This window comes from Accipiter gentilis, chromosome Z (genome assembly GCF_929443795.1).
Source record: "Accipiter gentilis chromosome Z, bAccGen1.1, whole genome shotgun sequence".
NCBI lineage: Eukaryota > Metazoa > Chordata > Aves > Accipitriformes > Accipitridae > Astur > Astur gentilis.
Window position 1 is genome coordinate 18,531,780 of NC_064919.1, and position 286,758 is coordinate 18,818,537.

The window sequence follows — 286,758 nt, forward strand, 5'->3', positions numbered from 1 at the left end:
CTGCTGGAGTGGATACATAGAGGAGTGTATGACTATGTATAAATAAATATTTTATTTACTTATACATAGATACGCTAGTTTACATATATATAATATGTCTATATACTTGTATATTGAATAAGTGTGTATGTATATGCATTTATAAAGATACAGAAATTAAATACACTTATACCTGTAAAAGCGTAGGTATGAAGTAGCTAAACATCTTTTACTAACACCTAAAGGAACAAATAATAAAGTTTTAATATCAACAAAAAGCAATAAAGTAAAAGGCAGGTTCGCCCTCCCCACGCACAGGCGCTGTGGGGCTGCAGAAGAAGCACCAATGTGTCAGGGGACACCAGGAGAGGGAGCATGGACTCCTCCAAGGAGCTGACCAAGAGGGTCTTCTGGATCAGTAGGAGCACTGCTGTGTTGCAGAGCTTTTCCACTCAGACCGTGATTATTTTGGGGCACAGAGGAGCGGCAGGTGAGACCGTGATGATAACGGGGCTGGTGGGGCTTTTTCTGGGGCCTTGGCTTACGAGCCAGCAAAGCAGTAAAAATGGTTACAACAAAGTACTGATGAGGACAGGTAAATTAATTTTACATCACTTCAAGCATCAGGGTGGCAAGGGGACAAAAGGGCCCTTAAGTGCAGACTGGCCCACATGGTGAATGTCTCACATTGGGGCAGAAGGTGACCCCAGGAGTTAATATGTGCATTACCTTCCTGTCCAAGGGGAAAAAGGGTTGGACGATCTTTTAAGCCAAACAACAGTCTTAGATATGCCAAGAGCAGTTTCCTCCTTTTACACGGTGAACATTATTATGGTGTTAGGGATGTCAGAAAGGTATTTGGAATAAGAAAGATTTGCAGGCTTTGTCATACACTCTATAACTTTGGCCACAGTTGTAAATATTATTGCTGGCTCTGTGGGGACAAGGGGAAGGTGCTCTGGCTGTAGGTTTGGGGAGTTTTTACAAAAAGGCACAAGGCCCTGGCTATTAAAAACCAAACCAATTGTTTGGCTATGATTTTCGGTGAGACGTTGTTGTGGTTTGACCCCAGCCAGCAACTAAGAACCACGCAGCCACTCAGTCACTCCCCCCGTGCCCCGTGGGATGGAAGAGAGAATCAGAAAAAAAGTAAAACTCGTGGGCTGAGATAAGAACAATTCAATAGAACAGAAAGGAAGAAACTAGTAATGATAATAATAACAACAATAATAAAATGACAGTAATAATAAGAAAAGAGTTGGAATATACAAAACAAGTGATGCACAGTGCAATTGCTCAGTACCCGCTAACTGAAGCCCAGTTAGTCCCCAAGCAGCGATCCCTCCCAGCCCCACCCCCCCAGTTTATATACTAGACATGACACCACATGGTAAGGAATACCCTGTTGGCCAGTTTGGGTCAGCTGTCCTGGCTGTGTCCCCTCCCAACTTCTTGTGCCCCTCCAGCCTTCTTGCTGGCTGGGCATGAGAAGCTGAGAAATCCTTGACTTTTAGTACAAACATTACTTAGCAACAACTAAAAACATCCTTGTGTTATCAACATTCTTCTCATACTGAGCCCAAAACGTAACACTCTACCAGCTACTAGGAAGAAAGTTAACTCTATCCCAGCCGAAACTAGGACAGGCGCGTAAGGTCTGTAAAAAACCATCATGAATATAAAGGCTGGAAGTGTGCAATGTGCTAGAAACAAATCTGTAATGTAAACAAGCACCAGGTATCAAAAATCATAGAATCATAGAATCATTTAGGTTGGAAAAGACGTTTAAGATCATCAAGTCCAACCATAAATCATGCCTGTGATCAAAAATCCAGGAGCAGAGCAGGGTTATGTTGTCTATGACATGGAACATATGCAGGAAACTAGGACACCTTTCCCAAACTAGATTTTTACATGGAGATAGCCCTGGATGACCCTTCAGCTGAAGAAGGGACAGAAAAGAAAATTGAAAGAAAATGGGAGTTTAAAGGTGACACACCTTGTGCACTTTATTCAGTTGTTATTGACACAGAGTTCAGGGCTACACTTTCCTAGCGCACAATGCCCAAGGCTTTGATGGCTACTTTATTGTCAGTCAGTTTCTGAAAGAAAAAACGGATGCGCTGTTAATCACCCAAGCTGGTAAATTCATGTGTATACATGTACCTAGCTTGCGTATATGTTTCATAGAGTCTTTAAATTTTTTACCCACAAAACAAAGCAGTCTCCCCGACACTTTGGGTATTGAGAGCTGCAATGGTTATTTATCCCATTTTTTTCAAAACTGCTGAAAAGGACCACCTAAAGAGAACATGTTCTAACACATTGATGAGCACGTGAGCAGGTTACAGTGACAAAATGGGATGGGGAGCTTGCAGAGTGCTCAGTCAGGACTAAACTGCCTACACTGTTGGTCCCCAGAGATGCGCTTTTTGGCAGCAGTATAAATGCCATTTGTCTGTATTACAGAGCAGCCCCTGATGAAAGGCTATATTGCCATTGTTTTACTAGCCTCTATCCCTTCATCAACAAAACAAAGCAATGCCTGCTTGGGCACACCAAAGTTATTTTTGAGAATGTTGACACAAGCTACAGAATATACCTCCACCACCCACTCCACACAACGCAGGGGTGCCTTGAAAACCAGGGATTCCACTGCCAGCCTTGGCTCTATAATAATCCTGAGCCTGGGCTCTATAATAATTTGACATGGATGGGTCAAAACCTTTCTTAGATCTTTCCTTCATTCTAGACACCTTGATGTGGTCTCCCTTTTCAAGCAGAGGCACAGATTCTTTAATTGCAAACACACCCCCTATAGGGTTTTCCAAACCCTCACAGGGTTTGAAGGGTTCACGTCCACATGTTGGGCTGTGATCACTCCGCAGAAGTTATAACTGTAGTTCTTTATAAATGCTGACAACACATCAACACAGCAAAAAGTGTTGCGTGCTGTAAAATATCTCCACTCTCTTGGTTTAGAGCACCCTGTTAAAATGCTCTGTGATAGAAGTATTACTTCATTATTTGCCAAAAAAAAAAAAAAAAAATATTGGTGAACAGCACACTGTTTTAACAGCTTATTTAAAGGTTGGTTTAAAAATTCTTGTGTTGAGTTTGTCTGTAATTTCTCAGCCTAGCGCTCCCTGATAAAAATTCTTGTAAAAGCCTCGGCTATTTCAGAACCTGTTTTGCCTTGTAGACCAATGGCCCAGGCATGCTTGGGTAATATGTCTGTCACCATTAGGTTGCAGTGCTGTTGCATTTGGAAGACTGTTGCATGTCCACCAAGTCTACCTGCCACTGTGCATCCACTTCTGTTACAACCACCTTAGCTCTTTTAAAGTGTTTTCTTGTTGCCTTGTGTAAGCTGTAAGAGTCCTGGTTTGCAAGCCAGCCTTCTCTTCAAATGGGCAATTCACCTTTTAGCAGCTTCAAAAAGGTAATTTATACCACCATAGCTTCTCAGCTCCTTAGGAGCATCACAAATGTCTTAACAGAAGTGGAGGTGTAGACACATCTACTGACACAGCACTACTAAACTTGTACAAAATATAATACTAGACTATTAATTTAACACAAATACAGAGAACATTTATTAACAGGGTGTGAGGTGTGCTGGTTGCCAGTCAGGGTTCTCCAGGCTTTTTCCTTTTTTGCCACTGAACATCACTGTCACTTCCATACCTGTTCTTTTTCTTTGGCTGCTGCTGGCTCGGACAGGAGCACCAGCAGGTCACAGCACACTTCTGGGTTCTCCATGATCAGAGTGCCAGCCAGAGTTTTTTTTAATGTTCAGTAGGGTCGTTGACCTTATAGACTGTAGAGGAAACACATATAGTGCCAGCCTGCGCCCTGTCAGGGTCTTACAGGTCGCTGTAAGATCCACCAGAACCACTGGCAAAGGGAGCTCCCTTCCATCATCTGCCCCTCTCTGTACCACACCTTGAAATGTAATTTGTGGTTCACAGACCCACCAGCTGGTTCTCTGGGTTGGCGTGAGCTTTTTTGGGAATCCCGTAGGATCCTACCAGCCAATCACGGTAGATCAGAAGAGGGGAGGGACTTCTGGGACAAAGTCTGGCTGCTGTGTGGTCCTTCCATTGCTCCCAGTAGTGCCTGCAGGGGAGAAGGCATTCCTCCCCAAGCAAACCAGGCAGGATCTCCAACCTCCCATCAGGTCAGTTACAGCATACAAAACAGCATTTGCCATTTACTAGGGGGGGAATTAAAAGGGCAATACTTGAACATTTAATCAGTGTTTATGTTTTCATTTCCAATCTCGTTACAGCTGGCACTGCAGACAGACCATGTGGAAGGGCTCCAGGCAGGTCCCACACTCCTTCTGCACAGTCTTGCCAGAATCATGGGTACAGCCACCAGCTGCAAGAGGAAGGGAACAGCTGAGCATCTCCTCCAACTGGTTATCCAGGGCTGCCAGGCTATTTCCTAGCTAAAGACACTGTGTAGGAAGCACTGCATTCCCCTGGGCATGCATGGCCTTGGCTTTTGGCTCCTCAACAAATGGCCATCCCCACCAGCTGTGGCAGATCAGGGTCCCCAAGCCCCTGCTTGCCACAGCACAAGGGCAGCTTGTTGCTTACTCAAGAGCAAACAAGAGGGATATTTAAGGCTGAGCAGCCTTAAGTCTCCCATGGCTGCAGAACACACTTTTTCATTTGTGCGTAAGTGCTGTGCCCAAACATCATCACAGCAAGGGCTGTCTGTCCCCCAAGGGAAGGTGAGCTGGGAGCCGAGGTGGACCCCAGCACAGGCAGTGCCTCACCAATGGGGCACAGCCTGGTGTTGGTAACAGGGTCCATCACCAGTCCCAGAGAAAGCAAGTGATAAACCCGGTCCAGAATCCAACTGAGGAGTGCAGTCAGAGGAGATGGGGCTGTAGATGGGACTGGAGACAAGCTACAACATCCAGACAAGGGGGCCATGCAGGAGACAAGATGACTACAGCATAGGTCCGAGCTGCCTCCAGGAGACGGGGCTGGGGACTGAAGGCCCATGCCTGAGCTGAAATGGGGCTCACACAGGTAGGGTGAGGGATCGGGGGAGGGAGTGAAGGCCCCAGGTAAGGCTGCTCAGGTACCTGAGTTGCATTTTGTACAGGGTGTCATCACGCCTTGCAGAGATCTAGGTTTAAAGTTGGCTTGCTGGGGATTGTAAGGAGTCACAGATCCTGTAGCCAGGCAAAGTATAGCTGTGTGCTCCAGCTTGCTTTATGAAAAAAAAAAAAAAAAAAAAAAAAAAATCCAATCCCCCAAATTGAATAATCCAGCCTCCCATTCATCACAGTTAAGCTAACACACTCATTTAGACGAGAAACAGCTGCTTGCTGAGAATTTTATTCCATTACAATACTGCCACCTCTTGTTCATCTGCAGGTTTTATTTTGCCCAGCTCCAGCCTATGGTGTGGCTCCACAACCAGCGGAAAGGCATTAAGCCCCTACTTTGTCTGTGAAACTGAAACCTTACAAGGAATAGCAACTGAGTGGATACATCATGTACTTCCGTAGAAGTTACAAACAGGTAGAAAGCCTGAAAACATCCACAGACATGTTACATCAGTGTGGGCTGGTACGTAACTGTTTTGACTGGTAACTGAAAGAATGAAGTAATGAAAGAAGGCAGGGCAGGGGAGGAAGCCAATAACAAAACCCAGAACCCAAGCAGCAGCAAAACCCACCACAGCAGAAAATGTCATAGGATTTTTCCAGGGAGCGTGGAATGTACTGTGTCCATGCAATGTTATCTTCAAACTCACTGACTTTTCCTGATGTGAATGTCCATTGTCCTCTCAGTATGTGCTCCATCTTCTACCCCAGAGGCTGCCACCCAAAGGCATACATTTTCCTGATGCTGCTTAATGAAGAGCGGCACCTGTTTTGCTTCCACCAGGGACACCAAGTCTGTGAATTGTGTGGAAACCTTCTGGAGAAGACTTGGCTGCAGATGAGCAATGTAAGTTGATCATCTTTGTCTTTGAGTTTCTGACTAGGTGGTTTCTGGGAAGAGGTTCAGCATGCCCTGAAAGCAAGTGGACCAGAAGATGGTGGATCGTACTCTGTGCTAGAAGGAAGAACATGGGGAAAGCTCACAGAAGGCAAGGAGAAGAGACAAACAGCACAATCCAGCTGGGCCCCTTTGTCCTGCAGCTTGCCATTCAACTAGCTCACTTGGTTGGGGTTAGACTAGTGACAGAGATGGGGTTTCTGCATGGGTTCCTTGATTTCTAGCACTATATTTCATTTTTATGTCTTTTCAGCCAATTTAGAGGTCAGTTAGAAGTAACACCACCTTGTGAATTAGCACTTCTTTGCTATGCTTTTTCATGATGTCTCATTGTGTTGCAGTCTTGGTGTGTACAGCAGTTGAGAAGGGGTGTAATATATTTAGCCAGACCCAGGTGCTCAGAGCTGCCAGAAGCCCCAGTAGCTGATAAGGAGCCCAGGCCTACAGCAGTGATCCCCTGGGCAGTGGAGACAGCAGAAGCTGATGGTCAACCCACTGCACAGAAAGAAGGGACCTGCCAGCCTGTCTGTCAGGAGCAGTTTTCTCTTCACATCTCTCTCCAGCTGGAACATCCAGTCAAAAAGAAAATTATGATCTTGAAATGGAGTTGCCAGCAGGCAAGCAGATTTACCATTGTTGACTCCTAATGGGCTGACACTTGAGTCAATGGGTTTTTTTGACTTCATACTCAATAAACACATTATTTCTGAACGATAGGTTTGAGTACAAACTTTCCTGCAGCCCCCTCTGCTGTCTAAACCCAAGAAGAACCCTTAAAAGCTGCGGTGCTTGTTGTGAGTGCTCAGTTAAGTTGTGTGTAGGGCCCACCCTGGCAGCGGTAGTATGCTCCCTGGCCCCCCTACTGATGTCGACTAAGACAGCCTCACTTTCTGTTCTCATAGGTGCCCCAATCCAGCCACAGGGCTCCATTAGCTTTTCTGCAGACTCTAGAGTCAGCAGAGGCACAGGATAGTCCAAGAGAGGTTTATTCCTGCACAAGTCTTTCCATGACAGGTCAGAACCATGGCAATAGGTATTTGGTCTCTCCACAAGCTGCTCTGGGAGTCTTTCCCCCTTTCTGCTATCTGCAAGACTGTCCTTCTGTTTCATCCAGCAATCTGTTGAGGCATGTGTCCTTGATGTTGATCTCATGACTGACCTTGTACTCTGGATCAATGCCCACAGAGAACTGGGTAGGAGCTTCTCTGCTCCTTCTCTCTTCCTTTTAAGTGGGTAAAAAATGTGATACCTGCAGAACCCAGACCCTTTGGAAAGAAGATGTGATGCTGAGATTGCTACAAGGCCACATTAAGTTCCTCTTGAGCGGCATGGTCCTCAGCTGTGTGATAGGAGCCAACTCTCCCACTTGGGCCAAGAGAGGCTGTTCTGGTGTGTGGGGCTGTTCCTCCCCAGAGGCATTTCCCTGTGTCGAACTGCATGGTTCACTTTGGACCATTGTCCAGGTCATTAATAGTATGTTGAACGGTACCGAGACCAGTTTTGCCCCTGGGGTATACCACTGACAACTGGTCTCCAGCTGTCCATCTCCTACAGCACCTGTCAGGCACTGGGGTACATCCTGGAGGGGCTGCTGGGAGCTGGGACCATTAGGGGCTGCCCCCAGGGTGGTAGGGCAGAGCCTCACAGCCAGACCTGTCCCAAACCCCAGAGAGAGAGCAGGGCAGGCCAGGGGGCATCAGATACCTCTCCAGGGATGGGGATGGGCCAAGGCCAGGCTGGTATATCAGTCGATGGGGCCCATGGCTGAGCAGGACACTGCTGTGGGGAGCTGGAGACCAGCACCCTATGGCATCAGTGGGACATGGGCTGAGGGCCCCAGGCAGGGCTAAAATGGGGTCCTGGGCAATGGGCAGGGTGGGAGAAGACATGGGAGGGCAGGAATGGCCCTTGAGACCCATGGTTGCCCTTGGGGACATTACAACCTCCTGTTCAAAGGACACTGGAGACCCCCAGGGGCATAGGCACTCCCCTGCTTCTAAAACACTGTGACAGGGTGTCTACACCCCTCAAAAGGAAAGGTGAAATCAAGAGATCTTTTAAACAAAAAATGCTGTCATCTCATGTCATTGATTTTAGGGGTGAATAATATGCAAATGCCAACTCTATCCTGACTGTTACAGCACAGATTTCCCTCCTCACCTGCTTTTTTCAATCTGTACAATAGAAATAACTGTAATGTAATCTAAGTGGCCATGAGCATAATCAGTGTGGTAAGAGCCCTCAGGCTGGTGCACACAATCTCTCAGAGATTATTCTCATAATAACAGTGAACCATAAATCCCAGTTTCCTTAAGTTAGGTTTTGGAGTTATGGTTTTGATCTTTGTTTAAACCATGTTTATATAATTTTAAGCACTATGATCAGGCAAAGCGAGAACTATAAAATTAACACACAAGCTGTATCATTCTTGACATATTTTAGTCCAGTATTTCATGTTTCAGTCCAATTTTGTGTAAATAAACCTTCAGTAAAAATGTTATGTGTTGAGACAATCTACATGGGACTCAGTTCACTGAGATGGCTGTGGTACCTGGGGCTGGACTTAGTGCTGAGGGGACCAGTGAACAGCCAGCTGATGTGCTCCATGCCTGAAAGCATTTAGCACCTAAATATATAAGTGCTTTTTATTGCGTGTGTGTGGGGGGGTACCAAACCCAGATGCTACAAAAATTATTTAATTCCACAAGAAATCAAGAGTAAATGCCTCTACAGTGTCTCTGGGAAATACCGTGAAGACATCTGCAAGCACAGTTGCCCATTTACAAAACCTAACACACACCTCCAGCCCTGAGAATGCACTGTCACACCTCTCTCCTGCAGGCCAGCACCTACCTATGGGTGCAAAAACTGCAGTCACAGCTGGTCACCACCTCTGCCCAGAAAATCCCACTGCTCCATCCCTGCTCACTTCATATCCTTTTCTCTTTGTAAAGTCCTCCCTGAACAGTGTTCCCATGTTCCCATCATTTGCTGCATGACTCCTGCCCTACTTTAACACTCCCCTCCTGCCCTCCTGCAACACACAGAGCCCCCCCCAGATCAGTACTACCATGCCCGTGCACTACATCCCCCAGCCCTGTGGCCCCATCCCCTCCACCAGCCTTCACACTCTCTCTGGATGTTTCCAGCTGCCATTTATTTTCTCTTCCTCTGGGCTAAGAAGAGCTCATCCCTGTCCTGGAAAATAATAACAATAACAATAATAGTAATAACAATGACAGCAACATCAACAACAAACAGCAATAATAGTAATAATGATAGTAATAATGACAGTAAAACAAACAGTGGCATGTCTCTTTCTGCAATCAATTTTTCTGTACCTGTTTCAGCCAGGCTTGCTCATGTGCCCTTACCCTTCAGGAATAAAGCAAGTGCCTTAAAGAAATCTCTTTTTTTCTCATAAGTGTCTGGATTTCTCACCTAAATTTCCTCCTTTCAGCATCAAATATGAAACCTGTTTGGAGGAGTGCTTTTCCCGCATGTCTGCCTTGGCCCACACAGCCCCTCATCTCCCTGCTGATCGAAATCAGAGCTGATTCTGGCATGGACACCCACAGATGAATTGTGATCCAGGAAGAGGCAAGAAGTTCCTTCAGTGGTCCCTTCTTTATGGGAATAAAACGCAAAGCAGCAAAGATGATCCTGCCCAGGGTGGTTGCCCCCCTGCATTGCCTTCCCAGCCCGGTCCCTGCAGCTGGGATGAACCCTCTCCCAAGGGAAAAACCTGAGGTCCAAAGTGCCTGTGCTCATTACGGTCCCTCTGGGCGCTGGTGGGGCAGGGAGCAGCCGTTGACCAAGCCAGTGCCAGAGGACATGAACCTCAGTTTCCAGCCCTGTCCTGACCTGGCTGACAGCCTGGCAAAAGTATGCAGTAATGCAGGTGGTTGCAGTAATTTTGGAGTAACCCTCAGCCTCTCCACCTGAGTGCTAGGGATTCCCGTGTGTGAAATGAAAACATCTTCCAAAACACCGTCATCAGAACAGTGACTTTATTAACAGAGACAAACAAAGGACTAAACACACAGTATACCTATGGAGGACAGACATATTTATATACATCAGTTCATTGTAGAAACGTGAGCAATTTGGTCTAGATGACTAGGATATCCCCTGGTAGTTTGCAACGGATCCAGACAGCTTTCTCTCCGTGGTGGCTCCGGTAAACCAACCGATTTCCCCCCTCCCCCCCCCCCCCCCCCCGAAGTCCCACCCCTGCCAGGCTAGTGCCAGACCCCTGAACACCACCGGTATCTCATTCGGGACTTTCTCCAGCGCAGGGTGAGCATGCGGCGCGGGTAAAACCCCGCTGCGGGCTGCCCGCCGCTCCCTCCGGGGTGTGCCGAGTTGGGCCATCTCAGCTGCGGGGCAAGAAAAAGTGGTTCGGGGTGCTTTGAACACATCCGCCCCCCCACCCCCACCCAGGGGATCCCCTGGCCCCGGACCCTCCGGCCGGCAGCGGGTGGATGTTCCCCGCCTCGGGAAGGAGCCGGGCACCCGGGGGCACGGCACGGGGCCAGCCCCGCGCCCGGGCACGGCTCGGCACGACTCGGCTCTGCACCGGTACGACCCTTCAGCTGCCGGTACCGGCAACTCTACTCGGCAAGGCACGGGCTGGGTTTTTTCTGGACGGACAAAATCAAACGGGGAAGGAGGGAAGGGAGGGAGAGGGGGGCGGGAGAGGGGAGAGAAAGAAAACAGCTCCACGGATGTCGGATGTCACGGACGGCGTTACACGGGCGACGCGGGGGCTTCTCGCTGCGTTTCTCGGGCGGACGAGCCTCGGGAAGTGGCCGCCGCCTCCCCGGGCCGGCACGTCGGGGCGGGGAGACGTCGGTGCCTGCGCTCCCGGCGGCTTGTCCCGCGGCGTCCCCGCTTACAGGCACTTGAGGAGGAAGGAATTGCACGAAGTCCCCCGCGGGCAGTCGCAGAGCTTCCCGATGCGGGCCCCCTTCCTCACGGCGCACTGCTCCCCGGCGTCGCACTGCGGGCAGCGGCAGGCGGCGAGGGGCACGCTCCGCCGCGTCCCGTCCCGTCCCGTCCCGTCCCGTCCCTCCCCGCCCCGCCGGGGCACTCACCATGGGCACCTGCCCGAACTTCTTCTCGTAGTGCGGGACCCGCTTGCTCTTGAGCTTCTCCAGCACCTCCTGCAGCGCCTCGATCTGCCGAGAGACCCCCACAGCCCCCGTCAGGCCGCGCCCGGCCGGGCGGCGCCCCCCGCCCCGGCCCCGGCTCCCCGCCCCACCAGCTCCTTCTCTCGAGAGGCGCCGCCGCCGCCGCCGCCGCCGCCGCCGCCGCCGGGGGGCCCCAGGTCGCGGGCGCGGCGCGGCGGGGTCGGCCCCTGCCCGCGGGCGCCCAGCAGCAGCGCGGCCGCCACGGCGCAGAGCGCCAGCGCCCGGCAGCTCTCCATGGTGCTGCCGCCCCGCCGCCGCCGCCGCCGCCGCCCCGCCGCCGCCTTTATAGCGCCGCGCCCGCCCCGCCGTGCGTCAGCGCCCCCCGCCGCCGCGCCGCGCCGCGGCTCCCCCCACCTCCCGACCGCCCCGCTTCTTGCCCCAAAGCCACCCCGGCACGGCTCGCCCCCGGCACAGACAGCGGAGCCGGGCTCCGAGAGTGAAGGAGGGGAAAGCCGCCCGTGTCTCGTCCACGGCGAAGGGCTGCGTTGCCCCCCTGTTGTGCCAGAAGAGTGGGAGGCTCTTCCCTCGCCCGTGGGGGTTGGGAAGGAGGAGGGAGAGGGAGGCCGGCGGACACCCGCAGAAGTGAGTGGAGGTTGGGCCGTCGGGGAGACCGGGGTTGGAAATCAACCCGGGGACCCGAGAGGAGGGAGAGCGAGTAGCCCCGGGGGCTAAGGAAAAAAAAAGCACGGTGTGTTGGGAGGAAGAGCCGGCATGGGAGGATCAACCTGAGGGAGTCGGGTAGGGGGAGAAGATAAAGATGGTGAGCCACCAGCTGATGAGGATGGGATGCTTGAATGAGGACAGGTGGGGTAGCCACCCACAGGGTGGGAAGAAGGCTCAGGGCCACGGAGAGCAAGGTAAGAAGCAGCTTCAAAAGGCCCAGGATAAAAGGAATTGCTGGTACTCCAAGAAGAGCTCTGAAATGGTGCTTGAGGCCAAATGTCGTGTTACCGAGCAGGTGCTCAGCGAGCGTTATCCGTCTGTCCTGTGTGCGAAGCAAGGCCACCTCCTTTTGGAGAGAGAAAAAGCACAGTCGCCAAAAGGAGACCTTAGCATCAGTGCACTCATCTCCATTCAGACCTTCTTACCGACTCTTGGCCCTGCAAGCTCGGTGGCCTCATGTTCGTCAACACCATCGCCAAAAAGCTCCCTGGCAGGCCCAAACCTGCCCAAGCCTCACGTGCGCGGTGGGGGGGCAGGAGGAAGACAGGAGCAGCTTCCCCCACTAAGAAAAGCAGCGGTGTGGCAAGGAGAGCAAGCACGATGAGGGGCAGTGCTCAGCCCTCTCCGGGCTCATGTCTCCAGGCCAAGGCTGTGGCAGAATAGGGGGGAGCTGAGCATCAGCTTTGCTGGCATGAGACATTTGACCCTCTGGCGTGATGGTTGTGGGGACGAGGAGGCAGTGAGCAGGGTCTGCCTGCGAGGAGGCTCCACTCCCAGCTCCCAGCTGCGCAGTGGCATGGGGATGTTCCTCCCCTCCAGCTAGCAGCAGCGGCAGCTGGGCTGGGTCTCCCTAGGTGGAGGGAGGATTATCTGGAGAAGGAGGAATTTGGAAAATCTCGTTAACAGAACTCTCCTAGCAGGTCATTTCCAGGGGAGCTAGGAACAGCATGAAAAGGCAAAGCAATGTAAGGAAAAAAAAAAAAAAAAAAAAAAAGTTGTTTAAAGAAAATTAAAAAGCCCCAGGGACATATTTTTCCAAACAGGAAGGCAGCGTTTAAAGGGACCAAGAGGAGTGCGGCTTAACAAGTAATTTTCAACAGCACCACTTTGTTTCAGGCAATAAAAACACTCCATTCTCTCTATCATGCTGCTTGCCTCCCGAGCTTTGTGCTCACCTCTTGCTGTTACCTCCTCCCACACTCTCCTATTGATCATCACATCCAGCAAAGGTCTCATTTGTAATTGCTGTTTGGAGTAGAGATCCTCTGTGTGTTTGCACGAATCCTCCAGTCTCATTTTGCCACAGGGAAGGCTAAGATGTCAGACATCAGGCTGGTGGTGAACCAAATCCCATACCCCAGGCTGGAGCAAAAATGCAGCTACATGAAGTTCTGGAAATGGTGGAATTGCCAAAGCAAAGTTTCTTAGAGCACAGAAGTAACACAGGCTAAGAAAAACGCAACACTTCATACAGAGAGGCAGATATATGGCCTATTCAACTTCAAAAGCAGCGTCTGTGAAGCCTGACCAAAAATTCAAGCCATATTTTATAGTATGAGGATTACTCATGCAGTGTTGAAAACTACCACAGAGATGCTCGGAAAACATCACTGTTTTCTTTCCAACTTGCACTTCCGGTAAAAAGCTGAATTTGTTAGTTCCCCCAGTAAAATTATTGTTGAATCTGGAGGCAATTCCAAATTTCTATTTCCAAAAGTCATTTTATCTGTCTGGCTACAGATACCCACAAAACCGTACATTTCTGTGCCTGTTACTGTCTGTATCACTGTCTCCACAAACATCCCTGTCCCCTGCTCCCTATTCAGCCGTTCTTGTAAACTTTTTCTCCAGCACTGGGGGGTAAAACAGTCATCAGACATAGGACAGCTGAATATCAGAGTGTCAGAAGCTACCATGTCAAGGAGCAGAACAGGGTCAAGGTATAAAAATGCAAAATCACTGTTTACAAGTACAAAAAGGCAGGTACTTTTTGATAGCATCAGTAGCCAGTCATAAGACAACTGGCTGTGAAATTAGGGGAGTCTGTGGCACTACAGAGCTCAGCTCCAGATAATCTACACGAAATGCTGTCAAACCTCAGAGATGGAAAGCTCTGTTGTAGCTCTGCATTAATTCAAGCTTCTCAAAGTTAACTTTTTTCTCCATATGAATGTTACTGCAGATGAGGTACAAACAGGACACAGCCAAAGTGCATTAAAATCTGTATATCAGGTGGATAATTTTTGAAGTTGTACATGGTATGTGCTTCTCATAATCACACTCTTCCATCATGATCTGTTAATTGAATGTAATTCTAGAGGTGGGAAAATAATGGAAGTTTCTGTTGACGCTGGTGTCAAAATAATGGAGTATCCACTGAGCAGCTCTGATGCATTTATGTAGTTTTGGCTTGACGTAGACACAGAGTTGGATGGATTTTATGACTACTAGACTGTAGAGATTAGTGTGAAGCATTTGTTCAAGTGTTCTGTTGAATCAGAGCCATGAAGGTGGACATCTGGCTTTAAGGCTTTGCTTGAAAAGCAGCAGGCTTTTCTAAGTGCTTTGTTGAATTGCCTTAATTTATAAACCTCGAAGAAAAAAGTTAATATAACATACCACTGTTGGTTTTCTGAATCAAGACATTTCTTTGGCTGAAATCTGGAACAGTGAGGAAAATCTAAGATAAATTAGGGTTCTGCCACATTTGAAGCAATAATAGACTCCAGAGGCATACTTGAAAGATAACATCTGTTTCAGCAGGAGATACCAATTCATGTTGATGAGTAACAGATTGGAAAAATGCCATCTAAATAAAAGATGGGTTCTCACAAGAACAGCACATACACAAATGCCAACACAAACACTGGAGCTATAAACTCCTCATTAAACTAGCCCCAAAATGGGTGGAAAAGGGGTGGGAACAGGCACCCAGCCAGTGGCTTCTCAGAAATTACATTTATAGCCTCTCCACTTCTGCAGGCAGAGCTATCACAGAGGCTGTGCACTAGCCACATCTCATGTCAGCCTTGGAAGCAGGCATGCAAGCCTCACAATGATTGTGTACCAGAGGCTCTGCCCTTGACGTTTGTTATACAACCTGCCACTGATTTTGGTTAGTGACCACGTTGTAGCTCCCAGTGGCTCTGAGCACCTTCCTAGTTGCCCTGAGAATAAAAAGGAAAATGGCAATGGGTAGGTTTTTATGACCCATCCCGAATTCACCATCTCAGTCCACATAATTTGAGAAGCACCTTGGTTACTACCAACAGTACCTAGGGACATGATAAGCAAGCAGCTTAGCTCACCTCTTTCACAGCTTTCTACTTCCTTCTGCAGGGGTGTCTGAAAACACCATCAAGGTCATATTATCAGCCCTTTTAAACTCCTTGTACTCAAATGTTGACCTCTCCTATGTCCAGCTATCAAAGAGAGCTGGAAACTAGCTGACCTCTTGGCCTTACCACTGCTCTGAAGCAGGAGGGAGGCATGCAGCTGAGAAGAGCAATCGCCGAGGCAAGACTAGATGGGAGCAGAAAGGTCCCCTTGAAGCCTGGAGCACTGACTTTGAGGTCCTGGTCCACCACTGCTTGTGCACTTGATAATGGCAAAGCCAATTCCCTTGTTCCTCAAATTTCATCTGAAAAATCAGTGTCATTCCAAGTATCATCCTTTCCAGTAAGTAAAGAGATTAATGGTTATGAGCTGCTCCAATACGACAGTGAATAGGTGACACATAGCTGAGACGGGTAGGACAAGTCTCAAAATACGTCACCCACACCTCTTACATTGCCTCTGCTTTCAGGAATCTTCTGCCCTTGCAGTGGCAGCTACCTTTTATTAGGTTTAACACTTCCTTTCATTAAACATCCAAAAGAGATCCTAGCGGTAGAGCAATGGCAATAGGAAGTGAGAATGACTATGTAATGGAGTCCGTGTTAAATAAACCTAAATAAAAAAGTAGCTGCTGCTGCAAGGGCCAAAGAAAGATTCCTGATGACAGAGGCAATGTAAGAGCTGTGGGTAACTATTTCAGCAAACCTCAGGGCAGCAAGAGGCCATCTTTGCCATCAGAGTGTCATCACACACAACGTGCACTGCGTATGGTCACTGCCTACATATACAGCACAGCACGTTAACCTGCAAAAGCTCTTCCAAAATAGTCTGCTAGGCAGCAGGGGAGTGATAACTGCTAGTGATTCCTTGAATCATTCCTCTGCAGTGAAGGTCCCGCTCTCCCCTAACCAGAACATGGCAACAGGATGCTACGCCCGTGCTGATGAATTTCATTTGTTTAACAAGTTTCCAAAGGTAAGTACTATTAAGGCAGAACATTCTTACTTCTTCAGAGACATGTTTTCGCTTGGCTTGCACACCTATTCAGAGGAAGAAATTCTGATAACCGTAAATAGCTGTGCTTTCAGATGTAACAATCAGCAGGGAGTTATGAATCTCAGAAGCATGAATCCTCCCAAACGTATCTACTTACACTGTGTGTATCCCAGGATTATCAGTTACTGTCTCCAACTCAGAACTTTATTACCAGTCTCGTTGAAAGAATATATTAAAAGCAAAAATATTATTCTGAAGTGATCAATTTTCTTAGCAGAAAAAGGCACTACTCCTTATGGATTTGGGACTAACAGACTGGGAAAAGTGACCCCCCATAATTTAGAGCAGAAAGACAACAGGTGCCTGAACTGATTACTCAACTGTAGTACGAGAAAATACAAAGTGTTTATTTTTACTGAAAACCATTAATAACAAACATTTCAGGGTCTGAAACCTTTGATCTCCCTGGCTATATTTTACATATACGTATTTAAAAGTAGGGTATTTTTAAAGGAATTTCAGAAGTCCAGCAGCCATAAGTAATGTCATTGTACTTTTAGGCTAAAGAAATCCCAAGGCCATACCCAACATGTTTACAAATTCGTGTAGTGAGACAATAACACAAAAGCACAGCCCTTGTGCCTAGTTGCCATTTACTGCAGTATTTTACTCTCTGCTAGAGAAATATTTTATATACTAAGAACATGCATTTCAGCACAACAGTGAGATTACGTGTATGCAGACCTACAGAAGTAGTAATTCTAGTGGTGCAGAACACACCAGGTTTCAGATAGATTTCTTGTCAGTAAAGTGAGAAAGAAAACTGGTCTTTAGTGCAATGTAGAGACATACCAGACACCCCGCTGCTCAGCATATGCTGGGCAGTCTGTATTCTACACTGAAAATCCCCATTCCAAAGAATTATTTCATTTTCACTTTTGCATCTGCCCAAGACACAACTGAGAGGGCTAGTAGCTAGCAGACGTTCCTTCCTCCTCCCGGCTCCAAGGGGAACTCCCCTGCCACCCATGTCTAGGAAGACTACAGCTAGCATGTTACCCAGGATGACTACTCCTATTAGCCATCTTTCTTCTCTCCACAGGCCAGCACAGGATAGGACCTCCTTCCATGTACATTAACTCTTCTTCAGTTTGACTCTCAAGAAATATTTCTGCCAATAGTTATCTATGCACCTGTAAGGGCAAAGCTAGGTAAAATCACCTTCCTAGTCCCAGCTAGCACAGTATTTACCTCCTTATTCTAGGCACACTACATGCCAAGCACTTAGTTTCTACAAGGTGCAGTATTTCTAAAGAGAACAAATGAAACGACAGGCACTGAATTCTTGAAAACCATTACACTGCAACAAACTACAATAAATAAGTAAGATTAACCAAAGCACTACAGCATCTCAATAGCCCTATAGTCAGTGGGACTCAGGCATGTGCTCTGGGTGAAGCATTGATCCACGTGGGAAGAACGCTCCATCTTCATGAAACTAAAATTGCCAGAAGGATCACACAGCAAGATGTTTACACACCTTTGCAGCTAAGCCCCATCCTCAGAAGTCCTCTCAGCAAGCTGCAGCTCCTACAGATATCAGCATACACTCCCCAGCTCTTCCACAAAACACTATGCATCTCTCAGGTTCTCCTGTTCTTTCACTTCAGGGAACCATTCAGGAGAGCAATGCTCTTTGGATGAAAGCCAGAGAAAGGCCAAAATGCCAACAGCTGCATGAAATCTGTAATTTCATGCTGTGTTGAACTCCGTGGCTGCCCTTACAGCACTTCTCTTTTGCAAAAATTATTTACTAGCAAATGTGGATATTTTTTTTGTTGGTTTGCAAAAATATTTTGCATTTATAGGAGACATATAAAGAAGAATTAAAAGAAATAGAACAGCTGATAAGCACCAAACATGTAGCTTATTTTGCAGATTTATTTATATAAGAGATGGTATCAATGGTTTCTTGTCAAATATTAAACATAACACGAGAAGATGCAGTTTATTCATGCAGTGCAGTTATACAAGCACTGTGACTCTGTGACTGATCTCAAATGACAATCAAAACTCTGAAGCACTGTGTGATGATTACTCTGTGAAAAAAAATTATGACATTTCCATTAAAAATAGCATTGTACAACACTTTATATTTTAATCACCTCAACATTGTAGTTAGTTTGCTCTGCAGCCCCAATTAAAATATACAAGGTAATTCTGATGAGTGTACGTTTAAGTTTACATCCTGAAAACCCCAAATTCTGTCTTCTTCATAGGTGCATTTAATGCTGCACTGAGACTGAGGCCCAAAACCAGTCTTGTGTCAGCTGGATCAATAATGCCATCATCCCATAATCTAGAAGAAAAAATAATCAAACAATAATAATTAAAGGAAATTAACATATTCAGTGGGTAGATTTTCAAGCACATGAAACTGGAAATAGTTACACTAAAGAGAGTAGACTAGAGAGCTAAATTATACTCAAAGCCATGGAGTTAATTCACTTTAACCATCAATGCAACAGACTGGTGTGTGTTACTCTGGTGTGTGTCTTACAGAACAAAGAATAAATTTTGGATAAATGAAGAACATCAGGTCTACATATTTTAAACTAGATTCTTCATACTTACTTTTAGTACAAAGTCATCACCTTAGAGAAAAGAGACCCTCTGTTTTTTAATATTCACATGGAAAATGACCTTTTGTCAGTGACCTATCTTCTTCTATTAAGAATGCTAGTATTTTAAAGGGCTACGTCATATCATTATTTACATTATTCGGGTTAGTTCAGCTGCCAGATGAGGACAATACAAGTGTTTATTCTTTCATCATTAAAAGAGCCACAGTAAATTCCAAGTATTTCCAGTATTTGTTGTATTTATTTTTTTCTGAAGTCCATTTCTAAACAACTGTAAGATACCATCCTTAACCCAGCCCTGAAGGCAATTAAATTATGAATGAGCAATTACCAAATTCCCAAGTTCCCCAAAATCAAACACACTTGTAAATAGTCTGATATTATCCAAAAATTAAAGTACTTCTGGTATCAGTTCTCAATGACAGCTCCATCCTACCCAAAATAAAATCCATGTTAAAACCCCCAGCAGGCCACAAAACTGTAAATACTTTATAACTACTACCTGCCCAGCAAGGTAATTAAACAAGATACTGCACTGCTCATTGCAACCCAGTCTTGCTTAAATAAGCATGCATTTTAATCAGGGCCTGGAAAACATACGCACATATCTTTAGTTAAGATAGCTATGCTCCGCCTCCATCCCATCTTCCCCTAGAGAGACTTTGCGATCTTTTTGAACTTACTTCACTGTTGGCTAATGTTTAATTCTTTGTCTGTGGAAAATGTAAAAAAACAAGGGTCATGAACAAGGAGCTAAGACTGACTATCAAAAGCATAGCCATTCCTTTTGAACTCAAGTTTCCAGCTGCAAATTTCCTAGTTTGAAGACTAATTGAAAAAAATCTTTTAGACGGGAAATTATAAATTTTGCACTCTTCTCTCCATACTAAATGTGCCAACTTCATCCCTAAAAGAAAGAGGACTGCAAACTGTACATAAATACATGCTGATAAGCTCAAGGCAGCAACAGACATTTCTGAGTGTTTTCCATCTTTGCTTTATTTTGCCATTTGCTGTGAAAGTAGTATTCATCAAATTAGATCAAAATATTAGGAGACTGACAATGTATGCTTTTTATTTTACAACAAATACATGTATCTATCCTAGGATGCACAAAGTGGAATTGTAATAAAGGACACCTCTAACAAGATGAGGCACAAGGGTTCAGACTCAAGATTAGGAGCTTGTTCTCCAACTAGCAGAGACAGAAGAAAAAAGACACCCAACTCAGAAAGAACATTGTACTATAAATATATCTGTCCTGGTTTCAGCTGGGATAGAGCTAACTGTCTTCCTAGTAGCTGGTACGGTGCTGTGTTTTAAGTTCAGCATGCGAAGAATGTTGATAACACTGAAGTTTTCAGTTGTTGCACAGTAGTGTTTAGACTATAGTCAAGGATTTTTCAGCTTCTCATGGCCAGCCAGGGCACAAGAAGTTGGCACAGGACACAACCAAGGCACCTGACCCAAAGTGGCCAACGGTGTATTCCATACCATGGGACGTCCCATCTAGTTTAGGAACTGGGAAGTGGGGGGGGGGGGGGGGGGGGCAGGGAATCGCCGCTCGGGGACTGGTGGGGTGTCAGTTGGCGGGTGGTGAGCTATTGCCCTGTGCATCATTTGTACATTCCAATCCTTTTATTACTACTGTTGTCATTTTATTAGTGTTATCATTATAGTTTCTTCTTTTTTGCTCTATTAAACCATTCTTATCTCAACCCAGAAGTTTTACCTTTTTTCCCGATTTCCTCCCCCATCCCACTGGATGGGGGAAGTGAGTGAGCGGCTGCGTGGTACTTAGCTGCTGGCTGGAGTTAAACCACGACAGTCCATTTTGGCGCCCAACGTGGGGCTCGAGGGGTTGAGATAACGACAAACCTGACCAGAGCTTGTTAAAACAAATTTGTTCCAAGCGTTCATTATGTTGATTTATGAGTTCTTAGAGTTGTTGCTCTGGCTTTTAAAGCTCTGTTATGTATCACCTCGCTTGCTGTATATAGCTCCTCTTCTACTGCTTATCATCCGTGGGAGGTGGATTTTTGCTTTGATGTATGGTATAACACTGGTTTATGGTATGATAAAGTCACCGGCTGTGGGATTAATCCGGTATTTGCACTTAGCATTGTCACCTTTATACGGCAGGAGCCACCTGTGGGAAATTATTAATAATTATACCATTTACCTTTCCTCCATGGAAAACCAGTCTATGGGTGGGGTATCTTTCTTCCCCTCTCCTTTCTCCTTTAGTCCAGTTACAATGGTGTTGGAGAATTTTGGAAAATTTGAATACTCCTGGGGTGTTGGGACTAGCACAGTCCTAGCCCGACTGCTAGGAATTAGCATACTTCTGAATGTGGTTCAGCTCTCGTTTAAGGTTAAACAGCTATTTAAGAAGATCACCCAGAGATGTGCCCCAAGGCTGGATAATTATGAGTGGCAGGGTGTGTGGGGTAGTATGGGCAAGTACCTAGAAAAGTGGGCACCTCCAATGTTTTGGAAATTCACCCCTGAACAAGTGCGGGATCCAGAAGAACTAGTAAAATATTTGGAAAAGGTGTGCTGTCACCCCGGCCGCTCCAGAGAGATACAAATCACTGCAACGTGCTGGGGCCTGGCCCATGCCTATCGAGCCCTGTTCGACACTACTCAGTACCCTCTCAAAGGGAAGAGAAAGTCTCTAGACCTAACAATGAAACGATGACCACCACGGCCACCCAAACCTCAACAATGGGCGCTGCGGCCCCTCCAGGCCTAGCAAGGAGCACTGCTGCTACCCAAACCTCGGCAACAGACACTGCGGTTATCCAGAACCCGGCGAGCGATACTGCAACTGAACCAGAGGACGAACCTGGACCAGTATCGGTTGCCCCTGTACAGAAAAGGAAATATACAAAAAAATCAGTTCGCTTAGCGAAGGATAATGGTGAACCAGGGTCATCACGGGAACCGGAGGAAGAGGCAGAACCAGAGGTAATAACCCGGTCCCTATCCTTGAGTGAGCTGCGGGATTTGCGAAAAGATTTTGGCCGCCGTGTAGGTGAGCATATTATCACCTGGCTCCTCCGATGCTGGGACAATGGGGCTAATAGCTTGGAATTAGAAGGGAGGGAAGCCAAGCAGCTGGGATCACTTGCCAGGGAAGGTGGCATTGACAAGGCACTTGGAAGAGGGACACAAGCCATCAGCCTCTGGAGGCAACTCCTGTCAAGTGTGAAGGAAAGGTACCCCTTTAAGGAAGATGTTATATGTCAATCAAGCAAGTGGACCACCATGGAAAAAGGTATTCAATGTCTGAGGGAATTAGCCGTGCTAGAGGCGATTCATCATGACCCGGACAACCAACAGTTACCCAAAGACCCAGACGAAGTCCAATGCACACGACCCATGTGGCGGAAGTTTGTACGGAGCGCACCATCGTCCTATGCCAACGCATTGGCAGTAATGTCCTGGAAGGATGAAGAGGCACCAACAGTGGAGGAAGTGGCTCACCAGCTGCGTCAATACGAAGAAAATCTCTCCTCCTCCCTACAAGCCTGCATTTCAGCTGTGGAGAAGCTGTCCGAGGATTTCCAGCAATTCAAAAAGGATATGTCCTACTCCCCACCTGTAAGGACCAATGTCTCAGCTATTAGGAGTGAGCGGTCTTCTGCCCAAGAGAGAGAATATAGAAGGTACACACCGCAAGGTGCCCTGTGGTTTTACCTATGTGATCAGGGAGAGGACATGAGGAAATGGGACGGAAAACCTACCTCGGTCCTAAATGCACGGGTACGTGAACTGCGAGGAAAAGCCCCCACAAAAGGGGATTCTACCAGGAAAAATGCCGCTCCAGTTTCCAAACAGAGTAGAAGGGCTGACTTTATTTCCGATCCTCTTGAAGGGACTTCTGAGCCAATTCTACGAGAAGTGAATACTGAATACTCTAACCAGAATTAGAGGGGCCCTGCCTCCAGCCAGGTGGAGGAAAGGGCTAACCGGGTCTATTGGACTGTGTGGATTCGATGGCCTGGCACATCAGACCCACAGGAGTATAAGGCTCTAGTAGACACCGGTGCACAGTGCACTCTAATACCATCAAGTTATAACGGGACAGAAATAATCTGTATTTCTGGTGTGACAGGGGGATCTCAAGAGTTAACTGTATTGGAAGCTGAAGTAAGCCTAACTGGGAATAAAATGGCAAGATGGACATCATCAGATCCCAATGGACGTAATTAACAAAATAGCAGCTATGTCTCCCCCAACCAATAAAAAGGACACACAGGCCTTCTTAGGTGTCGTGGGGTTTTGGAGAATGCATATTCCAAACTACAGTTTGATTGTAAGCCCTCTCTATCAAGTGACCAGGAAGAAGAATGATTTTAAGTGGGGCCCTGAACAACAACAAGCCTTCGAACAAATTAAACGGGAGATTGTTCATGCCGTAGCTCTTGGACCAGTCTGGACAGGACAAGATGTTAAAAATGTGCTCTACACTGCAGCTGGGGTGAATGGCCCTACCTGGAGCCTCTGGGAGAAAGCACCTGGGGAGACCCGAGGCCGACCCCTGGGGTTTTGGAGTCGAGGATATCGAGGATCCGAGGATCGCTATACTCCAACTGAAAAAGAGATACTGGCAGCGTATGAAGGAGTTCGAGCCGCCTCAGAAGTGGTTGGTACTGAAACACAGCTCCTCTTAGCACCCCGACTGCCAGTGCTGGGCTGGATGTTCAAAGGGAAAGTTTCCTCTACGCATCACGCGACTGACGCTACGTGGAGTAAGTGGATCGCACTAATCACACAACGGGCTCGTATAGGAAACCCCAGTCACCCAGGAATTTTAGAAGTGATCACGGACTGGCCAGAAGGCAAAGATTTTGGAATGTCACCAGAGGAGGAGGTGGCGCGTGCTGAAGAAGCCCCTCTGTATAATAAACTGCCAGAAAATGAGAGGCAATATGCCCTGTTCACTGATGGGTCCTGTCGCATTGTGGGAAAGCATCGAAGGTGGAAGGCTGCTGTATGGAGTCCTACACGACAAGTCGCAGAAACTGCTGAAGGAGAAGGTGAATTGAGTCAGTTTGCAGAGGTGAAAGCCATCCAGCTAGCATTAGACATTGCTGAAAGAGAAAAGTGGCCAGTGCTCTATCTCTATACTGACTCATGGATGGTGGCAAATGCCCTATGGGGGTGGCTACAGCAATGGAAGCAGAGCAACTGGCAGCGCAGAGGTAAACCCATTTGGGCTGCCGCACTCTGGCAAGATATTGCATCCCGGCTAGAGAATCTGGTTGTAAAAGTACATCATGTAGATGCTCACGTACCCAAGGGTCGGGCCACTGAGGAACATCGAAACAACAAACAGGTGGATCAGGCTGCCAAGATTGAAGTGTCTCAGGTGGACATGGGCTGGCAACATAGGGGTGAGCTATTTATGGCTCGGTGGGCCCATGACACTTCAGGCCATCAGGGAAGAGATGCAACATATAGATGGGCTCAAGATCGAGGGGTGGACTTGACCATGGACGCTATCGCGCAGGTTATCCATGAATGTGAAACATGTGCTGCAATTAAGCAAGCCAAGCGGTTAAAGCCCCTGTGGTATGGAGGGCGATGGCTGAAATATAAATTTGGGGAAGCCTGGCAGATTGACTACATCACCCTCCCACAAACTCGCCAAGGCAAGCGCTATGTGCTGACAATGGTGGAAGCAACCACCTGATGGCTGGAAACATATTCTGTGCCCCACGCCACTGCCCGGAACACTATCCTGGGCCTTGAGAAGCAGGTCTTGTGGTGACATGGCACCCCAGAAAGAATCGAGTCAGACAATGGGACTCACTTCCGAAACAACCTCATAGACACCTGGGCCAAAGAGCATGGCATTGAGTGGGTGTATCATATTCCCTATCATGCAGCAGCCTCTGGGAAAATCGAGTGATACAATGGACTGTTAAAGACCACATTGAAAGCAATGGGGGGTGGAACTTTCAAACATTGTGATACACATTTAGCAAAAGCCACCTGGTTAGTCAACACCAGAGGATCTGCCAATTGGAGTGCCCCTGCCCAATCAGAATTTTTACATACTGTAGAAGGGGATAAAGTCCCTGTAGTGCACATGAAAAATATGTTAGGGAAACCAGTCTGGGTTACTTCTGCCTCAGGCAATGGTAAACCCATTCGTGGGATTACTTTTGCTCAAGGGCCTGGGTGCACTTGGTGGGTGATGCGAAAAGATGGAGAAGACCGATGTGTGCCTCAAGGGGATTTGATTTTAGGTGAAAATAGCCAAAATTAAACTGTATGATATTAGTTGCTATATAACCCTGCTACTGTATGTTATCATTATTATAATTGTTATATGCTATATCCATAGTACTATAGTAAGAATCACTTGGATCAAGCAAGAAAGAACTGCGATAAAACTGAGCAAAACGCAATAGTGATGGAGCCAGAACTGACTCCAGCATGCAACAATCCAACGGTGCACACCATCCTCCTGCTACGTCAAATGTCAGCTGCTCGTCACACCGCACTGAAGCCCAATTCTGCTCTACCGACTGAGAGGACTTTGCACCATTCCTCCTGCCCAGACAGACTGGTATGACAGATGGAGCCCGAAGTTGGAAACTAATTGGACTCAACAAATGTTTTATGAACATAACTCATGAACTAAAGGAATAATATCTCTGTGTGTGTATATATATATATATATATATATATATCATTGTTCATATGTCTCAAAGGACTGGAAAGGTGGTGATGATTAATCAGGATGTAACTAAAGGTATGGGAACTGAGCATGACGTCAATGGTATAGAATAAGGGGTGGATACTGTCCTGGTTTCAGCTGGGATAGAGCTAACTGTCTTCCTAGTAGCTGGTACGGTGCTGTGTTTTGAGTTCAGCATGCAAAGAATGTTGATAACACTGATGTTTTCAGTTGTTGCTCAGTATTGTTTAGACTATAGTCAAGGATTTTTCAGCTTCTCATGCCCAGCCAGGGCACAAGAAGTTGGCACAGGACACAACCAAGGCACCTGACCCAAAGTGGCCAACGGTGTATTCCATACCATGGGACGTCCCATCTAGTTTAGGAACTGGGAAGTTGGGGGGGGGCAGGGAATCGCTGCTTGGGGACTGGCGGGGTGTCGGTCGGCGGGTGGTGAGCTATTGCCCTGCGCATCATTTGTACATTCCAATCCTTTTATTACTACTGTTGTCATTTTATTAGTGTTATCATTATCATTATAGTTTCTTCTTTTCTGCTCTATTAAACCGTTCTTATCTCAACCCAGAAGTTTTACCTTTTTTCCCCGATTTCCTCCCCCATCCCACTGGATGCGGGAAGTGAGTGAGCGGCTGCGTGGTACTTAGTTGCTGGCTGGAGTTAAACCACGACAATATCTTACTAAGGTGTAGCTCCCCAAGAAAAAGAGACTTTTACCCTAAATGGGGCACAAGAGCAAAGCTGCAGTACAAAAGGAGAAAGGAGTTTGGAGAAGGGAAGACTTTGCTGTTAATTGGGAAAAATTGTGCTGTTTCTTTTTGGGGACTGAAAACAAAAGCTTGATTACAGAGATTTTACACCACAGTAGCCATGGCACTCACTGACCTGGCTAACAGGTCCCAAACAGCATAGCAAGAAGTCTGGAAAAAAAAGAACTTCTTTCAAGGGGGGAAAAAAAAAAAAGCTATAAACCCAGATTACAAATATAAGGAAACTGTAGCTCTGTCTAATCTGTTCTCATTTAGAATTCTCAGTGAGTATCTCCTTTCTAGTGGGCTAGTAAGCCATGCATTGGAATATTCTAACAGCCATGCTTGCGTCTGTGTGGAAGTGGTACCAACAGCAAATTCTGTTGCAGAAGACACACAAGAATTGTCTATATCATATTCTGGAAAAACTGCATGGTATAAACTCTTGCAGTCTGGTTCCTGCAAATAACTCCTTTCCTAACTGTAGCTTTAAATTGTAAGTAATAACTCATTAAAATATTTTGGCATATTTTAACAATACTCCATTGAAAAGAGACTCAGAGCAAGTGCTTCTTACCATACAACAAAAACAATTAGAAGCTTTTTTGTTCAAAATAACCACAGGACCAAATACAACTTGGGTTTACTCAGGCTTATTTAAGAGTTGTTTGAATTCTCCGTTTTTTCCCCAAGATAGTGTTTATACCTGTTTGTATAATCTAGCATGATAGAATGGCCAAGGTAGAGTATTTCCTATACTTTCGACATCATGAAGTATGCATTACCAAAGTTTAATGCATATGCTTTCCTTTCCTTCTTCTATTTTAGATCTTCATTAAGTTTTGATGAATATAGTCAGATTAATCCACCGAAGGGATGAAGAAGATCCCTATTAATAGTGAAAAGCAAAGTAGTTTTGTGAGGTCAAATCGACCACAATCTCTTGGTTTTCTTGGGGCTGTGAAAAAACAACTGTTAAGAACAATCTCAAATACAGTTAATTTTTATTTTTAAGCAAATTTGGGTTTTTTTGACCGTTACAGGGTTGTTTGCTGTGCATATCATCTTTTTTGAATGAACACTTGCAATTAACTTTTTTATTTATGAAACACATTGAAACTGAATGAAGGAATTCATACTTCTTAAAAGTGTTTAATAAATCTGCTAAGGGCCTTAGGAGTACAGGGATGAACTGAATCAAAAAGAATCATCAACTTAAGGCGGTACCTTCCAAGCTGCAACTTCATAATCAATACCACTGTAATAAACACTTCTAAACATGAAGCACATTTTAATGGCAGATTTGGTTTTTTTTCATAATGACACAATTAACTTATATTGACAACCAGAAAGATTTTATGTTGCATGGAAGTCAAGCTGCTTTTATATGGTCACCCCTGGCTTCTGCTTCTCTTTATGTAAAGAAAACTACACTCTCTACTGGCATATAACATTAATAATTAATCTATCTATTAAGACCCCATTGCTAGAACATAAGTCACAACTACACTCATAAAATATCTGTAACTGAGACACTGTGAGTAGAAGAAAGGAAGTCCCCCAAAGTAAAATTCTTATGTAACTTGTTAAGATGCAAACTACTGAAATAATTTTAGAAACCTGTAAGCAGATTAATATAACCCATTAAAAAGCGTGCTGCCTAATGACTCCTGTTAATTAAGACTGCTCACTGTGAAAGGTTCTAATAAAATAATTGATTTAAGTTTGATAAGAAAATACAACTGCAGGGAACAGTATTGACATCCTGTACATATAACAAGTTATAATTTATAAGCAAAATTACATAAGCAGAGTAAACAGGGAAATGTATTTTAAGATCATTAGGGCATTTTCCTTCCCTCTCATTAGTACTACTAAAAGCTTGATTCAAAGCCTAATGAAGTCAACTGGAAGGGTCACAACAATCTCAATGGACATTAGGGGTGAGGCAGACCAGTCCCCTTATCTTAGCAAGAGGACAACGTGAGGCAGCCTCCAAACTAGCTGTACCCAAGCAGCAATACAGGCAGCAGTCTTTCTGCCCATCTATCATCATTCTTTCCTCTCAGTAACGCAAAGCTGTTCAAGTTTGTTGGAGGGATCTAGTTAGCATCTGGCAAACCCAAGGCTGTCCAGATTGACTTTCAATACAGCACCCTGACATTTGGTTGACAGTCAACTGTCTTTTTTACTGTGCTTGGGACCAGACAGGAAGCATCCTTTAGTCCAAAGGGAAGAGGTTACTCCTTCTCCCTGACCTACGGCAGATGCTTGCCAATAAGCAGCTGATGGTGCTGGCTAACAAATGGGTTGGCTCCAAGGTAGAAGGTGCCTAAATCCCTCTCTCAGGTACGTTACTTGCCGCAAAAACTGTAATCCTACTTCATCTCATTGCTTCTGCTTGGGCAGCTGTCGTGGTTTCAGCCCAGCCAGTAACACCACACAGCTGCTCACTCACTCCTCCTCCCATGGCCCCGGTGGGATGAGGAGAAAATATACAGGCAGGCTTGTGGGTCAAGATAAGGACAGGGAGGGATCACTCACCACTTACGGTCATGGGCAAAAGACAGGCTCAACTTGGGGAAGGAACAAAATCAGTTTAATTTACTACCAATCAAATCAAACCAAGGATACTAGGAAGTAAAACCAAACCTGAGGACACCTTCCCCCCACCCTTCCCACCTTCCTGGCTCAACCCCACTCCCAGTTCTCTCTCCCTCCTCCCCCCAGCAGCGCAGGGGAACAGGGGATGGGGTTGGGGTCAGGTCCCCACACCTTGTCTCTGCCGCTCCTTCCTCCTTGGGGGGAGGACTTCTCACCCTTCCCCTGCTCCATCGTAGGGTCCCTCCCATGGGAGACAGCCCTTCATGAGCTTCTCCAACTTGAGTCCTCTCCACGGGCTGCAGTTCCTCACAAACTTCCCTGGCGTGGGTCCTTTCCACAGGCTTCAGTTCTTCCTGAACTTCGCTGGTGTGGGTCCTTTCTGTGGGCTGATCTTCAGTCACAGGCTGCTCCAGTATGGGCTTTCCCATGGAGTCATGTCCATCTTCAGGGGCATCTGCTCCCCTGCTCCCCTCCATGGGCTGGGGGGGGACAGCCTGCCACCTCACCATGGGCTGCAGGGGCATCAACCTCCTCCAGCGCACCCTCTTCCCCTCCTTCTGCACTGACCTCGGTATCTTCATAGGGGTTTCTTTCATGTTCTAATCCCCCTACTCACTGCAGGTTCCCCTTCTTAAATCTGTTCTCCCAGAAGTGCTACCACCATCACTGATTGGGTTGCCCTGGGCCAGCAGCAGGTCCGACTTGGAGCTGGGGAAGCTTCTGACAGCTTCTCACAGGAGCCACCCTGGCGGCCCCTCTCCCGCTACCAAAAAAACCTGTGCCACACAAACCCATAACAGCAGCCTACTTCACAGTAACGAAAACTTTTGAGCTACTGGTCCGAGACCTTTCTTCAGAATTAGCAATAAGTGAAGGAACAAGGCACAGATAATATTGGCAGGAAGGCATGAAATCAGGGCAGAAAACAAGAATATGTACTGATATACCCAACTGTCTCTACAAGACAGCAGAGAACAATTAAGAGCTCCTAGACAATGCAGACTGTACCTACATGGATTAAAGACAGAGAAAAACCAGCCTGCACTGTCTTGACCTGAGCCAGTCACACACTGTTCTCACAAGCACTCCTCAGTGCAAAGGTGGATTTCACTTTCACTGCACCTCAGCGGGATTTCAGCTGTGACATTTGACTTCATGTCTCAGCTGGGCTTATTAGCTTGAGTGCAGCATCACATGAACCCAACCACATGCAACCCTGACCCATGCTAGTTCTCAGGCAGCTCACATCTGTGCCTGTTAAGTTTCCCTTCCGAGCTACAGGCACAATAAGAAATATGTAACTACCCTGCTTTTTTAAATGAAGGACAAGACACCTAGTGATGCCTTAAATAAAGGCATGAAAAAGAAAACTTAACTGTATTGCTGCAGTGATGAACTTTTGCTTGCTTGAACAACTTTGAAACTTTGCTATGTATGAATAAGGTAAGAAAACCTTGAGCTGTCAATGGTTTGCACCAAATAAGTGCATCAACAGACAAGAAGCCTTGGGCCCTGATGATAAGCCTTGGGTCCTGCTGAGTTTTTGTAATTAAAACCTGCCAAGGTCAGCTAACTAGGAAAAAGAGATGACCCACACTGCGCATGCCCAAAGGGCGGACACTATGTAAACAACAACAGGAATATGTATATGATTAGAACAATATAAGCTGTTTGCTGTAGGTAACGGGATGCACACTAGGAGACATTATCCCCCGTGCATCCAGCACTGCAATAAAGAATGCCTGCTTTCTAAAATTCCAAAATCGAGTCTCAGAGAGTTTCTTCGACCAGCTTTTTCAGTAACACTAGCATTAAGAGCACTTCCTAACCCCTAGGCTAGTCAAACTTAGGCTGTTTACTGAGGTGCCTTCTGGATTTGCAACCTAACTTCACAAAATGGCCAGATATTCTGGAAACATAAACTGGTAAAAGTTGCTCAGTAGACAGCACAAAACTGGTGTTAAATACTCATGTTTCATGTCCAAAAATCACTGGGCATTATTAAAAATTTAGAATCTGACTTTTTAAAATTCTAACCTTAATCGTAGAATCATTTAGGTTGGAAAAGACCTTCAAGATCATTGAGTCCAACCATCAACCATGCCCCCTAAACCATGTCCTGAAGTGCCTTGTCTACACACTTTTTGAATACCTCCAGGGATGGTGACTCAACTACTTCCCTGGGCAGCCTGTTCCAATACCTGACAACCCTTTCAGTAAAGAAATTTTTCCTAATATCCAATCTAAACCTCCCCTGCTGCAATTTGAGGCTGTTTCCTCTCGTCCTATCTCCAGCCACCTGAAAGAAGAGACCAGCACCCACCTCACTACAACTCCTTTCAGGTAGTTGTAGAGAGCGACAAGGTCTCCCCTCAGCCTCCTTTTCTCCAGACTAAATAACCCCAGCTCCCTCAGCTGCTCCTCATAAGACTTGTGCTCCAGTACCCTCCCCAACTTGGTTGCAATCTTACATGTGAACCTACTTTCTTGCAGGTTAGTAACCTACTGTTGTAAATACTGAAAATGGTCTGTTGGTGTTGGGGAGAGGACAAGGTTTTATATTGCTAATATACTGAATATATTTAATGTTAAATAAATCCAATGATTTTCAATCATGAGTACAAAGAGACTATAACTGTGTTGCCAGTGAACATATGAAAAAAGCAAATGTAAAAAAAAGAAATCAAACCATTCATCATCTTCTGCATAGCAAGGATTAATTTTAAATACAGACAGTTTGGCTCATTTTTTAAATGTCATTATATCATTGGAAAATTCTTCTCCTTAAAATCCAGTTATAAAAGATAATATATGTTTTCATTTTTCCTTCTTGCCTCAGGGCACAGGGTTTTATGACACAGGTACTAGGCTTGATCTTTAAGGGGTACTAAAACAGATAGCACAAAAGTTTTTAACAGCTGACACCATCTATCAATTTGGGGAATACCCTATGAAATTTAAATCAATTAAAAAGATTTTTTAAAAAAATAAATCAAAGTGACTATGCCACCACAAAGTCCGTGTCAGCAACAATTCGTGATTTCACAAAAGTATCCTCATTGATTATATGTAAAACCCCCAATAAATTGTAACTTAGTAGCAGTGGGGATTGTACACATGCATAAAACCTCAGGAAGTTGAGAGTATCTATGACTCTCTGCAGCACTACCATACAGGCCTCTGCCAGAAGCAGAGACCAAACAGTGACGAGACTAAAACCCTCCCTAAACCCACGACCCACATGCTCTATGACTGCACCACTGAAATCTGCCTAGATGACACCACAAATCCTGTGCTACGTATCCTACTAAGAATACTTATCCCATCACAGCACCAGCCAGGGCAAAATGGCAAGAGCTTCCATTTAATGAAGGCATTCATTTGATTAAACAGTAAAATGAATATGAATTCCCCAGGTACGATTATTTCAGTTAAGTTCATTCCACAATCCCAACAGAAAACTGAGTAAAAGCTACCATTAATCTTGTATCTTCATTCAGATCATGATAAACAATTCATAAAGGAGCTCACTGATGCTATGCTGCTGCTGTTGCTGCTGTATCAAATTTGTCATACATCAGATTAAGCAGTATCAACTTAGATAAAAAGGCCCCCAAATGCCCTCTCTTGTTGGCATCTCTATGACATCGACAGAGTATCTTGCGCCCATTTCGTTCACGTAATTTCTGCCTATGATGCCCACCCACATCAAAATTTATCATATTGCAACCACTCTGTACTCAGTTTGTTTCCAGACTTCCCAGCTTGCAGGTAAGAAAAGCATCAGTAATTCTAATTCAGATATACAAAACCATACATACAGCAGACTCCACAGTTGTATGCAACGAATATTCTTTCTGCAAAACGAGAAGCCATAGAGGCACAGTAAAGCTCCGTTATTACATGCTACCGTCTTATCATCGTTAGCAGCTGAGAGCCAGTGGAGAAATAGCTTTTGGATACCACAAGCAGCAAAATGTGCAGGAAGATTAATACAGACAGGATAAAACTAATGTAGAGTAACAGCGGCCAAGAAAGCCTCCAAGCTACTTTCCAGAGGTAACACTCCAGGATGCCACCTTGCTTCATCAGCCTAACTAGTTCCTGGGCATCTACCAATATCCCATTAACCTGAGCACAAAACACTGCAAAGGACTTCTCAACAAACATGAATACGCTGCACCCATCACCCAATGCCCTACCCGAACTATCATCCAATACAGTCACCTACCAAGATCATGACCTCAGACTTGCAAATGGCTTCAAGTCTTCCTGAAACTTCTCCTTAACCACTGGCCTCTTCTACTTGCAGAATCCTACTAAAATGAATTCTTCCTAAACCACATGCAGCCACTCATCACACTCTTCAATGGGCTTTAGAAAGGTGACCAGAATCTACACTGGGGAGAATGATATAAAACTTATCCAGAATAAAATACATAGAATATAAACTCCATGCTACCATATCACTACTTACAGATCCAGCAGAATAATTCCTGCAAGTGCATGCCTCCTTCTGAAACATTTCATACTACAAAGTCTTAAAAGACCAGACAGACAAAACATTAATTTGAAGCTTGTTGTGTTGTACTGCTGCACATCAAACCCAATCTTTGTTTCAGATTGCGCTGTTCTTCAACACCAAGATTTAGATTTTATTATTATGTCCTATGATTACAATTAAGTTTTGGAAAAGTCATTTATATGTTACCTTGCACTGGAATAATAAGGGTTTCCTTCCTCCTCGAACCTCCTAATGATTGGCTCCTTCAAAGCTGCTTCGTCCGCCTCAGATAACTAAAAAACCAGACAAATAAACAAACACAGATAAGATATTCTTTAATATTTTCTTCCACAATGACAGCAGAGCTTTATATGCAGCATCAAACTCAAAGAAACTGCCTAAATGACCTCCCCAAAGTTTATCCCCCTTTTTACACACAATTATCAATTTAGCATATTTGACAATGAAATTAAAGCAACACTTTTCCAAATGGATGGGTGGGAAAAGGAGAGTAAAAATGTACTTAACTGAATATAAGAATAATTGGGGATTAGCATCTGAAATATCACTGAAGCTACTGTAATGAATAAACCAAATTCTAAGTTGCCTTTGGCAAGTTTTTTTAATAAAACAAGTCTGTGCTATTCTAACACTGGTTTTTCTCTATGATCCAGAGTGGTCACCCACTGTAATTCAGAAAATTTTCAAGTTTCTAACATATTTTACTGACATTAACTACAATTATTTTTCTCAGACGTCTTTCTGGGTATCATCTTTACTGAGAGGGCTGTCAGACATTGGAACAGGCTGCCCAGGGAAGTGGTTGAGTCACCATCCCTGAAGGTATTCAAAAAGCGCATAGACAAGGTACTCCATAACATGGTTTAGTGGGCATGGATGATGGTTGGATCTTGAAGGTCTTTTCCAACCTAAATGATTCTATGATTCTATGACCTTGTCCATCTCAGGAAGTTGGGAAATTAAGACAGAGAGAGAGGAGGGTGAATATGTTGTATCCACAGAAAGCCCAAGTGTAAAAAAAAAAAAAAAAAGAACTGTTGAGATAACATGTACATACCGCTTCATTATTATGAATAACTATCCATGATAAATACAAGCAATTTTAAGACATCACAATAAAATCACTTCTTACAGAATCAAGATGCCAGTATAAACTATGTAATTTAAAAAACACAGCAGAAAAGAGTGTACAGTGAAAACAGAAAAGATTATTAAACAAAATACCACTCATTTTCAATTAAAATGTTGAAATGAGTCCCAATCCTTTCTGAACCTCTACAAACTTCTGCTGTTGTAAGTTTCATAATTCTCAGTCACGGAATAATTTGAAGATCAGCTTTCTATAAAACTGCTTACTTCAAAAATAATTGGAAAGACACTTTATTCTCACATATTCCTCCTCATACTCTCAAACCAGAGAGGATCCCTGGCTGCTCACCTTGAGCAAAACTAATAATCTGGTGCACAAGGCACAAAGATGATGATATGAGAAATACTCCTCTTTTTAAGCAAAGACAAGGAATGTCATGAATGATCACCACATTTAGAAGATGTAAACAATAACATTTCACAAATACTTTATGTTTGTCAGTGTACTAGGTGCCATTGGGAGAACGATAGTTCATTGGTATCTCACTCTGCAACTTCCTACCCTAGCTCATAAGTGAGCAACTCCAGTGAAAGAGTAAATGATAATGACATTACTGCAAATGAAAGCAGAGAGACATACCTGTTTTCCCTCCCTTGCTTTTTGGTCCTTAGCTATTGTAGCTAGAACAGTGGCAGCTTGTTCCCCTCCCATCACTGATATGCGAGCGTTTGGCCATACATAAAGAAATCTTGGACTGAAAAAAATATATATTAAACATTAAAATAAGACATTGCCTTATTTCCTAGTAAAGAACTAATTCTCACTCAGCTAAGAATTCATTTTTATGCCTGACAATCTTACAGTGTATTGGCTTTTAAAGAATGCAAATTAACGTGCTTCAATGCTTGCAGAACTATGTTTGAAAATGTGAAAATTCTCATTTCCTATATTCAAGCACCTTAAAAATTTGTTTCTCTCTTTCTTGAGTCTCTTCACGCCTGCCGTCACCCCCTCCCCTTCCCAAATTTTTCTCTTTAAAAATATCACCAACAACTTCAACAGTATCAGGGACCTTGAAAAATGAAAAAACCATTTATGCGTGTCATGTCCAAAGGGTCAAAAAAAAAAAAAATCCTTAGGCGTTCTGCAAACATTACTCATAAAAACAGGCTCATTAAAGTGAACAGGGATTTTTTTTACACAAGCTGGTACTCTTCGTATGAATGCAGAATAGAGGACCTGCCCATACTGCCTACTGATTGTTTAGGACTGTACAATTTTTCCTCCAAGAACTAAAATGGGAGAAAAGCAAGTCAGCATGCACATTAGAAGCACATTAGAAGATCTCCTCCATCACCTAATTCAAGGTTAATCATAAGCCTATCAATCTCTACAGGTTTGTCAGGTTGCTATTTTCATATGACCACTTATGACCATGACACTGAGAACTCTCTTTGTTTTCCAAATAGCAGAACTTCTGCAAGTTTAAATAGTTTTTCAGAATGGTACTTCAAGGTTATGTTCTCTTAGTCTTACCTCCTGTCATAATTTAAACTAACACTCACCTATATGCTCTTCCACACATCCCATAGTTTCCAGCTCCATAAGAACCACCAATAATCACTGTTATTTTAGGTACATTGGCACAAGCTACAGCAGTTACCATCTTCGCACCATCTTTTGCTATCCCTCCAGCTTCATATTCTCTACCAACCATGAAACCTTAAGAATTACAACATGAAAAAAAAGCTCACTAACGTTGTGTTATTACACTGTGCTGTATGTCATACTATGTGCTTTACAGCACATGCATAAAAAACTGAAGAACAAATCATAAGGCAAGGCCTTCACCAGCTGCCAACAGGCTGATTTCAGAAGAGGCTGGAGATGTAGGTACAAGAAAGCACACAAGATGCTATCTAAAAGCCACAGCCTCTAGAGTTTACAGCAAAGCCTATGATATAGTGAAACTTCAAAATATTGAACTTATTCACCTGTAATATTCTGCAAAAACACAATGGGGATATTTCTCTGGCAACATAACTGGATAAAATGTGTACCCTGTGGAGAGGAAAGAAAAAATAATAATAAAAAAAAGTAAGCCGTGAAAAGTTGGATCAATGAAGCTATCACTACCAGCACTCTTAAGTCTGTAGCATGTCTCCTTCCACTGAAGTCCATGGGAGTATTTGCATCATGAAGCTCTGTACTACTTCTGCTTCATCCAAAGTCAACTGCAAAACATGCATTCACTCTAGCAGAAGTAAGAAATTGCCAAAAAATGTGTGAGTCCAAGGGTAAAGCAGAAATAATATCCTTAAAAAGCATTACTGCTGATACTGAAAAGCTCAACTGTTTTGACTCAGCCAATAAGTAGTTAAACGACAGACAGCTTCACAGTGTGGCATCTGACATCGAGTTTTGTAAGACTGTGTCACGGAACTTAAGACAGCCAGGCAGAAAAAATATCTCCTCGTTTCCTGTACAAAAGAAAATTATTCTCTGAAATTGGGAAAGGCGCACATACACTATTTGCTCATGGCCTTGCCAATTGCTGTAACCTTTCTTTTTTTCTCAGGGCAGATGCCCTCTCCCTATTTTCTAGGAAAAGACCATTCTCCTAGCAAATATACAAATAGTACGTTCCAAGCTTCTGTTTCAACTAGAAACAATCTAAATCAATAGTCCCTCAGGCTATTTACACACTGCTGGTACAAAAACATGTATGTAGCACAGCAACTGGAAAAAACTCTAACCTATTCACAGTAAAAAACCAGCAAAATTTACGAAAAGAAAACAAAAAAAGAAAAACCATAAAGCATAATCTTTAGCTAGCTTTTTCAGAGAAGCACTTGAAAAGCATAGTGATGATCACAGGAAAAAGATGTGTCACAACTCATTACAAAAAATTGGTAAGGGAAAAAAAAGGAGTATTCTTAGATTATGATGCTTACAGAAGCAACATTATCAACAAAGGTCTCTCTAGAAGTGAAACAAGTGAAACTTGACCATCTCCTCTTACAATACTGATATGACAGCAAAAGTCAGCACAGAAAGATTCTTTACATCTTTTTCATTGGTAGGAAAAATGTTGAAGCACTAAATTATCAGAAAAATACTGAAAGTATTAGAAATACTGAAAGAGTTATTTTCAACTTGGAAATAACTGTATTAAAACAAATGCTAACCAACAACAATGCCACTTACTGTAGTGACCCAAGTTGAAAGTATTCCTTCAGTACATGAAACTCAATTTTGTGTATTACTTTATTACAGCAATAAATCAAGTACAATTACTTCCTTTCTCCAAATCTCTCATCAAGGCTTCCTTTTTCCTATAGATTTTCAATACTGATTTCCTCACCATTAGTTTGAGAAGCCTGCTAGAATAAAACTACTATATACAATTGCTATTACAAAAAATTCAACTGACAGTAGTTTTTTTAAGAAATAAAGAACTAAGCCAAACAACACAGAACAAGGTAAGTAATCACTCTGCCATACCCAGAAAGTCTTTATCACCACCAATCCTCCAAGCCCAATCTGTAAAGCACTGTTAACCATAATGCAATCACAACATTCCATCAAAGATGCCCTTTAATTCACAGAACAGTTTCACGGATTTTTATGAGACTGCCTGTGTTTTCACTTATTAGTCTAAGCCAGGAGCTGCTGCAGCAAAGTATGAAAATTAAATCTCTGGTAAACCAATGAACTGAGTACTGGAATCCAGGTTTGAAAATTTCCAAATTGTTATTACAAAAACAATGATGTGGTTTATTGTAGTACTTCACAGTGAAGGTTAGGAATTATAACTAATAGGGTATTTTATGCAATCATTATAGACTTTTCTTGTAATAGCTATAAGTTTCAGGATATACTATTTCAATTGTGTTGTAGTCACACAAATGCAAATGCTGTTTTTCTAACTAAATTTCCCTATTGACCTACCTCTTTTGTATCAGAAGAATCTACAGCACAATGTTTCTAAAATATGGTCAGTTATTTTTACAGTTTATTAAGCTATTTCATGTTTACATGAAAAACGTGGAGCTGGTCCATTTCCATTATTAAAAAAAGTTCCTAATTTCAAGAGCAAGTTGTCTACCAGAGTTTTGTTTCTCAATGGCAAAGAAGCTAATAATCTATTTATTTACCTTTTTTGCTGACTCTGAGAAAAGAACTCCATTGTTTCCAATAATTCCTACTGGATAACCAAATATTCTTGCAAATCCTGAAGGAGAAAAATAAATTTGCAAATTTTCACATTTATTTATTTTACCATAGCATAGCTGTATTTTAGCATAGCAGATAAAGGCAACACTTTCTCTTGATAACAGAAACTGCTGTTCTATTGAAGAAAAACATTATTAAAAATATCAATGGGTGACCCAAACAGAATGAATCCAACTATAAAACCAGTAGGAACATACATAGAATTAATATAATATAATATAATATTTCTAAATACCTGTAATTAAAGTATCCCCATACAAGGCTTTGAATTCATTAAATTTACTTCCGTCTACAATTCTAGCAATGACCTTAAGAAAAAACAGAAAAATAAAATGAAATTCCTAACCCTTCAGAGTTTAAAATTTGCTTAGAAGGAAAGACCGTGCTAACATATAACTTAAAATAAATGTTTTCCATTCACACAGCATCAAGCAGCCTGCCTTATAAACAGTCTGGATGGCAGGCAAAGCCCATTTACTTTTTAAAGTGTGATTTACCTACACGTTTATAAAAAATGACATTTCAAGATTAAGAATATTCTAACCAAACAGTTTAATTATACAGGAACAAAGTTTTCCTGACTAGTTAAATTTCAAAGAAAAACTGCCACCTCTGGTTATATTAAACTTTAATCAACAGACTCACATTTATGAAGGGAAAAACATACACAGCCATGAGTCACTTTCTTAGAGATAAGTTTCTTTTCAGCTTTGCTTAAGTTTGTGACATATGAAAATAACAAAGATCTGTTCTGAAGTTTCTCTGAGATGCAAAGGAGCCATTTTATACAAATATAGATCCACTGCTAGCAAGACATTTACCAGAAGATATTTATTTCAACTTTAAAAAAACACAAATCCAAGCTATTATAACTTTCGAGAGCATAGTGTGAGACTCAATAAATGTGTTGATCTTTTCTTCCCTTAATGGAAAGCAAATCCTAGTAATTTCTGACAAAGTATTTTAGGAAAGGTACATATTAAGACTCTTCCTAAAATAAATACTTAGCTGGTAGTGAAAAAGGGTCTGAATATGGGATCTATGCAAAACATGAGAAATGATGAGGTCTCGGATGAAGGTACCGAGGCAAATAATTACACTAGACTTGCAGTAGAGTACAGTAGTCTCCATATGCGGTTGGGAGAGCACTGAATTGCTTAGCCTGCTTGTACTCCATAAATTTTTAAATATTTGATCTTTACTTTCACAGGATTAACAGAAAAAGAAAGCTATCACATCACTCAGCAAGTCTATAGAATGCCTTGCCAACGCAAAGTTCCCTATTTTCTGGCAGCTTTTTCAGAATGTTACCAATCTCTCATCCTTCTTAAATGTATAACCAAAAAGCATTATATTTTCAATGTGTCATTGCCACTGCAATGGATCCACTGGACAAAAATACTAAAAAATACATTAAAACACATCATGAAATTAAAATACTCACTATATATCCCAAATCAGATTTCTGTAGACAAACTATGATGACATAAAGAGTGATTTCCTGCAAGAAAAGCGAGTGCATGCATGTATGGGGATGTGGATCCTGCATTTATACTCATACCTCTTTGACATCAAAGTTTCTTTTTAGCTGGTCGCCAACTATTCCGTATATTTCATCAGCAGGAAATAAAGGTTCTTCTGATGGTTCTATGGTAACCTGTAGCAATTTAACAAAACAATTTACACAACAAAGGAATTATTAGTCCACATTATGACTTAAAAACCCAAACAATTAATTTGCCAACTGCTTTGAGCACAGTCTTCTCTTCATCAACCACATCAAAATGCCTGTACTGGCTTGTCCTCATTTTGCATAAAGATGAAGTTTCTTAAACTGAAGGTTCGTAACACCTCCTCACTTACTGTTACCTTTGATTCTACTCCTGCATCTAGCTCCATACGTGCTCCACTTCTTCCATGTTACCAAAAATTAAGTATGTCCTCCCATTTGCTCACTTTCCCCCTGTGCCCTATTAGGCAGTTAGTATTATGAAGAACTGATAAGATTTTTGCCACGCAGCTGAACAGAACATCTTGCCTTCCTTCAGCTGCTAAGCTTTTAATCTTCCGTTCATGCTCTTGCATCTCCTACCAAAGTAAATTAAGGGAATTTCTTCCCCATATGCCATCCTGTTTGCTACAAGGAAATTTTAAATCAATACAATACAATAACATGATTTAGGTCTATCCCCTTAGTTTTATACCTTTCATTAATAATCACAGAAAATGTGTGTTCAAAAAGGTGCTTTAGCAGCTATCTAATTCTAAGTCCACGGGAATCATCATGTGGGCTTAAAATTAAATTAAGCACCTTGCAAGACTGGGTTAATCTTAAAGTGCAATTCTGTGATTCTGAAGCACTGTTCTAGTTTCTTCACTCTTGCATGTAATCCCAGTGACTTTATTGGAAATAATGCAGCAGGAATGCAACTGCAGAACTGAAACATTAGAGAAATCTTTAAGGACAAGAACCATAACTTCCATTTTCAAATGTCTGAAGTCAGAGACAAAAAATTTATTGTACAAATCAGGAGAAGAAAAGCATTCCTAATTTAACAATGCAGTGTTTACAGATTCTACATACTTACTCCTACTTTCTTTTGGAGATTTAAACTTCTCACAGCTTTCCTTGCTAGATGAAGTGCATGATTGTCATCCAAAGCATAATGATCTGTTACACCAGATTTTCTGTATATAAATAGCAATAGCAATAAGAAGACTTAATTAAAAAATCTGACAATGAAAACTTGAGGTTTTAAAAAACTTTTAAGACCTTAAAAGTTTTATATTTATCTTTAAAATAAAGATGCTACAGTACAGCTCTCCATGTTTTGTTATGAAATCACTTTCAAAACTGAACCCATGCATGAACTTTTCTTTGAAACAGTGTATTCAAATTATCAGACATCACATAAAATAGCAACTCTTAAGAAGTAAAAAACCTAAATGACAATATAAAAGATGACAAACACTGTTCCAATGGAAATTAAAAGTAATTTGAAATTATAAAGAAAAAATGTTTACAGAAATGTTACAAACTGTCCTTAAAAATAATTCTTTATTCACTTCAGTAAATTGAAATAAAAATTAAGCATTTGTTGTACAGTAATACTTAACTTACTGTACAGTAATACCTTTGTTTACTGTTCTTTTCATGTTAGAACTTGAAAGTGCATAGAATTGTTTTGTAACAAGTATTCTCTTACAAAAGACACAGGTTATTTTCTTCTTGTTTGTAAGTTTGAACTGACAGTAAGAAAGACACAATCTGCAAAATACATTATCTTTGTCAATGTGCATTAATCTATTAACACTCAGCATTAAACAGTATAGAAAAGTCCTCCATATTATGTGTGATGCTGCAGTACATTAGACACATAGTATTTTAAAGTAGTAAATGAAGGAAACAAGATCATAACTAGAGTAACATAAGGTAACTGTGCTACTCTAACAACAAAATGATGCATCACCACCAGATAAGGACACAGAAAATCTTAATTTTTAAAATCTAAATATAGTTTAAAGAAGACCTAAATATAAACTGATTAAAATAAAATAAAATACACCCTGTTAAAGTCTAAAGGATGGAAGAAATTAACTCTGGGAAAATATTTCTTTAAACCTGCAGTGAAGATCTGCCCCTCCAAGATCCTCTGCTGATACCTCTTCACCTGTTGCTGCTTTAACCTACCGCAAAGAAAGGAAAATGAGCTTTAGAGTTGACGCTTGTCTTGCATTAATACTTATACTGGCTTAGTTATAGCAATAAAAGAGATCTTTACAAAATGCTTCTTCATTAATATTTCCTCATTTACTCTCCCTCAGGACACTTAAAATGTGATAACACAGAATCTTGTAAAAATTACTTAATTTCTCTGATTTTGCATCCTTATTCTAGCATTAATATGTAGTTTTTATTGAGAAAGATTCCCCACTTACTGTTGTATTTATTGCTGTGTCCATTATTACTGTAAGTATGCTTACACACCCTTTAGATTTATGAACATGCATTTTCACAAAAAATTTTTAGCACTTAACAAGCAATTTCAAACATGATACTTTCTTGCATTGTTTCAAACAAACAATATCTCAGTTGAAACTTAGCATTCTTTGACTTTGCTTTCTCTACACAAGCTCTTCTTCTGTGAATTTTAACTTAAATTCAAATAAAACAATCATTAGCAGTTTTTATTTTCTAAATCTTCCATTAAACACACAATAATTTAGTAAGAGCAATTTTCTTTTAAAAAGCTTATTAATGGCATAAAACCATTTGGATCAAGTATGTCTCCGTATGACCTGCAATGCACAACCTAAATCCTAGATCTGTCAAATCTTAGACCTGACAGGATAATCTAAGAGTGAGTGAACTCCTCCTTAAAACAAAGCAGTATCATTTACTGCATGGTAAAAAAAAAAACAACCTTGATGCATTTCCACTCTACCGTAAGTGCTTTGAAAAGGATTGCTTGCAAGCTGGTGAAACCATTATTCATCACGTACAGAGAGTACAGAGGCAGTGTAACAGACAAGGGAAGATGATACTATCATCACTTCCAAAACAGATTTCAGTTTCCAAGTTTCGTGCCTAAAACTGAAGCACACTAAACAAGCGTGTATATATATATATATATACACACACACTTCCAAACTGTCAGATCTGTAAAATTAACTACAGATATTTCTTCACTAGTAGGATTTTTCCTTTTAAATTTGAATGGCTACCCATGTAATATGAAGGTGTGGTATTCTGATAGTAATTAATGAAAAGTTTCTGTCAGACATATAATTGAGTCTTCATTAAACAACCAACAGAAGAACATACTTTTAAGAGAAATTAGGAAAAATTTCTTCACTGAAAGGGCTGTCAAGCACTGCAACAGGCTATACCCAGTGAAGTGGTTGAGTCACCACCCCTGGAAGTATTTAAAAGTCATGTAGACATGGCACTTAGGGACATGGTTTTGTGGTGGACTTGGCAGTGTTAGGTTTACAGCTGGACTCAATGACCTTAAAGGTCTATTCCAACCTAAATGATTCTATGACTCTATTCCATGATTCTGTGAAATAATTCTATACATGTCTCTTCACACATCTGACACAGTATGGAGCTGTAACATATCGTGATTCTGTGACTACTGCAGAACTTTGAACAAATCTGAACAGAGCACTGACTTCCCTTAGTGCAGAAATCTAGACACTCATTTTAATAAACTTTACAAAAATGGCTTTTTTTCCTCTTCAGCAGAGATGAAGTCTTCCTTCTCCAAATCACAGAATCAGAGTTGTGGAGTCTGTTAGCCACCCTGGGAGACTGTCTAGTTTAACTCCCTTGCTCAAAGCAGGGTTAACCAGAGGAGGTTGCTCATGATCATGTACAGTCAAGTTTTTAGTATCTCCAAGGATGGAAAGACTCCACAGCCTCTCCAGGCAACTTGGTTCAGCATGACTACCTTTGCAGTAAAAAAGTGTTTTCTTGCATCTAAATAGAATATCCCTTATTTCAGTTTGTGCCCTGTAGCCTCTTGACCTGTCACTGGGCACCAGTGAGAAGCCTGGGTCTACTACCTTTACTTCCCCCTGCAAGGTATTCATACACATGGATAGATTCCTCCTGAGCCATCTCTTCACCAGGCTGAGAAGTCCCATCTCTCTGAGCCTCTCCTCATATCACAGATGCTCCAGTCCCTTCATCATCTCCATGGACCTTCACTGACTCACTCCAATATGTTCATGTCCTTTTTGGTCTGGAGAGCCCAGAGCTGGACCTAGCACCCCAAATGTGTCTTATGAGGGCTGAGTAGATGGGAAGAATCACCACCCTTGACTTGCTGGAAACACTCTCCCTAACGCATGACCAGGATGTTGCTGGCTGCCTTGGCTGCAAGGGCACATTGCTGGCTTATGTTCAGCTTGGTGTCCAGCAGGACCTACAGTGCCTTTTTCTGCCAAGCATATTCCCAACTGGTTGGTGTCCCAGCCTGGTCTGGTGTCCAGGGTTATTCCTTCTAAGGAGCATTTGCCTGCTGTGTTTAAACTTCAAAAGGTTCCGTTCAGCCCCCTCCTCCAGCCTGTTGAGGTACCTCTGAAAGGCAGCACAATCATCTGCTCTATTAACCACTCCTCACATGCTTTTATCATCTGCGAATTTGCTGATAGTAAACTTTGCACCATTGTCCAGGTCATCAATGAAGATGTTAAACAGTACTGGTCCCAGTACTGACCTCTGAGGTATGCCACCAGTGATGGACCTCCAGCTTGAGCACAGCAGTTCAGCCAGTTCTCAGACCATCTCACTGCCCATTTACCCAGTCTGTACTTCACCAGTTTGTTGAGGATGTTACGGAAGACAGTATCAAAAACCTTGTCAAAGCCAACATAAATAACATCCACTGTTCTCTTTACTTCCACAGAGCCAGTCATCTCAGCATAGGGGACTATCAGTTTGGTCAGGCCTGATTTCCCCATTTTAAATCCATGCTCACAACTTGCAGTCACCTTCTTGTCCACAGTGTTTTTGGAAATAGCTTCCAGGATTATTTGCTCCATAACCTTCCCAGGTACTGCAGTGCAAGAACATTCTACAAACCGTAGTTTAAATAGTACTGACTTTCTTGAAGTTCATTAAATTCTAACAGACTGCAAATAGAGCCTTGACAAGATATGTGGGCATTTTTAAATAAATCCCATTTCAAGCTACTTCAGCTAGCAATCAGCAGAAATCCACCCAAACTTTAGATAACATGTACATTTCCCACAACAGATCAGGCTGATGTGTAGAAGAGTCCCCAGCACATAAATATACAAGAATTTGACAAACTTACTGCTTTTTACCAGACTTCCCTTCACTGCTGAGCACAGATTACCGAGATCTATCTGTTCATGAAGTCATTACCCATCACCTTTCTAAAAAGAAGGTCAAGGAAACTTGCACTTTAGACTTTGGACTGTACCTGCAATTCACTTTTTTTGGCATAAACGTCCCAAGACTAATTATAACTAACATCAGGGGTTTTCTTTCACTTCCTTAGGATGTTTTATTTTAGGCAGGCAAGTGATAAAATCCAATTTTCTTCATATAGGAAAGACATTTGGGGGGAACAGAGCATACACAATAATGGTTACAATACCTGCTACAACATGGAATGGAAGTTTCTATGGGAGTCTGAAGTAATTTTGATGCTTAGAGAAAGGCAAGCAAAATATTTTCAGTGAGAATACGAAAAGGTCTACCAAACAGAAAAGCTGACAGGTAGTGATATTAAAGTTTGATCTATATGCACCAAGATAAGGATCATTACATCTGCAGGTTGCTAAGGAACAAATTAAATTGGAAGATAGTTGTGAAATCTTCCTCTGGAAATGGTGAAAAGTTTTTGTCCTTTCTAACTTCACAACATCCTTGCAGTCACTGACTTGCCTAGCCAAGTCTTCTCTTTGAGACCTGACTCAGGCCACTCTTTTTCAGCTGCCTATCCTGGCAAAAGTCTCCTGTACTACATCTCAGTGATACACATGTATGACATAAATTCCCTTGTGAAGTTAAATGACTACCATCCTCTTACAGCAAGAGTCTGGTTCCCTTTTTTCAGCTTCCTAGCCAGCTTCCTGGGTAGTACTGGGTATTAGCTGTCTTATTTTGTACCTGCTTAATGCTGGAACTTGAAAGAAACTGGCTTTGAGTAAGCTCTCCAGGACACATTACTCAATGCACCCAACGGGTCTCCTAGGGTCTGATGAACCTCTCCAGCTAAAACATAGCTCCAAGCAGAATCACTCAAGGTGCACAGGACTCCCCAGCACTCTTGCCAGTGGAAATGCCATGTCAGAAGAGCTGACTTTGCTCAGGTCTTTCAGATTTACTAGCTGAACTTCTGCAACAAATTACTGTGAACCTGAGCAAGCCCCAGAGGCAGTACTGCCACTTTCTATGCCACTGGCTCTAAGGTAAAGAACTGTGCTGGACTTAGACAGGGTTTGTGCTTAAGACAGCTCAAGTGTTCCTGCAACCACGGCAGTTATTTATAACACAATAACCAAGCTAGTAAGAGTCTGACATGAAAGTTAATGTCTTTCATCATCCTAATTTCCTTATCTCAATAAAAAGATGTATGAATCACCCAATGTTACTCACTGAACTAATATCTTCATTCACATTTATGCTACTTTTCACCAAGAAACTCCTAATATATAAATTACAGTGATAAATTTACAGAAAATGGCTTAATTTTGAGGGAAGATTTGTCTTTGTTTACCTATAAACGACAAGCTGAAAGAGACTAATAAAGGTAAAAAGGAACTGAGACCTCGGTAAGGCATTTGAAATGATTACTGCCAAAGAAATTCCAACAAAACAATTCTAGATTTCTAAATTCTAATGAGCAGTACATAAATTAATGTTAAATGACATATTTGCTATTACTTCATCTGCTTTTGCTGATTACTTTATTCTTCTTGACAACTTGGAAAGCATCCAAGCATCCAAATAATAAAATAATTCAAGCTAAATGTGTTATATTATGGCAGACAACAAAATATCCTTGTACTTACAGGTGTGTGCCGCCCACCCCACTGCTTTCGATATGCCAGTTATATTCTGAATTTATTTAAGATGTTCTGGAACAGTAATTAGCATTTACCAGCCATAGAAAAGTATGTCTGCATAAATTATAGGACTTTTTTTTTTTTTTTTTTTTTTAAGATGCTCAAGAATTTAAAATCCATCTACACATTGAACTTTGGAAGAAAAAAAAGGGGTATAAAATGCTAAATCCATTTTTAGCATCAAGATAACACAGTGAGGAAAAAAAACCCCTAAAGCAAAGGAAAAGAATGAAACGCAAAATCATACTGTGGAAATGAGAGCAGTGCTATGCAAGTGAACACTAAATGACATCACAGGTAAGTTCTTAATGCTTTTAAGGAAATAAACACAATCATGCTTTAGGAAATGTTTAACCAAAAAATCTGTCAGTGGTTGTCTTCCTGTAATTTAGGGGACCTGCTACATTTTCCCAGTATCTTAAGTGGTGGAAAGAAGTGACTTCCAGTAAAACTCTCCCTCGTCCATTAGTACAGCAATTTAGTAGAGCAGTATCTTCATCAATAATACTGTTACAAACTGTTTTCTCCATTTAGGCCTGCTCAAGTTGGAAGGACTTTCGAGAGACATTTGATTTGCACTTGGCTTTGTCACAGGAAGCACATCTCAAAGTTCCCAAAAAACTGTATCCAAAACAGAGGCAACACGCTGCCTCAGACCAGTTTGTTCAATGAGACAAATATTTGACTTTTTCAACAAAGCAAATTTATCCAGTCAGACTTCCTTGAGACCAGAATAGTTGTGCTTGGGTGCTGTCCCACCTGTTACCTCTAGCACTAACATAACATCTACTACTGGAAATTTCTTTCTTCTCGTAAAGCTTGTGTTAAGTAAAATAATCTTTGTCAGCGTATCAGTATAAAACTGAGCCTATGCTAGAACATACACTGGTACAGCTGTTTTTAAAAAAATAAACCCCACTCAGGCACTCTCTTTCCTGTTGGAGCCAAGCTACAATTTTAAAGCTGTCTTATGCTGGAATATTTTGCACAGTCACATGAGTTCTACAACAAAGCAAGTTTTAATTCACAGGAGTTCTTCAGTTTCCTTAGAAAAAATTTCCTTACTAAGAAAGTTAGAAAGTGATGATAAGCTCTGTCATAAGTCCTTTGTCTGTAAACTGGCATAAAATATAGTTCAGTCCTGCCCTTAAGTTCTCTATCTTGACTCTGAGATATAACATACATGCTTTTATTTTTTTTTATTTCAAGTCAAACCTAGACACTGCATAATTGAATATAGAAAGCATTTTTACAATTTAAAATGTGCAAGGCAAAAGCAACACTATAAAAACACCTTAACAAAGTTTGATTTATATATACACCTTTAACAGATGGAAAAGATTTAATTTAAGATAGAAACATTCAGATATACTTAAAAATTGCAAACTAGTTGAGATAATATCTGGAAATATCTCACCGAGAAAGGTCTCAATAGTTTAAGCTGTATGATTGTCAGCAGCACAAATATTTGGGGGGCTGTTACTAGAAAATTCTGTATCCTTACCAGCGGTGGCCCTCCTAGGAATATTGTTCCCTGTTTGCCAACAATAATACTTTCATCAGCCATGGCAGGTACATATGCTCCTCCTGCCGTACAGGATCCCATTACTACTGCTATCTATTGGGAAGACAAAAACCACAAGTTAATGAATTGTCCAACCCTTAAAAATAGCAAATGCACATGCTACTATTATATATTGTACTGATTTTAATACAGGTTCTGGGACAGCACTGCAGATTATTTTTGCCTGACAAAGCAACCTTTTTATTTATGTTTTAGCTTTTTTTCAAAAAAGATAGGGAATCTCTCTAGTTTTCAGTAGTCTCTTAAACTATGATCTTCAGGCCACCTTGCAGGAAAAACCACATATGAAGTACCATGAGCTATGTATGTGAAATATTTGAAGAGGTGCATGTTCTACCATGAAATTTGTTTTTATTGATGAATGGTAAAAGGCTGAAACCTATAGGTTGCTCCTGGTATTTACACTTAAGTCAGAGCTTTGGTTGTTGCTTATTGGCTTAATTTCACCAACATTAACATCCTTTGAAGAAAACTCCTGACATCTGCTAGTACGTAATTTCAGTTCTTCAATGGATCAACTAATTAACTCTGTCCCTTCAAGGCGTGTTGAGTATCTCATTACAGGCTTTAGCACGAACAATCTCTATTTCATCCTTATGCCTAGATGAACATCTATCCAATGAACATTTCCTACCAGTAATATTTTTGTGACACTTTTACAAAACTGACTTGACCTCAGGCACTGTGAATACTGTAGCAGCATATGATCGTGAAAGTGAAGTTTCTCACTTAACTTATCCTTCAGGGGAGCTCCTCCAAAGACCCTTTCAAAACAGCTTGTGAAGCAGAAGAAATGGAATAGTTATATGGAAAAGGCGGACAGTAAGAAAGTAATTGTCTAATCTAACACTTTCTTTCACAACCACAACTGCAAACCCCTCCCTCCCAAACACAAAATAATGTTATTTTGTGTTAATTTTGTTTGGAAATATTTCTAAAGCAACATCAAGCAGTGTTCTGTGTTAAATAATAATTTAATGTTTGTTCTTAAAAGAAAACAGCACACAGAAATAAAACTTCCAAATCACATTACCTGTACCTAAAGCAGGAGTAGATAAACTATGTCAACCTGCCATCATCAAATCAAACAGCTTTTTCAGCAAACGGTTTCCAGTATCTTTAACTGTATTCAGAGTCACATGATTAATCTGCAGTATTTCTGTTGTGCATTTAATAAATACCTCCATGTAAATACAAAGATAACACAAGCCTCTAGAAATGGAAGAAACCTGGGGAAACAGTTAATTTGATTTTTTCCCCCAGGATTTGTGTTTTTTTCCCACTCTTAATTTTATCTGGCTCGTGCTGAAAAATGTGCCTGCATTTAAACTTTAACTTCTCAGGTGTTACTTTTTCCAGTACATAAACTGGAATATGTATATATTGGAAAAACCCCAAAATCTACTTGTCAAATAGCACAACCTCAAATTCCTGACTAATGTACTATTTCCTGACTTCATTCTTTGAATTACTGTATAGGAAATTACTTAAGAGCACAATAAAAATCAACAGTACTGAATGCACATGCAGTATTTCATACCCACTGATCAGCTCCCCATAGTATCCATGCAGCATATGAGTGTGAAAGCGCTTAGGAAATGGCTAATGAGAAAATAATCACAGCTTTCTGATTCACAGCCATACAAACATCAATGCAATTTAAAGGTGCAGTAGGAGTATAATAAATTAGTCACAGGTAAAAGTGGAGGGGGAAATTAAAAGCACCATAAGCAACTGGAAAAAGGAGAAAAAAAGCAGCACTTTAAGGGCAAAATTGAGAAGGGCTGATGAACTGAAGAAACAGACCTTCAGGAAGGCCACAACAAAGAATAGCAGGTAGAAAACTAACAACATTCAGACTCCCATGTCAGAAGAATAAACCAGAATGGAAATCAGAGGGAGCATAATTTCCTAACACCATTTCCTAATGAAACATCCTCCCAAATATGGAAGATGATTCTCACACCTTGAATAAAGTTTTCCTTCTCATGCTTTAACTGTATCGCCGTAGTGATGAACTTTTGCTTGCTTGAAGAACTTCGAAACTTTGGTATGTACGAATAAGATAAAAAAACGTTGAGCTTTGTCAATGGTATGCGCCAAGGCACCAATAGACAAGAGGCCTTGGGCCCCAATGTGCATCAACAGACAAGAAGCCTTTGGTCCTGCTGAGTTTTTGTAATTAAAACCTGCCAAGGCCAGCCAACTAGGAAAAAGAGATGACCCACACTGCGCATGCCCAAAGGGTGGACGCTATGTAAATGATAACATGAATATGCATATGACTAGAATAATATAAAATTTGTTTGCTGCAGGTAATGGTGTGCATGATAGGTGGAGTGATCCCCCGTGCACCCAGCACTGCAATAAAGAATGTCTGCTTTCTAAAACGCCAAAATCAAGTCTTAGAGAGTTTCTTTGGCTGTCTTTTTCAGTAACAATTCTAGTTATCACAGTCTGTTAGCACTGAATCAACAGCAGATTTACAAATGATAATAGTGACTTTTTGAAATGAAACAAAGGATAGAAACATCTCCCAAAATACACATATTACATCCTTTAAATGAAGGAAGCACTTCAGTATAACATTTTCCCCAATATTCTATAAATATTTTAAGAAAGGTAAACTTTCATCAGTGTCATACCAAGAAAACTAAGCTTTCATCACTGTCCTAACAAACTGAAATGTGTTTTATTAAAAGGCAAATCTTTCCTACATTTAGTTTTTATTGTATAGAAGTACAATGCTAGTCTTAATGCAACACTGTGTGGTAATCAAAATAAAAACAAATTCAACTTTATAAGGAACTTTACAAATACATTAATGTTGTTTCAAGATATTTAGGAAAACACCAGCATGACTTTAGGGCCAGGCATATCTAGAAAGGTCCCGCCTAACATCAGTAACTCCAGCCTTGCAAACTGGGTTTACATATTCATCTTTGACATAACATTAAAAAATCACTACTCCCATACCACACAATTGGAGTCTCTAGCAAAAATAAGGTTTACCAAAACTTCTCCTAAAAAGATAATTCTGCAAAACAGCCCTGTGACCATTTCCTTTGAAACCTGCTGTTCCATAAAAATGCTGGGACCAATTTTACTCACACATATAAATCTGAAGTACAACCTAGACCTTTCAGTGACTCTGCAGGATGGTTAGCTTGTAAACTGTCTTTTTTCCTAAATATTTTTAACTAAACAGTGCTTTTCCTCTGGAGACCTAGCTAATCACTACAATTGCTCCACTTTTATGGTTAGAAAGAAGAGAACTGCAGAAGTTAAATTATGTCAGACTCTGCAGGATGGTTAGCTTGTAAACTGTCTTTTTTCCTAAATATTTTTAACTAAACAGTGCTTTTCCTCTGGAGACCCAGCTAATCACTACAATTGCTCCACTTTTATGGTTAGAAAGAAGAGAACTGCAGAAGTTAAATTATGTCAGACTTTCTAAAAAGATTTAGTGTATTGTTGTATTCTTTAGCCTTGGATTTCTCTGGAGGCAATTGATTTCAGGATTCTTTGGTAGACAAAAAGATGGTTCAAGAATTGAAGTCCGACTTGCTTCCAAAAATGTGCCAAAAAGGCAGCAAAGGTAACAAATGCAGTTTCCTCAAAAATAATGCAAAGCCAATGTCTGCCATGTAAGGAGGAGTCAGATAGAATACTGTATCCTTGACCAGTGCACCTGCTTCACGTTGAACAGAACGATTAGCTTCTATTTCTTCCTTCCGGACTAGGAGATTCAAACAAGCACAGCTTCTCACAAAGAATAAATAAAAATGGTTCCAGACCAACCATGCCTCTCAATGACAGAGGTTGGTAAAAATGAAGACGGTAAAGTCTTATTTCCACTTTACATTAAGATTGAGTTCAACAGTAAGGTATGTCAAACAAAATGTTAGTGAAATACTTCCATGACAGTACTCAGATGAAACAGCAAGTTAGCTAAACATTCACTCTGCTTGAGGATCCAACACCTATTTCTAAGCCTGATGTTCTAAAACAATTTTTCTTCTTGGGTGGAATAACCTGAAAATTTCCTTCACCTTCTTTCATCCAGCCAATATAAAGTGATAGGCATTGAACTGACAACTACACCTAGGAACAGGCTCTTGAAATGAAGATAATTCAGCAAAAACACCAGCTCACTGCTCAGCAGTCAGAAAAATCAAAGATGTTAAAACAACTGGCAAAGGAATAGAAAAGAGAATAGTGTATATCATTATGCTCCATCATTATTTGACATATTGAGTAGTGCAGTCTGGCTCCTTCATCTCTGTTGTGGTTTAACCGCAGCCAGCAACTAAACACCACATGGCCACTCACTCACTCCCCTCTGGTGGGATGGGGGAGAGAATTCAAAGAGTAAAAGTGAAAAAACTCATGGGTTGAGATAAAGACAGTTTAATAGGTAAAGCAAAAGCCATGCATGCACGCAAGCAAGGCAAACCAAGGAATTCATTCGCCACTTCCCATCAGCAGGCAGGTGTTCAGCCATCCCTGGGAAGGCAGGGCTCCATCACACTTAACAGTTAACTTGGGAAGACAAACGCCATCACTCCGAATGTCCCCCCCTTCTTTCTTCCTCCCCCAGCTTAATATGCTGAGCATGACATCATATGGTGTGGAATATCCCTGTCATCAGTTGGGGTCAGCTGTCCTGGCTGTGTCCCCTCCCAAATTCTTGAGCCCCCACAGCCTACTCGCTGGTGGGATGTGGTAAGAAGGAGAAAAGGTCTCAACTCTATGTAATCACTGCTCAGTAGTAATGAGAACATTCTGAATTATCAACACTGTTTTAAGCACAAAGCCAAAACGTAGCCCCATACTAGCTACTATGAAGAAAATTAAGTCTACTCCAGCCAAAACCAGCACAATCTCGAAGAAGATATAATAAGATCTGGGAAAAGGTTTACAGAAGATAAACTAGGACCGTCAAAGGGATGGAACGCTTTCTGTAGGAAGAACAGCTAAGCTTGAATTCTTTGGCCTGCCAAGGGTTATAAAATGGAGGTATACATGAGGGCTACACAACCATATGAAGAGGCTGGGAGTTGACTGACTACACAGCAACTCTGTAGGAAAAACCTAGTCATCTGCTTTCCTGGAGCGTTCCTTTATTTGGAGGAGGTTATCTTCAAAGACCATGGATGACTCTGCCCTCCCTGGCAGCCTCTCAAAGGTACCTACTGACAATTCCCTTAACAAGCCCAAGACTACTCTCCTGAAGTCCAGGGTCTTTATCCTGCTACCGGCCTTCCTCACCTCCATTGGGACCTTATACTCTGCCCTCCACTTTCACTGCAGCCAAGGCTGCCATCACCAATCACATCCTCAAGCAGTTCTACATTCTCCGTGAGTAATAGATTCAGAAGGTTTTCTTATCTTATTCATACATACCTCCCCCTAACACGCCACCTGCATCAAAAAACTGACTGCAATGCACTCCTGCAACACACGTGACACAAAACCACTTCTAAATCCAGGAACTGTGACTAACAGTAATTCTATGCATCATTAATACATTAGAAAATAATCTCATTGTTAGGGTAGTTTTATCATACAGCACCTCAGTCTATAAAATGGATATAAAAATATATGCATACCCCTGTTAGTAGAAAGTATGTCTCATTTACTAGCCATCATGAAAACTGTCCTCACCGTTACAGCATTGATGCAGAATAATCAACAGTTCCAAAAGATTTCCTAGTGCTTCCTCACATGGCCCTACATACCATGTTGTCAAGTCCCTTTTTCTCCTACTCCAAGATAGGAGCAGATAGGTCATATCATTAACACTAAGGTCAAGAAAGAAGACGGCTTCTTCAAAACTATAATGACTTTATGCGGACAGTTACTGTGTTTACAGTGCCTCCAATCCCCAGACTGGGCCACCAGGTCAGCACAACACAGTGCTGTCAAAAACAAAGCATGGGTACAAGCCCTGAAACCAGAAAAAGGCAGCAAGCATAAAAACTAATTAATACATTTTGTTCTTAAGTAAAAGCAAATTACCTGTGGAATTCCTTGTGAGGACATGACTGCTTGATTATAGAAAATACGGCCAAAATGATCTCGATCTGGAAATACTTCTGCTTGCCGAGGTAAATTTGCTCCTCCTGAATCAACTACAGAGTGAATGAAAATATATTAACATGTCTTTGAACAGTGTTACATACTTATGTTTTTGGTAAAGTATCTGCACATTACTTAAAATATACAGCAATTACAATCACTAACACTATATGTATTTCTATGACTCTAGGTATATCAGGACATCCTTCCTGAAAAAAAAAAAAAAAAAAAAAAAAAAAAGACAAATAGTTAACAACCCCCCACAATAACATCTGCCCCAATCATTGTAATGGAAAATAAATTCAGACATGCTTAGAGATGCAATTGTACCTCCCTATAAACTCATCTTACTGCAAAAGATTTAAACTAAGAACACTTTCAATGTACAATTTTAACTCAATTATTCTATTGCAATTCTGTCACAAGTTCCAGAAACGGGTGAGACTAACCACCACTGAGTTCAAGAGGTATAGCATGTGTACCTTCATACCTCGATTATACAGACACACCAAAGACCTTACACTATCTTTAGGAACCTTCATTTACTATGTGTCCTTGCCTCTTGATGTGGCCCTACAACTTAGAGGTCTCTAACTGCAGCTACCTCTCCGCTCCCAAATAGTGAAAATACATCATGTCATAAGACTCCAAAGAAGAACAGAAGACTAGAATGAAATTCACAAGGAGGCCAAGCATCTCCAAGAACTCTGGCTCCTGGTAATTAGTATCAGCAACAGTCCACATGCACATTCTCATGCTGTGTGACTGCAGCCAGTAATGCCCTACATTCAGCTTTACAGTGAAGCAGGGTTTTGATTCCCTCCACCGCACTTGCAGAACCACTCTCCCAAACCAGCACTGACTCTGGCAACTAGACAAACTCCAACCTGGTCAACACACCAGTGTTGTGAAACAGGCCATCCCTGAACACAGAAGAAAACACCCACACCAGTGACTGACTCGGTGACAAATGGCACCAGGTGTCTACATCAGAATTAACACCTAGCCAGCTACCACTGAGGGAAAAGGCAGTTAAAATGGCCTAAAAAGTACATGGTCAAAGTGCTGACTGACTACAAAGCACTTCCTCTTGATTGCACAACTGAAACAAGCCCAGGTACAGAAACTGCAAAAGTAAACTAACTCACCAGGTTTGAGTGATCAGCAGTATTATATATAATATAATAATATAATATCAGGGACTATACACCTCAAAGGTGGAACAAAATAATTAAACTTTTGTTTCAAGGCATATCTATGTCTCATGTTCCTCATTCCATAAAATCTTATCACAGTAGAATCACACATAATTGCTCACTGATAACTCACTAAAAAAATAGAGTTGTCTGAACAGATAAAATTTGCTGATAATTCAGACTAAAAAAACATACAGTTGTTTGTTGCAAGCGGAAAAGCTTAGCTTCTTCTATTTTCTAAGACTAAGATAAAATTTGGCCCTCCCTTTTTCTCCAAGACTCTTTCCATTGCAGTATGACAATCCCACAAAGTCCCCACTCACACTGCCCCTCTATCCACCCCAGCAATACTTTCAAGATCACATTTCTCCTAATCCTTCTCTCGGTATTCTTTGCATTTTTGGCCTGTCAGCAGGGCAAGAAATTACAAACGCTTATGCTGGCCAGGACCTACATTTATGCTGACTATTTAACTAGTGCAAGTGTCATGACTAGCAAACCAATTAATGCCTCTCAGCTGCTACATAAGCTGCTAATCCAAGCAAAACAGAAAAGGACTAACCCACCCTGTTTTTTAAATGGAGACAGTGTAAGAGTCCTTCTCCTCTGACACTGACTTATACAAAATCCACGGGAATACACATTGTCTCAAATCTGTCAAATTTGGCTGAAATTGCCTAATGGGTTTAAAAGTTATTAGATTGGGAATTGAGGCTGAAAGACAGAGATTAGCAAAGAGCTCTTCTATTTGTACAAAACCAGGCTAAGAATATACTACCTGTAATGCACTAAAGACACTTGGCACTCTGATCTTAATCTTTAATAAAAGTATACATAAGTATACTTACATAAAGGTTTGGCTAAATACTGATTTAACAGACTAAACTTAAAATGCAAAATAACATACAATGAAATTTCTCCTTCAGTAAAGTTCATCCTAAATTGTAAAAATCTGTTGATTCAAACTATTATTGACACTTTTGGCACTGAGACTTTTCTCTTTCTTTGGTATGTTCTTTCATACAGCTACATGCTCCACCAAAAGGCAAAGTAACTTTTTTTTTTTAACTGTAATTTGAATTAAGACTGAATGAGACTATAGGATGGACTGCTCAAGCATGGCAGAAGGGAAAGGAGTAATAAAGAAGTGATACAATGGCATAGTCATATCTGTATCTTATTAACCGAGCCCTACAGCAGTGCAGAAGATAGGGCTGAAAAGCTATGGGTACCCTCCAGTTAAGACTTGCCACCAATCTGTAGAGGTAACACAGTATTGATGAAAATACATTTGAATATACGTGTCTAAAATACATACCTGGTTAGTCAAATCTGGGGACACATCAGTCTGAACAGCATTTATTTAGTGTCTAACCTAGAGATCCTGAGCTGCCCTTAACAAAGGACATTTGTTATTTCTGTAATGAGACTTACCCAAATATAGGCAAGGGAGATGGTTTTGCATTGCAATTTCTTGAGCACGTAAATGTTTCTTAACAGTGATGGGATAATAGGTACCACCTTTGACAGTTGCATCATTAGCAACAATCAAGCATTCCACCCTAAAAATAAAACAAGTTTATGAGAGAGAAAAACATTTCTACTGAGTACGTTTATTAAGAACGGCAACACGCCAAGGACTCTTGAAGCCCCAATGTTCAAGAAGAGCCCTCCTCACCTGCATTCCCTCAAATGCACATTTTAACAGCAGTCTCAGCACTATGATGTCTTATTTCACAGTCCCTTAACTCCCTAAAATATTGCTGTATAGCATCGTATTTTATTTCAACAGTAGTCTTGGAGGTACTGTTAGTGAGCAAAACAAATTCTTAGCCTAGAATACTGCGTTACTTTTTGAAAATTGCCTTACTGACGCACTAATCTCCTTCCTTCATTGGACACCAGAAATTCCATGTGTGTTCTGCTTTAATATGGGATATGCTAACTAAAAAATATAATATATAGAATGACTTCCTTTTAGCTAAGACTAAACAAATTAAGATACCGATTCTGTTGATTTTTTGGGTGTTAGAAACAAAACACTAAAAATGCTAACAGCTTAATACTGGAAACTGAACAAAATTATACCTTCTTCCTTTTCATATCATCAATAATGTAGATCACTGGTATCTCTCACCCAGATACGCGCCCAATGCCTGTGATAATGCCTCCTGCTGGTACCTCTTCATTACCATACAACTGGTAACCTGCAAACTGGGAGAACTCCAAGAACGGAGACCTGAATAATGACAATTAATATAACACAATTTTAAAAAGGAATTGGCCATATTTGCCATTGAAGCTCACTTAAAAGGTTAAATATTTAACAAAGATATTTTTGCTTTAGAAAACAGATAAGTATTTCAACAAACACTTCTGTAAAACTCCAACTGTGTTATTTGCCAGTGTTTATGAAAACTAAAGAGAAAACAAGCCTGTTGCAATACTTACCCACAAAAGAGAACCTGAAGTGTTTTTAGAAAAGGAAAGTACCTACCCGGGATCAATAAGCCTGTCAATTCTCTCTCTAGGTAACAGCTTTCCTCTTGATGTGTGAAGCTTACGAGCTTTTTCTCCACCTCCTGTGATAGAATAGTAAATTTTTAGATTTACTATGGACACAGATAGACAAATCACCACTTATATTAAAACTCAGAATGGAAGCACTGATGACTTTCCAGTTTTTGAAGTATGTACCGTAATAATGAATTTAATAAATAATGGTTTCCACTTCAAACAGATTTAAGGCATTGATAAAAATGCTTGCTTTTCAGAATCTACTCCATTTCCCCCCTCATTTTTTATAGTTAGTCTTGAGGTAAAGATTTTAATAAACATAGCTGTCTGGAACTTTCTCCCACTGCTTGCCAATGAACAGAAGGGCTGAAAACACAAACACACGGACAAAAGCACAGCAGTAAGAACTACAAAAAATACTATACCCCGAAATTTGTTCAAAATAGCTATGCTGAGTCCAATCCTGAAGACCCAAGACAATCTGGATTAATTTCCTTAGATCACTCCAAAACAGAGTTCAGACACACAGCATTTAATATCAAGTTTATCTTTGCTTCATTTCAACCCTTTACTCGAGGTCATCCTAAATCATATCTTTTGCTCTATAGAGCCTTGTGGCATTCAATACTCAAGATTTGTTGACACACCTCAGCCTCTTTGTAAAACAGCTTATACAATCATTGTCTCTCTATATAGACAGATCACTGATCCACCTCATCACTCTAAAATTGTTTCCCCCATCTAAAATAAAGAAGGTACTATTTTGCTAACATTCCTCCTGAGACTTCAAGATTTCTTTGTCATCTAAGCATCACTGAGACAGACCTTGTAAGCCTACCTTTCAAGCCCTTTCTCTCACCTCCTTCCTTGATCACTATGCACATCATGTCCTACCTGTTAGGCATGCCAGAAAGCCCACAATTTATTTCTGATTCAGCCTGTTCATTAGGTCTGTATAACCATCCTAAGTGTACATCTTGTAAATTCTTTCTGTACAAGTTTCTTAAGATACAACCTCTCACATCCACCCACAGAGTTAATACCTCATCCAAGTTCTCAACATCCCACATCACGGCAATTATAACTTTTTCTCTGAGCTCCATCTTGCTTTTCTTATTTACACCCAGAGTGATGCTGCAAAAATAATCTTCCATTCTGTGACTTCTGTCATCTCTGTGCGCTCCCCCTCTTCACACACTAATTGTAAATGCTTGCCTTCTAGGCCCTGTAGCCATTGTATAGAACATTTCTTTTCCAAGATCAAGATGTTCGCTCTACCCTATACTAGCCTCTGTTCTGTGGACTGAGAAGCAGTGTCCCTGACAGTGAAACAAACTTGGAAGCATTTTGTTTGAAATCCCTTTTTTAATGTCTCCTTTACAGTAATGTCTATAAAAACTTCACTGTTACTGCTGATATGCTATGATTGCTGCCAGTCATGGTGACTAAAAGTATCTCAGTTGCTTCTTGTGCTTGCTATCAGAAATCCATCTGTTGTAATTCATCACAGCCTGTAAATTCTTTGGGGCAGGGACCATCTCCCTGTTGCACAACTGGGGATTACCCAGCAGAATGGGATATGGGTTCACAAAAGCCCTACCCACTGAAGTAACAGATAAATAATGAAGCATTCACTACAAAGACCTCAAGCCAAGAGCTCACTCTCTGAAAGACAGCTCTTACAAATAAAAAGATGTTGCGCTTCTCCTTCCAAACTATTCAACCTAAGTACCTAATTGTTCTCATCTACTTAAATGATAGGCAAAGCAATTTCAATCAATGTCACTCCATGTATTAACATCCTGGTAGAGCTCCCTCAGATGGGGGAAAGATGTGGGCCATGTTCTCGTCCTGTTAGCATGTAATGGGCAAGAGCAGGAAAATGTGCAGCAGTGAAGTTGGTCATGACCATTAGTTCATGAGCCACGCAGGGAATTGTTGAACAGTCTCCACACGCATGAAAGAGAGGTAGTCCATGGGTTTCAGTATCTCCTCAGGAAATCGTGGAGCTTTGTTTCACAGCAAGCAAGAAAAAACACTAAGCACAAATTCTTAACTGTGCTCCATTTCAAAGCTGTAAAAGGAACTGCATTATATAAGAAACAGTGTATGAAGAGACAGTGTCATGATGGATACAAGAAGGGGAGAATTAAAACTGCATGCTCAACCTCTGGCAGCACAGTTAAGCATTTATAAACCATTTTCATTTTACAATTCCCATTACTTACAGTCAACTGTAATTAATTTGGGTAATCTTACAAGTCAATAAGATGAAACACAGATTTCAATGTTTTAAAGTATTACAGACTTGCTTTTGTTTGCCAGAACAGCTACAGCTAGAGTCTTTAAAAATCCTATTTGTGCATGAAGAGACTTACAGGCAACTTGAAAAGAGGCACATCTGCCAAACCAATTTGTTATAAAAGCAGGCAGCAGTGGATGAAGCAAGGAAGCAGGTGAAGTGAAAAGTGTATCAGTAAAATCCTTTTATTAATAATCCTATCTATGTTAAAAAATATTGCCAGTAGAAAAATACAGTCCATTACTACTAAGATCTTAAAGGATTAAAAATTAACGAACTCGAAATATCCAGTTCTCACTATCTACTTGCTTACTTTTTGCCTCTCTGGCAATGAAATTAATCCTTTGTTTGACTAAATCAGCCTTGCTTTCATTTATGTCTGCTTCCAGTAATTTAGGGAATTGCTTGCATTAGGATATTGCTCTGATATTCAACTGGCAAACAAAAAAATATGTTAACACACTAGAGACTGTGGTAAATAAAGAAGTGGTAATGATGTGGGCGTTTTTTCTTAGTTAGCCTGAGTTACTTTAAAAAAACCCTAAATTTTGAACAAAGTTAGCTTGGATGTAAAAACCTTTTAAGATCTTCAGCTGACAGAACCCAGTAAATGTAGATTTAAACAGATGAGCTAAAATTTCAGTATGACTACTATAATCCAGCAAATATGATGTATCCGAGTGAACTGATTAATGAACATATAGCTATAGGGGAGAAAAATCCAAAGAACAAAACTGGGTTTTGTACCAAATTAAACAAGTGTTCTAAAATCTAGACTATCATACTTACCTAATCTGATTTTTTCTGCTTGCTCTTGGAGTTTGGTTACCAGCGCTTTCATTCGTTCATAGTTTTCCTAAGTGAAGAAAAACCCAGCATCTTAAGTTTAACCAAGAGCGACAGTATTATTTTTTAATAAACAAACACAGAAAGTACAAAATTGATTTCTCTTCCAAATTTCATTTTACCTTATTAAATACTGGCTCTGTATTGTCTTTAAAGTAATAACATTTCTACCTATGTATTGGCTTTCCTCAAACATCCCAAAGCATTTAATAAACATGTTTCACAAAAACTCTTGAGTGTGTTAGGACTGTAAAAGACTAGTTCCAAATTTAATAAACAAAAATAGAATTAGCCATTACAGAGTTAAGTGCTATTTTTCAGGTTTTATTAATTTTTTTCTTAACGGGTTTGTTTGCTTTTTAAATCTAATTTTGTAAAAAACATCACACGGATTCAAATTAAGTGCTGCTATGTCTCTTGTACCAAAAGATGAATGACCCAGACCAAACAGAATTTGCTAAACACTTTTTACATTCCTGTAATTCCTACAGGTAAAAGAAATCTTTTAAAAAACAAGAAGTCTGGTCTTCGTGCCAATATCCCTCTTAGAAAAACAAAGACTCTTAGTTCTGAATATGAGTGATCCAGTACTGAGTTCACCATTTCTATCAGAATTATCCAGAACTCTTGTGTGCTCATTACAGCAGTTTTTTATCATTTCTTAAGAATTAAAAGGTCTTAGTCAACCTTAATCTATTTTTCAGACATATTAAGAGCAATGTTACCTCTTTGAAAACTGTAACTGCAATAAAATAACATAAAAACTGCTGCATTAAAAAAAAATAATCATACTGCCTTGTCTAATTCTCATCTAAAAGATGTTAGAGTCTACTTTGACAGAAAAAACAATCTGGTAACTCTTTATATTTGGACTTGAACACTCACAATTAAGGTTTCCCCTAGAAGCAACAAGTGTTGCAGTTAAATTTGTTCAGCTCTGTCTTAATCACTGAAAGGCACCAAGATGTAAAGGAGAAAGAAAATAAAAACATGTACACGGCACCTCGCATTCAAACTGTTTTAGCTGCATGGTAAGACTTTCAAAAGAACGTATTTCTCCCCCTTTGTAATTGCTACAAAGAGATTAAAAATACTCTACTGAAAGGTAAAAACCTATCAGGTTAAAACAGGTCTTAGCAAGTTCATCAGCTTGTACACACAGTTAATACATAAGGTCAGCATTTAGAGGTCGTCCAGCAAGATCAAGGTGGCATACTGGAACACTGAGTCCAACTCTTGTGCCTCTATTGGCTCTTGGGCAGGATAGCCCATGTTCTAATGAAGTGTCATCTGCCATATGGCTCACAGCCTGCAGTTGTATGAATTTTGTACCACCCAATCGCTAGCCAACACCTAACACATCTCAAGATACCACCCTCAGTCAGTGAAATCTCTCTGATGTGTGGTGCCACTCTGCAGCCTCTGGACTATTGAGAACATGGGGTGGGGGTCACCAGACTTCTGCATCTCCTCCCTCCCTTGTAAAGCTGTATCAGTATGCCCACCATATCATTGCCCTTCCAGTCTATTTCTTTTCATACTTCAATCCTCACTCTCCCTGCCCTGCTCACAGTACAGCTCCAACACTTACATCTACGACGGTTTTTCTTCCTTCTAACCTGTGAACCACACTGCAATGACCTATTGGCAGTTTTACCACCATCACAGCATCCCCAAAACCAAGAACAAAACAAGCCACATCTTAATTTGACTCCGATGCTCCTAGGAAAGACTATGGACAGTAACTCCAGCCACACACAGTCACTGCAGCCACACACCTGCATGCAGCACTGAAGAAAACAAAACCTGCTTTAATCCTCTCCAAAAGACTCTGTTTACAAGTTAACTTTCTTCCCCTGTGAAAAAACTATAAAACAGTCATTGTAATCCCATACTTTTAAAAATCTGCAGTTGTCACAACACCCATTTTGTTGTATGTGTGAGGGTTTAGCTCATCCAGCTGGCTCATTTCACAGCATTTCACGTAAAATATTTTCCCCATTTCTCCTTATTCACTCAGCCTGTCTTCTCTAAATCCACTCATCCTTTGCACACAGTACTGAGCTTAAAAACTCACCTTTAACATAGGAAAAAAAAGCAGCTAAAAATGGAAGTGGAAATTAAAAGGGGCACAGCAATCACAATCATAGGCTTGTTCATTAGATTCTGAATTAACAACTCACTGTAGCTGCTTTAGCTACTCTACATAAAAAATTGTAAAAGGACTTTGTAGATAATCTATAAAAAATACTGTACTCAAATATCTGAGTTGCTTAAATTCACTTTGTTTCTATCATTACCTTTCACGTCTTCAAGCAGAACACAACATCATTATACTTTACAAAGGAAAAGTAAAGATGCCTTGAAATCTTACTGTAGGTTTTGAATACACACAGAAAAGGCTCCTCTCAGAACCAAACATACTAGTTCTACCATGTATTTATGGGCTTTTCATTAACTAATGACAAAAAGGCCAGTGAAGTGACGCAAGTTCTTTCTGGAAACTGGCCCTTGAACCACAAAGTTGGGTAAAATTGTGCTGTTAATATGAGGGCTTCTACAAACTTTAAAGCAAAATCAAGAGGCAAAACCTACAGACTAATCCTACAGTTACTGCACGAGTAACTGAATTACTGCTACACAAGCAAAGCAACTGTAAGAGCTAATTCTTGGAACCTTTACACATATTTTCCTTTATTTTCCAGAATTTAGACTCACTCATTTTTGGATTACATTTTTACCTGTCTGATTTGAAAGACAGTTTACATTACGAAGGCCAGCCTGTCTAGCTGAATTCACAGCCAGAAAGGCAAACATTAGCTAAAGGCGGCGAGACCTTCATCACATATTGTTATGCCTCCTTGTGTTTGCACTGTTATTCTCTGTACTACTTTTATTTCAGATGGTTAAGTGCCTCACAGCAGGGACCTCAGCTCCTCATGTCTGTAAAGCACTACATGCATTTACAATGCTCTGTAGATTATTTCTACCAAATATTAACACTGTTAGCTATTTCACCAAGCCTTGCTTTTCTTGTGAGATTGAAAGGTAGACATACACAAATGCAAATCTAGCAAGAGCTTAGCTGAGTAAACACATTTATTAAAATAGTACTCTTTGGGGTTTTTTGGTATGCAAAATATAAACATACGTGCATACACACACACACACACACACACTTCATATACGCAAGCTTTGTGTACACTACATACTGAAATTTCACAGAAGTTTCTGTCACCTAACTTCTGCCCCAACGCTTAGTTTCTGCAAAACCAAACGCAGCACCAAAGGAACTGTTTCAATAATACATGTTGTTGCTTCACTTGCTGTTTGACACTCTACTCGGAACAAATTTGAAAAGAAATGTATGCCCGCCTACCAGTTTGGATCCACTCCCAAAACTCTTTTTCTCAGCCTAACTGTAAACATGATTTTTATCTTGCATATGATGACGTTAATAATGCCCCATTAAAAATAAAACAAGTTACACGAGATGCAAGTACTGTTCCCTTCAAAAAGTCAATGGGAACTGCACCTGTTCCTCCTCCCCCAAAGCAGATTCTTTCTGCCGGTATCCCGTTTTCTGGAGGCACGCCCATGACTCTGTAGAACTCTCCCAACCTGTCTTCAACTCAGCAACTGATTTGCAAACCCAAGAAAATCTCCGACTTTCAAATCACCTTCCACTGCCTACAAATTCCCTGTCGCCACTTCGTTAGTACGGCATCGATCAGCTCTTCAACGCCGAAAACGCAGCAGAAGTTGGCATTCTGGTTAAAAAAGGGGAAGCGTGAAAAAAAAATGCCGAACGAGGCAGACGACGTTACAAACCCACATTCTTTTTATGGGGTGCCTTTACACACAGCCCGAATGAAGCAAAGGGAATTTGGCGTTTCAGAGGTACGAAAGGGTGAGCAGCGCAGCAGAACTCGGCCGGCGTGCAGGCTGACCCCGGGCCCACGCGCAGAAGCCCACGCTTGCACGTACCGCTGTTACTAAATGGCCGCCCCAACACCAGCTATTAAATGGCCGCTGCCGTACTTTCACGCAGGGCCCACGCCCCCGTCCCGGTTTTGCTCGCCCGCGGACGCTGCTGGCGGCCCGCTGGCGGGCCGGGCCTCACAGGCGGGGCCTGCCAGCAACCACCGGCACCTCTGTCACCACGCAGGCGTGGAAGCGGCGGGCGGCCGAGCCTGCCGGCCCGCCCCGGCCCCGCTCCCGGCCCGGCCGCCGGCGGGCAGGGCTGGGCGAGGCCCCGCCGCGGCCTGGCCGGCCCCTGACTCCCGCGGGTCGCCGGGACTCGGCACCGCTGCCCGCCCGCAGCCGCCGCCGCGCGGGGAGGCGGCCCCCGCCCGCCAGAGCCTGCCCTCCGCGGCCCATCGCGGGGAGGGAGCCGGGCCCGCCCGGGCCGGCCTACCTGGTAAAGCGCGGAGCCCGCGTCGGGGCGCGAGCCCACCGCCGCCACCGCCTCGCCGTGGTAGGCGCGGGCGGGCAGGGCGGCAGCCGCGCAGCGCAGGAGCCGCCGCGGGCCCAGCAGCATGGCGGCCGAGCCGAGCCGAGCCGAGCCGGTCTTCCCAGGCCTGCCGCCGCCGCCACTCCCCCCACCGTAGCCAATGGGCAGAGCGGGGCCCCGGGCGGCGGGGCCGGGCCGGGCCGGGCCGGGCCGGGCCGCCGCGTCCTTGCCCGCGCCCAGCGGCGCCCGTGAGGGGGTCGGTGCGCCGGCCCCCGCCCGCTCCGTCCCGCCGCTCGAGGGGTGGCTGTTACTTTGAGAACTAACGGTCGTAAAACGGCAAAAGCCTGTCCCGTTACAGGCCGGCGTCAGTACACCGCAACTGCGTGCTCCATCCCATCCCCCTGGCCCCGAGGTGCAAGATCACGCTGAAGAATGCCCTTTGAAAGAACGTGGAGCGTTCGCTTCGCTTTTCAGACAGGATTACGTACTTGTGCAACCTAGGAAAGCCCTTGCCCGTCTTACAGGCGCGCGTGTGTGGGGGGGTCGTCTTTAACTGCAGGAATGCTGACATGCTACGGTAAGAGTGGCAGATGTTTTAAAAATCCTAGGCTCTCTGTTCAAGGTGCTTCCTCGTTTGAAAGCTTTGCTGTTTCCCAGCATTCCAGTTTTATTTTGTTCTTAAGCAAGGCTATAGAATTTACAGAGAGAGAATACTGGGAAGTCAGATACCAGGTAAATTAAGCTCTAACCCAGAAACAAAACTACATCACCACCATCCATGCTCATGTTAAAGTGTATTCAGTCTGTTATCACCATACAAGCAGGCCTGTATGCAGCCCAGGGTTGCAGGTAGAAATTTAGCCATTAATTTAGCCCACGCTTTTGTTAACTCACTATACCTATGAGCATTTAAAAACTGCAAATGATATTCTAAGAAATGGAAACATGGGTGATATAAAATAATTTATTCACATAATTTACATACAGAATGACTACTTCTCATTGAAACAGCCTATATGTAATGATACAAGGTGTCAGAACTCTAAGCAAAGCAGTTGTATGCCACATCTTCGTAAAGTAACAGGCATTGAGATTTCACCAATCTTTTCTTACATCCTTCACCATTATAAAACTTCCATAAAACACCACAAAGTTGTCTTATCTCTATTCAAATTAAATTTGTTCTTTAAAAAAAAAAATCCTCTAACAAAGTGCATGTGATTTACTGAAGGGAACAAAATGTGTAGCCCCAATTAATAAGGTAGATAAGGCACCTTAAATCTTAGTAATGAAATAGTTAGGGTTTTTTTTTCCATGTAATATGAATGAAGCTAAAATGTACACAACTAAATGTAGTATGGTTGTCACCTCAGAAAGTACTGAGGGCAATTATTTTATAGCCACTCCCCACAAATCTATTTTTAGGCTCTGTCAGTGCAAGTGATTTAAACGTGCCACGTGTATCAGGATCAAAACACTTGCATACATAAAATAATATCTACAAGATATATAATACATAGCATTTCATGTATAGATTAATCTATTTCATAATGTTTACAGTAAGACAATATTTAGATAAACATTTCAAGTTAAATGGATTAGGCAAAGCACAAGATACTGTATGAACAGAAACTTGGTGGTGGTGTTTCTTGGGGTTTTGGCGGGGGGGGCGGGGTGGGGTGGAGGGGGCAGGAAGGTGACAGAATGCTTTCAAGTAAGTTACTTTACACTGGGACTTTTTCCATCACCTCAAGAAGATACTGCTGCTAACATCATTTGATTGACAGAGGCCTGCTAACGTAGTGGTTTGCAGTAACAGTAGCTTTTCTGTGTATCTTTCCTTATTGACAAAATTTTAAAGGCTCCTTCAGAAGCCTTGCCAATAACTTCTGAAAAGGCAAACATTCTCAAACTTCATCAAGTATTTAAAAATTAACTACTTATATGAAAATATTTACCAGTAAATGATTATCCAGCCCAAAGCTGAAGATAGGTTTCTTGAGAGCATAACAATATCTTTTAAACATCAGTTTCACGTTCATAGTAAATAATTTGTTTTGCAAAAGTACCTGCCTGGTATTAAGTAACAGGAGAAAAATTTAGACTACTTAAATCTACACACTCATTTTTGTGTAAGGAGTTACAGAATAAATATTGAATCTTTCAGTAACCACCTGACTTTGAGACTGCATGAACCTAATTACATCATAAAGACAATCTTCTTGATGAGGCAAGTAAAAAATCAGAATAAAATCTAAAGCTACACCAGCACTTTATAGCAAGTTACAGAACAAGCAGACATGCAACATGAGGAAAACCATTCAAATTCAAATGCTTCAAAGTAGCAAAGGCTCAAAGCAACCACATGGTATAGTCATGGTTTAACTCCAATCTTTGGGCTACTTTGCACAAGGCAAACCAAGGAAGATAGCAGATCTACAAACACCTACACTTAAAACCAAGGAAAAGAAATGGTATCTATCCCCTTGCTTTCAAATTTAGAAGGAAATTAGCATTTATACTAGGAAATATTAGCCTTTTCCTCCCACTCCAACAGGAGGGTTGCAATGGTTAATATTGTCTAGTTGTGTAGCATCTTTTAGTAAATTGTGTTTTTCCAGTTGTTCTCAATACATTTTTAGGGAACTAAACCCATTTGGCTTTTCAGGTTAGGATCTTTTAATTTATGTAATTAAAAACTCTTACAAAAATACATAATTTGGAGATGCTAATAAAAATACCTGCAGTGCTAAACATATCTATATATTTACTACACTACTTCCAGTATTTGCATCCTTATCTACAGAGATTACACTATACATAAAAGGTTCATTCTTCCTTCTAATGTGCTAACATAACATACTTCACAAAAAGAAGTAAAGAACTTGTATAGCCAGTACCACAAGCATTAAAATTCAAAGGGACACTTGTCACAAGATTAAGCATTTTTTCATTGCACTTTTCTGGAAGATAGTCATGCACCCATTATCAGCGTCTAAACAAGTGAAACTATAAGCCAGCAGCCACGGGTCTGGTCCAATGACATCAATGTAGTGGTTTAGACTATGTCAACATTTTAAAAGTATCCAGTTCACTTCAGAAGGAATCAGTTTCATCTTTATGGAATTTACTAACAACAGCTTGGCTGACAGTGTGTGGCATAATGAATATTAGAACAAATCAGAACTTCTTAAAAATACTCTTTTCTTGTTGCATTATACTCTCAGATCCCAGGTTTTTATAAAGCCAATTTGCTATTCTGAATCATCCACTTCCATAAAGATGTCACTGAAAAAATACTCAGATATTCTGGTTGGCTCTTCTTCTTTCTCTTGATCTTTAGCACAAAGGGGTGGCTTCTCAGATGGCTTGTTACTTGGAACCTAATAGAAAAAGAAAAGGTTGCTCTTAACAGTCTTAATCTGTTTGTGTGTGTAAGAGTGTGTGTGTGTATATGTATGTGTGTGTGTATATATACACATATATATGAACTTGAGCTTCCAATTTAGATAGGAAGATAAGCCAAAAAATTCAGAGTTTACTGAAAATGCAAAACAAGTAGATGTATATACAGAGAAGAAACAACTTAGTTCCCTTCTAAGTTTCCTAGACATGCGCAAGTCAGGATTTATTCACTGGAGCAGATAACTGTCAAAACATGAACGCTACATGCCTACCTATCCACTCCTGAGACAACTAATTCACTGTTCTTCATATCCCAAAAATGGAAGGGCATTCAAAAGTAAACACATACCACATACCGTAACTGCAGCATCAGCAGCTACATTCTTATCCTCCACAGATGATGATGCGCTTGTAGAGGGAAGGAAACAAGATTCCCTGTCATCCTTAGAGGATGGACTGGGTTTTTTTAGACTTAGCCTTGGAGTCACAATCCGAGGTTTATGGATCTTCCCTCTATTCCCTTTGGCATCTTCTGCAGATTCAGAACTACTTTTTTTGCAAATTAGAGACAAAAATCCCAATGGTTTTCGTCCACCCCTGTTGAAAAAAAATACAGTCAGGATGTCATAGGATTGCTCCGTAAAAGAAGGATGTAAGTAATACTACAGGAGTCCAATTCATTACACAGGAAACAAACACACACCTCTGAGATCCATGAAAATACTAAGAAAACCCAAAAAGTCATTCTGAGAAAGGCTTTTGTATCACTGAATATTCTGGTACAAGACTTTCTCGAAGAGTTAGAGACTTGACAATCTGCAACCCTGAGAACATAAACCTAGTATTTGCTACCAAACCAGAGCCTGTAACAAGCTACCAGATCTTCAGAAAGAGATTCCAAGAGGAATGGGGACATACTCCTAAAGGAACAAATTAAAGAAGCATCCTTCATGTAATCAATGGAAGAAGAAACTTGATTCCCAAGGATGGGGCTACAGCAGTCTGTCTTAAACACCAGAAAGAAGACTATCTGCTGCAGGGTTTCAGCGTATTAACAGCATCATACCTAGTACCAGTGAACTTATGGAAGTCACAGTAATGACAGAAATACACAGAGTACCAACTTCTTGTGTTGTTAAGAGTTTACAACTTAGAAAGTAAACTTTAAGGCAAGTATTCTGATGTTAATGCATCATCAACCCAATTCCTATGGATGTCCCAGGTACAAATAACCAGTTTTGGTGCTCACACAAGCGTAATGAAAGAGTAAATGACATGTTATGGGTTTGTGTGGCATGGGTTTTTTTGGTAGCGGGAGAGGGGCCGCCAGGGTGGCTGCTGTAAGAAGCTGTCAGAAGCTTCCCCAGCTCCAAGTTGGACCTGCTGCTGGCCCAGGGCAACCCAATCAGTGATGGTGGTAGTGCCTCTGGGAGAACAGATTTAAGAAGGGGAACCTGCAGTGAGTAGGGGGATTAGAACATGAAAGAAACCCCTATGAAGATACCGAGGTCAGTGCAGAAGGAAGGGAGGAGGTGCGCTGGAGGAGGTTGATGCCCCTGCAGCCCATGGTGAGGTGGCAGGCTGTCCCCCCCCCAGCCCATGGAGGGGAGCAGGGGAGCAGATGCCCCTGAAGATGGACATGACTCCATGGGAAAGCCTGTACTGGAGCAGCCTGTGACTGAAGATCAGCCCAAGAAAGGACCCACACCAGGGAAGTTTGTGAGGAACTGCAGCCCGTGGAGAGGACTCAGGTTGGAGAAGCTCATGAAGGGCTGTCTCCCATGGGAGGGACCCTACGGTGGAGCACGGGATGGGTGAGGAGTCCTCCCCCCAAGGAGGAAGGAGCAACAGAGACAAGGTGTGGGGACCTGACCCCAACCCCATCCCCTGTGCTGCTGGGGGGAGGAGGGAGAGAGAACTGGGAGTGGGGTTGAGCCGGGAAGGAGGAAGGGGTGGGGGGAAGGTGTCCTCAGGTTTGGTTTTACTTCCTAATATCCTTGGTTTGATTTGATTGGTAGTAAATTAAACTGATTTTGTTTCTTCCCCAAGTTGAGCCTGTCTTTTGCCCGTGACCGTAAGTGGTGAGTGATCCCTCCCAGTCCTTATCTTGACCCACGAACCTGCCTTTATATTTTCTCCTCATCCCACCAGGGCCATGGAGGGAGGAGTGAGCAAGCAGCTGTGTGGTGCCGGCTGGGCTGAAACTACAACAGACAGGATCAGAAGAGACCAGTGAAGCACCACAACCAAAACTAGTGAGCACAAAAGCAATAGACAGCAGGAACTCAAACACTTAAACAAACGCTATAGAAAGGTACATTAAAAAATCCACAGTCAGATGGATAGATAAGAGCAATATCCTTTGAGCTGTCAAGATTGAAACTCCTTTGGGGAAATGACACATCTTAAGTTAGTCCTAAAAATCCAGTGTGCTGAGTACTATACCAGTAACAAATCTTATTGGCAGAAGGACAAGAATCAAAACTAGTGGGTTGGTGCCTATGTCACAACATTAGACTGAGCTAAGGAAAACAACAATTATCCTAAAACTGTATCATAGCCAATGGATGTCTGCCTCAAAAGAGGCATCTGTCAGTGTTTAAATAGACATACCATACATCAGTAGTGTCCCTTGGCCAATTTGCTCATTTAATGAATAAAATAATTCATATTTCAAAGCAGACAGTTTGATCCTTTCTAATTTGCTTAAGGGGATAGATACTGTAACTCTTAGCCATGTAGGTCACAAACAATGGTATTGCCCTTCTTGTCACACTAAGTGGAAAAAGGATATAAAAACCTCAGTGTCCTGGTTTTAGCTGGGATAGTTAATTTTCTTCTCAGCAGCTGGTACAGTGTGTTTTGGATTTAGTGTGAGGATAATGTTGATAACACGCTGATGTTTTAGTTGTTGCTAAGTTGCACTGATCCTAAGTTTTTTTCAGTTTCCCATGTTATGCCGGCAAGCAGGTGGGCAAGAAGCTGGGAGGGAGCATTACCAGGACGGCTAACACAAACTAGCCAAAGGGATACTCCATACCATAGAATGCCATGCTCAGTTGCAAGGGGAGCTGGCTGGGAGGGGCAGGTTGCTGTTTGGGCATCGGTCAGCAGGTGGTGAGCAATTGCATTGTGCATCACTTGTATTTTCTTGCATTTTATTTCTCTCTTTTTTTTGGTTATATTCCTTTTCATTACTATTATTATTATTGTTATTAATACTATTATATTTTATTTTACTTTAGTTAAACTGTTCTTATCTCAACCCACAAGTTTTACTTTTTTTTTTTATTCTCCTCCCCATCACACTGGGAGTGGGGAGGAGTGAATGAGTGGCTGCATGGTGTTTCGTTGCTGGCTTGGGTTAAACCACAAAAGGAAACAAGGTCTTTTTTACAGAAGAGGCTGACACAACGTTATTGCATAAATACCTGAGTAATGGAGTTTTTGAAGATGATGATGCTAGGCTTCCAGTATGTTCCAACTGTCCAGATTCATGGGCATCCCCCTGCTTTCCTTGTCCACTTATTTCTGCTTTTCTGCTAGAGGCTAATCTAGACATCACCTCCTCTTCCTGTTTGGATGCTGAATTCTCAAGTTGTGCTTTCCCTAAGTTCTCCAAAGTCTGAAGTTGGCTTCTCTCAGCCAGTGGTGACATAGATTCAGGCACCAACACAGAGTTAACTTCTTTTTCCTTTGCTGAAGCCTGTGTTTTTTGAAAAGGATTCCCTGTAAAAGGAGTTGAAAGACATTCAAGGACTTCAGTTACTTAACTTCAGTGATAACACAACAGCCCAAAAGATGTGTGTGATGTCAAATTGGCTTGCACCATTAGAAGAGAAGGGCTGAATTTTTCTTCAGCTTTTTTGACATTTGTTTTTGAAGTCACCACTAAGAATTAAAAGTTAATGGTCCACAAGTCACAGACTAGAAGTGTGGTTTTACAGCAACACCCCCCCTCCTTTACAGCACACCATAGGACTCAGTCAAGTCTTCTAGGTGTTTAAGCTTCTACAATTTCCCTTTGAAGTCTCTTTCAGGGGCAAAAAGTAGTTCTCCAAACCCTTCACAGATCACTGAGGATTGCGTTGTCAGCAATTCTGCTTTCTTTCTGATTCTTCAGAGGCAGATTTCAAATAATTCAAAGCTTTCAATTACATTGCACATATATTTTTTTAAAGAGACAAATACAAAGTAAAATAAAAGAAATTATTTTGGCGTAGTATGGTTAAAGTACCAGTTAATACCTTTGATTATTAGCATCTCCAACAGATGGACATACTTGCTTACGAGAAGGTATCACGTTTAGCCAAAAAGCTTCCCAATTTCACAAATAGACCAGCTACAGCAATGTTTCTAGAATCATTATTAAATTAATAGCCATTTATGTAATCCAACACATCTAGTTTATAGCAGAAAACATGGAATGGTGGTATTAGGGTATTACTGGGAAAATTTGTTTCTTCTTTTATGGTAGATAGCCTCAGACAGGACTGTTTAGCACAATGACAACCAGTATTCAACTATGATGTATTAAGCATTTACATTCATTATACTTTGTTTTATTAGTTTAAGTTTACCTACCAGAAGCTATCATTGGAGCATTTGTGGATTTAATTGAATAACCCTGTATTTAAAAAAGAAAAAAAGAAGTTATTTCTCTATTTCTCTCAATATAGAAAAGACAATGAAAGTTGGTAAAGTCATATCGCACGTATACAGTTCTAAGAACAGGAGTGATACAGAAGACTACAACTTCAGTACAGTATCATTCATCACTTAACTCATTTCCTGAGCAGGCTTTTCAAGGAGTTCTTATGACAAATGACTCAAGACAAGGATGTCAAGATGAGAAATCAAAAAAGGAAGAGGATTGTTATCCAGTCCTTCCTAGAAAAGCTCTCTGAATCAGGTGGGGAATTACCACCCATTCCCTCACACAGATAACACTACACAGTCTTAGCCTACTCACAAAAAATCAATGGTAGTCACTGCAACAAGCTTGGTCGTATTCTAAAAGCACAGAGGGAAACTGGAAATATGCTGGCCAGTTTTTATTTGCAGCTTGTTCTTTTAAACTAATACCCACTATGTTAAAAAATGGTAGGTCCATATCTAACAACTTCATGTAACAGACACAATGAGGAATCGTAACATTGTTCAGTGAACCTAGACAGTCTGCCAGTCATCCAATACATATCCAGACTTTCCTCTCCTGCAATGTCATTGTCAGAAAGGCTGTGGGGTGAATGAACCAGATAAGACATATACCAGTCTGCCTACTAGGAAGCCTAATAAAAAAACCCCTGAGTCTACAGATTCTCCAGAGAATTAGAACTAAATCAACAGCCCCCAAACTGTTGTAGAGTTCAAAATAAAAAACAATCTGTGGGTGTTGATTTTCCTTTTAAGTTGTACAGGCAGTATATTTTTAAGCAAGTGATACCGTTAAACAATAAACATAATTAAAATGCTCTATTACATGTTATGCATCTATACTATGCATAAATACTCACTTACCAAATTATCTTCTTACCTTATAAGTGGTTTCCAAGTTACCTTCCACAGTGACAGTAGACAGAGTTTTCTTGGCAGGAGGAAAATCATTCACTTCAAGTTCAGCAGCTGACCTTTTTTGAGTCGTCTGCGAATTTGGAACAGACTCTACTGATGCACTCTCTAGTTGTTTTGTTTTTATACTGCTCTTCAAAGGTGCAGCAATTTCATCAGCTGCTGTTGTCAAGGATCCAGTGCTGTTTATATATAAAGTCATTATTGTGACTGTACAAGAAGCCAAAATTTACTTTGTATAACATTTCTGTATGGAAATTACACATGAATCCATGGTGATACTCCTTCTTGCTTAATGTCAATATTAGCTTCAAATGTACTATTTACTACTGAGAAACATTTTGCTGCGCTATCTTGAATTACAGAATTGAGTTTTTGTCATAATTGAATCTAGTTACTTTAGAAGCTGTTCTATTTGAACTCCACTTGATATTTTCATAAAATGTAAAAATATGACAACTGATTAACTGCCCTAGAAAATCCTAAAATCCATTATTATTTATATGCACAGTTGAATCTTCATCCCCATGCCCCCAAACCCTTCCACTCCCCCCTCCCCCCAGTATGATCTCAAAATACAGCAAGACATCGAGGGAAAGCATCCGAGACTAGGGAAATAGGGTAAAGCAGTAAGGGAACAGTGAGACAGAAGATGCACCCTAATTCTGCCTATCAGCAATTCTGTCCATCATTAGTTCCACAGGAGTTAGAATTCTTACACTGTGTAGCCAAAATTCATTGTGTAGCCAAAATTCACTCAAAGACCTATCCTTTGAATAACTAAGGGAATGCCATGAACATCTGATGTCATAGGGCAAGGTCCTCCACAATGATGTGGAATTGCATCACACTGCGAGTTATGATCTGAAGACTTACATTAATATAGTAATAGTATTTTTTACAACTTTGCAACACTTTCTATTCTTCAAAATGTCTTTTTACTTTGATGTGGGTTTTTTCCTCCCAAACTGACCAAGAGATTTAGTTCAACTGTAACGTTGAAATAACAATTTTGTTACACTGCATTGAAGAATACTCCTAAAAGAAACTCAAACCCTTTGTATCACAGTACACAATAGCAAACCAGCTATTATTCTGTTGAGTAATTAATTTGTTTCAGTTTTCAGCTCTTCTGCCTTTTGAACATGGCACAAACTCAAGAGAATGGTATCTGAATTTATGTCCAATGATTATCATGTTCTCCAGAAGACTACTGACACTAAAAATTTGGAGAGCAATTAATTTGCAGAGCTACTTTACAAAACTATTAAACTAATGTAAAAATACAAACATGCTTAGATTTTTCATTTCAATTACTTTTCGTTCTAAGTATCCATGGCAGAATAGACTAAGGCTGGACAAGTGACCTCTACTAAAAAAGAAGACTTGCTCTAGAGGATAAATCACAATTAAGGTTGACACCAAAATCCCAGCTAACTAGAACACTAACTGTAAACCACCGATGAGATCTTTCTCAAATCTGATTAGAGCCCTTTTCACTTTCTTAATTCTCTGACCAATCTGCCAAAATGATTTCCTCTTGCATTTCTTCTTTTGAGAAGTTCTAATCTATAATGCACATTCTGGGAACAATCAAGGTTCACAAAAACTGTTTCACTTTTCTCAAAAATAAAACATTTACCTTTCCACTGCAGTCATGCTTGTTTCACATGTACTTATTGGGCTGATAAATATTGGGGCTGGTAGTAATGGTTCTGGAGTTTGTTCCAGCAAATCAGATGCATCAAACTCTTTTGAGTCAGCTGGGATTTCCACCAACGTTAAAATGAATGTCTGTTCCTCCTCTGGACTTCTATGATCATTGTTCACTACTATAATTTTTTCAGGGAAATAAAAGCAATAACAAAAATCTGTTATTCAAGTTTGAAATTACACTGTTCTCTTCACGCCCTCCCTAACTTGAGTAATTAAATTTTAGGCACTCATTTTTCCATGGAAAAAAGTGCTGGGGATATTCTTGAGACAATATGCCTCCTTTCTTCTTAGATGAGATATGCATTGTCACCCCCTGGAGCCTATTCATTGCAGTGGAGTCCTGATTACCATTCAGAATGAAGAATATTAAAATGCCTAGTAGGGATGGAGCTTTTTAAATGGATCTTTTAGCATTAAAGAACAATTTGCAGTTTAATTAAACTTGGGTAATGGTGGTCAAATGGCCTTCTGTCTTTAATTGCAACTGTCAGGTATTAAAAGTAACTTCTTTAAATGGCAGGACTCTGACATTTTGATAGCAAACACAAGGATTTTTCCCCTCACTGCAGACTTGCAGAAGAGGACCCAAGTATAGTCTTGAATTTAATAAATTAAAAATGTAAATAATTTTGTCAACAGATGGACATGAACAGATAACTGCCAACTGCCATCCGTTAGAATGAATTTAAGGAGAAAACGTTTATAAAGTATTCAGAAGATGGAAAACAACAGTGCCGCTCCATTACTTGACAGTTCTCAGTCTTGGTGATGTAAAGCTGCTATTACTCAAACCTCAACTCACTTTGGTTCTTTATCTAATTAAATATGATTTAAGGTGCTCTGTCCCAAGATCCTTGCAGTAATAGTCTAACAACAGATGTCCAAGAGGAAGTATTAGCCCTATCTTTTGCATATGCTCTGGAGTTACAACTTTGGACTGCAGTTTCCATGTAAAGTAAATATTCTGGGCTTCTGACACAGGAATTTTCCCATACCTTAGACAAGTATTGGTTTCAAACCAGCTCCATTTCAAATTGTTTTAAGGAAAAGCAGCCATCACCTTCATACCTTTCATCACAACTAATCAGTTAGACATTAATCTGCTGACTCACTACAGCTAAAAAAAAAAAAGGTCTGGTTGTCATCTTCCTTTTTCTTCCCCTCTTCTTCTTTCTCCCCTGCTCCACACTTGCACAGCCCAGCCCTCCTACTCACACAACTCTGACACTAGCATGCACTCCACAACTTCATGAGCCACTATAGCTCACTAAGCCAGTGGAAAACCACACAGGTTCTCTCCCTCTGTCACGTTCAACTTTTGACGTCTAAGTGAGTCAGAGGCTCATAAAAGGCTCTAACAACTGCTAAACCTAGCATGAGGTAAGCAGCAGGAGCTAACAGCAGGGAGGAGAGAGCAAGAAGTTTCCCTTCCACTGATATTTAAACTTAATGAAGTATCATTCAAAAATTTCCCAAATCTAGTTTATGTTAATGAAATGTAATGATAAGAACCTAGGGAGGGAAATGGCACTATGCTGTGGGTCATTATTTTTGTTGATGAAACAGATTGATTAATCGTGTCCATGAAAACGTTTTAATTTTTTTTATTCATCTTTGTGTAACTGCAAGATATACAAGTGTGGGTTTTTGCTAACTTAGAATATATAGCACATTATACCTGAAGTCTCTTCTGTGCTGCTTACACATTGTTTTTGAGAATCCTGAGCACAAGCTTCGTTCTAGAAATAACACATTTCAAATAAAACAAGTTAATAAATTTGAGAAATAACTCTGGAAAACAGGAAAGATACAAAGCATGTCAAATGCTGAAAAGCCAAAAAAATCTAATGACATCATAATTGCATTTGTTAGCTTTTACTTTTAGCTATTCTAGATTGAAGGATATTAGCCTGACAAGACAAGAAACATGGGCAATATAAAATTTATATGCAGCTCATTGTCTGTATTGATGGTTTGTCAAAATAAATTTATACTTCTAGCAGCACAACTCTGTCACAGATGACTCACACAATAAATTGCTCAGTGGCACTAAGGAAACAAATTCCCCCAACCATTACAAAACCACTGAGTGCCAAAGAAAAACACTAAGCTTTGCAACTCACCTATCCCTTCCCTTTTATGGCATATACCTTTGCTAAAACCAAGAGTACTCCACGGCAGGTTACCCCTTCTCACACTCTCTGCTAGTCCTGTAAGAGCCAAATCATTCTTGTATGTTGTTCTAACATGAGATCAGCCTTGACACACCAACAGGTTGCACTAGGGAAACAAGCTACTACACATCAGCTGTTCCACCATAACTGCATTTACACTGAACTCAGGCAACAGTAGAAAACCTGAGGAAACTGAGAATGAACCTTTCTCTCATGAATAAATAAGATACTATGTGTTTATACCAGAACAAGGATACACAAAACACTGCAAAGAAATGGGTGTGAAAGACATACTGATTGTCCATGATAACATGCATGTAAAACTCTTAATTGGGTTTTGAAATAAATGGAAAAGAGCATAGCAAAAGATGAAGTTTGTTTTAAACAAATCAAATGAAGGTGACAATGAAAATACTGTGTTCAGCAATGACATTTTAACTTACTTTTAATTTAAACAAATATAACAGTAACAGGTCAGACTGAATGAATACTTGAGTCCTAGGTAACTTCTTCCATCAAAACTTTAAAAAAATTGCTCAAAATTTTCCTTTTTTATATATATATATATATATATATATATATATATATATAAAATCTCACTCTTATTGCTGAAATGCTATAAATCAAGGCTTGCAAAGATTAAGTTTGCCTGACGTATTAAGTTTGGTTATGCCTTTGCAAAAAAGAAAGCTTCATTCACTAGCTGAAGTACCAGGTCTTTAAATGGGTGAGTATATTTGCACTGAAAACCTCTTCCTTTACAGAATTTCAGAAACTGGGCACTTCCAGACTGTAATTAAAGTTCTTTACCTGAGTAAAGTTGATTGTGTATATATTGTGCTCAGGAGGACAACGATTTTGCTCAGGAAATCTATCCACAGAACTTTGATTTGGACAATCCTCTACTCCAAGCTGAGATTTTTCAGGTTTTGGTGATGCATTTATAGGTCTCAAGTCTCCTGAGTTTCCACAAGCATCTCTCATCTCTTTTTCTGTTCTGTAAGGTATGTATCTAGTTAATTTGAAACCAGTTGAAGATACCCTGTGCACGGGCTAAATTCTGTATAATTATTTAATATAAGGTTTATGTAGTTGCAGAGAAACAGGGCACCTCTTTAAAAACGACATCATTCTACTAAACAGAATGCAAATTGTCAAACAAGTCTACATAAAGTATTTCAGGAAAAAAGCATCCCTAACACCACTGATGGAGACTTTACTACTAAAAGCATGACCGAGCAGAAGCCTTACAAGCTCATTAACATTTCTAAATTGATCAACTCCTTAACATTTCCTTTCAGATAGTTTCATGGGAAACAATTAAGCAGCAAGGTGATTACTAAGTTCTGAAACAGCAAACTAAGTTAATGTTTTACCTCCAAAAGCTTCAGGACAACATGCAAGAGAAAAACCTTAAAAATAAAAGTCTAAACTGTACACCTAAATGCATAAACACACACAATATCTATAAGCACACTGTTTCCATTACAGACACATACTACACATGCACTTCAGCTGCATATTTTAAGACACTTTAAGAATAAAGTCATTATTAACTGGTGATCCGTCCTACCTCTCAGTTTCGTCTACTTGCTTGATAAGTTCTACACTTCTAGTTGCAGAATTATGAAGAACTGAAGAATCACCTGCAGCTGGTCTGACCTGTTCTAGTTCCACCTTCTGAATTTCAGCAGTACCTCTCAGGGTTGTAGATTCTTAAGATATACAAGAATAAAAATTTAAAGAATATTTTGTGTGTGTGCGTGTGTACATACACATGCATATTATTTTTACATATAAGCTTCTGTATATTAAAATGTATATATGTAGATGTGTATATATAAACACACTACAAAATACAATTTTGCTGTATATGTACACATGTATACATACATCTTATCTTGCCTTTGGTATGTTGTGTCTCATCTTGCCTTTGGTATGTTGTATGTTTTGCCAGTGATATGAAGATAATTAAGAGTTTAAATACCACCTTTTTTTGTAACTGCTTTAAGAATACGGAAACAATTCTGTATATCTCCCTTCTGGTTTTAATAGAAGGGAAAGACAGTAATAATAGAAAAAAGTACATTGTATTGTATTGTATTTCTGTAATCGGCAGTCCAGTAATATAAGGGCTTTCCAGGTAATTTAAGACATGCATGGAAAAACTGCTATTCAGATTTCATTTAATTTTATACTGAAAGGTATACTTATGTACAAAACTATACCATACATGGATGCCCCACATTACAGTGGTGACAAATCACCTGTGAACATGAACAGAAGGTGAAGACTTCCAGCTTAGTTTCATTTCATGAAGAGATGTAAACCCACCAGAAGAAACCATTTTCAGAACTCTAGGATAAGAAACAGGCTTACCACTTTCAACTTGCTCTATTTGTTCCACTGGTACATTTGTATTAAGTGACTCCTGAATTATGTTTTCATTGGACCTCAATACTCCAAAGGCTGGCTCAGGCTTCAGGTGTCTGCCCCTTGTCAGTCTCATACTATTCACTGTAGGGAAAGAGCTATCACTGCAAGTAAAAAGGAAAAATGCCATCAATATAGTTCTTGATTTTTGACAGTTAGTGCAGAGAAGAAGTAAGAGAGATGGAACAGATGAGATAATGGAGAGCTGAAATACAGGGTACAGGTGGCAGAGGAGACAGAAGACTATTTGGCAGAACAAAAAAGAAAGACCATCTGGGAATTGGAACAGGCAGGTTGTTGTGGTTTAACCCCAGCTGGCAACTGAGCACCATGCAGCCGCTTGCTCACTCCCCCCACCCCCAGTGGGATGGAGGAGAGAATCGGGGGGTGGGGTGGAGGAGAGTAAAACTTGTGGGTTGAGATAAGAACAGTTTAATAGGACAGAAAAGGAAGGGAAAGTCATACTACTATTACTACTAAAAGAATATACAGAACCAGTGATGCACAATGCAATTGCTCACCACCTGCTGACCAATGCCCAGCCAATCCCCAAGCCGTTGTGCCCCCTGGCAAACTCCTCCCAGTTTATATACTGGGCATGATGTAATATGGTATGGAATACCCCTTTAGCTCATTTGGGTCAGCTGTCCTGGCTGTGTCCCCTCCCAGTTTCTTGTGCACTCCCAGACTCCACTGGCAGGGCAGTATGAAAAGCTTACAAGTCCTTGACTTAGTATAAACACTGCTTAGCAACAACTAAAACACCAGTGTGTTATCAACATTATTCTCATCCTAAATCAAAACCACAGCTTTATACCAGCTACTAAGAAGAAAATTAACTTTATTCCAGCCGAAACCAGGACACAGGTATACTGCAAACTAGGATGTTCCCTACCTACAGAAAAAAAATGAGAATTGAAGTATTTAAAAAACATGAGAAGATCAGAAATTTAACTCTGATCACATGGTAGTAAGTTCTGATTAATAATACAATAAAAGAGCCACTGGACTTAAAATATCTTTGATTATAATTTTTTAGAGGAGCATAATCTGATAGTTTGTTCAAGCAATCAACAAATTAAATAGTCTTTCAAATAATACATGATCACCAGAAGATTTTTTCTGAAAAGGTGTTCTATAAAGCTGTTTCAACATTCACAAATGTTTGCACAAAATTAAAAAACATAAAGCATTAAAAAACATAATGATAGAAGATCAGCTGGTTCCTTGACATCCCTTTGCTCTAAATCTTTGATGTACATCCCACGGCAGCAGTGACACTTAAGCAATTTGCCGTGGCCTGATTAGCTGTGAAGTACTTCAGGAAAATGAGCTTCATAATTAACAGTGATACACACCAACTAAGCCTGAATATTCTTTTCTCCCCCCACCAGGGTAAACTTAACTTCAGGAGTGAAGAACAAGTTCTACGTCCCCAAAATTATACACCAACATCTCACAAAAGTTGCAAGAAAGAGACAAGAGAGGTTTTCCAGATTACATACCAAGTTACAGAAACTGAGAAACATTCACTAAAGCAAGACTGCTTGCAATTCAGTAAAAATGCCAGAAAGAACCTAGCAAAAGCAAGCAGTGTCAGAGGATCTATCTCCCTAAAGAAAATGAAGTAGTAATTTCACCTGGTATCTGTAGCATTTTTCTCAAAATATTCTTCGACACCTATTCTTGTGCCAGTGCTTTGATCCTCTACATTAATGTTGCTTCCATTCTCAGAAGGGACCAATTCCTTGGTAGAAGTGTCTGAATAAAGTAAATATTGATTAGAAGTTCTATTTTGTTTGGAGTAGGCGTGGGTTACAAGGCTATTGGCAATGTCCAACTCATCTTTAGCGGGTAACACGGGTGTCCATTCTGGTTAGAACAATAAACAAAATAGAAAAGCATAACTTAAAAGACTCAGGTTTGGCATGTACATAAAGCTATTTTACAGATGTTCAGCTTCAAACCTCATTTAACAAAGTCTGCATTCTCCAAAGACGCAAATTCAAATCCCTGGTAAACGCAGTCCTAAGATCACACTTTTGATAGTAAGAATGCAGAAACTAAGATTCAACCAATGAAAGCAAATAATAAATTCTAAATAAAAGTCTATAAAAAAAAATAGACTAAACCCAGGTAATTTCAGGCTGTAGCTAGTTAGGCAGAAAAAGCTATGCTTCACATTAAAGGACTGGAAAGTCCACTGATAGTTATGGTCATTTAAGCCCGATTCCTTTCTTTTGTCCAATTTATGTGACCAGATTAATTCAAACATGTTCTTCCTAAAACAGGTCTCAGAAACACACTTCTAGCACAGTGATGCAGTTGGCAATATCCAGTAAGGTGCCGTTTTCCAGACAACCTGCATTGCCTAGTCTCACTACGTGTTACAATTCAGCAGGACTAAAAACATAAAAGACTCTTTTGATCTCCTGCTATGCACAGGCATGTGGAAGAAGAGCTTTGCAGCCACTGCTCCATCCATCCTTAAGTGGACCCAGAAAGTACAAGCAAGGCTTTGTCCCATAAATCATATCATACCTTCAGTAATTGTTTTTAACTGGAACATAGGATCACCCATTGCAAGTAAAGTCATGGCAGCTTCAGTGCTTCCATCATTAATTCCTGCAAAGTTGTTCACACACATTACAAGTCACAAGCACTTTAACCAGAAATCCACTTACCCATATTCAAAAAGCATTTGACACTATCATCAATATAGTGAAGTACGTATTTTTTAAATTGCTGTCATTCATGGATCAACATGCTTGTAGACAGACAGCAATTCTCACCTACTAAATTCAAACTATTGTAAAGACACTGAGCAGCAACATTATTCCCTTTAATAGCATACTGGGTACAGGTGGCATGGTGTTGGCAGCAGGGGGGCCGCCCTGGACACAGCCAGTTCCAGCTGACCCATCACAGGACACAGCTAAGCCTGTCAGCCAAGACAGTGGCACCTTTGGGAAACAGATTTAAGAAAGGGGAAAATGTTGCATAGCAGTGAGGAGTGAGGGAAAAAGTGTCAGAAACAACCCTTCAAACAAACACCAAGGTCAGTAAGGAAAGAAGAGGAGGAGGTGCTCCATATGTGGGAGCAGAGATTCCCCTGTAACCTGTGGAGGAGACCTTAGTGGAGCAGACAGATATTCCCTGAAGCAACTGCATCCTGTAGAGGACCCAACATGGAGCAGACTTATCCTGAAGGACTGTACCCCACAGGCAAGGCCCCAGATGGGAGCAGGGGAAGAGCATGAAGAGGAAGAAGCAGCAGAGATGAAGTGTTAGGAACTGACTGCAACCCCCATTCCCCATCCCCCTGTGCCCCTTGTGGGGAGGAGTGAGAGGAATGGGAAATGAAGGTGTGAACTTGAGCCTAAGAAGGTGGGGAGGGAAAGGTGTTTTAGTTTTTGCCTTTGTTTCTCACCATCCTACTCTATTTTGTTTGGCAATAGATTAAATTTGTTTTCCGCAAATTGAGTCTGTTTTGGTAAGTGATCTCCTTGTCTTTATCTCAACCCAGGAGCTTTTCCATTTTATTTTCTCCCCTCAACCTGTTGAAGAGGAAGAGTGGGAGAGCAGCTGGGTGGACATCTTGCAGTCGGCCAAGGTCAGCCCACCACAAATGGAAAAGACAGAGGTAGCAGTTTAATCACAGAAATCTATAACCTATAGTGTTGATCCACATTCTAGTTGAGACTCCCAATTCCTAATCTCTATCCACAATACATCCCTTTGCCTATTACTAACTGGTCATATCCAACACAACATTTCCATCCTCCAAAACTGTTGTACTGAAATAAATCAGAAGAACAAAATAGGCTTCCCCTCCTTCAAATAAGACAGTAGCCTACTCAATTTCCAGTGCCTAGGAAGATGTATTGAGAATGTATTTAAATTTACAAGTGAAAGCTATTCTAAAAATTAATAGATCCCTAAGAGTTTGTAACGTATCTCATATGGTAAGAACACTTGCTTCTGGAAGACTGTGATCAAAGTCTGTCACACATGCTATTTTACCAGTTCAGGATATTAAAGTCACAGACCACAGAGATGACAAAGCTATGAATCTGCCCACTCTTTGTATCACTCAGTCACATGTCAAGCAAGCTGCAAGTAAGCACTTGCAAAGTTTCCTCTTCTGGTACAACTAACCAGAGCATGGGAAAGTGATAGACAGAATACACAAAAGGCACATTCTGACCCTTGCAATGCTTGGTCCCCCTACTTGATAGAGAACAGCAAGAAAGAAAACAGTTTAAATCTCCAAAACATAAAAGCATCCAGTATCTCATGAGCAGGTTTTTTTATAAGATACATAAACCTCCAAACTTCCAGCAAGAATAACTACGTATGGGTAAGCAAGTTAATGGGAAGGATACGAACAGGACTGTTTCATATCTACCTTTGTCCACCTCTGGATTTTCATGTACAGTTGTTTCCTTAAATAAAAAGAAAAGCAATATCAAAGTTGTATAAAAAAATGAGTCCACAATTTTAATTTAATGCTTACAGGTAAATTCTCTGCCTAAAGGTTACCCTGGCTTTGAAAGGGTATTTTAAAGGGTAACAATATTTACTTACATAGTTTTCCCATAGCTGTGTCCCTCATATCTGTGAGACTGCTATTAAGCTATACTGTTACAAGCAGACACGGCAACCTGACACTGTCCACATAGGTCTGTATGTGCTATGAAACAAAAAGCAAAAAAAAACCCAACAACAACAACAAAAGACATTCTTACAGCTGTTGAGGTGTTTACTTTTTCCTCCCTCTCTACCACTGGCTGGACAGATGCATGCGAGAGACTTTCAACATCAGTAGCCACCTGCACATCTGGTATATTCACAACTATTTCCAGCTGTAAAAATAATTTTAAAAGTATTTCAGTTCACCAGCTCCAAAAGAAAATTTGTCAAATGCAAATTTTTATAAACCACATATACTTACCAGATCTTGAACATTTAGTGGGATCCTTCCCAAAAATCAAGTCTTATACTACATACCTTCTGATTTAAGAAGGCAGCAGTTCTATGAACTGGAGGCAGAACTGGTAGTGCTGCTTGTAACTAACTGGAAGCATCAGACCTTGTTTCTAGTTGTTTATTACTCCACCAAACTAAGTTATGCAGCTGAGATCTTTTATGGTGGCTGTTTACCTCAAATGGATTTTGTTAGTTTTCACACTTTTTCTGCTTTTTAAGTCTTCAGGAAGGAAAAACAGTCCAGCCTTTTTCCAAAGTAAGACCAGGGAATACACCCCCACAGACACCCACCCACCATTTTAGCTATGATTCTTTTTTTCTTCTTCAACACTTTCAGTCTTTCACTTCTCAGTCTTTTCACTGAGAACTTCAGACATTTAGCGTTTTCAGAAATGAGAACTTGACATATGCCAGGAAGCCTAGAGTATTTGCAGTGAGGTTCTTATGAAAAACAGTGGTCAATCTGGGTAGCTTTCAAAGGCTTGCACTTTTACAGATACTTTCTACTGATCTATTTAAGTTTGGCAACAGCTGAGTCTTCAGGCATCTAACTTTATCACTTATTCATGGCTCCTCTGTGTTAAACCAGGAAACTTGATCATCATCCCCCACACATAATATATTCCACATCTTTGAAATGAAGGAATTGAGCAAAACTTTCTGTGCAACAACTTTGCTGTCCATTATTATTCTAGAGGCTCCCTTAGTGTATTGACTGAGCTTTAAATTCTCTTGCTGTTTCACCCAGAGAAAGAAACAATGTGATTAATTCAGGAGACAAAAAAGCAGGATTTCAATGGGAGAAGAGAGCAAGATGACTAGTAGTAGTAAGCAAAAAGAATTGCAGTGAATAGGAAGAATTAGTGATGAAGATCTGAGGTATGAATGGAACAGTCTGGATAAACAGATTTGGAATGAAGCAAAAAGAAAGGAAAACAAAGAGCTGTGAAGACACATCACTGGGATAAGACAGGCTAAAAGGGACAAAAAATGCAAAGAAGTCATGCTGAATGATAGGTAAAAAAATAGAAAAATGTCTAAACCTTTCAGCACAGCCCACTTCAAGGCCTTGAACAGAGTCCACTGTTCCCAAACCTCAACAGCTCCCTGATGACAAAAAAGTATGCCATTTCCTCTACTAGACATGATACCAAGTCTTGCTACAGTCTTGCAGTCCTGAGTTTTATTCTAGTCTAAGAGTACAATTAAAACGTAGGCCTGCACTCTAGGCTTAAAATTTCCAACTCTACAAATGGTCCATGAAAGAGTCAAAACATACGGTTTTTGAAAAAATAGACACAGATGTAGATGGTATCTCACTTGCAGGGACCAACGCCCATGCATCTACCCATGCCAAACAGAGCAGGAACACCCCTGAATGGACTGCAGCCCATGGAGGGCCCACGCTGGAACACGGACAAGGAATGGAGTCCATTCCATTGCAGTGTCAAACTCTACAGCCTGAACCAAAGGGACAAGTGCTGGAGATTTAAATGGATATACGTTTAAACTTTTTTTAATCCATTGAGTTGTATCCTATAGTAAGTACTATAGCAAGAACAACATGAATCAAGGGAAGACAAGCCCCACAAGAAACAAGGCAAGTGCAGCAGTGACCAACCTGGTGGTTTTGGTGCCCAAAAACTCAACACAACATGCCACCCCTCCTAAGCAATCACATTAATACATGTAGCCAAAGGCATGGACTAAATGTCCATCAAATGTCATTTGAGTTATTTTAAGGGGGTGGCCCACAGACCAAGGGAATGATATCCATGTATCTATCCAAGGACAGGAAGAGAAGTTGTGGTTAATAAGGATGTATTGGATAGTGTAGGACCTGAGCATGACACAAATGGTATGAAATAAAGAGTGAAGGCTGTACTGGGCATGGCTGGGATGAAGTTAATTTTCTTCAGAGTGGCCCACATGATGCTGTGTTTTGGATTTATAACTACAACAGTGTTGAAAACACACCAGTGTTTTTGCTATTGCTGAACAGCGCTTGCACAACGTCAAAGCTTTTGTTTTCCTACTCTTTGCTCCAGCAAGTAGGCTGGGGCTGGGCAAGAGGTCAAGAGAGCACACAGCTGGGACAGCTGACCCATAATGAACGAAGGGATATTCCATATCATATAATGCCATGCTTAGCAATAAAAGCTCAGGGAAAGGAGGAGGAAGAGGAGGGCATTTGTGGTCTTCCAGAGTAATTCTTACATTGGCTGAGGCCTTGTTTTCCAGGAATTGGCCTGCCAATGCAAAGTAGTGAATAAATTCCTTATTTTGCTTTGCTTTCATATGCAGCTTTTGCTTCACCTATTGAACTGTCTTTATATGAAACCTTCCTTCTCTTTTCTCCTAGTCCCACAGGAGAGGGGAGTGAGCACGCAGCTGTCTGTGTGCCTGGCTGTGGGTCAGGGTCAGCCCAACAACACAGTTAAAAGTTTCTTGGTGAGGGGGAGACCAGATACAGAAACATCTCCCTCATTCCCTCATTTCCTAACATTCAAATGTAAAATTGAAATGCTCCACGTGTTCCACCTTGGGCCTCAAAGCACATAGTAAGCATGGTAGTCTGTGCCTACATTCAATCCCAATAAACAAACTGGTGAGCACCCTGCAGACCTATATACAGTTTGTAAACATAACTGGAACTTAGACTGATGTCTTATTCTGTTCAAAACCAAGTGCATGTACCAAGTAACATCCCTGCTACTCTGAAGGCCATTCATTATGAATTAAACTAAATTGGGATAAACCCCAAGTATTCGGAGATGCAATTAGAATAAAAGCTGTTTAAACGATCAAAACAAAACTACGTAAGCAGAACCCAGCTACATGATACCTCCTCCATGGTTTCCTCTATCTGAACAGGAACAGGTTTTGGAGATCGAAGACCTATAGGAACAAACACTGGAGCTTTGTTTACTTCCTCCGGTGCAAAGCTTTCATCTTCATCATCAGGCTCGAAGTCATCTGGCTCCTCCTCCTCCTCCTCTTGAGAAGCCCGGAGGGTCACCAAGGTTATCTTTGAACTTCTGTGCTTCTTCCCAGATTTCCTTCTATGTGTAGTTTTCAAACTTTTACCTCTAGTAGCACTTAGTTTAACTTCTTGCCTTTGATTCCACTTCTCACTGCAATCAGCCTCACATTCAGAGGCAGAAGAAGCAGCAGTTCTTAGCTCCAAGACATGTTTTGGCAGTGCTATCCATTTTGATGACCTTCTGGACAACCTTCTAAAGTACAGAGCAAAAGCATGTTTAAAAAAACAATGAAGTCCAAGACATTCCAAAAAAAGGGGTACCACAAATCAAAATAAAAGTCAATGAATAAAAATGGATCGTGACCAACAATAGAATCTATTTACTTTCTAACATACAGTGACAAAAATGCATTCACATACAATTTAATCAGAAATAACATGTATGCACAAAGTACTGATGTGTATTAAGCAGTTTCAGAGTGTTGGAAAGCTGCGCAATTAAATTTACAAGATACAGAATTCTTTGATTAGAAAAGGATGCATTCATTTTCATTTTGAGGGATGTAGAAGTCACATGATTTTACGCCATGAGAACATTTCCAGTTCTCTTTTGCTAAAGCTATACTAGAAGCCCAAACTAGGATACTTAAGTTGATCAGACTGATGTCTAGAAACTAGAACTGTTAGATGATAATTAGTTATCTGGTCTGGTTTCTCAGACAGCAATCTCTTCAATAATCAGCTGCTTACTGTTTCCCCTCCTCAAAATGATGGGCATGACTACTTTGGGTACCAAAAGTAATTCCAAACTTCCCCCTAAAAACATCCTCCTTGGTAAACTGGTGGGGAGGGAAAAAAATAGCAGCAGAGAACACTTCCAGCACAGTTTGTTTAGGTTAATCCCACAATCCCTGTGGCCCCAATATGGGTACTTCACAGTCCTTCCCTTTAAAATCAGGAATTCCTGTTGAAACCAAAGGTGGACCCTGGTATGGAGTGGTGGGAGCGCTGGCTGTGTTCATTTTATGAGAGTGCAGGCAGGGTAAGAGACATACGGCTATCTGTATGCATCTAGTAGAGTTCAGATGGAAGACACAAGGATTGACATCCTGCATGCATTCACATAACACACTGTAGAACTATGGCTAATTATGTTTTTAAAACAAAAGCCCAAACCAATCAGTTGAACTTACAAGCCAAAATTAGTTGTTTTACCTTGTGAGATTGTCTAAATTTTCCTGAGAAGTAGAAAGCTGAGAATCATCTTCTTGTCCTACTTGACTCTCGCTCTCTGATGAAATCTCTGGAGACTGGAGTCTACTATCCTGCCTGATTCTTTTACAAGGTGTTTCTTCAACAGAGTCTGTAAAATTGTGTTTTCTTGTAGCCTCTGAGAAACATGCAGCTTCCACTATGTTACTGGAGTTTTGCTGAACAGAGGAGACAATTACCACTGTATTAAGAGCCAAACATTTGTAACTGGTTTTGGTGACAAGAAGATTTAAAGAACTAAGTTTGAGGTTATTGAAAACATGCCCAGCTGTCACCTCTGACAGCTTAGGATATTTTTCCCCATCTTCTTTAATTCTGGGCTCCATAGCAGAAGTGTCATTAGATGGTATTATCTATGATGCCTGAGTTCCCAGCGCTGCTACTAGTTAATTGACCGAGACCTTGCCCAACTTATCAAGAGCAGTGACTTTTCAGAAGCTGGAAAGATGAGTCATTTTCTAAAACTACCTATTAATTTAAAGAACAATTTGAGGGAAGGAAAAGTTATTTTTTCCACCCTGTGAATAAACTAGGAAGAAAAAACTACCCTAGTTTACAGAACAGTATTTAAATATACAAAACACATACAGAAACATATCCCAGAACATAAAAAAGCATCAGCAAGCACAGTTCTGTCAACTATGGATACTAAATAATACGTTAACTGAAAGATTTTAGTAATCCACCCAGAAAATGAGGGAACACCAGATAAACTTGATTCAGGTATCGCAACTTTAGACAGAGAAGGAACTAGTCTGGGCTAGGTTAGCCCTGTTGAGCAAATTTAAGCTGAAGGTCTGAACTTTGTTCACATACATTTCAAATTGTAAGCGTATTTATATGGATTTTAGGTAGTATCTAGTGTTAGACAGCTGTCTTAGTTTCCATTGTTCAATGAATAAAAGACATAAAATTAATCGGTAACAGTGTTAGCGTGTATTTATAATGCAGACTTCTGACAGTATAAACTGTAAAACTTAAGACAACATTGTACATTAAATATTCCCACTTTTTTTAGATTGTAAGTCCATCTACTCAGCATAATTTCTGATAGTGAATTAAAAAAAAGAAAGAATCACATTAACCTTTTCCAGCCATATACTGGATTTCTGTGCCATCTATGGTTCTAAGAACTTAAACAGAAGAAATCAGGTATAAATTGCTCAAAATATATGATCAGCACTTACCATTGATACACCTGTTATTTCTATCTTCAAACACTCTTCTGAGTTTCTGTTCTCAGCATTGTCCTCTTCTCTGTTTTCACCTTCTTCGGGATAATCTCTTTTTCTAGTAACTCTCATTAGGTTTGTCCTAGGGTTCCAGTGGGGTTCACTCACTTGAGGCATTGTATCATTCTGTTTACTTTCTTCTCCAGAATTTAATATATCATTGGACCTACAAAAATATTTTTCAAATTTTACTTTCAGGAACTACAAAATACACTCTACAAGCTTGGCTTATTATCAAATATTTACTACTTCCAGCTAGAAATGAACTTAAGTGCTCTGCATTTTTAGGTGTTTAGTTGGAGAAGTTTAAAAAAAACATAAAAGAAGAAAAAATGTGAAAAGATGATAATTTGCTCTTCTGCAGTAGTGAACCTTTCTGATTACTTTTGGAAAAATCTTACGGAAGGAAAACAACATTAAGAAGTCATGTAGAGTAGAAAATTTCAGTTATACCACCATAGGTCCCCAAAATCAAGCAACCACAGGAACGCTATGTTAATTAATTCCAGTGCTCAAGGTACTACTGTTTTTAAATAGGATGAAATTCTAGCATCTGTTCAAGCACTTTCAGATCAGTAAGACAGAAATCTTGGGCTTTTAACCTCATGTCTTGGGAAAGGGCAAAAAGGAGGATCCAGGGAACTAAAGGACAGTCAGCATCACCTCAGTCCCTGGGAATGTGATGGAACGACTAATCCTGGAAACCATTTCCAGACACATAAAAACCAAGAAAGTGACTTGGAGTAGTGAGCATGGATTCACAATGGGGAAGTCACACTTAACCGACTTGATAACCTTTTATGATGAAATGACTGGCTTGATAGGTGAAGGGAGCGCAGTAGATCATGTCTACCTTGACTTCAGTAAGGCTTCTAACACTATCTCCCCTAACATCCTCATGGGAGAGCTGATGGAAGTATGGGCTGGATCAGCAGACAAAGAAGTGCACTGAAAACTGACTGAATGACCAGACTCAGAGTGTGGTGATCAGTGGCACAAAGTCTAGTTGGTGGCCCAGTAACTAAGAGTGTACCCGGTGGATCAATCTGTGTCCAGTCCTGTTCAACATCTTCATTAATGATCTCGACAATGGGACAGGGCATACCCTCAGCAAGTTTACAGATGACACAGAACTGGGAGGAGTGGATGATACATCAGAGGGTCGGTCATTCGGCCAACCAGAGGGACCTGGACAGGCTGAAGAAATGGGCTGACAGGAACCTCACGCAGTTCAACAATTAGAAGTGCAAAGTCCTGCACCTGGGGAGGAACAACCCCCGGCACCAATATGTACTGGAGGCACCCAGATTAAAAGCAACTTTGCAGAAAAGAATGTGGGTGTCCTGGCGGACACAAAGATGAACACGAGCCAGGAATGTGCCCTTGTAGCAAAGAAAGCTAACGGTATCCTGGGCTGCACTAGAAGAAGTGTTGCCAGCAGGTTGAGGGAGGTGATCCTTCCCCCCTACTCAGTGCTGTGAGGCCACACCTGCAGTAATGTACTCGAGCACCCAGAACTGGTCACTGGAGAGACATGGACTTACTGGATAAAGTCCAGCAAAGGGTTATCAAAGGTGAAGGGACAGAAGCATCTCTCCAATGGTGAAAGGCTAAAAAGAGTGAGGACAGTTCAGCCTGCAGAAAGAGAAGGCTTGGTGGGAGTGGGTGAGGAAATCTCATCAATGTATATAAATAACCGAAGGGAAGGTGTAAACATAGATGGAGACAGGCTCTTTCCAGTGATGCCCAGTGACAGGACAAGAGGTGATGAGCACAAAATGAAACACAGGAGGTTCCCTCTGAACATCAGGAAACACTTTTTCCACTATGAGGGTGATGGAGCACTGGCACAGGTTACCCAGAGACTGTGGAGTCTCCATCCTTGGCAATATTCAAAAGCCTTCTGACATGGTATTGGGCAACCAGCTCTTGGTGGCCCTGCTTGAGCAGGGAGGTTGGACCAGAGGACCTGCAGAGGTCCTTTCCTATCTCAACCATTCTATGATTATGAAATTCCACCATCACAGAAGACAAGAAGACTGTAAGGTAAGGCCCTTGCCTTGTTAGCCTAAAGACTCCGGGATATGATTTCAACTTAAGTTATGAAAGAGATTTTAAGCAGAGGCTCAGAGACAGATGGGAACCTGAAGCTAATTTTAGAAAACAGCAAAAGTAAATTGATTTGAGGCTGCTCTGTGTCCGTTAAGATTGACCAAAAGGTAGCTTATAACATAACCCAGAACTGTTACATGTAAATGGCAGTATCTGCCTCATATTACACATACATAAAAAGCATCCCTTCCACCAAGGAACCAGGACACTGCACATCATTGCATGAACTTCTCCTGCTGGAAAGAAAAAGTGAAGACACTCAGAATACATCTTAGACAGAAAGCTCATTTTATGTTACTCTGCCTATCATTTCTCAATTATAAGTGAGTGCAAATGGCACTGCTCAGTATTCCTTTCAAGGGTCCACATTCATAGTGCACTGTGCCCTAAGAATGTATTACTGAGAAGTTCAGCTGTCTGAACTCTGATTACTTGCTTCTACTCTCACCTGCAACATACCTTCTAAAAAGGAAAATGGCCTTGAGAAAAATTCTGTTAAAAACTCTTATATTACCCAAGGATGCCATCTAGTGATGTTATATGCTACATGCTGTGAACAACTACTACAGTTCAAAGCCTACACCTCAAAAAGCAAGTGCTGTATGAAAACAACTGGACAAATACACAAAGTTTTTAAAGAGCTTTTTTTTACTTTGACAACCGGGAACTTTACCTTTCTATGCTATCCGGAATGCTTCCTATAGCATCTGTAGATAGATGTTCTTGTTCTCCCTTGCTGTGGCAGTTAGGTGATTTTTCAGAGGAACAGAGTGCTTCCGACTTCGTACTTTTTGGATTTATGTCTCGATTGTCGTTCTTGGCCAAATTCCCCACAAAAAACAATACTTCTGCATCATCCTTAGATTTGAGAAAAAAACCCAACAATATTAGCACAAAATACATCACCTGTAAAACGAAGCATGGCAAGTTATGATCCAGATGTTAATCTGAGACAAAACTTTGCCTAAAAACTTTCAAGTAGTTTATGGCACCTGTTACTGTTCCTTACTCTTTTAGAGGAGGTATTTACCTAACAAAAACAGATACTATAACCAATACAGTCTTTCATGAGCAACCACCAAGGAGTTCAGGAGAAACCCAGCAACAGAAATATGGCATTGTCGTGGTTTAACCCCAGCCAGCAACTAAGCACCGTGCAGCTGCTCACTCCCCCCCCGCCCCCCCAGTGGGATGGGGGAGAAAAATCGGGAAAAGAAGTAAAACTTGCGGGTTGAGATAAGAATGGTTTAACAGAACAGAAAAGAAGAAACTAATAATGATAACGATAACACTAATAAAATCACAGCAATAATAATAAAAGGAGTGCAATATACAAATGATGCACAGTGCAATTGTTCACCACCCGCCGATCGACACCCAGCTAATCCCCAAGCGGTGATCCCCCCTCCCCCCCCCACCCCCTTTATATATTAGATGTGATGTCACGTGGTATGGAATACCCCTTTGGCCAGTTTGGGTCAGGTGCCCTGGCTGTGTCTCATCCCAACTTCTTGTGCCCCTCCATCTTTCTCGCTGGCTGGGCATGAGAAGCTGAAAAATCCTTGACCTTAGACTAAACACTACTTAGCAACAACTGAAAACATCAGTGTTATCAACATACTTCTCATACTGAACTCAACACATAGTACTGCACCAGCTACTAAAAATCAACTCTATCCAAGCCAAAATCAGGACAGGCATGCAGGTAACTATTCATGTATCACATATTTTGTATTTCAGTCATGTTTAAGTGAAGTCTTTAGATTTGTTAAAAGAAGACTATATATTATCAATGTGTCATTAACAGAATTTTAGAAGACCTCATAGTAGGGTGCAAATACTAAAGAATGTAATTCTTACGAGTCCAAAATTAATTTATTAAATTAATTAAAACAGCTTATTCTGAGGTCTTAAAACAGCTGGTGCGGAACCAAGCATCAGAAAGTATAGTCAGAAATATCTGAAGAGAATTCTTACTTTTGAGGAAAGAGGTTCCTCAGATTCTTCTACCACAGGCAGATTCTCTCCTTTATTTGCTTCTTCCTCAACTGCAGCAACAAGTTTTTGTGCCACTGGAGATTCTTTTTGACTACATACTCTTGCTAGGTCTGGTCTAGTTCTCGGAGATCCATTCCTTATGAATTGTCCTGGTTTCAGAGCACCCAGCTTGCCTTCTTGGGAAATGGATTTTTCAGCACTAGTGAATTTAAAGCAAACAAATAAAACAGAACACCACCAACAAAAAACACCTAAAAATGATGTCATTTGACTTTGGGGTGGGGGGGAACAATTCTGCACTCATTAAGTTTTGAATCAACCTTAATACAGGAGAGTTAGAGACTGATATACTGTTTTGTTTAAATTCGAGAAACTTATGTTTTCAGATATATATTTCTCACTAGGGGCATTTATGGTTTACTTTGAGAAGGAATAAAAGGATTTCTTTCTCAACGCATTTTTAACATCAAGAAAAAAGTTGTACTGCTAACTATACCAACATCAAAGTATCTGCAGTCTCATATACGCTTAAGGTCTTATTTTAACAAGAGGAGCAGTAAAATAGAAGAGCACACTGGGATCTCTGACACTTTGCAAAATTTGTAGCTGTGTATGGTAGCTGTACAAACCCAATAAAAGAAAATCTTGGTCAAAAAGAGCTATAAGCTCATATAGATCAAGTATGTACCAGATAAACAATGACAAGTTTGAGTTTCAGCTCAATTAAAAATGGGCTCTGAAAACCTGGGAAGAAGCTGCCTGTAGGCACTGAAAATTAAACATTGGGGAAAGACAGGTAACAAGGAACAAAAGAATTGACACTTGGAAAGGTGTCTCATTATGCACCAGATGGAAGCTTTTCAAATGCAATTTTGCTAAACTCTAACCTCACCTGCTTTGTTCACACAATACATTTTCAGAAATAAAGGGCATCTGAGGCGCCTCTTGCTGTTCCTGTTCTTCTTTGCTCAATACATCTGCTTGACACAATACAGCTTCATTTTCACCCTTTAATTTGCAATTAAAAAAGCATGAAGAAAAAGAGAATCAGAAGTTTTTAAAACAGACATGTATTTTATAAAGAAAAAAAACACCACAAAATCCCCTACAGATCTCTGTGCTATCTTCCGGATCTGAATCAAGAAAAGAATCACATTATATTTATTGAGGGTAACCTACCTGAGCACATAAGTCAATTTACAGGCAAGCAGGAACAGAAGTCTTCTTAGTCCTGGCCTAGCTAGGGTTAGGCTTTTAAATACTACATGCACCCAGGCATTATGGGTAACACCTTTCTATTTAGCATTCAATCAACTCTCTATTACACGGAGCACTATGGAAACAAAATACTTTGGTAAATGCAAAAGCCTTCAAAAATTGGACACTGCAGACAGAGCACAGCACAGACACACCCAAGCCACTATAACATAGCCTCAGATTCAGAGGGGCTTATTAGTTTTACTTCTGTATTTGCTACACTGTTTCCACAAAGAAGCCACTCCAACATACCCCTCAGCACTTCAGGACTGTGACAGCTTTATTAGTACAAAGGAGCATCAGACCTGCTGTGGTGCTGTAGATTTGCACAGCACAGAGTAGATGTACGTGTATGGTCCACAGGCCACTGTCTAGAACAGACAAAGCTGAATTGTTGGCTAGGGGTGATCTGACTGAGAGGGAGACTATAGATCCAGTGCACTCATGGTCCTCTCTGGGAAAGCAGCACACAAGTACTTCAAGCCAGTTCTACACAGATTCAAGAACAAAACCAGCTATAACCACTCCAAAAAAACAAGTCACTCTTACAATGCTGAGCTGTGCTTGAGATCTAAGGCAAGTCTACGTGGAGATGCCTATATGCATGATGTGACTCATGAGCAAGCTGCAAAACAGTCAGAGTTCATCATACTATAATGGCTTTTGAGGATTTCAATTCCTTTTGCAGTGCCTAGCAAAGTGTCGGTGGGCATAAAAAGTGTAGGTGAATGACTCAATTTACCCGTGTAAAGTAGAGGAGCATCAGGCACTGTAGTGGTGAAGCCAGTCAAAGCTTACCAAATTAGTAAGGCTTTTTTTAAAAAATTTTTTTTAAACAGAAAAATAGCTATCCTCTGCCTTCTCTTGATACTCTATACTAGATTACTCAACACAGATTCATCCGAATGAAAGATAAAAAGAGCAAAAAAGCTAATTTTTATGTATTGCAATATAAAGCCAATTTTTATGTATTGCAATATAAACCACATTTTTATTCTAGAGTTTATCTTAAATGTGCATAATCCTTTTTCCTATCATGCAATCCAATAAAAATCAGATCCTTATTTTCTAGAAGACATTAATAGTACAAGTTGTAGACTTCACTGATTTCATACCTGCAATACCTCAACATACCAGGGTTTGGGGATATTTTTCATGTAGTATGGTGTTTCAGTTTCAGGGAATGCAACTTAAATGTTCAAATTTAACTTCATAAAATAGAACATGCAACTTGGAAACATACTTTTGAAGGCAAAGCACTTAAGACTTACAATGATGTTATTGGCAGACTCATCTTTTTGCAGTACCAGCTGCTCTGCTCCAGGCTTTTCCTCCTTCTCATTTTCTGATATTTGTAATTCCTTCTTTCCAACAGCTCTTACCAAGTTTGGCTTGTACCTCTGGAATCTGCTCCGTACTAACTGGACAGGTTGAAGAGGTGTTTGTTTACTTTCTTCTTCAGTGATATTTTTGCTATCAGTGCAAAGTCAGACAGAAAAAAATAAATCTGAAACTTAATACAGAAGTATGTCATTAACAAACACAAGTTCATTATATTTACATATTAAAAACAACTGAGTTTTTAAAAGAAACCATGTAAAAGTAAAATTCTGCTGAGTTTAAATTACAACCATAAAAGTCCATTTCAGCAAAAATTTTAAAGCATTTGTCTCCTAACTACTTCTACAACAGAATTAACTAACTCATTTGGAAACATTAACTTACTGTCTGCTTATTACTATAAAGCCATTTTCACATGGTTTCTCTGATAAGCAAGTTCATATTCCTCTCCTTACATGACAATGAAACTAGTGTTTCAGATGATGAAACAGTTGTAAAATGAATGCTCATTAATTTAATGCTTAGCACAGAAGTACCTGGAATTTTAGTATCACTAGTGTCAAAAGTACGAGAACTGAGATTTTGTTCAGTATTTTTATTAGATTTTTCTTTGCCAGTTGGCACAGTGATTTCCTTCTAAAATAATTTCATTGTTACACTCAAAAGAAAAGTAGCTAAGCAATTACCCTGCATTAGTAGTTGAGGTGTCATCTTGGTTAATTTCAGGTAAACAAAACTTGAGTTCACCATCCTCTGATCTTGAAAATGTCTTTGGGGACTTACAACCTGGCCTTTCAGAAACCTCCTGAGAGCCAAGAGACTTCTCCTTTTCTAAGGATTTCAATGGTTGCAGGACATCATATTTTCCTGCTTTCTGAAAAATGTAAACACAAGAACCAGAAAAAGTCATGATACTAAACCAAAAGGAAACATTGCGATGTCCATGAAGTTCAGTACTAATCACTCTCTGAAGTATTTCCCACAAAAATCCCTCTGTAACTGCTAACTAATAATTTCCTAGTGTTTCCAGGACAAACACACATTTGTTTCTTTTAAACAAAATAGCTTGAAATCTACATTTCTTCTCTGCCATCTTCTATTAATACTTTTCTGTCTTCACTATCAACCTTCCAAGGCCACCTCAGGTCAGACAGACATCTGGACACATAACAAGAGATACAGAGTGGATGTAGTTTTTTCTCCTTGCACACAAACAAGTGGAAAGTACAGGAGTTTTCATGTAGAAAATTTCAGCTTTTGAAAAAATAGTTTCAAAAAAGATTAACTTCATATTTTTTAAATCATCAGTATTTCATTTCACAAACCCAAAAGCTCAAATGTAACTAAAGAAAAAAACAAAAGCCTTACATCTGTATCAGGAAGGATGTTACATTCACTGTCACACTGTGTCAAACTTTCTTCTTTGTTGGTATCTTTCTGTGATACACCTTTATTCTTTACATTCAGCACTTCCTTCCTACTAGTTGTCATTCTTAAATTTGGCTTTGGTCTCTGGAATCGACTCCTCAGTAGCAGAGCTGATGATACAACAGTTTTCTCCTCTTCCTTCCGAGGACCAGACTCCCTACAAACACAAACAAAAGAACAATCAAAGGCATGGGACAACAGTGACTGTCCAAGTCATGCATGACATACTTGTATGTAGCTCTCTCCAATATATAAATTCTTAGCTGTCTTAGAGCAATAACAAAATTACTGACATTGTGAAAGATTCAATAAAAGCACATCAAACACCACCAAAAACCTGTGTATCTTATAAATAGGTGAGCAAAGGTAAGTTAAAAAAAGATGCCATTTCAGAACAACTGCAACTTCCAGTCACACTTTGAGAGGAATAGGCACATTTTACAAATGCCTTTGTGTCATCAGGTTTAAAACTACCCAGTAAATCTTACAGCACAGTTGTTTTGGTTTTTTTTAAAGGACACTTTAATAGGAAACCAAACCCTATACTCAAGGACTTACATAAGCCCATAGGGATGCACTGTTAGGACTAGTATGGAGAAGATAACCGCAGAACTGAGCATCAGAAAAATGTATTTATTTGAAAACAGGGCTCACAGTCTAAAGATCAAATTAATGTCAAAGAGCATATAAATTCAGTGCTTTTGAGCTCTTGGGTTTTTGTTTAAGTCCAGTATTGTCTTGATTAAACATCTCACTATAGATATTAAACTTGTTTTTAGTGCTGGAATTGAATGTAGAAGTGAAGAATACGTAGAGATATTGATGGTTCAAAACAATGCCTTCTCTCCATCTAAAAAATAACCTTACCCTATATTGAAATCTGAAACCTGTTTCAAGACATCTGACAATCCCTTTCCACTTTCACAGCTTTCTGCTTCTGAGGACTTTTCTTGGGAACACTGCCTTGTACGTATTGAGATCATCTCAGAATCTGTAGAGACATCCCCTTCTAACATCACATGGCACGGCTGAGTGTCTCCATGAGCCGTCACATCCTAAAAGGAATAAAATTTTCTATTAAGATGAAAGATGTGTTCAAGATCCCTTTTAGAAGAGCAAGGGAAAAAGTCTATTTTAGTATCTCTACAAAAACACTCAAAAAGATCTCTCTTGCTTCCTGTGCATCCAACTAATATTAGTAGATATTTGAAAGTAAAAATTTGTTATTTTTCTATATATTTTTTATCTGAAGTGATCTCTTTTCCAAGAGACCTTTTTTCTCTGCACTTCGCTTTTTAGATCTGGTATTACAAATAACACAACAAAGTGACATGCAATCCATTTATCCATGGAAAACAACGCAAGCATGAAGAATTTCTATGACGATTGAGTTTATTCTGAAAGAATAAACAAAGCATGCAAAGGCTATGCTTACAAATTATGTGGTATGTACCTAAAGGCTTCTACTTGGGACCCAGAAAAAGAGTGTGCCTAAGCAACTGCTCGAGAAACTTACATTTTTGAGGCACGGATCATTGTTTTCATCCCTATGGTGTATCACATCTTTTTCTACTTCTCCACATTCAGTCTTCTCCTCTTCAGTATCTTTTTCATCTGTCAGGTCTTTTTGCCTTGCAACAGTTCTTCTTAGATTTGGTTTTGGTCTCTGCACTCTGCTTCTCTTTAGAGGTGTTGGTTTCAGCACACTCTGTTTGCTGTCTTCTTGTAAACCAGCTCTTTCATTAAACCTAGAAAAATACATAAGATCCTTAAGCACCACATCTGAAAGCGAGAGGAGTCTTGGAGAAGTGATTTTTTTTTTTTTTAAACAGTTATTAACATACACTTATCTAAAAATGGAGCCATGCATTACTAACTTGTCGTGGTTTAACCCCAGCCAGCAACTAAGCACCACGCAGCTGCTCACTAACTCCCCTCCCCCTCCCCCAGAGGGATGGGGGAGAGAATCAGGAAAAGAATTAAAACTCATGGGTTGAGATACGAATGATTTAACAGAACAGAAAAGAAGAAGCTAATAATGGTAATGGTAACACTAATAAAATGACAACAGTAGTAATAAAAGGATTGGAATGTACAAATGATGCACAGTGCAATTGCTCACCACCTGCCGACAGACGCCCAGCTAGTCCGCGAGCGGCGATTCCCTGCCCCCACTCCCCAGTTCCTACACTAGATGGGACATCCCACGGTATGGAATACACCGTTGGCCAGTTTGGGTCAGCGGCCCCTGGCTGTGTCCTGTGCCACCTTCTTGTGCCCTTCCAGCTTTCTCGCTGGCTGGGCATGAGAAGCTGAAAAATCCTTGACTTTAGTCTAAACACTACTGAGCAACAACTGAAAACATCAGTGTTATCAACATTCTTCTCATACTGAACTCAAAACATAGCACCATACCAGCTACTAGGAAGGCAGTTAACTCTACCCCAGCTGAAACCAGGACATAACTTCATGAAACAATGAAGTTAGAAGTGTATCTGCTAGGGACTGAAAAAGTACCTGACAAGTTTAAACTTATGTTTGCCCTGTTCTTTTTCTTTTCCCACTGGACACAGGATACCACATTAGACAGACCTTTTCTGACTCATAAGGGCTCTTCTTGTATTTCTATCTGGTCTAGAGGCAGATGGACCTAATTTAATGAAGGGTTAAAAATCACAAACATTCAGAAAATAAATAACTTCATAATCTTACTAATGTAAAAATATCAGATGTACATTATTACAACTGTCAAATGCTTCTATGCCTTTTTACCCTGAGCACCAAGTTACATGGCATGTTAATGAAAGAACTATCTGCTGAATTATTTTTCTGGCAGATTATCAAACCCAGTTTACTTCCCTCCACACTCTTCAACTATCCCCCTTTAAAAACAAAAGTTTGGGGGATTTTTTTTGTTGCTCTTGTTGCTTTGTGGTTTTTTTTGCGCGGGGGGGTGTGTGTGTGTGCTTTTTCGGTTGGTTGATGGGTTTTTTTTTGTTTTGGTTTTTTTTCAGTTTCTCCTGTAAAATGTATCCCGCCTTTTACACTACAGCTGCCATTTCTCCACTGAAGAGAAATACAAGAAACACTTCTTAATTAACATGTGCATTAACTAGCCCACCTGTTGGAATTTTTTCTCCTAATACCAGATACCTAACATTTAACTACGCTTTAAGAACAAACACTTATTCCTATTGTTTAAATACTTAATCCCTGAAACTGATGCATTTCAGTATTAGAGCTAGCAAAAAAGGCTTGTTTTAGTTTTCAAGGAACTAGCTTTTCAGGTTTTTTTGCATTTATCACGACTGACATCTCATTTAAAAGCACTGCTTTAAAAACAAAAGCGCTTAATCTATTTGTTTCATGCATTAAAAAAGATTCCTATTCTTTTCTCAATTTCTGTTTCACAGTGGAAGTTTCTTCAGAAACGTCTACAATTACCACACTATGTAATACTACCAGAGTGAGAGAGATGGCAAGCTGCTGGAGAGCAGCACATGTCCTCTCATTTTTCACATACTTACTGAGACACTGTGTCCACAACTTTATCATCTTTTTCTGCAGCTTCTTCACTGGTAGCATCAGACTTACTACTTTGGTCAGTATTCTGAATAGAAATAGAACATTAAGACATTAACTCTCTTACGTTTATTATGTACAGCATTACCTAACAGACCAGGTAACTGTCCACAACTGGATACAAAACAGATTGCTTATGACAGACACAGACAATTACATTTCACATAGTCAGAAAGGTGCAGTAAAATCTAGATCAAACAACTAAAGCTATATTTGCTGCAGGACATGAAAGATTACTTGCATATAATGTTTGTGTGAAAAGCTCCCAGCTTAGCTGAGGCCTCTAAGCAGTATCACACTGTCACTGCAGGTTAAGTAAGTGGCTGATTCCTGGTCATACTCAGGGGAAGAAAAGAAAAAAAGAAAAAGATAACATTGCTGTTGCACCCAGCAGCTTTTTAGCTAACACATTATCTCCAGTTACCTTACTCTATTAGATACCTTTTCAATTTCCCCCTTAGGTGGTGGATGGGACATTTTATCATTTCCTGCATCTTTTTCAGGTTCTTCTTTCTTTCCAGATGCTCTTGTAACATTAGGTTTAAATCTTTGTCGACATCCTCTAACTCTTGCCTTTGCAATTACAGTTTTTTCAGGTACTCTGCACAAAGGATCCACAACAGTGACATTTACTCTATAATATTCAAGCCCATGTAATATTCAATGACTTGCACAGGTTTCTCTACTGGAATTGGGTTGTCTTCAGAAGGATTTGCACAAACTCATGCAAGTTTCTTCACATGAGAACCAAACTTTGTTTAGTCTTACAGAGTGTGAAAACTCAATTTATCTACCTACTAGAAAGATACAAAGTTATCACACAGGGAAAGAACCTAACTAGACTGCATATCATAGCAGCTTCTACAAGTGTCAGAAGCAGAGCCATGAGCTGACAACTGAGGGTGGAAGGAAGGCAAAGCTATAGTTATCACTTCCCCCGCTCTCCCTCCCAAATTCCAAGCAGAGTTGGTACATCTTAAAGTAATGTATTCCTCAACTTCCCAGAAAAGCAGCACATACCTTCTATCATAGTACCACTTGATATCATCCAAGAAAATGCCAGTCAAATTTACGATTTATATTAAAACTTCACCATTACTCTTGTCTTTTTACAAGATCACTATATAGAATAAATTAACAATTATAGTCAGTTAATTCCAGGAGACCGGAAAAGCAATCGCAATACCTACTCAGATTTACTATCCAAATCAGCGTTCTCCACTTCTGCGGCTTCATTTCTGTTTCTTCTACTGTCTTCCTCAGAGCACTGGAATTGAGGCAAGGGATGTTACTGTTGGCCAAGTATGCAGATACCTCAGAAGCAGTTCTCAGAATACTATGTATCAGACTGTAGCTGGTCCACAGTATCAGCATTGATCAAAACAGATACAACATCAACAGCATAGCATATTAAGCAACATTCTTCCTTCTGACCTTTTTATCTGCATTCACAAGGTTTGGAGAGGAAGTCTCGGCCTCCATTTTCTCTTGGGCTGCTGCTTCTCTCTTTCCAGATGATCTCACTAAATTTGGTTTAGGTCTTTGCAAGCGCCCTCTGTCTAATGGCTTTTCAGTTTTGCTTAAGATATAAAAAAGGTGTTATTATCAAAGAGAAACTTAAAAGTCTTATGTAGTCCAAGATGTACTTCAAGAGCACCACAGACTGCATGGGTAATGCAGCAAGACAATAAACTGAAAAAATTATATTACAACTTTCTGATATTAGAAGATATGCTACTACTTAATGCAAAGAGTGTCACATAACCTTAGCCTTACTGGCTTTCAGTGGAATCTACTTTAAAACATTCAAAGGAAGCATTTCTTGCTATTAAATAGGAATACCTCTTTCTCCTAGGGATTCACAGTTGACGTCAGTGTAAACAGGCTTACTGATTTCAATAGAAACAATAGAAATCTGCTCCAAAGTAGAGCAGATTTGCTTATACACAACATTTTGCATCTGTCTCTCCTGTCCCTCAATCCCCCTTTCAAAGCTATCTCACTCACACTATGAACTGCTGTTTTCAAAACACCTTGTCCTACTGCCAACATTCATACATTACTGAAGAATGGGGCACAAACATCAGTCTCTGTGTCCTTAACCATTGTGATAACGTGTCCTGGGATTCACACACTGTTTGACAGAGCCCTGCAGCTTATCAGCAATATTCAGATTGGGAACTACTACCTTTTCTTATATTCTTCCTAGGACAGGACAAATAAAGCTTTGACAGTCTTTACTATAAGATTGAGTTGCCCTTCAATAAAGGAAAGACAGAAGCATGAAAAACAATTTAGCATTAACTAGTATTCCATCCCTAAATCACCTTAAAAAAATTAAACCATGGAATAGGAAGTTGCTGATCACACAAAAATGGAAACTTTAGGGACACACTTGTTTAAACATCACTGCTCAGTTACAGCAGTAACCGTAAGAACTAGTCACAAAGATTAACTTAATAAAGGAGCACAGGTAAGACAGAGACAGCTTGGAGTATCTTCTAGAGAGGTGTGTCTCAACTTAGATTCTTGCACTGAGTTCCAAGGAGCAAGTTTCCAATTAGGAAGGTATGAACACACCATACACATGACATGTAGAGCTAATAAGCTCTGATGGACAACTGCTAATTTCAAAGAGTACAGCGAGGCCCTTTTATTAAAAAAAATTAAAAAATACAGATCAACTTTCACAATCAAGGTTCACCCACAAGATGGCAGAACTTCAGAGAAATCTCTCATTCTTGCTGACTGTAGAGGTGCTAGCTTTTTCCTAAGCTCGGTTAAGCCTTCCTCCTCATTCCCATGCAACATTTCAAATCTTAGTCAAAGCATTGCTCCTCTGTGATCAAAGTTTCTTTAAAAAAACTTCACTGAATATGGAAAAAAAGTTATCATGATCTACCGTCTAGTCCAACCTAGTATGGTCAATCAGAATTATATTCAAATTAAGTAAATGGAGGTTTAGACCAAGTACCACTGCAAGGTAAAAGAATTACACTTACACGATTTCAGACTGAGAATCACTTTCTGATGCACTCTGCTTTTCATCCGGTCTATGTAAGTCATGTATGTCTTTGTTCTGAGTAAGGGGAAAAAAACCAAAGTTGTAGCGAAGAAACGATAAATGTAGAACTCTTTGCTGTAAGGTGAAGAAAAGCAGAAACAAAACAAGAACAAGATTCACAGAATGGTTGAGGTAGGAAAGGACCTCTGCAGGTCATCTGGTCCAACCTCCCTGCTCAAGCAGGGCCACCAAAAGCTGGTTGCCCAATACCATGTCAGATGGCTCTTGAATTTTGCCAAGGATGGAGACTCCACAGTCTCTGGGTAACCTGCGCCAGTGCTCCGTCACCCTCACATTGGAAAAAGTGTTTCCTGATGTTCAGAGGGAACCTCCTGTGTTTCATTTTGTGCCTATCACCTCTTGTCCTGCCACTAGGCACCACTGTAAAGAGCCTGGCTCTGTCCTCTTTGGACCTTTCCTTTAGATTTTCATATAGATACTGACGAGATCCCCCTGAGCCTTCTCTTTCTCCAGGCTGAACTGTCTCTGCTCTTTCAGCCTTTCATCAGAGGAGAAATGTTGCAGTCCCTTCACCATCTTTATAGCCCTTTGATACGGTATCTCCAGTATGTCCATATGTCTTATACCAGGGAGCCCAGAACTGGTCACAGTACTTCAGGTGTGGTCTCACCAGTGCTGAATAGGGGAGAAGGATCACCTCCCTCAACCTGCTGGCAACACTTCTCCTAATGCAGCCCTAAATACCATTAGCCTTTTTTGCAGCCAGGACACATTACTGGCTCATGTTCAACTTGGTGCCCACCAGGACGCCCACATTCTTTTCTGCAAAGCTGCTTTTCATCTGGGTGCCCCCAGCACATACTGGTGCCTGGGGTTGTTCCTCTCCAGGTGCAGGACTTTGCACTTCCCTTGTTGAAGTTCATGAAGTTCCTGTCAGCCCATTTCTTTGTCTTTTAATTGGATGAGGCTGATAACAGACTCCTTCGGCAGTATCAGCTACCATTACTTTCCAGGTCTAGTATTTAATTCATTTTCCTACAGAGCACTAACCAGCACTCTGAAAATGATAAAAAAAAATTTTTGACAACATAGCAAACTAATCACAATTACAGCAAAGATTTTACGGAATCTGTTTAGTGAATTAAGGTTAAACTAGTTTTAGGTCAGTGATTATGTTCATATACTTTTAAAGTTAATTAACCACAGCAAGGCAAGAGAATTAGAACTGACATAAAAGGTCTTTTGAAATTATCAGTTTTAGAGATTATTATGCCTTTTTCTCATGTCAAACAGCTATAATTAATCAGCCAGAGAGCTTAGCTACTCAGGCTACTGACACCACTATAGGCTTGTGTATATAGCACATTGCCCCGTTCACTTCATTGATTTTTGTAAATATTATTCCAACTAATATCAGGAGATTGTATTGTTGTAACATTTCCAACTACAGGCATTTAGTATTTGTGAAGATCCTAAGCAGCTGATCTTCTGTTAAGATGAAGACATTATTTTAGGTAACAGAATCCAAAATAAAAGCCAAATGACAAATAATTTGCCTGTCACATTAGGGAAACACTAACACTTAGAATTTCCTAATCTCTCACCACAAACTTTAGCTGTAAGATCATTTTTCATCTTAGAAAGCACAAGAGAAAGTAATTAATTCCCCCTCAGCACAAGTCTTTAAACAGTATGATATTAAGTTCCAAAAGTGACAATGATGCAAGGACAGAAGGATGATCAGAGGAAGGGAACTTTCTCTATATGAGGAGAAATGTAAGATTAGGACCCCTCATCTTAAAAACAATATTATTGGAGAAAGAAAAAAGTGGCATTATAAACAAGAATAGCTTGGAGAATATGAACAGGAACATAACAATAGAAGACAGTGCATCTTAAACTACCAGGCATCAGGTTTAAAACAATCCAAAGAATACAGTCCTACTCAAATCAGTTTCCAACATTGTGCTGGCACAGCAAATGAGATGATACATAACACAACTCCAAGAACAAGTGCTGTTACTCTCAGAGCCAATAAATCAACACTGTGCATGAAAGACCGAAAGACTCAATGTCTCAAATATTGAGATGGGGCAAGTTCTGGATAAGGATGAACCCTGCATAGCAACAAACCGCAGGTAAGAAGTTGGTTAGCAACAGGGCACAGAGGGTGTGCTGTTCTTTGTTCTGATACACAGAGCAGGGCAGCTCACAATGTATAGCCAGAGGTCAAAGAACAGTCACACCTGCAGGGAGGGAGAAGTTACTCCCCAAATGATCCCCAAAGCCCAGTGACCCATTTCTCAAAGGTTCTGGAAGCACAAACCGTGCATGACATCCAATTAGCCTAATAAGTTCAAGTGCCTGTCTAAAGGAGGGGCAAGGAGATAATAAAAGGGCACGAACTGAAGCCCCATGTGTGTGCGCCCTCCAGAACTGGACCTCTAGGCTGGCTAGACCAACACTGGACCCAGGACTGGTGAAATCCGTGTTTTCTTCTTTCTGTCTCTCTCCTCCTCACCCCCCCCGCCTCTTTTTTCCATAATCCCTATACCTCACCCCTTTAGACATAAACCATTGACCCAGTCTGGTATTAGGAGCAGATTCAGCCACCCCTGGGCTCCTTTCTGAGAAGGAGTCTAGAAAGCAAGGGAGTCCGTTCTGAACCTCCTGCCTCAACAGGAGAGACCTCCTTCTTCCCTGAATTGATGTACGTGGTTACCACGGGTTACACGGTTTACTGAGGTAGTTCCACTCCAATTCCTGTTGTGAGAAACCCCGCCACCTACTGTTACACCTTCCAAGTTCAGTTTGCTTCTGCCATGAATAAAACCTTCAACCGATCTTTTGGTGTCATTTCACCTTAATTTAGCCCGAGGGAATTCTGAACTCCTCACACTTCCCTGGTCTGTCCAGCATGGGTCATAACATTATGACCAGTGACTATTAAACTAATGAATGCTTGTAACAAATTTGTTTTAACATGCCCTGGTCAGATCTGTCATTACTTCAACCCTTCATGCCCCACATTGGGCACCAATATGGACTGTCATGGTTTAACCCCAGGCAATGACTAAGCACCACACAGCTGCTCACTCACTCCCCACCTGCCACCCAGTGATGGGGGAGAGAATCAGATTAAAAAAAAAAAAAAAAAAAATGTGGGTTGAGATAAAGACAGTTTAATAGGACAGAAAAGAAGAAACTAATAATGATAATAATAACAATAATAAAATGACAATAACAATAATAAAAAATTGGAATATACAAAAAAAGTGATGCACAATGCAATTGCTCACCATTCACTGACTGATGCCCAACTACTTCCCAAGCAGCAATCCCCTCCAGGCTAACTCCCCCCAGTTTATATACTAGATGGGACATCACATGGTATGGAATACCCCTTTGGCCAGTTTGGGTCAGCTGTCCTGGCTGTGTCCACTCCCAGCTTCTTGTGTCCCTCCAGCCTTCTTGCTGGCTGGTCATGAGAAGCTGAAAAAATCCTTGACTTAGTACTAACACTACTTAGCAACAACTGAAAACATCATGTGTTATCAACATTCTTCTCATACTGAATGCAAAACATAGCACTGTACCAGCTACTAGAAAGAAAATTAACTCTATCCCAGCTAAAACCAGGACACACATAAAAAATAAAAATACCTTTGTTTCTCTAGTTTCTTCAGATTGTCTTTCTTTGCCTCTAATCTGTGAAGCCGGTAAATCTGAAATCTGGCTTTCCTGTGATGTATCATCTCTAATATCTAGGGCTCTCAGTTTAGCAGATTCCGTTTCTAGTATAATATCATTGCTATCTTCAAAGCTGAAATCAACAAAAGCACATAAAAACATTGTATTAGTGTATTTTAATAAAAAAGCTATTATTGTTTACAGATAGATCAAGTTGCACAGAAAAATTACGCAATTTTGCAATCAAATAACTACATGTGTTTCACAGAATCTAACAAGTTTTAGCGATATTTGCAGGATACAAGCTTTAAAGCAATGTTTGTATTTTGCAATGCTATTACAAGATGTTAAAATCCCATCTGAATATTCTAGACTAGTTTTTTAGAAACAGATTTTAATAAAATAAACACTGTATGCACAAGCTTCCCCCGCCCCCCCCGATCTTCCATAACAATCTATGTTGAGTTCAAAGACAAATACTGTTCCTTCATATGCTTCCAATGAGGTATTAAGGCACACAAAAGTTGCTGGGAATCTGTATGAAATAACAAACTATTACAATACAACTAAATACAACAGTTAACATGCAAAATTCTGAAGTAGCACTAACAGCTTCATAACAATTTTTTAAATTTACCACTTTCTTATATAACAAGTTTAATACTCTAGAGCAATTCACTTTCTAGTAAAAGAATGCCCAAAAGCTTGCCTCCCACCCAGGTTCTGCATAAATAAAAGTCCAAGCAGCATTCCTTTCCCACAAGAACCATCTTACTAAAAACAGATATAAATTCCAAGTGTATAGCAACACTACTTAGCAACATTACCAAGCAGTGCTGTGACAGAAATATTAGAAGTTAGGATAAGCCAATAGTCTCCACGAACACTCAAAAAAAAAAAAAAAAGGAAAGGAAAGCAGTTTTGGATTTTGCAAGGACTGCCTATCAGGGCAGAGAATATACTGAGAGTATAAATGAAAAACAGCTTACTAAAACTCTGGACAGTCATCATAAACCAAAAACCTGCCCATTCTGTGCCAGTTAACATGATGGTAAGCATGAATAAATGAAACCAATATTAAACCTTTAACTATTTTTTATTTTGCCTAAGCTTTCCATTGTAAATATTACCTGCATAGATCGACATCATTTTCTCTCTCCATTATGTCATCCACTGGTAAACAGGACTCTGATCTCCCTTCCTCTGTAACAGCAGTCTCATCTTGGTTTTCTTCAGTAACACTACCCAGTTTTTCTCTACAGGTGGTATGACCATCATTGTTTGCATCACATACCACTTTTTTTTCTGCTAATGAATAAGAATTACATCAATTCGGACATTCTGGGCAACATCTTAGAATTCCAATTCTCGACTCCTCGCTACAGTGAAGCAAGAGTTAATTTAAGACAAAAAATCCCAGTAGAAAATGCGTAAGTATTAAGATTTAAGAGACCCATTCTCTTAAAATAAAATGTTTACATTTAGTATGAAAGCTGATTTTGAAAGGCGTTGTTCCACAACCTCCCAAGGCAGATCAGTGATATAAATCAAAACCCAAGTTCTCGTTTTTAAGTTTGCAATGTCTTTATATAAAATTTATATTTGAACATTTGAAACTGAGCATTTTTGCCTCTTACTTTTCTCAGACGATTTCCCTTCTTCAGCTATTTTTGAAGGTACAGCCATATCTTCTGTAAGATTCTCCATTTCCTGTTCAAGATCATCTTTTCGCCTCTTCTTTCTCTTCTTTTTTGCTAACGCTGGCTCTAATGCAACCTGTTCTTCTGCCTGTTCAGAAATGCCCAAAGATTCCTCATTTTCTTTCTCAGCTGTCACAGCATCTGCTTCTGCATCAGAAATTCTGGCTTCCTGAAGATCATCTTGATCATTAGCAGCTTCTGTGCTAGCAGCTTTTGCTATTGAGACAATATGGTTCCTGGTTAATAGACTCATGGAGTATTAGGAGCCATAAATCACAAAGATATTTCCACTAGCAATGTCTTGTGAATTCATACATTACGGCCAATATACTGCCATGAGCAGGACCATGAGAAGTTAGTCACTGACTTAACAGAAAAGCTTCAGCATAGATTAACTTCAAAACTAAATGCAAAACACATTCTGTACATGAGACAATGCTTCACCAGGGTAAAGTCAATATAGAAAGCCAATTCAGTAAATGTTCTTGTTCCTATACTTTTTAGCAGGCTATACAGTCACTTCTGGATCCAGGAAAAATAGGCATCCTGGCTACTCCTGAAAAGAATTATCATATCTCTGAAGAAAGAGGAGATGAGGGTTGCAGAAAGTATGCCATGAAAAAGTAATTTTGATTAATAAATGTATTGTAGTTAAATCATTCTTATTTACCCAAGAAAGCTGAATTATTATCTAGCTAATAATTCACAAGTTCTTTTCTCTGGGTTTAACAAGTTTCTAAAAGTCTCCTCCCTCCCCTTTTCAGGACATTTTGTCTTGATCCTGTATTTATGCAGAATGTCAACCACCAAGAACCTTTCCCTGTCCTTTTTATTATTCTTATATGAACTTGGTCCGCTCTAATTAAGAAATCCACAATGCGTGAGAAATAGAAAAGCATACTCACATTGCTTTACACATTAAGTACCTTTAATCTACCATTAAAGTCTACAAACAGAATTTCTATATGTCGCTGTGAGTCCTAATAGGTGGGACATTTTACTTAATCAAATCTGAAATCAAGGCTATAGAAAAGCAGCAACTATGTCAATTTTAAGAATTAAACAGTGATGTTGCTTCCTAACTAGCATCCCCTTTAAAAGGTTGTTCACTTGTTTGTTCCACAATACCACTTACAAGAAAATGGGGTTTTGTGGTACAAGCAAGTGAACAATCCCACAGAATTAGCAGGGAATTTATGAAATGGTGTCAATATAACTGTTTTTAATTTAAGCACAGCTATGAAAGGTCCTTTCACAGGTACTCAGGTAATAAGACACTACATAGTGATCAATAGTAATTAAATGTAATCTTTATCCTTTATTTTCAACAGGCCAGAAAACTAAAACAACTTTTACAAGACTCCCTGAAAAGAATCACACCCTTCAGATTTAGGGATTCAAACTATAATTAAAGGTGAAACAGAACCCTCAAGAGAAAAGGGTTTAAAATGTAAGGAAAATTTAAATTAGAAGTCACGGAAGAGCTTGCAAAAAATATGGTTTTCACCCAAGGATTCTAGAAGTTAATTTGTTAGCAACTCATGGAGATACTTATCAACTCTCAAATTAGAATATCCCATTTAGAGTATCAGTGCTTCATTCTGTGGAAGAGCACTAATCTCAGTGTGGTCTCGCATTCCTGCCTAGAGAACACGCACCTCAGGAAACCAGCTGCTACCAATTATTACCATCCTGCACATCAGTAAACACCATCTGAAAAAATTATGCTAGAAGCCATTGCCCTGTCCAGAACAGGGAAGAAAAACACTCCCTAAGTGATTTTTTCCTCTGCTAGCAACAGCATTACAGAGCAGTGGTTAGTAATATATCTCAAGCATTCTTTTGAAGTACCTTTTGGCTTCTTCCGAGGCTTTGATAGCTTCTTTTCCTTTGGCTTCTGGCTTTTAACAGTCTTTTGCTTCCTCTTTTCCTCATCTGCTAAGACCTTCTCAAGCAGCTGGGCAAAGAATTCAAAATCAAAGGGCCGCTTTTCTTCTATCAGATTAAAGCAAAGAAATAAGAGAAGATTTCAAACCTGGTATTTTTTCCAAGTTTCTGCTTTGTAAAATAATCAGTGGCAGATATTATGATATAAAAAAACAACGGTTATGTAAATTGAAACAGATAATTCTCTTTGAAAATACTTTCTGTACCACTTGAGCAGGGACTAGAGTTGACATATATATGGATTATGGTAGCTTGGTTTTGAAAAACAAATGGTAAAAAATCATAGCACTTAGTAGTCTAGGAAATTTGAGAAGTGACAAATATGTGAATTGTACCATAGTTTCAAATAATGTATTAACATGCTGATCTAGGACTTATGTAGCTCATTCAAATAACACACAAAGCCTTTAAGGATTCTCAAAGCAGTTTACAGTACGTAACTGTACTAGAAATTCCCATGAATCAGAATAATCTTCAATTATATATATATAATTATATATAAATATATATAGAGAGACGTTTATATTAATCTCATTTATCAGACATATAGAAAAGCCAGAAACTAAACCTAAAGATCTGTACTGTGAACCATGCTTGTTATAAAAACCTAAGACTCCCCAGCTTCTGAACTCACCTATGAGCAAAAACTTTTCCTTATCATTAATTCAAGCAAGACAAAGTGCAAAGATTACCATGAAAAAAAAGATGACTACCATTTAATGACTCCTTGTGGGGTGGGGTACATTTCCTTTACTTACTGAAAGCTTTATCTATCCTCCATCCATTAGCTTTTTCCTCACGTTTGAACTTATTCTGAAAGCAAAGGTATATTTGTCTTTTTTAGTAAACAAGAAATGCAATGTATTGTACAAAATGGCAGCTCAAGATAAGCCTTCTTCAATGCAACAAAATTTTCTACGAACTACAGTTGTTAAAACTTACAAGCACACTCACAGAACACAAGTTCGTAATTCATTTTAAAATATAAAATCTGTCACCAATTGATATCACCAGTCAATTTTTTTATTATTTTCAGTATCTTTGTCCTTACTTCCAATCTAAACAGGGTTTGAAATATCAAAGGTTTTCCCAGCCGGATACCAAGGAAGAAGCAACACAGAAGACCCTCACCAAACATCTACTTATGCTTATCAGCATTCTTCAATTAAAACAAAATCGAGACAAACTGTGTCTAGGTATGCTAGACTTACTAGATATGTTGATTGGAATTCAACCCAGCATATTAATGTTTCTGATACTTACTACTCCTTGGAAACAGGTATTAAAAAAAGCAATTAGCATAAAAATTATCAGTATTAATAGAGGAAGCATAGGAATAGCAAATGAGAAACAGAAAAGTGAAAACAGATGTTTAATTGCTTTACTGAGTGCTTTATTTTTTACCTTAATTTCTGCTCTGGCTCTATGAGGAAACAGCCGTCCAATCAAGGAGAAGTCTGTTCCTACCATACTGATAGCTAAAAAGAACATGTCTGTTTCTGGAGTGAGGGTGGGGAAGAAAGAGATACACACACTTAAGTATTTAGTTAACCATCCTTCTTGCTATCTAAAATAAAAACACCTTTTAAACTTAATGCAACGAGATCAATAACTTTATCTACTGTGGCTGCAAGTTCATCTGGGCTGGAGTGTGTGTGTTACTTTACCTAAGTACCTCTAAAAAGATTTGCTGAATGAACTAGTAACAGAAAGAACTATCTAACCTATTACAAAACTGCAGAATGTGAAATACATTTTGTAAAGCTAGTAAATCAAAGCTAACCAACTCCAAAGTGTCAATGTTCATTTTTATTATGGACAAAACCACAAACAGAAATCAGAAAAAAGGATGTGTAAAAATACCACCTCCATTATTATTTGTTAACAGGAAAACAGTGCATTCCAAAAGAAGCACAGTGAATTCTGAAGCTAATTTTTCCATCTACGGTTGTAAAAAAAATACTTCCAATTGTAAAACGTCTTGCACAGTGTTGTCAGCCTAGAGATAATAATCAGTTTGCAGCAGGCATAATAAAAAACCACAACCCACACACTCATAAAAACACAGCTGTCCATGTGCACTGATATCAGCCCACATAGAGATGGCTTATATAATTTATTCCTTCCCATGCTGGAAGAACCAAGTAAAGAAGCTGTTAAGAAGTGCTAACTATTCCATATAGAGCTCAAATATCTGGACACCAGAATCCAAAATTATGCTTTTGATAAGACACTAGCATTTCCACAGCTTCTAAATGTCCATGACAGAAATTCACAGGTAGCCAGCATATCATAAGGCACTGGATTTTTTAAACATGCTGATTTTCACAGTAAACATCAGAGCTCTGCTTGCTGTAAGAGTTTAGAGGGTTGAGACCATGTCACACATAAGTAGATCCATTTACTCCACTGGAAATAAAAATTGAATACAAAGCATAGACGGAAAACTAAGATTTTTCTGCAGACTCAAACCTTGAAGCCAAAAACATACTCACCTTTATTTGACCACGGTTTAGTGTAAAAACTCTTTCTGAAGCTAGAATATGTAGTTGTAGAGCCACGCTCAAAGATGGGATCATTTTCTTCTACAACACATGGACCTTTTGTTCTTAGAACCTCCACAGTTAAACTGAAAAAGCAAACACACAGAGACTTATCTGAAAATATTTCTAATAAGACACATAGCAGATGTTTAAAAGGCAGCTATTCAGATTTTTCCTGCCACAAGTCAGAGTTTGTACTGTGTAACCAGGTTTACTGATTACATCAACATGTATTTTAATAGGAGAATGCAGCAAGAAATCATTAGCCTATTCAGCCTATGCAACTAAATTTGCTTTTCTGTTTTCCTAAGATACAGTACAGACAGACATAATTAAATACCTTTAAAAAAAAAAGATTGTTTTTTTAACGTTCAAGAAAATTATTTTGCAAAACCACAAGAGCCTCTCCATATCCTTTTAGAACACTTTTCAATTTTTTTACCAGGACTGCTCTATCCTTACACCTTGGCCTAAATCTGACGCTAGTAATACATTTGCGGGACTCAATAATTTGATAATGTAATACCTTAAAAAAGCCATATTCTCAGCAAAGTTACTGAAAAGACTGATAGTTAAATAAAGCAGCAACGTGCAAGATGCAAAGACATAGCAAATGATAGTGACAACTGAGTAACAGTAAGCAGACACAGCCAACTGTGAGAAATGAAGTTAACTAAATAGAAGACATTTGGAAGTTTGACAGACAAATACTCAGTATTCATTCACTGTAATAAAATAAGACATCTTCCTCTCCATCTCCTTCTCCAGAAACATTTTTCATAGAGAAAGTTTGACACTACTGAGATGCAGATAACTGCTGCTCACATTTTGCCACATATTTGCACTGTTTCCTAAGTTAGGATAGTTCAACTCTCAACACATAAATGCACTCACATTTGTCCCCATCCAAAGTAACTGTTCTCTTTTCACAGACTAAGCAACAAGGTAATACATACTGTCCATAAGTCAGGCTCAGAATTTACTACCTTTCTTCATCCAGAATAATTGAGCCATCTTCTGCTACTTTCACACGGGGAGCTAGAAGTGGACCATCCTGACTCTCTTCCCCATTCTCCACTTCTTCTTCATCTTCTTCCTCATGATCAGGAGTATTCTTCTCTTCCTGTCTACAATTTTAAGAGACCAAGCAAAAACATTACTTTTGTTAGTGTTTTGAATTGCTGCTCTGTATGCCAGACATTCAATGATTTAATGAACCACCCTGCAATACAACCCATCAGCAAGTTAGTCAACACAAACTCTGGAATATGCTTTTCATTCTATTGTAAAACAAATGGACAAATCCAAAACCATATTGAAAGCAAAACGCTTTTTAACCACCCTCCCCTCCCAAATTACAATTTATTATAAATAAGGGCTGTGATACTGAAACAGAAAAAAAATACCTACACTGTTAGTATTACCACAGAAACATGGGAGTTTTTTTAAAAAAAAAACAGAAGACTTTTTGACTATAAGTACTTCCATAATCAAGACTTACTCTTTCATTTGACCCAGTGCAGAACTTTTTTCTGTTCTCTTTTCTTCTGCCAGTGAAGACCTACAATTTTATAAAAAGCTAGAGATGAACGTTTGTACAGATACATTTCTGCTTCATTTCACAAAACCTGCTTTTAGTGATAATGGACAAGGAAACAAGGCTTTTTTTTCAATTCTTTGTACCACATCCAGATTTGAGTCTAACTTAACAACCACCACTGCTTAATGAATTTTTTTTTTTTGGTATAAGCAAGGACAAAAAAAGCTATTTCAAGCAGTAATCCATTGTAAGGGTGCAGGGAATGCAAGACCACCTGGTTCAATACCTGCTTAAGTGTAAAAGAAAAAGCCAAGGAAAGTGATAAATAAAACACACAAGCACACAAACATTAACAAGCTGGTGATAACAGACAATAACAGAAAACTCATCTGCTACTGAGAGGAAGAACAGGACTTGGATAGCTGTACTTATATGTATGTGATTATTTTTTGTAGTTGCAGGTAAAAGGCCCTGCTCTGTCTGTGGTGGTCTCTGTATGCGCACCTCTGGGATGCTCACTCAGCCTTGCTACTAGCAAAACCTGTAAAGGGAACAGTAGCAGCTACATTCATCAAGCTGGAACAGAGAGACCTTGTGGGTCTTGCAGTACATTTTGCACTTCAGCACCTAGGAAGGAGAAATGCTTAGCTTCCTGTAGTCCACTAGATTTGGCCGGTAGTCATAACATCCCTAGAAGCCATAACTAAAAATTTAACAGCAGCTAGTGTCAAAAAAAAAAAAAAAAAAAATTCTATTATTCTGCATTTGTACAGAGACAAATCAACCTGGGAACAGGTTCATGTTTTTATATTTCAAGAAGTACCCTAATCTCCATTCTCACTTCTGTATGAAGATTGAGCAGACGTGAAAATATCTAGAAGCTTTTGTTACCATTGCAACAATACTGCATCTGTGCTAATACTCCAGATGTAAGAATTCTCCCTTTCACAGTTAAATTGGTAGAAAGAGAAAAATCATTTAACCTCAGGAGAGAGAAAGAGAATCATACTTACTTCATAGGATTGTTTTCTGGCAGATAGTATATCAAGTCTCTCATGGTCATTTTAGAACGATCTGGTGGAGAATGTCCTTCAGTTATTGGAGGTCTGTGTTTCAACTGTTTTCATATATATAAAAAAAACCAAACTTAAATTCACGCTGAAAGTACTTTATGTTTCACAAATGAATATTTTTCTTTGTTTACAAAGCACTCCATCCATGGAGTTTTGTTGCTTCCCCACCCCCAACAACTGAAATAAATTTATCTTAATGTCTCCGTTTGTCAAAGACGATGCCACAGACCCTTAAGTGACTTACCCTCTCAGAGAAATTTAATACTTGGCACAAGTAGAAGTGAAAAGCTGTTCAAAATTACAGAACTCTGTTGTCAACAATCAAATTGAAAAGCTTACAGCATACTTCCCCATTGTATTACCAACTGTGAAACTTTTACAATTGGAATGTTGACTATAATATAATAGCAGGTATCATGTCAAAAAGGCTTATGGGTCTAATCAAATGAAAAGATATACAATTTCTTGTGAAATCTGTATTACAAGGGAACCCAGTGCTACTACTGCTTATAAACAGACTAAACCCATACAGAGTCATGAGATATCATAGACTACTAGCAATAAGCAGCTGATGATCATCAGAAAACACAACTGCAAAGAGATAACGTATGTTAGATGAATCACGTGTCTTTGCCTTTCACAGATCAGCACTGGTCAACACAGACACCTACCATCCGCTCCTTCTTCAGCTCTTCTTTAAGCATTTCTCTTAACTTCCGAGCTTTGAGGATCCTTTCACGGTCAGAACACGGTCGTTTCTCTTTTACTGTAGCAGGTTTCATAGCTAGCTTTTCTTCCTGTGCTCCTGATCTTTCCTGTGTTGGTCTCTCCTTGAGTGGGGAGGGTACATTCTTCTGTAAGGTATCATCATTTTTTTGAGCAGCTACACCTACAGCTTGCTCTTTGTTCACCGATTTTTTTAGTGGGGAAAACTGTGGCACTTGTGGCACAGGTGTTTTCTTTTCAGGCAGCATGGGAGACTTTAAAGAGCTTTCAACATTACTTTTTTCTGATGGAGAGGAATCCTTCTGAAGTGAAGCACTGCCATCAGGAGCCTGTGATGCTCGCCTCTGTGGCTTTGATGCAGAACACTGAGCAGATGAAGGTCCAGCTCTGGGTTTGACAAGATTGGGCATGGTGGAGATCCGTTTTCTTCTCTGCGTAGGCATCTCTGCAGGTTTACTAGCTTCTCTGGCATCATTTGAGCTATCAGCCGTGTCACTGCTGGAAAATTAAAAGGGCATCCTGAAATACTTTAACAGTGAGAGATTTGTAACTCTTACTTTCAAGGTATGTGTATGTACCATTCACTATAAACATAATGCTATAGGAAAATACAGTTATATACAACCAATCTGTAGCTGGTACTTTCTCATAAACTAATCAGCTATAAGAACTGCTATGTTATTTTCTAATCTCAATTACTACTAATGTTACTGTTACAAGCTAGCTGACCAATAACACTAAACTCACATATTCCTCCCCCCTTTGCTGCCCCCCCCCCCCCCCCCCCCCCTTTTTTGGGGGAGGCTCTCTACTTTCAGCTGAGAATACTGGATATCATAATACAATAAAGCTTTATAAAAAATAGCCCACATGATATAGGTGACAAAAACATTTTAATAAAGCTATATGCAACAAGTAATTTGATGATTTTTATTACAATCATTCTGAACATTCCTCTTAACACATTTTCAAGTAGATGATATGTGAACTGTGAATTAAACAAAAAATCAGCAGTGAAACTGGCTGCTGTTATTCTACTGCTCACACTTAACCCATCAAAAGTAGCCTTTTAGAAGCAACAACTTGTAGCTTCCCTGGAAAGCTTTCTTATTTAAGTATTTTTTCCATCCCTTATGCAGAAAAAATTTTCAAAGTTCAAGCAAAATTGCCAACCATTATTATGATCTTCCTCAATCTGCAGACTCCTTCAGTGTTTAGCTCCTTTGGCTGTTGCTCACAGTAAGACTGCAGCAGAATTATAACTGAGTCATAAAGAGGTTTTTTTAAGTTTTACATTGTAACTATGCCTTGTTTCTGTACATAAAGACAACCACACCCATGGTTCACTTAGCCATCTTCTAAAACAGTCAGAAGCACATGCCTTTGAAGGAATATAAGAACAGCATAAACATTCAGTGAAACTTTTCCAAATCCTTTCCAGCTACTGTCTGCAACTCAGGCAAATGCTGCAGATAATGTTTTTGTCTTTAACAGCCTCTGTTAAATGGCTGAATCAATTTGTCTCCCACTGAGTTCATATACTTTTTTAGTACACAGAACATCCCTCAGCAAGGGTTCAGCAGCCTTACTACATGGTGCCTGTCTGTGTGTTTTGAATGAGACCCTTGCGAGTTCCATTCAACACCTTCTGGTTTTTGTACAGCAAGAGACAGTGGAAAGTAATTCTTCATTCACCTTCTCCATACCACCTGTGGTTTGTGGAGTTTTTAATCAGAGCGCCACACCAGATTTTTGAACAGTTAAATACATCCTAGCAGAAACTGTATTTAAAAAAAAAATAATCTCATTCTCAGAGAATTTTCATTTCCCTGGTAATCAGCAAAACCCATTCAGCATTCAGAAAACAAAACAAAGTAACTGACACTACAGATACAGGTTTAAGCAGCTATGAAGAAATGCCTTAGGCTGGAAGGATAAATATGCAAGATATTTTCACATTGGCCTTTACTTTTCTTGCAGACCACACAGCAAACACATTGTGCTGTATGTCACCAATTACTGCACTTAGGAAATCAGATTGTGTGACTTCCCTCAAACCTACTCTTCCTCAATCTTCAGAGACACCCAGGTGGCCAGTCTTTAAAATGCATCATCTAGAAAGACAGCTCCCAAGAAGCTAATACTGCCCACTCTGCAATAAATCCCTAGGCCTGCTTTCTCCTATTTGGTTGCTATATGCCTTCAAAAGTGACCAAAAACTTTAAGAACCAGATATTCGGTGGAATGTAGGGTGACCAAATGGGGGCAAGAACAGAATGGCTTTTACCTGTGCCTTTTCTACTTGTTCCCAGGACTAAAAGTTCCCCTAAGAGTCTCCCAGCAGCTTTATGTTGGTGTGATGGGTTAACCCTGGCTGAACACCAGGTGCCCACCAAAGCCGTTCTATCATTCCCCCATCCTCAGCTGGATAGGGGAGAGAAAATATAACAAAAGGCTCGCGGGTCGAGATAAGGACAGGAGAGATCATTCACTATTACCGTCACGGGCAAAACAGACTCAATTTTGCAAAATTAACTCAATTTATTACAAATCAACCAGAGCAAGGTAACGAGAAGTAAAATGAAATCTCAGAACACCTTCCCACCACCCCTCCCTTCTTCCCGGGCACAAACTACCCTCCCGGATTTCACCACCAAGCCCCCCCAGCGGCACAGGGGGACAGGGATGGGGTTTATGGTCATCACACGTTATTTTCTGCCGCTTCACCTCCTCAGGACGAGGGCTGATCACACTCTTCCCCTGCTCCAGCGTGGGGTCCCACCCACGGGAGACAGTCCTCCACGAACTCCTCCAACGTGGGCCATTCCCATGGGCTGCAGTTCTTCACGAACTGCTCCAGCATGGGTCCCTTCCACGGTGTGCAGTCCTTCAGGAGCACACTGCTCCAGCGCGGGTCCCCCACGGGGTCACAAGTCCTACCAGAAAACCTGCTCCGTGGGCTCCTCTCTCCACAGATCCGCAGGTCCTGCCAGGAACCTGCTCCAGCGCGGGGTTCCCACGGGGTCACAGCCTCCTTCGGGAACCCACCTGCTCCGGCGTGGGGTCCTCCACGGGCTACAGGTGGATATCTGCTCCACCGTGGACCTCCCTGGACTGCAGGGGGACAGCCTGCCTCACCAGGGTCTTCACCACGGGCTGCAGGGGAATCTTTGCTCCGGCGCCTGGAGCATCTCCTCCCCCTCCTTCTGCACTAACCTTGGTGTCCGCAGGCTTGTTTCTCTTACATGTTCTCACTCCTCACTCTGGCGGCAGTTTCTCTCCGTCCCAACTTTTTTTCCTTCTTAAAAATGTTATCACAGAGGCGTTACCACTATCACTGATTGGCTCGGCCTTGGCCGGCGGCGGGTCTGTCTCAGAGCCGGCTAATATGGGCTCGCTCTCTCTCTCGAACACAGGGGAAGCTTCCAGCAGTTTCTTACAGAAGCCACCCCTGTAACCGCCCCCCTGCTACCAAAACCTTGCCAAACAAAACCAACACAGTTGGGTACTACCTTCTCCCTCCAGCTGAGCTGTGAAACCCACCACAGTACTCCAGCAGTCCACATGTGTCTTCTTCTAAGTGCATCATTTTCCAAACCTGCACTTCTCCAAAGAAGCTCTTTCCCAGCCACACCTCACACATTTTGCTGTGTTGGCAAACTGAAGAGGTTTGTACATTCAACGTGAACAACTTTCATCACAGTCTTAAATTTCTTATAATTGCTATACTTTTTCTTTGAAACAGCAGGATGTGGTTTTGTATGCTTGGGTATGTTCCACATTTATTGAGGAAAATATTTTATGAGTCTGTTACTTATATGGTAATGGTCTATTTTTCAAGTTATGTGAATAGATCCCTTAGAATATTCTTCCTTCAGAATGGCATTGGTGTCTAGTTTTGAAAAGTACAATTAGATTACACTGAACCACCCATTAAATTATAAACACAAAAGTCTTCCATAAATCTGTTGAATCAGCAACAGTACCACATAGCTGAAAAATAGCAAATGTATCTTCATTTAAGAAAAAAAAGTATTGGATAACAAAAGATACAGTAACATGATCTCTATAACACATAAATTTTATAAATAAAATCCGAAAGAAAAACATCATTATAGCACAACACAAAACAAGTATAAAAGATGTAAGATACAAGTTGAATGAAAGGCAGCATGGGTTTACTAAAGACATGCCATGCCAAGCCAACTAGTCTGACACCTGAATTTCTAGTCACAGGAAACAGAAGACTATAAGAAGACCTTGTACTATGTCACAAAGGACAAGTTTCAACTAAAAGAATGGAGGTATTCATGCAAGATGCGAAACCAGCTAGTTAAAAGAAGTAACAAGGTTGTTCTGAAGAGCAATCATCAGACTGGTTAAATGTCCTGAAGGACTGGTCTGTACTGCTTTTAGCAGGGATAGAGTTAATTTTCTTCACAGTAGCTTATATGGTGCTATGTTTCAGATCTATGAGCAAAACAGTGTAGGTAGCACACTGTGTTTCAGCTACTGCTGAGCAGTGCTTACACAACATCAGGGCCTTTTCTCACACTGCTGCCCTGTCAGCGAGTAGGCTGCAGGTGCACAAGAAGCGGGGAGGGGACACAGCTGGGACAGCTGACTCCAACTGACCCAAGAGATACCCCATACCACCTGGTGTCATGCTCAGCAGTAAATGCTGGGGGAAGAAAGAACACAGGAGCACATTTGTGGTTATAGCATTTGTCATTCCAAGTAACCACTACATGGATGAAGCCCTGCTTTCCTGGAGATGGCTTGAACGCCTGCCTGCCGATGGGAAGCAGTGAATGAATTCCTGATTTTGCTTTGCTGGCAGGTACGGCTTTTGCTTTACCTATTAAACTGCCCTTATCTCAACCCACAAGTTTTTGCACTTTTGCCCTTTCGATTCTCCACGCATCCCACAGCAGGGGGCAGGGGGTCTGGGGGGGCACAAGAAAACACCTGTGTGGGGCTTTGCTGCGAACCAGGGTTAACCCACAACAGGGAGGTCCTGAAAGACTGGTCCTAGGACCAACCTCATCATGCCTTTCCATTGCAAGAAAAAGCACTTAAAAAATTAAACAATCAAAAAGGAAAAAACAAGAAAGTTCTCCCTCCCTAATGCATGAAGTGAATACAAACCAGGAAGTGCTCCAAGAATGCAAAATCAAAGTCATCCAGTTACAGAGGGCAAAGAATTTTTGCTGTGCACAGCAAACTGGAGCTCCCTGCTGCTGCAGTGCCAGAAAAACTGAGTATCAGACCACACTAGGCTCCTCCTTTGCAGTCTTAACTTGTATATTATTTCAAGCACCTGCAACGCAACCGCAGTAAAGAGATGTGGGTTTTGCTTAGGTTGCAAATGCGTCAAGCACCCAGAAGACATTGTCCGATTACCACGTACACAACTGTCACTCGGCGCCGACCGGAGGACAGTGCAACACCTCTGTTTCAGGGGGTCTGCAAGAGGAGACAACTCCGAACCAAAGCAGGGACAAGCAGGAGGTGACAGGCCGTGACAACAAGCGTTACTGAAGAGCCTGCTACCGCTACATCCCCAGGGGCCTCCGAAGGCCGGCCGGGGGCGGCTCCCCCGCCGCCTCCCCTAGCCCGTCCCGCTCCCAGGGGTCCACGGCCGGGCGGCGGCAGCGGCCCAGGCAAGACCCCGCCGGCAGAGCCCCACGGCACGGCACGGCCCACCCCCCTCCGTACCCGCGGGGCCTCGGGAGCACTCACCTCTCGGCCCGCCGCGCTGCCGGCGGGGCCTCGGCCGCCGCTCCCGCCGCCGCCTCCGCTGTGGCAGCCACCGGGGAGCCCGAGCCCTCCGGGTCCGCCGCGCCGCCGGCGCCCCTGCCCGCGGGTCGGACGTTGGGCCGCACGTTGAGGCGGGCCCGGCGGAACATGGCGCCGGCGGCTCGCTTCGAACGCTCGGCAGAGAGAGGCAGGCACCGACGAACAGACAGACGGACGGACGGACGGACGCGGCCGCCCGCGAGCTCGGCGTCAGCGGCGCGCGGCCCGGTAACGCCGCGACGCTCCGACGCCTCACGGCATGTCACTCGCCTCCGCACCCGGCGCGCCCCGCAGCGTCATCAGCGCGCGGCGGCAGGAAGAGGAGGGGCGGGGGGGGGGTGTGGCACGGCTCGCCCCGCGCGCAGCGGGGATGGAGGGGGGCGGGGAGGCGGCGCCTGCGCCGGAAAACCGTGAGGGCGGCCGAGCACGGCGCCGGACCGACTTTCGGTACCTCAGCGGCTCAGAGCCCCTTTTCCCCCCTTAATTCAGGCGTCTCGCAGACGGCTTCCCAGGCGTTAGTTTTGCCCGCGGTGATCGGTGCTTTGGGTTGTTTGGTTTTTGTTGTTGGTTTGGGGTTTTTTTAACTCTCTTCGGTGGTTTTAACGGACAGCGGCCTGCAGCGATTTCCTTTTCCGCTCGGTTGTTGACCAAAAGCCACGTGCTCTTACACAAGGGTGTTTCGGAAACTAATCACCTTCCTTCCGGCGTACAAGTCCGGCCTCCTGTGAAACCTCCCGCCCCGGCCACACCGCCGCCCTGCCTGGCTCCGAGGCCGAGCCAGCCGGCTTCGCGCACCGCGGCCTTTCCGCCTCTCCTCGCTTGCCGGAACCTCGACTCTCCGACAACTGGCCGCCGGGAACGGCGCGGCGCGCGGCACCCCTTCCGCATTCAGGCCGCAGCACCCGCCCCCGGGGGGACAAACCCGCCCCCGCGGGGCGGGCGCGGGGAGGGGAAGAGACGCCCCCGCCCCTCCACGGCCCCTGCGCCTGGGCGCCGGCCACGCCCCCCCAGCCGCGCGTCGGCAGCGCGCAGCCCGCTGATTGGGTCAGGCCTTTTGGGAGGGAGGGGGCGTACCTTCCCCCCGCGCGCAGCGATGACGTCATGGGCCGGCGAGGTTTTATAAGGGGCGTCAGCGGCGGGCGGGGCGATAGAAGGTTCTGGCAGCCGCAGCAGTGGTCGGTGATTCGGTCGGTCGGTCGGCCGGCGGTGACGCGCGGCCCGAGCGTCTCGTGATGACCCGTGAGTGCTGGCAAGGCTCAAGGGGGGCGCTGGGCCGGAGGGGGCCCGTCGGGCAGCGGGGGACGGGACGGCAGCGGGCCTTCGGCCGGCTCCAGGCCTGCGGAGAAGCGCGGCCTGGGCGCGACGCGGAGGGCAGCCCGGCGGTGGGTCACGGGGCGGGGGGTCGGCCGCGGTGTGGTGCCGTTGTCGGGTCTCGGTGCTTGTAGATTTGGCGTCCCTGTGGCGGAATCCCGCGGCGAGTGCGTGGGCCGCTGAGGCTGAGGCTTCCCACGTCCTGCCGCCGTCGTTCCTAGGCTTAGAGGAAAAACATCCTCGCTCCCTCCCCTGGCGTAGCTGTGGTGGGGGGTGGGGAGGAGGGTGAAAGGTGGCGATCTGCTGGAGCAACAGTAACGCTCAGTTTCGGTCCTGGCTACCGTCCAGTCTGTAAATAAAGGGCTGTTATGTCGCTGCCAGGCACTTAATACTACGTTGTTTAAATGGCGGTTGTGAAGACTGTCGTTGAAAGGGCGGCAGGACTTGCTAATCATCGCCTAACTCAAAAGTAACGTTGGTATAGCTGCTCTAAAATGGCGGAGAACTGTGAACGAAACCTAGAATGCTCCAGCCCTCCTAACTGGTGGGGTTGCTGTTTTGGCTTCTGTGTATTACACTTGGAAATACAGATACTGCCTGTGTTTAATTGAGGAGGTGCTTTTACATTCACCCTTAAAAATATGTAGCTTCAAAGCCACTGTACTGCTGGAAGTCCAGATAAAGGCCTGGATCATAAGCAGTTTGTGCACAGATCAGACCTTGAATGTGAGGAAGAGGCAGGTTTATGGCTTTTGTCGATTCCCTCCCCACCCCCCTGTTCTGCATGATGCTAAAATAAACATAGCTTGAGGTTAAAAAGAGGCACAGTGTCTCACACCTGAGCATAGCAGAATGATAACATTTTATTTTAGGATGACCTAGTTTAATGCAGTGTCTGAAATACTAGAGGTGTGGTTGTGGTGTGCTACCATACAGTCTACTCTTAGCTTTAGTACATGTTTCCGGAGTTCAGTGCTTTGTTGTCAATCAGGCCGGGACTAGGCCCTGTGATTTCAAATGGACATATAATAAAATAGAATAAGAATGGCTTGCTTTTTTACAACTCCTTAACTGTGCCTCCCAGTTCATAAATTCATGGTACTTGTTGCACTGCCAAATTTCAGGGTACCTGAAAACAGTAAACTTGTGAAGATGGTGATGGCCAGATGAATAGGAGGGGTTTTTGTCACTTGTATTCCATTATTGCTTTGTCCTTGCATCAAAAGGCTCTGTTTACTTTTGCTTTCTATTTTTGGGAAGTGATGGCAGGCACTTTTATTCTGCTTTAAGTTCTGACATATCATCAGATCCTTTGCTGCTCAGAAAGAACTCTAGGGAGGATGATCTCAGTAGCCAATCCTTACTCCCAGTCTCTTTGACCTCCTTGTGGTAGAGATGATTACTCCTTGTTCCAGTGCTATTCAGATGTCTTTTGCTTATCTTTGTTTTCAAGAATACCTGCATCTTGGAATTGGAAGAGCAGGGACAGGTTGAACTAGGGCATATGTCTTGCAGAGGCAGGCCAGGATGGGGATGCTCAAGCGTGCGTATAAGCAGCAAGGATGTACTGGCCTTTATGTGGCAGCATGCTTGAATTTCACATTACAGGAAGCTGAATGGTCTTCTGTCAGGACTGGACCACACTTCATGGAAGATTTAGGTTGATCCTACAGAATGTAGGAAACAGCACCATCTCCCTTGGAGCTAGGGATACTCATGGGGTATCCCAGGTGAAGTACTGGGCCTGAACAGTCCATGGCAATGTTTATTTGGAAGCAGGGATGGTACAAGTAAGTTTTTTTTCAAATAGTTGTTTGGCCCTGTATGCCTTGTGTGCATACTTCATTGCTCCACATTTATACCTGCTCTGCTTTGCTGAGCAGAAGTGGCAGCCAAGCTTTTCAGTGATGCTTTTCAGTTTGGTTCTTAAGTTTACAATCTTACCATGTGTGTGGAATAACTCTACATGTAGACACCCTGCACAATGTTTGCTTGGAAAGGAAGTGCTTAAGGTTAAGGGTGGAGGATAACTGCTATATGAATTCTGATGATAGCAGTGTGTTTTGACTGCCTGCCTCTTTTTCTTTGAGGTAAAAGAAGATGCTTCCTTTCTTTAAGCACCACAGAGAAAAAAAGCTGTTTCATTGCTGCTAACTTGTTCATATGACATTCATGCCTCCTGAGCACAACAAAACTCAAGAACCATTTATAGTCTGGAATGTATCATCTGCTCATGAGTCATCCAGTTCTAATCAACAACAGTACTGCCAGAGAAAGATAGCTGTTTTACTTCAATTTTCTGAACAAATAGTGGCCCTTCTTCTACATGGACTTTGGGGACAGGATCTCACTGAGTGCTAGTGAGGAGGATGGAGCAGGAGTTCTCTTAGCTTTTTCAAAAGGTAGTACTTGATGTCCTCTCACAGATGAATTATATCTTTCAAGGCAGGAGCAGCCCTGAGGACGCAGCAGTCATAATACACTGTTTTCATTTGGGCTTCTGGCACCTCTTGCGAGACAGTACAGGTACTGGTGTGAAGAATGCTTAGAACCCCTGCTTCTGTAGGGTTGCTCTTGTCTACTTGTTGACATGGCAGGTACCTTTAACAGGTCAGAAATGGGGTGAGTACAGTGCTGTGGATTCTATCAACAGGTTGCTGTTTCGAATTGACTTAGTCCTAAACTGCTTCCCTATACCTGAAATTACAGGCACCTGGAGAGATCTCTGTCTTCAAGATTGGAAGACAGCATAGGTCAGACTGGAGAGAGACTGAAAAGAGGCACAATGGAAATTATGGGGAGATGAAGCTTTCATTTTTGAGTGTAGAAAAACATGATCATGTTTGTTTGACGGCACAAGTGATTATGCCTAGTGTATCTGGAACATGTTGAGTCCAAAAGAAGCAGAGCAAGAGGAGGTACGAAGCAAGTGAACCAGCTCTGGCAGGTTAGAGCAGACTAGAACTGCCATAACGAGGGGGATATAAGAAAAGATTGTCAGCTAATGCAGAAGAGTTTATAATTGTGATGGCTGTGGCCATTGCCTGGAAGACCCTGAGTATTTAGTGGGAGAGGTGCGTCTGCTCTAAGCAGCAGTTGTGTTATGCTGGTTCTGAGGTCATGCCGTCAGGAATGTTGTCTCATCAAAAAGATTGCATGCCTAACTTGCCAGCAGTTTAGGGTGTTGGTAGTCCTGGGGAAAGCTGGCTGTCCCCTGGAGAGCTGTCTTCTCTACTGGCAACAATGGTGTGGTTTTGTGTCTTTATAATGTTACTCTTCTCACTTTTGTTGAAAGTGGGGCTAAACACTTGCTACGGCCATGCTTAATTGCTGGACTTCATTTCAAAGTATCTTTTGAGGTCACCTCTTTAATAGTATTTTGGTATAATTAACTGAAGGTACTAAAAGCCCATCACAAGCAAAGTAGGTAGAACAACTATAACGGTGCCCTTGCTGCCAAGTTAAGGGAACACCTACATAGAGAAACTCATAAAATGAGTAAGATTGAAAAATACAGAGGTTGGTTTACAATGAAATCTAAAAAGCATGCATGGGAAAGAAAGTTATGAACAGAAGCCTGTAACAGTGCATGGAAGGAATCTTCCTGAATGCTTGTTTGCCAATTTCTTCAATAGCATGAAAATACTCTCACATGTGAACAGCATTAGGGTTGTCCACCCTGTATATGTTATTAATGCTGTGTTAAGTAGTTTAGGGGACTTTTATCCAGTAAAAAGTAAAGCCAAAGTTCCCATGTGTATTAACTATACGGGTTGTCTTCTAAGTAGCATCTGCAGAAGTATATTTGTTCTACAAATACATGTGAGGCCCCTAACTGCTTTTACTAAGTGTGAGCAAGACTTTAAAAGTTCATGGTGCTTGACCATGGGATGTTACGGAATCTGTCAGTGATTTTGTATGACAGGACTACAGACTGAAAGCAGGTAGATGTTTCTGGATTCCAAATACTAACAGCCATTTGCTTTTTGATTTCTTAGAGGGCCTTGGGAAGAGTTTGAGGAAGTTTATAAACTCTCAGGCTTCCCTCATTTTAATGCTGTTCTTTCAGTCTAAAATTAATTTGTAAGCTGTATCGGGTGCTAGAATCTGTTTGAGAGAGAAAGGATGGCACCTCTTTGGATGAGTTACTGTCATCATTTTGCTCAGGCTAAGGATGGGGTGGTCTGCCTTCCGTCTTTTATGGGAAACTGCATTGTGTTTCTGGAAGGAGTGTGGGAATGGATTTTGGTGATCTCTTGAACATGAACTGTAGAAATATAAATGTGAGAACTAACAGGCTCCTATTGTGCACTGGAGGGGGAGACTGTGATGGAAGTTAATTCCAACCACAGAAGATACTGCTGTATCAGCTCTACAGATTGAGCCAAACCTTTCCACCTTTATAATAGACTTCTACACAGGCAAACTGTGTGTAAAAAGTAGTAGTACCTGTATAGACCATATATTGTCTTACAGGTGGGAACCAGCGTGAGCTTGCCCGCCAAAAGAACCTGAAGAAGACTCAGGAGATCCACAAAGGGAAAAGGAAAGAGGATAGCTTGTCTGCTTCTCAGAGAAAACAGAGGTAAGATCTAGTAAAGTTGAGTGAAATGGTTGGGCAAAATAGGAGGGGAAGATGGGTCAGAGGGAGTCCAGTGTCTTAGCTGAAACAGCATTCAAGTATTTTGGTTTGATTCACGGTCCATTCACATGCCAGAGCATAAACCATGGATGTAAGTGTTTAGTGTATCTGCTGTTAAACAGATCTATTTTTGGTAAGACCTGTAAAGCTTTTATTTCTTTTGAGCTGCTTTTTGCCTGGTATGAACAGGAAATGATTGTGTGATACTTTCTTGAAGACGTTTGATCCATTGTGTCCTTCTAAAACTAAAAGAATTATATAAGGTCTACTAATAAAGTAACTTGTCTACCTCATGGGGTACTGTACTGAAAAAAAACCTCAGGATAATAGAAACTATGCTCATGGCTAACTGAGAAGTTTTATACTGATCTTTTACTATTCTTGAAATGGGGGTTGCTAAAGGGTAAAAACAAGCTGAAGGAGACTCTACTTAGAAAAACAGTGAGCCAGTATCTGAAATCCAACTTTTTTTCTTCACAGAGATTCTGAAATCATGCAGCAGAAACAAAAAGTGGCTAATGAAAGGAAGTCTCAGCAGGCAGGAGGAAAGTGAGCTGCCTGTATGAAGATAGTGCACCACTTAAGCAGAAGGGCCTAGAAGATTCCTAAAAGTGTCTGGCCACTAAATGATTAAATGTCTGTCTTGCAGAGTTGTTCAACTATAATTAGTTTAGAGTATTTTCTGGTTAGCATAGGCTTAGTTGTCTGGAGTGCCATTTCAAAACTGACTGCACTCTTCTGCATGCACATGAATAAAAGTACCAAGCAATAGCTTTAATCCAGCTTTTGCTGCATTTGTTGGTTTCACTTAATGTTTCCACTAACAATGAACTTCTGGATCTACAGCCAGACCAGATTTTCTTGTTTTAGTTCTTGAAGTACAGCTTCATTCAGAATGGAATGCACTTGTAAGATGTGCTTAACCCTACAGCGGTCTGAACTGTAAATCTCAAATTATTTTTTCAATAAAATGTTGCATGAAATACTGTCTAATCTGAAATGGTTATGCTTGATAATTGGTTGATTTCTTGGAAGTTACTGTGATGGAAAAGGACTTCACTGCAAGGTTCAAGCAAATGACTTGAACTTCACTCACAGACTTAACTGCAAGGTTCAAGCAGATGATGTATTTGAACTTCACTTACAGACTTAACATGCCACTATTGCAGGTTTTACAGATACAGTGGAGGAATGCACTATTGCAGTTTTTTAAGGCAAGCGTAGTACACTATTACAACCACAAGCACACATGCGTTTATAAACTTAAAGCATAAACAATATTCACTTACACCTCCAGGTAAGGGCTGTCAATCCCAGGGAAGCTACCTCGACTGGCAAACTGATCAAGGCGGGGAAGGGTTTCCTTCACAAGCCAACTGTATAGTTGAAGTGACTCCCCCATTTCCAAACTCAATCTTAGATTATCCCCTGACTTGTGGAATGGTGTGTATGACTATGTCTGAGTGGATTATGATATATGCATAGATGGATTAGGTATATCTGAGTGGAGTTTATCTTTCCTTTGTTGGTCTGTGATTGTTTGAACACACAAGGTTGTCATTTGAAACTGAAGCTGAAACCCTCCAGGTTTTGGTTTTTTTTTTTACCTTGCTTCCTCAGGGTGACTGAATAGTGGTTGGATTGAGACTAAGGGCATACTATTTGTTAAGGGATTTCAAGGCTCAGTTCAGGTTTTGGTTCTTTGAGTGGTACAGCCACCTCCCTGTTTAGTTTACGGTTTATCAGACAACCCAGGGCTAAGCTGTCTACACAGTTCCCGGTTAATCATCTCTGCACAGAGACAGGGCCTCAAGGCACTCCAAGGCTGGGTTGCTTTTGTAGCCCCCCATGAGTCGCCTGTGTGCGCTAGACATGGTGCAGCTCGTTTGTGAACTATGAGCCAGACAATCCACACAGTTACCAAGAACCCAAAGAATGTGCAGAATGCAATATGAGTATGTGAGTATAATAATACAAGTAAGATTTATAGTATAAGAAACGCATATTGTAGGCAATACAATATGCAGTGGTGAGCCTGCGCTATAGAAGAAGATGCCTATGGAGTTGCAGACTTGACCAGCATACGTAACTGACTGTGAACCTACGACTAACGTGAGAGGAGCTGCAGGCTTGAAGTCGCTGAGCTGCAGATGTAAGTAGATCTTGAAATCGCCGCTTAAACTAGCCTCAAGAATAAAACTCGGTGTGAGAGAACATGGCGCTCGCTTTACAGGCATGCTTGAGCGTGCTGGCTGAGGTAGAACGCGTTTCGAATCTGCGGAAGGAGAGCACTTTGAAGCCTTTGCTGGCCTCGGCCGTATCGGATCCGCGTGCATTTATTATTTATTAGCAGGCCCCTGGCACGGCTCGAGGGGAGTCTGAAGGGAGAGGCAGCTGGTTCTGGCCATCCAATACCTGCGGCTGGCGCGGGACCGAGCCGACCTTTCTGCTTGCCGGTGGCTGGCTCGGTCTGGGCTCCTGCTCTCGAGCCGGCCGGGCTTTTCGAGGGGGGCGCGGGGGGCACTCGCTCGAAGCGCCGGCAGGGCCTTGGGAGGACGCGGCCTCGCCGACAGCGGGACCGGGCGCTGGGCGAGCGTTCCGCCTGGCCTGCCGGCCGGGCTGGCGGCGGCTGCGGTAGCCGGCAGGGCGGGGCCGTCAGCGCTGACGCGCCGGGGGGCGGGGCTTTGGCGCGGCGGAAGTGGCGGCGCGGCGCGTGCGCAGGAGGTGGCCACGCGGGGCCGGGGCAGGCCATGGCGGACCGGGTGCTGTTCCGGCGTGGGACCGGGGAGGTGGGCGCCCGCCGGGGCCGGGGCCGGGGCGAGGCGGGGGGAGCGGGGGCGGGGCTTTGGAGCGGCGGTAAAGCGGTGTGTCGCCTTCGCAGAGCGACGACTCGGACGCGTGGGACGACACGGCCCTCATCAAGGCGTACGACAAGGCGGTGGCCTCCTTCAAGGTAAGGGGGCGGCCCGGGCGTAGCTGGACCCTGGGCTGAGGCCGCTGGGTTGCCGTTTATTGTTTTCCTCCTTTCTTTTCCCGAAGAACGCTTTGAAGAATGGAGAGTGTTCGGAGACCTCGGACAAACCGGAGCAGCGCCTGAGGATGAAGAGAAAAAACAATAAAAAGAACAGAAACAGGAAGAAGAGCAACGCAGTGCCTTTGAAACAGGTCACCTCGTCTGCAGATGCTAGTGATGCTCGTACTGCATGTTGTACTTCTCTGTGGTACTCTAAAGTAGCTTTTTCATTGCCTTGAGCGTAACATTCTGGGGTGGGGGGATCATAATGTTGTAGACCTTATTTATAGGTTACATTGACCAACTTCACTAAATACAGAGGAAAAGCTTTCTGGGTGGGAGTCATCTTTCTCGTGGTTGGGACAAAAAGTAGTTTAGAAAAAGGCATCTTTCTGTCCAGTCATTGGTGTAGGTATTTATTTGCCTCTCTTGCTTCTGTTGCAGTGGAAAGTTGGTGATGGTTGTAGTGCTGTTTGGTCTGAGGACGGTAATGTGTACCCAGCAACTATTGCCTCCGTCAACCAGAAGAGAGGCACATGCGTTGTTACTTACATGGGATACGGAAATCAAGAGGAGCAGAACCTGTCTGATCTACTTCCCCTAGCCAGCGATGAAACAGTAAATGGGATGGGGGATTCTGGGGAGGTGAGGGACACTTTTTCGTTCTTCTGAAAAGGAAAAAGAAAGTGGGAAAATCAACTTTTTCAGTATTTCTTGTACCACTGTATTCAGAGTGAGAATCGATACCCCATTCCACTGTGAATGGACACAAGGTGATGGAGGGAATGAAAGCATCCCATTACTTCTTGAACTCAGCATGGAAGAAAGGAAGGGGACAACAAGAAATGAATGAGTGAAAGATAACATAGCTAAAACAGTGACCCGATAAGATCATGGGGTTTTAAGATCTTTCCTGAGGAGGAGTGGGAGGGCTAGAGAGAAAGGAGGATGTGGGTGGGGCTTTCCAACCTTTTTCACACCAAAATTGCTGCAAACTCCTGTTCGGTGCATCTCACAAAAATGCTCTTGGTCTTCCAGAATGATAACGAGACTCCATATTCAACAGATGAAAGTGAAAAATCTTCCCAGTCACCTCAGGACAAAAACAATTGCACGAAAGCAAGATTCTCCCCTCAAAACCTACATTTTCCTGCACCACCGGCAGCCCCAGGCCTAGGAAGGGTAAGCTCAGCCTTATCTGGAATAATTCATATACCACTGTTAAGCCTGGTATTATTATAAATAGCATCCTGTTGTCTCAGAGTTTGTTACTGTCAGGAAACCAAATAACAGCATTTCGAGGATGGGTATCCAGATACCTATATTAGAACCCGTTGGTATGTCATTTTGTAATAATCTGGCCACAATGTAGCCCTTTTGCAATGTTGCTGTCTAGTGAGGAAAGCCTTCTCCTTAGCTAACACTCGCTTTGCAATTGCCTTGTAACTAAAAGATGTTGTTCCCTGGACTGTGATAGTGCTGTTAATGATACCAGTGTTGATGTTTTAAGATTTCACTTTTTCTAGCCAATTGATAAGTTTCACTACACAGGGCATTGGAGGCAGCAAAAGTGATGTCCAGATGTCATGGAAGCTCTCAGCTGTAGCTTTTCTATTGAATATTGAGGGCTGGGGTATTGATATACTCTTCAGTTTTCCTATTGTGTAGGAGTCTGAATAATATTGCAGTTGAACGCAGCATTACGTTTCCTAAATATTATGGTTTGTGCAAGATTTCTTTATAAGGTTTTCTTTTATCTTTTTTTCTTTTATATCAATAGGTTTGTATCTCGACTCTTTTAAAGACATTCACAATCATAATGGAATTTAGGCAGCACACAGCTGAGCCACACAGGAGCAGAGAAATTATCTGTGTGCCTGTGGGCAATGTTAGATACGTTTCTTCATCTGAGAGTGCAACCACTGACTTCTATTTAGAAAAAAAAATATAAAGTGGTTGTCTTAACTAGAACCCTGTTTCAGCCCTGTTTACCTCAGTGACTCGTGTAGTCCAAGTTTACATTTCCAGTCATGGAATGCTCCACAGAGATAGCTAATGTGTGTTGTTATTGCAGTTTCATTGAATTTCTGGGATGTGTTGTCTTTAGTTTAAGGTATGTGAATTGCTTCAAGTAAATCTCTTAAATAAAAAGAAATTTCAGGCATCAGGATTTTAATTTGCACTATTCGATTTTTTCAATGTAGCCTGGATCAAAATTCAGGGCACCTCCATTGTTTTTACCATTCTGGCCCCCGCCCTTCCCAGCAGGACCACCGGTAAGTGATAGAATGAGGAAGAAATTGTCAAGAGATCAGTATTGGTGATCTCAAGTTTTCTAACTGAATGTGCTCACCACCTGTGTTTTTAGCACACATTTCTGTGTTAGACTCTGTATTTTCCAGGTATTTGATAACACATTCAGTTACAAATATTACAAGAATCTGATACATAATGTCTGGTCTGCACTCATTTTTGTGACAGTGAAGCTGTTCATAAGAATATCAAGAAAAAAATTACTTGAAGAAGCTACACCTTACATTTGATTAACAGCATTTCACTGATGCAGATAAATATTTTCCCCTAATAAAATTTTTGTGTACAGTCAAGCTACAGGAATTCTCTTTCTCCCAGGATTTGGAAATTACATGTTTTCAGAAAATATCATCTTAATTGACTCCTTTTCAGAGATTGTATTGAGGATAAGTTCCTATTTTTCAGGTTTATATTTTGATCTTTTAGAATTAGTTGCTTTCTAACCTGGGTTAAACCCTATTGAAACACAGACATTTCCTTTGTGATTTCTTAGTTGATTCCTCCTCCACCACCTATGAGGCCAGACTCTGAGGATGATGAAGCATTGGGAAGCATGTTGATAGCCTGGTACATGAGTGGTTATCACACTGGGTATTACCTGGTACGTGCCACTTTTGTCTTGAAGTGTCTGTAATTTTGCTTTTGTGCTGCTGCTGGTGTTTTCAGCAAGAAGTTAGGGAGGACTGCTTTTTTGATCTCTTATTCTAATTTATGGTAGCTAAATTTAGGGGTATTTTGTATTGTGTAAGTATTCTTGCCCTTGAACAGGAATCACGTGAACCAGCCCATATGTATAGTCGATGTTGTTTTAGTTCTTTGTTCCACTGGAGGGGTTCCATTACGTACTTTTATAGCCAGTGTTTTATAGCCATTCTGAAACAACCAGTTCTGTAGTCATAGACAGGTGGAGTAAATCTGAATATGTTTATTATTCAGTAGTCTTACATGTAATTTTTTTGGAGTATAAGTGGTAGTGTCACATTTAGGATCAGATTTGGCATTTTTGCAGAGACTATTCATCAGTAATTGTTTCAGGTGATTGTGAAGGTCCAGCAGGACAGCTATGCTGTGTCAGCATAGTTGTGAAAAAATGTGACATGAAGTATTGATTTCTATTTTCCTTTGTACACTTACAAAGAAATAAAATTACAGGAGGAATTAAACTCTTTGCATTGGAGAAGTTGGAAAGGAGAGATGTGGTGCCATAGGGTATCTTCAAAAGAGTAGTTTTGGAATTTCTTGCGTCAGATTATATTTAAGCGTGGATTGCTTTAACTTACTTTTAATTGAACAAGAAATATATATTTGAAGTTACTCTGTAGAGCCATTGATTATAAAGAAGACATGTAGTTTGGCTTTTGTCCTTTTTAAACAACCCATTCTGATTTCCCCAAAGAGTTAAAAGCTATTCTTGATTTGTAAAGGACTAAGAAAAAATTGTCAAAAAATATTTTTGTTCTGCGACTAAAGCTTTTATTTCTATGTTGGTGAAAACAAGATTTTACTAAATTGTATCCTGTAGGGTTTAAAACAAAGTCGAATGGAAGCAGCACTGGAGAGAGAAATGAATGCAAAATAACTGAATATCCATCATTGTTTTGAAGGATTGTAAGTATTGTAATTTTGTGCTAAATGAAGATAAAATGTCACTTGACAAATTTGTTTGGGACTACAGTTCGTTTGACAAACTCTCAATAAGTTTTGAATTCTGTGCAGAAACAGTGAGCTTCATGACTTCCATCCGCTCTTACGGCTCCCTACAAAGACCACTTCTGCCAGTATTAATCCCTTCTTTCCTTAGCAGCTGTGGAAAAGTATTTTTTTTGGCTAGAATGAAGGAAAGTATTTTATTGCTCTGATGAGAGGTTTAACTACAGCATCTCTCTGCATCAGGATTAACAGCACAGCTTACTTGGAGTTATTTAGAGTTACCTTGTTTGTTTATGGACTATTTTGAAAATAAAAGTTTGTTAAGTGAATTGCAGTTTTTTCATCTATGTACCCATCTTCAGAAGCAATTGCTTTGTTATACAGATGGAATAGCAGGATGTGTCCTGAAACTTTGTTTTCAGGACAAGATCAACAGTTTGATGTTGTTGAGCAGTTCTGTTCTCATTACTTCAGCGCTTGTGCTTTTATTTGAAATCCTTTGTTTAGAATTCTCCAGTATATTGTTCAGTTCCTTATAGAACAAAACTATATTCTCTTGGGGACTTGTTTTTCTGTGACAACATGTAATTTCTGTGCAGTTGAGTAATTCTTGTTTGTTCAAAACCAAAAAGCTCTTGTATACTAATTTTTGCTTCTTTTTTAAAGCCAGGTACAAATCTTTCCCACTGAGAGGTGTATATCACTTATGCACTAATGGTTGTGGTGAAGATCAGAACTGTATCAAGACAATTAATCGTAACATTTTCTTAACATTGAGCTGCCTCTGATAACAAGTAACTTCAGACTAGTTATTATGTGTGCATTGAAATGAGCTATTTCTTGAAGACCTGTAGTCAAATGTATTTAGAAAGCACTGCAGCAATAAAATATTTTGTACTTCCCTGAAACATTTATTTTTTACCACATGATAAATTTAAGTCTTTTAACCCCACATAACAGGGGTGTCTCATTTAAACACCTCTTGTATCCCTCAGACTTTTTATCTGAATGACAACACCAGAACTAGCAATTACAGTATACTCTTTTGGGAGGCAGCTATAGCAGCAGTGTATGTCACAGTGGCCACTGGTGGCAATGGCCTGGAATACGGTATACCATCATATTGTAAGAGGTATCTTATGTGTCTGATTAGAATCCTGAATATGACAGCTGGATTGAGAAGGGCTCATTTTTTGTTTCAGATGCTTGTTAATAAAGTTCTACTCTTCAAACTTTGAATTTAGGGGAGTGGTTTGTGTGGCGGTGTTTTTTATTTTTAGCTTCTGAAGCCATCTGTCTGTTGGATGAATTGCTGAAATACACCAGAAAGTTTTGCTGCGTGGCCTTTTTCTGAGTACCATTACTAAAAGCAAATTAGAAAAAGCAGACCGTGGAAAGTTAATGGTAAGTCTGGACTTAGATTCAGGCCTTACAATCTTAACTCTTGTAGAGTAGAGGCTGCAGCCACAAAACTAGACTAATTTAGTTAATACCAGTGGTTTGCTTTTCATGGAAACTAGCCAAATACAGGCCTGAACTTTGCTGCATTCAGGTCCTTTTCCTGCTGTGGGTAAGTGTCAGAAAATCAGTTTTCCCACAAGTAATTTGAGCAAAAAGAGAAACACATAATCTTAACTTCCCTAAGCCATGTTGAAGCTTCTGCTTAATTGTCTAGCTGCAGTAAATTAAGATTGCTTGCAGTGATGCAAAGCTTATAAACCAGCAGTTCAGCAGCTGTGCATTGCTGTTGTGATTTAACCCCAGCCATGCAGCCACTCACTCACTTCCCACCCGCCACTGGCATGGGGGAGAGAATTGGAAAAAAAGTACAACCTACGCGTTATGATAAGAACAATTTAATAACTAAGGTAAAATAAAATTTAGTACAAAATACAAAATATAATACAAAAATACAGTAATAGTAACAATAACAGTAATGACAAGAAATACAAAAAAAACCAAAACTGAAAACAAGAAAAGGCAATTGCAATTGCTTACTACCTGCTGACTAATGCCTGAGCAGTGATCCACCCCTCCTGGTCAACTCCCCCCAGTTTATATACTGGACATGACATCTTATGGTATGGAATATCCCTTTGGCTAGTTCAGGTCTGCTGTCCTGGCTAGACTCCGTCCCAGCTTCTTGTACTCCTGCTTGCTGGCAGAGCATGGGAAACTGAAAACCCCTCAACGTAGGATCACCTACTACTTCGCAATAGCTAGAACATCAGTGTATTATCAACATTATTCTCACTAAATCCAAAACACACTACCCATTACTAGGAAGAAAATTAACTCTACCCCAGTTGAAACCAGGACACTGCCCCAGGGGTGATCAGAATTAGCATCTGATCCACCATCTCCTGCCACCGGTACCTTAAAAGGTGGTGTGGTGTAAGGCTGTTTAAGCGTTGCTTGTGTTCGTGTTTGTGTGAGAAGGAATTGCCTGTGATTCCTTGAAGACTCTGCTGCTTGGTGACTTTTGAGCTCCGAGCGCTGAAATTGGAGGCTCTACTCTTTGCCTATGCCAGGATGCACTTGGTGTATCTGTTACCACCTGTTACAGCCAGTAAATTGGTTCACCAGACCTGTCTTTTCCATCGCAGGAAGCCGATGAACATCGCCTTCAATGACTTAAACCCCTTCCCCATGAAAGTGCTGAGGAACCGGCGGTCAATGCACCGAGAAGAGCTAGAGGCAGAGCTGTGCGAGCTGGAACAGATCAAGGCAGCCTATGTAAAAGAGAGAGCAGAGCAGGGGCCTCAGGACCTGAAGGAGGTTGTTAGTGAAGAGGAAGAAGAGATTTAACAAAAATAGAGTTCCTCATCACTTCCCTCACACCTTGCAGAAGGTCTTCAGTAGCAACTGTCTGTAAGAGATGGAGCAGAGGGGGAAAGGTGGTCACAGCAGGAGTTCATCTGCCACAGGCAGCGAGACTTGTCAGTATACGACCATTTGAGGACCAAGCCAGACTTTGTAATGGATTAGAAGGTGTCACAGGAGTTTTATCCTCTTCTGTACTTCTCCCTATTCGGCCCACCCTGTCCTGTGCAGTTCAGGATTACAGATGAAGGTCCATGGGAAATACCAGTTGTGGTACCATGACAGAAGTTGCTGTGGTGCAAAAGACCCAGCCAGGCAGGGCTCTTCTATCTTTTCTGATGGAGGCATGAGAGATCTTTATGTACACGTAAAAGCACTGGAAATAATGAACCAAGAACACTCCCTCGTTAGTATCTAAAGCTTCGGAATTGGTCAGAAAAGAAAGTGGCTCTTTGAAGGCATGGTGCCGTCAGTGGCTAGCCTGCCAGGAGAGCCTGTGTTTAATGTTGCAGTAACTGTACAAGCTAGTAAGAAGAAAATTAACTCTATCCCGCCTGAAAACATGACAATTGCTAGAGGCACAACTGCCATCTGCCTCAACCAGCTAGTCCTATGTTAGTATCTGGCATTACATAATAAAAGTGGCCTTTATCAGTTTTTTACACTAGTGAAATCTAGCATCCAATATTATTTTTATTGCAGTCCTGACCACAAAGTGTTTTATGATGTTTATTTCATAAGGGATTCATGTAACTGATTTCATTGCAAGCAAAACAACAGAATAGAATTTATTTTAAGTAGGCTTTAAGCAGAATTTTACATTTTTCTTTGGAAGATATCACTTAGGTACAACCTTGTGGCAGGTTGGCCCTGGCTGAACGCCAGGTGCCCAACAAAGCTGTTCTATCACTCCCCATCCTCAGCTGGACAAGGGGAAAGAAAATCTAACAAAGGGCTCATGGGTTGAGCAAGATAAGGACAGGAGAGATCACTCAACCAATTACTGTCACGGGCAAAACAGATTCAACTTGGGGAAAATTAACTCAATTTATTACCAATCAACAAGAGCAGGGTAATGAGAAATAAAACCAAATCTCAGAACACCTTCCCTCCACCCCTCCCTTCTTCCCAGGCACAACTTCACTCACAGATTCTCTACCTAACCCCCGCAGTGGCACAGGGGGACAGGGAATGGGGTTTAGAGTCCGTTCATTGCACATTATTTCTGCCACTTCATCGTCCTCAGGGGCAGGACTCATCACACTCTTCCCCTGCTCCAGCGTGGGGTCCCTGCCACAGGAGACAATCCTTCACGAACTGCTCCAGCATGGGTCCTTCCCACGGGCTGCAGTCCTTCAGGAGCACGCTGCTCCAGTGTGGGTCCCCCACATGGTCACAAGTCCTGCCAGAAAACCTGCTCCAGTGTGGGCTTCTGTCTCCATGAGTCCACACGTCCTGCCAGGAGCCTATTTCAGCACAGGCTTCCCATGGAGTCACAGCCTCCTTCAGGAACCCACCTGCTCCAGCATGGGGTCCTCCCCGGGCTGTAGGTGGAGATCTGCTCCACCGTGGACCTCCCTGGGCTGCAGGGGGACAGCCTGCCTCACCAGGGTCTTCACCACGGGCTGCAGGGGAATCTCTGCTCCGGTGCCTGGAGCATCTCCTCCCCTCCTTCTGCACTGACCTGGGGGTCTGCAGGGCTGTTTCTCTTACAGGTTCTCACTCCTCTCTCTGGCTGCTGTTTCTGTCTGTCACAGCAACTTTTTTTCCTTCTGTTATCACAGAGGTGCTGCTGCTATCACCGATGGGCTCAGCCTTGGCCAGCGGCAGGTCTGGCTGGCATTGGCTCTGTCAGACACAGGGGAAGCTTCCAGCAGCTTCTCACAGAAGCCACCCCTGTACCCCCCGCAACTACCAAAACCTTGCCACACAAAGCCAATATACATTCAGTCATCACCTCTTTACCTTAATAACATGGTTTCTACAGGTTATAAATATTTGATTTCACCTTAATAAGAAATAAGGTAGAGTTGGTATAACCAGGTGTATTATTAAATCTAACTTGCCAAATTGAGACTTCTGCGAACTCTGATTGACCACTGCCCTTGTCAAGTATCCTGAAGCCTTTGCAACCAAAATGGAGGCAGAGAAGAGACATAGGTAGGTGAGATTTGAGCAGGATGACACAGGTGATTGGCAAATCCTAAAAGCTTCATCTTGTAGCTTAAAACCTAGAATGGCCTCAGTAAATCAACATGCCTCTATCATCTCAATTCTTCCATCTCAAAGCCATGACTGAATGTTGCTAACACATTTTGAATTTCTCCTTAAATTAAGAAAAAAAACAGGTGGCAAAACATGCAATGCCAAATGGAAGATGGGAATTATAAGTGAGAAATAGAAAAGAAAAATCAAAGCAAGCAATTGTTTTATTGCAGTATTTTTAAATTTCAAGTGTTTTCAGTATAAGTAGTGACTAGCAGGAATTGCATAATCCTTCATGAAAATGAACTGGGATCTCATCATCACAAAATGAAATTAATTTGGCAATGAAATTTATTGCCAAACTCGTACCACCAATACTTCTCTCCAATAAAGTGGTATTATTAAATGTCTGGTATTTACACTAGTCTTCTCAAATATAGCTTATCTTGTAGAATTAGTCACTTTTTGTTGTTACTAGTACTGTGGTAAGACAACCATAGGAAATACTTTACTACGTGATGGTTCAGAACACAGCAAACATGTCTACAGTTCAGCTCCCTATAGTCAATTTCTGCTCCCCCCACCTCCAAAGATCTTTGCTTTGTTTTCTCACATAATTGAGGGATCTTAAGATATTTACATTTACCAAATTCATGCTTAAGAAAGTGATTCTAAATCCATAATCTCCAGCCTGTTGTTTTTACTTTTTCACTGGCTATAAGAATCACATTCCCATCTCATAGGAAAATATGTGCTCAACAATTTAAGTGCTTTCAAATGCCACAGCAAAAACTGTACAAAAGTTGTATAAGTCTTCAAGTTCTATCATATATTGGAAAAATTACTTTCATGAATTGCACTATGGGCACCATATTTATTTTTCCTAAATATGGAAACGTGATTCTCATTCAAATTTGATGACATTTAAAAAAAAAAAATTAATCTACTCTCATTCCTTCAGCCAGGAGTCAGCACAATCCAGTAATGCTTCAGAGTTAGTACTATATGGCATTTTTTCATCCATTAGCTACATTAGAATCTAGAATTAAAACTGTTCCTCACATTGCATGAGACCGACCAGGATGCCATCTAAGTTGTTCAGGAGTTGTGGTTCTCATGCCAAACTAAACTCAGACATTTCTTTTACTCATATTTTAATTAATGTATTTTCAGCACTTCCAGTCTTGGAAATTAGTTACGACCGTTAATACAGATCATAACTTTTATTCCTGCAAGGAAAGTATAATGTAGAAGGAAAGCAAAGGCACTCACCTTTCTGAAATCCCCTTCACTCGACATGTCTCTCTAGTCTCACTGTGCCTTTCAGCCTCAAACTTCTTACTATAGTTGTGGCACCCACCACAGGATGTTTTTGTCTTTTAATCTCTTCCCTCAACACTTTATATCCAAATCATATTATGCAACATCTTCAGGAAGCAGAATTTCTCACAGGCCTGCTAATAACCTCACTGACTGACTAATCTTGTGGCAGATCCATAAGTAAGAAAATACAGTAACAAGAATTAAGCAGGTTGTAGCTTCCCACAAGCAAAGGAAACCTGAGATCCAGTGAATCACAAAGAGTACAGATGAAGGAAGCATTTCCTCCATACTGCTTTAAATAGGAAGGCCACAGCTGAAATTCTTTACACATCAGAGAAATGTTGCCTCGATACCGATTTTTCAGGACCTATTTTGAACTGCTCTTCCTATCCAATGAGAAGGGTGGAAAAGTACAAGCCAAATTATTACTCAGACCACATGCAGATAATGGAGTATATGGCCACAACTTCTACACAGCCTCTACTTCCAAGTATATTATTTTGGTATCTAAAAAAGAGAAAAAGCTAGAAAAGATTTAAAGTGTTTTGACAAAATCTTTTTTTCCATTAGGAAATGCTGATTGTAAAGATGAAAATATTATTGGAAAACATCGTATCAAGATTTTGTCACCAGTATCAGAATATCTAAAAGACAGCGGCTTAGGGCATTCCTTTGGCTTGGAATAGCCTACTAGACCACATCAAACCCCATGAATATGTCCTTTTTCTGCTAATTTTTAGGATACCCTTTCAGTAACAGGCACTGCAATCACCTGATAGCACAAAGGGTTTATAGGCATTGTTTGACCCTGCACAAAATGAAACACAGATGCCGAAACAGTAACTTTTCTGACAACAGAGTAGAATTACTGCATTCTAGCCAGCCTGCAGGCATAAGTAGTAGAAAAAGCACAGAAGGAGCTATGTTAACAATTGAGAATTTTCATATTTAAAGGACTTGAAATTAAAACTATCTGTGAAAACTGAAAAGTAGCATGTATTGTTTGTATGTGGTAAGCGTGAAAAACAGGGAACTAACTTAAGATGGGAGTTTGCTTTTTTTGTTTGTTTGCACTTTTAAGATTCAGTGATTAGGTTAGATTATTGCTGTTCCTAATCTGACAACAAAACTCACAATTTTAAAAATTAAGTCAGATGCATCAGTGTCTGAGTTATTCTGGATGTATCACAAATGTCATTAAGAGGACTTCAGAAGACCAGATGTGACGTACTGCTTTCAACACTGCACCACCACAACCTCCTCTTACTGAGGTGTAGCATGTTACATTCTCACAAGTTCAAACTGCAATCACACTTTGAAGAGACACTGTAAAATGGCAAAGAGTGTCTTTCACTTGTGTCAGTTTTCATTCTTCAATGTTCAGGTAAGGTCACGTGCTTCCCCTTCTCCCTCCACCTTATTGTGTGTTGCTCTGGGGGGTTTAGCCAAGGACAGAAGATGGCTTGCAGTTCTGGCAATTCATTCTACCCTCAAAACCAAAACAGCACCACTGTCTTCAATACTATCACCATCAAACAACAGTTTGTATAATTTCTAAGGGCTGTATTTGAGTTGCCTTACTGAAGGCCAAGGTGAATAGCCCAAATACTTTGAATTAATATTTGAAATGTCCCCCAACTAACTGCTCAAAAACATCTTTTGTTAAATTCTTACCAAAAAATATTTTGATCTATAGAACTCCACCATCCATGAAAACCAAGAGCTAATAGCAATTGATATATAAAATATATTTTCAGGGCTTGTTTTTTGAACAAAAAAATGAAACAAAGATGAATCATCACATTATCATACAAACCAGTTTTATCACTTTCACATTTACAAATATACATGTTACTCACAATAACATTCAGAAAAAGCCAGAGCTTTTCTGACAAGAACAAAGAAAATAAATCAGATACAGGTAATTCAAGAATATATGAACAGTAAACAAAATCATTAATACATTAGGTAAAAATTAAAGTTTGCTCCAAAGCCAGTGTTCATCCTTCTGTAATCATCTACATCTTTCTTGTTTTGAGATGCCTCAGCAAAAGCTATGGCTGAATAAACAAAATAGATTTATGCAAGAATGACGTAGATATGACAATTTCTAAGAAGAGATTACTTCATACAGGTATGGGAGCAGGGTGCTCGTGAATACAGCCAGGACAGCAGTGCAGAGAATCATGAACAAACAAATCGCATTCCACACAAAATGCATTCTGACACACTTTACATATGAAAACCTGTGTGGAAGAGATAGGAAAATAAGTCAAATTAGAAAAAAATGATCACCATCATAGCACTACAGTAGGGCAACAGTTGTGTCATCAAGACAGCGTAAAGAGACTATATTGCTAACATCACAGAAACCCAACTGAATTGAAGTTTCTAACAGCAAGTATGTCCAAAGGGCCGAGCTCAAGTCACTGTAGATGCTTTCAAATGGCTAAGAGTGGAAACTTATTTATGCAACTCTCTAGGAAATCCCTTCCTGCACTTTTACAGACTTTGCAGTCTAAAAGGCATGACTAACAGACAACTCTAGTTAACCATGAGATAAACTTCCACAAATATTATTCTGGTCTTTAGAAGATTATACCAAAGGATCATCTCTACTTCTAACACCCCTCAATGCAAATTCCAATGCAGTTCAACATACTTACACTTTGATCTTTCATTTCTCCCTGGCAGCCTTGACAATACCTAAAAGCAAAATCATGTATTTTAACTGAAAAAACAGTCAAGATTGTGTAAAACGGTGTTTAAAAAAATCTCATACACAGAAACAATTTATGGCAATTTTTTCAGCTATTCAACTGAACACACATAGTAACTGTTAATGGGAACCACAAGTATTTCTTATTGCCAGAGGTGCCCCCAAATGCCCAAACATTCAGCAGTGTCTCCAGCAGCAAAGAAGCTGCTGCCAGCTATTCTTACTTTTGTGACAAAAGAATTACACGGTCCACAAGTACACACATTATCACAAATATGATTTGCATACCGTTCCCCCTGATATTCTGCCAGGGGAACTTCCTGAAAGGCATCCAAAGGAAACAAGTGATGGTAAGATCGAGCCAGGTGAGGTGCAGACACTAACGTAAGACCTGCGAATAAAGAGACCTCAAAATTATTACAAGAGAAAACTTACTGAAAAGCTTTTCCGTATTAAACAAAGCAAAAAGGAAAAAAGATTTTTTAATTACTCAGTGGATCTGGGCTTTTAAGAATTAAAAACCAACATTATTTGTTAGCTTCCATAATCCAAACCTGTCATCCTTTGCAGAATTAAATTCAAATATAAAGAACAAGCAAATCACCTGAATTTCTAATCAAAAGGTTTAACTCAGTCTTTAGAAGTACAATTATAATGCAGTTTTAAATTTAGCAAGTTTTTCATCCTCATGACTTTAAAAAAAATGCAACCATAGAAGAGTCTTCCAATTAAATCTAAATACACAACTCCTCTCTGGCAATGACAGTTCTGCTGTTTCACATTACCAGTTAAAATGGTGCCCAACTACAAAACTCTACTGCAGCCTGCTATAATACTGCCAAAGCCAGACCACAGCCCTGTTTCAGCTAACATAGGTCTGCTGGTTTTGGTTGGGATAATTTTCTTCATAGTAGCTTGTACGGGGCTGTTTTGGATTTGGGCTGACAGCAGTGTTGATAATACAGGGTTGTTTTTAGTTATTGCTGAGGAGTGCTTACACAGAGTTAAGACCTTTTATGCTTCTCAGCCCACCCCACCAGTGAGTAGGTAAGTTGCGGGGCCACAAGAAGTTGGGAAGGGACACAGCTGGGACAGCTGACCCAAACTGGCCACAGGGATATCCTATACCATATGATGTCATGCTCAACAATAAAAGCTGGGGGAAGAAGATGGAAGTGGGGACATTCAGAGTGATGGCTTATGTCTTCCCAAGTAACTGTTAAGCATGATGGAGCCCTGCTTTCCTGGAGATGGCTGCTGATGGGAAGTAGTGCATGAATTCCTTACTTTGCTCGGCTTGTGCACATGGCTTTTGCTTTACCTGTCTGTATCTCAACCTGCTAAATTTTCACACTTTTACCCTTCCAATTGTCCCTGTGACAGATGCACTCAACCCCCCCTTAACCAAACCAGCAGCAGTTTGGTACAAGCTCCAAAGGGGGTAAAGGCCTGAGCTGTAGCTGGGCCAAGAACTCCTCTAGGAAACCCACAAAAGAGCAGAGTGAAAGTTGTGGGTACAAGGAGTCTCATGCATACCTCTCCCATTGTATGCAATTTGACTATGACTCAACCGCTTTATCCCATAAATATGACAGCCTAAGCAAGCCTTCTCTGAGCTACCCCTGCAAGGCAGCATGGGGGTGATCTCCAGCAAAGAGATCTTTTACCAATGACAGATTGTTGGATGAGCCCAATTTGAATTCTCCCTGGATGGCAACTGGACTGCACACCAGGCAACTCTCCCCTTGAGCAGGGATGCCTCTCAATATTAAGAAACACCAGTCATTTAGCTTAAATAAGTAGGTTTTTAAATAGAATTAATTACTTAGAGTTACAACGTTGTGTGATTTAGTATGCCGTTCGCTTAGCTTTACATAGTTAGCATGAGCAGCTAGATTTGCTGAAGCCTTAGGCTGCAAGCTGTAAACTTCCACTTAGATTTACTGAACATGTACCTAATTAGTCAAAACGGGCCACAGCGTAAATCAGGAGACAAGGAGGCTTCAAGGCTACAACCATCAAGAGCACTTGCAGCTCCACAAGATAACTAAAGGCCTGTCTGGAGACAGTGAAGGAATCCAATGAGTCAGAAGGTGTCAGGCCAGAATCATTACTGGATCAAAGGGTGCATGGAAGATGTGTGAAGCAAGTGTGAAGAGTGTGTGAGGGGTGGGTGAATAATCTATAAGCAATCTCTTTGTTTAGGTTCTTCCTTCATCTCCTTCTCCCCTTCCTTCCATCTGTCCCTCCCTGGAAGCACCCAGCTGGAGCTGATCCTGCTGCTGTACCACTCTATTAAATTATTTATTTTTATAAGACTTCATGCCTGAGAGTCTGTTTCAGGAAATCAAGGGCTGGAACTTCGGAGTCAACTAACACCAGTTGCCTGGACAGACTGGTGATCAACAGCATGCTAAACTTCGAAATCCTAACCAAGTCATATGAAGGTTTGATTGTGCACATATAGTCTTTAAGACGTAAAGCACCAACCAAGTCTGAGACTAAGTCTGGATCCAGCCACACCAAGACTCCTCTCTAAGTTTAGAAAGCAAGGGGGTCCACTCTGAACCTTGTGACTCAACGGGAGCGTTTTGCACCTCTGATCTCTGTGCAAATAATGGAAAATCGATTCTAACTCAATTTTCTTTGTATGTTTCTCCCATGTGGTAAGCAACAGAGTGAACCTTGCCATCCAACTCTATTAAAGTCGCACTTTCACAGATTCTTTAAATGATCTAAAAACACTCATCGATGACACTCCCTCACCCCACTGGGGGGCAGTGAGGGAGCAACTGTGTTAGGCTTATTTGCCAGCTGGGGTTAAACCATGACAAGAGGTTAGCTGGGGAACAGGCTGGCACAAACTTCTTCAGTGCTCACTCACATTCCATGTAAACCTCCAAGCTCTTGTTCTGCTGGCCGCTGCAGCTGCAGAGAACCTGTTGCTGATATATAGCATTTCTCCAGTTACATTATTAATTTGCTGAAATGAGACTCAAGCTGATGTGAAAACCTTGACATGAAACTAGGACAAGGTGATCCAAAACTAGAATTACTTCATCCTCTTGCCAAATACAAGCATCTTGATAACACCCATCACATTTTAGTCCTATGCCTGTAGAAGCCAAGAGCAGGACAGCTGTCACTCACACAATATTAATACTATAAAAAATGCTAATCCTCCCTCGTGTCCTCATTAAAGGGGTGTGGGAGAGAGGTACCATTGGTTGCACAGTCCATTAACATTTGCAAGACTGAAGGGCTTCCATTTATGACTTAATAGCCTTTCATGTGTCACTGTGCAGCCTGCCCTTGAGTTCAACTTTAAAACCTTTCATCTACATACTCCCATAGCTGAGGGGGTACTTCTGTCCTTTTATTCAATAGCACTCTTTATCTTCATGGCCTGGCACTAAGGAGTCTGAAACACTGGTGTGTCTGTTAAATCAACATTCTTGAGGAAATTATCATCATTCATATGTGAATCACCCTTCTTCCCCCCTTTGCTTTAGGGCTTTTCATTTACAACCTTAGACTGGGGAATATGATAACAGCTTTACTGTTACATGTATAGTCCTGAAAGTCCCTTGTATGAAGCTGACATCCCAGGACACAGGAATGCAGGCTTCTTAAAGCAGAGCTGGCTTTTAATTCCTAAGTGTAGTTGAATTTTTCTACCCCTTCACTCTCTTACCACTAACTCATAATTCATCTGCTCACCTTTTCTTGCTACTCACCACAGATTTTGCATTCCACAGGAAGTTCACAGTATTTGGCTCTGCACTGGGGACAGAAATACCCCCCCAGTGTAAGACCCGGCTCACTGTTGTTTTCCAATTGCCTAGAGCAAAGAGAGACAATTTAATACCGAACAGATAACACCATACTACTACATAACTATAAATACTACGTAATTCTCACAATAAATAGGTTTAAAATTTTCAGTAGCTTCCATGCAACAGTTCCACATGTATAGAAGTGTCAGAAAGCAACTGATAGGGTGAGATATCAGTAACCACATTTTCCCACAGAAACAGAACAAAGACCAAATTTTCCCACAAAAGGACCCCATATCTTTAAAAAATAGTTATGAAAGATAACAGCATTAGTATTTCTACTTACACACTCACAAATATTCTGTATTGACTTTAAGATGCATGTCAATACCTCTTCTTTCAAACAGCTGACACCATTTCCTTCTGAAAATTCAGACTGCCTTATCATTGCTGAAAACTATGCTTCCCTTCATTGAGAAGAGCTCTGGTACCCTAATCAAATCAGGCTCTATTTTAAACTTCCTTTTAAAGCCACATTAGTAAACAGATAAAAAATACTTTATTCCAGATAACACCCATCATCCTCATCATTATCTTTACAGTGATAACAATACTTGAATCAAGAAACGCAAGTAAAATTGGTAGTAAGTACTTTAATACCTTATACCACCCTTGTGTTCTAATTACTGCAGAACACAACTAAAAGCCATTTACTACGTACAAAAAATTTTAAATGTAAATTTTAAAAAGCATATTTAACAGACGTCACATACTGGATGGAAACAAATTTCTACTGAGAAGTCACAAGACATACTCACTATTTTTTTTCATGTTATTTTGCAGTATTTTCACTGGGAAGCAGATTTTCTAAATATGATTAATTATTATTGAGTTCTAATCAGCTCACTGAATTCTAATCAACTCTACTTACGCCATACTAAAGGATGGCTTTGCATCTTGATCAGATAAAGAAGCAATAGTATGCTGAGGAAAACCTGAAGATAAAAACATCCCATATTACAAATTTTAAACACGCAAGTAATCTTTCAGTTTCTTACTTCAGTGGAGAAGTTCAAAGATTATTCTAAAGATTAAGGTCTATCTCGTTTTTTGTTTGTTTGTTATTACAGGAGAAGTAATACACTCTTACTAGGTATCAAATTCTTCCTGGAGGTCTCTACCTACATCAACCAACAAATCCCTTATTGTATTTCCCCCAAGTGAAAAAAATCTTTTCATAGACCTCACATTAACTGAAGCTCACTGGAACCCCCTTTTTGCAGAATAGCTAAAAAGAAAACGATGTGTGCAATGGTAGGAAAGCAGGAGATCTACATGAATGTTCACTTGAACAATGCTTTCTAATTAAGGGGAAAATATTTTTATATGCACATGAAACATATTCACCTTCCAAGTGCAGTAGATTACAGATGAGACTATAGCACATTACAGAGGCTGTAACAGATACCATTCTTTCTACCACTTATTTTTTACATGCCAAGTGGGCAGTTAATTTTTCCAACTGCTACTCAGGCTTTACCTATAAGAAGTGAATCTCTTCAGTATTTAAATCTGCACACAAAAATACATACATTCTTATCTGTGAAAACGAGTGGATGAAAGTGAGAAATCAATGCTCTAATTCATGGCATTAGAGTTCCTATTCTGGTTTAACTCCAGGCTTTAAATTTATTGAGAAGTACGTACATCAGGAGAAGAAAAGGTACCTAATCCATCTGTTGAAAGAACACCACAACATTGCTCCTAACAAACATGTACTACATGGCCAAACAGATGGCTCTTACAGTCAATTCAGCTTATAATAGTTGCCTTCTGCAGGGAAAAAAACAGAGGGAGAAACAAAATAGTTTTTTATCCTTAATTTCTAAGTATTACATTTATACCTATTAATGTACAAGCAATATGATTCCACTTTATTATTTCCAACTGCAGTTGAGTAGTAATTTATCTTATTTGTTTTAATTCTTAAGTTTATTTAAAAGCTGATTATTTTCCAGGAACAGCATCAGGAAAATTTATATCTCTTTAGCAAAGTAAAAGTTAAAATAAAAAAACGTAATTGTGCAATGTCTCTAACACAGAAAATGCAAAGAAAGAAAAAGACAAGATTCACAAATCTCGTACCAGGACTTTAACAAAACCATATCCTACCCATTCGAATAAGGGAGCACTCAGAGCTTGAACTGGCAGGTGGAGGACTAACATGATACATCAGCAGTTCCTTATAATGACTTTCATCTAATATAACGTGGTATGTTCCTGTCATGAAGAAAGAAATGCCTTATGATTATGAGCAGATAAGACCACAAACATATTCTCCAAATGACAGAAAACAACTTAAGTAAAAAAAATATAGCCAATCCTGTTCCTAAAAAACAGTCCAGTTAATGCTACTGAAGATGACAAGTTTTAAAATTAGTAACACCAGAACGTTTAATTAGATATGAAGGCCCATAGCTTTTTATCCAACATTACACTATAGTAATGATATTGTAAGAGTTACCACTGTTGTAACTGATATTAACGTGTTACAATTAAGTTCTACATCATATAGCTTTTTACATGGAACACTAGGTTTTAAAAAATAAGTTTTTCTTCTCTCTAGAGATGCAGCTACCAGTTCATAATAATTTCACTAAATACTGTGTATTTTGTAGATTTGGGAAACCCTTAAATTTTCTGCCAGCACAACAGAATATATTATCCTTAAATGTCAAAATGCATTGATGCATATATGACAAAATTAGTTACTTAATTTTAATTTTAAACTTGTATTAGTAGTATAACTACTGAACTTCAGATACATACCACCAGTTTCTCGGGCAAGTACTGTACAAACTCGAACTTCAGCACTTAAGCCGATGATAGATACTCTGATCTTAACTGCTTTTAAGCACTTCAAATGGAAAAAGAAAGCATACTCAAATTCATACGCAGAACAGAAAACAGTAAACGTGTTCAAAGTTTTAAATGAAAAATAATTAGTGATGACACTGCAACTGTCTGGTTTTAGTCTAATAGCTTGGATGTTCAATGCAGTAGTCAAACTTCACTTCTGTACCTTAATTAGATCATAGATGTTGGCTGGATCACATGTCGTCAGACTGCTGAAGACTATCAAAACCTCTCTGCTTGTATGTCCTGGCACATGCCTAAAGAAAGTATATAGTTAATTTACTTCTGTACACTAAGCTACTTGTATGCTGAAGTTTCCAAGGACTTCAACATACTGAAGTCAGAAGACAATATGATATGAAGTCCCCTACAAATTATAAATGACTGTGGCAAGATCCTTCTTAGCACACCAGAATTTCACCTTCCAAAAGCCAAACCTTTCCAGTATCTAAAATACAGTATTTGATTCTGTAGTTGTGATCTGATTGTTTGCTCTAATGCTTAAGTTATCCCCAGGCAAAATTCACCTTCAAACTAGCAACACTGCAGTAAGTCTTCCTGACTTCTTAAAATAAAAATCTAATCAGTTTATAGGTTTAAATCCATTACTTTTAACTACTGTCTTTTAGTTCTTAATGGAAAACTCTCTTCCAATTAGTCATTCAAATAATTTTATGACATTGACTACTAGCTTTGTTCTGTCAAGTGTTCCTAGCTACAATTATTTGTTAAAAGTCTTCCACAAATGTTTATCCCATCTCAATACTTCACACAGCAAGAGTTTTTTTTAAATCTGTCCTACCTGAAAATTTACCTTTCTAAGGAATGCCAAAGCTCCCACCAGATTATTGTGATTCAGTGCCGTTTCTTTTCCTGTTCTCTTATCATTATTAACCCCTAACTCTGGCCTCTCTCATACCTTAGCCCTCTAGTAAAAATAATTGCACGGTCTTTCATCACTATATGCATACATGACATAAAATCACCTACTTTAAAATATTGTTGCTTTTTATAAGCAGCACACCTCTAAATAGAAGCGTCTTGTGTTAGCAAATTAACTTTTGCACTGCTAGCATGTTTTAACTTCTTAACAGTTTGTATTGTAAGAAGACATAAAGCTGCCTTTTAAAGACTCAGGTCAGGACTATGCAAGATGCTGCTTGTAAAAAATACTGTCTCTGCCCCTCCAAAAATTAACAATCAGCATTATACTGATTATGGAAAACAAAGGAAAAAACCCTCCATATATATACTAACTTTAAAGTCTGCATGGCCAAATTTAAGGAGTTATATAGAGATGGCTCTCCACTGCAGTTCATATCCACTGCTTTCTTCAGAGCAGTTACGTGCTTCTTTGAGTTGCCTGTAAATGAAAAAAAAACAATTCACCTGAAAAAAACAAGAGAATTGAAATATTTAAACTATATATTTAAAGAAGCATACTTGTACAACAACCACTTTCAAACTGTAACTTGTAACTCTATGCTTCTCCTTAGAAACTGACCTCTTGATCAGAATGTAGAAAACAATAAAACAATATATTAACAGAAAGACATTTACCCTACAGGCACTCAATTGTTAGAAACTTTAAGAAGTCAAAAAGAGTAAAATAACTGTTGCATATCCTTAAGCACTTAACATGACTGTGAAGTATCTCACAAAGTGTTTCAGCAGAAACAGAGTTTAATTTCCTCCATTATCCTCAAAGTACTGTTCAAGGACTGATTGATCCTCAAATTCCTCAATAAAGTTGCTCCAGTTTTACAGGTGAATAAAAAAGAAAAAATTAAGATTTCATCTCTGAAGCCACACAGATTGCTAGTGACAGAAGGCAGGAACCAAAGAAACCTTGCTTCTTAACATCAGATCAGATCTCACAGAGGGCACAGATGTTGTAAAAATACAAAATTAACAAAGAGGGTGAGAAATTAACTATAGGGGAAACAAAACATATTTTAGGTGTGATCTGGATAAGACTTGATCATGAACAAGCATGCAATAGCAATTCTAGATCAAAACAGATCAAAGTAAAGACTGGTTTTAGATAACTTGCAGTAACTTCTCTTTTAAACTAAAAATGCTACGTTAACGCTACTTCACTTTCAGCAGTGTCATCCAGGTAGAACTTGTAACATCAACACAAGAGATAAAAAGACTTCCAATTTAAAAAAAAATACACTACCTCCCTACCTGAAAGTTCTGTCATTTTTTCAGCTCTTTTACTCTTGGTTACAATTAAGCCAATCTGGAAAAAAAAAAAAAAAAAAGCCAAAACTTTTCTTTGCAAGTTTTAAAATAAGTTGATACACATTTTTGCTATATTTTGCCTAACACTTCTTTAGGGATCAGAATTACTTAACTATACAAGTTTTCTTTTAAGTGTAACAACAGGAGCACAATCACTATGCATCAGTTAACATACATTCCTGTATTTCCCGTAGTTTTGCCATGAGGTACAAGAAGAAATCTTCTAAAATTCTAAATGCCTGAAAACAATATAATTAGTCTTCTGTGTTTGAATTTATGTTTCGGAAAAAGGGAATAGATGGGTTCTTATTTTCATTAGTTCAGGCACAAACAAGAATTTCACCAAACTGATGAGGAAGGGATGGGAAGGAAAACATCAGTTGAAACCAGTTTATTAGATAATGTTACAACTAACTTTTAAAATTGTTTTCGGTTACTTGTTTCTTGCATGGTTCTACATACCTGACTAATAGGATTTTGGTCGAAGTACTCTTCAACAAAATATTCCAATAACTATAAAGAAAAGTTAAGACAGTTAAAAACTACATACAGTTTTATTTCACATGCATTAAGCAGGTGGTACTTGCAAAACATCCAGTATCGTTTAAAGAAGATAAAAAAAGTTGGGGGAAAAAAAGGGGGAATGAGCCCTTCCTTTCCATTCTCCTTTCACCCTACCCCTTCCATCCTTCTCCTTCCTCCCATGTTACCAATGCAATGTAAATTTCAGGAACTAGCCACCACTTATTTTATTCACTTCATATATGGTGAAGTTCTGGATTACTATTGGTTCAAATCAAAGTTTGCAATACTAAATATACTAAAAGCATCAATCTATACAAAATTATCAAACCCCCGGATTTCAATGCTTAGTGTTATTAAAGAAGACCATATAGTAGAAGATGTACAGTTCAGGTCCTCCACAGTCTGAAGCAGCAATCCAATTCAACCCCTGTCTAGCATCCATTCAAACCCAAATTCATCAAAACACAACTGTAAGAAAAAAAAATAATTCTAGATGTGCAATAAAAGCATGTTTGTTTTTCTTTCACCCCTTATGGGCAACACTTCAGCTTAATTTCCACATACTTTTCATACTGTGTCTTTCCATAGTACATCCTTAGAAAATGTTTTTACTCTACAGAAGTACTCGTGCAAGGCAAACTAATGTCATGCAGATTTTACTTTTTAAAACCCAGGAAAATTACAGAGTAGCAACAGGAACAAGGGAAAAAAAAGTAGGGATAAGAGGAGAGATGAGGCTATACATGTAATCTAGTCACAGGAGACTGCCATTCTTTTAAAAGCAAAATGGAACTGGTTTACAGAGAAACAGTGGATTACTAAGAGAAAACTTCTGAGTGCAGAAATACCTTCAAAGTGCAAGTAAGTCTGTTCGGTTTTAAATCTTGGTCGTCCATAGTTCTTGATCCATCAACAACCACATAAAGGTGACGCATCTGCATTTTCACCATAAGTGATAATCACTCACAGAACAAGTATTTAAATGAACGGTTCATTATTCCATTTACTTAAAAAAGCAGCTACTTCCTCTCTCAAACAGAGAAAATTCAGCATACTGAGCTATGCAATCAACAGCAACTGAAAAAGTAATGCATTTTTTCCACTTCTCCTTCAAAATGAAAAAAAAAGACTATCTTGAAAAATGCACACTGTTCCTTTCTGCTCATAAGCTACAAAATACACATAGTTTGCACCTTCGCCTCTTCACCTGAAGAACTCAGCGTTGTATAAAGTAATGTTGTCATTTACTACTCATTTAAATTATGCCCATTTTTCACATGAAGAAAAATTGACAATGCAAGTGTGTGTGATCTGACTGCTGTAGCAAAATACACCCCGATACAGCAAACATGCCAAACCTCCACCACTGAATACTCATGCTTGACATCCCACACTGGCAATAAACAAAGGATTTTTTTTAAAAAAAAATAAAAAAGTTTGGTGGAAAATGTAAGCTTTGGTCTCAGGCACATTGGGTCACCCAAACCGTATTTCAGATTAGGCATACCACCTCCATTCAAGTAGAGGACTCAAGTAGAGGACTCAAGACAGACAAGGGTTAAGACATTAACATACCATTCCAAGTCGAACTTGTCCATGGTGTTCATAGAGTCTAATAAAACACAAAAGGATTTAAGTAAGATGTAAATGAATGAATGGTTCCTAAAGCAGAAGTCTGGAACAAGTCCAGTACCAGCAAATATGAAGCAGTAACAAACCACAGACACTTATTTACACTGAAAAAAAGACAATTTAATGACAAACAGATTTCATGCCTCACAGAAAACAAACAAAAACTATTTCTTACTACCGGGTTCAATGGAACTTTAAAATTTTATCCAAATTTGAATATTTTAACGTACTCTGAAATAAAACAAATGTAGATTTTATCTAGCAATTTTTCTGACACCTGGAAATACAAATCTGGCGCCATGATACCAAAACCCAGCTTGAAGCACGACTTCTATATTAAAAAAGCGTTGAAGGATTTTTCTCTAAGCAGTGCGAATTGCAATTACAGTGCAATTGTGCACTGTGTCATCAGATCAAGACCTCGCCTCTTCAGCTAGCCTACATCTAGGCTCTCATGCCTGTATACATTCAGTCTTGGGATTAAAGGTAAAAACAAATTTTACTATTTTTCTGGCACAATTAGTAAGTAGTAGGCAAGAAGCACGCATCTGGAGCTCTGAAGAGGTAAGGACACAAAAATATACTGCAGGTGTGCCGACACGCTTGCTCAACCTGGAGGACCCAGTCTCAGAATGATTAAGCCCTTATAACTGACCCAAGCAGTATTACGTGGAGGCTTGTGGTCTCACGCACAGTACCTTTTCCTCTTCGCCTTGAAAAGAATGTCGTCGATGGTCGCTTTCAGCGATCCGGATTCATCTTCTTTAAGAACCTCCCTACGCAAAACAGACTGTTACTGAGCCGAAGGGAGGTTTTCCTCGTCTTTCACCAAGGAGAAGGTGAGGAGGGAAAGGGAAAGCGAAAGCCTACCATGTCCTTTCGTAGCCTCCCTCCCAGCGCTTGGTCCGTTCGGGTTCGTCATCCATCTCCGCGGCTTGGCTCTGCCGCTGCGGCGGGCAGCGACGGCCGCGCTCCTCGCTACACCCAAAGCCGCCGGCCCCGGCCGGCGAGGCGCAACTCCCGCCTGAAGGGAAGCCCCGTTACACTGCCACACGGCGGGTGAAGGGGCTGCCGGGCGGGACCGGCGCCAGGCAGGCGGGCGGCCGGCGACTGGCAGAGCTGAGGGGAACCGAGCCCGCGCCTGCCGCTCGGCCTAGCCGCCCCACCGCGCCCACCCGGAAACGCCGGGGCCCGCCTTCTTCCGCCTCGGTGCGCCGCCAATCCCCTCCCGGCTGCCGCCCGCGCCGCGGAGCGATCGTTCCGGGGGGAAGGGGCCGCACCCGCCGGCAGCCCGGGGCCTGGCCACCCCTGGCAGCGGGGAGCGAGGCCGGACCCGGTGGCCGTCACCGGTAATGCGGCGCTTAACTTGCCCTGAGCTTCAAAATGCTGCGAGGGCGCGGCCGCCCAGCCCGGTCTCACCCCGAGGCGGGAAGGGGACCCCGGGGGGAGGCGGGAACGAAGCTGTCCGGCCTCTCGGCCGCTCCCGTCAACGGGCGACCCTCGGCATCTCAAACCGGGGGAAATGCTGCTGCCGCTGCAGTTCAGCACGGGATACTTGTCACAACAACATCAAAACACTCTAATTATTAAAAGGATGGCAGCGGAAACGCGTCGTGAGTGCAGCACCAGCGTGGGCGTGGAGCCCACGGTGAGTTTCTGTCAGGTCAAACCGGCCCTCGCTCATCTCTCAGGGACCAGTTTAACAGCGTTAAGGTACTATCTGGGTTTACGTGGTAGTTCTGTAATTAACCGAAGTAATTTCAGTATTAACAGAAGAATCCGGGAGCCTGGAGAAACACCATTATTTACCTATACTGTAGCAATGAATTTTAAGGCATAATTGTGCTCATTGGTTACTTACTGAAAATAAAAGCCTATTATCTCGGTAGCAAAAGCACTGCTTTAACGCTCTTCTAAAACACAGAACTTGGAATTCGTTCGTTGCTGCAAAGTTTAAGGTATTTTTTTTCTGTGATTTTAATGCGCTCATAGGAGCAAACTGAGTAGTGGAGTAATACAAGTTTTTGCAGAACGCGCAGAATGATCTCACAGTATTCAGAATCGCCCCTTTCAGGCTGGGTTCTCATGTCGTTGCAATAGCTTTCTTTGGGGGTCTCTTTTAATAAACTATCACTATAAAGCTGTGAACAGTTAACTGGCAATTGCCTTTAAAAAGTGGGTCGGGATGCTTTGTATTCCATTGAGTGTGTGTGTGTGTTAATTGCTCTGACCAAAAGAAATGTAGGTTTCCACTAAATGTTGTGCATGTTCCATTTTTACAATACCTTTAAATTTACCATTTGTCTCCCTTCCAAGCATAGAATTTATTTTTAAAGGTGTCCAGAAAGATAGAAGAAGGACTCTTGTTCATATCCAGCAGCTCTTGGCATTACAGATTACAGCAGAGAGATTTTTGAAATACTGATTAGTGTCATAGAGTGGAGCCTGGTCAAGATACGGGGCTGGATGCCTTCTAACCATGATGAAATTTTGAAGAAGTTTATTTTCGGTCTATAAAATAGCACAAGTCTCGACTAGATGATGCTGTAATGTAGAGATTTCTTACAGGTGAAAGCTTCCTGAAGCTACAGCTTTTCCTTTTCAGTTGCTTTTCAAAATAGGGCAACAGGCTCTTTTGTTTGCACACACAAAACTCTGACTACACACTAAAAGAAAGCATCAAGAAGAAAATGACTCACAGTTTTAACACCCAGTAGAAATACTATGTTTTTGGCTGGTACATAGATCTGGGAAGGGCTTTTATTGTTCTTTCCAAAGACTAAATACGAAGCACTTGTAATAGTGATTATTTCCCTATGCAGGTAGAAAATTGCGCTTCTCACACTGAAAATGCATTCTTACATTGTCATGGTTTAACCCCAGCCAGCAACTAAGCACTACGCAGCCGCTCACTCACTTCCCCCCCACCCAGTGGGATGGGGGAGAGAGTCAGGGGAAAAAAAAGTAAAACTTGTGGTTTGAGATAAGAACAGTTTAACAGAACAGAAAGGAAGAAAAAAAATCACAACAATAATAATAAAATAATTGGAATATACAAAACAAGTAATGCAAAATGCAATTGCTTACTGCTCACTGACCGATGCCCAGTTACTTCCCAAGCAGCAATCTGCACACACCCACCCCTCACCCCTCCCAGTTTATATACGGGGCGTGACGTCATATGGTATAGAATACCCCTTTGGCCAGTTTGGGTCAGCTGTCCTGGCTGTGTCCCCTCCCAACTTCTTGTGTCCTTCCAGCCTTCTTGCTGGCTGGGCATGAGAAGCTGAAAAATCCTTGACATAGTATACTTAGCAACAACTTCAAAGTCAGTGTTATCAATATTCTTATTATACTGAATCCAAAACATAACACTAGGCCAGCTACTAGGAAGAAAATTAACTGTATCCCAGCCAGAACCAGGACATATATTTATAGGTGTTAACTATTCACCTTTCACAGCTACTGTAGTAACAATTATAAAACTACATTTAACTATGTAACAGTAACTTTCTTCTATTACCCTTATTTTGCTATGCCCAGAAATTTATAAACAATTCTGCAGTAGTATCATACCAGCTGATGCCAAATGTAGCACAACGTGGTCCCTACATTCAGGAGGTTACAACAGCAACTACTTCACATTGTTACACCTAGAGGATGATTTGTTTAAATACAAGAAAAGCATTTTCAGCTGTATGGATTAATGTCAGACTACTTGAGAAGACACGGTGACAAAATGTTACCATAGGATGGATTGGCCTTTGTGAGAATGAGGCAGCAGGGAAAAAACACAAGAGACCAAGGGAACAGAAGGGCAGATTTGTTAGCAGAACAAACTCACTAATAGAAAAACAGGATCAGAACTATGAAACACTCAAAACTACCAAGATCTGAAATCTGCTGTGAAAAAGAAAAAAAAGTTATTTACACAAAATTTACACATGCCTATATATAATTTTTATATATCTCCAGAATGGAATACTACATACAGTGGTAGAAAAGGAAAATTACTGTAACTACTCAGTTATAGGGAGAGAGGAAGAAGCCCAATAACATCTACAGAATGCACAGATTTTAGGAATAGTAGGGAGTAAGGAATCTTTCCAGATGAAAGAATACATCATAGCCATTTTGCATGTTCTGGTAATTCCACAAGGTTTTTATCTATATTTAAACAGGATTTCCATGCAGGTTCTAGAACTGTACGAATGTCTCTATTTTGTTACAGTGAAAATTACATGTAGTTTTAAAAGCTTGCAAATATTTGCTTTCCCACAATGTAAGCAAAAAAAATGCAGTTATGCAAAAGTGTACTCTTTCATGTGCAGAAAGAGTTTAGGATCTTTTCATATTAACATCAAAATAGAAAAAGAGGTAACAAATAAGTTTCAGGTATTTTGATGTTACATGATTATTTTCGGTAGAAGCAAAACATAATTCTGAGCAGCACTGATCAATGTCATGTCACCAAGAGTTTCCTTTTCATAAGCATCACAGTGAGGATTAGCTCAATAAAGCTAGAGATCATTTCAGCCAATTTCTCTGCAGAGCAATCATAACTTTACTGGATATGGTGGAAGTGTGCCAAGACTGGGTTTGAGCTCTTGAATTACAGGAAAGTTGCTGAGCATCCGTTTCTAAGGGGTGTCACTCTGCATCCAAGTAAGACAATAAACGAGGAAGAAAACATTTAAACAGCAGTAACATTTCCTTAAACAGGAGTGGGGAAAAACTCACCACTTCTGTATCCTTCAGTCTGTTGCATTTATCAGAAGCAATTTATAAATATGGGGGAAACAGAGGAGAAATGAATTAGCTTTCAATTAAACCACACCTGGGAAAATTCCCAGATATTTTGAAGGAAAGCAATGAAAACTACTGAAGGTGGAAAAAGGGAAATTCTTGAGTTTATGAATTCAAGATTTGCTTCTAGGAACTGAAATAAAGTTGTAGTTTGATCTACTCCCATTAGATCACGTGCCATCCTTTCTTAAGAAGGAAAAAGTCCAATTCATAAAACACCGAAATGGAAAAATGGCTGCAAGCTGACAATTTTAATAGAAGAAAGAAATGAGACTTCTTTCAGAAAAGGGATATTTTTTATTGTTAAGGCCAAGAATTTAAATGATGGACAGGAATGCAGGATATACAACCATTTTGTAGATTATGATTGTCCAAATGCTTCAAATCCCACCACAAATTTGAGATTAATAAAATAAATACTGGATAGCTTCTTCTACCGTTTCAAATCAATTAGGTTTTTCATTGCCACAAGTATTTTTAGTTGATTTGCTGTCATGAAAGCTAGTCCACCCTACTATGCGATACAAACTTTTGGTTATATTTGTTAGGCACTGCTTTATCTGCCCTGCAAAAATGTACAGATTAGTAAAGAGTATGCAGATGTTGCCACAGTTGTCTTGATCAACAATATCCTATCAAGACAAAAAAAAAAAAAAAAAAGCCCTTTTATTGATTTATTCAAGTCCAGTTTGAAAACCATTAATATTCCTGGAAACTGTAAGTCTCTTGGACATTTCCCTTTGTAGATCTGTGGAGCTAGGCAGCCATTTTCTAAGAGGAAGACTGAAGGATAAAAGTTCTTGTTATATACACTTAGTGTCTGAGGACAGGCTGTAATTGAAAGTGGATGCGCACTGATGTAGGGCAATAGCAATTGGTAAGATTCAAATAAATGTTAACTACCTTCTGCAAAAACCCAATCACGTGAGCAAGACCACATAGCAGACAGTTTACACATACATGCAACAATGTAGTTTCACAGAGTTGAGACTAGGGAGACCGATAATCATCTAATAACTTCAGTTTTGTCGGAAGTATAGCTTCTATTCCTTAAGGATATCAAGAGACCACTTTCCCTGATAGTTCTGATTATAACTAATTCTCACTCACTTTCCTCCCAATTTCTGTCTTGCATTTGACTTGATCAAACAACCAACTCCAAGCCATTAATTCTTATTTCATTAATCTCAATTTGTCTAAGATATAAAAATGTTTCTTAGACTAATATTTTTTCTTTGGCATGTTCAGAGCACTGTTGACAAGACCCTTTTCAGTCTTCCATTGACAGGTTAGAGCAAAACCAGCTTACCAATTGTATGCACCCAAAGTGCCTGCTTAGCAGTGCTGAGGTCCTAACAGATTCAGGACTGAGCAAGTAATTTACTGTAATGGTTGCAACATGTTGCCCTGCTGGACTTCCTAACCTGCTAAGGTAAATGCCTTCTCCTCGGGCTCCATGCTCAGCACACCCTACTGCCATGCCCTGCACTAATCCTATTTGAAACCCAAAAGGCTGACAGAAGGGAGTATTCTTACATATCTTCTCTCCGCAGCTTTTGGAAGATCCACTCAGAGCAACACACAGAGCAACCCACACACAGCTGTCTCTGCTTGGGTTTATTTCCTTGTTCCAGCCACAGGCATGGTGTCCCCTTTTCCCAACCCATTTGCAGGAAAGGACAAGCATGATGCTTCTGCAGAGGCTATGCAGGCACTGTCTGCGGGGCCAGGAGCCCGTTTCTCAGAGACCGAAACTCAGACCATTGTCAAAGGGAGCCTGGAGCTGGGTCTCAGTGTCCTGCAGGAGGAAGACCTACTAAGGGTGCAGACTGTGAATCTTCCAAAGAAAACATAAGAGTAGCTTTTTAGCACTTTATAAACATCCTTAAACTTCGACCTGGTACTGCTGCAATGCCCAGAACTCCCACTGAGGAAAAAAAATGAGAAACCCGTGTGTACAGTGAGAGGAGGTCATTTAGATTGCAGGGATTTGGCCAAGGATGCATCTTACAAAGAAAAGTTTAACAAGTATACAGCACAATGGGTATAAAACACTTGGCCCAGCTCCTTTATAAGGTAAAGAGGTTTCCTCTTCTTTGAAAAGAACAGAAGCATGAACCAGAGAGAGAGAAACTTGAAAAGAGGGAGAACAAGGCATTGCACTGACTGTCATCTGACTTCAGACTGATGAAAATATTGAGACACCCTCCAGATAGATAAGGCTGAAGGCTTTCAAATGAAGAGGTGCCAAGTTTTCAAATTCTCTCAGTGTTCCCTTGGTGTTTTGTGTTATTTACTTCATCCACTAAAACTCTTGGAATTCAGTGGCTGATAAAATTGGAATGTCATCTTTTAAACATGGAAGTGGGTTTGTAGCTATCAGGATTGCAGTGTGAATGATAAGGGCTCAAAAATCAGAAGGGATATAACTGCCAGAGAGAGGTACATTGATGCATTTCCAGTACTGAAGAACAGGTGGTACTACCATCACTGTTCTCACCTGGAAGCAGCTTTCCTGATGCCTTGCCTTTAAATTAAGGCAAAAGTTGAAAACTTTCTTTTAAAAAAAAAAGATTGCTAACATAAATTTGAAATAACCTTAATCAGAGCACCTTTTTCTAACAAAATGCTTTTATAAGCAGTAGAATAACACAGCTACACTGGTGGATTTTTTTTCAAATTAAAATATATTTCAGAACAGACAAATTGCAGTTGTAGAAAACTGTACAAAGAAACTATCAATGCTTCTAACAATTTTAGTAAGTAAAAAAGTAAACAGATGTGAAAAAGGATACAAAGAGAAAATGTACTGGCTTATGAAAATGTTTGTGTATACAAACTATCCCCAAGATAAAATATAATAATGTATATTGAATTTATGCAGATATGCTGTGGAAAGCATGTCTATTAAAACATTTTACCTGGCCTTATAAGGATACTAATAATTTATACTTTGAATGAGAACTAATTTTGCTGTACTTACTCTTTGAATGCCATATTCACAAACAGCTGCTATGTAGACAAAAAGTCCTGTTACTTGCTGATGAAGAATAAAGTGTTTTGCCTTTAAACCCAAGGTTTCCTACTAAGATGACCCAGAAAAGGCATGCAAAGCATAATGGCCTGTAGCAACACTAACAGAACACTAACACGAGTCTCATCATGTACCTCCATTCCTTTAAGGCCATATATAAATTTGTTGCATCACCTCTAAAGAGAGGAACAAACAAACAAAAAAAAAAAAAACACAAAAAAGCCCTAAAATCAAATACCTCCACAGTATGGTTGGTTAAATAGGAAGTTATTTTCCGTCTCTTGTTGGGTAAAATTCCAGATAATTTCTGACATAGAGCAGAGCATTTGGAAATACAATACAAAAAGTCTTATTAAACTGATTTTTGACTTGCCAAAATTATTCAGTGTGATTAAGGACTCCACCAAAGCCCAGCCAGAAAGAACAGCTCAACTCCTTCCTGTATCATTAAAATGTCAACTGTAAATAAAATCTGTAATTGTTAACGGCATTTCTGTGCAAACTTTTGACATGGTATTTAGAATTACTTTCTCCAGTAGGCTTTGCAAGTTTGCAAATACAGTATTTAAGAGGCCAGGCTGTGTGCTGTCTAATAAAAGCAGAACTTTAGCACAGGTTTTCTAAACTAATCTGATAACTTTGTTACATAAATTTAAAATTGGATCTGCATACAAAACCTCCCAGTAAAGTACAACCTCTAAATAAGTGACAAAGTGATTAAGCAATCCCCATAGGTGTACTGTTCTGAGAGTAAATAAATAGTTTAAAATACACATATTGATTTAAAAAATAGGAAACAGTATCCACAAAGTGAAGGCATAGCTAAGTTTCTACATTCCAATTCATAACTTTATCATAGTCCTGAATCCGTTGTTTTATGTGAGAAAGCTTATTCTTTAGGTATTCACAGCGCTCCTTTTTCTCCAGAAATGCAGGATCCTGACAAAAATACAAAACCCTTTACATTAATATATTATATGTTCTGACTCTTCCAAGAATAGTCTATTATCAGTAATGTTCTTGATTAAGGACAATATATAAATATTCTCCCAAAATCACTTTTTCCCTGGCCACAATTTCTTATTTCCTGCTTCCCGTTCCTTCATAAAAGACTGGAAAAAAAGGTTCTGCTTTTATATACTGTAGTTACATAGTAAACAGATCAGTTTTTAAACAGAAATCTGCAAATATAAATGACATCCTACTATGTAATTTAGATTTTATAGGTGCCTTGTGGTATGTCTAATAAATCCCTCCCCCTCAAAAAGCAATTAAGTTTAACTAACATGGACACAAAATTTGAATTCCATGAAAAAAGTTATTTGTAACATATTATGTTTCTAATGGAACAAAGGTACACATTTACTGCCCGTATTTAAAAATAACAAAGTGAAACCTCCTAGATTACACTGAAAATTACATTTTGAGAGTCTAAGTCCCATGCCACAAAGAAAATACAAAACTTCTTTTCAAGGGTAAGACTGTTTTCTGTTGTGAACTTATATATGTCGTATCACTGTGTCAGTCAGTGAATATAAATGAAATTAATCCCCCAAAATAACCAATCTTCTAACACTAAGAGATGAGACATACTCTCAGAAGATGAAAGTGCTTAACTGTTGTGGGTTTTTTTTCCCCACATCTGGCTAACGGACTCATTATTCTCAAAACAGGTTGTTGGCATGAGTGGAGTGTGTTGCGTCGTAACTTGCCAGTGTTTTATAAGACAAAATATACAAAGTCCTGTAGTAGCTACAGATACCCTGAGCTAGCAAATTGTACCTAGTGTAAGACATGTCGGCTATTTACACTCTCTCTGCTAGATTCATTAGCAATGTAAAGCTGAAAACACTCACATTTTTCTTCTTCTTGTATTCTTGCAGAACTTTTGATATCCTTTCCTGTTCCTAATGAGAGAGACCACACATTTTTAAACACTTTGAGTGTACTCCACAACTTCATGTAAACTCTACAAAATGCTCGTCAGAAGTAGAATTCTCATTTGAGCAATCCATTCTAGTTGTAACATTTTAATTGTAAGTCTTGTATTTGAGAAATAGTGAACGTAAATTAACTGTAACTCACTCAAACTTGAAAGCTACTAGCATGAAAAAAAAAACCCAACCCACAGAAAAAACATGTATACAACTTAGTTGCAACTTGGTATCCTTGACTGATGACCAAAGAAGAAATAACATATTTGGGGAAACTTTTTCTCCCACAGAGTCACTGCCAGCATTACAAAACATTGTGCCCTAGCTAAAGACAGTCAGAAACTGTCTAATACCACACCTGTTCTCCATGAGCCCATTTCACAGGTACTTACATATACACTTTCAGGATGTTGAGGAAGCTGTCTAAGCAATGCATCCAGCTCATCAAACTTTTTTAATACAGCATGAACTTCCACAGACAGTTCTTTATACTCAGCAAACTGATCATTGAATACTGCTTTGTACCGGTCTCGCATTTCATTTGTTTGAATTGCTGGGTATTTCCTTTTAAAAAAAATAAAAATTCAAGGACTTGTTTTAGAGTTAGGACTTCAACAAACACATGGACCCTTCACCTTGACAGTATATTTCTGTGTTGTTTGCTAATCTCATAACCTGCTGAAATTTGCATGTATGTAAAGCATTGAAATCACAGAATGACACAATGGTTGAGGTTGGAAGGGATGTCCAGAGGTCATCTGCTCCAACCTCCCTGCTCAGGCAGGGCCACCTAGACCAGGTTGCCCAGGACTGTGTCCACACAGTGGCTGAATATCTCCAAGGATGGAGACTCCATAATCTCTCTGGGCCATCTGTGCTAAACCCCACAGTAAAAAAGATTTTCCTAATATTCAGGTGGAACCTCCTGTCTTTCAGTTTGTGTCCTCGTCTGTGGCAAATAGTATAAAAATTAATTTATGATCTCATGCTTCACCATGGAAAGGGCTAGGAGCATGTTAATAGATTTAGCAGTTAGAAAGTACAAGAGTAGTCAAATTTCAGGGGCTAAAACCACAAGTAATTTCCCATGCATTTTCTTTTTTTCTAAATTGTCTGTGTGGTGGTCTTCTGTTCCTTTAGCAGTTATAGTATTTGCTAGATTATAACATTCTGCTTTAACATTTGATGTTTGTGGTTTGTTTTTTTTTAATTTAAGATTCTTTATTTATATCACTGGTTCTATGCCATTGATACCAGCCCCCATCCTCTCTATTGTTAACATTAACTTAATAAAGAATTACGAGTTCCCATAGCACGTGCATGGCAGCAAAATCATGAGTGTATATATGAGAAATGCTCAGTGAAAAACATCATTCAAGTATTCTCCGTTAAGTTTGTTCATCAAAGTCAAGTTACTTACGCTAAGTAGTCTGGCATCACTATAGGTTTAGGAATGTGGCCTGCAGGTATATGACCATTAAGTAGTTCTGGTTTTCTTTCCACTGATTTAAGCTGCCTGTAAGTGACCTCTTCTCTTGGTCTGTCATCACTTTCATACTGTTTTAGAAGAAAAAGAAAAATTCTCAGTGAAGTCAGTTTTACTTCATATGCAATATACATAAACCACAAAATACCCAACTCATTTGAAGACAGAGATAGAAATATTGATCAGGAGTAGAAGCAAATCATAGGTTTTTCTTACAACCCTTATTGTAATTAGAAAATTAGTAAAGAGTTACAGTAATGTTTCTCACACAGTATCCATATTCAGTTTGTCCTAACAGTGGTACCAATGACAAATATTTCTTGGGGCTTGGAAAGATTGGTCTTGTATGTCTTAAAAAAATGATTTAAGGAAGTTTCCTTGGATATCCAGCTGATTTGTGAATGAACAGGAATCACTCGGTTCTCTGGAGTTCCCTTTTCCCCGTTTCCTATTGCACAATTTATTCCTTGATCCAGAAATAAAAGCACGTGGAGTCTTGTTGGAACACATAAAAAAGGATCCTGATCCAGTACTGAAGCAGCAAAGAAAACAGTGGTAGGAAATTCACAGTATCTAACAGGAGACATTTAAGACTGAAATAAATACACCATAAATTCTCTGGGAATCAACATCTGCTGTTAGGATCCTATACAATCTTTGTAGCATATGCAACCACATCTTTGTGCAGCAGAAGCACTAACACTGCTGATACTTCAGAACTAGCAAGGACATCTTTGGAGCAGTCTCAGAGACACAGGAATAAGTTCAACTCACAGAGTACCTACCACTGTGCTTCCACTGGCTCTCCTCCAAATTAAGCAGCCAGCCAGGAGGAAAGAGAGTCTCTTAAAAAACCTGCAATGCCATCAGATGACCTGCTGTTCTAGCCATGTCTGCAAAACTGTGATAAATGCTACAGAACTTGTAACTTCATGGAAGAGTGTAAGAGCACACACAGTCATCAGATTTGCTATTTACAGTAAATTTTATAACCTAGCCTAACTAGTAGTAACTTCTTTACAAGCTTGTTCTGAATCTTCGAAGTAGGAGAATGTTGTCTGGACTACATTAAAGAATTAAACCTCTCTTCCAAGCCAAATAAGTAAATAAATAGATAAGTCAATCAAAATAGTGACATGAAAAAGAACAACCATTTGGAAATACCAGTAAACAGAAGAATAAAATCCTATTTCCTACCTTCTTTTCTGGAAAAGAGGACTGTGTTTTCATCTATCAAAAAATGGAGAGAACTGTAAGTTTTATTTTTCAGCAAAAACAGTATGCAAAAGCAGAGTCTTAAAATCTAAACTTTCTCAAAATCATGCTGTACAGAGAATTACATTTATATTTAGGTATGAAGAAATTTAGCATGAGGAATATTTTCAAATCAATTGATTTAAAGACTGGTTAAGAACAGTGGAACAAAAACAACCACCCAAAACCCAGAACGAAGACAGGATCTCCCAGACCACAGCTGTAAGGAACAGCAGAAATATACTCCATCCACTTCCCAGTCTCCTTTATTATTTCACATTCCAGCCCATATTAACTCACTGACACTCTGCAGCCTAATTCATTGCCTAGAAAACACAACAGTGCACTAACCGGTAGCTCAACCAGCAGCTATTTTGCACAGCACTCTCCAGAGCCTAACCTATATTATAGAAGAATTCCCTTTAGAAATATTAAGTACCTGGAACAAAAGAACATGGATTGTAACAGGGAAGAGGGATTGAATGCCTTCTGTATAATTAATTCCAACAATCACCTCTTTCTTGCAGGACATATTAAAAGTGGGTTAAAAACTTTTATCAAAGAGCTGCAATATACCTTTCAAAAGGGGAGTCTCAGTGTTATTCAAGATGGTGGAATGGAAACCAGTGTTAAATGAAAATGCTGCAAATCAGACAACAGTCACAGAGCAGAGGACATGCAACTTTAAACTTGCCCTCTCCTACTAAAATCACTTAAATGCTGACCCCTCTTTAAGTTAGGCTTATGTAGGCTTCACATGTTAATTTTTGTGCTATATTAGGTTTTATTGATTTTTTTTTAAGGTCTTTTTGGTGGTGTTTTCACGTGAAGGAAGTTTTACACAAATGACTTTGAATTCTCTAGTTGAGAGGGCTGTCTCTTCTATTACAGTTTATCATTAACCAGGTAAGTATTGAATGCTTCTAGTAAGGGCAAGGCCAGCAGCAGTGCAAAATACTTGATGTGAAAAAGATAAAGTTGATTGAAATCTGAGACACCAAAAATCTAGCCAACTCTGTTATTACTATTATTTTCTGGTAACTATTGTAAGGAAAGCTGAAAAGACATAAAGAAGTAGCTTGGAGTTTTGCTTGCAAAGTAAAAATCAGTATTTCACGTTCTTATGGTCAGTCATGCTAGCCTGTAATGTGCTGAAAGCACAGTCTTCAAATAAATGCTAGGTGGCTTTAAGCCTAACCCTACCGAACAGCTGAACAAGCACATTGTTCATTGCTTCCTTTGTTTGGAAAATACGCACCAGGAAGTAGTTCGTCAGCTGACGCAGGAAGAGAGCCGAGTATTACAAAGAGAACAGAGCCAGCTCCTTGCCAAAGTGAATGAAAAAAAAAAAGCCCAAGAATTTGGATCAGACATCTTAAAAACGCCTTTCGTTTGGTGATCTCAAGCACTGTTAAGACTGGTGAAAGCTCACCCTCAAAGGCTACGGACCTGCTGCAGAGCAGACACCTGATACGGCTCCATCTGCAGCATGGCAAGATCTTAAAACTGCTCCCCATCGCACCTTACCCAGTAGATACAAAATTACTCACCTCCCGTTCCATTAATTCCCTATGCCTCCGAGCTGCCTCATGCCTCCATAACTTTAGAGAAACCACCGCACTAATTAGGTAGAGGATGACCGTGACAAACAAGAAGATGATTGCTGCTGTCTGACCTCCCTCTACACGGCAAAAAGATGCATTTATCGGCGTCTTAAACAACTGGTAATAGCAGAGCCCACCACGGTTGGTGTCATTGACGTACACTATGGCAGCTGACATGTACAGAAAGAACAAGGCCACGTTAATTCCGAACTCGGTCAGCGGCCACCAGCTGGAATCGAGAAGGATAGTCCGGTAGTACATCGACATGCCCAGCACCAGCAGCACTATTGTGACTATCCACGCCATTCCCGCCACCACCAGGATGAAAGGCGTTTTGGGTCCGCTGTAGGAGTAGCCTCCGTAGGCGCCGCCGGCCCCATAGCCGTAGGGCTGCGAGTACCCGAACATGTTGTACCACTCGTTATCCTTGTGCACGTAGGCCGTGACGCAGGCGAAGACGGCGGCGCCCAGCAGCAGCTCCGCCACGCAGAGGATCCTGAGCAGGCCGGCCCAGGACTTCATGTAGGCGTACCGCTGGTTGTAGGCCTCCACCCGCTCGCTGTAGGTCTGCCCGGTGGCTGCGCGGTGCTCCAGCGACCCGAAGGGGTCCCCGGGCAGCATGGCTTCGGCCTCCTTCCGCGAGTCGTAGCTCCCGCCCGATCCCCCGTAAGGATCCTTGTAGGAGCCGGGCACCGACCTGGGCTCCGGCTGGAGAGGGGCCGGGGAGGATGGCGGCGAGCATTCCACCCCGTCCGAGATGTACCTGATGTCGGAGGCCGCGCTGTCCCAGCTGGAGCCGTTGTTGCGTCTGCCTCTGAAGAAGTTCTTCCACGAGTCCGGGATGAACCGCCGGACCGGCTTGAGCTCGGCCGGCCCGCTCGGGCCGGGGCTGCCCTCGCCGGGGCAGGCGTCGGGGCCGAAGGGGGGCCGCAGGGGGAGCGGAGGCGGCGGCAAGGGGTCGTCCCGGGGGAGCTGGGAGCCGGGGCCGGCCCCACGGGGCAGCAGCGACCCGCCGGGCCGCAGCGACCCCCCGGGCCGCCCGCCCTCCGAGCCGGCGCTCCTCGACATGGCCGGCGCTGGGGCCCGGCGTCAGGCGCTCCTCGGCCCCGCTCGGCCGCCTCTCATCCACCCGACGGGAGAGTCCAAAGGGCGCCCGGCGCCGGGCGGAGGAAAGGGGACGGTGCGGCCGAGGAGTGCGCGCGGGTGGCCCGGCCCGGGAGCAGCCGCCGCCCCGCCCCGCTCCGCTCCGCTCCGCTCCCCTCCCCGCCGGGCCGCCCTCGGCACCCGCACCTGCGCCGCCCCGCCCGGGCAGCCGCACCTGCGGCGGCCGAGCGGCCTCGGCCTGGGGAGGCGGGAGCTTCCGGCCGGCGAGCCCCGGCGGAGGCTGGCGCGGGCGGCACGGCAGGGCACGGCACGGCACGGCAGGGCGCGGCAGGGCGCGGCGCGGCGCGGGGCGGGGCGCGGCCGCTCTCCCGCCCGCTGCTCCGCTGCTGCGGGTCGGCGGGGGAGCGGGGGCGCGGCCCGCCGCCCGCCGGTGAGGTGCGCCGGGGCCCCCGCGGGGTCGCCGAGCGCGGCGAGTCACGGCAGGGAGGGGCGCGGGGCGTCCCGGTTACGGGGGGACTCCGCACAGGCTGCGCGGGCAAGTAAGAACCGCTTTTCTCGCGTCCTTTACCAAACCCGGGGCCGTTCTTTCCCGTTCGAGGAGAAAACCGGCATGCTGCACCGTCAGCTTCTACGGAATGCACAGGGCGCGGGGGCTTCTGCTTGGCTGTTGAATTTCCCCCCTTGATAAATGGCGGAAACATTTTCAAAAACGGGGTCCCAAAAGGATCTCTCACGCAACGCGTCCGCTTCATGGTTTTTTAATATTTTTAACTACTTTAAAATATTTTTTATGTTTTCTTCCTACGTTATGTTCGCATAAAATCTCTGTTGCAGAGTGCAAGACAGTCTTAACGCAGCAGGAGTTTTATTTACATCGTCAGTATGGGATATAAAATTTTTACATACACGCTCCTGTCTCTTCTTTTAGGAGGTTCAAGCAACTTCCAAACAGCAGTTTTTTTCAAAGGTGCAAATTTTAATAAAACCTTCAAATGCCAACAACTTATCAAACGTGGACTCCGGAAACATGCCGTGCAAATGCAGAGTAAATAAAAATGTGTTAAAAATAAAGAGTGGCACTGCCTACCTGCAGTCTCTTTCTAACTCCAGTGGTCTTAATTTGTTGTTACCTCTTTTTATAAATAAGGCTAACTCCTGTGGCTCAGAACAGGCAGGGAATGGCTTGTGATTTAGTATTCAGCTCGAGTCTGATCCTGCAAGTTAAGGGGAAGCTGAGGAAACTTGTCTGGACGCTGACTTGGTCTTCCAGCCCACCTACATAGCTAAAGGAGTACTCTTGTGCAGACTGTGCTCTCTTTAGCGAAGGCTGTTGTAACATATTAATCTATTTTGGTGAATTAGTGGTTGATAATTTGTTATATTCAGTCACTACCCTTTTCCTGTGTTTTTAATTCATCTTCCTCCATGATTGCTTGAGCTGCAGCAGGCAGAGGCTTTGATGGCAAGGCCGTTCGTTTCCACTGCATTGGCTGGAAGTAAGAGGGAGTCCATCCCATTCACCCACATTCATTTTGCTTTTTTTCCATCTGTTCAGCCATCTCCATAGCATTCACATCAGCAGCATCCCCCTCATAACTAACAAGTGAGTCTGGTGTGCCAGGATCTTTATCAGTAAGTGTTTCAAATTTTAACCTCTGAAATTATCACAGCAATGGTAAGTTACGATGGAATACCCACCATGTTTCCTGCGCTCTCAGCACAGAAACTACAGTGGAAAAGACTGCCCACATACTGCACAAGTCTCCCCCCTTCACTGATGCTCAGCAGCTTTCAACTTTTCTGGCAGTAATAACCTCTATTCACCACCATTAATTCAAGCCATATATGTTCTTTTCTTACATCACTACCATCAGTATTATGCTTTATGGCTCTGTGCACATATTCCAATTATAGGTATTTGGGCCCATGACTCAACACCACATAACCTGCATGAGAACCCACAGAATATATGGAAGTTCCTCTCAGGTAAAGCTTAAAATGCTATACACCCAGTTTATTAATGCAGATACAAAAGGTCTACCAGTATTTAAATATAGGCTGCGGACAAAATTAATGGCATAAGGAAGTCTGCAATTAATTTGTAAAGTTATAAACATTTTGGCTTATGCTAGTGTGGTCAGTTGACCTTGGCTGGCAATTTTATTCTCACATAAGTCTTTTTGTTTGCAAAACCAAAGATTTTATCCAGATCATGCCCTGGACAAATAGACCTATGCCTAGGTCAGAGAACTAATATTTGATACAATGGAAGAGAAGGCTAAACAAGAGTTAATAACAAGATCGTAGTTAAAATGTTGCTACTAATGTTGTAATTCTAAGTAATTTGAACTGAAAAAAAGTTTTAAGAGCCAAAATATAAAATTATAAGGCTGCAGATGAGGGAAAATGTCACATTGCAGGTGTACACTAAAGATGTTTCTGTATGAAAGGATTCTTAATGTATTAAGAAATAAGTTGTTCTTAAAGTGCATGCCAAGTTTTCCTCCCAAAATGTCTTTTCAGTGGTAGCTTCCCAACATCTTGGATAAAGGCAATCTGAGCTGAGAAAAATAATCACCAATATCATATTGGGTAGATCACAATGCACATAGAATTAAAGACACTGGAAAATAAATAATTCATATGTTTAGTTAAGTGGTCCTGTATGTATTTGCATTGGATACCAAAACAGTTTATATATATTTGAAGTGTTTATCACATTACCATAACATATTTACAGACTGCCTCCACAGAATAATAAATCCCTACTGTCTGTCAACTGTGTATTTTTTATGTAGACTTATTATTACATAGTCTGCAAAAATAATTAATCAGGGTGGTAAACCCTTAGTTAAGACATAAAGCCTTTTATTAGAAGTAATTAACATAGCATAGGTGACCCAGCTGTCAGAACAGTGATGTTTGGATTACATACACAGTAACCACCTGCTACTGGATTGCCTCATGTTACACAAATTTTTTAAATGCACTTCAAACTTCAGTTTTATTTACTTTATCTGGGAAAGGCTTTTTAAAGCCTTTTCAGGTTGTTGATGTTACTTTAAAGGGATCAGTAAGCAATGAAGATCTATTTAATATAGTCTATGAGATTTCCAAAAGGCTTCTCACCACGTCCCCTAATGGCTTTTAAAGGAAACCTTAAGCCTTAAAAGAAGCCTTAAGCCTAAAACAATGACTCAGTAGTAAAGTCTGATAAATAATTAGCAGATAGGAATTGGGGGAGGGGAGTATGAGTTAGCTATTAACTCCTGCAATGGAGGAAAGTTGCCAACACAGTTCTGCAGAGATCGGTGCTAGGACCTGGTCTATCCAGTACATGCCTAAATGTAAACCTGTGAAAAAAGGGGGTGAAGAGTGAGACTAGCAACTTTGCTGGTGATACTGTTAGACAGGTTAGTAAGGATGTGGGCTATCAGAAGAACTGTGCCAGGACTTCATGAGACTGAATGGCAGGGCAATAACATGATGAAATTCAACGTACATGGATACCTGAAATCCATGCAGTAAAAAAAGGGAAGAAGGATTTAAAGTACTGCAACATGAGGACCCTCACTTACGCGTTTATAAAGCATCACATATGCCTCACTTCTGGCAAGACAGATACTTGTTTAATTTTTTTCAGTTAAATAAGTATTAAAGATGTTCTTGGTGGTGTTTCAAACCTAACAGGAGGGCTTGAATCTTGGCTATGTGACTAGAAACATATTTATGTAACTGCTATATACATATACCATATGCATTTTTTTTAGGTAGACAAAAGGATAGATAGTATTGACATTTTGGGTTACAAAAATGTATCATTATGTTTACTGATAAAAAAAAAATCTCAGTGCAAGAGTTACACTGATCTTACCTTGGTTTCTCATAGAGTTTGCAAACATAGCAATAGCTCCATCTTCAAGACACTCTGGTGGTAAACAGAAGCTTGAAAAGAGATTTTTCAGCAAGACAGTTTTCTTGATACTGTAAGAGTTGGGAAGAGTTGGGGTGGGGGACCAAAACAGGAGTAAAAAACCTGCTAAACCATAATTAATGTATATATTCTGTACCATAAAAAGCAGCATGATGACTCTAATAACAACTGCACACAAGCTGCTGAAGAATGAGTCCAGAAAAGAGATACGCAGTTAGAGTTAACATATAGAGATCATAAAAATGGTGAATTCCTTAATTTTTTTGCCTTCACTGGATATTACGGGTTCCCGACAATTTTTATCCTTTGGTTACAGATTTCACCACCAATGCAGGCCAATATATTTTTTTTGCTAGACTCTGGGAGAGTATTGATTCAAATGTAAAAAATTGCTGAGAGCTTTGGTATGTCATGAATAAGCTGTTTCTGATAAACACATAAAACACAACAGCAGTAATTTTTTTAACTTACACGACAGTTTAAAGTGGTTTAAACTGCACAAGCTTAAACTTACTTTAGGAATGCTTTGCGGTATTTCAACACTAATTTTGTATCTGTGAACGTGGGATTAAGACTCTCCCAGAAGTATGGAAACAGAATAACTTGGACACAGACAGCAGACTTTGTCAGAGGCCTCCAAAATGTACCTCTTCAAGCAAGTATTTTTTTAGAAGTAGCTTATAGTAAAATAAGATATTTGACAAGTTTAACATTGCATGCAAATCTCATCTGAACCACTCACTTGTCTAAGAAATCTATGGGTAATACCTTCCTCAAGACATCAAACATTTACCTTTTTATTGTTAAGGAACCCCTGGGGCTCATATAAAAGCCACAGCCCCATTCCTCCTTGGCAGTGGGCAAAGGCCCTGGATGCGTTTGAATGCATCACCCCTCAGGTAGCCACTGGTGCACGGTAGTTTTCCATGCCAAATTGTGACTAAGATAGAAGTCAGGCATTGTATGAACTCAGTGTCTTGGTACAGTGTGTCACTTTTGAAGTAGAGCACACTCTGTAACTGCAGTGATACGATGTGCCCAGAAGATATTCAGGTTACTGTGGAAAGCAACTGAATGAAAAAGCTAGTCCAAGTGCTTTAGGTAAAAGGCATAGGGCCTCTGACACATTTTTAGCAAAAAATTTATTCTACTTAAAAATACTTTGTGGAATATTTTACAAACACTACGACCCACTATAATAAAGTGCTGACAGAAATTGGACAAAAGCTGTACACAAATGGCCTGCATCTCTCCTACTTTTGATGTAGTTTAGCAATCATTAACAATTCACTGTCACCTACACTATATTAGATATTTGAAGCAATACAGCTTGTAAGTAAATAATTGCCTTCTATCCTTCATGAGCACTTAGAGAAAAACCTAGAAGTTCAATTTCAGAGTATAAAAAAATGTATCTATGCATAAAAAATGACATCTACATTCCTGGGTACCATTCCTACAAAGGACACCAGCAGTACTCAACTATTCATTGGTTCTTACAACATCATCTACATCAACAAAAAAAATCTACTTAGTTTTGGTGAAGGTATAGATAAACATGCTTGCAGACATACGTGATTTTTTCCACAATATCCTATTTTAAAAAACAATCAATCAATCAAACAAACAAACAGAAATAAATTTTAAAAAATCAGTTCAGGTTTTACACATTGTAAAAGGAAAAACATCCTATAAAAGTTATGATACATTTAGATTGTTAGGGAGCTGGTGCTTGTGACCTGCAAAGGGATGCTCACATACAGGTGGGAGGTTGGTTTCTTCCCAGAGAAGACTAATGGTGGGGGTGGAGAAGCAGAAGCCACTGCTGCCTTCAGCTTTCTAATGGGTGGTGGTAAGAGGAAGGTGAGCTCAGATTCCTCCCAGCAATGTAGAGCAGAAGGATAAGAGGCAACAGCCAAAGGTCGCAGCAAGGGAAATTCCACCCTCCACCACGAGTTGGTCAGAGAGAGCGAATGTCTGTCAAAATTAGAATATAGATGAGAGGGAGCAAGAACAGAGATGTGCAACTGCACAAATAGCAACTTTCATGTATATTGAACAGGATTTTTAGCAACTGCTGACTCTACCAACAATTTTTAGTTTTCAGTTTCCAGGACATTCTTGGTGCAGGCGTTAAGTACTTAATTGTATAGTCAATATTACATGGTTGCCAACATGTAATTAGTTACATTATGCTTTATATAATAAAATTAATCTAATTATTTTCATATCCCCTCATCTCACTATTTCTCCTCAAGTGAATTTGGAACTGATAATGTGAATTGTTACCTAACCATGGGCAGCCAATGGCACTATAGATCCTGATTTAGCTGGGTGCAGATAGTACTGCCATATAACAAGTATCAAATTCTTACGAATGATAGGTTTTAAATGTTAAAAGCCAGTACTGTGACCATACATGGGGAGCAGATAGGAAGTGAATTTACAGAACCTGAGTGTATAAAACATCGACTTTTCAACAGTAGGAAGGTGGAAAGTATTTTGGAGAGGTGGGAAGGGAGACAGAGTAGCAAAGAGAGGTGGAAGAGCCCTTCAACCTTTCATCAAGGAGTTGAGAGAAAAAGGAGGGAGGAAAAGACAGCAGAAAGAATCACAGCCACATACACAAATAAGGGAAGCAGTAGCTGAGAGGCTGCAGGGCTATTTTGTAACCTTTGGGGATACAAGGAATACAGAACATAACCACACAACCGTGTATAGGTCTGCATGTAAAGCAAATTTTGCTTTTGTACAAGGCAACAAATGTGGGGACTATCTGCCTAGCTTTTAGTGTGTGACAGCACACGAACCTAGTGCAACTAGAGTTTCCTAATTTTATTACATCAATGTAGTAGATCTTTAATGAAGCATGTTATTTACCTAACAGATGTAGAGAGCTGCAATCTCAGTAACCACAAACTTTTATTACTGTTTTTATACTGTTATTTATGTCCAAACATGAATTAGAAGCCACCCTAAGCCTTACTTTAGCAAATCTAGCTATTAGCAGCTGGCATTCTTTTCTCATTGAGAAGGAAGAATGAGTCAAACCTCCTTACTTTTACAGTGAATTATTTTCCCCAGAGGAAGCATCTTTGCCACCTTGTATCTCCTGTTCTTCTGAAGTATCAAATTTTCTTTCCTTTTTTTTTTTTTTTTTTTTTTTTTTAGACACATGCTGCTGCCTCACGTTTGAGAGGGTAGCTCCCTTTCTTCCTTGACCAAAAGTCACTCTCCAATGAGCAGTCTATCAAGAAAAGCAACAATTTAATCAGGACAAAGAACATGATTATTATTTTTTTTTTAAGTTATCTATTTATTACATTGCTACTGATAATGTTCTAAACTGAAAAAAAAAAAAAAAAAAAAAAAAAGGCCAGAAGTAATCCAATGAACAGAAAGGATTTTATAAATAGGGGCACTGAGAGAAAATTTGTTTATTAGGAAGGCAACCCAATCACCTAAACTAGAATGCTTCATTCCACTTTTGTGCCTTAAGCCAAAGCTAGGGTGCTGAGTATTCTTTGAATAATAAATACCTGTTCTAAAAAAAGCAGCTGGCATTCTTGCTTACTCATTCTCTGCTTACACACACACTCTGATGTGTGTACATCTTGCTTTTCTTATAAATTTCCTCTTTATAAATAAAGTACCAGTGCAAATATATAAAAATCATATTTCAGTTATATTATGTTCAATTATCAATTTCTCATCTATTTGCATGACCTGTATAATGTCCTCACTGAAATAAAAGAAGTAAAAGAAAACCTTTCATTTAGCTGATTCTTCCAACAACCTACTATTTCCACAATGATCTGAACTCCAGGGAATAAACCCCTTCTTTAATTTAATACTCAAACTTTAAACCCACAATCTGATATCGTGACAGGTCAATGTTCTTTACTGAACTAAGGGAACTTGTCCCTTCTGTATATATCTGCCTCTTCTCCCATGATTACGTGGATCCATTTTATCCATCAGTACTGCCACAGTGAATATATCACTTGTGCTACACACACAAACATGCACACACAAATGAAGAAAGAAGTTACATATATGTAAAAACTAATACTATATTCTGATGGCACTCAGAACATCAGCATCAACATGAGGTCTCTCCAAAATTTACAAAATACCACTGACTACCAATCTGTTATCTAACTGAAACACCTGAATAGCTGAACATTTTCTATTTGACATGGTCATCTCCTCTCATTAATCTCTGTTAAATAAAATGTGAGATGGGAGTGTTCAGTGCACTATATATATATATCTATTTCTGACATGTCATGAGTAGAAGCTGTGAAACTCTTACCTTTGTTTTCTCCCAAGTTCCTTTGTAACTCTCATGTCTTTATAGTTCCAGGTGATTTATTTAAAGTTTGAAGTTGTTTTAGGAGTATTTAGATTTTCTACAGTATGTATGAACTCTTTACCATCTCCTAGTGAGCTATAGTGAACTTTTCTTGGGTATTCCCAACTGTTTACCCATTTCATGGCATTAACATCAAAATGCTTTTGCTGAGAGGAACTTCCTATTTTTTTTCTGATGCACACAAACCAATATAAACTTAGTAGGCTAGAAGAGACCACCAGAAGAATTTCATTTCCATGTTTGCAAGTTAAACCTAGAAACATGACTCTCTTCCCTCTGACATACAACAAACACAGCTAATACATCTCAATTATAATCCCAGCTCTTCAGTTTACCAGCAGCTGTGGCCACTGCACAGAAAAATCAGTAATTTCAGAAGTGCCATACACAAAGTCGGTGGGTTATTTCAGAAATGCTGCAAATGTAGAAGTAAGGACCTAGAGAAGTATACAAAACTGAGCAATGAAAATATCTTCTCCAAATCAAGGTTACATTATAAAAGCTTTGATCAGTAAAGACATCCTGATAACAAAGCAATCAAGAATAGAGGGCATTGCATTAAATTACATCAACACTTGCACAACAGATAACTAATATTGGATGTAGTTAATTTTGAGTTTATATATAACAGACATAACCTGTCTACATATTCACAAAAACCATAGGCCTTTACCTTTCCTAGAAGAAAATTGCAGGCTGTTTATTACACATCTTATATCATCTGTAAAACCTTGCAAATCACATCCAAAGAGGTTCTTCCATAAGCATAATTCTTCCATAAGCATAATTCATAATTCTAAAGGGAGAATTTGAAAATTATTCTGCACTTTAATTACAGAGTGGCAAAATGGTTGAGGCTGGAAAGGATCTCTGGATGTCGTCTAGTCCTTCATCTTTTCTACACCCACCCTTCATGTATTTATCTACATTGATAAGATCCCCCTGAACCCGCTCTTTACCAGGCTGAACAGTCTCTGCTCTCCCAGCCTTTCCTCATAAGAGAAAGGCTCCAGTCCCTTCATCATCTTTGTGGCCCTTTTCTGGACTCTCTCCAGTATGTCCATGTCTCTTGTATATGGGGAGCCCAGCACTGGACCCAACACTCCAGGTGTGGCCACAGCAGTGCTGAGCAGAGGGGAAGGATCAACTCCCTTGGCATGCTGGCAATGCCTCTCCTAATGCAGTCCAGGACACCATAGGCTTTCTTTGCTGTAAGGGCACATTGTTGGCTTATGCTCAACTTGGTGCTCACCAGGATGCCCAGCTCCTTTTTTGCAATGCTGCTTTCCAGCTGGGTGGTCCCCAGCATGTACTGGTGCCTGTGATTGTTCCTCCCCAGATTCAGGACTTTGCAATTCCCCTTGTTGAACTTCATGAGGTTCCTGTCAGCTCATTTCTTCAGCTGTCCAGGTCCCTCTGAATGGCAGCACAACCTTCCGGTGTTTCAGCCACTCTTCCCAGTTTCGTGTCATCTGCAAACTTGCTGAGGGTATACTCTGTGCCATCAACCAGATCATTAATGAGGATTTTAAACAGGACTGGAGCCAATACTGAACCCTGGGGTACACTGCTAGTCACTGGCCCCCAACAAGACCTCACACTACTGATCACTACCCTCTGGCCCTGGCCATTCATCCAGTTTTCAATCCACTTCACTGTCTGCTTATCCATCCCATACATCAACAGCTTCTCTGTGAGGATCTTGTGGGAGATGGTGTCAAAGGCCTTACTGAAGTCCAGGTAGACAATATCCACTGCTCTCCCCTCATCTACCAAGACAGTCATTTCATTGTAGAAGTTCATCAAGTTGGTTAAGCGTGACTTGCCCTTGGTGAAGCCATACTGACTACTACTGCTGACTTTCACATTGTTGATGTGCCTGGAAACAGTTTCCAGTATTAGTTGTTCCACCACCTTCTCAGGGATCGAGGTAAGGCTGACTGGCCTATCTTTCCCTGGGTCCTTCTTGCCCTTCTTGAAGATAGGAGTGACATTTGCTTTCCTCTGGTCCTTGGAAATTTCCCATAGTTGCTATTATTGATCAAAGATTGTTGAGAGTGGCCTCACAGTGACATCTGCCAGCTCCCTCAGCACTTGGGATTGTATCACATCAAGGCCCATGGATGTACATATTTCCAGTTTGCTCAAGTATTCCCTGACCTGATCCTCTTCCACCAATGCCAAGTCCCTTCTAACCTCAACCATGCTGTGATGCTGTAATCTCTCCAAAAAGCCAGAGAGGCTCTCTTAAGTCATAAGCACACTACATTCAGGAAGTAAGCAGATCACAACTGTGTAGCAAAGGCCATGGCAAAAGGAGATCAAGAAGCAGAGGCAGCAATGATTACTACAGAAGAGAAAATGAGCAAAGGAAACAGCAGCAGGGTTCTGCTTTTTGTACTTATGAGATGGTTGAAGAGTGTACTTATAAGACGGCTATGAGTGTCCCTGCAGGAAGAGGGTTCAATCTAATGTTCACTGTTTAAGACAATCTACTAGTCCAGAATAAAGGGTATAATCCTTTACAAAAGGGAGAGGTCTGTAGAGCCAGAGGGGACCCTGCAACAGATACTACTGCTCTGACAAAAGATGCAGGTCAAGAAGTGGATCAAGCAACAGACCAAGGACCACTTCTGGAGGGATGAACAGAATGAAAAGTGAAAATCTTGGTGGAAAAAGGAAATACAAAACTTGCCACCTGGAGAGCACAGTTGAGGAGCACGCAAGTCCAGCAAGAGCAAATGACCCCGAGAAAACTTTATCATAATTCAGTGACTGCTACACAGGTGAATGCAGCCTTTCAGGCTATCTAGCAAGTAGTGAGACAAAGCTTGAGAAAAAGAAAAAAAGGATGAAGAGTCCAAGTGTGGAGATAGTCTGTGAAGGAAAAGTGATGGACGCAACGAGGCCTCCTAATAAGAAAAAACAAAAGAAGAAACACTGGAAACATCACATAAGTAACTCAGAACATTTCTTTATTTAGTGCCATTTTGCAGTTACTGCACCTGAAATAATCCATTCCAGCTTTGTTCCTTCTGGGTAGCTGAGTGTCTCTTATCACCCAGGTATGTTTTTCTGTGAACTGCCACGAGATGGCAAAATATTTCCCAGCATTGCCTCCAAGCCTGCTTGCCAGCACTGCAGGCTGGAGCTGTGGCTTCGGGAAAGATGAAACTGGCAGAATTTCTTCTTTGGATTAGCTGCTCCTCTGCATGTCCAGGTGTGCCTCTTCAACAGCTTCCAGAGACCAAGAGTTGCTCGTTGTCACTGGTCACTAGAAGTCCAAGGCAGAGCCCTTGCAGTATTAGGTATACCTCTGAACCAGAAAAATGACAGCAAATTCCATCAAAATAATAAAAAAGGCAAAGTGAATCTATGATACTGTGTGCTGCATTAATGCCTTTTTAACTGATGTGGCAAAAAAATACAAATCCTGCAAATTGTTGAATATATGATTGAAGAATGCAAAGTCATGGATAAACGCTTTAATCAAAGTTCAAAATCTGTTCCCCAAATGAGTTGAAGTAACATGTATGGGAAGTGGGGATCAGACTGAAAGCAGTGAAAGGATTCCAGCTGGTTTAGATCATGACTGGAGTAAGCCTACCTGCTACAAAGTAGTATTTTCCATGTGATCTGTGATGAGAAAAGTGCAGTAAGGAAGAAAGGACTTGCCTCTGAACAAGATTTTTATTTAATTCATCTACACATATACCTACAGAGACATGCAATGGCATATCAGGACAGTAAGAAAAATAAAATGAAGGGAAAATGAATTGTTTAGGGTAGCACACTTGCATTAAAAATTTTGTCATCAAGCTGCCACAATTCAAGTAGTGTTTAAGAAGTCACAGTCATGAACTACAGACTTACCTTTTTAAAACAGTTATTTACTGGTAAATCAATGCAAAAATTAAAGCATTTATGACAGCTAGTAAATTATTCTACAATGGCTATTTGCAGTACATGGACATGTCTATGAACCCTAGATGCTATTTTGGAAATTTTTAATTGAATTGATTCAATCCAGAGTGGTCTATCAGTTGGCAGTTCCACTGGAACCTTTGTTCTGACAAACCAGTACCAACTTTAACAAAGCAGAAGGTGGTTTGCTGGTAGACACTATCAGAAAAACTGATAGAGTTGGAAAAATTAGATCACCTTTTGGGTGCTCAGACCTTGAAATCTGAAGAAGGGCTTGAGTGCCTTGAAGTTTGGCCAGTTCTTCCTATCATATCAGTTATTTAATAAAATGTATTACTTCTTCCAGCAGCCCACGTACCATCTTTTTCTTTAGACCATCATGTTTATGAGAAAGTATAATTCTGACAAAGGCACAAGGCAATAATGTAATTTAATAATAATCCAACAGTCACTTTTACAGATAAGATTAGCTGTTACATCTTAGATGTTTACTCAAGAAAAGGGTGAGTTCACCAAGAACAAAACTGTGACTCTAATCCCATCAACTGGCATTTGTAAACTGAAATTTAAAAGTCTGTTTTCTACATCATTTAAGTGCTTTCCATTTATGAACACCTGAAGAAGATGAAAACTTTCTTTTCCTCCCTGGCAATTTGCCACGCTTCCACAGTGTATGCAGGGCCTGCTTATCATTTGTTTGGTGCTCATTTGAAGCACCTGTTTTGAAGAGGAATGCATACAAGCTATGCAGATACAGCACAAGAAAACCTCAGTATCTGACTTACCAGCCATGACACCAATGAAAGACAGAAGAACAGTTCTTGCACCATCTGACAGCCCTTGTGTATATGTAAACACGCATGCATATACACACACACACAAACCAATACATTTGCACAATGGTAGGAGTCTATTTTTTCTTGGCAAGACTGGAACAGATTTAGTTTTAGCTGAATAGCGGCACAGCCATGCAACACATGTATGTAATACTCTATGGGGTTATATGCTGCATATTAACACCGCACATAACAGAGCTACTGCACAGCTGCTGGGATTCATGCTGGTCACAGGAGCTGCAAACCCCCTCCCAAATCATTCTGTTCACAGTTACTTCAGCTTTACCCCATTTCATTTGCACTCACAATTGAAATGCAGACAGTTCATGCAGTGAGCAATCAACTCTCAAATCCCCAGCCCAGGAAGGTGAACTGGTCTCCAAATCCAGTCATTCTGTTTTGTTTTGGAAGGACCGCTTCTGTCATTACAGGTACCCTGCTGATGTACTAATTCTTAACATGGTTAAAAATACATCAGGAGTTAGGAGGAGAAATACAGAAGAAATGCAACTCTTATGTATCATCAATGAGATGATGCCACAGGATTTTTGAAGTTTAAGAAATCACGTCAGGATAGGCTCCAAGCAGTAGATAGGAAGACTGTACAGAGTCTTGTAAGAAAAAAAAAAAAGTAAAAGTTGGGAAATCCTTGTCAATATCACTTGGGAAGACAATGATTCTGTCCAAGTTCTGAAACAAAATCCTATATTATTATAATCCACTCTTTGTGGGTTGCATTTTTGCAGGCACAGCACAATAATGCAGTGTGTTTCCATGAAGAAATAAGGTAATTTCCCTTTCTCTCAGATGCCAGATTTTATAACATTGTAACCTTCTAAATAGGCAAATCAGGTCAAACTGGTATTATGTCATTCCCTCAGTACTGGCCAGGGCTATACTTGACCTTTTTAAACACTGAATAGAGAACTGTTCTGTAGATGACAAAAAAGGGCAATATTACATATTTTTCACAGCACATGTGTGCCCAGTATTTATTGTGTATGTTTCAACAATTTGGGTCATTAGACTTTTGGCATGGTGCTAATGCCTGTTTGGGTCACCAACATGTGGTGGGAAACAAACCCGATGGTTTTCTTTGATGGGGAATGGTGTTCTCCATGGAGAGCCCATCTCTCAGCAGATCAGCTCCTGTGCTTGGACAAGCATATTCTATCAAACCATTTTTCAGCTTAATATGTTACCATACCAAGGTGGAAACTGCGGTGGCTGAAGACCCAACTGTGAGTTGAACCCCCTACTTCCAGGAGAACCAAGTTCCACCAGGAGGGGCAGGCAGGGTGACAGCAGGGGTGGCAGGAGCACCCCATGTTTGATTTATGCCTGCCACCACACAGCTGCTAGAGCCCTAAGTTAACCCAGCCGAACCTCAGCTCTACATGGCACTTGGCACATCTGGAACACGTACTTACCCAAATAAAACAGCCAGTGTTGCCTATACCCTGTTAGGCACAAATTAAAAGTTCCATGCAGAGAAATATTTGACTATGCTTCAAAGACTGGCTTGAGCACAGAGAATTCCATCAGCCCCCTCAGCAAAATCCTGCTGCTCAGAATTTTGTCAACGTCTCCTTGTATAACTCACTTCCAGCTTTCCTGCTCCTTTCATGAATTTGGATCGGCCCATGTTCACATATGCCATCCAGCATCAGAAACTCCATGCACTTGGGTGATCATTTTATTAATACTTAAAACTCATGAAAGGCTGCCATGGACAGTCTACATTATGTTCAAGCGTAAATGTTATCCCTTTGTGCATTGTGCAGCTCCTACACTCTCATTTTGCCACCTCAACCGTCTGGCCTTCTACCACACATAGAGAGAGCTCTGCAGCTTTCCGGTCCCATAATAAAGCATTACACACATAGATATCATTCTGTATGTGCATTGCTCAATGCTTTTGCACTTTACATTATATTAATTGCTAAAATTCATGAGGTGGCTCTTCCCTTATGTCCATAGTTTTCCTACACAAAGATATGCAAGTCATCTTCCTCAATAGCTATTTCCTTCTCTCTCTCTCTCTCTCTCTCTCTCTCTTTTTTAGCAGCCTCCACGATGAATCTATTCTGGTTCTGTTTATAAAGAGAACCAAAAGATGTGAAAAGAATTTGTCCCTAAGATCACCATTCATTTTTTGCTTAAATGTTAAGGTCTGACCTCACCAAGTGGATTAACAGTGTAAGACACATTTTTTATATTAAAACTGCAAGTTACCCAAATAAAGTTGTCACACAATTAAAACCACATTCTGCTGTGCTAGCGCTACATCAGTAATTGCACTTGTATGTATTTATGTTGCTGTCCTCTTTCATGGTAAAGAGGAAATTCAAATTTTAGCTGCTCAGCAGTGGGACGATCTGGCACAGAGTGCAAGAAGGCAAAGCTGCGGAAAGGGTTGAAGTAGCAGGAAGCAGTGATGACAGAGACGGAAGGACTCCTGGCAAGGGACTGAAGTTTCCCTTCATCATAAAAAATAACCACAGCATTGACTTGTGGCCATCCTGGATGGGAGTGCTCAGGGGCCACTGTTTGGCAGAAGAGCTGGGCTGGGGGATAGACTGATGGCTGGGCTGAGGTGCCACATGCAACTGCTGTCATGATGGGTGCTCGTGCAAGTATACCTAAGGAATCAGCTCCTGATGCACCTTTGCAGACGCCATGTAGAACTGCTTATGGTGGCAGGACAGATGTTGACAAGAGGCATGTGCTCAAAGGTCACCTCTTTGCGTACTTGCCGTACCCTCACATTCTGCTAAAATCCCACAGTTAGCCCAGAATCCCGGGAAGGCTTTGGTAGAGAAGTGTCATCTTCAATTTTCACTGAATTCCTCAGTACGGGTGTGCCAATATGCATCAGAGAGAGTGGATTCTGGTGTGAATTACAGCTGCTATTTGCACATTGTGCTGCTGACCGGTGCTGGGGGCAGCAGCCACCAAAGGCCACCCGCGCCCCAGGAGAGGGAGCACCTCTTGTCCATGGGGAGCAAGCTGGGCACTCCTCAAACCTCCCAAACGTGGCACACGGGCTCCTCCCGCTGCTCCGTCCCCTCCGTCCTCTCTTTCTCCCTTCCTTCCTTCCCTCTTCAGTCCTTCCCTTTCTTCCCCCCTCACTTTTCCTCTTTCTCTTCCCCCTCTGCCTTCTGCCTCCCTTTCCCCCCTTCTTTCTGTCCCTGTTGAGGTACTTCCTTGACAGCCAGTGGTATCGTGTTCTCTGAACACCAGAGCAAAAGGCAGGAAGAATTTCTTCACCACAAGGTTTATGGAGCACTGGAACAGGCTGCCCAGGGAAGAGGTTGAGTCACCATCCCAGGCAGTATTTAAAAGGCGAGTAGGTGTGGCACCTGGGGGCACGGTTGTGCGGTGGACTTGGCAGTGTTAGGTTTGTGGTTGGACTTGATAGCCTTAGAGGTCTTTTCCAACCTAAATGATTCTGCGAGTCTATGGTTCTAAGCTCTCTACAAATTGACTTCCCAAATTTGTGAAGACTCAGGTAGGAAAGGGAAATGCGCAGTTGCAAAAGAGTGGCCTCATCTTACAGAGGTTTAAACCGGACAGAGACAAGTAGTAGAACCGAGCATCACAGGGCTCTGTAAATAACATACCTATTGGAAATGCCAACCCCCGTAGACAAACGCATCCCATCCGGCTTGTCAACAAGAGGTGGCTGGGGAGGACAACCGAGGGTCAGCCAGTCTGACCGCTAGAGGCACGAGAGAGCCTCGTCCCCGAGGATGCTCAGGTAAGTCCCTGATCCAAGGAGACGGACGGTTGGGGCTTTTTTAACCTTTTCCTCCCCTAAGAGCCGGAACCCTGCTAGGGATCCTGCCCTTAGGAATGACAACAACCCGCGCACAGGGACAGGCCAGGTGACAGTTTCGGTGCCATCCTCGGCACTGAAGGGGGCCAGTGCAGGGAAAGAGCTGAGGCAGCATTCAGACCGACCCTCCCGTTGATGGAGAACCAGAGGCACCGGGCTCGTTCACCAAAGCAGCAGGAACTTTGCTTTAGAAGTTTCAGTTTGTACTGAATGTGAACTAAAGTACCTACTCAGCCAGCAGTGGTTGAGATTAGGTATTTAAAGGCTGAAGAAAGTGGGGTTGTTCAGACTCCTGTGATGTGCCCAGGGATTCCTCCCTCGGAGATATGCCTGAGCAGATGGTAGAGGAGAGGTAGGGAAACTCCTATTGCTTACCCCCACCCCTTCTCTCCCACCCCGGTTTCAAGCTGTAGTTCACTTGATTGCGTCCCACTGATTGTCCTGCAGCAACCCAAGGAGGCAGACAACACCCTGCTGTGGGCCTGGCTGGAGTGCGTTCCAGCTGCCTGCAAGCTGCAGGCCAAGCGGCTTTGGGCATACAGCAAGAGGAAGAACAGATAGACCTGCCCTTGCTCGCGTGGCCCAGTCAGTGGCCCACAGCAGCACGGGGGGGGGATGACGGCAGCTCCGTGACAGCATAGGTTTGCTCCACATTTTTGATGGGTTTGCCCGAAATTTTGCTTGTGCACCTCTTTTCCCATTCTCTGTCCATTCTCAACATTGTTTTGGAATGGGATGAGAGCAATAGAAGGTTTTAATGTAGTCAGTGAGTACACCGTGTTGGTGTATCGGAAGACACAGCTAATACTGGAAAAGGAAAGTTGAAGAACTTTAGGTATGATTTCTTTTTCTTTTTCAACACTCCACATAAATTTAGGATTTGTATAATTCATACACATTTTCAGTTATTCAAGCAGTTCTGTAGTTTGAACAATCAGGAAAGGGCTTTCATTTGGTCAGAAGCGAAGGTGTTAACGACGGAAGCTTGCTAGCATAGTACCCTTCAAATTCTTAAGGCTTCGTACAGTTAGGACAAGTTTTCAACAAAACGGTGTAAGGCAGAAGGAGAAGACGAGTATAGCTGCACGCCTGGCACCGTGGGAGCCATTTGTAAAGTCGCAGATTTACTTTATTCAGAGGCCTAGGTGCTGTGATTTTGTATAGGTCCTTCTCATTTTAGAAACCTTCTCAGGATGGAGGCCTGTCCCTGTAAACATGCAGATGAAACAACTGTTGCAAAAACAAATTGCAGAGAGAACTCATTCACTCCTGCGTTTAGCATTCCCCTACCGCTAGATAGCAACACGGGGACCCACTTTTCTGGGCAAGCATTGCGGAGAAATCGTGCAGCCCGGCAAACAGAACCAAAGTGTCTTTGTGCCCATCACGCCCAATCCAATGGGGCTGCAGAGAGGAAAAACTCTTGACTTTAAAAGCAAACGGGCAAAAACTTTGTGCAGAGGCTGGCCTGAAATGCCTGGGTGTGTTTGCCTCTCCCATTGACGCAGACGAGAAGCATTGGGAATAGCAAATATGGGCCGTCACCTCACGAGATTTTAACGGGCAGACCCACGTGGCCGACTTACACAGCACCCTTCACTCTCTAGGCAGTCAACCTTGAACAGAAAATGCTCTTCTGAAATAAAAAAGAAGTGCTTGGACTAATGCCTATAAATGATTATAAAAGCCAGAGGCAGGAACGGAAGATGGGACAGCACGGCCCACGCGGTGATCGATCCTGGGCTCCCCGGAGCCGTGAGCAGGGCGCCTGTGGCCCTTCTGCCGTACTCTGGAGGGGCAGCAACTACAGCTCCTTCCTGCGTATGTAGGCTCAGGCGCCATCGCTAGCGCTTTTGAGGACCACCAGTGCCACAGTTGGCCAGGAGCACCAGCTACCAGAAGCAGGGCAATCGTGGTAAGCGGAGAGGGACCCGGCACTGTGGGCGAGTGCCAGCGGGAGTGGATTTTGCCAGCCGGAGCAAAATGCCCCTTTAGGCTTCTCCCCGCCGGCGGGGGGCACGACCCAGCAGGCCGGGAGGCTCTCACCCAGGGCTGGCCACTAACCACCCAAGTCCCCTCTGCAAATCCCGGCATTGCACGGGGAAAAGGCAGCCAGCTGGGGGACACGGCACCCAGCCGTGGGCAGTCCACGCCGACTGTTCCCACCAGGCTCCCCCTTGCAGGAGACCTCTGCAAGGCGTCGGGAGTGGGGGTGAGACACACAGTCATGGGCGTGTGTTGCAGGTGACCAAGCCAGGGCAACATGGAAACGTAGAAGATGAAAACAAGAAACGCTGTTTTCTTTTTCTCCAGATGCTGCGCAGCTGTGGGGGTGGAAGGCCGAGCGGTGGCCTGTGACATCAGCAGGCGATGCACTGTGACCTCACGTCCCTCGCTGCTTGTCTTCGGGCACCAGCAGAGCCTTGGCCAGTCTGGCTCGTGCCTGGACTCCTGCCAAGAGTGCCTGCGAGGTCTGGAGGATCGAGCAAGGTTTCTCCTGGTGCTGGGTGGTGCTTTGGGGGCTGCCATCGGCAGCTCTCAGTGCCCGTCCCAGAGCCATGCCCTCTGTTTCCCCAGCCCTGCCTGGTTCAGGCAGCTGGGCACCACAGGGTGCGCTTGCAGCAGCGGAGGTGAGCTGTGCGGGGCAGCCGTGGGGTGGGTGATGGGGCTCGGGGAGCCAGGAGGGTGTCCTCCTCGAGGGGCCTGGGCATTTCTTCCTCTCCTCTCCTCTCCTCCCCTCCCCTCCCCTCCCCTCCCTTTCCTGGGACAGCGAGTGACCGTGGCCTCTCTCCGTTTTGCAGCGCACGACAGCCGCCGCTGCAGCGCCAGCAGGAGGGAGCAGCTCCTTATCCTCAGCGCTTCCCAGCTCACCTCAGCATGCAGAGAGCATGGCCACCGAGAGCGAGTGGAGCTGCCCCATCTGCTGCGACCATCGAGACGACATCGCCTACATGTTGCCTTGCCTCCACCAGTTTTGCTTAGGCTGTGCGCTGCGCTGGGTATGGCGGAAGCCAAACTGCCCCCTGTGCAGGTCGGGGATGAAGGCCGTCTTGTTCTCAGTGCGGTCGGAGGATGATTTTTTGACACTGGATGTCCCAAGCCTCGGAGAGCCAACGGCTGAAGACCACCAGGACGAGCAGGGGCCTGCGGGGCTGGTGCCCTGGGCTCAAGTGGGCAGCTTCCCTCCTGCGGTCTGGGCGGACTTTTTCAAGAGCGACCCCAATAACATCAGGCCCCTGCTGCCCTGGGTGCGACATGAGCTCAGGGTGCTCTATGAGGAGCAGTGGTGGGAGGTGGCTGCCGCGGAGGGGATCATTGTGGCCCACCTGTGCCTCTGTGGTCTGGACGAGGAGGTGTTGGTGCAGAAGCTGCAGAACTGCCTGTCACAACACACGCGGACATTCGTCCCCCGGCTCATCACCGCCGCCGTTCGCCTGTGCGGCTGGGCGATCCGCCAGCACCTGGGCCAGCAGGACCCCCGCGCTGCCGGCGGGGAGGACAACGGCCCTGCAGCCAGCCCCAGCTCCACGGCCTCCCCGGGGCGGACTCCCGCTCCCCACCCGGCCTCCCCCAGCAGCGCTGCAGGCCCCGACGTGGAGGAGGAAGCCAGCACGTCCGAGGCCACCCTCCGCGGGGGTGCCGACAGCCCCCCATCTGCGCCCGATCCTGCAGAGCAAGATCAGCCCCAGGAGGAGCCGGGGGAGGCGGCAGCGGCAGGTCCCTCTGCCCAGGGCTGCAGCCCCTCCGCCCCTGGCCGGGGCAGGGACCGCTTGCCCAGGGGGCCCCGGCGCCCCCCAAAGAGGAAGGCCTCCGGTCCCCAGGACTCTGCCCAGCCCTGCAAGAGGCCACCCCGCCGGCGGCACTAGCAGGGCTCCGTCAACCCTTGATTCAAGGAAAAGGCAATAAATTCCTGTTTCCCTGACACAGTCTCCGGGTGCTGCTTTCTCCCCCTTCTTCTGGTGCCTTTCCTGGCATCCCCGTGCCCCACCACGGCTGCCGCCAGCCAGCTGGGGGCATGGCCATGGGTCCCCGGAGCCCCAGGGCCATGTTGGTGGTGCCTCCTCCTGCGGGAAATCCTGCTGCAGCCACGCACTGACAGCACAACAGACGCTGCGGGCAGAGCGGGCAGGAGGGGAAGCTGGTTTCGTCACAGGTCCGGTACCCTCAGCCTGCCTCCAGTCCCTCTCTCTGCCCACCTACTGACACTTCTGCTCTGCTCTGGTTTCTCTTTGCCGTCTGAGGTTAGCCAGGGCAACCTGGCTCCTGGGAGGGCTGTCAAGGGATGGATGAAGGGCAGGGAATGAGAAGAAGTGCAGAAATACCACCAGAGAAGGAGAGAGAAGGAGCATGATCTTGGGAAGATGCAGATGTTGACAAGAGGCATGTGCTCAAAGGTCACCTCTTTGCGTACTTGCCGTACCCTCACATTCTGCTAAAATCCCACAGTTAGCCCAGAATCCCGGGAAGGCTTTGGTAGAGAAGTGTCATCTTCAATTTTCACTGAATTCCTCAGTACGGGTGTGCCAATATGCATCAGAGAGAGTGGATTCTGGTGTGAATTACAGCTGCTATTTGCACATTGTGCTGCTGACCGGTGCTGGGGGCAGCAGCCACCAAAGGCCACCCGCGCCCCAGGAGAGGGAGCACCTCTTGTCCATGGGGAGCAAGCTGGGCACTCCTCAAACCTCCCAAACGTGGCACACGGGCTCCTCCCGCTGCTCCGTCCCCTCCGTCCTCTCTTTCTCCCTTCCTTCCTTCCCTCTTCAGTCCTTCCCTTTCTTCCCCCCTCACTTTTCCTCTTTCTCTTCCCCCTCTGCCTTCTGCCTCCCTTTCCCCCCTTCTTTCTGTCCCTGTTGAGGTACTTCCTTGACAGCCAGTGGTATCGTGTTCTCTGAACACCAGAGCAAAAGGCAGGAAGAATTTCTTCACCACAAGGTTTATGGAGCACTGGAACAGGCTGCCCAGGGAAGAGGTTGAGTCACCATCCCAGGCAGTATTTAAAAGGCGAGTAGGTGTGGCACCTGGGGGCACGGTTGTGCGGTGGACTTGGCAGTGTTAGGTTTGTGGTTGGACTTGATAGCCTTAGAGGTCTTTTCCAACCTAAATGATTCTGCGAGTCTATGGTTCTAAGCTCTCTACAAATTGACTTCCCAAATTTGTGAAGACTCAGGTAGGAAAGGGAAATGCGCAGTTGCAAAAGAGTGGCCTCATCTTACAGAGGTTTAAACCGGACAGAGACAAGTAGTAGAACCGAGCATCACAGGGCTCTGTAAATAACATACCTATTGGAAATGCCAACCCCCGTAGACAAACGCATCCCATCCGGCTTGTCAACAAGAGGTGGCTGGGGAGGACAACCGAGGGTCAGCCAGTCTGACCGCTAGAGGCACGAGAGAGCCTCGTCCCCGAGGATGCTCAGGTAAGTCCCTGATCCAAGGAGACGGACGGTTGGGGCTTTTTTAACCTTTTCCTCCCCTAAGAGCCGGAACCCTGCTAGGGATCCTGCCCTTAGGAATGACAACAACCCGCGCACAGGGACAGGCCAGGTGACAGTTTCGGTGCCATCCTCGGCACTGAAGGGGGCCAGTGCAGGGAAAGAGCTGAGGCAGCATTCAGACCGACCCTCCCGTTGATGGAGAACCAGAGGCACCGGGCTCGTTCACCAAAGCAGCAGGAACTTTGCTTTAGAAGTTTCAGTTTGTACTGAATGTGAACTAAAGTACCTACTCAGCCAGCAGTGGTTGAGATTAGGTATTTAAAGGCTGAAGAAAGTGGGGTTGTTCAGACTCCTGTGATGTGCCCAGGGATTCCTCCCTCGGAGATATGCCTGAGCAGATGGTAGAGGAGAGGTAGGGAAACTCCTATTGCTTACCCCCACCCCTTCTCTCCCACCCCGGTTTCAAGCTGTAGTTCACTTGATTGCGTCCCACTGATTGTCCTGCAGCAACCCAAGGAGGCAGACAACACCCTGCTGTGGGCCTGGCTGGAGTGCGTTCCAGCTGCCTGCAAGCTGCAGGCCAAGCGGCTTTGGGCATACAGCAAGAGGAAGAACAGATAGACCTGCCCTTGCTCGCGTGGCCCAGTCAGTGGCCCACAGCAGCACGGGGGGGGGATGACGGCAGCTCCGTGACAGCATAGGTTTGCTCCACATTTTTGATGGGTTTGCCCGAAATTTTGCTTGTGCACCTCTTTTCCCATTCTCTGTCCATTCTCAACATTGTTTTGGAATGGGATGAGAGCAATAGAAGGTTTTAATGTAGTCAGTGAGTACACCGTGTTGGTGTATCGGAAGACACAGCTAATACTGGAAAAGGAAAGTTGAAGAACTTTAGGTATGATTTCTTTTTCTTTTTCAACACTCCACATAAATTTAGGATTTGTATAATTCATACACATTTTCAGTTATTCAAGCAGTTCTGTAGTTTGAACAATCAGGAAAGGGCTTTCATTTGGTCAGAAGCGAAGGTGTTAACGACGGAAGCTTGCTAGCATAGTACCCTTCAAATTCTTAAGGCTTCGTACAGTTAGGACAAGTTTTCAACAAAACGGTGTAAGGCAGAAGGAGAAGACGAGTATAGCTGCACGCCTGGCACCGTGGGAGCCATTTGTAAAGTCGCAGATTTACTTTATTCAGAGGCCTAGGTGCTGTGATTTTGTATAGGTCCTTCTCATTTTAGAAACCTTCTCAGGATGGAGGCCTGTCCCTGTAAACATGCAGATGAAACAACTGTTGCAAAAACAAATTGCAGAGAGAACTCATTCACTCCTGCGTTTAGCATTCCCCTACCGCTAGATAGCAACACGGGGACCCACTTTTCTGGGCAAGCATTGCGGAGAAATCGTGCAGCCCGGCAAACAGAACCAAAGTGTCTTTGTGCCCATCACGCCCAATCCAATGGGGCTGCAGAGAGGAAAAACTCTTGACTTTAAAAGCAAACGGGCAAAAACTTTGTGCAGAGGCTGGCCTGAAATGCCTGGGTGTGTTTGCCTCTCCCATTGACGCAGACGAGAAGCATTGGGAATAGCAAATATGGGCCGTCACCTCACGAGATTTTAACGGGCAGACCCACGTGGCCGACTTACACAGCACCCTTCACTCTCTAGGCAGTCAACCTTGAACAGAAAATGCTCTTCTGAAATAAAAAAGAAGTGCTTGGACTAATGCCTATAAATGATTATAAAAGCCAGAGGCAGGAACGGAAGATGGGACAGCACGGCCCACGCGGTGATCGATCCTGGGCTCCCCGGAGCCGTGAGCAGGGCGCCTGTGGCCCTTCTGCCGTACTCTGGAGGGGCAGCAACTACAGCTCCTTCCTGCGTATGTAGGCTCAGGCGCCATCGCTAGCGCTTTTGAGGACCACCAGTGCCACAGTTGGCCAGGAGCACCAGCTACCAGAAGCAGGGCAATCGTGGTAAGCGGAGAGGGACCCGGCACTGTGGGCGAGTGCCAGCGGGAGTGGATTTTGCCAGCCGGAGCAAAATGCCCCTTTAGGCTTCTCCCCGCCGGCGGGGGGCACGACCCAGCAGGCCGGGAGGCTCTCACCCAGGGCTGGCCACTAACCACCCAAGTCCCCTCTGCAAATCCCGGCATTGCACGGGGAAAAGGCAGCCAGCTGGGGGACACGGCACCCAGCCGTGGGCAGTCCACGCCGACTGTTCCCACCAGGCTCCCCCTTGCAGGAGACCTCTGCAAGGCGTCGGGAGTGGGGGTGAGACACACAGTCATGGGCGTGTGTTGCAGGTGACCAAGCCAGGGCAACATGGAAACGTAGAAGATGAAAACAAGAAACGCTGTTTTCTTTTTCTCCAGATGCTGCGCAGCTGTGGGGGTGGAAGGCCGAGCGGTGGCCTGTGACATCAGCAGGCGATGCACTGTGACCTCACGTCCCTCGCTGCTTGTCTTCGGGCACCAGCAGAGCCTTGGCCAGTCTGGCTCGTGCCTGGACTCCTGCCAAGAGTGCCTGCGAGGTCTGGAGGATCGAGCAAGGTTTCTCCTGGTGCTGGGTGGTGCTTTGGGGGCTGCCATCGGCAGCTCTCAGTGCCCGTCCCAGAGCCATGCCCTCTGTTTCCCCAGCCCTGCCTGGTTCAGGCAGCTGGGCACCACAGGGTGCGCTTGCAGCAGCGGAGGTGAGCTGTGCGGGGCAGCCGTGGGGTGGGTGATGGGGCTCGGGGAGCCAGGAGGGTGTCCTCCTCGAGGGGCCTGGGCATTTCTTCCTCCCCTCCCCTCCCCTCCCCTCCCCTCCCCTCCCCTCCCCTCCCCTCCCCTCCCCTCCCTTTCCTGGGACAGCGAGTGACCGTGGCCTCTCTCCGTTTTGCAGCGCACGACAGCCGCCGCTGCAGCGCCAGCAGGAGGGAGCAGCTCCTTATCCTCAGCGCTTCCCAGCTCACCTCAGCATGCAGAGAGCATGGCCACCGAGAGCGAGTGGAGCTGCCCCATCTGCTGCGACCATCGAGACGACATCGCCTACATGTTGCCTTGCCTCCACCAATTTTGCTTAGGCTGTGCGCTGCGCTGGGTATGGCGGAAGCCAAACTGCCCCCTGTGCAGGTCGGGGATGAAGGCCGTCTTGTTCTCAGTGCGGTCGGAGGATGATTTTTTGACACTGGATGTCCCAAGCCTCGGAGAGCCAACGGCTGAAGACCACCAGGACGAGCAGGGGCCTGCGGGGCTGGTGCCCTGGGCTCAAGTGGGCAGCTTCCCTCCTGCGGTCTGGGCGGACTTTTTCAAGAGCGACCCCAATAACATCAGGCCCCTGCTGCCCTGGGTGCGACATGAGCTCAGGGTGCTCTATGAGGAGCAGTGGTGGGAGGTGGCTGCCGCGGAGGGGATCATTGTGGCCCACCTGTGCCTCTGTGGTCTGGACGAGGAGGTGTTGGTGCAGAAGCTGCAGAACTGCCTGTCACAACACACGCGGACATTCGTCCCCCGGCTCATCACCGCCGCCGTTCGCCTGTGCGGCTGGGCGATCCGCCAGCACCTGGGCCAGCAGGACCCCCGCGCTGCCGGCGGGGAGGACAACGGCCCTGCAGCCAGCCCCAGCTCCACGGCCTCCCCGGGGCGGACTCCCGCTCCCCACCCGGCCTCCCCCAGCAGCGCTGCAGGCCCCGACGTGGAGGAGGAAGCCAGCACGTCCGAGGCCACCCTCCGCGGGGGTGCCGACAGCCCCCCATCTGCGCCCGTCCCTGCAGAGCAAGATCAGCCCCAGGAGGAGCCGGGGGAGGCGGCAGCGGCAGGTCCCTCTGCCCAGGGCTGCAGCCCCTCCGCCCCTGGCCGGGGCAGGGACCGCTTGCCCAGGGGGCCCCGGCGCCCCCCAAAGAGGAAGGCCTCCGGTCCCCAGGACTCTGCCCAGCCCTGCAAGAGGCCACCCCGCCGGCGGCACTAGCAGGGCTCCGTCAACCCTTGATTCAAGGAAAAGGCAATAAATTCCTGTTTCCCTGACACAGTCTCCGGGTGCTGCTTTCTCCCCCTTCTTCTGGTGCCTTTCCTGGCATCCCCGTGCCCCACCACGGCTGCCGCCAGCCAGCTGGGGGCATGGCCATGGGTCCCCGGAGCCCCAGGGCCATGTTGGTGGTGCCTCCTCCTGCGGGAAATCCTGCTGCAGCCACGCACTGACAGCACAACAGACGCTGCGGGCAGAGCGGGCAGGAGGGGAAGCTGGTTTCGTCACAGGTCCGGTACCCTCAGCCTGCCTCCAGTCCCTCTCTCTGCCCACCTACTGACACTTCTGCTCTGCTCTGGTTTCTCTTTGCCATCTGAGGTTAGCCAGGGCAACCTGGCTCCTGGGAGGGCTGTCAAGGGATGGATGAAGGGCAGGGAATGAGAAGAAGTGCAGAAATACCACCAGAGAAGGAGAGAGAAGGAGCATGATCTTGGGAAGATGCAGATGTTGACAAGAGGCATGTGCTCAAAGGTCACCTCTTTGCGTACTTGCCGTACCCTCACATTCTGCTAAAATCCCACAGTTAGCCCAGAATCCCGGGAAGGCTTTGGTAGAGAAGTGTCATCTTCAATTTTCACTGAATTCCTCAGTACGGGTGTGCCAATATGCATCAGAGAGAGTGGATTCTGGTGTGAATTACAGCTGCTATTTGCACATTGTGCTGCTGACCGGTGCTGGGGGCAGCAGCCACCAAAGGCCACCCGCGCCCCAGGAGAGGGAGCACCTCTTGTCCATGGGGAGCAAGCTGGGCACTCCTCAAACCTCCCAAACGTGGCACACGGGCTCCTCCCGCTGCTCCGTCCCCTCCGTCCTCTCTTTCTCCCTTCCTTCCTTCCCTCTTCAGTCCTTCCCTTTCTTCCCCCCTCACTTTTCCTCTTTCTCTTCCCCCTCTGCCTTCTGCCTCCCTTTCCCCCCTTCTTTCTGTCCCTGTTGAGGTACTTCCTTGACAGCCAGTGGTATCGTGTTCTCTGAACACCAGAGCAAAAGGCAGGAAGAATTTCTTCACCACAAGGTTTATGGAGCACTGGAACAGGCTGCCCAGGGAAGAGGTTGAGTCACCATCCCAGGCAGTATTTAAAAGGCGAGTAGGTGTGGCACCTGGGGGCACGGTTGTGCGGTGGACTTGGCAGTGTTAGGTTTGTGGTTGGACTTGATAGCCTTAGAGGTCTTTTCCAACCTAAATGATTCTGCGAGTCTATGGTTCTAAGCTCTCTACAAATTGACTTCCCAAATTTGTGAAGACTCAGGTAGGAAAGGGAAATGCGCAGTTGCAAAAGAGTGGCCTCATCTTACAGAGGTTTAAACCGGACAGAGACAAGTAGTAGAACCGAGCATCACAGGGCTCTGTAAATAACATACCTATTGGAAATGCCAACCCCCGTAGACAAACGCATCCCATCCGGCTTGTCAACAAGAGGTGGCTGGGGAGGACAACCGAGGGTCAGCCAGTCTGACCGCTAGAGGCACGAGAGAGCCTCGTCCCCGAGGATGCTCAGGTAAGTCCCTGATCCAAGGAGACGGACGGTTGGGGCTTTTTTAACCTTTTCCTCCCCTAAGAGCCGGAACCCTGCTAGGGATCCTGCCCTTAGGAATGACAACAACCCGCGCACAGGGACAGGCCAGGTGACAGTTTCGGTGCCATCCTCGGCACTGAAGGGGGCCAGTGCAGGGAAAGAGCTGAGGCAGCATTCAGACCGACCCTCCCGTTGATGGAGAACCAGAGGCACCGGGCTCGTTCACCAAAGCAGCAGGAACTTTGCTTTAGAAGTTTCAGTTTGTACTGAATGTGAACTAAAGTACCTACTCAGCCAGCAGTGGTTGAGATTAGGTATTTAAAGGCTGAAGAAAGTGGGGTTGTTCAGACTCCTGTGATGTGCCCAGGGATTCCTCCCTCGGAGATATGCCTGAGCAGATGGTAGAGGAGAGGTAGGGAAACTCCTATTGCTTACCCCCACCCCTTCTCTCCCACCCCGGTTTCAAGCTGTAGTTCACTTGATTGCGTCCCACTGATTGTCCTGCAGCAACCCAAGGAGGCAGACAACACCCTGCTGTGGGCCTGGCTGGAGTGCGTTCCAGCTGCCTGCAAGCTGCAGGCCAAGCGGCTTTGGGCATACAGCAAGAGGAAGAACAGATAGACCTGCCCTTGCTCGCGTGGCCCAGTCAGTGGCCCACAGCAGCACCGGGGGGGGATGACGGCAGCTCCGTGACAGCATAGGTTTGCTCCACATTTTTGATGGGTTTGCCCGAAATTTTGCTTGTGCACCTCTTTTCCCATTCTCTGTCCATTCTCAACATTGTTTTGGAATGGGATGAGAGCAATAGAAGGTTTTAATGTAGTCAGTGAGTACACCGTGTTGGTGTATCGGAAGACACAGCTAATACTGGAAAAGGAAAGTTGAAGAACTTTAGGTATGATTTCTTTTTCTTTTTCAACACTCCACATAAATTTAGGATTTGTATAATTCATACACATTTTCAGTTATTCAAGCAGTTCTGTAGTTTGAACAATCAGGAAAGGGCTTTCATTTGGTCAGAAGCGAAGGTGTTAACGACGGAAGCTTGCTAGCATAGTACCCTTCAAATTCTTAAGGCTTCGTACAGTTAGGACAAGTTTTCAACAAAACGGTGTAAGGCAGAAGGAGAAGACGAGTATAGCTGCACGCCTGGCACCGTGGGAGCCATTTGTAAAGTCGCAGATTTACTTTATTCAGAGGCCTAGGTGCTGTGATTTTGTATAGGTCCTTCTCATTTTAGAAACCTTCTCAGGATGGAGGCCTGTCCCTGTAAACATGCAGATGAAACAACTGTTGCAAAAACAAATTGCAGAGAGAACTCATTCACTCCTGCGTTTAGCATTCCCCTACCGCTAGATAGCAACACGGGGACCCACTTTTCTGGGCAAGCATTGCGGAGAAATCGTGCAGCCCGGCAAACAGAACCAAAGTGTCTTTGTGCCCATCACGCCCAATCCAATGGGGCTGCAGAGAGGAAAAACTCTTGACTTTAAAAGCAAACGGGCAAAAACTTTGTGCAGAGGCTGGCCTGAAATGCCTGGGTGTGTTTGCCTCTCCCATTGACGCAGACGAGAAGCATTGGGAATAGCAAATATGGGCCGTCACCTCACGAGATTTTAACGGGCAGACCCACGTGGCCGACTTACACAGCACCCTTCACTCTCTAGGCAGTCAACCTTGAACAGAAAATGCTCTTCTGAAATAAAAAAGAAGTGCTTGGACTAATGCCTATAAATGATTATAAAAGCCAGAGGCAGGAACGGAAGATGGGACAGCACGGCCCACGCGGTGATCGATCCTGGGCTCCCCGGAGCCGTGAGCAGGGCGCCTGTGGCCCTTCTGCCGTACTCTGGAGGGGCAGCAACTGCAGCTCCTTCCTGCGTATGTAGGCTCAGGCGCCATCGCTAGCGCTTTTGAGGACCACCAGTGCCACAGTTGGCCAGGAGCACCAGCTACCAGAAGCAGGGCAATCGTGGTAAGCGGAGAGGGACCCGGCACTGTGGGCGAGTGCCAGCGGGAGTGGATTTTGCCAGCCGGAGCAAAATGCCCCTTTAGGCTTCTCCCCGCCGGCGGGGGGCACGACCCAGCAGGCCGGGAGGCTCTCACCCAGGGCTGGCCACTAACCACCCAAGTCCCCTCTGCAAATCCCGGCATTGCACGGGGAAAAGGCAGCCAGCTGGGGGACACGGCACCCAGCCGTGGGCAGTCCACGCCGACTGTTCCCACCAGGCTCCCCCTTGCAGGAGACCTCTGCAAGGCGTCGGGAGTGGGGGTGAGACACACAGTCATGGGCGTGTGTTGCAGGTGACCAAGCCAGGGCAACATGGAAACGTAGAAGATGAAAACAAGAAACGCTGTTTTCTTTTTCTCCAGATGCTGCGCAGCTGTGGGGGTGGAAGGCCGAGCGGTGGCCTGTGACATCAGCAGGCGATGCACTGTGACCTCACGTCCCTCGCTGCTTGTCTTCGGGCACCAGCAGAGCCTTGGCCAGTCTGGCTCGTGCCTGGACTCCTGCCAAGAGTGCCTGCGAGGTCTGGAGGATCGAGCAAGGTTTCTCCTGGTGCTGGGTGGTGCTTTGGGGGCTGCCATCGGCAGCTCTCAGTGCCCGTCCCAGAGCCATGCCCTCTGTTTCCCCAGCCCTGCCTGGTTCAGGCAGCTGGGCACCACAGGGTGCGCTTGCAGCAGCGGAGGTGAGCTGTGCGGGGCAGCCGTGGGGTGGGTGATGGGGCTCGGGGAGCCAGGAGGGTGTCCTCCTCGAGGGGCCTGGGCATTTCTTCCTCTCCTCTCCTCTCCTCCCCTCCCCTCCCCTCCCCTCCCTTTCCTGGGACAGCGAGTGACCGTGGCCTCTCTCCGTTTTGCAGCGCACGACAGCCGCCGCTGCAGCGCCAGCAGGAGGGAGCAGCTCCTTATCCTCAGCGCTTCCCAGCTCACCTCAGCATGCAGAGAGCATGGCCACCGAGAGCGAGTGGAGCTGCCCCATCTGCTGCGACCATCGAGACGACATCGCCTACATGTTGCCTTGCCTCCACCAATTTTGCTTAGGCTGTGCGCTGCGCTGGGTATGGCGGAAGCCAAACTGCCCCCTGTGCAGGTCGGGGATGAAGGCCGTCTTGTTCTCAGTGCGGTCGGAGGATGATTTTTTGACACTGGATGTCCCAAGCCTCGGAGAGCCAACGGCTGAAGACCACCAGGACGAGCAGGGGCCTGCGGGGCTGGTGCCCTGGGCTCAAGTGGGCAGCTTCCCTCCTGCGGTCTGGGCGGACTTTTTCAAGAGCGACCCCAATAACATCAGGCCCCTGCTGCCCTGGGTGCGACATGAGCTCAGGGTGCTCTATGAGGAGCAGTGGTGGGAGGTGGCTGCCGCGGAGGGGATCATTGTGGCCCACCTGTGCCTCTGTGGTCTGGACGAGGAGGTGTTGGTGCAGAAGCTGCAGAACTGCCTGTCACAACACACGCGGACATTCGTCCCCCGGCTCATCACCGCCGCCGTTCGCCTGTGCGGCTGGGCGATCCGCCAGCACCTGGGCCAGCAGGACCCCCGCGCTGCCGGCGGGGAGGACAACGGCCCTGCAGCCAGCCCCAGCTCCACGGCCTCCCCGGGGCGGACTCCCGCTCCCCACCCGGCCTCCCCCAGCAGCGCTGCAGGCCCCGACGTGGAGGAGGAAGCCAGCACGTCCGAGGCCACCCTCCGCGGGGGTGCCGACAGCCCCCCATCTGCGCCCGATCCTGCAGAGCAAGATCAGCCCCAGGAGGAGCCGGGGGAGGCGGCAGCGGCAGGTCCCTCTGCCCAGGGCTGCAGCCCCTCCGCCCCTGGCCGGGGCAGGGACCGCTTGCCCAGGGGGCCCCGGCGCCCCCCAAAGAGGAAGGCCTCCGGTCCCCAGGACTCTGCCCAGCCCTGCAAGAGGCCACCCCGCCGGCGGCACTAGCAGGGCTCCGTCAACCCTTGATTCAAGGAAAAGGCAATAAATTCCTGTTTCCCTGACACAGTCTCCGGGTGCTGCTTTCTCCCCCTTCTTCTGGTGCCTTTCCTGGCATCCCCGTGCCCCACCACGGCTGCCGCCAGCCAGCTGGGGGCATGGCCATGGGTCCCCGGAGCCCCAGGGCCATGTTGGTGGTGCCTCCTCCTGCGGGAAATCCTGCTGCAGCCACGCACTGACAGCACAACAGACGCTGCGGGCAGAGCGGGCAGGAGGGGAAGCTGGTTTCGTCACAGGTCCGGTACCCTCAGCCTGCCTCCAGTCCCTCTCTCTGCCCACCTACTGACACTTCTGCTCTGCTCTGGTTTCTCTTTGCCGTCTGAGGTTAGCCAGGGCAACCTGGCTCCTGGGAGGGCTGTCAAGGGATGGATGAAGGGCAGGGAATGAGAAGAAGTGCAGAAATACCACCAGAGAAGGAGAGAGAAGGAGCATGATCTTGGGAAGATGCAGATGTTGACAAGAGGCATGTGCTCAAAGGTCACCTCTTTGCGTACTTGCCGTACCCTCACATTCTGCTAAAATCCCACAGTTAGCCCAGAATCCCGGGAAGGCTTTGGTAGAGAAGTGTCATCTTCAATTTTCACTGAATTCCTCAGTACGGGTGTGCCAATATGCATCAGAGAGAGTGGATTCTGGTGTGAATTACAGCTGCTATTTGCACATTGTGCTGCTGACCGGTGCTGGGGGCAGCAGCCACCAAAGGCCACCCGCGCCCCAGGAGAGGGAGCACCTCTTGTCCATGGGGAGCAAGCTGGGCACTCCTCAAACCTCCCAAACGTGGCACACGGGCTCCTCCCGCTGCTCCGTCCCCTCCGTCCTCTCTTTCTCCCTTCCTTCCTTCCCTCTTCAGTCCTTCCCTTTCTTCCCCCCTCACTTTTCCTCTTTCTCTTCCCCCTCTGCCTTCTGCCTCCCTTTCCCCCCTTCTTTCTGTCCCTGTTGAGGTACTTCCTTGACAGCCAGTGGTATCGTGTTCTCTGAACACCAGAGCAAAAGGCAGGAAGAATTTCTTCACCACAAGGTTTATGGAGCACTGGAACAGGCTGCCCAGGGAAGAGGTTGAGTCACCATCCCAGGCAGTATTTAAAAGGCGAGTAGGTGTGGCACCTGGGGGCACGGTTGTGCGGTGGACTTGGCAGTGTTAGGTTTGTGGTTGGACTTGATAGCCTTAGAGGTCTTTTCCAACCTAAATGATTCTGCGAGTCTATGGTTCTAAGCTCTCTACAAATTGACTTCCCAAATTTGTGAAGACTCAGGTAGGAAAGGGAAATGCGCAGTTGCAAAAGAGTGGCCTCATCTTACAGAGGTTTAAACCGGACAGAGACAAGTAGTAGAACCGAGCATCACAGGGCTCTGTAAATAACATACCTATTGGAAATGCCAACCCCCGTAGACAAACGCATCCCATCCGGCTTGTCAACAAGAGGTGGCTGGGGAGGACAACCGAGGGTCAGCCAGTCTGACCGCTAGAGGCACGAGAGAGCCTCGTCCCCGAGGATGCTCAGGTAAGTCCCTGATCCAAGGAGACGGACGGTTGGGGCTTTTTTAACCTTTTCCTCCCCTAAGAGCCGGAACCCTGCTAGGGATCCTGCCCTTAGGAATGACAACAACCCGCGCACAGGGACAGGCCAGGTGACAGTTTCGGTGCCATCCTCGGCACTGAAGGGGGCCAGTGCAGGGAAAGAGCTGAGGCAGCATTCAGACCGACCCTCCCGTTGATGGAGAACCAGAGGCACCGGGCTCGTTCACCAAAGCAGCAGGAACTTTGCTTTAGAAGTTTCAGTTTGTACTGAATGTGAACTAAAGTACCTACTCAGCCAGCAGTGGTTGAGATTAGGTATTTAAAGGCTGAAGAAAGTGGGGTTGTTCAGACTCCTGTGATGTGCCCAGGGATTCCTCCCTCGGAGATATGCCTGAGCAGATGGTAGAGGAGAGGTAGGGAAACTCCTATTGCTTACCCCCACCCCTTCTCTCCCACCCCGGTTTCAAGCTGTAGTTCACTTGATTGCGTCCCACTGATTGTCCTGCAGCAACCCAAGGAGGCAGACAACACCCTGCTGTGGGCCTGGCTGGAGTGCGTTCCAGCTGCCTGCAAGCTGCAGGCCAAGCGGCTTTGGGCATACAGCAAGAGGAAGAACAGATAGACCTGCCCTTGCTCGCGTGGCCCAGTCAGTGGCCCACAGCAGCACGGGGGGGGGATGACGGCAGCTCCGTGACAGCATAGGTTTGCTCCACATTTTTGATGGGTTTGCCCGAAATTTTGCTTGTGCACCTCTTTTCCCATTCTCTGTCCATTCTCAACATTGTTTTGGAATGGGATGAGAGCAATAGAAGGTTTTAATGTAGTCAGTGAGTACACCGTGTTGGTGTATCGGAAGACACAGCTAATACTGGAAAAGGAAAGTTGAAGAACTTTAGGTATGATTTCTTTTTCTTTTTCAACACTCCACATAAATTTAGGATTTGTATAATTCATACACATTTTCAGTTATTCAAGCAGTTCTGTAGTTTGAACAATCAGGAAAGGGCTTTCATTTGGTCAGAAGCGAAGGTGTTAACGACGGAAGCTTGCTAGCATAGTACCCTTCAAATTCTTAAGGCTTCGTACAGTTAGGACAAGTTTTCAACAAAACGGTGTAAGGCAGAAGGAGAAGACGAGTATAGCTGCACGCCTGGCACCGTGGGAGCCATTTGTAAAGTCGCAGATTTACTTTATTCAGAGGCCTAGGTGCTGTGATTTTGTATAGGTCCTTCTCATTTTAGAAACCTTCTCAGGATGGAGGCCTGTCCCTGTAAACATGCAGATGAAACAACTGTTGCAAAAACAAATTGCAGAGAGAACTCATTCACTCCTGCGTTTAGCATTCCCCTACCGCTAGATAGCAACACGGGGACCCACTTTTCTGGGCAAGCATTGCGGAGAAATCGTGCAGCCCGGCAAACAGAACCAAAGTGTCTTTGTGCCCATCACGCCCAATCCAATGGGGCTGCAGAGAGGAAAAACTCTTGACTTTAAAAGCAAACGGGCAAAAACTTTGTGCAGAGGCTGGCCTGAAATGCCTGGGTGTGTTTGCCTCTCCCATTGACGCAGACGAGAAGCATTGGGAATAGCAAATATGGGCCGTCACCTCACGAGATTTTAACGGGCAGACCCACGTGGCCGACTTACACAGCACCCTTCACTCTCTAGGCAGTCAACCTTGAACAGAAAATGCTCTTCTGAAATAAAAAAGAAGTGCTTGGACTAATGCCTATAAATGATTATAAAAGCCAGAGGCAGGAACGGAAGATGGGACAGCACGGCCCACGCGGTGATCGATCCTGGGCTCCCCGGAGCCGTGAGCAGGGCGCCTGTGGCCCTTCTGCCGTACTCTGGAGGGGCAGCAACTACAGCTCCTTCCTGCGTATGTAGGCTCAGGCGCCATCGCTAGCGCTTTTGAGGACCACCAGTGCCACAGTTGGCCAGGAGCACCAGCTACCAGAAGCAGGGCAATCGTGGTAAGCGGAGAGGGACCCGGCACTGTGGGCGAGTGCCAGCGGGAGTGGATTTTGCCAGCCGGAGCAAAATGCCCCTTTAGGCTTCTCCCCGCCGGCGGGGGGCACGACCCAGCAGGCCGGGAGGCTCTCACCCAGGGCTGGCCACTAACCACCCAAGTCCCCTCTGCAAATCCCGGCATTGCACGGGGAAAAGGCAGCCAGCTGGGGGACACGGCACCCAGCCGTGGGCAGTCCACGCCGACTGTTCCCACCAGGCTCCCCCTTGCAGGAGACCTCTGCAAGGCGTCGGGAGTGGGGGTGAGACACACAGTCATGGGCGTGTGTTGCAGGTGACCAAGCCAGGGCAACATGGAAACGTAGAAGATGAAAACAAGAAACGCTGTTTTCTTTTTCTCCAGATGCTGCGCAGCTGTGGGGGTGGAAGGCCGAGCGGTGGCCTGTGACATCAGCAGGCGATGCACTGTGACCTCACGTCCCTCGCTGCTTGTCTTCGGGCACCAGCAGAGCCTTGGCCAGTCTGGCTCGTGCCTGGACTCCTGCCAAGAGTGCCTGCGAGGTCTGGAGGATCGAGCAAGGTTTCTCCTGGTGCTGGGTGGTGCTTTGGGGGCTGCCATCGGCAGCTCTCAGTGCCCGTCCCAGAGCCATGCCCTCTGTTTCCCCAGCCCTGCCTGGTTCAGGCAGCTGGGCACCACAGGGTGCGCTTGCAGCAGCGGAGGTGAGCTGTGCGGGGCAGCCGTGGGGTGGGTGATGGGGCTCGGGGAGCCAGGAGGGTGTCCTCCTCGAGGGGCCTGGGCATTTCTTCCTCCCCTCCCCTCCCCTCCCCTCCCCTCCCCTCCCCTCCCCTCCCCTCCCCTCCCCTCCCTTTCCTGGGACAGCGAGTGACCGTGGCCTCTCTCCGTTTTGCAGCGCACGACAGCCGCCGCTGCAGCGCCAGCAGGAGGGAGCAGCTCCTTATCCTCAGCGCTTCCCAGCTCACCTCAGCATGCAGAGAGCATGGCCACCGAGAGCGAGTGGAGCTGCCCCATCTGCTGCGACCATCGAGACGACATCGCCTACATGTTGCCTTGCCTCCACCAATTTTGCTTAGGCTGTGCGCTGCGCTGGGTATGGCGGAAGCCAAACTGCCCCCTGTGCAGGTCGGGGATGAAGGCCGTCTTGTTCTCAGTGCGGTCGGAGGATGATTTTTTGACACTGGATGTCCCAAGCCTCGGAGAGCCAACGGCTGAAGACCACCAGGACGAGCAGGGGCCTGCGGGGCTGGTGCCCTGGGCTCAAGTGGGCAGCTTCCCTCCTGCGGTCTGGGCGGACTTTTTCAAGAGCGACCCCAATAACATCAGGCCCCTGCTGCCCTGGGTGCGACATGAGCTCAGGGTGCTCTATGAGGAGCAGTGGTGGGAGGTGGCTGCCGCGGAGGGGATCATTGTGGCCCACCTGTGCCTCTGTGGTCTGGACGAGGAGGTGTTGGTGCAGAAGCTGCAGAACTGCCTGTCACAACACACGCGGACATTCGTCCCCCGGCTCATCACCGCCGCCGTTCGCCTGTGCGGCTGGGCGATCCGCCAGCACCTGGGCCAGCAGGACCCCCGCGCTGCCGGCGGGGAGGACAACGGCCCTGCAGCCAGCCCCAGCTCCACGGCCTCCCCGGGGCGGACTCCCGCTCCCCACCCGGCCTCCCCCAGCAGCGCTGCAGGCCCCGACGTGGAGGAGGAAGCCAGCACGTCCGAGGCCACCCTCCGCGGGGGTGCCGACAGCCCCCCATCTGCGCCCGTCCCTGCAGAGCAAGATCAGCCCCAGGAGGAGCCGGGGGAGGCGGCAGCGGCAGGTCCCTCTGCCCAGGGCTGCAGCCCCTCCGCCCCTGGCCGGGGCAGGGACCGCTTGCCCAGGGGGCCCCGGCGCCCCCCAAAGAGGAAGGCCTCCGGTCCCCAGGACTCTGCCCAGCCCTGCAAGAGGCCACCCCGCCGGCGGCACTAGCAGGGCTCCGTCAACCCTTGATTCAAGGAAAAGGCAATAAATTCCTGTTTCCCTGACACAGTCTCCGGGTGCTGCTTTCTCCCCCTTCTTCTGGTGCCTTTCCTGGCATCCCCGTGCCCCACCACGGCTGCCGCCAGCCAGCTGGGGGCATGGCCATGGGTCCCCGGAGCCCCAGGGCCATGTTGGTGGTGCCTCCTCCTGCGGGAAATCCTGCTGCAGCCACGCACTGACAGCACAACAGACGCTGCGGGCAGAGCGGGCAGGAGGGGAAGCTGGTTTCGTCACAGGTCCGGTACCCTCAGCCTGCCTCCAGTCCCTCTCTCTGCCCACCTACTGACACTTCTGCTCTGCTCTGGTTTCTCTTTGCCATCTGAGGTTAGCCAGGGCAACCTGGCTCCTGGGAGGGCTGTCAAGGGATGGATGAAGGGCAGGGAATGAGAAGAAGTGCAGAAATACCACCAGAGAAGGAGAGAGAAGGAGCATGATCTTGGGAAGATGCAGATGTTGACAAGAGGCATGTGCTCAAAGGTCACCTCTTTGCGTACTTGCCGTACCCTCACATTCTGCTAAAATCCCACAGTTAGCCCAGAATCCCGGGAAGGCTTTGGTAGAGAAGTGTCATCTTCAATTTTCACTGAATTCCTCAGTACGGGTGTGCCAATATGCATCAGAGAGAGTGGATTCTGGTGTGAATTACAGCTGCTATTTGCACATTGTGCTGCTGACCGGTGCTGGGGGCAGCAGCCACCAAAGGCCACCCGCGCCCCAGGAGAGGGAGCACCTCTTGTCCATGGGGAGCAAGCTGGGCACTCCTCAAACCTCCCAAACGTGGCACACGGGCTCCTCCCGCTGCTCCGTCCCCTCCGTCCTCTCTTTCTCCCTTCCTTCCTTCCCTCTTCAGTCCTTCCCTTTCTTCCCCCCTCACTTTTCCTCTTTCTCTTCCCCCTCTGCCTTCTGCCTCCCTTTCCCCCCTTCTTTCTGTCCCTGTTGAGGTACTTCCTTGACAGCCAGTGGTATCGTGTTCTCTGAACACCAGAGCAAAAGGCAGGAAGAATTTCTTCACCACAAGGTTTATGGAGCACTGGAACAGGCTGCCCAGGGAAGAGGTTGAGTCACCATCCCAGGCAGTATTTAAAAGGCGAGTAGGTGTGGCACCTGGGGGCACGGTTGTGCGGTGGACTTGGCAGTGTTAGGTTTGTGGTTGGACTTGATAGCCTTAGAGGTCTTTTCCAACCTAAATGATTCTGCGAGTCTATGGTTCTAAGCTCTCTACAAATTGACTTCCCAAATTTGTGAAGACTCAGGTAGGAAAGGGAAATGCGCAGTTGCAAAAGAGTGGCCTCATCTTACAGAGGTTTAAACCGGACAGAGACAAGTAGTAGAACCGAGCATCACAGGGCTCTGTAAATAACATACCTATTGGAAATGCCAACCCCCGTAGACAAACGCATCCCATCCGGCTTGTCAACAAGAGGTGGCTGGGGAGGACAACCGAGGGTCAGCCAGTCTGACCGCTAGAGGCACGAGAGAGCCTCGTCCCCGAGGATGCTCAGGTAAGTCCCTGATCCAAGGAGACGGACGGTTGGGGCTTTTTTAACCTTTTCCTCCCCTAAGAGCCGGAACCCTGCTAGGGATCCTGCCCTTAGGAATGACAACAACCCGCGCACAGGGACAGGCCAGGTGACAGTTTCGGTGCCATCCTCGGCACTGAAGGGGGCCAGTGCAGGGAAAGAGCTGAGGCAGCATTCAGACCGACCCTCCCGTTGATGGAGAACCAGAGGCACCGGGCTCGTTCACCAAAGCAGCAGGAACTTTGCTTTAGAAGTTTCAGTTTGTACTGAATGTGAACTAAAGTACCTACTCAGCCAGCAGTGGTTGAGATTAGGTATTTAAAGGCTGAAGAAAGTGGGGTTGTTCAGACTCCTGTGATGTGCCCAGGGATTCCTCCCTCGGAGATATGCCTGAGCAGATGGTAGAGGAGAGGTAGGGAAACTCCTATTGCTTACCCCCACCCCTTCTCTCCCACCCCGGTTTCAAGCTGTAGTTCACTTGATTGCGTCCCACTGATTGTCCTGCAGCAACCCAAGGAGGCAGACAACACCCTGCTGTGGGCCTGGCTGGAGTGCGTTCCAGCTGCCTGCAAGCTGCAGGCCAAGCGGCTTTGGGCATACAGCAAGAGGAAGAACAGATAGACCTGCCCTTGCTCGCGTGGCCCAGTCAGTGGCCCACAGCAGCACCGGGGGGGGATGACGGCAGCTCCGTGACAGCATAGGTTTGCTCCACATTTTTGATGGGTTTGCCCGAAATTTTGCTTGTGCACCTCTTTTCCCATTCTCTGTCCATTCTCAACATTGTTTTGGAATGGGATGAGAGCAATAGAAGGTTTTAATGTAGTCAGTGAGTACACCGTGTTGGTGTATCGGAAGACACAGCTAATACTGGAAAAGGAAAGTTGAAGAACTTTAGGTATGATTTCTTTTTCTTTTTCAACACTCCACATAAATTTAGGATTTGTATAATTCATACACATTTTCAGTTATTCAAGCAGTTCTGTAGTTTGAACAATCAGGAAAGGGCTTTCATTTGGTCAGAAGCGAAGGTGTTAACGACGGAAGCTTGCTAGCATAGTACCCTTCAAATTCTTAAGGCTTCGTACAGTTAGGACAAGTTTTCAACAAAACGGTGTAAGGCAGAAGGAGAAGACGAGTATAGCTGCACGCCTGGCACCGTGGGAGCCATTTGTAAAGTCGCAGATTTACTTTATTCAGAGGCCTAGGTGCTGTGATTTTGTATAGGTCCTTCTCATTTTAGAAACCTTCTCAGGATGGAGGCCTGTCCCTGTAAACATGCAGATGAAACAACTGTTGCAAAAACAAATTGCAGAGAGAACTCATTCACTCCTGCGTTTAGCATTCCCCTACCGCTAGATAGCAACACGGGGACCCACTTTTCTGGGCAAGCATTGCGGAGAAATCGTGCAGCCCGGCAAACAGAACCAAAGTGTCTTTGTGCCCATCACGCCCAATCCAATGGGGCTGCAGAGAGGAAAAACTCTTGACTTTAAAAGCAAACGGGCAAAAACTTTGTGCAGAGGCTGGCCTGAAATGCCTGGGTGTGTTTGCCTCTCCCATTGACGCAGACGAGAAGCATTGGGAATAGCAAATATGGGCCGTCACCTCACGAGATTTTAACGGGCAGACCCACGTGGCCGACTTACACAGCACCCTTCACTCTCTAGGCAGTCAACCTTGAACAGAAAATGCTCTTCTGAAATAAAAAAGAAGTGCTTGGACTAATGCCTATAAATGATTATAAAAGCCAGAGGCAGGAACGGAAGATGGGACAGCACGGCCCACGCGGTGATCGATCCTGGGCTCCCCGGAGCCGTGAGCAGGGCGCCTGTGGCCCTTCTGCCGTACTCTGGAGGGGCAGCAACTGCAGCTCCTTCCTGCGTATGTAGGCTCAGGCGCCATCGCTAGCGCTTTTGAGGACCACCAGTGCCACAGTTGGCCAGGAGCACCAGCTACCAGAAGCAGGGCAATCGTGGTAAGCGGAGAGGGACCCGGCACTGTGGGCGAGTGCCAGCGGGAGTGGATTTTGCCAGCCGGAGCAAAATGCCCCTTTAGGCTTCTCCCCGCCGGCGGGGGGCACGACCCAGCAGGCCGGGAGGCTCTCACCCAGGGCTGGCCACTAACCACCCAAGTCCCCTCTGCAAATCCCGGCATTGCACGGGGAAAAGGCAGCCAGCTGGGGGACACGGCACCCAGCCGTGGGCAGTCCACGCCGACTGTTCCCACCAGGCTCCCCCTTGCAGGAGACCTCTGCAAGGCGTCGGGAGTGGGGGTGAGACACACAGTCATGGGCGTGTGTTGCAGGTGACCAAGCCAGGGCAACATGGAAACGTAGAAGATGAAAACAAGAAACGCTGTTTTCTTTTTCTCCAGATGCTGCGCAGCTGTGGGGGTGGAAGGCCGAGCGGTGGCCTGTGACATCAGCAGGCGATGCACTGTGACCTCACGTCCCTCGCTGCTTGTCTTCGGGCACCAGCAGAGCCTTGGCCAGTCTGGCTCGTGCCTGGACTCCTGCCAAGAGTGCCTGCGAGGTCTGGAGGATCGAGCAAGGTTTCTCCTGGTGCTGGGTGGTGCTTTGGGGGCTGCCATCGGCAGCTCTCAGTGCCCGTCCCAGAGCCATGCCCTCTGTTTCCCCAGCCCTGCCTGGTTCAGGCAGCTGGGCACCACAGGGTGCGCTTGCAGCAGCGGAGGTGAGCTGTGCGGGGCAGCCGTGGGGTGGGTGATGGGGCTCGGGGAGCCAGGAGGGTGTCCTCCTCGAGGGGCCTGGGCATTTCTTCCTCTCCTCTCCTCTCCTCCCCTCCCCTCCCCTCCCCTCCCTTTCCTGGGACAGCGAGTGACCGTGGCCTCTCTCCGTTTTGCAGCGCACGACAGCCGCCGCTGCAGCGCCAGCAGGAGGGAGCAGCTCCTTATCCTCAGCGCTTCCCAGCTCACCTCAGCATGCAGAGAGCATGGCCACCGAGAGCGAGTGGAGCTGCCCCATCTGCTGCGACCATCGAGACGACATCGCCTACATGTTGCCTTGCCTCCACCAATTTTGCTTAGGCTGTGCGCTGCGCTGGGTATGGCGGAAGCCAAACTGCCCCCTGTGCAGGTCGGGGATGAAGGCCGTCTTGTTCTCAGTGCGGTCGGAGGATGATTTTTTGACACTGGATGTCCCAAGCCTCGGAGAGCCAACGGCTGAAGACCACCAGGACGAGCAGGGGCCTGCGGGGCTGGTGCCCTGGGCTCAAGTGGGCAGCTTCCCTCCTGCGGTCTGGGCGGACTTTTTCAAGAGCGACCCCAATAACATCAGGCCCCTGCTGCCCTGGGTGCGACATGAGCTCAGGGTGCTCTATGAGGAGCAGTGGTGGGAGGTGGCTGCCGCGGAGGGGATCATTGTGGCCCACCTGTGCCTCTGTGGTCTGGACGAGGAGGTGTTGGTGCAGAAGCTGCAGAACTGCCTGTCACAACACACGCGGACATTCGTCCCCCGGCTCATCACCGCCGCCGTTCGCCTGTGCGGCTGGGCGATCCGCCAGCACCTGGGCCAGCAGGACCCCCGCGCTGCCGGCGGGGAGGACAACGGCCCTGCAGCCAGCCCCAGCTCCACGGCCTCCCCGGGGCGGACTCCCGCTCCCCACCCGGCCTCCCCCAGCAGCGCTGCAGGCCCCGACGTGGAGGAGGAAGCCAGCACGTCCGAGGCCACCCTCCGCGGGGGTGCCGACAGCCCCCCATCTGCGCCCGTCCCTGCAGAGCAAGATCAGCCCCAGGAGGAGCCGGGGGAGGCGGCAGCGGCAGGTCCCTCTGCCCAGGGCTGCAGCCCCTCCGCCCCTGGCCGGGGCAGGGACCGCTTGCCCAGGGGGCCCCGGCGCCCCCCAAAGAGGAAGGCCTCCGGTCCCCAGGACTCTGCCCAGCCCTGCAAGAGGCCACCCCGCCGGCGGCACTAGCAGGGCTCCATCAACCCTTGATTCAAGGAAAAGGCAATAAATTCCTGTTTCCCTGACACAGTCTCCGGGTGCTGCTTTCTCCCCCTTCTTCTGGTGCCTTTCCTGGCATCCCCGTGCCCCACCACGGCTGCCGCCAGCCAGCTGGGGGCATGGCCATGGGTCCCCGGAGCCCCAGGGCCATGTTGGTGGTGCCTCCTCCTGCGGGAAATCCTGCTGCAGCCACGCACTGACAGCACAACAGACGCTGCGGGCAGAGCGGGCAGGAGGGGAAGCTGGTTTCGTCACAGGTCCGGTACCCTCAGCCTGCCTCCAGTCCCTCTCTCTGCCCACCTACTGACACTTCTGCTCTGCTCTGGTTTCTCTTTGCCGTCTGAGGTTAGCCAGGGCAACCTGGCTCCTGGGAGGGCTGTCAAGGGATGGATGAAGGGCAGGGAATGAGAAGAAGTGCAGAAATACCACCAGAGAAGGAGAGAGAAGGAGCATGATCTTGGGAAGATGCAGATGTTGACAAGAGGCATGTGCTCAAAGGTCACCTCTTTGCGTACTTGCCGTACCCTCACATTCTGCTAAAATCCCACAGTTAGCCCAGAATCCCGGGAAGGCTTTGGTAGAGAAGTGTCATCTTCAATTTTCACTGAATTCCTCAGTACGGGTGTGCCAATATGCATCAGAGAGAGTGGATTCTGGTGTGAATTACAGCTGCTATTTGCACATTGTGCTGCTGACCGGTGCTGGGGGCAGCAGCCACCAAAGGCCACCCGCGCCCCAGGAGAGGGAGCACCTCTTGTCCATGGGGAGCAAGCTGGGCACTCCTCAAACCTCCCAAACGTGGCACACGGGCTCCTCCCGCTGCTCCGTCCCCTCCGTCCTCTCTTTCTCCCTTCCTTCCTTCCCTCTTCAGTCCTTCCCTTTCTTCCCCCCTCACTTTTCCTCTTTCTCTTCCCCCTCTGCCTTCTGCCTCCCTTTCCCCCCTTCTTTCTGTCCCTGTTGAGGTACTTCCTTGACAGCCAGTGGTATCGTGTTCTCTGAACACCAGAGCAAAAGGCAGGAAGAATTTCTTCACCACAAGGTTTATGGAGCACTGGAACAGGCTGCCCAGGGAAGAGGTTGAGTCACCATCCCAGGCAGTATTTAAAAGGCGAGTAGGTGTGGCACCTGGGGGCACGGTTGTGCGGTGGACTTGGCAGTGTTAGGTTTGTGGTTGGACTTGATAGCCTTAGAGGTCTTTTCCAACCTAAATGATTCTGCGAGTCTATGGTTCTAAGCTCTCTACAAATTGACTTCCCAAATTTGTGAAGACTCAGGTAGGAAAGGGAAATGCGCAGTTGCAAAAGAGTGGCCTCATCTTACAGAGGTTTAAACCGGACAGAGACAAGTAGTAGAACCGAGCATCACAGGGCTCTGTAAATAACATACCTATTGGAAATGCCAACCCCCGTAGACAAACGCATCCCATCCGGCTTGTCAACAAGAGGTGGCTGGGGAGGACAACCGAGGGTCAGCCAGTCTGACCGCTAGAGGCACGAGAGAGCCTCGTCCCCGAGGATGCTCAGGTAAGTCCCTGATCCAAGGAGACGGACGGTTGGGGCTTTTTTAACCTTTTCCTCCCCTAAGAGCCGGAACCCTGCTAGGGATCCTGCCCTTAGGAATGACAACAACCCGCGCACAGGGACAGGCCAGGTGACAGTTTCGGTGCCATCCTCGGCACTGAAGGGGGCCAGTGCAGGGAAAGAGCTGAGGCAGCATTCAGACCGACCCTCCCGTTGATGGAGAACCAGAGGCACCGGGCTCGTTCACCAAAGCAGCAGGAACTTTGCTTTAGAAGTTTCAGTTTGTACTGAATGTGAACTAAAGTACCTACTCAGCCAGCAGTGGTTGAGATTAGGTATTTAAAGGCTGAAGAAAGTGGGGCTGTTCAGACTCCTGTGATGTGCCCAGGGATTCCTCCCTCGGAGATATGCCTGAGCAGATGGTAGAGGAGAGGTAGGGAAACTCCTATTGCTTACCCCCACCCCTTCTCTCCCACCCCGGTTTCAAGCTGTAGTTCACTTGATTGCGTCCCACTGATTGTCCTGCAGCAACCCAAGGAGGCAGACAACACCCTGCTGTGGGCCTGGCTGGAGTGCGTTCCAGCTGCCTGCAAGCTGCAGGCCAAGCGGCTTTGGGCATACAGCAAGAGGAAGAACAGATAGACCTGCCCTTGCTCGCGTGGCCCAGTCAGTGGCCCACAGCAGCACGGGGGGGGGATGACGGCAGCTCCGTGACAGCATAGGTTTGCTCCACATTTTTGATGGGTTTGCCCGAAATTTTGCTTGTGCACCTCTTTTCCCATTCTCTGTCCATTCTCAACATTGTTTTGGAATGGGATGAGAGCAATAGAAGGTTTTAATGTAGTCAGTGAGTACACCGTGTTGGTGTATCGGAAGACACAGCTAATACTGGAAAAGGAAAGTTGAAGAACTTTAGGTATGATTTCTTTTTCTTTTTCAACACTCCACATAAATTTAGGATTTGTATAATTCATACACATTTTCAGTTATTCAAGCAGTTCTGTAGTTTGAACAATCAGGAAAGGGCTTTCATTTGGTCAGAAGCGAAGGTGTTAACGACGGAAGCTTGCTAGCATAGTACCCTTCAAATTCTTAAGGCTTCGTACAGTTAGGACAAGTTTTCAACAAAACGGTGTAAGGCAGAAGGAGAAGACGAGTATAGCTGCACGCCTGGCACCGTGGGAGCCATTTGTAAAGTCGCAGATTTACTTTATTCAGAGGCCTAGGTGCTGTGATTTTGTATAGGTCCTTCTCATTTTAGAAACCTTCTCAGGATGGAGGCCTGTCCCTGTAAACATGCAGATGAAACAACTGTTGCAAAAACAAATTGCAGAGAGAACTCATTCACTCCTGCGTTTAGCATTCCCCTACCGCTAGATAGCAACACGGGGACCCACTTTTCTGGGCAAGCATTGCGGAGAAATCGTGCAGCCCGGCAAACAGAACCAAAGTGTCTTTGTGCCCATCACGCCCAATCCAATGGGGCTGCAGAGAGGAAAAACTCTTGACTTTAAAAGCAAACGGGCAAAAACTTTGTGCAGAGGCTGGCCTGAAATGCCTGGGTGTGTTTGCCTCTCCCATTGACGCAGACGAGAAGCATTGGGAATAGCAAATATGGGCCGTCACCTCACGAGATTTTAACGGGCAGACCCACGTGGCCGACTTACACAGCACCCTTCACTCTCTAGGCAGTCAACCTTGAACAGAAAATGCTCTTCTGAAATAAAAAAGAAGTGCTTGGACTAATGCCTATAAATGATTATAAAAGCCAGAGGCAGGAACGGAAGATGGTACAGCACGGCCCACGCGGTGATCGATCCTGGGCTCCCCGGAGCCGTGAGCAGGGCGCCTGTGGCCCTTCTGCCGTACTCTGGAGGGGCAGCAACTACAGCTCCTTCCTGCGTATGTAGGCTCAGGCGCCATCGCTAGCGCTTTTGAGGACCACCAGTGCCACAGTTGGCCAGGAGCACCAGCTACCAGAAGCAGGGCAATCGTGGTAAGCGGAGAGGGACCCGGCACTGTGGGCGAGTGCCAGCGGGAGTGGATTTTGCCAGCCGGAGCAAAATGCCCCTTTAGGCTTCTCCCCGCCGGCGGGGGGCACGACCCAGCAGGCCGGGAGGCTCTCACCCAGGGCTGGCCACTAACCACCCAAGTCCCCTCTGCAAATCCCGGCATTGCACGGGGAAAAGGCAGCCAGCTGGGGGACACGGCACCCAGCCGTGGGCAGTCCACGCCGACTGTTCCCACCAGGCTCCCCCTTGCAGGAGACCTCTGCAAGGCGTCGGGAGTGGGGGTGAGACACACAGTCATGGGCGTGTGTTGCAGGTGACCAAGCCAGGGCAACATGGAAACGTAGAAGATGAAAACAAGAAACGCTGTTTTCTTTTTCTCCAGATGCTGCGCAGCTGTGGGGGTGGAAGGCCGAGCGGTGGCCTGTGACATCAGCAGGCGATGCACTGTGACCTCACGTCCCTCGCTGCTTGTCTTCGGGCACCAGCAGAGCCTTGGCCAGTCTGGCTCGTGCCTGGACTCCTGCCAAGAGTGCCTGCGAGGTCTGGAGGATCGAGCAAGGTTTCTCCTGGTGCTGGGTGGTGCTTTGGGGGCTGCCATCGGCAGCTCTCAGTGCCCGTCCCAGAGCCATGCCCTCTGTTTCCCCAGCCCTGCCTGGTTCAGGCAGCTGGGCACCACAGGGTGCGCTTGCAGCAGCGGAGGTGAGCTGTGCGGGGCAGCCGTGGGGTGGGTGATGGGGCTCGGGGAGCCAGGAGGGTGTCCTCCTCGAGGGGCCTGGGCATTTCTTCCTCTCCTCTCCTCTCCTCCCCTCCCCTCCCCTCCCCTCCCTTTCCTGGGACAGCGAGTGACCGTGGCCTCTCTCCGTTTTGCAGCGCACGACAGCCGCCGCTGCAGCGCCAGCAGGAGGGAGCAGCTCCTTATCCTCAGCGCTTCCCAGCTCACCTCAGCATGCAGAGAGCATGGCCACCGAGAGCGAGTGGAGCTGCCCCATCTGCTGCGACCATCGAGACGACATCGCCTACATGTTGCCTTGCCTCCACCAATTTTGCTTAGGCTGTGCGCTGCGCTGGGTATGGCGGAAGCCAAACTGCCCCCTGTGCAGGTCGGGGATGAAGGCCGTCTTGTTCTCAGTGCGGTCGGAGGATGATTTTTTGACACTGGATGTCCCAAGCCTCGGAGAGCCAACGGCTGAAGACCACCAGGACGAGCAGGGGCCTGCGGGGCTGGTGCCCTGGGCTCAAGTGGGCAGCTTCCCTCCTGCGGTCTGGGCGGACTTTTTCAAGAGCGACCCCAATAACATCAGGCCCCTGCTGCCCTGGGTGCGACATGAGCTCAGGGTGCTCTATGAGGAGCAGTGGTGGGAGGTGGCTGCCGCGGAGGGGATCATTGTGGCCCACCTGTGCCTCTGTGGTCTGGACGAGGAGGTGTTGGTGCAGAAGCTGCAGAACTGCCTGTCACAACACACGCGGACATTCGTCCCCCGGCTCATCACCGCCGCCGTTCGCCTGTGCGGCTGGGCGATCCGCCAGCACCTGGGCCAGCAGGACCCCCGCGCTGCCGGCGGGGAGGACAACGGCCCTGCAGCCAGCCCCAGCTCCACGGCCTCCCCGGGGCGGACTCCCGCTCCCCACCCGGCCTCCCCCAGCAGCGCTGCAGGCCCCGACGTGGAGGAGGAAGCCAGCACGTCCGAGGCCACCCTCCGCGGGGGTGCCGACAGCCCCCCATCTGCGCCCGTCCCTGCAGAGCAAGATCAGCCCCAGGAGGAGCCGGGGGAGGCGGCAGCGGCAGGTCCCTCTGCCCAGGGCTGCAGCCCCTCCGCCCCTGGCCGGGGCAGGGACCGCTTGCCCAGGGGGCCCCGGCGCCCCCCAAAGAGGAAGGCCTCCGGTCCCCAGGACTCTGCCCAGCCCTGCAAGAGGCCACCCCGCCGGCGGCACTAGCAGGGCTCCGTCAACCCTTGATTCAAGGAAAAGGCAATAAATTCCTGTTTCCCTGACACAGTCTCCGGGTGCTGCTTTCTCCCCCTTCTTCTGGTGCCTTTCCTGGCATCCCCGTGCCCCACCACGGCTGCCGCCAGCCAGCTGGGGGCATGGCCATGGGTCCCCGGAGCCCCAGGGCCATGTTGGTGGTGCCTCCTCCTGCGGGAAATCCTGCTGCAGCCACGCACTGACAGCACAACAGACGCTGCGGGCAGAGCGGGCAGGAGGGGAAGCTGGTTTCGTCACAGGTCCGGTACCCTCAGCCTGCCTCCAGTCCCTCTCTCTGCCCACCTACTGACACTTCTGCTCTGCTCTGGTTTCTCTTTGCCGTCTGAGGTTAGCCAGGGCAACCTGGCTCCTGGGAGGGCTGTCAAGGGATGGATGAAGGGCAGGGAATGAGAAGAAGTGCAGAAATACCACCAGAGAAGGAGAGAGAAGGAGCATGATCTTGGGAAGATGCAGATGTTGACAAGAGGCATGTGCTCAAAGGTCACCTCTTTGCGTACTTGCCGTACCCTCACATTCTGCTAAAATCCCACAGTTAGCCCAGAATCCCGGGAAGGCTTTGGTAGAGAAGTGTCATCTTCAATTTTCACTGAATTCCTCAGTACGGGTGTGCCAATATGCATCAGAGAGAGTGGATTCTGGTGTGAATTACAGCTGCTATTTGCACATTGTGCTGCTGACCGGTGCTGGGGGCAGCAGCCACCAAAGGCCACCCGCGCCCCAGGAGAGGGAGCACCTCTTGTCCATGGGGAGCAAGCTGGGCACTCCTCAAACCTCCCAAACGTGGCACACGGGCTCCTCCCGCTGCTCCGTCCCCTCCGTCCTCTCTTTCTCCCTTCCTTCCTTCCCTCTTCAGTCCTTCCCTTTCTTCCCCCCTCACTTTTCCTCTTTCTCTTCCCCCTCTGCCTTCTGCCTCCCTTTCCCCCCTTCTTTCTGTCCCTGTTGAGGTACTTCCTTGACAGCCAGTGGTATCGTGTTCTCTGAACACCAGAGCAAAAGGCAGGAAGAATTCCTTCACCACAAGGTTTATGGAGCACTGGAACAGGCTGCCCAGGGAAGAGGTTGAGTCACCATCCCAGGCAGTATTTAAAAGGCGAGTAGGTGTGGCACCTGGGGGCACGGTTGTGTGGTGGACTTGGCAGTGTTAGGTTTGTGGTTGGACTTGATAGCCTTAGAGGTCTTTTCCAACCTAAATGATTCTGCGAGTCTATGGTTCTAAGCTCTCTACAAATTGACTTCCCAAATTTGTGAAGACTCAGGTAGGAAAGGGAAATGCGCAGTTGCAAAAGAGTGGCCTCATCTTACAGAGGTTTAAACCGGACAGAGACAAGTAGTAGAACCGAGCATCACAGGGCTCTGTAAATAACATACCTATTGGAAATGCCAACCCCCGTAGACAAACGCATCCCATCCGGCTTGTCAACAAGAGGTGGCTGGGGAGGACAACCGAGGGTCAGCCAGTCTGACCGCTAGAGGCACGAGAGAGCCTCGTCCCCGAGGATGCTCAGGTAAGTCCCTGATCCAAGGAGACGGACGGTTGGGGCTTTTTTAACCTTTTCCTCCCCTAAGAGCCGGAACCCTGCTAGGGATCCTGCCCTTAGGAATGACAACAACCCGCGCACAGGGACAGGCCAGGTGACAGTTTCGGTGCCATCCTCGGCACTGAAGGGGGCCAGTGCAGGGAAAGAGCTGAGGCAGCATTCAGACCGACCCTCCCGTTGATGGAGAACCAGAGGCACCGGGCTCGTTCACCAAAGCAGCAGGAACTTTGCTTTAGAAGTTTCAGTTTGTACTGAATGTGAACTAAAGTACCTACTCAGCCAGCAGTGGTTGAGATTAGGTATTTAAAGGCTGAAGAAAGTGGGGTTGTTCAGACTCCTGTGATGTGCCCAGGGATTCCTCCCTCGGAGATATGCCTGAGCAGATGGTAGAGGAGAGGTAGGGAAACTCCTATTGCTTACCCCCACCCCTTCTCTCCCACCCCGGTTTCAAGCTGTAGTTCACTTGATTGCGTCCCACTGATTGTCCTGCAGCAACCCAAGGAGGCAGACAACACCCTGCTGTGGGCCTGGCTGGAGTGCGTTCCAGCTGCCTGCAAGCTGCAGGCCAAGCGGCTTTGGGCATACAGCAAGAGGAAGAACAGATAGACCTGCCCTTGCTCGCGTGGCCCAGTCAGTGGCCCACAGCAGCACCGGGGGGGGATGACGGCAGCTCCGTGACAGCATAGGTTTGCTCCACATTTTTGATGGGTTTGCCCGAAATTTTGCTTGTGCACCTCTTTTCCCATTCTCTGTCCATTCTCAACATTGTTTTGGAATGGGATGAGAGCAATAGAAGGTTTTAATGTAGTCAGTGAGTACACCGTGTTGGTGTATCGGAAGACACAGCTAATACTGGAAAAGGAAAGTTGAAGAACTTTAGGTATGATTTCTTTTTCTTTTTCAACACTCCACATAAATTTAGGATTTGTATAATTCATACACATTTTCAGTTATTCAAGCAGTTCTGTAGTTTGAACAATCAGGAAAGGGCTTTCATTTGGTCAGAAGCGAAGGTGTTAACGACGGAAGCTTGCTAGCATAGTACCCTTCAAATTCTTAAGGCTTCGTACAGTTAGGACAAGTTTTCAACAAAACGGTGTAAGGCAGAAGGAGAAGACGAGTATAGCTGCACGCCTGGCACCGTGGGAGCCATTTGTAAAGTCGCAGATTTACTTTATTCAGAGGCCTAGGTGCTGTGATTTTGTATAGGTCCTTCTCATTTTAGAAACCTTCTCAGGATGGAGGCCTGTCCCTGTAAACATGCAGATGAAACAACTGTTGCAAAAACAAATTGCAGAGAGAACTCATTCACTCCTGCGTTTAGCATTCCCCTACCGCTAGATAGCAACACGGGGACCCACTTTTCTGGGCAAGCATTGCGGAGAAATCGTGCAGCCCGGCAAACAGAACCAAAGTGTCTTTGTGCCCATCACGCCCAATCCAATGGGGCTGCAGAGAGGAAAAACTCTTGACTTTAAAAGCAAATGGGCAAAAACTTTGTGCAGAGGCTGGCCTGAAATGCCTGGGTGTGTTTGCCTCTCCCATTGACGCAGACGAGAAGCATTGGGAATAGCAAATATGGGCCGTCACCTCACGAGATTTTAACGGGCAGACCCACGTGGCCGACTTACACAGCACCCTTCACTCTCTAGGCAGTCAACCTTGAACAGAAAATGCTCTTCTGAAATAAAAAAGAAGTGCTTGGACTAATGCCTATAAATGATTATAAAAGCCAGAGGCAGGAACGGAAGATGGGACAGCACGGCCCACGCGGTGATCGATCCTGGGCTCCCCGGAGCCGTGAGCAGGGCGCCTGTGGCCCTTCTGCCGTACTCTGGAGGGGCAGCAACTACAGCTCCTTCCTGCGTATGTAGGCTCAGGCGCCATCGCTAGCGCTTTTGAGGACCACCAGTGCCACAGTTGGCCAGGAGCACCAGCTACCAGAAGCAGGGCAATCGTGGTAAGCGGAGAGGGACCCGGCACTGTGGGCGAGTGCCAGCGGGAGTGGATTTTGCCAGCCGGAGCAAAATGCCCCTTTAGGCTTCTCCCCGCCGGCGGGGGGCACGACCCAGCAGGCCGGGAGGCTCTCACCCAGGGCTGGCCACTAACCACCCAAGTCCCCTCTGCAAATCCCGGCATTGCACGGGGAAAAGGCAGCCAGCTGGGGGACACGGCACCCAGCCGTGGGCAGTCCACGCCGACTGTTCCCACCAGGCTCCCCCTTGCAGGAGACCTCTGCAAGGCGTCGGGAGTGGGGGTGAGACACACAGTCATGGGCGTGTGTTGCAGGTGACCAAGCCAGGGCAACATGGAAACGTAGAAGATGAAAACAAGAAACGCTGTTTTCTTTTTCTCCAGATGCTGCGCAGCTGTGGGGGTGGAAGGCCGAGCGGTGGCCTGTGACATCAGCAGGCGATGCACTGTGACCTCACGTCCCTCGCTGCTTGTCTTCGGGCACCAGCAGAGCCTTGGCCAGTCTGGCTCGTGCCTGGACTCCTGCCAAGAGTGCCTGCGAGGTCTGGAGGATCGAGCAAGGTTTCTCCTGGTGCTGGGTGGTGCTTTGGGGGCTGCCATCGGCAGCTCTCAGTGCCCGTCCCAGAGCCATGCCCTCTGTTTCCCCAGCCCTGCCTGGTTCAGGCAGCTGGGCACCACAGGGTGCGCTTGCAGCAGCGGAGGTGAGCTGTGCGGGGCAGCCGTGGGGTGGGTGATGGGGCTCGGGGAGCCAGGAGGGTGTCCTCCTCGAGGGGCCTGGGCATTTCTTCCTCCCCTCCCCTCCCCTCCCCTCCCCTCCCCTCCCCTCCCCTCCCCTCCCCTCCCTTTCCTGGGACAGCGAGTGACCGTGGCCTCTCTCCGTTTTGCAGCGCACGACAGCCGCCGCTGCAGCGCCAGCAGGAGGGAGCAGCTCCTTATCCTCAGCGCTTCCCAGCTCACCTCAGCATGCAGAGAGCATGGCCACCGAGAGCGAGTGGAGCTGCCCCATCTGCTGCGACCATCGAGACGACATCGCCTACATGTTGCCTTGCCTCCACCAATTTTGCTTAGGCTGTGCGCTGCGCTGGGTATGGCGGAAGCCAAACTGCCCCCTGTGCAGGTCGGGGATGAAGGCCGTCTTGTTCTCAGTGCGGTCGGAGGATGATTTTTTGACACTGGATGTCCCAAGCCTCGGAGAGCCAACGGCTGAAGACCACCAGGACGAGCAGGGGCCTGCGGGGCTGGTGCCCTGGGCTCAAGTGGGCAGCTTCCCTCCTGCGGTCTGGGCGGACTTTTTCAAGAGCGACCCCAATAACATCAGGCCCCTGCTGCCCTGGGTGCGACATGAGCTCAGGGTGCTCTATGAGGAGCAGTGGTGGGAGGTGGCTGCCGCGGAGGGGATCATTGTGGCCCACCTGTGCCTCTGTGGTCTGGACGAGGAGGTGTTGGTGCAGAAGCTGCAGAACTGCCTGTCACAACACACGCGGACATTCGTCCCCCGGCTCATCACCGCCGCCGTTCGCCTGTGCGGCTGGGCGATCCGCCAGCACCTGGGCCAGCAGGACCCCCGCGCTGCCGGCGGGGAGGACAACGGCCCTGCAGCCAGCCCCAGCTCCACGGCCTCCCCGGGGCGGACTCCCGCTCCCCACCCGGCCTCCCCCAGCAGCGCTGCAGGCCCCGACGTGGAGGAGGAAGCCAGCACGTCCGAGGCCACCCTCCGCGGGGGTGCCGACAGCCCCCCATCTGCGCCCGTCCCTGCAGAGCAAGATCAGCCCCAGGAGGAGCCGGGGGAGGCGGCAGCGGCAGGTCCCTCTGCCCAGGGCTGCAGCCCCTCCGCCCCTGGCCGGGGCAGGGACCGCTTGCCCAGGGGGCCCCGGCGCCCCCCAAAGAGGAAGGCCTCCGGTCCCCAGGACTCTGCCCAGCCCTGCAAGAGGCCACCCCGCCGGCGGCACTAGCAGGGCTCCATCAACCCTTGATTCAAGGAAAAGGCAATAAATTCCTGTTTCCCTGACACAGTCTCCGGGTGCTGCTTTCTCCCCCTTCTTCTGGTGCCTTTCCTGGCATCCCCGTGCCCCACCACGGCTGCCGCCAGCCAGCTGGGGGCATGGCCATGGGTCCCCGGAGCCCCAGGGCCATGTTGGTGGTGCCTCCTCCTGCGGGAAATCCTGCTGCAGCCACGCACTGACAGCACAACAGACGCTGCGGGCAGAGCGGGCAGGAGGGGAAGCTGGTTTCGTCACAGGTCCGGTACCCTCAGCCTGCCTCCAGTCCCTCTCTCTGCCCACCTACTGACACTTCTGCTCTGCTCTGGTTTCTCTTTGCCGTCTGAGGTTAGCCAGGGCAACCTGGCTCCTGGGAGGGCTGTCAAGGGATGGATGAAGGGCAGGGAATGAGAAGAAGTGCAGAAATACCACCAGAGAAGGAGAGAGAAGGAGCATGATCTTGGGAAGATGCAGATGTTGACAAGAGGCATGTGCTCAAAGGTCACCTCTTTGCGTACTTGCCGTACCCTCACATTCTGCTAAAATCCCACAGTTAGCCCAGAATCCCGGGAAGGCTTTGGTAGAGAAGTGTCATCTTCAATTTTCACTGAATTCCTCAGTACGGGTGTGCCAATATGCATCAGAGAGAGTGGATTCTGGTGTGAATTACAGCTGCTATTTGCACATTGTGCTGCTGACCGGTGCTGGGGGCAGCAGCCACCAAAGGCCACCCGCGCCCCAGGAGAGGGAGCACCTCTTGTCCATGGGGAGCAAGCTGGGCACTCCTCAAACCTCCCAAACGTGGCACACGGGCTCCTCCCGCTGCTCCGTCCCCTCCGTCCTCTCTTTCTCCCTTCCTTCCTTCCCTCTTCAGTCCTTCCCTTTCTTCCCCCCTCACTTTTCCTCTTTCTCTTCCCCCTCTGCCTTCTGCCTCCCTTTCCCCCCTTCTTTCTGTCCCTGTTGAGGTACTTCCTTGACAGCCAGTGGTATCGTGTTCTCTGAACACCAGAGCAAAAGGCAGGAAGAATTTCTTCACCACAAGGTTTATGGAGCACTGGAACAGGCTGCCCAGGGAAGAGGTTGAGTCACCATCCCAGGCAGTATTTAAAAGGCGAGTAGGTGTGGCACCTGGGGGCACGGTTGTGCGGTGGACTTGGCAGTGTTAGGTTTGTGGTTGGACTTGATAGCCTTAGAGGTCTTTTCCAACCTAAATGATTCTGCGAGTCTATGGTTCTAAGCTCTCTACAAATTGACTTCCCAAATTTGTGAAGACTCAGGTAGGAAAGGGAAATGCGCAGTTGCAAAAGAGTGGCCTCATCTTACAGAGGTTTAAACCGGACAGAGACAAGTAGTAGAACCGAGCATCACAGGGCTCTGTAAATAACATACCTATTGGAAATGCCAACCCCCGTAGACAAACGCATCCCATCCGGCTTGTCAACAAGAGGTGGCTGGGGAGGACAACCGAGGGTCAGCCAGTCTGACCGCTAGAGGCACGAGAGAGCCTCGTCCCCGAGGATGCTCAGGTAAGTCCCTGATCCAAGGAGACGGACGGTTGGGGCTTTTTTAACCTTTTCCTCCCCTAAGAGCCGGAACCCTGCTAGGGATCCTGCCCTTAGGAATGACAACAACCCGCGCACAGGGACAGGCCAGGTGACAGTTTCGGTGCCATCCTCGGCACTGAAGGGGGCCAGTGCAGGGAAAGAGCTGAGGCAGCATTCAGACCGACCCTCCCGTTGATGGAGAACCAGAGGCACCGGGCTCGTTCACCAAAGCAGCAGGAACTTTGCTTTAGAAGTTTCAGTTTGTACTGACTGTGAACTAAAGTACCTACTCAGCCAGCAGTGGTTGAGATTAGGTATTTAAAGGCTGAAGAAAGTGGGGTTGTTCAGACTCCTGTGATGTGCCCAGGGATTCCTCCCTCGGAGATATGCCTGAGCAGATGGTAGAGGAGAGGTAGGGAAACTCCTATTGCTTACCCCCACCCCTTCTCTCCCACCCCGGTTTCAAGCTGTAGTTCACTTGATTGCGTCCCACTGATTGTCCTGCAGCAACCCAAGGAGGCAGACAACACCCTGCTGTGGGCCTGGCTGGAGTGCGTTCCAGCTGCCTGCAAGCTGCAGGCCAAGCGGCTTTGGGCATACAGCAAGAGGAAGAACAGATAGACCTGCCCTTGCTCGCGTGGCCCAGTCAGTGGCCCACAGCAGCACCGGGGGGGGATGACGGCAGCTCCGTGACAGCATAGGTTTGCTCCACATTTTTGATGGGTTTGCCCGAAATTTTGCTTGTGCACCTCTTTTCCCATTCTCTGTCCATTCTCAACATTGTTTTGGAATGGGATGAGAGCAATAGAAGGTTTTAATGTAGTCAGTGAGTACACCGTGTTGGTGTATCGGAAGACACAGCTAATACTGGAAAAGGAAAGTTGAAGAACTTTAGGTATGATTTCTTTTTCTTTTTCAACACTCCACATAAATTTAGGATTTGTATAATTCATACACATTTTCAGTTATTCAAGCAGTTCTGTAGTTTGAACAATCAGGAAAGGGCTTTCATTTGGTCAGAAGCGAAGGTGTTAACGACGGAAGCTTGCTAGCATAGTACCCTTCAAATTCTTAAGGCTTCGTACAGTTAGGACAAGTTTTCAACAAAACGGTGTAAGGCAGAAGGAGAAGACGAGTATAGCTGCACGCCTGGCACCGTGGGAGCCATTTGTAAAGTCGCAGATTTACTTTATTCAGAGGCCTAGGTGCTGTGATTTTGTATAGGTCCTTCTCATTTTAGAAACCTTCTCAGGATGGAGGCCTGTCCCTGTAAACATGCAGATGAAACAACTGTTGCAAAAACAAATTGCAGAGAGAACTCATTCACTCCTGCGTTTAGCATTCCCCTACCGCTAGATAGCAACACGGGGACCCACTTTTCTGGGCAAGCATTGCGGAGAAATCGTGCAGCCCGGCAAACAGAACCAAAGTGTCTTTGTGCCCATCACGCCCAATCCAATGGGGCTGCAGAGAGGAAAAACTCTTGACTTTAAAAGCAAACGGGCAAAAACTTTGTGCAGAGGCTGGCCTGAAATGCCTGGGTGTGTTTGCCTCTCCCATTGACGCAGACGAGAAGCATTGGGAATAGCAAATATGGGCCGTCACCTCACGAGATTTTAACGGGCAGACCCACGTGGCCGACTTACACAGCACCCTTCACTCTCTAGGCAGTCAACCTTGAACAGAAAATGCTCTTCTGAAATAAAAAAGAAGTGCTTGGACTAATGCCTATAAATGATTATAAAAGCCAGAGGCAGGAACGGAAGATGGGACAGCACGGCCCACGCGGTGATCGATCCTGGGCTCCCCGGAGCCGTGAGCAGGGCGCCTGTGGCCCTTCTGCCGTACTCTGGAGGGGCAGCAACTACAGCTCCTTCCTGCGTATGTAGGCTCAGGCGCCATCGCTAGCGCTTTTGAGGACCACCAGTGCCACAGTTGGCCAGGAGCACCAGCTACCAGAAGCAGGGCAATCGTGGTAAGCGGAGAGGGACCCGGCACTGTGGGCGAGTGCCAGCGGGAGTGGATTTTGCCAGCCGGAGCAAAATGCCCCTTTAGGCTTCTCCCCGCCGGCGGGGGGCACGACCCAGCAGGCCGGGAGGCTCTCACCCAGGGCTGGCCACTAACCACCCAAGTCCCCTCTGCAAATCCCGGCATTGCACGGGGAAAAGGCAGCCAGCTGGGGGACACGGCACCCAGCCGTGGGCAGTCCACGCCGACTGTTCCCACCAGGCTCCCCCTTGCAGGAGACCTCTGCAAGGCGTCGGGAGTGGGGGTGAGACACACAGTCATGGGCGTGTGTTGCAGGTGACCAAGCCAGGGCAACATGGAAACGTAGAAGATGAAAACAAGAAACGCTGTTTTCTTTTTCTCCAGATGCTGCGCAGCTGTGGGGGTGGAAGGCCGAGCGGTGGCCTGTGACATCAGCAGGCGATGCACTGTGACCTCACGTCCCTCGCTGCTTGTCTTCGGGCACCAGCAGAGCCTTGGCCAGTCTGGCTCGTGCCTGGACTCCTGCCAAGAGTGCCTGCGAGGTCTGGAGGATCGAGCAAGGTTTCTCCTGGTGCTGGGTGGTGCTTTGGGGGCTGCCATCGGCAGCTCTCAGTGCCCGTCCCAGAGCCATGCCCTCTGTTTCCCCAGCCCTGCCTGGTTCAGGCAGCTGGGCACCACAGGGTGCGCTTGCAGCAGCGGAGGTGAGCTGTGCGGGGCAGCCGTGGGGTGGGTGATGGGGCTCGGGGAGCCAGGAGGGTGTCCTCCTCGAGGGGCCTGGGCATTTCTTCCTCTCCTCTCCTCTCCTCCCCTCCCCTCCCCTCCCCTCCCTTTCCTGGGACAGCGAGTGACCGTGGCCTCTCTCCGTTTTGCAGCGCACGACAGCCGCCGCTGCAGCGCCAGCAGGAGGGAGCAGCTCCTTATCCTCAGCGCTTCCCAGCTCACCTCAGCATGCAGAGAGCATGGCCACCGAGAGCGAGTGGAGCTGCCCCATCTGCTGCGACCATCGAGACGACATCGCCTACATGTTGCCTTGCCTCCACCAATTTTGCTTAGGCTGTGCGCTGCGCTGGGTATGGCGGAAGCCAAACTGCCCCCTGTGCAGGTCGGGGATGAAGGCCGTCTTGTTCTCAGTGCGGTCGGAGGATGATTTTTTGACACTGGATGTCCCAAGCCTCGGAGAGCCAACGGCTGAAGACCACCAGGACGAGCAGGGGCCTGCGGGGCTGGTGCCCTGGGCTCAAGTGGGCAGCTTCCCTCCTGCGGTCTGGGCGGACTTTTTCAAGAGCGACCCCAATAACATCAGGCCCCTGCTGCCCTGGGTGCGACATGAGCTCAGGGTGCTCTATGAGGAGCAGTGGTGGGAGGTGGCTGCCGCGGAGGGGATCATTGTGGCCCACCTGTGCCTCTGTGGTCTGGACGAGGAGGTGTTGGTGCAGAAGCTGCAGAACTGCCTGTCACAACACACGCGGACATTCGTCCCCCGGCTCATCACCGCCGCCGTTCGCCTGTGCGGCTGGGCGATCCGCCAGCACCTGGGCCAGCAGGACCCCCGCGCTGCCGGCGGGGAGGACAACGGCCCTGCAGCCAGCCCCAGCTCCACGGCCTCCCCGGGGCGGACTCCCGCTCCCCACCCGGCCTCCCCCAGCAGCGCTGCAGGCCCCGACGTGGAGGAGGAAGCCAGCACGTCCGAGGCCACCCTCCGCGGGGGTGCCGACAGCCCCCCATCTGCGCCCGTCCCTGCAGAGCAAGATCAGCCCCAGGAGGAGCCGGGGGAGGCGGCAGCGGCAGGTCCCTCTGCCCAGGGCTGCAGCCCCTCCGCCCCTGGCCGGGGCAGGGACCGCTTGCCCAGGGGGCCCCGGCGCCCCCCAAAGAGGAAGGCCTCCGGTCCCCAGGACTCTGCCCAGCCCTGCAAGAGGCCACCCCGCCGGCGGCACTAGCAGGGCTCCGTCAACCCTTGATTCAAGGAAAAGGCAATAAATTCCTGTTTCCCTGACACAGTCTCCGGGTGCTGCTTTCTCCCCCTTCTTCTGGTGCCTTTCCTGGCATCCCCGTGCCCCACCACGGCTGCCGCCAGCCAGCTGGGGGCATGGCCATGGGTCCCCGGAGCCCCAGGGCCATGTTGGTGGTGCCTCCTCCTGCGGAAATCCTGCTGCAGCCACGCACTGACAGCACAACAGACGCTGCGGGCAGAGCGGGCAGGAGGGGAAGCTGGTTTCGTCACAGGTCCGGTACCCTCAGCCTGCCTCCAGTCCCTCTCTCTGCCCACCTACTGACACTTCTGCTCTGCTCTGGTTTCTCTTTGCCGTCTGAGGTTAGCCAGGGCAACCTGGCTCCCTGGGAGGGCTGTCAAGGGATGGATGAAGGGCAGGGAATGAGAAGAAGTGCAGAAATACCACCAGAGAAGGAGAGAGAAGGAGCATGATCTTGGGAAGATGCAGATGTTGACAAGAGGCATGTGCTCAAAGGTCACCTCTTTGCGTACTTGCCGTACCCTCACATTCTGCTAAAATCCCACAGTTAGCCCAGAATCCCGGGAAGGCTTTGGTAGAGAAGTGTCATCTTCAATTTTCACTGAATTCCTCAGTACGGGTGTGCCAATATGCATCAGAGAGAGTGGATTCTGGTGTGAATTACAGCTGCTATTTGCACATTGTGCTGCTGACCGGTGCTGGGGGCAGCAGCCACCAAAGGCCACCCGCGCCCCAGGAGAGGGAGCACCTCTTGTCCATGGGGAGCAAGCTGGGCACTCCTCAAACCTCCCAAACGTGGCACACGGGCTCCTCCCGCTGCTCCGTCCCCTCCGTCCTCTCTTTCTCCCTTCCTTCCTTCCCTCTTCAGTCCTTCCCTTTCTTCCCCCCTCACTTTTCCTCTTTCTCTTCCCCCTCTGCCTTCTGCCTCCCTTTCCCCCCTTCTTTCTGTCCCTGTTGAGGTACTTCCTTGACAGCCAGTGGTATCGTGTTCTCTGAACACCAGAGCAAAAGGCAGGAAGAATTTCTTCACCACAAGGTTTATGGAGCACTGGAACAGGCTGCCCAGGGAAGAGGTTGAGTCACCATCCCAGGCAGTATTTAAAAGGCGAGTAGGTGTGGCACCTGGGGGCACGGTTGTGCGGTGGACTTGGCAGTGTTAGGTTTGTGGTTGGACTTGATAGCCTTAGAGGTCTTTTCCAACCTAAATGATTCTGCGAGTCTATGGTTCTAAGCTCTCTACAAATTGACTTCCCAAATTTGTGAAGACTCAGGTAGGAAAGGGAAATGCGCAGTTGCAAAAGAGTGGCCTCATCTTACAGAGGTTTAAACCGGACAGAGACAAGTAGTAGAACCGAGCATCACAGGGCTCTGTAAATAACATACCTATTGGAAATGCCAACCCCCGTAGACAAACGCATCCCATCCGGCTTGTCAACAAGAGGTGGCTGGGGAGGACAACCGAGGGTCAGCCAGTCTGACCGCTAGAGGCACGAGAGAGCCTCGTCCCCGAGGATGCTCAGGTAAGTCCCTGATCCAAGGAGACGGACGGTTGGGGCTTTTTTAACCTTTTCCTCCCCTAAGAGCCGGAACCCTGCTAGGGATCCTGCCCTTAGGAATGACAACAACCCGCGCACAGGGACAGGCCAGGTGACAGTTTCGGTGCCATCCTCGGCACTGAAGGGGGCCAGTGCAGGGAAAGAGCTGAGGCAGCATTCAGACCGACCCTCCCGTTGATGGAGAACCAGAGGCACCGGGCTCGTTCACCAAAGCAGCAGGAACTTTGCTTTAGAAGTTTCAGTTTGTACTGAATGTGAACTAAAGTACCTACTCAGCCAGCAGTGGTTGAGATTAGGTATTTAAAGGCTGAAGAAAGTGGGGTTGTTCAGACTCCTGTGATGTGCCCAGGGATTCCTCCCTCGGAGATATGCCTGAGCAGATGGTAGAGGAGAGGTAGGGAAACTCCTATTGCTTACCCCCACCCCTTCTCTCCCACCCCGGTTTCAAGCTGTAGTTCACTTGATTGCGTCCCACTGATTGTCCTGCAGCAACCCAAGGAGGCAGACAACACCCTGCTGTGGGCCTGGCTGGAGTGCGTTCCAGCTGCCTGCAAGCTGCAGGCCAAGCGGCTTTGGGCATACAGCAAGAGGAAGAACAGATAGACCTGCCCTTGCTCGCGTGGCCCAGTCAGTGGCCCACAGCAGCACCGGGGGGGGATGACGGCAGCTCCGTGACAGCATAGGTTTGCTCCACATTTTTGATGGGTTTGCCCGAAATTTTGCTTGTGCACCTCTTTTCCCATTCTCTGTCCATTCTCAACATTGTTTTGGAATGGGATGAGAGCAATAGAAGGTTTTAATGTAGTCAGTGAGTACACCGTGTTGGTGTATCGGAAGACACAGCTAATACTGGAAAAGGAAAGTTGAAGAACTTTAGGTATGATTTCTTTTTCTTTTTCAACACTCCACATAAATTTAGGATTTGTATAATTCATACACATTTTCAGTTATTCAAGCAGTTCTGTAGTTTGAACAATCAGGAAAGGGCTTTCATTTGGTCAGAAGCGAAGGTGTTAACGACGGAAGCTTGCTAGCATAGTACCCTTCAAATTCTTAAGGCTTCGTACAGTTAGGACAAGTTTTCAACAAAACGGTGTAAGGCAGAAGGAGAAGACGAGTATAGCTGCACGCCTGGCACCGTGGGAGCCATTTGTAAAGTCGCAGATTTACTTTATTCAGAGGCCTAGGTGCTGTGATTTTGTATAGGTCCTTCTCATTTTAGAAACCTTCTCAGGATGGAGGCCTGTCCCTGTAAACATGCAGATGAAACAACTGTTGCAAAAACAAATTGCAGAGAGAACTCATTCACTCCTGCGTTTAGCATTCCCCTACCGCTAGATAGCAACACGGGGACCCACTTTTCTGGGCAAGCATTGCGGAGAAATCGTGCAGCCCGGCAAACAGAACCAAAGTGTCTTTGTGCCCATCACGCCCAATCCAATGGGGCTGCAGAGAGGAAAAACTCTTGACTTTAAAAGCAAACGGGCAAAAACTTTGTGCAGAGGCTGGCCTGAAATGCCTGGGTGTGTTTGCCTCTCCCATTGACGCAGACGAGAAGCATTGGGAATAGCAAATATGGGCCGTCACCTCACGAGATTTTAACGGGCAGACCCACGTGGCCGACTTACACAGCACCCTTCACTCTCTAGGCAGTCAACCTTGAACAGAAAATGCTCTTCTGAAATAAAAAAGAAGTGCTTGGACTAATGCCTATAAATGATTATAAAAGCCAGAGGCAGGAACGGAAGATGGGACAGCACGGCCCACGCGGTGATCGATCCTGGGCTCCCCGGAGCCGTGAGCAGGGCGCCTGTGGCCCTTCTGCCGTACTCTGGAGGGGCAGCAACTACAGCTCCTTCCTGCGTATGTAGGCTCAGGCGCCATCGCTAGCGCTTTTGAGGACCACCAGTGCCACAGTTGGCCAGGAGCACCAGCTACCAGAAGCAGGGCAATCGTGGTAAGCGGAGAGGGACCCGGCACTGTGGGCGAGTGCCAGCGGGAGTGGATTTTGCCAGCCGGAGCAAAATGCCCCTTTAGGCTTCTCCCCGCCGGCGGGGGGCACGACCCAGCAGGCCGGGAGGCTCTCACCCAGGGCTGGCCACTAACCACCCAAGTCCCCTCTGCAAATCCCGGCATTGCACGGGGAAAAGGCAGCCAGCTGGGGGACACGGCACCCAGCCGTGGGCAGTCCACGCCGACTGTTCCCACCAGGCTCCCCCTTGCAGGAGACCTCTGCAAGGCGTCGGGAGTGGGGGTGAGACACACAGTCATGGGCGTGTGTTGCAGGTGACCAAGCCAGGGCAACATGGAAACGTAGAAGATGAAAACAAGAAACGCTGTTTTCTTTTTCTCCAGATGCTGCGCAGCTGTGGGGGTGGAAGGCCGAGCGGTGGCCTGTGACATCAGCAGGCGATGCACTGTGACCTCACGTCCCTCGCTGCTTGTCTTCGGGCACCAGCAGAGCCTTGGCCAGTCTGGCTCGTGCCTGGACTCCTGCCAAGAGTGCCTGCGAGGTCTGGAGGATCGAGCAAGGTTTCTCCTGGTGCTGGGTGGTGCTTTGGGGGCTGCCATCGGCAGCTCTCAGTGCCCGTCCCAGAGCCATGCCCTCTGTTTCCCCAGCCCTGCCTGGTTCAGGCAGCTGGGCACCACAGGGTGCGCTTGCAGCAGCGGAGGTGAGCTGTGCGGGGCAGCCGTGGGGTGGGTGATGGGGCTCGGGGAGCCAGGAGGGTGTCCTCCTCGAGGGGCCTGGGCATTTCTTCCTCTCCTCTCCTCTCCTCCCCTCCCCTCCCCTCCCCTCCCTTTCCTGGGACAGCGAGTGACCGTGGCCTCTCTCCGTTTTGCAGCGCACGACAGCCGCCGCTGCAGCGCCAGCAGGAGGGAGCAGCTCCTTATCCTCAGCGCTTCCCAGCTCACCTCAGCATGCAGAGAGCATGGCCACCGAGAGCGAGTGGAGCTGCCCCATCTGCTGCGACCATCGAGACGACATCGCCTACATGTTGCCTTGCCTCCACCAGTTTTGCTTAGGCTGTGCGCTGCGCTGGGTATGGCGGAAGCCAAACTGCCCCCTGTGCAGGTCGGGGATGAAGGCCGTCTTGTTCTCAGTGCGGTCGGAGGATGATTTTTTGACACTGGATGTCCCAAGCCTCGGAGAGCCAACGGCTGAAGACCACCAGGACGAGCAGGGGCCTGCGGGGCTGGTGCCCTGGGCTCAAGTGGGCAGCTTCCCTCCTGCGGTCTGGGCGGACTTTTTCAAGAGCGACCCCAATAACATCAGGCCCCTGCTGCCCTGGGTGCGACATGAGCTCAGGGTGCTCTATGAGGAGCAGTGGTGGGAGGTGGCTGCCGCGGAGGGGATCATTGTGGCCCACCTGTGCCTCTGTGGTCTGGACGAGGAGGTGTTGGTGCAGAAGCTGCAGAACTGCCTGTCACAACACACGCGGACATTCGTCCCCCGGCTCATCACCGCCGCCGTTCGCCTGTGCGGCTGGGCGATCCGCCAGCACCTGGGCCAGCAGGACCCCCGCGCTGCCGGCGGGGAGGACAACGGCCCTGCAGCCAGCCCCAGCTCCACGGCCTCCCCGGGGCGGACTCCCGCTCCCCACCCGGCCTCCCCCAGCAGCGCTGCAGGCCCCGACGTGGAGGAGGAAGCCAGCACGTCCGAGGCCACCCTCCGCGGGGGTGCCGACAGCCCCCCATCTGCGCCCGTCCCTGCAGAGCAAGATCAGCCCCAGGAGGAGCCGGGGGAGGCGGCAGCGGCAGGTCCCTCTGCCCAGGGCTGCAGCCCCTCCGCCCCTGGCCGGGGCAGGGACCGCTTGCCCAGGGGGCCCCGGCGCCCCCCAAAGAGGAAGGCCTCCGGTCCCCAGGACTCTGCCCAGCCCTGCAAGAGGCCACCCCGCCGGCGGCACTAGCAGGGCTCCATCAACCCTTGATTCAAGGAAAAGGCAATAAATTCCTGTTTCCCTGACACAGTCTCCGGGTGCTGCTTTCTCCCCCTTCTTCTGGTGCCTTTCCTGGCATCCCCGTGCCCCACCACGGCTGCCGCCAGCCAGCTGGGGGCATGGCCATGGGTCCCCGGAGCCCCAGGGCCATGTTGGTGGTGCCTCCTCCTGCGGGAAATCCTGCTGCAGCCACGCACTGACAGCACAACAGACGCTGCGGGCAGAGCGGGCAGGAGGGGAAGCTGGTTTCGTCACAGGTCCGGTACCCTCAGCCTGCCTCCAGTCCCTCTCTCTGCCCACCTACTGACACTTCTGCTCTGCTCTGGTTTCTCTTTGCCGTCTGAGGTTAGCCAGGGCAACCTGGCTCCTGGGAGGGCTGTCAAGGGATGGATGAAGGGCAGGGAATGAGAAGAAGTGCAGAAATACCACCAGAGAAGGAGAGAGAAGGAGCATGATCTTGGGAAGATGCAGATGTTGACAAGAGGCATGTGCTCAAAGGTCACCTCTTTGCGTACTTGCCGTACCCTCACATTCTGCTAAAATCCCACAGTTAGCCCAGAATCCCGGGAAGGCTTTGGTAGAGAAGTGTCATCTTCAATTTTCACTGAATTCCTCAGTACGGGTGTGCCAATATGCATCAGAGAGAGTGGATTCTGGTGTGAATTACAGCTGCTATTTGCACATTGTGCTGCTGACCGGTGCTGGGGGCAGCAGCCACCAAAGGCCACCCGCGCCCCAGGAGAGGGAGCACCTCTTGTCCATGGGGAGCAAGCTGGGCACTCCTCAAACCTCCCAAACGTGGCACACGGGCTCCTCCCGCTGCTCCGTCCCCTCCGTCCTCTCTTTCTCCCTTCCTTCCTTCCCTCTTCAGTCCTTCCCTTTCTTCCCCCCTCACTTTTCCTCTTTCTCTTCCCCCTCTGCCTTCTGCCTCCCTTTCCCCCCTTCTTTCTGTCCCTGTTGAGGTACTTCCTTGACAGCCAGTGGTATCGTGTTCTCTGAACACCAGAGCAAAAGGCAGGAAGAATTTCTTCACCACAAGGTTTATGGAGCACTGGAACAGGCTGCCCAGGGAAGAGGTTGAGTCACCATCCCAGGCAGTATTTAAAAGGCGAGTAGGTGTGGCACCTGGGGGCACGGTTGTGCGGTGGACTTGGCAGTGTTAGGTTTGTGGTTGGACTTGATAGCCTTAGAGGTCTTTTCCAACCTAAATGATTCTGCGAGTCTATGGTTCTAAGCTCTCTACAAATTGACTTCCCAAATTTGTGAAGACTCAGGTAGGAAAGGGAAATGCGCAGTTGCAAAAGAGTGGCCTCATCTTACAGAGGTTTAAACCGGACAGAGACAAGTAGTAGAACCGAGCATCACAGGGCTCTGTAAATAACATACCTATTGGAAATGCCAACCCCCGTAGACAAACGCATCCCATCCGGCTTGTCAACAAGAGGTGGCTGGGGAGGACAACCGAGGGTCAGCCAGTCTGACCGCTAGAGGCACGAGAGAGCCTCGTCCCCGAGGATGCTCAGGTAAGTCCCTGATCCAAGGAGACGGACGGTTGGGGCTTTTTTAACCTTTTCCTCCCCTAAGAGCCGGAACCCTGCTAGGGATCCTGCCCTTAGGAATGACAACAACCCGCGCACAGGGACAGGCCAGGTGACAGTTTCGGTGCCATCCTCGGCACTGAAGGGGGCCAGTGCAGGGAAAGAGCTGAGGCAGCATTCAGACCGACCCTCCCGTTGATGGAGAACCAGAGGCACCGGGCTCGTTCACCAAAGCAGCAGGAACTTTGCTTTAGAAGTTTCAGTTTGTACTGAATGTGAACTAAAGTACCTACTCAGCCAGCAGTGGTTGAGATTAGGTATTTAAAGGCTGAAGAAAGTGGGGTTGTTCAGACTCCTGTGATGTGCCCAGGGATTCCTCCCTCGGAGATATGCCTGAGCAGATGGTAGAGGAGAGGTAGGGAAACTCCTATTGCTTACCCCCACCCCTTCTCTCCCACCCCGGTTTCAAGCTGTAGTTCACTTGATTGCGTCCCACTGATTGTCCTGCAGCAACCCAAGGAGGCAGACAACACCCTGCTGTGGGCCTGGCTGGAGTGCGTTCCAGCTGCCTGCAAGCTGCAGGCCAAGCGGCTTTGGGCATACAGCAAGAGGAAGAACAGATAGACCTGCCCTTGCTCGCGTGGCCCAGTCAGTGGCCCACAGCAGCACGGGGGGGGGATGACGGCAGCTCCGTGACAGCATAGGTTTGCTCCACATTTTTGATGGGTTTGCCCGAAATTTTGCTTGTGCACCTCTTTTCCCATTCTCTGTCCATTCTCAACATTGTTTTGGAATGGGATGAGAGCAATAGAAGGTTTTAATGTAGTCAGTGAGTACACCGTGTTGGTGTATCGGAAGACACAGCTAATACTGGAAAAGGAAAGTTGAAGAACTTTAGGTATGATTTCTTTTTCTTTTTCAACACTCCACATAAATTTAGGATTTGTATAATTCATACACATTTTCAGTTATTCAAGCAGTTCTGTAGTTTGAACAATCAGGAAAGGGCTTTCATTTGGTCAGAAGCGAAGGTGTTAACGACGGAAGCTTGCTAGCATAGTACCCTTCAAATTCTTAAGGCTTCGTACAGTTAGGACAAGTTTTCAACAAAACGGTGTAAGGCAGAAGGAGAAGACGAGTATAGCTGCACGCCTGGCACCGTGGGAGCCATTTGTAAAGTCGCAGATTTACTTTATTCAGAGGCCTAGGTGCTGTGATTTTGTATAGGTCCTTCTCATTTTAGAAACCTTCTCAGGATGGAGGCCTGTCCCTGTAAACATGCAGATGAAACAACTGTTGCAAAAACAAATTGCAGAGAGAACTCATTCACTCCTGCGTTTAGCATTCCCCTACCGCTAGATAGCAACACGGGGACCCACTTTTCTGGGCAAGCATTGCGGAGAAATCGTGCAGCCCGGCAAACAGAACCAAAGTGTCTTTGTGCCCATCACGCCCAATCCAATGGGGCTGCAGAGAGGAAAAACTCTTGACTTTAAAAGCAAACGGGCAAAAACTTTGTGCAGAGGCTGGCCTGAAATGCCTGGGTGTGTTTGCCTCTCCCATTGACGCAGACGAGAAGCATTGGGAATAGCAAATATGGGCCGTCACCTCACGAGATTTTAACGGGCAGACCCACGTGGCCGACTTACACAGCACCCTTCACTCTCTAGGCAGTCAACCTTGAACAGAAAATGCTCTTCTGAAATAAAAAAGAAGTGCTTGGACTAATGCCTATAAATGATTATAAAAGCCAGAGGCAGGAACGGAAGATGGGACAGCACGGCCCACGCGGTGATCGATCCTGGGCTCCCCGGAGCCGTGAGCAGGGCGCCTGTGGCCCTTCTGCCGTACTCTGGAGGGGCAGCAACTACAGCTCCTTCCTGCGTATGTAGGCTCAGGCGCCATCGCTAGCGCTTTTGAGGACCACCAGTGCCACAGTTGGCCAGGAGCACCAGCTACCAGAAGCAGGGCAATCGTGGTAAGCGGAGAGGGACCCGGCACTGTGGGCGAGTGCCAGCGGGAGTGGATTTTGCCAGCCGGAGCAAAATGCCCCTTTAGGCTTCTCCCCGCCGGCGGGGGGCACGACCCAGCAGGCCGGGAGGCTCTCACCCAGGGCTGGCCACTAACCACCCAAGTCCCCTCTGCAAATCCCGGCATTGCACGGGGAAAAGGCAGCCAGCTGGGGGACACGGCACCCAGCCGTGGGCAGTCCACGCCGACTGTTCCCACCAGGCTCCCCCTTGCAGGAGACCTCTGCAAGGCGTCGGGAGTGGGGGTGAGACACACAGTCATGGGCGTGTGTTGCAGGTGACCAAGCCAGGGCAACATGGAAACGTAGAAGATGAAAACAAGAAACGCTGTTTTCTTTTTCTCCAGATGCTGCGCAGCTGTGGGGGTGGAAGGCCGAGCGGTGGCCTGTGACATCAGCAGGCGATGCACTGTGACCTCACGTCCCTCGCTGCTTGTCTTCGGGCACCAGCAGAGCCTTGGCCAGTCTGGCTCGTGCCTGGACTCCTGCCAAGAGTGCCTGCGAGGTCTGGAGGATCGAGCAAGGTTTCTCCTGGTGCTGGGTGGTGCTTTGGGGGCTGCCATCGGCAGCTCTCAGTGCCCGTCCCAGAGCCATGCCCTCTGTTTCCCCAGCCCTGCCTGGTTCAGGCAGCTGGGCACCACAGGGTGCGCTTGCAGCAGCGGAGGTGAGCTGTGCGGGGCAGCCGTGGGGTGGGTGATGGGGCTCGGGGAGCCAGGAGGGTGTCCTCCTCGAGGGGCCTGGGCATTTCTTCCTCTCCTCTCCTCTCCTCCCCTCCCCTCCCCTCCCCTCCCTTTCCTGGGACAGCGAGTGACCGTGGCCTCTCTCCGTTTTGCAGCGCACGACAGCCGCCGCTGCAGCGCCAGCAGGAGGGAGCAGCTCCTTATCCTCAGCGCTTCCCAGCTCACCTCAGCATGCAGAGAGCATGGCCACCGAGAGCGAGTGGAGCTGCCCCATCTGCTGCGACCATCGAGACGACATCGCCTACATGTTGCCTTGCCTCCACCAGTTTTGCTTAGGCTGTGCGCTGCGCTGGGTATGGCGGAAGCCAAACTGCCCCCTGTGCAGGTCGGGGATGAAGGCCGTCTTGTTCTCAGTGCGGTCGGAGGATGATTTTTTGACACTGGATGTCCCAAGCCTCGGAGAGCCAACGGCTGAAGACCACCAGGACGAGCAGGGGCCTGCGGGGCTGGTGCCCTGGGCTCAAGTGGGCAGCTTCCCTCCTGCGGTCTGGGCGGACTTTTTCAAGAGCGACCCCAATAACATCAGGCCCCTGCTGCCCTGGGTGCGACATGAGCTCAGGGTGCTCTATGAGGAGCAGTGGTGGGAGGTGGCTGCCGCGGAGGGGATCATTGTGGCCCACCTGTGCCTCTGTGGTCTGGACGAGGAGGTGTTGGTGCAGAAGCTGCAGAACTGCCTGTCACAACACACGCGGACATTCGTCCCCCGGCTCATCACCGCCGCCGTTCGCCTGTGCGGCTGGGCGATCCGCCAGCACCTGGGCCAGCAGGACCCCCGCGCTGCCGGCGGGGAGGACAACGGCCCTGCAGCCAGCCCCAGCTCCACGGCCTCCCCGGGGCGGACTCCCGCTCCCCACCCAGCCTCCCCCAGCAGCGCTGCAGGCCCCGACGTGGAGGAGGAAGCCAGCACGTCCGAGGCCACCCTCCGCGGGGGTGCCGACAGCCCCCCATCTGCGCCCGTCCCTGCAGAGCAAGATCAGCCCCAGGAGGAGCCGGGGGAGGCGGCAGCGGCAGGTCCCTCTGCCCAGGGCTGCAGCCCCTCCGCCCCTGGCCGGGACAGGGACCGCTTGCCCAGGGGGCCCCGGCGCCCCCCAAAGAGGAAGGCCTCCGGTCCCCAGGACTCTGCCCAGCCCTGCAAGAGGCCACCCCGCCGGCGGCACTAGCAGGGCTCCATCAACCCTTGATTCAAGGAAAAGGCAATAAATTCCTGTTTCCCTGACACAGTCTCCGGGTGCTGCTTTCTCCCCCTTCTTCTGGTGCCTTTCCTGGCATCCCCGTGCCCCACCACGGCTGCCGCCAGCCAGCTGGGGGCATGGCCATGGGTCCCCGGAGCCCCAGGGCCATGTTGGTGGTGCCTCCTCCTGCGGGAAATCCTGCTGCAGCCACGCACTGACAGCACAACAGACGCTGCGGGCAGAGCGGGCAGGAGGGGAAGCTGGTTTCGTCACAGGTCCGGTACCCTCAGCCTGCCTCCAGTCCCTCTCTCTGCCCACCTACTGACACTTCTGCTCTGCTCTGGTTTCTCTTTGCCGTCTGAGGTTAGCCAGGGCAACCTGGCTCCTGGGAGGGCTGTCAAGGGATGGATGAAGGGCAGGGAATGAGAAGAAGTGCAGAAATACCACCAGAGAAGGAGAGAGAAGGAGCATGATCTTGGGAAGATGCAGATGTTGACAAGAGGCATGTGCTCAAAGGTCACCTCTTTGCGTACTTGCCGTACCCTCACATTCTGCTAAAATCCCACAGTTAGCCCAGAATCCCGGGAAGGCTTTGGTAGAGAAGTGTCATCTTCAATTTTCACTGAATTCCTCAGTACGGGTGTGCCAATATGCATCAGAGAGAGTGGATTCTGGTGTGAATTACAGCTGCTATTTGCACATTGTGCTGCTGACCGGTGCTGGGGGCAGCAGCCACCAAAGGCCACCCGCGCCCCAGGAGAGGGAGCACCTCTTGTCCATGGGGAGCAAGCTGGGCACTCCTCAAACCTCCCAAACGTGGCACACGGGCTCCTCCCGCTGCTCCGTCCCCTCCGTCCTCTCTTTCTCCCTTCCTTCCTTCCCTCTTCAGTCCTTCCCTTTCTTCCCCCCTCACTTTTCCTCTTTCTCTTCCCCCTCTGCCTTCTGCCTCCCTTTCCCCCCTTCTTTCTGTCCCTGTTGAGGTACTTCCTTGACAGCCAGTGGTATCGTGTTCTCTGAACACCAGAGCAAAAGGCAGGAAGAATTCCTTCACCACAAGGTTTATGGAGCACTGGAACAGGCTGCCCAGGGAAGAGGTTGAGTCACCATCCCAGGCAGTATTTAAAAGGCGAGTAGGTGTGGCACCTGGGGGCACGGTTGTGTGGTGGACTTGGCAGTGTTAGGTTTGTGGTTGGACTTGATAGCCTTAGAGGTCTTTTCCAACCTAAATGATTCTGCGAGTCTATGGTTCTAAGCTCTCTACAAATTGACTTCCCAAATTTGTGAAGACTCAGGTAGGAAAGGGAAATGCGCAGTTGCAAAAGAGTGGCCTCATCTTACAGAGGTTTAAACCGGACAGAGACAAGTAGTAGAACCGAGCATCACAGGGCTCTGTAAATAACATACCTATTGGAAATGCCAACCCCCGTAGACAAACGCATCCCATCCGGCTTGTCAACAAGAGGTGGCTGGGGAGGACAACCGAGGGTCAGCCAGTCTGACCGCTAGAGGCACGAGAGAGCCTCGTCCCCGAGGATGCTCAGGTAAGTCCCTGATCCAAGGAGACGGACGGTTGGGGCTTTTTTAACCTTTTCCTCCCCTAAGAGCCGGAACCCTGCTAGGGATCCTGCCCTTAGGAATGACAACAACCCGCGCACAGGGACAGGCCAGGTGACAGTTTCGGTGCCATCCTCGGCACTGAAGGGGGCCAGTGCAGGGAAAGAGCTGAGGCAGCATTCAGACCGACCCTCCCGTTGATGGAGAACCAGAGGCACCGGGCTCGTTCACCAAAGCAGCAGGAACTTTGCTTTAGAAGTTTCAGTTTGTACTGAATGTGAACTAAAGTACCTACTCAGCCAGCAGTGGTTGAGATTAGGTATTTAAAGGCTGAAGAAAGTGGGGTTGTTCAGACTCCTGTGATGTGCCCAGGGATTCCTCCCTCGGAGATATGCCTGAGCAGATGGTAGAGGAGAGGTAGGGAAACTCCTATTGCTTACCCCCACCCCTTCTCTCCCACCCCGGTTTCAAGCTGTAGTTCACTTGATTGCGTCCCACTGATTGTCCTGCAGCAACCCAAGGAGGCAGACAACACCCTGCTGTGGGCCTGGCTGGAGTGCGTTCCAGCTGCCTGCAAGCTGCAGGCCAAGCGGCTTTGGGCATACAGCAAGAGGAAGAACAGATAGACCTGCCCTTGCTCGCGTGGCCCAGTCAGTGGCCCACAGCAGCACGGGGGGGGGATGACGGCAGCTCCGTGACAGCATAGGTTTGCTCCACATTTTTGATGGGTTTGCCCGAAATTTTGCTTGTGCACCTCTTTTCCCATTCTCTGTCCATTCTCAACATTGTTTTGGAATGGGATGAGAGCAATAGAAGGTTTTAATGTAGTCAGTGAGTACACCGTGTTGGTGTATCGGAAGACACAGCTAATACTGGAAAAGGAAAGTTGAAGAACTTTAGGTATGATTTCTTTTTCTTTTTCAACACTCCACATAAATTTAGGATTTGTATAATTCATACACATTTTCAGTTATTCAAGCAGTTCTGTAGTTTGAACAATCAGGAAAGGGCTTTCATTTGGTCAGAAGCGAAGGTGTTAACGACGGAAGCTTGCTAGCATAGTACCCTTCAAATTCTTAAGGCTTCGTACAGTTAGGACAAGTTTTCAACAAAACGGTGTAAGGCAGAAGGAGAAGACGAGTATAGCTGCACGCCTGGCACCGTGGGAGCCATTTGTAAAGTTGCAGATTTGCTTTATTCAGAGGCCTAGGTGCTGTGATTTTGTATAGGTCCTTCTCATTTTAGAAACCTTCTCAGGATGGAGGCCTGTCCCTGTAAACATGCAGATGAAACAACTGTTGCAAAAACAAATTGCAGAGAGAACTCATTCACTCCTGCGTTTAGCATTCCCCTACCGCTAGATAGCAACACGGGGACCCACTTTTCTGGGCAAGCATTGCGGAGAAATCGTGCAGCCCGGCAAACAGAACCAAAGTGTCTTTGTGCCCATCACGCCCAATCCAATGGGGCTGCAGAGAGGAAAAACTCTTGACTTTAAAAGCAAACGGGCAAAAACTTTGTGCAGAGGCTGGCCTGAAATGCCTGGGTGTGTTTGCCTCTCCCATTGACGCAGACGAGAAGCATTGGGAATAGCAAATATGGGCCGTCACCTCACGAGATTTTAACGGGCAGACCCACGTGGCCGACTTACACAGCACCCTTCACTCTCTAGGCAGTCAACCTTGAACAGAAAATGCTCTTCTGAAATAAAAAAGAAGTGCTTGGACTAATGCCTATAAATGATTATAAAAGCCAGAGGCAGGAACGGAAGATGGGACAGCACGGCCCACGCGGTGATCGATCCTGGGCTCCCCGGAGCCGTGAGCAGGGCGCCTGTGGCCCTTCTGCCGTACTCTGGAGGGGCAGCAACTACAGCTCCTTCCTGCGTATGTAGGCTCAGGCGCCATCGCTAGCGCTTTTGAGGACCACCAGTGCCACAGTTGGCCAGGAGCACCAGCTACCAGAAGCAGGGCAATCGTGGTAAGCGGAGAGGGACCCGGCACTGTGGGCGAGTGCCAGCGGGAGTGGATTTTGCCAGCCGGAGCAAAATGCCCCTTTAGGCTTCTCCCCGCCGGCGGGGGGCACGACCCAGCAGGCCGGGAGGCTCTCACCCAGGGCTGGCCACTAACCACCCAAGTCCCCTCTGCAAATCCCGGCATTGCACGGGGAAAAGGCAGCCAGCTGGGGGACACGGCACCCAGCCGTGGGCAGTCCACGCCGACTGTTCCCACCAGGCTCCCCCTTGCAGGAGACCTCTGCAAGGCGTCGGGAGTGGGGGTGAGACACACAGTCATGGGCGTGTGTTGCAGGTGACCAAGCCAGGGCAACATGGAAACGTAGAAGATGAAAACAAGAAACGCTGTTTTCTTTTTCTCCAGATGCTGCGCAGCTGTGGGGGTGGAAGGCCGAGCGGTGGCCTGTGACATCAGCAGGCGATGCACTGTGACCTCACGTCCCTCGCTGCTTGTCTTCGGGCACCAGCAGAGCCTTGGCCAGTCTGGCTCGTGCCTGGACTCCTGCCAAGAGTGCCTGCGAGGTCTGGAGGATCGAGCAAGGTTTCTCCTGGTGCTGGGTGGTGCTTTGGGGGCTGCCATCGGCAGCTCTCAGTGCCCGTCCCAGAGCCATGCCCTCTGTTTCCCCAGCCCTGCCTGGTTCAGGCAGCTGGGCACCACAGGGTGCGCTTGCAGCAGCGGAGGTGAGCTGTGCGGGGCAGCCGTGGGGTGGGTGATGGGGCTCGGGGAGCCAGGAGGGTGTCCTCCTCGAGGGGCCTGGGCATTTCTTCCTCTCCTCTCCTCTCCTCCCCTCCCCTCCCCTCCCCTCCCTTTCCTGGGACAGCGAGTGACCGTGGCCTCTCTCCGTTTTGCAGCGCACGACAGCCGCCGCTGCAGCGCCAGCAGGAGGGAGCAGCTCCTTATCCTCAGCGCTTCCCAGCTCACCTCAGCATGCAGAGAGCATGGCCACCGAGAGCGAGTGGAGCTGCCCCATCTGCTGCGACCATCGAGACGACATCGCCTACATGTTGCCTTGCCTCCACCAGTTTTGCTTAGGCTGTGCGCTGCGCTGGGTATGGCGGAAGCCAAACTGCCCCCTGTGCAGGTCGGGGATGAAGGCCGTCTTGTTCTCAGTGCGGTCGGAGGATGATTTTTTGACACTGGATGTCCCAAGCCTCGGAGAGCCAACGGCTGAAGACCACCAGGACGAGCAGGGGCCTGCGGGGCTGGTGCCCTGGGCTCAAGTGGGCAGCTTCCCTCCTGCGGTCTGGGCGGACTTTTTCAAGAGCGACCCCAATAACATCAGGCCCCTGCTGCCCTGGGTGCGACATGAGCTCAGGGTGCTCTATGAGGAGCAGTGGTGGGAGGTGGCTGCCGCGGAGGGGATCATTGTGGCCCACCTGTGCCTCTGTGGTCTGGACGAGGAGGTGTTGGTGCAGAAGCTGCAGAACTGCCTGTCACAACACACGCGGACATTCGTCCCCCGGCTCATCACCGCCGCCGTTCGCCTGTGCGGCTGGGCGATCCGCCAGCACCTGGGCCAGCAGGACCCCCGCGCTGCCGGCGGGGAGGACAACGGCCCTGCAGCCAGCCCCAGCTCCACGGCCTCCCCGGGGCGGACTCCCGCTCCCCACCCGGCCTCCCCCAGCAGCGCTGCAGGCCCCGACGTGGAGGAGGAAGCCAGCACGTCCGAGGCCACCCTCCGCGGGGGTGCCGACAGCCCCCCATCTGCGCCCGTCCCTGCAGAGCAAGATCAGCCCCAGGAGGAGCCGGGGGAGGCGGCAGCGGCAGGTCCCTCTGCCCAGGGCTGCAGCCCCTCCGCCCCTGGCCGGGGCAGGGACCGCTTGCCCAGGGGGCCCCGGCGCCCCCCAAAGAGGAAGGCCTCCGGTCCCCAGGACTCTGCCCAGCCCTGCAAGAGGCCACCCCGCCGGCGGCACTAGCAGGGCTCCATCAACCCTTGATTCAAGGAAAAGGCAATAAATTCCTGTTTCCCTGACACAGTCTCCGGGTGCTGCTTTCTCCCCCTTCTTCTGGTGCCTTTCCTGGCATCCCCGTGCCCCACCACGGCTGCCGCCAGCCAGCTGGGGGCATGGCCATGGGTCCCCGGAGCCCCAGGGCCATGTTGGTGGTGCCTCCTCCTGCGGGAAATCCTGCTGCAGCCACGCACTGACAGCACAACAGACGCTGCGGGCAGAGCGGGCAGGAGGGGAAGCTGGTTTCGTCACAGGTCCGGTACCCTCAGCCTGCCTCCAGTCCCTCTCTCTGCCCACCTACTGACACTTCTGCTCTGCTCTGGTTTCTCTTTGCCGTCTGAGGTTAGCCAGGGCAACCTGGCTCCTGGGAGGGCTGTCAAGGGATGGATGAAGGGCAGGGAATGAGAAGAAGTGCAGAAATACCACCAGAGAAGGAGAGAGAAGGAGCATGATCTTGGGAAGATGCAGATGTTGACAAGAGGCATGTGCTCAAAGGTCACCTCTTTGCGTACTTGCCGTACCCTCACATTCTGCTAAAATCCCACAGTTAGCCCAGAATCCCGGGAAGGCTTTGGTAGAGAAGTGTCATCTTCAATTTTCACTGAATTCCTCAGTACGGGTGTGCCAATATGCATCAGAGAGAGTGGATTCTGGTGTGAATTACAGCTGCTATTTGCACATTGTGCTGCTGACCGGTGCTGGGGGCAGCAGCCACCAAAGGCCACCCGCGCCCCAGGAGAGGGAGCACCTCTTGTCCATGGGGAGCAAGCTGGGCACTCCTCAAACCTCCCAAACGTGGCACACGGGCTCCTCTCGCTGCTCCGTCCCCTCCGTCCTCTCTTTCTCCCTTCCTTCCTTCCCTCTTCAGTCCTTCCCTTTCTTCCCCCCTCACTTTTCCTCTTTCTCTTCCCCCCCTGCCTTCTGCCTCCCTTTCCCCCCTTCTTTCTGTCCCTGTTGAGGTACTTCCTTGACAGCCAGTGGTATCGTGTTCTCTGAACACCAGAGCAAAAGGCAGGAAGAATTTCTTCACCACAAGGTTTATGGAGCACTGGAACAGGCTGCCCAGGGAAGAGGTTGAGTCACCATCCCAGGCAGTATTTAAAAGGCGAGTAGGTGTGGCACCTGGGGGCACGGTTGTGTGGTGGACTTGGCAGTGTTAGGTTTGTGGTTGGACTTGATAGCCTTAGAGGTCTTTTCCAACCTAAATGATTCTGCGAGTCTATGGTTCTAAGCTCTCTACAAATTGACTTCCCAAATTTGTGAAGACTCAGGTAGGAAAGGGAAATGCGCAGTTGCAAAAGAGTGGCCTCATCTTACAGAGGTTTAAACCGGACAGAGACAAGTAGTAGAACCGAGCATCACAGGGCTCTGTAAATAACATACCTATTGGAAATGCCAACCCCCGTAGACAAACGCATCCCATCCGGCTTGTCAACAAGAGGTGGCTGGGGAGGACAACCGAGGGTCAGCCAGTCTGACCGCTAGAGGCACGAGAGAGCCTCGTCCCCGAGGATGCTCAGGTAAGTCCCTGATCCAAGGAGACGGACGGTTGGGGCTTTTTTAACCTTTTCCTCCCCTAAGAGCCGGAACCCTGCTAGGGATCCTGCCCTTAGGAATGACAACAACCCGCGCACAGGGACAGGCCAGGTGACAGTTTCGGTGCCATCCTCGGCACTGAAGGGGGCCAGTGCAGGGAAAGAGCTGAGGCAGCATTCAGACCGACCCTCCCGTTGATGGAGAACCAGAGGCACTGGGCTCGTTCACCAAAGCAGCAGGAACTTTGCTTTAGAAGTTTCAGTTTGTACTGAATGTGAACTAAAGTACCTACTCAGCCAGCAGTGGTTGAGATTAGGTATTTAAAGGCTGAAGAAAGTGGGGTTGTTCAGACTCCTGTGATGTGCCCAGGGATTCCTCCCTCGGAGATATGCCTGAGCAGATGGTAGAGGAGAGGTAGGGAAACTCCTATTGCTTACCCCCACCCCTTCTCTCCCACCCCGGTTTCAAGCTGTAGTTCACTTGATTGCGTCCCACTGATTGTCCTGCAGCAACCCAAGGAGGCAGACAACACCCTGCTGTGGGCCTGGCTGGAGTGCGTTCCAGCTGCCTGCAAGCTGCAGGCCAAGCGGCTTTGGGCATACAGCAAGAGGAAGAACAGATAGACCTGCCCTTGCTCGCGTGGCCCAGTCAGTGGCCCACAGCAGCACGGGGGGGGGATGACGGCAGCTCCGTGACAGCATAGGTTTGCTCCACATTTTTGATGGGTTTGCCCGAAATTTTGCTTGTGCACCTCTTTTCCCATTCTCTGTCCATTCTCAACATTGTTTTGGAATGGGATGAGAGCAATAGAAGGTTTTAATGTAGTCAGTGAGTACACCGTGTTGGTGTATCGGAAGACACAGCTAATACTGGAAAAGGAAAGTTGAAGAACTTTAGGTATGATTTCTTTTTCTTTTTCAACACTCCACATAAATTTAGGATTTGTATAATTCATACACATTTTCAGTTATTCAAGCAGTTCTGTAGTTTGAACAATCAGGAAAGGGCTTTCATTTGGTCAGAAGCGAAGGTGTTAACGACGGAAGCTTGCTAGCATAGTACCCTTCAAATTCTTAAGGCTTCGTACAGTTAGGACAAGTTTTCAACAAAACGGTGTAAGGCAGAAGGAGAAGACGAGTATAGCTGCACGCCTGGCACCGTGGGAGCCATTTGTAAAGTTGCAGATTTACTTTATTCAGAGGCCTAGGTGCTGTGATTTTGTATAGGTCCTTCTCATTTTAGAAACCTTCTCAGGATGGAGGCCTGTCCCTGTAAACATGCAGATGAAACAACTGTTGCAAAAACAAATTGCAGAGAGAACTCATTCACTCCTGCGTTTAGCATTCCCCTACCGCTAGATAGCAACACGGGGACCCACTTTTCTGGGCAAGCATTGCGGAGAAATCGTGCAGCCCGGCAAACAGAACCAAAGTGTCTTTGTGCCCATCACGCCCAATCCAATGGGGCTGCAGAGAGGAAAAACTCTTGACTTTAAAAGCAAATGGGCAAAAACTTTGTGCAGAGGCTGGCCTGAAATGCCTGGGTGTGTTTGCCTCTCCCATTGACGCAGACGAGAAGCATTGGGAATAGCAAATATGGGCCGTCACCTCACGAGATTTTAACGGGCAGACCCACGTGGCCGACTTACACAGCACCCTTCACTCTCTAGGCAGTCAACCTTGAACAGAAAATGCTCTTCTGAAATAAAAAAGAAGTGCTTGGACTAATGCCTATAAATGATTATAAAAGCCAGAGGCAGGAACGGAAGATGGGACAGCACGGCCCACGCGGTGATCGATCCTGGGCTCCCCGGAGCCGTGAGCAGGGCGCCTGTGGCCCTTCTGCCGTACTCTGGAGGGGCAGCAACTACAGCTCCTTCCTGCGTATGTAGGCTCAGGCGCCATCGCTAGCGCTTTTGAGGACCACCAGTGCCACAGTTGGCCAGGAGCACCAGCTACCAGAAGCAGGGCAATCGTGGTAAGCGGAGAGGGACCCGGCACTGTGGGCGAGTGCCAGCGGGAGTGGATTTTGCCAGCCGGAGCAAAATGCCCCTTTAGGCTTCTCCCCGCCGGCGGGGGGCACGACCCAGCAGGCCGGGAGGCTCTCACCCAGGGCTGGCCACTAACCACCCAAGTCCCCTCTGCAAATCCCGGCATTGCACGGGGAAAAGGCAGCCAGCTGGGGGACACGGCACCCAGCCGTGGGCAGTCCACGCCGACTGTTCCCACCAGGCTCCCCCTTGCAGGAGACCTCTGCAAGGCGTCGGGAGTGGGGGTGAGACACACAGTCATGGGCGTGTGTTGCAGGTGACCAAGCCAGGGCAACATGGAAACGTAGAAGATGAAAACAAGAAACGCTGTTTTCTTTTTCTCCAGATGCTGCGCAGCTGTGGGGGTGGAAGGCCGAGCGGTGGCCTGTGACATCAGCAGGCGATGCACTGTGACCTCACGTCCCTCGCTGCTTGTCTTCGGGCACCAGCAGAGCCTTGGCCAGTCTGGCTCGTGCCTGGACTCCTGCCAAGAGTGCCTGCGAGGTCTGGAGGATCGAGCAAGGTTTCTCCTGGTGCTGGGTGGTGCTTTGGGGGCTGCCATCGGCAGCTCTCAGTGCCCGTCCCAGAGCCATGCCCTCTGTTTCCCCAGCCCTGCCTGGTTCAGGCAGCTGGGCACCACAGGGTGCGCTTGCAGCAGCGGAGGTGAGCTGTGCGGGGCAGCCGTGGGGTGGGTGATGGGGCTCGGGGAGCCAGGAGGGTGTCCTCCTCGAGGGGCCTGGGCATTTCTTCCTCTCCTCTCCTCTCCTCCCCTCCCCACCCCTCCCCTCCCATTCCAGGGACAGCGAGTGACCGTGGCCTCTCTCCGTTTTGCAGCGCACGACAGCCGCCGCTGCAGCGCCAGCAGGAGGGAGCAGCTCCTTATCCTCAGCGCTTCCCAGCTCACCTCAGCATGCAGAGAGCATGGCCACCGAGAGCGAGTGGAGCTGCCCCATCTGCTGCGACCATCGAGACGACATCGCCTACATGTTGCCTTGCCTCCACCAGTTTTGCTTAGGCTGTGCGCTGCGCTGGGTATGGCGGAAGCCAAACTGCCCCCTGTGCAGGTCGGGGATGAAGGCCGTCTTGTTCTCAGTGCGGTCGGAGGATGATTTTTTGACACTGGATGTCCCAAGCCTCGGAGAGCCAACGGCTGAAGACCACCAGGACGAGCAGGGGCCTGCGGGGCTGGTGCCCTGGGCTCAAGTGGGCAGCTTCCCTCCTGCGGTCTGGGTGGACTTTTTCAAGAGCGACCCCAATAACATCAGGCCCCTGCTGCCCTGGGTGCGACATGAGCTCAGGGTGCTCTATGAGGAGCAGTGGTGGGAGGTGGCTGCCGCGGAGGGGATCATTGTGGCCCACCTGTGCCTCTGTGGTCTGGACGAGGAGGTGTTGGTGCAGAAGCTGCAGAACTGCCTGTCACAACACACGCGGACATTCGTCCCCCGGCTCATCACCGCCGCCGTTCGCCTGTGCGGCTGGGCGATCCGCCAGCACCTGGGCCAGCAGGACCCCCGCGCTGCCGGCGGGGAGGACAACGGCCCTGCAGCCAGCCCCAGCTCCACGGCCTCCCCGGGGCGGACTCCCGCTCCCCACCCGGCCTCCCCCAGCAGCGCTGCAGGCCCCGACGTGGAGGAGGAAGCCAGCACGTCCGAGGCCACCCTCCGCGGGGGTGCCGACAGCCCCCCATCTGCGCCCGTCCCTGCAGAGCAAGATCAGCCCCAGGAGGAGCCGGGGGAGGCGGCAGCGGCAGGTCCCTCTGCCCAGGGCTGCAGCCCCTCCGCCCCTGGCCGGGGCAGGGACCGCTTGCCCAGGGGGCCCCGGCGCCCCCCAAAGAGGAAGGCCTCCGGTCCCCAGGACTCTGCCCAGCCCTGCAAGAGGCCACCCCGCCGGCGGCACTAGCAGGGCTCCATCAACCCTTGATTCAAGGAAAAGGCAATAAATTCCTGTTTCCCTGACACAGTCTCCGGGTGCTGCTTTCTCCCCCTTCTTCTGGTGCCTTTCCTGGCATCCCCGTGCCCCACCACGGCTGCCGCCAGCCAGCTGGGGGCATGGCCATGGGTCCCCGGAGCCCCAGGGCCATGTTGGTGGTGCCTCCTCCTGCGGGAAATCCTGCTGCAGCCACGCACTGACAGCACAACAGACGCTGCGGGCAGAGCGGGCAGGAGGGGAAGCTGGTTTCGTCACAGGTCCGGTACCCTCAGCCTGCCTCCAGTCCCTCTCTCTGCCCACCTACTGACACTTCTGCTCTGCTCTGGTTTCTCTTTGCCGTCTGAGGTTAGCCAGGGCAACCTGGCTCCTGGGAGGGCTGTCAAGGGATGGATGAAGGGCAGGGAATGAGAAGAAGTGCAGAAATACCACCAGAGAAGGAGAGAGAAGGAGCATGATCTTGGGAAGATGCAGATGTTGACAAGAGGCATGTGCTCAAAGGTCACCTCTTTGCGTACTTGCCGTACCCTCACATTCTGCTAAAATCCCACAGTTAGCCCAGAATCCCGGGAAGGCTTTGGTAGAGAAGTGTCATCTTCAATTTTCACTGAATTCCTCAGTACGGGTGTGCCAATATGCATCAGAGAGAGTGGATTCTGGTGTGAATTACAGCTGCTATTTGCACATTGTGCTGCTGACCGGTGCTGGGGGCAGCAGCCACCAAAGGCCACCCGCGCCCCAGGAGAGGGAGCACCTCTTGTCCATGGGGAGCAAGCTGGGCACTCCTCAAACCTCCCAAACGTGGCACACGGGCTCCTCCCGCTGCTCCGTCCCCTCCGTCCTCTCTTTCTCCCTTCCTTCCTTCCCTCTTCAGTCCTTCCCTTTCTTCCCCCCTCACTTTTCCTCTTTCTCTTCCCCCTCTGCCTTCTGCCTCCCTTTCCCCCCTTCTTTCTGTCCCTGTTGAGGTACTTCCTTGACAGCCAGTGGTATCGTGTTCTCTGAACACCAGAGCAAAAGGCAGGAAGAATTTCTTCACCACAAGGTTTATGGAGCACTGGAACAGGCTGCCCAGGGAAGAGGTTGAGTCACCATCCCAGGCAGTATTTAAAAGGCGAGTAGGTGTGGCACCTGGGGGCACGGTTGTGTGGTGGACTTGGCAGTGTTAGGTTTGTGGTTGGACTTGATAGCCTTAGAGGTCTTTTCCAACCTAAATGATTCTGCGAGTCTATGGTTCTAAGCTCTCTACAAATTGACTTCCCAAATTTGTGAAGACTCAGGTAGGAAAGGGAAATGCGCAGTTGCAAAAGAGTGGCCTCATCTTACAGAGGTTTAAACCGGACAGAGACAAGTAGTAGAACCGAGCATCACAGGGCTCTGTAAATAACATACCTATTGGAAATGCCAACCCCCGTAGACAAACGCATCCCATCCGGCTTGTCAACAAGAGGTGGCTGGGGAGGACAACCGAGGGTCAGCCAGTCTGACCGCTAGAGGCACGAGAGAGCCTCGTCCCCGAGGATGCTCAGGTAAGTCCCTGATCCAAGGAGACGGACGGTTGGGGCTTTTTTAACCTTTTCCTCCCCTAAGAGCCGGAACCCTGCTAGGGATCCTGCCCTTAGGAATGACAACAACCCGCGCACAGGGACAGGCCAGGTGACAGTTTCGGTGCCATCCTCGGCACTGAAGGGGGCCAGTGCAGGGAAAGAGCTGAGGCAGCATTCAGACCGACCCTCCCGTTGATGGAGAACCAGAGGCACCGGGCTCGTTCACCAAAGCAGCAGGAACTTTGCTTTAGAAGTTTCAGTTTGTACTGAATGTGAACTAAAGTACCTACTCAGCCAGCAGTGGTTGAGATTAGGTATTTAAAGGCTGAAGAAAGTGGGGTTGTTCAGACTCCTGTGATGTGCCCAGGGATTCCTCCCTCGGAGATATGCCTGAGCAGATGGTAGAGGAGAGGTAGGGAAACTCCTATTGCTTACCCCCACCCCTTCTCTCCCACCCCGGTTTCAAGCTGTAGTTCACTTGATTGCGTCCCACTGATTGTCCTGCAGCAACCCAAGGAGGCAGACAACACCCTGCTGTGGGCCTGGCTGGAGTGCGTTCCAGCTGCCTGCAAGCTGCAGGCCAAGCGGCTTTGGGCATACAGCAAGAGGAAGAACAGATAGACCTGCCCTTGCTCGCGTGGCCCAGTCAGTGGCCCACAGCAGCACGGGGGGGGGATGACGGCAGCTCCGTGACAGCATAGGTTTGCTCCACATTTTTGATGGGTTTGCCCGAAATTTTGCTTGTGCACCTCTTTTCCCATTCTCTGTCCATTCTCAACATTGTTTTGGAATGGGATGAGAGCAATAGAAGGTTTTAATGTAGTCAGTGAGTACACCGTGTTGGTGTATCGGAAGACACAGCTAATACTGGAAAAGGAAAGTTGAAGAACTTTAGGTATGATTTCTCTTTCTTTTTCAACACTCCACATAAATTTAGGATTTGTATAATTCATACACATTTTCAGTTATTCAAGCAGTTCTGTAGTTTGAACAATCAGGAAAGGGCTTTCATTTGGTCAGAAGCGAAGGTGTTAACGACGGAAGCTTGCTAGCATAGTACCCTTCAAATTCTTAAGGCTTCGTACGGTTAGGACAAGTTTTCAACAAAACGGTGTAAGGCAGAAGGAGAAGACGAGTATAGCTGCACGCCTGGCACCGTGGGAGCCATTTGTAAAGTTGCAGATTTACTTTATTCAGAGGCCTAGGTGCTGTGATTTTGTATAGGTCCTTCTCATTTTAGAAACCTTCTCAGGATGGAGGCCTGTCCCTGTAAACATGCAGATGAAACAACTGTTGCAAAAACAAATTGCAGAGAGAACTCATTCACTCCTGCGTTTAGCATTCCCCTACCGCTAGATAGCAACACGGGGACCCACTTTTCTGGGCAAGCATTGCGGAGAAATCGTGCAGCCCGGCAAACAGAACCAAAGTGTCTTTGTGCCCATCACGCCCAATCCAATGGGGCTGCAGAGAGGAAAAACTCTTGACTTTAAAAGCAAATGGGCAAAAACTTTGTGCAGAGGCTGGCCTGAAATGCCTGGGTGTGTTTGCCTCTCCCATTGACGCAGACGAGAAGCATTGGGAATAGCAAATATGGGCCGTCACCTCACGAGATTTTAACGGGCAGACCCACGTGGCCGACTTACACAGCACCCTTCACTCTCTAGGCAGTCAACCTTGAACAGAAAATGCTCTTCTGAAATAAAAAAGAAGTGCTTGGACTAATGCCTATAAATGATTATAAAAGCCAGAGGCAGGAACGGAAGATGGGACAGCACGGCCCACGCGGTGATCGATCCTGGGCTCCCCGGAGCCGTGAGCAGGGCGCCTGTGGCCCTTCTGCCGTACTCTGGAGGGGCAGCAACTACAGCTCCTTCCTGCGTATGTAGGCTCAGGCGCCATCGCTAGCGCTTTTGAGGACCACCAGTGCCACAGTTGGCCAGGAGCACCAGCTACCAGAAGCAGGGCAATCGTGGTAAGCGGAGAGGGACCCGGCACTGTGGGCGAGTGCCAGCGGGAGTGGATTTTGCCAGCCGGAGCAAAATGCCCCTTTAGGCTTCTCCCCGCCGGCGGGGGGCACGACCCAGCAGGCCGGGAGGCTCTCACCCAGGGCTGGCCACTAACCACCCAAGTCCCCTCTGCAAATCCCGGCATTGCACGGGGAAAAGGCAGCCAGCTGGGGGACACGGCACCCAGCCGTGGGCAGTCCACGCCGACTGTTCCCACCAGGCTCCCCCTTGCAGGAGACCTCTGCAAGGCGTCGGGAGTGGGGGTGAGACACACAGTCATGGGCGTGTGTTGCAGGTGACCAAGCCAGGGCAACATGGAAACGTAGAAGATGAAAACAAGAAACGCTGTTTTCTTTTTCTCCAGATGCTGCGCAGCTGTGGGGGTGGAAGGCCGAGCGGTGGCCTGTGACATCAGCAGGCGATGCACTGTGACCTCACGTCCCTCGCTGCTTGTCTTCGGGCACCAGCAGAGCCTTGGCCAGTCTGGCTCGTGCCTGGACTCCTGCCAAGAGTGCCTGCGAGGTCTGGAGGATCGAGCAAGGTTTCTCCTGGTGCTGGGTGGTGCTTTGGGGGCTGCCATCGGCAGCTCTCAGTGCCCGTCCCAGAGCCATGCCCTCTGTTTCCCCAGCCCTGCCTGGTTCAGGCAGCTGGGCACCACAGGGTGCGCTTGCAGCAGCGGAGGTGAGCTGTGCGGGGCAGCCGTGGGGTGGGTGATGGGGCTCGGGGAGCCAGGAGGGTGTCCTCCTCGAGGGGCCTGGGCATTTCTTCCTCTCCTCTCCTCTCCTCCCCTCCCCTCCCCTCCCCTCCCTTTCCTGGGACAGCGAGTGACCGTGGCCTCTCTCCGTTTTGCAGCGCACGACAGCCGCCGCTGCAGCGCCAGCAGGAGGGAGCAGCTCCTTATCCTCAGCGCTTCCCAGCTCACCTCAGCATGCAGAGAGCATGGCCACCGAGAGCGAGTGGAGCTGCCCCATCTGCTGCGACCATCGAGACGACATCGCCTACATGTTGCCTTGCCTCCACCAGTTTTGCTTAGGCTGTGCGCTGCGCTGGGTATGGCGGAAGCCAAACTGCCCCCTGTGCAGGTCGGGGATGAAGGCCGTCTTGTTCTCAGTGCGGTCGGAGGATGATTTTTTGACACTGGATGTCCCAAGCCTCGGAGAGCCAACGGCTGAAGACCACCAGGACGAGCAGGGGCCTGCGGGGCTGGTGCCCTGGGCTCAAGTGGGCAGCTTCCCTCCTGCGGTCTGGGCGGACTTTTTCAAGAGCGACCCCAATAACATCAGGCCCCTGCTGCCCTGGGTGCGACATGAGCTCAGGGTGCTCTATGAGGAGCAGTGGTGGGAGGTGGCTGCCGCGGAGGGGATCATTGTGGCCCACCTGTGCCTCTGTGGTCTGGACGAGGAGGTGTTGGTGCAGAAGCTGCAGAACTGCCTGTCACAACACACGCGGACATTCGTCCCCCGGCTCATCACCGCCGCCGTTCGCCTGTGCGGCTGGGCGATCCGCCAGCACCTGGGCCAGCAGGACCCCCGCGCTGCCGGCGGGGAGGACAACGGCCCTGCAGCCAGCCCCAGCTCCACGGCCTCCCCGGGGCGGACTCCCGCTCCCCACCCGGCCTCCCCCAGCAGCGCTGCAGGCCCCGACGTGGAGGAGGAAGCCAGCACGTCCGAGGCCACCCTCCGCGGGGGTGCCGACAGCCCCCCATCTGCGCCCGTCCCTGCAGAGCAAGATCAGCCCCAGGAGGAGCCGGGGGAGGCGGCAGCGGCAGGTCCCTCTGCCCAGGGCTGCAGCCCCTCCGCCCCTGGCCGGGACAGGGACCGCTTGCCCAGGGGGCCCCGGCGCCCCCCAAAGAGGAAGGCCTCCGGTCCCCAGGACTCTGCCCAGCCCTGCAAGAGGCCACCCCGCCGGCGGCACTAGCAGGGCTCCATCAACCCTTGATTCAAGGAAAAGGCAATAAATTCCTGTTTCCCTGACACAGTCTCCGGGTGCTGCTTTCTCCCCCTTCTTCTGGTGCCTTTCCTGGCATCCCCGTGCCCCACCACGGCTGCCGCCAGCCAGCTGGGGGCATGGCCATGGGTCCCCGGAGCCCCAGGGCCATGTTGGTGGTGCCTCCTCCTGCGGGAAATCCTGCTGCAGCCACGCACTGACAGCACAACAGACGCTGCGGGCAGAGCGGGCAGGAGGGGAAGCTGGTTTCGTCACAGGTCCGGTACCCTCAGCCTGCCTCCAGTCCCTCTCTCTGCCCACCTACTGACACTTCTGCTCTGCTCTGGTTTCTCTTTGCCGTCTGAGGTTAGCCAGGGCAACCTGGCTCCTGGGAGGGCTGTCAAGGGATGGATGAAGGGCAGGGAATGAGAAGAAGTGCAGAAATACCACCAGAGAAGGAGAGAGAAGGAGCATGATCTTGGGAAGATGCAGATGTTGACAAGAGGCATGTGCTCAAAGGTCACCTCTTTGCGTACTTGCCGTACCCTCACATTCTGCTAAAATCCCACAGTTAGCCCAGAATCCCGGGAAGGCTTTGGTAGAGAAGTGTCATCTTCAATTTTCACTGAATTCCTCAGTACGGGTGTGCCAATATGCATCAGAGAGAGTGGATTCTGGTGTGAATTACAGCTGCTATTTGCACATTGTGCTGCTGACCGGTGCTGGGGGCAGCAGCCACCAAAGGCCACCCGCGCCCCAGGAGAGGGAGCACCTCTTGTCCATGGGGAGCAAGCTGGGCACTCCTCAAACCTCCCAAACGTGGCACACGGGCTCCTCCCGCTGCTCCGTCCCCTCCGTCCTCTCTTTCTCCCTTCCTTCCTTCCCTCTTCAGTCCTTCCCTTTCTTCCCCCCTCACTTTTCCTCTTTCTCTTCCCCCTCTGCCTTCTGCCTCCCTTTCCCCCCTTCTTTCTGTCCCTGTTGAGGTACTTCCTTGACAGCCAGTGGTATCGTGTTCTCTGAACACCAGAGCAAAAGGCAGGAAGAATTTCTTCACCACAAGGTTTATGGAGCACTGGAACAGGCTGCCCAGGGAAGAGGTTGAGTCACCATCCCAGGCAGTATTTAAAAGGCGAGTAGGTGTGGCACCTGGGGGCACGGTTGTGTGGTGGACTTGGCAGTGTTAGGTTTGTGGTTGGACTTGATAGCCTTAGAGGTCTTTTCCAACCTAAATGATTCTGCGAGTCTATGGTTCTAAGCTCTCTACAAATTGACTTCCCAAATTTGTGAAGACTCAGGTAGGAAAGGGAAATGCGCAGTTGCAAAAGAGTGGCCTCATCTTACAGAGGTTTAAACCGGACAGAGACAAGTAGTAGAACCGAGCATCACAGGGCTCTGTAAATAACATACCTATTGGAAATGCCAACCCCCGTAGACAAACGCATCCCATCCGGCTTGTCAACAAGAGGTGGCTGGGGAGGACAACCGAGGGTCAGCCAGTCTGACCGCTAGAGGCACGAGAGAGCCTCGTCCCCGAGGATGCTCAGGTAAGTCCCTGATCCAAGGAGACGGACGGTTGGGGCTTTTTTAACCTTTTCCTCCCCTAAGAGCCGGAACCCTGCTAGGGATCCTGCCCTTAGGAATGACAACAACCCGCGCACAGGGACAGGCCAGGTGACAGTTTCGGTGCCATCCTCGGCACTGAAGGGGGCCAGTGCAGGGAAAGAGCTGAGGCAGCATTCAGACCGACCCTCCCGTTGATGGAGAACCAGAGGCACCGGGCTCGTTCACCAAAGCAGCAGGAACTTTGCTTTAGAAGTTTCAGTTTGTACTGAATGTGAACTAAAGTACCTACTCAGCCAGCAGTGGTTGAGATTAGGTATTTAAAGGCTGAAGAAAGTGGGGTTGTTCAGACTCCTGTGATGTGCCCAGGGATTCCTCCCTCGGAGATATGCCTGAGCAGATGGTAGAGGAGAGGTAGGGAAACTCCTATTGCTTACCCCCACCCCTTCTCTCCCACCCCGGTTTCAAGCTGTAGTTCACTTGATTGCGTCCCACTGATTGTCCTGCAGCAACCCAAGGAGGCAGACAACACCCTGCTGTGGGCCTGGCTGGAGTGCGTTCCAGCTGCCTGCAAGCTGCAGGCCAAGCGGCTTTGGGCATACAGCAAGAGGAAGAACAGATAGACCTGCCCTTGCTCGCGTGGCCCAGTCAGTGGCCCACAGCAGCACGGGGGGGGGATGACGGCAGCTCCGTGACAGCATAGGTTTGCTCCACATTTTTGATGGGTTTGCCCGAAATTTTGCTTGTGCACCTCTTTTCCCATTCTCTGTCCATTCTCAACATTGTTTTGGAATGGGATGAGAGCAATAGAAGGTTTTAATGTAGTCAGTGAGTACACCGTGTTGGTGTATCGGAAGACACAGCTAATACTGGAAAAGGAAAGTTGAAGAACTTTAGGTATGATTTCTCTTTCTTTTTCAACACTCCACATAAATTTAGGATTTGTATAATTCATACACATTTTCAGTTATTCAAGCAGTTCTGTAGTTTGAACAATCAGGAAAGGGCTTTCATTTGGTCAGAAGCGAAGGTGTTAACGACGGAAGCTTGCTAGCATAGTACCCTTCAAATTCTTAAGGCTTCGTACGGTTAGGACAAGTTTTCAACAAAACGGTGTAAGGCAGAAGGAGAAGACGAGTATAGCTGCACGCCTGGCACCGTGGGAGCCATTTGTAAAGTTGCAGATTTACTTTATTCAGAGGCCTAGGTGCTGTGATTTTGTATAGGTCCTTCTCATTTTAGAAACCTTCTCAGGATGGAGGCCTGTCCCTGTAAACATGCAGATGAAACAACTGTTGCAAAAACAAATTGCAGAGAGAACTCATTCACTCCTGCGTTTAGCATTCCCCTACCGCTAGATAGCAACACGGGGACCCACTTTTCTGGGCAAGCATTGCGGAGAAATCGTGCAGCCCGGCAAACAGAACCAAAGTGTCTTTGTGCCCATCACGCCCAATCCAATGGGGCTGCAGAGAGGAAAAACTCTTGACTTTAAAAGCAAATGGGCAAAAACTTTGTGCAGAGGCTGGCCTGAAATGCCTGGGTGTGTTTGCCTCTCCCATTGACGCAGACGAGAAGCATTGGGAATAGCAAATATGGGCCGTCACCTCACGAGATTTTAACGGGCAGACCCACGTGGCCGACTTACACAGCACCCTTCACTCTCTAGGCAGTCAACCTTGAACAGAAAATGCTCTTCTGAAATAAAAAAGAAGTGCTTGGACTAATGCCTATAAATGATTATAAAAGCCAGAGGCAGGAACGGAAGATGGGACAGCACGGCCCACGCGGTGATCGATCCTGGGCTCCCCGGAGCCGTGAGCAGGGCGCCTGTGGCCCTTCTGCCGTACTCTGGAGGGGCAGCAACTACAGCTCCTTCCTGCGTATGTAGGCTCAGGCGCCATCGCTAGCGCTTTTGAGGACCACCAGTGCCACAGTTGGCCAGGAGCACCAGCTACCAGAAGCAGGGCAATCGTGGTAAGCGGAGAGGGACCCGGCACTGTGGGCGAGTGCCAGCGGGAGTGGATTTTGCCAGCCGGAGCAAAATGCCCCTTTAGGCTTCTCCCCGCCGGCGGGGGGCACGACCCAGCAGGCCGGGAGGCTCTCACCCAGGGCTGGCCACTAACCACCCAAGTCCCCTCTGCAAATCCCGGCATTGCACGGGGAAAAGGCAGCCAGCTGGGGGACACGGCACCCAGCCGTGGGCAGTCCACGCCGACTGTTCCCACCAGGCTCCCCCTTGCAGGAGACCTCTGCAAGGCGTCGGGAGTGGGGGTGAGACACACAGTCATGGGCGTGTGTTGCAGGTGACCAAGCCAGGGCAACATGGAAACGTAGAAGATGAAAACAAGAAACGCTGTTTTCTTTTTCTCCAGATGCTGCGCAGCTGTGGGGGTGGAAGGCCGAGCGGTGGCCTGTGACATCAGCAGGCGATGCACTGTGACCTCACGTCCCTCGCTGCTTGTCTTCGGGCACCAGCAGAGCCTTGGCCAGTCTGGCTCGTGCCTGGACTCCTGCCAAGAGTGCCTGCGAGGTCTGGAGGATCGAGCAAGGTTTCTCCTGGTGCTGGGTGGTGCTTTGGGGGCTGCCATCGGCAGCTCTCAGTGCCCGTCCCAGAGCCATGCCCTCTGTTTCCCCAGCCCTGCCTGGTTCAGGCAGCTGGGCACCACAGGGTGCGCTTGCAGCAGCGGAGGTGAGCTGTGCGGGGCAGCCGTGGGGTGGGTGATGGGGCTCGGGGAGCCAGGAGGGTGTCCTCCTCGAGGGGCCTGGGCATTTCTTCCTCTCCTCTCCTCTCCTCCCCTCCCCTCCCCTCCCCTCCCTTTCCTGGGACAGCGAGTGACCGTGGCCTCTCTCCGTTTTGCAGCGCACGACAGCCGCCGCTGCAGCGCCAGCAGGAGGGAGCAGCTCCTTATCCTCAGCGCTTCCCAGCTCACCTCAGCATGCAGAGAGCATGGCCACCGAGAGCGAGTGGAGCTGCCCCATCTGCTGCGACCATCGAGACGACATCGCCTACATGTTGCCTTGCCTCCACCAGTTTTGCTTAGGCTGTGCGCTGCGCTGGGTATGGCGGAAGCCAAACTGCCCCCTGTGCAGGTCGGGGATGAAGGCCGTCTTGTTCTCAGTGCGGTCGGAGGATGATTTTTTGACACTGGATGTCCCAAGCCTCGGAGAGCCAACGGCTGAAGACCACCAGGACGAGCAGGGGCCTGCGGGGCTGGTGCCCTGGGCTCAAGTGGGCAGCTTCCCTCCTGCGGTCTGGGCGGACTTTTTCAAGAGCGACCCCAATAACATCAGGCCCCTGCTGCCCTGGGTGCGACATGAGCTCAGGGTGCTCTATGAGGAGCAGTGGTGGGAGGTGGCTGCCGCGGAGGGGATCATTGTGGCCCACCTGTGCCTCTGTGGTCTGGACGAGGAGGTGTTGGTGCAGAAGCTGCAGAACTGCCTGTCACAACACACGCGGACATTCGTCCCCCGGCTCATCACCGCCGCCGTTCGCCTGTGCGGCTGGGCGATCCGCCAGCACCTGGGCCAGCAGGACCCCCGCGCTGCCGGCGGGGAGGACAACGGCCCTGCAGCCAGCCCCAGCTCCACGGCCTCCCCGGGGCGGACTCCCGCTCCCCACCCGGCCTCCCCCAGCAGCGCTGCAGGCCCCGACGTGGAGGAGGAAGCCAGCACGTCCGAGGCCACCCTCCGCGGGGGTGCCGACAGCCCCCCATCTGCGCCCGTCCCTGCAGAGCAAGATCAGCCCCAGGAGGAGCCGGGGGAGGCGGCAGCGGCAGGTCCCTCTGCCCAGGGCTGCAGCCCCTCCGCCCCTGGCCGGGGCAGGGACCGCTTGCCCAGGGGGCCCCGGCGCCCCCCAAAGAGGAAGGCCTCCGGTCCCCAGGACTCTGCCCAGCCCTGCAAGAGGCCACCCCGCCGGCGGCACTAGCAGGGCTCCATCAACCCTTGATTCAAGGAAAAGGCAATAAATTCCTGTTTCCCTGACACAGTCTCCGGGTGCTGCTTTCTCCCCCTTCTTCTGGTGCCTTTCCTGGCATCCCCGTGCCCCACCACGGCTGCCGCCAGCCAGCTGGGGGCATGGCCATGGGTCCCCGGAGCCCCAGGGCCATGTTGGTGGTGCCTCCTCCTGCGGGAAATCCTGCTGCAGCCACGCACTGACAGCACAACAGACGCTGCGGGCAGAGCGGGCAGGAGGGGAAGCTGGTTTCGTCACAGGTCCGGTACCCTCAGCCTGCCTCCAGTCCCTCTCTCTGCCCACCTACTGACACTTCTGCTCTGCTCTGGTTTCTCTTTGCCGTCTGAGGTTAGCCAGGGCAACCTGGCTCCTGGGAGGGCTGTCAAGGGATGGATGAAGGGCAGGGAATGAGAAGAAGTGCAGAAATACCACCAGAGAAGGAGAGAGAAGGAGCATGATCTTGGGAAGATGCAGATGTTGACAAGAGGCATGTGCTCAAAGGTCACCTCTTTGCGTACTTGCCGTACCCTCACATTCTGCTAAAATCCCACAGTTAGCCCAGAATCCCGGGAAGGCTTTGGTAGAGAAGTGTCATCTTCAATTTTCACTGAATTCCTCAGTACGGGTGTGCCAATATGCATCAGAGAGAGTGGATTCTGGTGTGAATTACAGCTGCTATTTGCACATTGTGCTGCTGACCGGTGCTGGGGGCAGCAGCCACCAAAGGCCACCCGCGCCCCAGGAGAGGGAGCACCTCTTGTCCATGGGGAGCAAGCTGGGCACTCCTCAAACCTCCCAAACGTGGCACACGGGCTCCTCCCGCTGCTCCGTCCCCTCCGTCCTCTCTTTCTCCCTTCCTTCCTTCCCTCTTCAGTCCTTCCCTTTCTTCCCCCCTCACTTTTCCTCTTTCTCTTCCCCCTCTGCCTTCTGCCTCCCTTTCCCCCCTTCTTTCTGTCCCTGTTGAGGTACTTCCTTGACAGCCAGTGGTATCGTGTTCTCTGAACACCAGAGCAAAAGGCAGGAAGAATTTCTTCACCACAAGGTTTATGGAGCACTGGAACAGGCTGCCCAGGGAAGAGGTTGAGTCACCATCCCAGGCAGTATTTAAAAGGCGAGTAGGTGTGGCACCTGGGGGCACGGTTGTGCGGTGGACTTGGCAGTGTTAGGTTTGTGGTTGGACTTGATAGCCTTAGAGGTCTTTTCCAACCTAAATGATTCTGCGAGTCTATGGTTCTAAGCTCTCTACAAATTGACTTCCCAAATTTGTGAAGACTCAGGTAGGAAAGGGAAATGCGCAGTTGCAAAAGAGTGGCCTCATCTTACAGAGGTTTAAACCGGACAGAGACAAGTAGTAGAACCGAGCATCACAGGGCTCTGTAAATAACATACCTATTGGAAATGCCAACCCCCGTAGACAAACGCATCCCATCCGGCTTGTCAACAAGAGGTGGCTGGGGAGGACAACCGAGGGTCAGCCAGTCTGACCGCTAGAGGCACGAGAGAGCCTCGTCCCCGAGGATGCTCAGGTAAGTCCCTGATCCAAGGAGACGGACGGTTGGGGCTTTTTTAACCTTTTCCTCCCCTAAGAGCCGGAACCCTGCTAGGGATCCTGCCCTTAGGAATGACAACAACCCGCGCACAGGGACAGGCCAGGTGACAGTTTCGGTGCCATCCTCGGCACTGAAGGGGGCCAGTGCAGGGAAAGAGCTGAGGCAGCATTCAGACCGACCCTCCCGTTGATGGAGAACCAGAGGCACCGGGCTCGTTCACCAAAGCAGCAGGAACTTTGCTTTAGAAGTTTCAGTTTGTACTGAATGTGAACTAAAGTACCTACTCAGCCAGCAGTGGTTGAGATTAGGTATTTAAAGGCTGAAGAAAGTGGGGCTGTTCAGACTCCTGTGATGTGCCCAGGGATTCCTCCCTCGGAGATATGCCTGAGCAGATGGTAGAGGAGAGGTAGGGAAACTCCTATTGCTTACCCCCACCCCTTCTCTCCCACCCCGGTTTCAAGCTGTAGTTCACTTGATTGCGTCCCACTGATTGTCCTGCAGCAACCCAAGGAGGCAGACAACACCCTGCTGTGGGCCTGGCTGGAGTGCGTTCCAGCTGCCTGCAAGCTGCAGGCCAAGCGGCTTTGGGCATACAGCAAGAGGAAGAACAGATAGACCTGCCCTTGCTCGCGTGGCCCAGTCAGTGGCCCACAGCAGCACGGGGGGGGGGATGACGGCAGCTCCGTGACAGCATAGGTTTGCTCCACATTTTTGATGGGTTTGCCCGAAATTTTGCTTGTGCACCTCTTTTCCCATTCTCTGTCCATTCTCAACATTGTTTTGGAATGGGATGAGAGCAATAGAAGGTTTTAATGTAGTCAGTGAGTACACCGTGTTGGTGTATCGGAAGACACAGCTAATACTGGAAAAGGAAAGTTGAAGAACTTTAGGTATGATTTCTTTTTCTTTTTCAACACTCCACATAAATTTAGGATTTGTATAATTCATACACATTTTCAGTTATTCAAGCAGTTCTGTAGTTTGAACAATCAGGAAAGGGCTTTCATTTGGTCAGAAGCGAAGGTGTTAACGACGGAAGCTTGCTAGCATAGTACCCTTCAAATTCTTAAGGCTTCGTACAGTTAGGACAAGTTTTCAACAAAACGGTGTAAGGCAGAAGGAGAAGACGAGTATAGCTGCACGCCTGGCACCGTGGGAGCCATTTGTAAAGTTGCAGATTTGCTTTATTCAGAGGCCTAGGTGCTGTGATTTTGTATAGGTCCTTCTCATTTTAGAAACCTTCTCAGGATGGAGGCCTGTCCCTGTAAACATGCAGATGAAACAACTGTTGCAAAAACAAATTGCAGAGAGAACTCATTCACTCCTGCGTTTAGCATTCCCCTACCGCTAGATAGCAACACGGGGACCCACTTTTCTGGGCAAGCATTGCGGAGAAATCGTGCAGCCCGGCAAACAGAACCAAAGTGTCTTTGTGCCCATCACGCCCAATCCAATGGGGCTGCAGAGAGGAAAAACTCTTGACTTTAAAAGCAAATGGGCAAAAACTTTGTGCAGAGGCTGGCCTGAAATGCCTGGGTGTGTTTGCCTCTCCCATTGACGCAGACGAGAAGCATTGGGAATAGCAAATATGGGCCGTCACCTCACGAGATTTTAACGGGCAGACCCACGTGGCCGACTTACACAGCACCCTTCACTCTCTAGGCAGTCAACCTTGAACAGAAAATGCTCTTCTGAAATAAAAAAGAAGTGCTTGGACTAATGCCTATAAATGATTATAAAAGCCAGAGGCAGGAACGGAAGATGGGACAGCACGGCCCACGCGGTGATCGATCCTGGGCTCCCCGGAGCCGTGAGCAGGGCGCCTGTGGCCCTTCTGCCGTACTCTGGAGGGGCAGCAACTACAGCTCCTTCCTGCGTATGTAGGCTCAGGCGCCATCGCTAGCGCTTTTGAGGACCACCAGTGCCACAGTTGGCCAGGAGCACCAGCTACCAGAAGCAGGGCAATCGTGGTAAGCGGAGAGGGACCCGGCACTGTGGGCGAGTGCCAGCGGGAGTGGATTTTGCCAGCCGGAGCAAAATGCCCCTTTAGGCTTCTCCCCGCCGGCGGGGGGCACGACCCAGCAGGCCGGGAGGCTCTCACCCAGGGCTGGCCACTAACCACCCAAGTCCCCTCTGCAAATCCCGGCATTGCACGGGGAAAAGGCAGCCAGCTGGGGGACACGGCACCCAGCCGTGGGCAGTCCACGCCGACTGTTCCCACCAGGCTCCCCCTTGCAGGAGACCTCTGCAAGGCGTCGGGAGTGGGGGTGAGACACACAGTCATGGGCGTGTGTTGCAGGTGACCAAGCCAGGGCAACATGGAAACGTAGAAGATGAAAACAAGAAACGCTGTTTTCTTTTTCTCCAGATGCTGCGCAGCTGTGGGGGTGGAAGGCCGAGCGGTGGCCTGTGACATCAGCAGGCGATGCACTGTGACCTCACGTCCCTCGCTGCTTGTCTTCGGGCACCAGCAGAGCCTTGGCCAGTCTGGCTCGTGCCTGGACTCCTGCCAAGAGTGCCTGCGAGGTCTGGAGGATCGAGCAAGGTTTCTCCTGGTGCTGGGTGGTGCTTTGGGGGCTGCCATCGGCAGCTCTCAGTGCCCGTCCCAGAGCCATGCCCTCTGTTTCCCCAGCCCTGCCTGGTTCAGGCAGCTGGGCACCACAGGGTGCGCTTGCAGCAGCGGAGGTGAGCTGTGCGGGGCAGCCGTGGGGTGGGTGATGGGGCTCGGGGAGCCAGGAGGGTGTCCTCCTCGAGGGGCCTGGGCATTTCTTCCTCTCCTCCCCTCCCCTCCCCTCCCCTCCCCTCCCCTCCCTTTCCTGGGACAGCGAGTGACCGTGGCCTCTCTCCGTTTTGCAGCGCACGACAGCCGCCGCTGCAGCGCCAGGAGGAGGGAGCAGCTCCTTATCCTCAGCGCTTCCCAGCTCACCTCAGCATGCAGAGAGCATGGCCACCGAGAGCGAGTGGAGCTGCCCCATCTGCTGCGACCATCGAGACGACATCGCCTACATGTTGCCTTGCCTCCACCAGTTTTGCTTAGGCTGTGCGCTGCGCTGGGTATGGCGGAAGCCAAACTGCCCCCTGTGCAGGTCGGGGATGAAGGCCGTCTTGTTCTCAGTGCGGTCGGAGGATGATTTTTTGACACTGGATGTCCCAAGCCTCGGAGAGCCAACGGCTGAAGACCACCAGGACGAGCAGGGGCCTGCGGGGCTGGTGCCCTGGGCTCAAGTGGGCAGCTTCCCTCCTGCGGTCTGGGCGGACTTTTTCAAGAGCGACCCCAATAACATCAGGCCCCTGCTGCCCTGGGTGCGACATGAGCTCAGGGTGCTCTATGAGGAGCAGTGGTGGGAGGTGGCTGCCGCGGAGGGGATCATTGTGGCCCACCTGTGCCTCTGTGGTCTGGACGAGGAGGTGTTGGTGCAGAAGCTGCAGAACTGCCTGTCACAACACACGCGGACATTCGTCCCCCGGCTCATCACCGCCGCCGTTCGCCTGTGCGGCTGGGCGATCCGCCAGCACCTGGGCCAGCAGGACCCCCGCGCTGCCGGCGGGGAGGACAACGGCCCTGCAGCCAGCCCCAGCTCCACGGCCTCCCCGGGGCGGACTCCCGCTCCCCACCCGGCCTCCCCCAGCAGCGCTGCAGGCCCCGACGTGGAGGAGGAAGCCAGCACGTCCGAGGCCACCCTCCGCGGGGGTGCCGACAGCCCCCCATCTGCGCCCGTCCCTGCAGAGCAAGATCAGCCCCAGGAGGAGCCGGGGGAGGCGGCAGCGGCAGGTCCCTCTGCCCAGGGCTGCAGCCCCTCCGCCCCTGGCCGGGGCAGGGACCGCTTGCCCAGGGGGCCCCGGCGCCCCCCAAAGAGGAAGGCCTCCGGTCCCCAGGACTCTGCCCAGCCCTGCAAGAGGCCACCCCGCCGGCGGCACTAGCAGGGCTCCATCAACCCTTGATTCAAGGAAAAGGCAATAAATTCCTGTTTCCCTGACACAGTCTCCGGGTGCTGCTTTCTCCCCCTTCTTCTGGTGCCTTTCCTGGCATCCCCGTGCCCCACCACGGCTGCCGCCAGCCAGCTGGGGGCATGGCCATGGGTCCCCGGAGCCCCAGGGCCATGTTGGTGGTGCCTCCTCCTGCGGGAAATCCTGCTGCAGCCACGCACTGACAGCACAACAGACGCTGCGGGCAGAGCGGGCAGGAGGGGAAGCTGGTTTCGTCACAGGTCCGGTACCCTCAGCCTGCCTCCAGTCCCTCTCTCTGCCCACCTACTGACACTTCTGCTCTGCTCTGGTTTCTCTTTGCCGTCTGAGGTTAGCCAGGGCAACCTGGCTCCTGGGAGGGCTGTCAAGGGATGGATGAAGGGCAGGGAATGAGAAGAAGTGCAGAAATACCACCAGAGAAGGAGAGAGAAGGAGCATGATCTTGGGAAGATGCAGATGTTGACAAGAGGCATGTGCTCAAAGGTCACCTCTTTGCGTACTTGCCGTACCCTCACATTCTGCTAAAATCCCACAGTTAGCCCAGACTCCCGGGAAGGCTTTGGTAGAGAAGTGTCATCTTCAATTTTCACTGAATTCCTCAGTACGGGTGTGCCAATATGCATCAGAGAGAGTGGATTCTGGTGTGAATTACAGCTGCTATTTGCACATTGTGCTGCTGACCGGTGCTGGGGGCAGCAGCCACCAAAGGCCACCCGCGCCCCAGGAGAGGGAGCACCTCTTGTCCGTGGGGAGCAAGCTGGGCACTCCTCAAACCTCCCAAACGTGGCACACGGGCTCCTCCCGCTGCTCCGTCCCCTCCGTCCTCTCTTTCTCCCTTCCTTCCTTCCCTCTTCAGTCCTTCCCTTTCTTCCCCCCTCACTTTTCCTCTTTCTCTTCCCCCTCTGCCTTCTGCCTCCCTTTCCCCCCTTCTTTCTGTCCCTGTTGAGGTACTTCCTTGACAGCCAGTGGTATCGTGTTCTCTGAACACCAGAGCAAAAGGCAGGAAGAATTTCTTCACCACAAGGTTTATGGAGCACTGGAACAGGCTGCCCAGGGAAGAGGTTGAGTCACCATCCCAGGCAGTATTTAAAAGGCGAGTAGGTGTGGCACCTGGGGGCACGGTTGTGCGGTGGACTTGGCAGTGTTAGGTTTGTGGTTGGACTTGATAGCCTTAGAGGTCTTTTCCAACCTAAATGATTCTGCGAGTCTATGGTTCTAAGCTCTCTACAAATTGACTTCCCAAATTTGTGAAGACTCAGGTAGGAAAGGGAAATGCGCAGTTGCAAAAGAGTGGCCTCATCTTACAGAGGTTTAAACCGGACAGAGACAAGTAGTAGAACCGAGCATCACAGGGCTCTGTAAATAACATACCTATTGGAAATGCCAACCCCCGTAGACAAACGCATCCCATCCGGCTTGTCAACAAGAGGTGGCTGGGGAGGACAACCGAGGGTCAGCCAGTCTGACCGCTAGAGGCACGAGAGAGCCTCGTCCCCGAGGATGCTCAGGTAAGTCCCTGATCCAAGGAGACGGACGGTTGGGGCTTTTTTAACCTTTTCCTCCCCTAAGAGCCGGAACCCTGCTAGGGATCCTGCCCTTAGGAATGACAACAACCCGCGCACAGGGACAGGCCAGGTGACAGTTTCGGTGCCATCCTCGGCACTGAAGGGGGCCAGTGCAGGGAAAGAGCTGAGGCAGCATTCAGACCGACCCTCCCGTTGATGGAGAACCAGAGGCACCGGGCTCGTTCACCAAAGCAGCAGGAACTTTGCTTTAGAAGTTTCAGTTTGTACTGAATGTGAACTAAAGTACCTACTCAGCCAGCAGTGGTTGAGATTAGGTATTTAAAGGCTGAAGAAAGTGGGGCTGTTCAGACTCCTGTGATGTGCCCAGGGATTCCTCCCTCGGAGATATGCCTGAGCAGATGGTAGAGGAGAGGTAGGGAAACTCCTATTGCTTACCCCCACCCCTTCTCTCCCACCCCGGTTTCAAGCTGTAGTTCACTTGATTGCGTCCCACTGATTGTCCTGCAGCAACCCAAGGAGGCAGACAACACCCTGCTGTGGGCCTGGCTGGAGTGCGTTCCAGCTGCCTGCAAGCTGCAGGCCAAGCGGCTTTGGGCATACAGCAAGAGGAAGAACAGATAGACCTGCCCTTGCTCGCGTGGCCCAGTCAGTGGCCCACAGCAGCACCGGGGGGGGATGACGGCAGCTCCGTGACAGCATAGGTTTGCTCCACATTTTTGATGGGTTTGCCCGAAATTTTGCTTGTGCACCTCTTTTCCCATTCTCTGTCCATTCTCAACATTGTTTTGGAATGGGATGAGAGCAATAGAAGGTTTTAATGTAGTCAGTGAGTACACCGTGTTGGTGTATCGGAAGACACAGCTAATACTGGAAAAGGAAAGTTGAAGAACTTTAGGTATGATTTCTTTTTCTTTTTCAACACTCCACATAAATTTAGGATTTGTATAATTCATACACATTTTCAGTTATTCAAGCAGTTCTGTAGTTTGAACAATCAGGAAAGGGCTTTCATTTGGTCAGAAGCGAAGGTGTTAACGACGGAAGCTTGCTAGCATAGTACCCTTCAAATTCTTAAGGCTTCGTACAGTTAGGACAAGTTTTCAACAAAACGGTGTAAGGCAGAAGGAGAAGACGAGTATAGCTGCACGCCTGGCACCGTGGGAGCCATTTGTAAAGTTGCAGATTTACTTTATTCAGAGGCCTAGGTGCTGTGATTTTGTATAGGTCCTTCTCATTTTAGAAACCTTCTCAGGATGGAGGCCTGTCCCTGTAAACATGCAGATGAAACAACTGTTGCAAAAACAAATTGCAGAGAGAACTCATTCACTCCTGCGTTTAGCATTCCCCTACCGCTAGATAGCAACACGGGGACCCACTTTTCTGGGCAAGCATTGCGGAGAAATCGTGCAGCCCGGCAAACAGAACCAAAGTGTCTTTGTGCCCATCACGCCCAATCCAATGGGGCTGCAGAGAGGAAAAACTCTTGACTTTAAAAGCAAATGGGCAAAAACTTTGTGCAGAGGCTGGCCTGAAATGCCTGGGTGTGTTTGCCTCTCCCATTGACGCAGACGAGAAGCATTGGGAATAGCAAATATGGGCCGTCACCTCACGAGATTTTAACGGGCAGACCCACGTGGCCGACTTACACAGCACCCTTCACTCTCTAGGCAGTCAACCTTGAACAGAAAATGCTCTTCTGAAATAAAAAAGAAGTGCTTGGACTAATGCCTATAAATGATTATAAAAGCCAGAGGCAGGAACGGAAGATGGGACAGCACGGCCCACGCGGTGATCGATCCTGGGCTCCCCGGAGCCGTGAGCAGGGCGCCTGTGGCCCTTCTGCCGTACTCTGGAGGGGCAGCAACTACAGCTCCTTCCTGCGTATGTAGGCTCAGGCGCCATCGCTAGCGCTTTTGAGGACCACCAGTGCCACAGTTGGCCAGGAGCACCAGCTACCAGAAGCAGGGCAATCGTGGTAAGCGGAGAGGGACCCGGCACTGTGGGCGAGTGCCAGCGGGAGTGGATTTTGCCAGCCGGAGCAAAATGCCCCTTTAGGCTTCTCCCCGCCGGCGGGGGGCACGACCCAGCAGGCCGGGAGGCTCTCACCCAGGGCTGGCCACTAACCACCCAAGTCCCCTCTGCAAATCCCGGCATTGCACGGGGAAAAGGCAGCCAGCTGGGGGACACGGCACCCAGCCGTGGGCAGTCCACGCCGACTGTTCCCACCAGGCTCCCCCTTGCAGGAGACCTCTGCAAGGCGTCGGGAGTGGGGGTGAGACACACAGTCATGGGCGTGTGTTGCAGGTGACCAAGCCAGGGCAACATGGAAACGTAGAAGATGAAAACAAGAAACGCTGTTTTCTTTTTCTCCAGATGCTGCGCAGCTGTGGGGGTGGAAGGCCGAGCGGTGGCCTGTGACATCAGCAGGCGATGCACTGTGACCTCACGTCCCTCGCTGCTTGTCTTCGGGCACCAGCAGAGCCTTGGCCAGTCTGGCTCGTGCCTGGACTCCTGCCAAGAGTGCCTGCGAGGTCTGGAGGATCGAGCAAGGTTTCTCCTGGTGCTGGGTGGTGCTTTGGGGGCTGCCATCGGCAGCTCTCAGTGCCCGTCCCAGAGCCATGCCCTCTGTTTCCCCAGCCCTGCCTGGTTCAGGCAGCTGGGCACCACAGGGTGCGCTTGCAGCAGCGGAGGTGAGCTGTGCGGGGCAGCCGTGGGGTGGGTGATGGGGCTCGGGGAGCCAGGAGGGTGTCCTCCTCGAGGGGCCTGGGCATTTCTTCCTCTCCTCTCCTCTCCTCCCCTCCCCTCCCCTCCCCTCCCTTTCCTGGGACAGCGAGTGACCGTGGCCTCTCTCCGTTTTGCAGCGCACGACAGCCGCCGCTGCAGCGCCAGCAGGAGGGAGCAGCTCCTTATCCTCAGCGCTTCCCAGCTCACCTCAGCATGCAGAGAGCATGGCCACCGAGAGCGAGTGGAGCTGCCCCATCTGCTGCGACCATCGAGACGACATCGCCTACATGTTGCCTTGCCTCCACCAGTTTTGCTTAGGCTGTGCGCTGCGCTGGGTATGGCGGAAGCCAAACTGCCCCCTGTGCAGGTCGGGGATGAAGGCCGTCTTGTTCTCAGTGCGGTCGGAGGATGATTTTTTGACACTGGATGTCCCAAGCCTCGGAGAGCCAACGGCTGAAGACCACCAGGACGAGCAGGGGCCTGCGGGGCTGGTGCCCTGGGCTCAAGTGGGCAGCTTCCCTCCTGCGGTCTGGGCGGACTTTTTCAAGAGCGACCCCAATAACATCAGGCCCCTGCTGCCCTGGGTGCGACATGAGCTCAGGGTGCTCTATGAGGAGCAGTGGTGGGAGGTGGCTGCCGCGGAGGGGATCATTGTGGCCCACCTGTGCCTCTGTGGTCTGGACGAGGAGGTGTTGGTGCAGAAGCTGCAGAACTGCCTGTCACAACACACGCGGACATTCGTCCCCCGGCTCATCACCGCCGCCGTTCGCCTGTGCGGCTGGGCGATCCGCCAGCACCTGGGCCAGCAGGACCCCCGCGCTGCCGGCGGGGAGGACAACGGCCCTGCAGCCAGCCCCAGCTCCACGGCCTCCCCGGGGCGGACTCCCGCTCCCCACCCAGCCTCCCCCAGCAGCGCTGCAGGCCCCGACGTGGAGGAGGAAGCCAGCACGTCCGAGGCCACCCTCCGCGGGGGTGCCGACAGCCCCCCATCTGCGCCCGTCCCTGCAGAGCAAGATCAGCCCCAGGAGGAGCCGGGGGAGGCGGCAGCGGCAGGTCCCTCTGCCCAGGGCTGCAGCCCCTCCGCCCCTGGCCGGGGCAGGGACCGCTTGCCCAGGGGGCCCCGGCGCCCCCCAAAGAGGAAGGCCTCCGGTCCCCAGGACTCTGCCCAGCCCTGCAAGAGGCCACCCCGCCGGCGGCACTAGCAGGGCTCCATCAACCCTTGATTCAAGGAAAAGGCAATAAATTCCTGTTTCCCTGACACAGTCTCCGGGTGCTGCTTTCTCCCCCTTCTTCTGGTGCCTTTCCTGGCATCCCCGTGCCCCACCACGGCTGCCGCCAGCCAGCTGGGGGCATGGCCATGGGTCCCCGGAGCCCCAGGGCCATGTTGGTGGTGCCTCCTCCTGCGGGAAATCCTGCTGCAGCCACGCACTGACAGCACAACAGACGCTGCGGGCAGAGCGGGCAGGAGGGGAAGCTGGTTTCGTCACAGGTCCGGTACCCTCAGCCTGCCTCCAGTCCCTCTCTCTGCCCACCTACTGACACTTCTGCTCTGCTCTGGTTTCTCTTTGCCGTCTGAGGTTAGCCAGGGCAACCTGGCTCCTGGGAGGGCTGTCAAGGGATGGATGAAGGGCAGGGAATGAGAAGAAGTGCAGAAATACCACCAGAGAAGGAGAGAGAAGGAGCATGATCTTGGGAAGATGCAGATGTTGACAAGAGGCATGTGCTCAAAGGTCACCTCTTTGCGTACTTGCCGTACCCTCACATTCTGCTAAAATCCCACAGTTAGCCCAGAATCCCGGGAAGGCTTTGGTAGAGAAGTGTCATCTTCAATTTTCACTGAATTCCTCAGTACGGGTGTGCCAATATGCATCAGAGAGAGTGGATTCTGGTGTGAATTACAGCTGCTATTTGCACATTGTGCTGCTGACCGGTGCTGGGGGCAGCAGCCACCAAAGGCCACCCGCGCCCCAGGAGAGGGAGCACCTCTTGTCCGTGGGGAGCAAGCTGGGCACTCCTCAAACCTCCCAAACGTGGCACACGGGCTCCTCCCGCTGCTCCGTCCCCTCCGTCCTCTCTTTCTCCCTTCCTTCCTTCCCTCTTCAGTCCTTCCCTTTCTTCCCCCCTCACTTTTCCTCTTTCTCTTCCCCCTCTGCCTTCTGCCTCCCTTTCCCCCCTTCTTTCTGTCCCTGTTGAGGTACTTCCTTGACAGCCAGTGGTATCGTGTTCTCTGAACACCAGAGCAAAAGGCAGGAAGAATTTCTTCACCACAAGGTTTATGGAGCACTGGAACAGGCTGCCCAGGGAAGAGGTTGAGTCACCATCCCAGGCAGTATTTAAAAGGCGAGTAGGTGTGGCACCTGGGGGCACGGTTGTGCGGTGGACTTGGCAGTGTTAGGTTTGTGGTTGGACTTGATAGCCTTAGAGGTCTTTTCCAACCTAAATGATTCTGCGAGTCTATGGTTCTAAGCTCTCTACAAATTGACTTCCCAAATTTGTGAAGACTCAGGTAGGAAAGGGAAATGCGCAGTTGCAAAAGAGTGGCCTCATCTTACAGAGGTTTAAACCGGACAGAGACAAGTAGTAGAACCGAGCATCACAGGGCTCTGTAAATAACATACCTATTGGAAATGCCAACCCCCGTAGACAAACGCATCCCATCCGGCTTGTCAACAAGAGGTGGCTGGGGAGGACAACCGAGGGTCAGCCAGTCTGACCGCTAGAGGCACGAGAGAGCCTCGTCCCCGAGGATGCTCAGGTAAGTCCCTGATCCAAGGAGACGGACGGTTGGGGCTTTTTTAACCTTTTCCTCCCCTAAGAGCCGGAACCCTGCTAGGGATCCTGCCCTTAGGAATGACAACAACCCGCGCACAGGGACAGGCCAGGTGACAGTTTCGGTGCCATCCTCGGCACTGAAGGGGGCCAGTGCAGGGAAAGAGCTGAGGCAGCATTCAGACCGACCCTCCCGTTGATGGAGAACCAGAGGCACCGGGCTCGTTCACCAAAGCAGCAGGAACTTTGCTTTAGAAGTTTCAGTTTGTACTGAATGTGAACTAAAGTACCTACTCAGCCAGCAGTGGTTGAGATTAGGTATTTAAAGGCTGAAGAAAGTGGGGCTGTTCAGACTCCTGTGATGTGCCCAGGGATTCCTCCCTCGGAGATATGCCTGAGCAGATGGTAGAGGAGAGGTAGGGAAACTCCTATTGCTTACCCCCACCCCTTCTCTCCCACCCCGGTTTCAAGCTGTAGTTCACTTGATTGCGTCCCACTGATTGTCCTGCAGCAACCCAAGGAGGCAGACAACACCCTGCTGTGGGCCTGGCTGGAGTGCGTTCCAGCTGCCTGCAAGCTGCAGGCCAAGCGGCTTTGGGCATACAGCAAGAGGAAGAACAGATAGACCTGCCCTTGCTCGCGTGGCCCAGTCAGTGGCCCACAGCAGCACCGGGGGGGGATGACGGCAGCTCCGTGACAGCATAGGTTTGCTCCACATTTTTGATGGGTTTGCCCGAAATTTTGCTTGTGCACCTCTTTTCCCATTCTCTGTCCATTCTCAACATTGTTTTGGAATGGGATGAGAGCAATAGAAGGTTTTAATGTAGTCAGTGAGTACACCGTGTTGGTGTATCGGAAGACACAGCTAATACTGGAAAAGGAAAGTTGAAGAACTTTAGGTATGATTTCTTTTTCTTTTTCAACACTCCACATAAATTTAGGATTTGTATAATTCATACACATTTTCAGTTATTCAAGCAGTTCTGTAGTTTGAACAATCAGGAAAGGGCTTTCATTTGGTCAGAAGCGAAGGTGTTAACGACGGAAGCTTGCTAGCATAGTACCCTTCAAATTCTTAAGGCTTCGTACAGTTAGGACAAGTTTACAGTTAGGACAGAGCAAAAGGCAGTGCCTTGCCAAATAAATTATTGTCTCATATCAATATGTTAACATTCCCAAATCCTTTTCCCTCATGGTTGCTTTCTTCCATAAGGAAAATTCTGCTTCTCAGTTCATGATATTCTGCATATCAAAAATCTCAACATACTTGTTTTTTGGTAATTTATAAAGAACATTCGTTTACAGTGAGGAATAAACAAATCTGCTGGTTTTGGCATTTGGAAAATAGGTATACATAAATTTAGGAAAGAATACCCAAGCACAGATTGGAATCAATCACACCCCTAAAAAGAAAGCTCTTGCTTAACCCAGGAACACTCCACCAAGTGGAGACCTCTCATATATGCAGCTGATCACTGACTGCCCTATCACACATGGCTGGCAGATCATGACAACCTTCCTGTGGGAGCACACCAACAAAATGCCTTCAGCTACTAAACATGTACCTGAACAGTGCAGGCTGCTGAAGGGATGGCATCCTGCTGTATCCTGTCTCATTCACTGCACTCCAAGCTGGACAGTGTCTCATGGTGAGCTGCAAGCCATGAAAATATTTAGGAAGTCCTGTTCAATGGCCTCTAGCTACAGCATATCTCATATCTCTCCTTTTCCTGTTAGCCCACCTGCAAAACAGCCTGTAAGGCTAAGAAACATAAACAGAGACACACAAGGCAGTCAAATTGCTTAAAATCACTGCTGCACACCAGTGATGCTGACCAGGCCACTTGCACATGTCCTGGATTTTGTCAGCAAGTGGGGGAGAAGGCGTGAGTGGGTCAAATCAATCTGCTTAGAAGTATCACTAAGTAAAACCATGTTATGCTTACATAAGATCTTGCCCTGAGGTTTGTAACATGGGCTTTCTAATACAAATCATGAACCTTTTGAGAGCACCTACTGTCAGGTTACTGGAGTATTTCCTAAGCTGAGTCAAGTCACTGCTTCCCCTCGTGTCTCACAACACTTACTCGGTCAAGATCAGTAGCATCCTCAGTATGCGCGCGCCATAACCTCACTTTTCTGGAACCTGATTTGACAGCTGTGGGAATCAAGGGGAGGAGTGTGAAAGACTTTGCATCTGTCTCATTTAGAGCCTGTGTTAAAACTCCTGGTTTCATCTCACCCCTGGAGGACTGCTCCTCCACTGAGTTATACAGAAGCAGGAGTTTAATCTGTTTTTAATAAGCAGGTGATGTTGGAAGATTTTAATCACTTCAAGGAACATGTCCATGGTCTTATTGACAAGCAGAATTAGCACTCATCAGCAGTAAATGCATAGAGACTACCTCAGCAGCTGAGGGAAATAACTCAGTAATGGTAGTGAGGATTGCTAAGTCTTTAGTTTTAAATAATGATTGACATTAGATGATGCTCCCCTTACCGGTGGATTTCTCCATTAGTATGACTATGTCTACTTCCTGTAAAGAGCCCAATTAGGCAGAAGGTAAAGGCACAAAACATTTGCACATCAAGAATAATGATTAGGAGACACACTTTGATGGCACCTGAAGGTAAATCCATACAAAACCCCCTAAAGTCACTAGCAATGACTCCAGAATTGCATTAGACCATGTAAATCTGAGTTCTTCATAATATGCAATAAGCTTGCTTTCTTTTAGAGATGTACAATGTAACTATAAGCTGCAAAACCCCACACTACTTGGGAAACTGGGTCTATATCACATGAACTTCACTCACATACCAAGTGTGGAACCTCCCCTAGAGTAACCTGGTGCAGTGTATCAGCTTTCTGCACACTGATGTGTTACACTGTAACTCCCTGCTGAACTGCAGGGTCAGGCTTCAAATATATCTTTCAGTTGTTTTTGCCATTGCACAAGTCATACAAAATCCAGGCTGTGGTGCCCCTGATGCAGTTGTGACCTGTGGCAGCCTGGCAGTCCAAAAAAACTGTTTAAAATGGGTTGCAGTGGTCCAGAGCACATTTCTACTTCCTCCTTGATAAAAGCCTTCATCATCATACAAATCAGCTGATCTGCTGACTCATCTTTTCACTTTGTCTAAATTTTTTTTTTTTTTGTAAGAGGATCAGCTTTCAGTGGAAAAGTGCTACAGACCACAACTCACCTTAAGCTACTTTCAAATCCTGGGTGCCAGGCACCTAAAAAAAAACCCAGACAACTGCTTGACCATAACAATAACATCACTGAAAGAGGAGAACTTACCCATGCTTCTAGACAAAAGCTTTTTTTAATCCAAGTACTGTAAATATTCTTGAAAAATTTTGAATGTAGAGCAACCAACATAGGAGAAACACAAACAGCACGAAAAAGCCATTTTGGAAGGTGTCACACACAGCAATGATGCCTACTCTATCTGGTTTTTAAAACTTAACTGGTATGTGCCAAGATTAAGCAAGAAGCTACACAATATAAAATATCTCAAGTCACACACTTAGTTACTACATATTTGAAGCTTATATCTCATCATTAGACAACACTAATTGGATGCGCTTTTCTAGCTTACCCCATATTAACCTTGTATCTACAGAATTAATGTGAGAAGATGCAGTATGTCTCAAGTCATTCCTGGCACCTGTAGTCATATACTTTGAATTCCACTCCAACAAGAACAGATTTATGGATAATACTAACTGCACTGCTCAGTGTTGAGCAAAGAGCCAGTAACCACACTATCTTGCCGAAACGTGAGTTTTTCCAGTGACCTGAAAGCACAGCCAATTATGAACAGCAGTGAACCAGTACACTTCGTGATGTACAGCAATAGAAGTAACGATCAAGTGTCGGGGGCAGATTAACTGTAATGTGTTAAAATAAAAGTTGACTACTCAAATCGTTATTCAAAGCTTTTTTGAAGAATAATGCTCCCCACTCCCACGTGCAAACAAAACAATTAGACCACATTCATATATTAATTTTTATTTTTCCCATACAATATTCACAGGGTCTGCTTTTTCTCTTATTCAAACTAAACTTCCCCCCCCCCCCCAAACTAAAACAAGAACTGACAAGGACATGAGAAGAAGTTCTGTAAACATAAAACATCCAAGGAATAGCTGAAACCCAGGGCCTTTAGCAATTAAAAACACAGTTATATCCCCTTTAACGCAGAGTGTTTACTCATGTGTCACACCATTAACCAAACTATTCTTTTCATATATTAAAAAGATGCAGCTTTAACCAGAAGTCACAACGCATTTCTTCACCCACTGCGTTAGCATGTGTTTTATTATATCCTATTCAGTCACTTATTTTGAAAACTATATACAGCTATGTTTAAACATGTGTATTTGTGCCATGTTTTTAGTAACACAAAAATAAAGGCATTTTTAAGCTATTGCTGCATATTATGCAGCAGGATATCAGAAGATTGGTTTGGATACCTAACTTCAATGCAAAAGTCAAGTCTACTAAGCCTCTGCAGTGGGATTAACATTGAGCTGAACAGTCCCACTTCACACATTCAAACATGAAAGAGAGACATGTATGCGACGGCCAATCATTATCTGTTTTACCCCATTGTTTACCAATTTTGACAGCACACAGAACAAGTCAGTGGAAGAAAACCCAAACACGTTTCAATCTTTAAAACAAATGCTCTTGTTGTGATTAAAGCTACACAAGTGATATTCAAACTCCAGAAGATGACAGTGAACACTATCAAAATTAAATCATGTTTTCATGTGACACTTGCACCCAAAGTGTACCACTTGCTTCATTATTGTGTGCAACACAGCACAAAAAGTAGCGAATATTAGTTGCTGAAACACAAGAATAAAGCATATAGGTACAATCAAGAATATTGTGTGCAGGCACAGATTTGTATCTTAAGAAAGCACTATTTTTTTTGTTTTCTGATCTTTGTGAGTCTGTTTCTGGGAAGCTTGCATCCCCAAATGGGACTGCAATATTTAAAATTCAGTACAGGACAGAAGAACATTACATATAATCTTGAATTTTACACATGTTAAGCTTTTTTAATAACCCCATGACCTTTTAAGTAATTGTTGAGCTGTTTGAGGTTTTTCTTCAGTTTCCAAAAGAGTAGTCGTTCAGTTCACAACAGGTGAACTTTTATTTTTTTTAGCCACCACAAGATTTTAAAATCAAGTAATCTCAGATCAATTCTTCAGACTGCTCAAGTGTTACCTGTACATGCAATTTCAAATTTTTGCTAGAAAAAATACAGGCAATTATTAAAGGTTTAGCATTCTTTCTCTGCTTGCTGAGAACTTGTTTAAGAAGCATCTTTTGAATTAGCCAATAACATACAACAAAATTTTTCACCTTAGTTTATCTTGTGTGCACGTAAGAACTGGTCAGTCTACATATTTCTCCAGAGCCAACTGAAAGAGTTTAGCCTTATTATGACCAGCTCAATTCAAGCTACTTGTATGTACATACAGTTACTACCTTCCATATCCAAATAACCAAGACCTTACAGTACATAAGCTATTAAAGACATGAGCAGTGGAAACAATGTAACTATAACTCTACCAAAAAGATAACCTGAAATACTGAAAACACTTCCTGACCACTAACAAAAAAGAGTGGCAATTAGATGCACAAGGCCATCATGTATCAGTGCACCACACACAGGAAAGTAAAATTTACAGCACTTGTGCAATGCAGTATCAATATCAAATTGGCCTCTTAATAGGAAAACAATTTAGTAAAAAGCTTTGTATGTGCCTAACACATAATACAACCTCATCCAGTGCTGGTGCTGTGCTGCTCAACAAACCAAGCTACTTCTCGTCTTAAATCCAAAAAGCAGCAGCAGCAGCATATATGAGTACAGAAACTATACAGTTTCAGTGACAAAGTTACAAGACTCCCTATTTTATTGCATGTTTTTTAAATAATGTTGGAGATTTGGATTTTTTAATACAGAAAGTGGATTTCCTGAGTAGTCTCAGCTTACAATTTCTTCAGGAAAATGAACATTGTAAAAGAGGAAATGGGTTTCTTTTAATATAGAAGAATGTATGTTTAACCAAACATACTCAAGTATAATATTTAGTAAGTTTTGAAGATGGAGACTTACCAGGCTGATGAAGAATTTGCACCACAATGTAGTCAAGCTTGCAACAATTTTACAAATAAGCAAGGGGTACCATTGGATTATTTTTTTTAACAGCAAATCAAAAGAATGCACTGCAGTTCATCACATTTGGTTTTATAATCAAATACATTCAGCCTGAAAACAAAAGTCAAATCAAATTTTCATATATATTGTCTCATGTCAGACACTAGACTGTTTGGTTATTTTAAAGTGTTATACTGCAGATGCCTAATCTTACTGGTAAAAATCAAACTCAGTTTGGATTTAAATCAGTAGAAATAGAGGCTGGTCACTGCCAGATATTTAATACAGGAATCAGAAAGCACTTAAGTTCTGAAGTATTTTTAAAATATTTCAAATCTTGTTTCCCTTTCATAACTTTTTGGGTTTGTTTTGTGATTTTTTTATACAACATGGGGTAGACACATTTGAATGTTGCATATATTCAGATTCTTTGCACTTAGAATTAATTGGAGAACAGTTAATTTTTACAGATGAGTACACACAATGACCTGAAGCATTACCACTACCAGTTATGATCCAACACGGGTTGTTGTGGTTCTTTTATCCGAGAAGAAGCTTTTGAGGAGAAATACCTGCCCGATACTAACGACAAGAAGAATGATTGCTTCCCCTATTGACCAGTAGGCCACCCTTGTGTTTAAATCCTCTGCTCTGCTGCGGCCCTGCGCTTCCCTCAAGCGGAAGTGAGTCTGATAATCGATGACAGACTTCAAAGCTTCATGAATTGAAACACATGCAGACTCCATCTAGAGAAGCAAACAAATAGACACGACTGAATGAATAACCCTTCTAATGCTTTTTCTGCAAAGTTTTCTGGTTTGATATTGAAAATTAGGATTCATGTAACTTTGCAAGCTAAGGATTAACTCAGTCCATTGTCAGACTGAAATACTGTATATGCCATAACATTTAACTTACACAAAGGAATGCGACAGACTCTTAAATACAGAAGAGTGTAAAACTGTAATATAATAAAAAGCAAGAAGCTCTGAGAATGACTAAACAAATCTTAAATTCATGTATATTTGGGTTCAAAATGAACATTAGAAAGATTTTTGAAATATCAGTGATGCCCCCATTGTTAATTCCACACAGACCAGAAAATAAGCAGTTGCTTATAGCATTAAGATGCACACAGTATATATTAAATGCTCCTCTGTTTCACAAGTATGACATTCTTCATTGCATAATTCTCACTCAAGTTGCACAATATCCTAAAATCTACATTACTAAACTCAACATGTTCTTTCGGCAGGAGACCCTTCTCTTAGTCACGTGTGCAAAAAGTGGTTAACAAATTGCTCAACTTGTCATTTTTCACTTAAAAAAAGTATTACCAGTATTTTAAGCCCTAGATAATTTTTCACGTAACTCCTTCCAATTTATCTTCTGTAAGTAAAAGTCAGTACTGCTCACTGCATTTTGATCACCAAGAGATTAACCAATAGATCTTCAAAATACCTTCTTTCTAGTCACAACTTGTTTTTGTTTTATGGCTTAAAATTAGTATTTCCTGAAGATCAAACAGCAC

At 46.0% G+C, this 286,758-nt stretch overlaps 8 protein-coding genes across 27 annotated transcripts in view; 2 read left to right on the forward strand and 6 right to left on the reverse strand.

Annotated features, from left to right (window-relative positions):
* Positions 1-10,514: 10,514 nt before the first annotated feature.
* Positions 10,515-11,433, reverse strand: CARTPT (CART prepropeptide). Its single transcript, XM_049795894.1, has 3 exons — positions 11,269-11,433; positions 11,102-11,185; positions 10,515-11,007 (listed from the first exon to the last, which is right to left on the reverse strand). The coding sequence occupies exons 1-3, from the start codon at positions 11,431-11,433 to the stop codon at positions 10,900-10,902; spliced, it is 357 nt and encodes a 118-aa protein (XP_049651851.1). The 3' UTR covers positions 10,515-10,899.
* A 6,680-nt stretch (positions 11,434-18,113) lies between these two features.
* Positions 18,114-66,466, reverse strand: MCCC2 (methylcrotonyl-CoA carboxylase subunit 2). 2 transcript variants are annotated; one of them, XM_049795888.1, is made up of 17 exons: positions 66,299-66,466; positions 61,825-61,891; positions 58,714-58,798; positions 58,354-58,455; positions 57,651-57,778; positions 54,961-55,073; positions 48,859-48,972; positions 42,373-42,437; positions 41,339-41,438; positions 40,312-40,407; positions 38,986-39,058; positions 38,672-38,748; positions 36,509-36,575; positions 36,080-36,236; positions 35,154-35,268; positions 33,611-33,696; positions 18,114-18,551 (listed from the first exon to the last, which is right to left on the reverse strand). In XM_049795888.1, the coding sequence occupies exons 1-17, from the start codon at positions 66,419-66,421 to the stop codon at positions 18,434-18,436; spliced, it is 1,686 nt and encodes a 561-aa protein (XP_049651845.1). In that variant the 5' UTR covers positions 66,422-66,466; the 3' UTR covers positions 18,114-18,433. The 2 variants fall into 2 exon arrangements, with proteins under 2 accessions (XP_049651845.1, XP_049651846.1); XM_049795889.1 differs by lacking the exon at positions 66,299-66,466 and adding an exon at positions 65,417-65,698.
* Positions 66,467-67,284: 818 nt separating this feature from the next.
* Positions 67,285-126,062, reverse strand: BDP1 (B double prime 1, subunit of RNA polymerase III transcription initiation factor IIIB). Of its 14 annotated transcripts, none has more exons than XM_049795018.1 (43): positions 125,814-126,059; positions 120,017-120,569; positions 119,286-119,389; positions 118,234-118,293; positions 117,719-117,859; positions 116,685-116,818; positions 115,594-115,688; positions 114,948-115,002; positions 114,094-114,237; positions 112,180-112,458; positions 111,673-111,847; positions 110,516-110,675; positions 106,830-106,906; positions 105,262-105,406; positions 105,018-105,094; positions 104,269-104,428; positions 103,773-103,855; positions 101,762-101,993; positions 101,113-101,300; positions 100,186-100,402; positions 99,504-99,691; positions 98,748-98,949; positions 97,112-97,227; positions 96,199-96,418; positions 94,895-95,079; positions 94,395-94,457; positions 92,065-92,275; positions 90,821-91,035; positions 89,468-89,858; positions 86,382-86,498; positions 86,042-86,078; positions 84,175-84,258; positions 83,274-83,505; positions 81,580-81,737; positions 80,774-80,915; positions 80,011-80,197; positions 78,705-78,765; positions 76,953-77,142; positions 75,276-75,492; positions 74,324-74,366; positions 73,171-73,468; positions 70,096-70,336; positions 67,285-69,717 (listed from the first exon to the last, which is right to left on the reverse strand). In XM_049795018.1, the coding sequence occupies exons 1-43, from the start codon at positions 125,978-125,980 to the stop codon at positions 69,589-69,591; spliced, it is 7,173 nt and encodes a 2,390-aa protein (XP_049650975.1). In that variant the 5' UTR covers positions 125,981-126,059; the 3' UTR covers positions 67,285-69,588. The 14 variants fall into 14 exon arrangements, with proteins under 14 accessions (XP_049650975.1, XP_049650974.1, XP_049650973.1 ...); XM_049795017.1 differs by having other exon boundaries at positions 94,395-94,454; positions 111,673-111,850; XM_049795016.1 differs by having other exon boundaries at positions 111,673-111,850; positions 120,017-120,566; positions 125,814-126,058.
* Positions 126,063-126,987: 925 nt separating this feature from the next.
* Positions 126,988-132,816, forward strand: SERF1B (small EDRK-rich factor 1B). Its single transcript, XM_049794580.1, has 3 exons — positions 126,988-127,109; positions 131,658-131,766; positions 132,304-132,816. Exons 1-3 carry the CDS (start codon positions 127,103-127,105, stop codon positions 132,374-132,376), a joined length of 189 nt encoding a protein of 62 aa, XP_049650537.1. The 5' UTR covers positions 126,988-127,102; the 3' UTR covers positions 132,377-132,816.
* A 1,719-nt stretch (positions 132,817-134,535) lies between these two features.
* Positions 134,536-144,936, forward strand: SMN2 (survival of motor neuron 2, centromeric). 5 transcript variants are annotated; one of them, XM_049794578.1, is made up of 9 exons: positions 134,536-134,612; positions 134,705-134,776; positions 134,863-134,988; positions 135,281-135,481; positions 135,875-136,018; positions 137,041-137,112; positions 137,643-137,750; positions 138,672-138,757; positions 141,406-144,936. In XM_049794578.1, the coding sequence occupies exons 1-8, from the start codon at positions 134,574-134,576 to the stop codon at positions 138,726-138,728; spliced, it is 819 nt and encodes a 272-aa protein (XP_049650535.1). In that variant the 5' UTR covers positions 134,536-134,573; the 3' UTR covers positions 138,729-138,757; positions 141,406-144,936. The 5 variants fall into 5 exon arrangements, with proteins under 5 accessions (XP_049650535.1, XP_049650533.1, XP_049650532.1 ...); XM_049794576.1 differs by lacking the exon at positions 141,406-144,936 and adding an exon at positions 138,866-140,038; XM_049794575.1 differs by lacking the exon at positions 141,406-144,936 and adding an exon at positions 139,466-140,038.
* A 2,015-nt stretch (positions 144,937-146,951) lies between these two features.
* On the reverse strand, positions 146,952-160,145 carry LOC126035724 (general transcription factor IIH subunit 2). 2 transcript variants are annotated; one of them, XM_049794573.1, is made up of 15 exons: positions 159,836-160,145; positions 159,664-159,741; positions 158,909-158,945; positions 158,182-158,268; positions 157,271-157,321; positions 156,752-156,806; positions 155,819-155,924; positions 154,728-154,818; positions 154,475-154,562; positions 153,818-153,925; positions 152,577-152,640; positions 151,607-151,710; positions 148,158-148,260; positions 147,817-147,856; positions 146,952-147,396 (listed from the first exon to the last, which is right to left on the reverse strand). In XM_049794573.1, the coding sequence occupies exons 1-15, from the start codon at positions 159,889-159,891 to the stop codon at positions 147,277-147,279; spliced, it is 1,188 nt and encodes a 395-aa protein (XP_049650530.1). In that variant the 5' UTR covers positions 159,892-160,145; the 3' UTR covers positions 146,952-147,276. The 2 variants fall into 2 exon arrangements, with proteins under 2 accessions (XP_049650530.1, XP_049650531.1); XM_049794574.1 differs by lacking the exon at positions 147,817-147,856.
* A 4,244-nt stretch (positions 160,146-164,389) lies between these two features.
* Positions 164,390-174,151, reverse strand: MARVELD2 (MARVEL domain containing 2). The gene is made up of 6 exons (XM_049795872.1): positions 173,030-174,151; positions 171,423-171,455; positions 170,160-170,296; positions 169,132-169,303; positions 168,662-168,712; positions 164,390-167,744 (listed from the first exon to the last, which is right to left on the reverse strand). Exons 1-6 carry the CDS (start codon positions 174,149-174,151, stop codon positions 167,628-167,630), a joined length of 1,632 nt encoding a protein of 543 aa, XP_049651829.1. The 3' UTR covers positions 164,390-167,627.
* Positions 174,152-284,236: 110,085 nt separating this feature from the next.
* The window catches only part of LOC126036153 (transmembrane emp24 domain-containing protein 7-like), a 6,980-nt gene continuing 4,458 nt past the window's right edge, over positions 284,237-286,758 (reverse strand). The window contains exon 3 of the mRNA XM_049795572.1: positions 284,237-285,973. Within this exon, the coding sequence (XP_049651529.1) occupies positions 285,737-285,973 (237 nt within the window). The 3' untranslated portion in view covers positions 284,237-285,736. The remainder of the gene's footprint in view (positions 285,974-286,758) is intronic.

Coding starts and splice junctions, on each gene's coding strand:
- CARTPT (XM_049795894.1), bottom strand. CDS start 11,433: ATGGAGAGCTGCCGGGCGCTGGCGCTCTGCGCCGTGGCGGCCGCGCTG. Junction 11,186..11,268: donor CCTCTCGAGAGAAGGAGCTG/GTGGGGCGGGGA, acceptor GTCTCTCGGCAG/ATCGAGGCGCTGCAGGAGGT. Junction 11,008..11,101: donor AGTTCGGGCAGGTGCCCATG/GTGAGTGCCCCG, acceptor CGCTGCCCGCAG/TGCGACGCCGGGGAGCAGTG.
- MCCC2 (XM_049795888.1), bottom strand. CDS start 66,421: ATGCTGCTGGGCCCGCGGCGGCTCCTGCGCTGCGCGGCTGCCGCCCTG. Junction 55,074..57,650: donor TCTCCCTTGCCTATATTTGG/GTAAGTCTCATT, acceptor TTCACTCTGTAG/TTGATTCAGGAGGAGCAAAT. Junction 36,576..38,671: donor TCTCAGAGTCAGCAAAAAAG/GTAAATAAATAG, acceptor TCCTCTCCACAG/GGTACACATTTTATCCAGTT.
- BDP1 (XM_049795015.1), bottom strand. CDS start 125,980: ATGTTCCGCCGGGCCCGCCTCAACGTGCGGCCCAACGTCCGACCCGCG. Junction 103,856..104,268: donor CTAAGGGGGAAATTGAAAAG/GTATCTAATAGA, acceptor ATTTCTATTCAG/AATACTGACCAAAGTAGTAA. Junction 80,916..81,579: donor AATAGAGCAAGTTGAAAGTG/GTAAGCCTGTTT, acceptor GTATATCTTAAG/AATCTACAACCCTGAGAGGT.
- SERF1B (XM_049794580.1), top strand. Junction 131,767..132,303: donor GCTTCTCAGAGAAAACAGAG/GTAAGATCTAGT, acceptor TTTTCTTCACAG/AGATTCTGAAATCATGCAGC.
- SMN2 (XM_049794578.1), top strand. CDS start 134,574: ATGGCGGACCGGGTGCTGTTCCGGCGTGGGACCGGGGAG. Junction 134,777..134,862: donor AGGCGGTGGCCTCCTTCAAG/GTAAGGGGGCGG, acceptor CTTTTCCCGAAG/AACGCTTTGAAGAATGGAGA. Junction 137,751..138,671: donor ATCACACTGGGTATTACCTG/GTACGTGCCACT, acceptor TGTATCCTGTAG/GGTTTAAAACAAAGTCGAAT.
- LOC126035724 (XM_049794573.1), bottom strand. CDS start 159,891: ATGGATGACGAACCCGAACGGACCAAGCGCTGGGAGGGAGGCTACGAA. Junction 159,742..159,835: donor GGAGGCTACGAAAGGACATG/GTAGGCTTTCGC, acceptor TGTTTTGCGTAG/GGAGGTTCTTAAAGAAGATG. Junction 156,807..157,270: donor ACCAAAATCCTATTAGTCAG/GTATGTAGAACC, acceptor TTTTTTTTCCAG/ATTGGCTTAATTGTAACCAA.
- MARVELD2 (XM_049795872.1), bottom strand. CDS start 174,151: ATGTCGAGGAGCGCCGGCTCGGAGGGCGGGCGGCCCGGGGGGTCGCTG. Junction 171,456..173,029: donor GGGAATTAATGGAACGGGAG/GTGAGTAATTTT, acceptor ATTTTTTGATAG/ATGAAAACACAGTCCTCTTT. Junction 167,745..168,661: donor AATACAAGAAGAAGAAAAAT/GTGAGTGTTTTC, acceptor TATTTTTGTCAG/GATCCTGCATTTCTGGAGAA.